The 278,478-nt window shown below is 42.0% G+C and overlaps 29 protein-coding genes across 45 annotated transcripts in view; 12 read left to right on the top strand and 17 right to left on the bottom strand.

Moving 5' to 3' along the window:
* Positions 1-203: 203 nt before the first annotated feature.
* wls (Wnt ligand secretion mediator) lies at positions 204-20,202 on the bottom strand. Its single transcript, XM_084008627.1, has 12 exons — positions 19,983-20,202; positions 16,408-16,680; positions 11,369-11,493; positions 10,976-11,137; positions 10,681-10,817; positions 7,807-7,975; positions 5,939-6,036; positions 5,686-5,749; positions 4,990-5,133; positions 2,438-2,521; positions 2,122-2,290; positions 204-1,187 (listed from the first exon to the last, which is right to left on the bottom strand). Exons 1-12 carry the CDS (start codon positions 20,086-20,088, stop codon positions 1,078-1,080), a joined length of 1,641 nt encoding a protein of 546 aa, XP_083864753.1. The 5' UTR covers positions 20,089-20,202; the 3' UTR covers positions 204-1,077.
* Positions 20,203-21,264: 1,062 nt separating this feature from the next.
* scinlb (scinderin like b) lies at positions 21,265-32,604 on the bottom strand. 4 transcript variants are annotated; one of them, XM_084008620.1, is made up of 17 exons: positions 32,509-32,604; positions 30,455-30,642; positions 29,265-29,419; positions 27,471-27,632; positions 27,139-27,288; positions 26,621-26,710; positions 26,393-26,525; positions 26,158-26,246; positions 25,777-25,992; positions 25,552-25,682; positions 25,377-25,467; positions 23,863-24,033; positions 23,612-23,786; positions 22,885-23,000; positions 22,647-22,724; positions 22,438-22,498; positions 21,265-21,993 (listed from the first exon to the last, which is right to left on the bottom strand). In XM_084008620.1, exons 2-17 carry the CDS (start codon positions 30,633-30,635, stop codon positions 21,827-21,829), a joined length of 2,166 nt encoding a protein of 721 aa, XP_083864746.1. In that variant the 5' UTR covers positions 30,636-30,642; positions 32,509-32,604; the 3' UTR covers positions 21,265-21,826. The 4 variants fall into 4 exon arrangements, with proteins under 4 accessions (XP_083864746.1, XP_083864744.1, XP_083864745.1 ...); XM_084008618.1 differs by having other exon boundaries at positions 22,647-22,754; positions 22,810-23,000; XM_084008619.1 differs by having other exon boundaries at positions 26,612-26,710.
* Positions 32,605-37,865: 5,261 nt separating this feature from the next.
* ccdc18 (coiled-coil domain containing 18) lies at positions 37,866-58,155 on the bottom strand. 3 transcript variants are annotated; one of them, XM_084006856.1, is made up of 26 exons: positions 57,784-58,155; positions 57,504-57,636; positions 57,085-57,246; positions 56,773-56,879; positions 56,366-56,494; positions 56,149-56,245; positions 55,454-55,575; positions 54,992-55,271; positions 54,599-54,686; positions 53,936-54,153; positions 53,658-53,768; positions 53,199-53,330; positions 52,972-53,106; positions 52,750-52,827; positions 52,527-52,643; positions 52,234-52,401; positions 50,636-50,778; positions 49,714-49,877; positions 49,333-49,546; positions 48,166-48,265; positions 47,933-48,070; positions 47,439-47,576; positions 47,190-47,327; positions 39,169-39,591; positions 38,279-39,055; positions 37,866-38,174 (listed from the first exon to the last, which is right to left on the bottom strand). In XM_084006856.1, exons 2-26 carry the CDS (start codon positions 57,504-57,506, stop codon positions 38,154-38,156), a joined length of 4,203 nt encoding a protein of 1,400 aa, XP_083862982.1. In that variant the 5' UTR covers positions 57,507-57,636; positions 57,784-58,155; the 3' UTR covers positions 37,866-38,153. The 3 variants fall into 3 exon arrangements, with proteins under 3 accessions (XP_083862982.1, XP_083862980.1, XP_083862981.1); XM_084006854.1 differs by having other exon boundaries at positions 57,504-57,639; XM_084006855.1 differs by having other exon boundaries at positions 57,504-57,643.
* Positions 58,156-58,530: 375 nt separating this feature from the next.
* On the bottom strand, positions 58,531-68,269 carry mtf2 (metal response element binding transcription factor 2). Of its 3 annotated transcripts, none has more exons than XM_084008224.1 (15): positions 68,030-68,269; positions 66,980-67,181; positions 66,535-66,616; positions 65,326-65,436; positions 65,039-65,139; positions 64,630-64,799; positions 64,416-64,511; positions 63,990-64,058; positions 63,598-63,721; positions 63,114-63,181; positions 62,796-62,966; positions 62,466-62,574; positions 61,806-61,870; positions 61,413-61,508; positions 58,531-61,067 (listed from the first exon to the last, which is right to left on the bottom strand). In XM_084008224.1, exons 1-15 carry the CDS (start codon positions 68,032-68,034, stop codon positions 60,695-60,697), a joined length of 1,842 nt encoding a protein of 613 aa, XP_083864350.1. In that variant the 5' UTR covers positions 68,035-68,269; the 3' UTR covers positions 58,531-60,694. The 3 variants fall into 3 exon arrangements, with proteins under 3 accessions (XP_083864350.1, XP_083864351.1, XP_083864352.1); XM_084008225.1 differs by having other exon boundaries at positions 61,806-61,866; positions 62,465-62,574; XM_084008226.1 differs by having other exon boundaries at positions 61,806-61,863; positions 62,462-62,574.
* A 463-nt stretch (positions 68,270-68,732) lies between these two features.
* Positions 68,733-75,717, top strand: dipk1aa (divergent protein kinase domain 1Aa). Its single transcript, XM_084008089.1, has 6 exons — positions 68,733-69,235; positions 72,403-72,537; positions 72,821-72,928; positions 73,015-73,191; positions 73,300-73,431; positions 73,562-75,717. The coding sequence occupies exons 1-6, from the start codon at positions 69,182-69,184 to the stop codon at positions 74,240-74,242; spliced, it is 1,287 nt and encodes a 428-aa protein (XP_083864215.1). The 5' UTR covers positions 68,733-69,181; the 3' UTR covers positions 74,243-75,717.
* A 188-nt stretch (positions 75,718-75,905) lies between these two features.
* Positions 75,906-78,994, bottom strand: rpl5a (ribosomal protein L5a). Its single transcript, XM_084008093.1, has 8 exons — positions 78,907-78,994; positions 78,491-78,560; positions 78,279-78,394; positions 78,059-78,193; positions 77,758-77,960; positions 77,067-77,244; positions 76,339-76,427; positions 75,906-76,066 (listed from the first exon to the last, which is right to left on the bottom strand). Exons 1-8 carry the CDS (start codon positions 78,907-78,909, stop codon positions 75,964-75,966), a joined length of 897 nt encoding a protein of 298 aa, XP_083864219.1. The 5' UTR covers positions 78,910-78,994; the 3' UTR covers positions 75,906-75,963.
* A 5,003-nt stretch (positions 78,995-83,997) lies between these two features.
* gfi1aa (growth factor independent 1A transcription repressor a) lies at positions 83,998-87,441 on the top strand. The gene is made up of 6 exons (XM_084007487.1): positions 83,998-85,261; positions 85,398-85,601; positions 85,982-86,385; positions 86,552-86,689; positions 86,812-86,977; positions 87,078-87,441. The coding sequence occupies exons 1-6, from the start codon at positions 84,988-84,990 to the stop codon at positions 87,254-87,256; spliced, it is 1,365 nt and encodes a 454-aa protein (XP_083863613.1). The 5' UTR covers positions 83,998-84,987; the 3' UTR covers positions 87,257-87,441.
* Positions 87,442-88,562: 1,121 nt separating this feature from the next.
* rpap2 (RNA polymerase II associated protein 2) lies at positions 88,563-96,308 on the bottom strand. 2 transcript variants are annotated; one of them, XM_084008888.1, is made up of 12 exons: positions 96,235-96,308; positions 96,023-96,068; positions 95,828-95,942; positions 95,091-95,189; positions 94,933-94,998; positions 94,758-94,846; positions 94,599-94,646; positions 93,304-94,477; positions 93,058-93,164; positions 92,549-92,629; positions 91,256-91,324; positions 88,563-89,011 (listed from the first exon to the last, which is right to left on the bottom strand). In XM_084008888.1, the coding sequence occupies exons 1-12, from the start codon at positions 96,305-96,307 to the stop codon at positions 88,873-88,875; spliced, it is 2,106 nt and encodes a 701-aa protein (XP_083865014.1). In that variant the 5' UTR covers position 96,308; the 3' UTR covers positions 88,563-88,872. The 2 variants fall into 2 exon arrangements, with proteins under 2 accessions (XP_083865014.1, XP_083865015.1); XM_084008889.1 differs by having other exon boundaries at positions 88,567-89,011; positions 94,611-94,646.
* A 40-nt stretch (positions 96,309-96,348) lies between these two features.
* On the top strand, positions 96,349-101,470 carry glmna (glomulin, FKBP associated protein a). 2 transcript variants are annotated; one of them, XM_084008891.1, is made up of 19 exons: positions 96,349-96,436; positions 96,757-96,835; positions 96,954-97,079; positions 97,164-97,277; positions 97,363-97,471; positions 97,558-97,831; positions 97,911-98,010; positions 98,132-98,313; positions 98,428-98,481; positions 98,773-98,803; positions 98,961-99,050; positions 99,151-99,192; positions 99,412-99,485; positions 99,567-99,651; positions 99,782-99,891; positions 100,156-100,219; positions 100,379-100,514; positions 100,653-100,723; positions 100,810-101,470. In XM_084008891.1, exons 2-19 carry the CDS (start codon positions 96,797-96,799, stop codon positions 100,897-100,899), a joined length of 1,791 nt encoding a protein of 596 aa, XP_083865017.1. In that variant the 5' UTR covers positions 96,349-96,436; positions 96,757-96,796; the 3' UTR covers positions 100,900-101,470. The 2 variants fall into 2 exon arrangements, with proteins under 2 accessions (XP_083865017.1, XP_083865016.1); XM_084008890.1 differs by having other exon boundaries at positions 96,363-96,436; positions 96,754-96,835.
* A 6-nt stretch (positions 101,471-101,476) lies between these two features.
* Positions 101,477-108,416, bottom strand: cdc7 (cell division cycle 7 homolog). The gene is made up of 12 exons (XM_084008892.1): positions 108,224-108,416; positions 107,832-107,919; positions 107,386-107,472; positions 107,105-107,240; positions 106,228-106,321; positions 105,891-106,033; positions 105,309-105,642; positions 104,990-105,097; positions 103,964-104,139; positions 103,743-103,825; positions 103,083-103,232; positions 101,477-102,909 (listed from the first exon to the last, which is right to left on the bottom strand). The coding sequence occupies exons 2-12, from the start codon at positions 107,917-107,919 to the stop codon at positions 102,464-102,466; spliced, it is 1,845 nt and encodes a 614-aa protein (XP_083865018.1). The 5' UTR covers positions 108,224-108,416; the 3' UTR covers positions 101,477-102,463.
* Positions 108,417-108,916: 500 nt separating this feature from the next.
* Positions 108,917-121,950, bottom strand: hfm1 (helicase for meiosis 1; the record flags this gene model as incomplete). The annotated part of the gene is made up of 39 exons (XM_084006886.1): positions 108,917-109,068; positions 109,198-109,349; positions 109,652-109,751; positions 109,916-109,997; positions 110,222-110,518; positions 110,676-110,759; positions 110,857-110,972; positions 111,135-111,211; positions 111,304-111,428; positions 111,529-111,594; positions 111,680-111,862; positions 112,152-112,255; positions 112,424-112,581; positions 112,747-112,830; positions 113,063-113,148; positions 113,343-113,477; positions 113,610-113,707; positions 113,825-113,872; positions 113,993-114,099; positions 114,256-114,347; positions 114,515-114,595; positions 115,326-115,373; positions 115,484-115,617; positions 115,751-115,845; positions 116,116-116,261; positions 116,897-116,998; positions 117,130-117,173; positions 117,296-117,384; positions 117,602-117,802; positions 117,894-118,049; positions 118,437-118,514; positions 118,614-118,765; positions 119,206-119,338; positions 119,450-119,520; positions 119,650-119,691; positions 120,147-120,508; positions 121,000-121,306; positions 121,668-121,783; positions 121,880-121,950. 39 exons carry the CDS (start codon positions 121,948-121,950, stop codon positions 109,014-109,016), a joined length of 4,677 nt encoding a protein of 1,558 aa, XP_083863012.1. The 3' UTR covers positions 108,917-109,013.
* A 1,632-nt stretch (positions 121,951-123,582) lies between these two features.
* znf644a (zinc finger protein 644a) lies at positions 123,583-134,080 on the top strand. 2 transcript variants are annotated; one of them, XM_084007399.1, is made up of 6 exons: positions 123,583-123,668; positions 127,595-130,058; positions 130,720-131,313; positions 131,954-132,076; positions 133,238-133,340; positions 133,846-134,080. In XM_084007399.1, exons 2-6 carry the CDS (start codon positions 127,598-127,600, stop codon positions 134,039-134,041), a joined length of 3,477 nt encoding a protein of 1,158 aa, XP_083863525.1. In that variant the 5' UTR covers positions 123,583-123,668; positions 127,595-127,597; the 3' UTR covers positions 134,042-134,080. The 2 variants fall into 2 exon arrangements, with proteins under 2 accessions (XP_083863525.1, XP_083863524.1); XM_084007398.1 differs by having other exon boundaries at positions 123,605-123,729.
* A 974-nt stretch (positions 134,081-135,054) lies between these two features.
* Positions 135,055-138,857, bottom strand: LOC311012077 (uncharacterized protein). 2 transcript variants are annotated; one of them, XM_084007400.1, is made up of 11 exons: positions 138,710-138,857; positions 138,333-138,448; positions 137,934-138,024; positions 137,180-137,627; positions 136,896-136,971; positions 136,690-136,756; positions 136,174-136,321; positions 135,980-136,040; positions 135,751-135,881; positions 135,576-135,665; positions 135,055-135,193 (listed from the first exon to the last, which is right to left on the bottom strand). In XM_084007400.1, the coding sequence occupies exons 1-11, from the start codon at positions 138,793-138,795 to the stop codon at positions 135,173-135,175; spliced, it is 1,335 nt and encodes a 444-aa protein (XP_083863526.1). In that variant the 5' UTR covers positions 138,796-138,857; the 3' UTR covers positions 135,055-135,172. The 2 variants fall into 2 exon arrangements, with proteins under 2 accessions (XP_083863526.1, XP_083863527.1); XM_084007401.1 differs by lacking the exon at positions 138,710-138,857 and having other exon boundaries at positions 137,180-137,589.
* A 1,830-nt stretch (positions 138,858-140,687) lies between these two features.
* On the bottom strand, positions 140,688-147,759 carry lrrc8da (leucine rich repeat containing 8 VRAC subunit Da). The gene is made up of 2 exons (XM_084007018.1): positions 147,462-147,759; positions 140,688-144,067 (listed from the first exon to the last, which is right to left on the bottom strand). Exon 2 carries the CDS (start codon positions 144,063-144,065, stop codon positions 141,531-141,533), a length of 2,535 nt encoding a protein of 844 aa, XP_083863144.1. The 5' UTR covers positions 144,066-144,067; positions 147,462-147,759; the 3' UTR covers positions 140,688-141,530.
* A 3,905-nt stretch (positions 147,760-151,664) lies between these two features.
* On the top strand, positions 151,665-156,846 carry gtf2b (general transcription factor IIB). Its single transcript, XM_084008090.1, has 7 exons — positions 151,665-151,701; positions 152,992-153,104; positions 154,531-154,664; positions 154,792-154,938; positions 155,316-155,445; positions 155,691-155,972; positions 156,281-156,846. Exons 1-7 carry the CDS (start codon positions 151,685-151,687, stop codon positions 156,412-156,414), a joined length of 957 nt encoding a protein of 318 aa, XP_083864216.1. The 5' UTR covers positions 151,665-151,684; the 3' UTR covers positions 156,415-156,846.
* A 191-nt stretch (positions 156,847-157,037) lies between these two features.
* Positions 157,038-176,981, bottom strand: pkn2a (protein kinase N2a). Of its 2 annotated transcripts, none has more exons than XM_084008088.1 (23): positions 176,645-176,981; positions 170,850-171,014; positions 170,541-170,676; positions 166,866-167,020; positions 164,717-164,846; positions 164,467-164,612; positions 164,022-164,235; positions 163,238-163,423; positions 162,902-163,011; positions 162,628-162,771; positions 162,409-162,484; positions 161,970-162,126; positions 161,721-161,847; positions 161,334-161,470; positions 160,895-160,970; positions 160,441-160,532; positions 160,087-160,263; positions 159,846-159,908; positions 159,691-159,767; positions 159,378-159,520; positions 159,096-159,203; positions 158,881-158,961; positions 157,038-158,800 (listed from the first exon to the last, which is right to left on the bottom strand). In XM_084008088.1, the coding sequence occupies exons 1-23, from the start codon at positions 176,663-176,665 to the stop codon at positions 158,597-158,599; spliced, it is 2,925 nt and encodes a 974-aa protein (XP_083864214.1). In that variant the 5' UTR covers positions 176,666-176,981; the 3' UTR covers positions 157,038-158,596. The 2 variants fall into 2 exon arrangements, with proteins under 2 accessions (XP_083864214.1, XP_083864213.1); XM_084008087.1 differs by lacking the exon at positions 176,645-176,981 and adding an exon at positions 172,761-172,940.
* A 3,351-nt stretch (positions 176,982-180,332) lies between these two features.
* On the bottom strand, positions 180,333-201,144 carry hs2st1a (heparan sulfate 2-O-sulfotransferase 1a). The gene is made up of 8 exons (XM_084008780.1): positions 200,909-201,144; positions 200,525-200,698; positions 184,303-184,556; positions 184,129-184,214; positions 183,722-183,860; positions 183,474-183,571; positions 182,169-182,326; positions 180,333-181,320 (listed from the first exon to the last, which is right to left on the bottom strand). Exons 2-8 carry the CDS (start codon positions 200,646-200,648, stop codon positions 181,097-181,099), a joined length of 1,083 nt encoding a protein of 360 aa, XP_083864906.1. The 5' UTR covers positions 200,649-200,698; positions 200,909-201,144; the 3' UTR covers positions 180,333-181,096.
* Positions 201,145-201,481: 337 nt separating this feature from the next.
* Positions 201,482-207,544, top strand: selenof (selenoprotein F). Its single transcript, XM_084007734.1, has 5 exons — positions 201,482-201,600; positions 202,590-202,757; positions 205,420-205,483; positions 206,143-206,192; positions 206,397-207,544. Exons 1-5 carry the CDS (start codon positions 201,553-201,555, stop codon positions 206,526-206,528), a joined length of 462 nt encoding a protein of 153 aa, XP_083863860.1. The 5' UTR covers positions 201,482-201,552; the 3' UTR covers positions 206,529-207,544.
* Positions 207,545-208,217: 673 nt separating this feature from the next.
* On the bottom strand, positions 208,218-210,524 carry cldn18 (claudin 18; the record flags this gene model as incomplete). The annotated part of the gene is made up of 5 exons (XM_084007450.1): positions 208,218-208,413; positions 208,508-208,621; positions 208,705-208,858; positions 208,971-209,135; positions 210,305-210,524. 5 exons carry the CDS (start codon positions 210,522-210,524, stop codon positions 208,320-208,322), a joined length of 747 nt encoding a protein of 248 aa, XP_083863576.1. The 3' UTR covers positions 208,218-208,319.
* A 2,022-nt stretch (positions 210,525-212,546) lies between these two features.
* On the bottom strand, positions 212,547-213,304 carry LOC311012004 (transcription factor Sox-14). The gene has a single exon (XM_084007264.1). The coding sequence runs from the start codon at positions 213,280-213,282 to the stop codon at positions 212,557-212,559; it is 726 nt and encodes a 241-aa protein (XP_083863390.1). The 5' UTR covers positions 213,283-213,304; the 3' UTR covers positions 212,547-212,556.
* An 8,177-nt stretch (positions 213,305-221,481) lies between these two features.
* On the top strand, positions 221,482-230,427 carry septin2 (septin 2). 2 transcript variants are annotated; one of them, XM_084007410.1, is made up of 13 exons: positions 221,482-221,620; positions 222,569-222,609; positions 223,425-223,539; positions 225,095-225,181; positions 225,287-225,410; positions 225,658-225,792; positions 225,911-226,028; positions 226,341-226,442; positions 226,658-226,803; positions 227,173-227,295; positions 228,360-228,420; positions 228,945-229,032; positions 229,214-230,427. In XM_084007410.1, exons 2-12 carry the CDS (start codon positions 222,586-222,588, stop codon positions 229,020-229,022), a joined length of 1,113 nt encoding a protein of 370 aa, XP_083863536.1. In that variant the 5' UTR covers positions 221,482-221,620; positions 222,569-222,585; the 3' UTR covers positions 229,023-229,032; positions 229,214-230,427. The 2 variants fall into 2 exon arrangements, with proteins under 2 accessions (XP_083863536.1, XP_083863537.1); XM_084007411.1 differs by having other exon boundaries at positions 221,484-221,620; positions 227,173-227,256.
* A 358-nt stretch (positions 230,428-230,785) lies between these two features.
* On the bottom strand, positions 230,786-236,068 carry stk25b (serine/threonine kinase 25b). The gene is made up of 11 exons (XM_084008755.1): positions 235,649-236,068; positions 234,655-234,885; positions 234,455-234,511; positions 234,216-234,324; positions 233,449-233,606; positions 233,019-233,204; positions 232,566-232,711; positions 232,065-232,170; positions 231,919-231,990; positions 231,195-231,331; positions 230,786-231,107 (listed from the first exon to the last, which is right to left on the bottom strand). Exons 1-11 carry the CDS (start codon positions 235,676-235,678, stop codon positions 231,068-231,070), a joined length of 1,272 nt encoding a protein of 423 aa, XP_083864881.1. The 5' UTR covers positions 235,679-236,068; the 3' UTR covers positions 230,786-231,067.
* A 910-nt stretch (positions 236,069-236,978) lies between these two features.
* On the top strand, positions 236,979-241,271 carry LOC311012919 (mitochondrial fission factor homolog A-like). The gene is made up of 7 exons (XM_084008734.1): positions 236,979-237,123; positions 237,880-238,098; positions 238,197-238,372; positions 238,536-238,627; positions 238,779-238,949; positions 239,403-239,478; positions 240,041-241,271. Exons 2-7 carry the CDS (start codon positions 237,885-237,887, stop codon positions 240,170-240,172), a joined length of 861 nt encoding a protein of 286 aa, XP_083864860.1. The 5' UTR covers positions 236,979-237,123; positions 237,880-237,884; the 3' UTR covers positions 240,173-241,271.
* A 99-nt stretch (positions 241,272-241,370) lies between these two features.
* LOC311012917 (putative flap endonuclease 1 homolog) lies at positions 241,371-245,463 on the top strand. Its single transcript, XM_084008732.1, has 11 exons — positions 241,371-241,613; positions 242,046-242,112; positions 242,575-242,677; positions 242,931-242,985; positions 243,132-243,193; positions 243,297-243,433; positions 243,591-243,651; positions 243,764-243,895; positions 244,002-244,147; positions 244,235-244,379; positions 244,569-245,463. The coding sequence occupies exons 1-11, from the start codon at positions 241,532-241,534 to the stop codon at positions 244,623-244,625; spliced, it is 1,047 nt and encodes a 348-aa protein (XP_083864858.1). The 5' UTR covers positions 241,371-241,531; the 3' UTR covers positions 244,626-245,463.
* A 181-nt stretch (positions 245,464-245,644) lies between these two features.
* Positions 245,645-252,341, top strand: agfg1b (ArfGAP with FG repeats 1b). 3 transcript variants are annotated; one of them, XM_084008729.1, is made up of 12 exons: positions 245,645-245,954; positions 248,209-248,302; positions 248,578-248,693; positions 249,208-249,346; positions 249,458-249,614; positions 249,794-249,907; positions 250,415-250,550; positions 250,726-250,805; positions 250,903-250,995; positions 251,176-251,334; positions 251,859-251,953; positions 252,166-252,341. In XM_084008729.1, exons 1-12 carry the CDS (start codon positions 245,788-245,790, stop codon positions 252,220-252,222), a joined length of 1,407 nt encoding a protein of 468 aa, XP_083864855.1. In that variant the 5' UTR covers positions 245,645-245,787; the 3' UTR covers positions 252,223-252,341. The 3 variants fall into 3 exon arrangements, with proteins under 3 accessions (XP_083864855.1, XP_083864857.1, XP_083864856.1); XM_084008730.1 differs by having other exon boundaries at positions 245,646-245,954; positions 249,800-249,907; XM_084008731.1 differs by lacking the exon at positions 249,794-249,907.
* A 1,387-nt stretch (positions 252,342-253,728) lies between these two features.
* Positions 253,729-255,518, top strand: fbxo36b (F-box protein 36b). Its single transcript, XM_084008733.1, has 4 exons — positions 253,729-253,854; positions 254,232-254,340; positions 254,596-254,768; positions 254,990-255,518. The coding sequence occupies exons 1-4, from the start codon at positions 253,759-253,761 to the stop codon at positions 255,494-255,496; spliced, it is 885 nt and encodes a 294-aa protein (XP_083864859.1). The 5' UTR covers positions 253,729-253,758; the 3' UTR covers positions 255,497-255,518.
* A 3,810-nt stretch (positions 255,519-259,328) lies between these two features.
* grk7a (G protein-coupled receptor kinase 7a) lies at positions 259,329-265,789 on the top strand. The gene is made up of 4 exons (XM_084008302.1): positions 259,329-260,231; positions 261,414-261,869; positions 263,755-264,035; positions 264,188-265,789. The coding sequence occupies exons 1-4, from the start codon at positions 259,635-259,637 to the stop codon at positions 264,525-264,527; spliced, it is 1,674 nt and encodes a 557-aa protein (XP_083864428.1). The 5' UTR covers positions 259,329-259,634; the 3' UTR covers positions 264,528-265,789.
* Positions 265,790-268,903: 3,114 nt separating this feature from the next.
* Positions 268,904-273,767, bottom strand: atp1b3a (ATPase Na+/K+ transporting subunit beta 3a). Its single transcript, XM_084008303.1, has 7 exons — positions 273,550-273,767; positions 272,143-272,271; positions 271,726-271,824; positions 271,421-271,614; positions 271,134-271,184; positions 270,506-270,592; positions 268,904-270,417 (listed from the first exon to the last, which is right to left on the bottom strand). The coding sequence occupies exons 1-7, from the start codon at positions 273,659-273,661 to the stop codon at positions 270,250-270,252; spliced, it is 840 nt and encodes a 279-aa protein (XP_083864429.1). The 5' UTR covers positions 273,662-273,767; the 3' UTR covers positions 268,904-270,249.
* Positions 273,768-276,274: 2,507 nt separating this feature from the next.
* Positions 276,275-278,478, bottom strand: part of gk5 (glycerol kinase 5) — a 7,056-nt gene continuing 4,852 nt past the window's right edge. For both annotated transcript variants that reach the window (XM_084008751.1, XM_084008752.1), the window contains exons 16-17: positions 278,179-278,312; positions 276,275-277,528 (exon numbers count right to left, since the gene is read on the bottom strand). In XM_084008751.1, coding sequence (XP_083864877.1) covers positions 277,368-277,528; positions 278,179-278,312 — 295 coding nt within the window. In that variant the 3' untranslated portion in view covers positions 276,275-277,367. The remainder of the gene's footprint in view (positions 277,529-278,178; positions 278,313-278,478) is intronic.

The raw sequence follows: 278,478 nt of genomic DNA on the forward strand, positions 1-278,478 counted from the left end.
GCAAACATCAGTTTATTTTAAAAACTCTTGCTGCCAGTGTTTCAACTGTGTATTGTACCAAATTCACTCAAAAAAAGTCCTCATTTTATGATTAATATGTTCAGTTTAGTATGAAGGACTGTATGACACTCTGGATTTGTTAAATGGGTATTAATGTGACAATCTCTTTCCACACACACACACAACGACAATACACAATGGTATTAAGTAAAAGGGTTTTTATTATTTAAATTAGCATAACAAGCAAAAACAAACTAAGAAACATGTATAATGGGCTACGGTCAACTTCAAAAACATTGATAGAGCTTGATGCATATATTTTGTGAAGTTGAAAATAAGCACTTTATAAAAAATAGATATCTACATTGTAACATAATGACGGTACAGTATGCATTTCCCAAGGTGGCTATGTGGTCCATGGAATTCCTCCAATGATATAAAAAAAAAAAAAAAAAAACACACATTTCCACCACTTGAAAGACAGCAGCAGCACTAAACATGATCTACTTTCTATGGAAGAATATGCATTTGTATCAGACTCTGAGAATAGAACTGGTAATTGGGCACAAACATCAAATGGTACCCAATTCTTGCTGGCCATCATTTTTTTCAAAAGCCCATGTCTTTACAAATTATCTACTTTAACCACAATGTTTTTAAAACCAGGAGTGTGATGCTGCCGAATGCCACTGACCACCAAGAAATTGTCCTTTACACTCTAATCTCTCTTTTTTTTTTTGGTGTCAAAAGCATTGTGCAACATTTACAAACACAGCACAGTTTACATTAAGTATGAAATGTAAGAAAGAAGTTCACTGTGAAATGAAAAGGACCGATTGGAGTGTTGATAATATTCAGCCTTTAGACTAGAGATACAATTATGAAGAGGGTGGCATGTAACATGTCACACAGCTGAGGGTTTGGTGCTGGAAGAGGTAGGTTACATGCAAGCTGGATTGTTGATGCCGTTTTAGGGTGAGGGGATGTAAAGAGAAAAGCCAATGTGATTACATATACAAGGGAGGGGATCGTTGGAGCAGTAGGTTGTAGAGGGGAGTCTTAACAACAGTGTGAAATCTACTCTTGGGCCTCTTTGCCAGTCATCTTGTAGATCTCAGTGGGGCCATCAACATGGGTGATGGTAGTAGTCAGCTGGATGTCCTCTCCACTGCTTGCTCCAGTATCTCCTGCACACATTAACACATCATCAGCCACAAAATCACCAATAGCATAATGCGACTAAAACATTTTAACAAATAAAATATATTTTGTCGTTAGGGTTGTGCACATTCCCCTGCATTACTGCAGGCAATTATCTGTTGCATAACTAGTTGGTTTAGCTAAATTTCATCAACATGAATACTTCCAGTGTTGTTGAAACAGAAGTAAAACTCGAGAGCTGATAAAGTAAATCAACACAGAGACTGAAACTTGGAGAGAGTTGCCCCTCCCATTAAATTGGTTGACGCACTTCAGGGAAAGCTTCCAAAACTTCAAGGCCTCTTTCTTTCCTTGCATCACTGATGTCAGGAGATGGATGGTTGGCTTTGATTACTTCCCTGCTCTCAAACCTACCCCCACCCCTCATCACTGTTCTATTCGCTTGTCTGGACGGAAGCCTGGTGTCCATTAGAATCACCTTCTTGGGCCAAAGAGACCCTTCTTTCCTCTGGGAATCTGGGTCCTTCTGAATCACCAATCACTCTTCCTCCAAACACAAACTTTGGATGAATAAGCAACTTTACAGCAGAGGACACATACGTCACTGCATCAGAATAAAGTGAAATACTGGAACACTAATGAATTCAACAAATAACTGTAATATAATAAGAAGTAATGAACTGTAGTAATAAAATAATTTACAATTATAGCACTATTGGTTCTGTGGCAAATGTGAATTAAATGTGGAAATATTTTTAAGTATATGTACTATTATTTTATCTACAATATTCATTCTTTGTCTAGCTTATATCCTAGACTTAACTGCTACAATGGCTGACAATGTTAAATACATTGGATAGTAAGATTGATAGAGTACTTTATAAAAGGCAGTATAGAACATTTAAAATTGACATTCCCTCCATCTTATTTCTTTAGAAAGTTAGTAGAATATGTAGTTACCAGTTATGCACTGACCACTTGACTGCTCATCTCCATAACGTTTGTGAGACGGTGCATACAGGAACATTATGGCAAAGACGTACAGGTTCCACATGCCGTAGATGCCGGTGAAGAAGGCACTGTTCACCTGCACTGTGTGCTCTCCCCAGTGCCAGTGGCCCTCATTCACCTGGACACAGACAAATAAAAATACATACTTTCTGTTTTTAGGGAGGAGTGTTGTGGGACAGCAGCAAAATAGCTCTTATTAATATGTATGTAATAACATTTCTTGTGGATGACATTATGACTGATTTCATAATATTATGGAACTCACTTGACTGATGATGAAGAAGATGACAGTCATGGCAGCACAGGTCAGAGTGACCAGCATGAGGAACTTGAACCTGAAAATCAGACCCTAAAAGGGCGATAAAGAAGATGAGTTAACTAGAAAATGCATGGAAATGCTTTAATGCTGAAGAAACACTGGAAAAAAAGCTGAAAATTTGAAGAAATTATTAAAAAAGCTGAATATTTGAAGAAAATATTAAAAAAGCTGAATATTTGAAGAAAATATTAAAAAAGCTGAATATGTGCAAAAGTATGAAAGAGCTGAATAGCTAAAGAGAATATTCAAAAAGCTGAATATGCAAAAAGTTTGAAAAAGCTTAATAGCTGTAGAGAATATTCCAAAAGCTGAATATGTGAAAAGTATGAAAAAGCTGAATAGCTGAAGAGAATATTCAAAGAGCTGAATATGTGAAAAGTTTGAAAAAGCTGAATAGCTGAAGAGAATATTAATAAAGCTGAATATTTGAAAAGTTTGAAAAAGCTGAATAGCTGAAGAGAATATTAATAAAGCTGAATATTTGAAAAGTTTGAAAAAGCTGAATAGCTGAAGAGAATATTAATAAAGCTGAATATTTGAAAAGTTTGAAAAAGCTGAATAGCTGAAGAGAATATTAAAAAAGCTGAATATGTGAAAAGTATGAAAAAGCTGAATAGCTGAAGAGAATATTCAAAAAGCTGAATATGTGAAAAGTTTGAAAAAGCTGTATAGCTGAAGAGAATATTAATAAAGCTGAATATGTGAAAAGTTTGAAAAAGCTGTATAGCTGAAAAGAATATTTAAAAGCTGAATATGTGCAAAATTATGAAAAGCTGTATAGCTGAAAATAATATTTAAAAAGCTGCATATGTGCAAAAGTATGAAAAAGCTTAATATTTGAAACCAATATTAAAAAAGCTGATTATATGCAAAAGTATAATTAAGCTGGATGCTCAACGACACCTCGGCAGAGCCCAGGAGGTGAACTGGCAACTCTCCATTCTTGGTCCATACAGGGACTCGAACCGGCGACCCTACGGTTCCCAGTTGAGTTGTGTGAAGAGTGCCCTAATGATGTTATCACATGTGAGCAACAGTAAAATGTTAATCAGGGGCAGGCTTTGGTAGCTAAGCAACCAGGGCCAGATGGAGCCCACCAATCAGAGCAGAGCAATCAACAGCAGCAGGTCCTGTGACGTGTCTGTCCTGTCAGTCTGTCTGTCTGTCTGTCTGTCTGTCAGGTGTGTGTTTGTGTGTGTGTGTGTGTGTGTGTGTGTGTGTGTGTGTGTGTGTGTGTGTGTCTGTCTGTCTTCTTTGAAAAACTACAACTCCCACTGACTGCTCCTGTCCGCCAATCAGAGCGCACCTGCTGTCACTTCTGAGTGAGACAGAGAGAGATAGACAGACATTTTAAAGTTTAAATTGAGTTTCTAGGTGAAAGTATGCCTGAGCAGAAGATGTTCGACAAAAAACAACTACAAATCCCACTGACTGCTCCTGTCTGCCGCTCCTGTCCGCCAATCAGAGCACACCTGCTGTCACTTCTCAAGATCAAAGCCACAGAGATCAAAGCCCTCTACGCGCATGTGTAACTGTCTAGAGCCTGTCTCTATTTCTCCATTTTGGCTTCACGGAGGGTCCGAACAAAAGCTTCTCACGCTCACACCGAAACTCCTGTCGCCAAAATGTTCACACCGTTAGCGCCACAAGACTCTGCTGAAGACATTGATCACTTTTATTTTTTCCTAGTGTCAGAAATGTGGACACTAGGGCGAGTTAGAAATGGCCCTGGTTTCAGGTTTCTGTGAAAATCCGTTTTTCAATTTGTATTGCAGCCGATTGGGAGAAAAACCAACGTGGCCGCGCTTAGAGGTTGCTAGTTCAAATTCTGTAAATCTCACAGAGTTTTTGAGCACATTGTGAGAGACAGGACAAGTTTGTCTACAAAACTGGAAAATATCACGTGTGTAGAGTGTAAATTGTGGCCGGGAGGAGTTTGGAAAGAAAAAAAATCTCAAGTGTTTTGGGCTGCTCTCACACTCTAAGCGATGATGTCACCCACTCTAGCACACGCAATACACACCCATTATAAACTCTGATGAGGTCTGAAAAAAACATAAAACATAAACTGTGATTATATTAAAACTGTAAAAGAGATCTAAAAACTGAATAAAGAGTTTTATAGTTCAAAGTCTTGTAGATTGTTTAAAGTTTAAATGGAGTCTGTAGTTGGAAGTATGTGAAAATAGTCGGAGTTCAAAGAGGAGGATGTTAAAGAGGTTTTTAGGCTGATCTCCATAGGAATGCATTGAAAAAAAAATATGGAAAAGGCTGAATATATGAAAAAGTATGAAAGGCTGAAAAAATGTTGAAGATGTCCCGGAAAGAGCTGAAAAAGCTTGAAAGCATTTCCACCAATAAAGATTTGAATAACATAGGTTGGAAATGCTTCAAAGCATTTCCACCAATAACGACCACAAAAATAATCCTCAGTGTAGCAGAGAAATCCTTTTGTACTGATTATTGGTAATAATGAAGTATTAGAAATGCAAACACACCTCATAGTGCAGCCGTCTGGCCTTGGACATGGCGGGCAGGGACGTCCTCTTACCACTGATGTTGCGGAAGACTTGAAAAACCATGAAGCAGAGGAAGAGGAAGTAGAGACAGGCACAGATCCCTGCCACAATTATGAATGCCATCTAAGGCAACACTAGTCAAGGAAATAACTAAATAATTGGTGCATACGAGTGTGACCACAAATATAGACTCAATGTAAAGCGACTAGGCTTTATGTAACTGGTATGCTGGTTTAGCCTTGACATGCTCCAGAATGATTAATGTCTTCATAAAATTGCTGAGTCAGGAACACCAGGCAGCTTTTTCCTTTTTGATGGGACTAAAAAAAAGCAGGAAGAAGTGGAGAAAAGGTTGGGTGGCAGCAGTTTTTGAAGAGGTGTGCTGATGAATCTTGCATTGCTCAGTTCAGTAAGCAAAGCAAACAAACGAGCACACACACATAATCATCGCGATACCCCAGGCAATGCCTTCACATATGGCATTACTGAATTATTCCTCATTTTATTAGTCTAGGGATCCGTTTCCAGTTCATGCTAAAGACTAAGCTGAAAAACAGGATTTGGCCAATACACACTTGAGGGTTTTAATTAGCATCATACATGTCAGACAAGCTGTTTCCAGAAGAGTGCTCTTTTTCTTGTACCGTTGTCAAATACAGTTTAAAAAAAGGATACAGCAAGCTCAGTCCCTACATCAGATGCCCAAATGCTGTAGAAGGGGTTTGTTAGCTGGACCCCTCTGGTGGCACAAAAGAAAAACGCATTTGTGTCATCTTTATGTGTGACAACATTTCATTACAAAAGGCATAGAAATTACATGAGCACATAAAAATCTATTAAATAAAAAATATGACAGATTTTCACAAGATCAGAATTTAAATATCATATTAATCATATTTGAAATGGTGAAAGAAAAAAAAAATCTCACCTCTCACACATGTCAAAGATGAAAAGGCAGAAGGAGCCAAACACTATGGGTCCGACCTGCTTCCAGTAGACTGAGAAACGGTTCCTCTCTGTCTGATCCTGAGAGAAAAGGGAAAAACAGGCATAAAAAAGGATATACTGAATTAGATTTCAAAGGTCACATATTGTACAACAACTCCATATCACCAAAATCCTTCTTGATCAAAGTCATGCTAAAAGGTAACATTTCCCAGTAGCCAAAATAAGCAATTTTATTGTTACAAAGTACCAGATTTGAATGAGAACATCAGTGTCGATGACACAGATGGCTAAAGGCTAAATTGGCTTAAAGAACACTAATGGTAGACACCACCAAGAAAGGTGCCACCTGCCAATCAGGATCTACTCTAAAGGCACATTCATGCACACCTACACGCCGATGTTAGTCATCGGTGCAATTTGGGGCTCAGTATTTTTGCCCATGGACACTTTGACATGTGGACAGGGATCGAACCAAATCTCATCGGGTTAGATTTGGTAAATGACCGGCGCCATTTTGATTGGGTCCCCAACTTCTGCAACAGATTTCTTTATAACACCAAGAACCATCTTTTCTCACAGTTATTAATAGCAGTATGTCCTCTGGAGTGGTCCCTGTAAATTGTTAACATGCAGTTGTGCAGCCTTTGTTAAAAAAAATTTAAAAAACCTGGGCTGGATCCTACGGTTTTGGCAAATTCCAGGCCCATCTCTGAATTGCCTCTCTTATCTAAAATCTTAGAGAAGATTGTTTATTCTCAGCCCATGGACTTTTTAAATGAGCAAAATAATCTTGAGATTTTCCAATCCGGTTTTAAAACATTGCACAGAAAGCCCCTTAGGGCTTGTGAAAGTAAACAAAATGAATGCAACTAAATATAAAGAAATTCTGCTGCAGCTTGCAATACGAGTGGCTTATACACAACAACAGCAATGTCTTGTAGGAAAGGCACAGTGCAGACCTAAATGCAATCCAGAATTTGTGGCAGGACTTCACCATTCATTCCATGCAGTTTGACAGAGTTGAAACAGTTTTGCGTTAGGGTTATAGGGGGAAATTACAGAGGAGTGCAGATGTGCAGAGCAGGGGGGGTATACGTTGCATTAAAATGTGCCTATTAAATATTTACTTGAATACTTGAAGCCAGTTTGCTTTGGGGGGTTTTGTGCTTAAAAATTGGTCCCAGCAGACAGAGCAGGTGTGATTAATAACGACTGCACCATAACAGGGCCCTGGAACTCGTGTATCTACATGAGATGTAGCCTTTATTCGTATAAGTCAATGCAGCTGTTCCTTTCCTGACATGTCAAAGGGTCTATTGTACATGCTGAATGGAACAGAGCCATCATTGTTTTTACACCTGACCATCTTTTTTTGCTGTGACAAATTAAAGTCCTTTGTGAAGAAAGGTATGTTGGATCAACCCATTCATCCATATTTTGATGAACTTTAAAACCGACCAACGACGTGACAATGTTCAAGAAGGGATGAATACACTAGACATTGTTACATGACATTCTTCTGTGGTTTATTTACCAGCAGCTCTTTATGCCACAAGATAATTACTGAAGCCCTTGTTCCACTTGTAGATCCACCTATACCACTATGGATTCCATCAGGGAAATCAGCAACATTTCCCTTTAAGGAAGAGGAAAAGATGGACAGGTGCTGGCACTCTTGCCTTGTGTTGTTTTTATACAAAGCACAGTTACCTTTTTTATGTTAACACCATTGACTAGTCCCAGAATGACTGTGATGAGATTTAAAATACCTTAAGCTCTAAATGGGTATAAGCAAGTCAGAGTTAGCCAACTTTAAACATGTCAGTTAAATGGTGCCATGTATAGTACCATGAGGTGCTCCCCACAGAAGATGATCCAGAAAGATAGCAGCATGGAGTAGAAGATGCCCTGCCGGATGTCCCCGAAAAGCAGCATCCAGGTCCAGTTGAAGCCAACAGAGAACCACTCTACTGGGATGTTGATGAATGTCATCGAGATACCCAGAGCAAGGATCACCCTGAGGAAGCAGAAAAAGAGGTGAAACTAAAATCTTTTTAACCATCATTACGAGGGGGGTAGTAGGAATATCCAGTTTTTTATGAATTTGTGGCACTTTGAATGACAACCATGCATATGTGTTTAAATATATCATTTGATGATTGTTGATGAAGTTATATTTTAAATATAGCAGTATTATTGCTGTTGCACTAGCAGGTGTTCTGGTGTGTTCCAAGAAAGATAAATGGATGAGACTAAACAAGAACAACTAAGGAAACTTCTTTGCTATAAAATATAGTCTTGAACTGCATTGGCAAATTAGCTTTACACCTAAATCCTGACTATGTTTACACTGAAACAATCAATGTTTTAGAGCAAGACTACACGTGCATCTGCTAAAGTGGGCTCATTAAATCTTGGGACATTATTGATTAGATGATCCATTCAGCTACAAGCACAGTGTGTCCCCACTGACCTATCCAATTCTGCGTAATTTACTGCCTTTCCAAATAGCCTCATTATTACAGCCGACCTCCCATAACTGTTGAAATCTAGACATTTAGACAGAAATAAGGGGGAATAAATTTAGAACAATTGGCCTACAGAAAGACAGAATGCAGCTCGTCATGCAGGCGCCTGCAGCACGTCCCTGCATGCCACCAGTAGATGACAGGATGATCTTAAATAGAAAGGTTGAAGAGGGGGAAAACAAATCTAGTGTGGGTGTGTTATTTGGGGGAGGTTCGCAGATAAAGGAGACCTGAAAAGATTTGGACACAGGGTTTGTGTCGCATTTGCAAAAAACTGCTGTCAGTGATTTTCTACAGAGCGAACAGAGTGAAACCACATTTGACTGGTATGCAGGGAATGTGTCCTGAGTACCGCCAACCCAGACAGGAGAACTGGGGCTGTGTGATTGCATGTGTTGAATAAGACAAAAGGGCTTGGTCCGAAAATCTGTGAGGTTAAAATGGATTACCACCTAAATGATGAATTCCAACATGTTATTTCTATGGCCTAGGAAGGCTCAATCAATATTTGTGAATACGAGCTACTCTCTCTCCAGGCCAGAAACCAAAGTAATCAGTTTCAGACTTACTCAACATTTTTTTAATACCCAAGTGAGCTTTATCCTTTTGTAGTGTTCTCAGTTCTGAAACAGACCATGCACCGATATACTCAACCCTGGGTGCTTTCTGTGTCACCTATAAAATCTCTCCAAATTCATTGTCTATGGAGCAGTTCTAGCACTCCAGTATTTGGATTTGGGAGAGAAATGTTCTTGTTAACTAATCATTTTACCATTTTAGATCATAGGAATAACACATGAATGTTAAAATGGGCGTAGTTCCCCTTTAATGTGGTTTAGGTATTTAATAGAGATCTGAAACAGAACATTTTCATCAGTGATAGCAGGAAGATAGGTGTAACAAATAATATGAATTGCTAGAGGTGGGAATCTTTGGGTGTCTCATGATTTGATTCTAATTCTTGAGGTCAAAATTCGATTCAGAATCGATTTTAAATTCAAAATGATTCACAATTCAAAATACATTTTTGTATTAGTTTCTTATTAATTATTTAAATGGATTTTTGGAAGTTATGAATCGAATTATAATCTTAGAAGATAAGAATCGTGGTTGTTACGTTAATCTATTTTTGCCCCCCTCTATTTATTGCATCAGCGTTCCAGTTGGGTGAGCCAGTTCTTGGACCTTGCCATCGTTGGCATTGTGCATTGCCAACTCACTGACATATTTAACTGAACAAAGCCATCGTTAATCAGTTTTCCCATACTGGAACATTTCCCACTCACATCTGTCCTGTTATTTTAGAGTGAAGTCTGAGGTGTACCAGTCCGACACATCTGTGGACTAGCATGACCAGTCTCTGGTACAGCTTTTACAGCATGAAAAAATAATCGGATGTCCACAAATAGGGTACGTGTCGCACTTCCTGAGAGCCTGCTGGTCATTTGGGAATAAGAGCCTTGAGCCGGCAAATACAGAGGGAAGGAGAGAGACTTTAACTGTGTGTGTCTGTGTGCATGTGTTGTCTCAGTGAGCTGGTGTGTATGTTCTGAACGTGTGTATGCAGCATGTGTGTGTTGAGTGCTAGCTTGCAGATTTTGTAAGGCATTTCACGCTTGGCCAGGCACTTCCTGTGGCACAGAATGCTGCCTCTTACTGATCTGTCTTCCCAGCACCGCAGGGGGTTAGACAAACACTGGGATGTGAGCATAGCTTTAACTTTGCACAGCATGGCAATTAAACTATCTGCTTCAGCCAGAACTACCTGCATTTGAGCCGTAACCTTCATGGGGTTTGGTTAAGGAATGAACACAAATGTCTGATGTTTTTATGTCCCCACACTTGTGCAACGACCTTAATTATGCCTTCATGAGGCAGGGAAGCAAAGCTAAAAGAGCACATTCATTGAACATGCTAATTTCATTGGTGAATAGTGAACTGAACCCTGAGCCTGGTGGTACTGGATGCTGAAAATAAGTCTGAAAGAATAATTTTAATGCGATAACATCTGACCAGTTTTTTAAAAAAAAAAATTAAAAAAGAAATTACTGTGAACTAGTTAATCCTTTCGGATCGTAATGTCTGTTACAAATTCCAAATTGTGAACTATGAATATGAATCTTTTGATCTGTGTGAACTGAACTTTGAGTTTATTAAGGGTGAACACAGAATACCAATGAGGGAGCATCCTTACTTCTCCAGCAGCACAGGAGGTCTGCTCATGAGGGTGATTCTTCTCCAGTACCAGATCATGATGATGAGGATGCTGGGTGTGAGGAATGTCTTCATGGCAAACCACACTTTGGTGAAGCCTCCATTTTGGTGGATGCTCTTGGAGGAGAAAGAATCGGGGTCAACTATTTGTGTTGTGTATGTTTTTTTTCCCAACACCATATCAATCATTGACCAAATGTGCCTAGTCAGAGCTGTAAAAGGACGCTCTTCTTGGTTTGTCTTCAAATACAGGTTCAAATCAAATGCCAACTTACAACGAGACGAATGTCTTTGATTTCTCCAATCCCCACATTGACCTTTTTCCGCTCGTTGACAGGCAGGCGGATGTTGAGAAGATAGTACTTATGGGCCACGCTGCCGACCTCCATGAAAGGCAGCAGATCACACTCATAGTAACGTCCCTCATTCTCAAAGGTCTGGAAAACACACAGCAACACACAGTATCTGGTTTAAACCACATACCAATAAAGATAGCAGATACTTGTGTCCAGCAGAAAAGTGCCATTAAGCTAGGTTGTGAATCTTGGAAGCTGATAATCAACATGGGTAATATTATTGATTAAATATGGGATACATGTCTGGAATAAGTCATTTTTGGGATCTTAAAGGGAGGTATCACAGAGAGGGATAGAGTGTAATTTCCACACCTTGGCAGTAGTGAAGTTGCAGGTGAGCTTCCTCTGTTCGTAAGAGTGAGCCATCTCGGTCCACTCACTGACTGTGTCATCTCTGTAGGCCAGGCCCACATCAATGGTGGCCATCGATCCATCCTCTGGAAAAAATTTATCACAGCAACAATTCATTTAAAGATCAGCACAAACGTTAAGTAGATATTTAATTGCTAAAAGACTATGGTATGCATTCATGTTAATAAATATACACAATATACACACAATGTTTGCAGAAGAAATTAGTCTTTTCCCAAATGTAAAAATGCATTGAATAACGCCTCATTTCCACTGCATGGTTTGGCCCTACTTAACCAAACTGTTGTGCTAGTGACGATTCCATCCATCCATCGTCTACCGCTAATCCTGTATTCAGGGTTGCAGTGGGGGGCTGGAGCCGATCCCAGCTGTCATTGAGTGAAGGCGAAGGCGCAAAGAAACAGTCTAGTATGTGCTCAGCTTGCTTAGGACTTCAACCAAGGTGGTTCCAAATGATCTCAACCAGTTGAGTCGAGTCGTGTCACTACCAAGCAGTGGAAATTAAGCAAAAGAGATCCATGTACGTCTGTATTTCGACGCTTATTGTACGTCTACCTGCACAACTCTGCTGGCTGTTACAGTGAAGGGATACAATTAAGCCATGATGACAGACAGCCAAGGGCTTTTAACTATGAGACCAGAAAAGTGACAACACTGCTACAACTGACACGGAGACGTTCCCCACTACAGCCTGAAAGGGTACTGTTCATTCCCAAGTACCATGCTAGTGTTTCACATGCTAATACCAGAACGGTACGGCAAAAAGGAGATGAGGATGGGGATTCTGTTCATTTAGAATCCTTAAAAAGCTTCACATGTGAAGTTCTAATGGATGTCATGTTCTTTTATGAAGGCTGCATTTTCAACTAGACTTGTTTTGGTTGTTATGTTGTAAAATCAACATGTTTATACAAGGTTAAATCATTTGAGTGTGAATATGTGGTCCTGTCACCTAGAAGGAATCAGTGAGATTTAGAGGACTATTTTTCAGCATGTAACATAGTCCAGCAAAGGAACACACATCCCAGAGCATCCACAGGATAATCAACAGCATAACCACAGGAGCACACAAGCAGACGGGCAAGGAGGAGCCAGCCTGCGAGCCCCTGCATGACTCATGCTGGCCAAGGATGTGGCAGACTGAGATAAAAGTAGAACTAGATACAGGTCGAACAGAGCTGCACCTATGAGGCAATCCTGGGAGTCCTGGAGCGCAGGTGCGGTGATAGCCGACCTAAAGGCGCTAATCAAGATGAGATGGTGGACCGGTGAGAAGGATATTTGGAGTATTAGGAGTAGCAAGTAGTAGAAGAACTTTGTTGGTGGTGTAAGCACGAAAGGCATAGAATAACGTCAGGATTTTAGGACCAGATACAGAACAAACAAACATGCTAGCATCCGCCATCTTAGTAGTTCCTACTTGACAAACTTCTGCAAGACCTTGAGCTGGCCTCCAACAGCCCAGCAAATCCACCAAAGACATCCAAAGCCAAGCTATTAAAACTGCATCTTTAGATCACATTACAGAGCCAAGTGTTCTCTCCTCCAGCCCTCTAGAGTGCCCCTTGTGCCGTTATGAAACAAGCTGGAATGAAGAGAAAGAAACTCAGTGGCCTGTGTTGTGAGGGGAAAAAAACCTGGAGGAAGGGGGAGAGGGAACCAGATGAGAACTGGCAGCCGACTGTCTATGTAATGCCCTCCACTCTGCCATTGGTCGGGACAGACACCGTTGAATGTCAGCTAGCTTCATGCAAACATTCCACTTCAGTGCAGCGGCCATCACCACGGAAACTAAGCCTGCTCAACAGCTGTGTTATTGCTGGACCCTGGCCAAGGGGTTGTTGGTGCCGGGGTGGAGTGGGGCAGATGGGTAAAGTGGTTAATAAGGGCAAACTTCTTCTCTGGGACACGCATTGTAAAACAGATAAGGTAGTCAAGGAAGAGATGGCTTTGTGTTCATTGGCCATGCAGCTGGAGAACAGAATCTGTCTACCTTTGGCACAGAAAGTGTTCTGCTGACGCCATTTCGTTCATTATGGGAAACCTGGCTGTGTTGTTTTGGAGGTTTATCAGCATTCTATTAAATCTGAATCCAGTATCTACTTAGTTCAATGAATCTTAATCGTATGAATATTTTTTTTTTGCTATTTGGCAAAATGACTACCTGAAATAGCAAATACTCTTAATTAAAAAGGAGACGGGATTACATTTGTTAGATGAGAGTAACAAACGTGTGTATTTTAACAAAATAACACCCTCCATCAGAACAACATCTGCAATAATACTTATGTAATCTCTCATCTTGCTTATAGCGTAATAGCTTTAAAAAAAATGTTTTAAAAAAAGTATGGAATCCAAGAAATCCATCTATTTACCTACATACATCTATCTTCTTAAGTACCAGTACTTGATGATAGGACAGAGGAAGTAGAAGAAGTTAGCAAAATTAGACAGCGTGCATTAAACGATACTTCAAGCAAGTTGCGCTTTACGTACACTATTATACAGCAGTCTAAATGCTTGGGTAAGCTTATACGTTTTAACAGGTTCTTTCTACCACACCTCTCTGAAAAAAGCAAGGATGAATGGGTTCAAAGCAGTCAGGTTAAAAGTTGTGGGAATCCCACAGCTGCAGCACTAACTAGTTTTACTACACGCAGCATCCACAGCACTCCGCTCCCTCTATAACCACTTGTTCTCGCAGCACCTCATGCAGCTCAGACAGATCAAAATGAGTCTGTAGGGTCTGGCAGAAGGACCTGTCTGTGGTCCAGGCCGATTCACTGACTCCTCTGTCTGGCAGCCAGGCAGTAAACAACCCGCAGCCACCTAACACATTTCCGCTGAGGCCAAGGATGTGAGCAAGCGAATGATGTTGATGACTAGGCCACCATTGTAAAATGACTGTTAAGACATGCCAGACCAGAAATCCCAGGTCATATAAAAAGTACACCACATACTTTAAAACGTTTTGTTCTCAGCATGGATTACAATTAGGTCTATTACTTTTCTGTTAATTACAAATTGGCCTATGGTGGATGTATCAAGGTTAACAGACGTTTGGTAGTACATGATTCTGTACATCAGAGGTTGCTATAAAGCTCAAGTTGACACTTGCATGCATAACTAAGCAATCTAAGCCACGATTCAGTCACTTATTCGACTCTCATCCTTTCTAATCCCTTCTTCCAGAATTCCAAGCATCCCCGTCTTCTTCCAGATAGTAGATAGTGCCTTCCTCCTCCCCCATTCCTCTCTTTCAAACACTGAGCTGATGCTGTAGGTTTGTCTATCCACTGATACTAGCTGGTGGGTTATACTAGATATTTGACAGAGCCTTAAATTAAAATTCAAAGTTTAACTTGATATGATTTGATGCATACTGACCTGCTACGCGTCTATGTCATTCCATCATAAGCTTACAAAAAAACATATGTTCTGTTAACGCTGTAATGCAGTGTTACTTGGATTAGTAACTGAAATGTAATGAGCATTTTAACAATTGTAATCCCTTTCACTACTCGTTACTGGGGAAAGTAATGAGTAGTGAACACTGGGCAGTAAAAATGTGTTGCACAGAGCTGAACCAACACATGTTAAAGGACAAATCATACTTGGCGGGACTACAAGCACACTCGACATGGAGGCCATTGTCACACCAGAATAAAAGAGTCTGTATCCCCTTTTACACTGCCTTTTCGTTGCAGGAGTATCCCACACCATTGTTATTGTAAAAGGTACTGAGACGGGTGTCAGAATCGTCAGCCTCTGAGACTTACATAAGTAAGGTTAGCCCGTTACAATGCTTGCAATGAATGACTGCTTTCACCATCCTGCTACCTTGATTTGAATGAGAATGTTCATTCTAAAAAAGTGGGTAGATTTTAACGTGGTATGGATATGTTAGATAAGGAGGGACATGAGGGAGTAATAAATGGACTCTTTGCTTTATTCGGCGGTATGGCCGGTCTTATTTGATTGGATGCATTTTTTGTCATCACCCCTGAGGGCAGGGTGAGTCACCAAACAGTTGAAAATATTTTAGGAAAATGAAAAGACAGGGATTCAGTGAAATACTCCAATACAAATGTTACATAAATTTGGCATATAACAAGATAAATACATGTAACACGGAAATACTGGCCTAAAACTGGGAAATGTATTTTACACTCTGAGTGGATAAAAAAGGGTGCAAATGCATAAATGTCAACTGTAAAATTCACTGAACTGGGATTATCTCATATTCAAACTACATAAATCATTCAGTTTTGGATCTCAGGCTTGGATGATATTGCTCAGAGGCAACCAACGAGAAACGGGTCCAGATTACCTCTCTCTTCTCCCTTTGTACCAATCTCAAGGGTGCCTGACAAGCCCATCTACAAAACCCCTAATGGTCTATAGAGAACAAACAGCAGGGTCTCTATTATCGTTTGCTGCCTCTCAGTGTAACAGAAATCCAATCTACTTAGTACGACACATTTCTCTAGGTTGCTCAAGTGTTTGACATCAGACTGAAAAATAACAAAAAGACAACATCCTGCTGTCTTGCAAGGAGGGTAGACAACAAGTATGACTGCTAACGTTGGAATGACTCTGCACTTGAATTTATGATGCAAGTGATTAGAAGTGACAATACATGTGAATATTTCAAAAGGCAAGCTCTGTCGCATTGAGCGTTTGTAAATATTTGCCTTCAGATTGTGAAGTAACAGAGATAAAATATTGACACAACTATGGGGGAAAACCACTCAAAGACGAGGAGAAATGCAGAAAAAAAAGGAACTTGCAAGGGACTGTCATTACCCAATCTTGAAAGTCCCATAAGATGATAGCATTGCCTTTTACAAACATGTGCACATTAAGTTAAGACCTTCTTCCCCTTCCTACATCTTTAAAGCCATGTCCTGTAGCGGAAACATAAGCCATGTTGTCCTCCCCCTTTTTTTGAAACCCAAAAGAAAAGCCTTAGTTCTCACCTATCTGGTTGTGCAACTTGAATGCAATGTCAAACTGCAGGATGACCAGCATAAACTGGAACCAGGGGCTCATCTCCTTGTTAGGCAGAGGAATGTGGACAGCAAAGACAATGTTGTTGGCCTCAATCTTCTTGGCCAAGGCCTCATCAAAGTTCCGGATCTTGTCACACTGATTAGGACCCCAAGGCATGAACCATTTTGTTTCCTGTCGATGCTTGGTTGTGTCCACACACTTGGTGGCCAGGTAGTGAACCGCTGTGGTGGGGCTCGGAGCTGGTGAGACACATACAAAAAAAGGGAGAGAGATGTTAGACGTGGTGTCACATTGAAATACTGCAGCAAAGTGTTTCATGGTCCTGCCAAGCCAAATTTCTCCTCAAACTAATAAATCACACAAAAAGTTGGGAGTAAAAATCAATAAATAAAACTTGAGCACCCTGGATTAAACTGTGCATGGACAATATTAATATCTTAGCAACCATTAGGAACAGTCAACAGTTTGGGTTGGAGCCAAATCTAGTCCAAACACTTTGGCAATTACTTTTAACACTGTTTAGAAAATGCGTGGTAGCAAGGCTCTCCCTCCCTCTCTCTCTGAAGTAATGGGGAGGAGAAATTCCCGAAAGCTCTCAGGCACCGATTACACTATTTACGCATTGAGATTCATGAGCTTGACAAGACTGGTGTTTGTAGTCTCTACATGGGATTTTAGTAGTGCTTGGGAAAAGATATATAAAAGATATATTGTTTATCATGCAGGGACGGAACCACTGGTCCTGGTAAAGTTGGAGGTTTGATGTGAACAACATGAGTGGTTGGAGAGTCAAGGTGAAGTATTGGGCTGTGATTTGTCCCTTATTTTGTAATATTACAACAACGTGGGATCAAGTCATTTTTACAATTAACAAAAACCTACACTGCTTTGAAAGAACATTCAAGCTACTTAACTTTCTATGAGTTATGTGATGTTACAGCTACAATTCATGGCATATTCATCAATAATTTACCAAATAATTCATAGTCACAACTAATAGTTACATTTTTTTGAGAATTTATTTTTATAAGGTTGGGGCCAAACTCTCCTACTTTATTTAGTCTAAGATGACCAAGCATTAGAATCACAGGCATCTTATTGAGACCTGAAACTATCAGTTGATTAATAAATGAGTTGAAAACAAAATTAATCTGCAACTATGTTGACACTGTGGATTATAGTATGTGAAGTAATTTATTTAGTCATTTATTATTTCCGCCTTGAATGATTAAACGGAAAAATATGGAGCCACCAAGATGCTTCCCAAAACTAGTCACCTCAACAGTTATACTTCAATCCAAGAAGAGAAATGTTAGAGCAGCATTTTGAAGTCAAAACTGGTAACTAGGAGTTATGTAAGGACTTGTCCTGACTGTCAGGACAAAAGATAATCCAGTCTGAGGAAATTAAAACTTAACTTGCAATGTTTTATTACACCGCTCACCCTCCATCGTACCTCATTTCTACTGTATGTGGATATAAACATATACTAGAACACCAATTTGTTCTGCAAAAGGTGTAGCTGAGTGTCACAAAGATTAATTGGAACGATGATTTATGTCTTAACGGGACAGTGACCCTGTGCATAAAGGCAAAACCACTCAAATGACCATATGAACGTCCTTGCATCGGACTAAATCTCAGTGGAATGCATCCAAGATAAATGTGCAGATGCTTGCAATTCCGAGGAGGAACTGGAGAAACACTACTTTCCTGAATGTAGCAACCGTTTGTGACGTATCCAGGAAGAATCCATAAGCTGTTATTACCATCAAGGGTGTCTGTTTGAAGTAGACTGACTCATGGTGGGGAACATGAAAGGCCAGAGTTTTCAGCTTCATCTCACAAAAGAAATTAATAACATGAAGACTCAAAAGCTGTAATCTCCGTTAAGGTGCTCCTCGCGAGCACCAACTTGTGAGGGGTAACATTTTTAGATCTGGAGATGGATCTTTTAGTATTTCCTGGTTTTCAAAAGTGTGTAGCCTACTATCCATGACTGCAAAAAAAAAACTATAAAAGTAAGAAAACAAAAAAAAAGGCATGAATCCGAGTAGTTTGTGCATGTAACTTATCTGAACATCTAATATCTGTTTGCTCGTAACAGAGAGCTGAAGGGCGGAAAAACCACAAACAGTTTACACACCCTTTGGCCAACAGACACTCCACACGCTCATAAAACACAACCAAGGCCATCTTCGAGCGACCTTCAACTGTGCAAGTATTTTAACAGCTGCGTACAACTTAAATAAAAAGCAGCACATAACAAAGGAGACACACCCCACTGAATTAAATCCAGTTATCTTTCTGGCACCCCTCGCAGTTTAATTAGCTAGAGACCCTGCGAGTCCAGCGGCACACCAGCTCCTCCAGTCTCCATCGCAGTGTGTCCAGAATAATGGCCGTCCCCTCAGCCTGCTGACCCCATGCCGTGTTGCCGGGATTGTCGGGAAACAAGGGGAGAAAAAAAAAAGAAAACCCTTTCTACTCAATTACCCCTGCCACCCCCGGCCACCAAGCAAACACAAAAGGAATCTGGCTTCATTAAAACCATCTCAGCCAGGAACGAACTGAACAAGCTAATTCATCACCAGCTATGTGGCGAGTGTGGCCGACTATGGGGACACGGAGACAGGCTGACTCCCATATTTCAACCCATATGAAGGGGGGAAAAGCATCTTTCACATGGACTATCAACTGTGTGTGTATATGTGTGTGTGTGTCTCTCTCTCTCTCTAAGTGAGTGGGTGGATTTGAAGAAACTTGACAGCAACTCCAATACAGTCCTCAAGGCAAAATGCAACTTTGACAGCTATGTGCACTTGTGTGTTGTATTTTTTTGTGCACCACTGTCTGCCCGTCTGTCTGTCTCAATGCAAATGAAACTAGGGGAAGAGGAGGAAACATGAATGTTCTGCCTGCAGGGCGAAAGGGATTTGGGGAGAAGGAGAGACTTAACACGGGGGAGGTGGGGGTGGGAGTGAAAGAAAGGTAGAGATGCTGCCTGGGGGCCCCCACACAGCAGACACTCATTATATATATGAGGGGAGGGAGTGAGGAGGAGGAGCAAAGGTGGAGGTAAGAGGAGAAGAAGAAGGAAAAAAAGAGGGTTCACATCAAAGAAGTGAAAACACAAAGAGGGTGGATGTAATTCACAGCATTCCTGTGCAGAAAATCATAAAACTCACCCACCGATATGGCATCATGCGTTCTTTTTGTTTGTTTGTTTTAGCTACAGACAAGAAGCCAACGGTCGTGGCAGGCAGCCAGCAAACACCTTGACACAAAGCCGTGATTTAACTCCCGCGGTGTCACAAAAGTACAGCGTCGTTTAGAGTCAAATACAGCTAAAAGTTCACCGTCTCCTCTTTGGCACGAACACGTCGGCTAACGCTGGTACGTAGACTCGCAACGAACAATGCGACTTCAAACTTTAGAGCTTTTCGCCGTTTAGAGACGTTAACGTTTAAATCTCAACAGGCAGGCACGAGCGCGAACGTTAGCCAAGCAAATGATAAAAAGTGAGGGATGAAAAACTTACCAATTAAACCGCCGACCATGAAGGCAAACGCCTGGAACAAAAGCAGAGTAACTCCCACTATAACCAACTTTTTGGTGCTCATATTTTCAATGATAGCCCCCGCCATCGTGAAAGAAAAGTAAAATCACAGACCGAGCGAAAAAACTAACAACAATGTGGTGGGAAAAAAGGGGACACAAGAAAAACGTTGCATCCGCGGCCAGTAGGAAGGCAAGCTGGGCCCCCTCCACTGCTCTGCTCCTGCCTTTCAACTTCGAAGGAGGAGGAGGAGGAAAAAAGGGAATCACATGACCGAACAGCACTCAGCTTTATCCCCGAACAGCCAACACCAGACCGGGGACGGATCTGTGGAGCGCCACCGCATTGCAATAGAGGCTGGTAATGCAGGTTACCGTGTCATTGAGCGACGTGCGTTACACTCCACAGGGCTATTTAAAGGGAGGTTTAAGCGGACCCTTCTCATGTTTAGTGCCGTCAATCTCCGTCAACACATTGTCCTTCTATTCTTGATGTGACGACATTTAACGTGGGCTCCATCTGATTTATATATATAGGCTATATTTTTTTTATTTTTTTTTTCAACATGTAGGTTTGGTTTTAGATCAGAAAGTGTGAAAAGTGTTGTTTTATATTCAGCCCCCTCCCTGGAAAGCTGATTTTATTGGTTCCCTTCCTAAGAAAAACCTACCAGATGATGGAGTTGAGTCAATTTAGTAACTGTTCTGGAGCTTTCTATCACATGGCAGTCTTCATCAATCAAATGGAAGTGGGTATTCAAATTTAAATTGGGTCCCATTTGACTAATCTGCTAATCACATATGTCATAGAAATTCAAAAAACATTGAGACTCAGTTGGAAAAGGCTGCAGTGAACTTCAGTAAAACTGAGAACTTTTTGCACTGAATATTGAGATGTATTGGCTTGTTGGAGGTTTCCACTGTGATCTGTATGTGGTAAATCTGTTTCCTTTGCTTGGGGTCATTTTAAGTGGTTTTCATTACACGGGTATTGACAATAAATGTTTCAGCCTTTGAAATTAATATAAATACAGTACATGATTAAAATGCCTTCCTATTTTTCATTCATGGTAGGATGAGTTGGGCTAATTGGCTTTCCACTGGTTTTGTATTAAGCATAAGCTGCAAATCACACAATGCTCAATATTTTAATTCATAATATCAGGATATAGAAATGTCCAGATTGTTGGCGCAGAATGTGGACATTCATCAGATGAGGATCAATCTGATTCCTTTAGTCATTGACAGTGTTCAAACAGAAAATGCAGATTTGAAATACTGGGAGTTTTATTTAAAAGCCATCCATGTGAGCATTTCAGGGTCAAGTAATAAAGACAAAAAAAAGCAGCATGCAATTTCTACTACATGTACAACATTTCAGTACCAACAATAAAACACAACACATGTAGACACCGCGTAATAATGGAGTAAACGGTTTCTGTTTCGACATTCTAGTTCACGGTGAAAAACACTACAAGCAGAAAGGAAAGCATGATGGTGTCGAGATATCTCCAGCTTTCTAAAATGGCTCCCTTCCCTTTTTTCCCCACCATTTCCTGTTCATGTTTGGGGCTTAGGTAAAAATGTGCTCCTGGATCAATAAGCCACTTCAATTAAATATAATGGTTGCTACAGGAAGTCATCTGACTACCAATGGGATGGATTTCTCTTTATGAAGTCCGAAGTGCTGCACAGTGACCAAGGCGTAGAGGCAGCCATTCAACCTGATAACAGTGATAACATTGCTTTTGGCACTTAGGGATTGGAGTTTAACACAATGGCAATAGGAGGCGCTAGCTAAGGAGTCAGAGTGGTAGAAAAGGGCCTTCACTTTTGGAAGCGGGCACGGATTCTGTCCAATGGATCGGTCTCCCACATCTTGGGATCCCAGGCCTGGAACCAGCCAGTGAAAGTCGGAGGCTCTGCTCCCTGCATGATGGTAGTGATGGGCATTCCTTTGCGACCAGACGGGTCTGAGTCCACGTAGTCTTTTGCTGCATAACAAGATTAGATAGACAGAGGGAGGGATAGAATGACAGAATACAGGAAATTAGCCCACGAGGCTTTCTGACCTTTTACAGTTTGTTTAATATAAAACTATTGATCAATGCAGCTTTAAGATGTTGTAGCTGAATGTCATAACAGGCATACATATGATCATACATCAGGCCTTAAAGGCTTATCATTATTCTTTTCAGGATTGTTCCCATTAAATTATTGTTATGCATTTGCGTCTATTCTCTAGGTTTGACAGAATCCACCATAGCACCTTGAATAGTTACACTTAAACTAGACGGATGATTTGAAAACGGCATGCGCTTTTTTCTAAACACATTTTGAAAATACTTCAATTACACTGAACAGCTCATAGTGCTTTCTGGCCGCAAGCATCTGAAGAAAGACGATGATTTGTTCCTTTAGCATTCATGCAAACAAACCTATTTTGGGAGCACCAGTCCTTTCCTCTTCATTAGCCTCTTTGCCGACCCAAAGGAAGATCTACAGAAGAGAAACACCCTCAGCCACTCAAATAGTCTCCAGCTGTTCAGAGTTTTATGTAGTCTGCCTTTAAATTCCATCAGGATCTTTTCAAACATTAAACATGTTTCTGCAAGCTCTAATGATGATGGCAGGGAGCTCATCTTACCTGGTCCCAGGTATCCAGGACCATGACGTCATCGGTGGCCAGATCTGACTGAGTGAAGTCTCCTGGTACTTCTTCAACCTGGCAGATGGAGCAGATGAAAAACTCAGACTGACTGTGTGTAGATTTGTGAGGGTTAACTATTTTTACATGACACTTTATTAACATATCTGTGGTGATAGATCTGTAGCATATAGGCCTTAACAAAAATAGACATTTGTACTCTTATCATTTCACTCACAATAAGTCTTCCAGTTTTGTTGGAGCAGCCAAACAGACGTGGGGGATTGACCATCCTTTGAAGACTCTTGGAGGTCTGATAATCCTTCTTGCCGCCAAGAGCAGCCCAGAAATCAGCTGGGAGAGAAGAAAATACAACATCCATCAGCTTGAAGTAGTTTGTCCCACATTTGGTGCTTTTGTTGGGTTTTTTTTTTTTTTTTTGCACAGGAAGTGAATGACATTCTCCACCAAAGAACGATGCAACTGTCAGTGACAAAATGCTTCATCTTTTCAAGTGAAAAGAAAACAGACCAGCAATGCAGCTGTTACAGGCCAATCAGCCATCAGGCCAGATCAGCGTGGAACATACAGCATGTAGCAATTAGACATGACTCAGTCAGGGCTTTCATTTCTAGCTTTTAAAGTCATTTCATTAGGATAATCAGTCACATTTTTAAAGTAAAGTTGAGCTGCTTTTATCCACGAAGTTAAGTCAAAATTTGAGCACTGACGTGGATAAAGTATACATCATTAAACCTTTTGGCTTTTAACTACTGCCCAGCCATTAGGCTAATGGATGTAATGATTACACTGAGTGATGATGCATCCTCTCTCCACAATTGCCAAAATATTCCTGAAATGATCATCCTAGGGCAGATAAATAAAACAAAAGGCAGACTAACCTATGAGTATAAAGTAACAACCTTTTATTACATACAGTATTGTGATCCTCAGAGGACACCCACCTGGCTCACTGCCCTCCGACACATTGCTGGGGCTGCCGCCCAGAAAGCCAACCACGTGCTTGGCAGCCTCCATCTCCTCGTCGCTGGCTCCCAGGCCCCGCCACACAAACAAGGCTTTCGGGGACTTCAGTACGAACACATCGTTTGTGTTGAGACCGGAAGCAGAGACCTCGACCTGAGGGAACACGTGTAGACGGGTGAGATGTGGAACCCGAGGAACAGGAGCCCATGTGCTGGCTCGAGGTTCTCACCTCCACAGCCCGGGTACCACCAGAAGAGCTCTTCCGGATGTGGAAGAGGCGAGTGGTGCCGGTTTGCGATTGTCCGCCTTTGCGTGATGTTCCTCCGCTGTGGATGATCATGGGTTTGCCCTGGAACAGGCTCATCAGATGTGGAGGCTCCTGGCCCTGAGTCACTCTCACCTACAAACAAAGTCATTAAAAAAATCACCATGAAGGCTGGTGGCTGTCACGACTAGTCTGGTTTATCAGACAACGAACAGAAAATGGAATAATAGAATAAAAATCAACAGTCTGTAACTAACAGGAAGATGATTTAAAGGGCCATGCCAATATGTTTTTACAAAATAATGCTCATCATTATTGAATGCATTTTATACTGTATATTTTTTATATTTTTTTAAGTTTCTTATTAGTTTCCATCCATTTCTCTGAGATCTGAGAATCAATTAGCAGATTCTTGAAATTCCCATCAGTGCAACTTTTTGTCAATGTAACCTCTCAATGCAAGCCAATGCAGCTAAAATAAAGAATGATTTAAAAGTCAAAACAACAAAAAGTGAACAGTACATACATAGAGAAATACAGAAATCAATAGATGCAAACCAGAGGAAAAAGTACAATATATTTCTCAAACACAGCAGCATGGATCACAACTGCTACCTGTGGTTTAAACTATGCTTTTTATTTTAAGGAAATAATGTATAAAATAAGACAACAATGTGTGAAAATGTTCAACGTCATCATAATCAGTGAGGAAATGCCTTTTAAAAATCACTGACAGAGTTTTACTTTTACTTTTGATGCTGACATAGAGAATATCAGTAATCAAATCTTTCTGATCCAGTTTCACATTTCAGTGGTCGCCGTGGTGTTACTTGTTATGACATTGAAAAGTTGTAAATCCTGTTAATATTATGTGGTATACAAGGAAGTGCATTAGTTTGAGTATAGTGTGGTATCAGAATATGAATATTACAGTCACACTGCCCTCTGCTGGTTGTGCAAGGTTAGTTGTTTTTAATGGCAGAGTGAAGATATTAGTGAGATTTTGGTTTTGGTCAGCTGTACTTAATCCTCTGTAAAAAATGTGGCTTAATAGATTTGAGAAGCTGAACCCTGATTAGCACCAAGAGTTTGTGTTGTTTTGTTGAGGTAGCCAGACACTATGTTCTTTTGTTAAATTCATCTATGTACTAACTATGTACTCATTCTGTATAAAGTTTAATGAGCTAGTTAATAATAAGGTACATTTATATGTTTTTGGCTGTAACTTCATACTCACCTTTCATTAGTCATATTCAGAGAACTCCAGCAGCTATACCTTTGTCTATTCACGTCGACTTCTAAAAATAACCCGTAACATAATTGCACTAAAATGCATTATTTTAATTAGTCCTCTAATACTCTTGACTTACAGCTGAGTCTAGTGGGTTTTTTGCCAGATACTGGGGATTGCTATGTGACTCTGAACTTGTTTGGACACGAATGTTAAGGTGAGCGGTGCGTCAGCGTGAAGCTCTCACCTGAACTGGGGATCCTCCCATCGAGTTATCCAGCTTCACTGTGAGGAACGCCGACGCCCCCAGTTCATCCTGTGTGCACTTCAGCCCCTGCCTGACACAGCAACACACACAGTCTGAATCAGGTCATTGATGTGTGTGTGTGTGTGTGTGTGTGTGTGTCTTTCTTTTTACCCACCAGGTGTAAATGATGTGTTTCTCGCTGCCTCCCAGTCTGTAGCTGTAGAGGATGAGGTAACAGTCTCCACCATAGAAGTGACCGTAGGAGGAGGGATCCACGGGTACCTTTTCACCCTCAACTCGCCAAATCTGAATGCCACACCCAAAACAAACAGTTTTCCTCAACCTCATCACACTGTTTTATGTGGCTCTTTTTTTGTTTAAACGTTCAACGCACTCATACCTGGACCTTGCCCTTGCCATCGTCCACCATGCCGTGCTGGGCTGCCATGGCCCTGTTGGTGTACAGGGTGGAGGCATCAAAGGGCACCTGCTCCACTTTGGCTATGCGGCCGATGGTGTAGGCCTTACTGGGGCCCGTGGTCTCGTCTTTGTCCTTCCAGTCGCTGAAGAACTGCTTGAACAGAGTGGTCTCAGCCCCTGCAGGAAGTACCTGGATCTGTAATGGAAAAGGGGTCATTTGTTTTTATTACCTGCATCTTTGGCATGGAATTATACGTGTGAATGTTTTATGGAATAATATCACAACAGAGGGACGAATTATGTGAAAACAAGGTGCTACTTTTCTGCCAGTTTGAGTGAATTATGCCCATGTCAGCTGTACCTGTGTCTTCGCGGAGTATCCCTTGTCTTTGATGAATTGCTGGCCTGCTGACATGGCAGCTTTACGCTCTGCCATGTTGGCCTTGGGACCTGGGTGGAGTCAGATAAGACACGACACAATGAGAAGGCAAAACTAAGAGAGAGAATCCACGTAATAAACTGAAGAGGCATATTTAGAATTTATGCAGGACAGCAAGGAAAGCTAATGTCGTGTTATTGAGTGTGTAATGCTGCACCTTTCCAAACAAAGATGTTCTTGTCTACCCCGTTGTCCAGGATGAAGCACTCCTCTGGAGACAACATGGCCTGCTGGAAAGGACTGGACGGAGCCACGACTGATACCTTCATCCCACCAGAGGCATCAGAGATCTAGGAAGCAGAGGGGCAGCATCACTTAGCAGCTCTGTTCTCAGAGTGGACCGTTTTTTTTAAATGAACTATACGCCGTCACTTACGTCACTCACCATGTAGAGGGCACCCTTCTTTCTGTTGGAGGTATCCACCTTCTCGTCATCCACAGTACTCGGTGCGATGTCTGGTTTGGGCCCCAGAGCCTACACAACCAGAGGGATGAATTATTATTCTCCTCTTTTTCTCATAAGTATCACCCCAAGTTGCAAGTGTGTTTTTATACGCAGGTAAATACACAGCTAGTGATTGTTTTAGGTTCTATGGCTTTTCTGCAGATCTGGATTGATTTCAAATCTGCTAACCACCCTCTCCTCTCTCTCACATTAGGCCTCTCTGGAGCTTCCCCTTCTCTCTGGTTGTAAAGGAAGCGTTTACAACGCCGCCCTGGCAAAGAGTTGGCACACCACAAGCAGAATCACAAAGGACAGCATTGTGTGCACTCGTTCCCACGCTGACTAATCACCAACAACACTTACAGCTTCTGCTCATCAACTCTGTGGTGAAAACTTGACTGCGTGGCTGAGACTCACCAGGAGAATAATGTGAGTGTGTGTATGAAATTGTGTGTCACCTCGATGACTGCCGTCGGCTCTTCCCCCTCGTCCACCATGTGCAGATTGGCTCGGCCGTTTCTCTCGTTATCTCTGATGTCGATGCTGACTCCGGACGCCTTCAGCCTCTCGTACCGGTTACACTCACTGCCACACCACTGGTAGATGTGCTGCGTGACAGGGAACAATGGAATATTGATATTAAAGTTATGATCCTTTTTAGACTTCCGTCCTGGTTCAAACAGCAAGTCTGGTTCAATGCTGCTATCTGTCCGCCCATCTAGTTACACAAACACACACACACACACACACACACACACACACACGCTAAAACAGTTCAAACTGAGCTCACCTCGCCCAGGTCAATGATGAAGCAGTCTCCCTTGTTGAAGCTGGCCCAGGACAGCTCCACCTCTGTGGCTCTGATGGCCCTCCGGCCCTTGATGTGCAGCAGGCGCTTCACATTCATGTCGTTGGTCACCACATGCTGAAAACCTGAGGCCACACCCCCTCTCTAGGACAAAAATGATAATAATAATTAAAATGCAAGGTTATATAAAGAGAAGATTTTTTCCTGAAACCTTATCTTCATTTGAAATGGGGTACATGTATGTCACATCACGTATGTGAAATATAACAGTCACAAATGCACTTCTGAGACGTCTGAGGCAGGATGTGAGGAGACACATGATTTCATGAGACACGGAGCTCCACAATGAGGGGGGGTGGGTTTAACGCAACACAGTAAAAACATCAAAAGACAAAAGGCTGTAAATGAGGCTGCCAAACAATGAGATTAACGTGTGCTATAAATCACAGCCCACAATGCCAATAAAACCTTGTCACATGGGAAATATGAAACTAACATGATGCCGGCTTCTGGAAAGCCGGATCATGTCTGTTCTGTGCAACAGTGGTGTACCTGGCATGCAGGATTGTCTCCTAACGTTCCCTCCTTAGTGAAGCCATTAAACAAAAGAGGTATTTACAAGCCATGCACATTATTCACTGCAAATGAGCAACAGACATTTCTGCTGGAGAAAAAGCTTGATGTTTGATGCGCTTTTTGAAAGGAAACTTGAGATCGGTCCCCGTCAGTTCATGAGAGCAAACACAAAGAGGGATGTCCTTGTTAACAGCGTCTGTTGAGGGTTTGGAGTCAGCATCGTGAGGAGTGGGTTCCTCAAAATGGAAACCGCATTCATCTTTCTCAAGAGAGAGAGGCAGTAAAAATGAATTCAGGCTCTGTTTATTCTGATGGCCGGATTGTTTCCTAATAGTAGAGTTACCAAATGCATGAGGAAATAATGAGGTTTAGTTCAGAACAAGTTGTGTCTTGCACATATGCAGAGCAGAGTTTCCACCCTAAGACTTTGGTAAAAGCGGTAAACAAGACTTTGGGGCTAATTATATCCAACTAGAGCCAGAAGGAGGTATGGGTGGTTTTCATGGCAATGAGAAACAGATGGCTGGTTAAAAAAAGTGGCCTCTCTCAAAATGTCCTCTTTTGAACTGGTTGCCTCGGTTGCAGTCAGTCTGTCGGGCAGACACACCCTGGCAATGTATTCAGGAAAAAGGGGAATGTTGTGTTTTCTCTGAACTTCAGACTCATCAGCTTCACTGTTTGGCAAAGTTCAAGGGATGCTGACAATCATTAAACCCTCTAGATATATTAACGTCAGAGTCTGTGAGAAAAATAATGAACCTCATTGCTCACTGTCCATTTATAGTTAAATGAACTGCAAAACACAATAGAAACATTGCTTTAAAGCTGACTTATTTGTAGCCATTAAAGGTGCAATATACGGGATTCAGTGCATTAATATTGCAGCATGCTACTGCAAAAGATAAAGTGGACTAATGCTGACCTGAACAGAGAATGAAGTCACTCTCCCTCTGTGTGTGTTGTAATACGAGCCTCACCTTGATTTGTTGACACAGCCGAGCATGTTTTTAGTGCATGTGAGCGCGCTCCACAGAATCTCTCTCCAGTTCCTCCTCAGGTAAATACTGCTAGCTCATATTAAGAGCCGCAAAAGAAATACTCAAAATCTTCTATACAGCACCCCAATAGTTTTTTTTGTCATTTTAAGAGGCCTAAAGACTTAAATCTGTACAGTCTTTCAAAAGAAACAGTGAAGGTCACCTGATACTTGATTCCTGACTTGAAGTACCCCAGGAAGGTGTTGGATTCGCTGTTCTGCAACTCCCGGTACTGCACCGGCGCGCCACCCAGGAAGTCATCCAGCTGCATGGCAAAGATGGCGGCCGCTCCGCTCTCATCCTGCGAACACTCGTCCCCTGCAAGAAAGAGACATTTGTAGTTAAACGGTTCTTTTCACACTCTATTTGCATCACACGGATGCTCAATGCTCGAGTTTCTCACGAACACATTCCGTTATTTTACATCAGGAGAGCAAACAGCACCACTTAAGTTCCTGCAGTGATTTTACGGGACCTCTGAGTCTGAGTCCTCCAGGAGTGGAGGCTTTGACTCGCATCAACCATATCTTATTTGTATTCTGCTATTACCCTCAGATGATACCCGACACGGGATAGAATGATTCCATGATTCTGCATGACTAACAGCGATTCCAGACAGATCCTCTCACAATGGTTGCAATGGCAACAGAAAACTAATAAGTACTGTTTGTGTGCTGGCAGTGGATGAGAATTGGCAGGAAACACCACAAACATGCAAGGACTGGTCTCTTGTGGCCTATGGGGGTATTCCAGAAGTGAATTATGCAGCGCTTTTATTTCATTCTCTCTGCTGTTGTTATGTCACAGAAAAGTCGAAAAGCATGAGAAGGCCCTGACTTCAATTTAGTTTTTTCGAGTTGATCACACTGTACTGGCCCGAAGTGAACCTACAACGAGAGGAGACGACACAGACGGGGAGCTGTGTGGTTGGGGAGGAATTTCACAATCTAGCACTAGACTTTTAGAGAAGACATTTTCAGCAACTCATGCAGCAGAGGATATTTCAGTGCTGAGATCAGATGTCTAATCGGATCTTTAGTCACTTCAAAACCACAGCCATGGTGCAACCACATGAGAACATTTCAATTGTATGTGCATGCACCCTATATGCATCAGCTGTCGGGACAGTTCCTTTTTTTAAATTTTTAACATTTTCAACACTGACTTCAACAAGGAAATAGTTATAATGCTGTGCTTTTAACCCACTACAAGATTCAATAATGTATTGCCATTTAAACAAGGAGCTTGAGCATTGGTGAGCTCACATAGCACAACATTTCTATTCTCAAAAAATGCAATGCAAGACGGTTGTGAAAACAGTCTGACAAAAGCGAGGAGTGCATGTCGTCGTACCCAGCCACATGTGTATGTTGTATGAGGGAGCTGCAGTGGTGAAGAGCAGGAGGTAGGCGTCCCCGGTGAAGAAGCTGCCATGCAGGGACTTAGGAACCTGCTTCAGGTCCAAGTTCTCGATACGCCACACCTGCAGGCCCGGCTGCTTTCCTGCACCCACAAACTCCTTATGGGAAACCATGATGGCTCTGAGAGAAAGATGGGTGTGTCGGAGGAGGAAGGGATGGAGATGGGGAAAGACAGGAAGTGATTTTAATATGTTTGACTTGCAAAACTTTGCTGCAAATGGAATCTTGTTAAACAGAGAAAGACAGAGAGATGCGGTAAACAATGAAAACCACCAAAATGTGAAGTTATTTTTAAGTAGCATCACGTGTTTCCTGAACTATATGTTTCTCTTGAGCTGTGGAGAACAGCTGAGAGTGACTCACGTACGGTGGTTATACATACCATATTTGGGCGTTCAGCGTAGACTAAACCAGACAAACTAGTTCTTAAACATGTACTCATTTATTGCTGCTGCTGCTGTCCCATCAGGGAAATTGTTCACATGCATTAGTCGTGTTTGACGTTTGAATCTGACAGGTAAACACTCTTTTCTCCTCTAGTTTTCACATAATATGGAGAATGAAATGCTCCTTTGCTGGTTTGGAAAATTCTCCTTCTCCAGCAAATTAGTATAAATTGTCACAAAAGTGTCAGAGAGAGAAGCCATTCATGAGATCTTCACTTCTGCAAATAAAGCTTGTAAAAAAACCCTAAAACTGTCTGAACTGAAGTATCTTTTAAATCACTGAAACCAGATTGAAGAGAACTGAAGTGGCCTATTTTCTTTACTTCCGTACATTGTGTTCGTATCACGGAGGGAAACGTAATGTTATTGTGTTACTTCTGCACGAAGTCATTAGGTCAGCCGACTGTGGTGCATTTAAAGCTCTCCAGCGTGACTGAATCTGGTCAAAGAAGTTTGATTTAAAAGACACAGACTTCAGAGCGTGTTGAGAATGAGAGATTGTGCAGATTTATGTTTTCCCAGATTACACAAGCGCCAGATTAAAAGTGGCTGTGGCAGAAGGATTACTGCTGCAGAAAGGCTGACGTCCACTGATGACACAACGCTCCACTTCCTCACGTCTGCAAGATACAGGTCCTGCACGCCATACTTATATATCCTACACCTGCTCGTTGTTCCTGTATTATTGTCAGATATTACACGTTTATGCCAAGCAGAGATAATCCAAAGGGTCACACATCAGCATCCCCACCACCACCTCAGGTCTCAGTGCAGAGAGGAAACACCCAGTGGACTTCCTGTAGGATGCTGGTCGCTAAATGCTGCATCATGGCTTTACATCCATGCATGTTTGCTGTTAATACTGCTGCTCTGTGGGGATGGATGTCTGCTGGGAAGAGCAGCTCTAATGAGTGACTTCATCTAATCTGCTGCCTCTGCTGCTCAGACTGCTTACTGGCTGTTTCTCCTATTTATGCAATATGAGAAGTGCATCTTTAAAGCATGACAATAGAGCAGAACTCGCTTTATATTAAGTAACATATTTACCATTTGCAGAATTACAGAATTGTCCTTTTATTTAGGTATTTATGAATATTTTTATGAGTATTACATAACATCCAAACCGCTACTTCCTGCACTTCTATTTCATGTTTTTCTGCGCTCCTTGTCACTGAAGCGATAACAATAATAGAGCATTTCACCCTAAAAAAACAAACAAGGCAATAGCCTGTGTTTCCATGATAAACGGAAAAAGTGTTGGTTCTGTTTTGGGAGCGCTTTCGCCGGCTGCTGTGACTCAGGAGGAAGAAATGAACGGAGACTTTCCACATCTGGAAAATCACTTTCAAACGGAGCGATTGTGGACTGAACCGCCCACATAAAGAGGCAAAAACAACACAATTAAAAACATCATGCGTTAAAGAACGCGAGCTAAGAAATCCCTGCACGATTCAACACGTTTGTCCGTTAAATCAAAGTCCAGAAAGTTAGAAGTTAGTAAAAAAGCCGCGTTCAAGTGGACTGGGAGAAGTGAACTCACAGTTTGCAAGCTGAATCACACGGGAGAGAAGAGCAGAACCGCTGGTGGAGGCTGGAGATGTGGGCTGAGCGTGTAGCGTCCTTATGGTTTAATGTGTAGGAGAGGAGGAGGAGGAGGAGGAGGAGGAGGAGGGAGTGCTCAGTCTGTTCATGGGTCTGTCTGACAGGGGAGGGTGGGGGGGGATCACTGATTGGTCGAGAGGAGCAGCACCAGTAAGATGCTCGTGTGCGCTTAAGATATGCGTTTTAACGTAGTTGTGGTCTTTCAGAAGCACGTTTTGTTTTTTTAAGTCTTCCTGTCTGGTGTTGTGTTTTAGTGGCTCTGCAATCTTTTATATTTTGTATTTCCTGCACAGATAAGGAGGGACAAAGTCCATGAAGTCATATTTCTTCAAGAAACAGCAGTTGGATCATCAGGGTGTCTGTTTGTCTTCGGCTCCAAAGAAGAACAGGAGAAGAAAGGGGGGATGATCCTCCCTTCATGGCAGAGCCAACTGAATTTATATGGGGAAAGGGGCAGGAAGCAGTGGCGCTATAGCAACGAGAAAACCAGTTTAGTCAAGATGAATGTTTTCATTTTAAAGGAAGGTGTTTAAATCCTCCAGACATGAGACAAACATAAATAGCACTAAGAGAGGATGCTAAATATTGACTTTGACGAGCGCTGCTGTCTCATTACAAACTGACAAACACATATTTACTCCAGCTCAGCCCTTTGTAGGCCGACCAGTCCAATCCCTGTTCATCCATGAAGGCATGCTCACACCGGCCACACCCAGCCCCCCCCCCCCTGCAGACGGTGTGTTTATTTGGACTCGCCTCGGAGGTGATGACAAACATGGCTGTTGATATTACACACACAATGGTGACAACACAGCCTGTAGAGTCAAAACCCATCATGTCCAACCATCATGTCCAACCATCATGTCCAACCATCATGTCCAACCGAATGGAGCCGGTTTTGTTCGCAGATGATTGACAACATTGACACAGAATTCGGCCTGTTGGAAATAAATAGCTCTCCCTCTCTGTTTAAGTGTGGTAATAATTACTTTATTCAGACCTACATCATGTTACAGTAAAGGACAAACGTTAAGTGCTGCTGCTGATTCTAAAGCTTTTGTACATTTTGCAGTTGTAAAAGGAAGTGGGTTTGGATGATAAACAGATCATCATGACAGTTTTGCAGAACAACTGTTGAAAAAAAAAAAACACAAAGATATTATTGGCCGGTATAGTGTCAGTTGTCCATGATGCAGAACCAGACCAGGTCCCACGGTTTGTATCACATGTCACAACCAAAAACATTCCCTCGTTTGTCTGTCAATGTTTCGGTTAGTGTTTGATGAAGGAGCTGAATGGATGAGTAAAAAGAGGAAACATCCCGTCTATCTTTCTGGTTGCTCTCCCTCGGGCTCGCAGCTCATTGTTGAGTCTTCAAACAGACTTATTTTCGGCAGCTTCATTTCCTCCATCCTGCGTTACTAGAAAAACCCTTGCTTTTCTCTCACGTTAGTATGGATGCTAAACCATCACACTGAACCGATGGGGTTTTCTGTGTGCAGTTAGACAACACTGGTGCCAGACTGCGGCCGGGCGAGGCTTATCACCAAACAGGATGTGACATAGTTGACGTGTACGGCAGGACGAATGGCTGTCTGCCGAAGCCCCATTGTGCACACACTGACAGCTGACTGATGCAAATCCTTAGTGACAATACAACCAACCCAAAATGGATTAGACTCTTGGAGTCAGAGGCTTACACTGGGAGAAGTGATGGCAGGTCACTGACGCAGAAATGCCCTCCCACACACACACACACACACACACACACAAACACACACATTTCCAGTGATATATATCTGGATACCAAGTAAATCTCTAATGACCAGACGTAAGTGAATAGTTCGACCACTTAGGAAACACACTTAGCCTATACTGACTTTCATCCCAACCACAGAAAAGATCAATAACACTCTATATCCAAGTAGCTGGGGACATAAGCCAATTAGCTTATAGCTTAGCATTAAGACTGGACTTAAGAGGAAACGGCTAGCAAAGTGATATCGCTCTTCTGATTTCCCAAAATGTTGAAGTATTTCTTTGCATGACTAGAAGAAAATCGGTCCGTCATGACTCTAATGTCGGGTTGTCATAAAAACGGTAACTAGGACACCCACTCCCACTCTCTTCTGTATTAAGGTTTAATGAGGGAAAGGTCAAAACCAGCGAGCTGCACCTTGATGATTGCGGCTGCGTCAGGAGACGATGACCTTTCATCAATGTCAGACCACAAATAGTAGTTTTCCATTCTGCTGAGTCAAACTGTACAGCGCCTCCCGGTGACTACGGAGCCTCTGGTCCATCAATTCTATGAAACCTCCACTGAAAGAAAGTCAGACCAATTTGTGCTGCTGGTCTCCTACGGCGTTCCATGTCAACATTATCACCGGTGCAGCTGGGTGAGTGGGCAGTCAGATAAGGACTGGTGAAAGAACGCAGATAAGCTGTATTGTTCACCTGTCTGACCCTCAGGATAAAGACACAAAATACATCACATTTTGTAGGAATTATGGCGGTATATGGAGCACGATGAGTTTAGTTGGTGAGCACCGCGGCACAGAATAATCTGGGAATCAAACTCTTAACAGCTGACTCTGCTCCGCTGCATTAACTCAGCAGAGCAGCACAACCCGCAGAGCCAACATCCTGATGTTACCATGAGCAAACAAGGGTTGTGTTGCTTTAATTGTACCATTATTACTTTATTGTACAGTACATCACCCATGTGTTCTACTCAATAAACACTCCGGCAATATTGCCAGCTGTGGTTAACTCGTGTGCCAGACCTCCCTCCCTCCCCCTCCCCCCCCCCCCCCCCCCCCCCCCCCCAGTGTGGTTAACATTTATCTGAAATAAACCCAGCAGCTCACTCTTCTAAATGAACTCACACCATCACCAAATTATTTTCTTAAAGGATAATCTTTGGTGGGAAGATGAGGCTGCAGAAAGATTGTTACCGCTCTTATCGCAGAGCATGAGTTTCAGATCATTGTTTAGCTTTTGCCCACAACTTTACTGGTTCGGTTTAGTCTCGCTGCTCTGTGTCACTTTTGACCGCAGATGGTTTCAGTAAAAAAAAAAGCTCACACATTTATCTTTAAACCTGTGGCTTCACAATGTGTATGTGCGTGGACCGGGACTAAAGTCAAAAGTTATATTGTATTTTATACACACATTTAAATATGATTTCTAAATAGAATTTTACCTTTTTTATTGTATTTGAATAGAGCCACGACAGTTACTTTTTAACTTACTTTAAAGTTATCCGTGCACCATTTTGTAAAGAGCAGAGAGCGTCACTGTTTTAAGATTTTGTCTCCAAAAAAGCAAAGTGGATGATACAGTAATACTAACGTGTGTAATCTCATCAGATACTTCCATGCAGAAGTGAGAACTTCAATTTGCTTTTAGAACAAAAACATGTTGATATTCAGGCTGCTATGGAGACAGACTGTACTAGGAAGTTCCAGAGAAACTAGAGCGCTGATGCTTGGCATGCAATACGCCACTGAGCGACCACATCCTCCCAAGTAAAACAAGCAACCTGACGTTTGGTTTTAACAAGTTAAAATGCAAAAACTCAGCAAAAGAAAAAGAGAACAAAAAGACAGAGATGGTCCTAAAAAATATATATAAACCACAATGAAAAGGCCTAAAAACTAAAATGATTCATTAAAACTAAAAAACTATAATGGTAGGTTAATCCTGCTTTCTAGATGTTTGTCATATTTTCAGTATATGTTTTATGTGAAATGTGTCATTTTATCTTTTACATATACAATGATGTGTGAATAGTTTCTTTTAGTTGCATCTGGCCTGTGAACATCGGCCCATGGACAACAGATGCAAAATAGCCATTTTGGCTAATTCTGGAGCATTTACATATTGGTGTTTATTAATGTGCACTGTCCATGACTAAATAAACCTTAAATAAATAAAATAATAAATAAAAAAGAAGACCAGTCACAGATGCTTGGTGTGCTCTATTAACACATGAAGGCGTTTTTAGACACCAAACAGCTGCTACGTGAGAGTGTAGGCCGGCTGTTTTGACAGAAAATGACTGCTTCGTTGCCATTGGACACACACACACACACACACACACACACACACACACACACACACACACACACACACACACACACACACACACACACACACACACACACACACACACACACACACACACACACACACACACACACACACACACACACACACACACACACAGGACAGCTATTGGGGCCTGTGGTGAGGAAATGTAAATATGAACAGCTCCCCTATTAGTATTTTTGTTATTTTGCTGTTGTGTGATATCTAGACTCATTATAAGACAGGGGGTCCCTGCAACGGCAACGATAGAGGAAAGTCCCCATTCTTCATACTTCGCAGCAAGGTTAGAGAGGGAAAAGTCCACCGGCCAGCACCTCTAACTAATGTATTGTTACATTAAATCTTATTTATTTAATCGGTGCATGAACACAAGTGGAAAAACATTTCTAGGCCGGGCACAACGACTTCCTGGTGTGACAGAATTAACAGAATCAGGCCAGAAGTATCCCCACTTCCTGTATTTATAATAAGTTTCCTGGCTGTAGCTTTTATTAAAGCGATATTATTAAAGAAGAAGATGAAAAGATAAGACACTGGTCTCATGTCTAACCCTCAGCAAGAAAGCAAGCACACAGAATCGCAGATCAGGAGCAACAAACGCGACTGGAACATCTTTTAACTTAACTCTTTGACATTCCAAACAGATACGTTAATAACAGTCACTTAACACAGACAATCTGGCCCTGGGGTCCCCTGAACCCGTTGGGGGGACCCTGGGTAATCCATTGGTATGAAAGACTGTGCTGATACACGTGGTTGTTCCAACTCAGAGTTTGGAAAAGGAAAAAATGTTACACAAACAGTGTGCAGCTTTTTTTTAAACAAAACAAGTTAAATTCCTTACATCAATGAAGCTTTGTTAACTCATACAAAGAGTCAAATCGGGATTTAATCTGATGAGTAAAGAGAGCTTAAAGGAGTGAAACTCATCCTAAAACTCACTAGAGCCCAAACAAACCCAATACCCTTGTTATGTAAACCACATGATGTGCCAAATCCAATTTCACCAACTTGAGTCTGTATGAGATTCAGTATGATCGCCTCCATGAGCCTGAGCCAAATCAAAACCTTCTTCTGGACAGGAAGCTGCCAGTTGTTCAACACAAACCATGGGAACATCCAAACAGATGAAAGCAGGGCTTTACATTTCTCTGGGGAATAACAAAGAATCACACATAAAAATACTTCTATAAAAACATCTTTATTCACTTTACTTAAAATGACGTGAAATATATAAATACCAGTTATCCAACATGAAATGCTACATTTATATCGCATGAATCATCACAGTAGATCATTTAGAGACAGGAGAGAAGTAGTGGTCATCATTAATCTTTTCCCTGATAGACAATATTGCAGCTTGATTTCAACAACACAAACCAACAGGATGGATTATAATGAGAGATGTTAAGGAATGTAAACCACTTGTAAACAGCTTCCCCCCTCTGTCGTCTCCTTGACAACACAGCTTCATGTCTCCTTGACGTCCCTCTAAAAAACAAAAAGGAAACATGCAAAGCTTCAATCTCTGGAAGATTTAAATATTGATTAACTGACTAATCATTGCATTTATCAGACAGGGGTGCGGCTATTACCTGGAGTGTGAGGCTGCATCCAGTCTGAGACAGTCCTGTGGAGCTCCATAGAGAAGGGTTCTCCTGCATGGCTAGCGTCTGATTAACAAACCTCAGCATTCCTGTGAGCGAACTCATATCCACCTCCTCCTCCTGACCCACCAGAGTGCTCACAGACTCCCTCCTCGACTCACTCATCTGCTCGTCGTTTCCCTGCATGGAGGGAGCTTCCATGTCCAGGTTTCTGTCGTCTTGCTTGTCCGCCATGTATGTGAGCGGGTTGAAGGAGAGGTCAGAGGTCGCTGTGGACTCCATGGCGCTGAGACCCTGCCAGCTTTGGTCCACATAGTCCGGGAAAGAGGAGATGGAGGGGGAGGAGGAGTCGCACGGATGCTTGCTCAAAGCCTCCCTCAGTGTGGCCTTCAGACTCGGGGGGAGATCCAGAGAGGAGTCGATGCTGCTTCCCTGCAGCCAGTCGCAGGTTTGGAGGCTCTCACCTTGGATGGACAGACGAGGGGCCGATGTGGGCTGAAGGTAAGTGTGAGCAGGCGGCGATGAGCAAGTTTGTGTGTGTGTCGGGGAGAGGCGGCGAGTTGTGCGAGCGTGCTGAGAAGAGGGGAGAGCTGTTTGAAGGTTTTGAAGGGAGGAAAGAGGAGAGTGAGCAGAGGAGGAGCTCTCTGGAGAACGAGTGAATGTGTGCAGAGCAGGGAGAGACGGTGTGTGATTGTACAGATGCTGGCGGTCAGCAGCTCGCTCCAGGCTGGAGATCCGGACTTGGAGACGGGTTGCCTCGGACTCCTGCAGGAAGACAAGAAGACAAACGGCTTTCTATTATAATATTCAAAAGAAATGTACAAATACACTTCCATAGTGTAGCTTTCATTACACTCGCACTTCTAAAAGAACTCTACCTTGATGAGCAGGGACTCCTTGGAGGTCTCCATGGAGTTGTTGGAGGCCTGGAGCTGAGTTTGAAGCTGGGTGACCTGGACTCTGGCTTGGTTTAACTGGGTGCTGAGCTGCTCCAGCTGGACATGGAGGTGACTATTCTGGGCTCTGGTCTGCTCGTGTAGAATCCTGCTTTGCTCCAACTGGGTTTTACTCTGAAGGAGCTGGGTCTGAGTCTGGTCTCTCTGTGTTTGGAGGTGACTGGCTTGGTTCCGGGTGTGATCCAGCTCAGTCTTAGTTTGCTCCAGCCGGGTTTTGGCCTCCTCCAGTTGGTTCTGGCTCTGCTGAAGTTTAGCTCCGAGCTGCTCCTGGGAGGAGAGCATGGTGGAGGAGATCTGCTCGGAGACTTTGAGGAGCTGGCCACGGGTCTGCTGCAGGGACTCCAGCTGTGGGAGGGAGGGGAGGAAGGGGAGAGAGATGGATGAGACAAGTTTGAATTCATCAAGCAGTAATGCATGTGCTACGATCCACCTCCTTTTGGTGGAACCAGGTGATCCCAAAGGCTATCTGTACAAGGAAGTTAATCAGCAGGAATTAAGATGTTATCAGCTGTGTCTTGTGTGAGAGGGATGGGGTCATAAGAAGAGAAACGAGTTTTTAAAAAATTAGGAACTGTCACAGTGTTGTTGGTGTTTGTTAATAAAAAGAGGAAAACAAAATAAAAAAGGGAAAGAGACTAGACAGGCTGACCCACAACCAAAACTCCCAAGAGCTTTCTCACGTAGATGAAGAGAGACCAACAGAACGCAGTGTGACATTAGGGCTGGGCGATATGGCCTTTTATTAATACTGCAATATTTTTAGGCCATGTCACGATATACGATATATATCTCAATATTTTGCCTTAGCCTTGAATTAACACTTTGATGCATACAATCACACCAGTATGATGATTCTATATGTCTACATTAAAACATTCTTGTTCATACTGCATTCATATATGCTAATTTTAAACTTTCATGCAAAAAAGGGGAAATCACAACTAAGTCAAAGTTAACAAAACTGTATTAAACAGTGAGTGGCACAAACATAAAATTGTTATTTCAAAACAGAAAGTGCATGTTTTGTGTCAAAACAAGAAGTTAGTGCACTTTTGTGCATGCTGTTACTCACATGGCATTTTAAAACAACACTAAATTACGTACACTCGAGTTTCACGATATAGTCATTTTCTACATCGCACAGACTCCAAGCCGCGATATATCGAGTATATTCGATATATCGCCCAGCCCTATGTGACATTTTAATCTGATAAGCAGGAAACTGTTGAATCTTCAAGGCCCTCTTTGGCCTATTAGTTAGGATTGCTAGAATAGATACATGCCTGAAGGACAACATCCATACACGTTTCATATTACATTTCCACGTCAGAGACAACTGACCAGTAGGACTCGGTTGCGTGAAAGTTCAACCTCTGTACGGGGCAGTCCCAGCCCAAGAAGATAAAATGTATCCAGCACCCGGAAACGGGATTCGTTCTGACTGAGATCCTGCGGCTGCGTCTGATTGAGGACTGCCGGAGTCGATCGGAGGAGACTCTTTTTCAGACAGTTCCAGGTGCCTACAATCAAAAGGTGAGCAGAAAACCTCTTTCCTATCTGAAATTTCCGCACATTGGATACGCTAAAACTAAATTGTCTGATTAATGCTATCCTCTGATCACTAAAAGCATAGTAAGTGTCTATAGATAAATAACTGTTTGTTTATGCAACTGAATGGTCACATGTAAAGTATAAAACACATACACTCATGTGAGGGATAAATCATGAGTGTCCTAGTCATTTGAATCTGGAAACATAACACGTAAAATTCATGTTATAAATGAATAACCACTGAGGGTTGTCTCAAAATCTCCAGTTGAGCCTGTAGAGTTAAAGTTGTTCATGAGGACACAGGGGTAAGTTTGTTATTTTTCATGTTAATGTGGGGGGTTCCCTACTTGACGGATTGATATTTTCACTGTGAGTCAGCGTATCGGACAGTACAGACTGCTCGAGAATTCCTGCACTCACACAGACCTCAAGTAGTTGTGTGTACGGGGGTTGGTATAGCTGGAATGGGATATTTGAGTTAGGGTGTTTCAGAAGTTGGTGAATTAAAACGAGTGAATAGACTGGGAAAACCCTCAACGATCAAGCGCACAGAGTAATAGACTTTGTGTAGAAGCTTCTTGATCGGATCCTCACTCGGGCGCTGTGCCATTCACCCTCTCTGAATAACACGTGTAATAGTGTTTAAAATGTTGCAGAAACTTGTGAATAAGTGGAAGGAGTGTAAATCAGGCTCGTTGGGGTCGGTGTTACTTGAAACAGTAGTAAGATGGCAGAAGAAAGTTCCAAAAAATAAAGAGAAGAAGAGATTAGAAAGGTTTGTAGACTAGACAAGGGAAATGCAGGAAAAGGGGAGGTTTGGAGTTTGTGAAAAGGCACTACCAAAATTTAACGATTATAATACGTTCATGAAGCAAGCTACAGTAAGTCGAGAGCCGAAAACAGCAAAGTTACAAGAGGCAGGAAGAATGCAGAAAGGGAAAGCGAGAAAAGCAGGAAAACAGACAGGAACGTTTTTGGCAGGCGGCCAATGTTTTCTGGGAGATATTAAATTCTCCATACAATCACTGTCCTTTGTGCTATTGATAAAATAGTGACTGTGTTGACCTTATGTGGATGTTGCTGCATACCATGTATCAGGCACCTCTGATAGAAATTGGACAATATAGAAATAGTCATAGTCAAGCGTAGAGGACATCAAAAAGGCGATGGCAGAACAGCAAGAGGAAATAACACAGCAGATATGGCAGCAAAAGTAATAGCAGGATACACTGTAAATAGCCAAATGACACAATAAGCAGTAAGTGATAAACCAAGAAGCCCACAGTAGAGGCCACTGTGTGAGCTCATAAGTAACAGCTCTCATTTCTCAGCATTGGTGGCAACCCCACCTTGAAGACATCACTAACTATTTTGTGCCGTCATGTGAAATATGTAATCAGTTTAATCTAAAGGTTTCACTCAAGGCAGGACTAGGACGTTTTCCAGTTCATTCCATCCAGCATCTCAGGGACAAGTAGAAAGGGTTAATCGTACTATCAAAGAAGGATTGGCTAAAGTCTGCGCAGACACAAAACTAACTTAGATCAAAGCCCTCCCTATAGTGCAATTTAACCTGAGATCCACTCTAAATGCGACAATGAACGTCAGCCCACGTAAGATCTTGACAGGAGGGAAATGCCCTATCCATTTACTACTGCACCAACAGACCTGTATTATTACAGTATGAAGATCTGAGTGGGTATTGTTATATTCATTTGGATAATATACCCTGCTTGCATTAAAATATGATAATCATGTATTAATTGAACATTAAAATCATGTTAAAGGAAAAAAAGAAAAAATAATACGTTTATATGTGTATTAGAATAGAAGTGTTTGCTTGCATTAAAACAGCGGACGCCTGGTGCGGAGTGACAACAAAAGCAGCGCTGCAAACTAAGGTAAGCAGACACCTGTTGATATTCAAAGTTCTGCGATTGGATATAGTCAAATTTATTTTGCTGTCTCCTCCTAACCTATCGTCCTAGTCTTAAAGAAACAGTAAAATGTGCACAATAGCCCGAGTCCTCGTAAAGGACGACGGGGGACTGTAAAAGGCAGCTGGAGACCGCAAAAAAACGGCTTGCCGAAGGGTTGGAGTCCCGGATCCGTTAGAGGCGGACCAAAGAACCAAGGGTTGGGGTCCCGGATCCGTTAGAGGCGGACCAAAGAACCAAGGGTTGGGGTCCCGGATCCGCTAGAGGCGGACCAAAGAACCAAGTGTTGGGGTCCCGGATCCGCTAGAGGCGGACCAAAGAACCAAGGGTTGGGGTCCCGGATCCGTTAGAGTTGGACCAAAGAACCAAGGGTTGGTGTCCCGGATCCGTTAGAGTTGGACCAAAGAACCAAGGGTTGGTGTCCCGGATCCGCTAGAGGCGGACCAAAGAACCAAGGGTTGGGGTCCCGGATCCGCTAGAGGCGGACCAAAGAACCAAGTGTTGGGGTCCCGGATCCGCTAGAGGCGGACCAAAGAACCAAGGGTTGGAGTCCCGGATCCGCTAGAGGCGGAACAAAGAACCAAGGGTTGGAGTCCCGGATCCGTTAGAGGCGGACCAAAGAACCAAGGGTTGGAGTCCCGGATCCGTTAGAGGCGGACCAAAGAACCAAGGGTTGGAGTCCCGGATCCGCTAGAGGCGGACCAAAAAACCAAGGGTTGGAGTCCCGGATCCGTTAGAGTCGGACCAAAGAACCAAGGGTTGGAGTCCCGGATCCGCTAGAGGCGGACCAAAAAACCAAGGGTTGGAGTCCCGGATCCGTTAGAGTCGGACCAAAGAACCAAGGGTTGGAGTCCCGGATCCGTTAGAGTCGGACCAAAGAACCAAGGGTTGGAGTCCCGGATCCGTTAGAGTCGGACCAAAGAGCCAGCAGCACGTAGTATGCGTGTTGGCCGTGTGCAGGTTTAAAGTCCAGCAAGAAAAGCGATTCTTGGAGAAGCAACAACGCACACGGGCAGGGCGGTTTAGAGACCGGTGGGGTTAGAGGCCCTACAAAAGCAGCGCATCCCTGCATATATTTATTTAGCAGCTGGGTTTAAAGTCCGTGGGTTAAAGCTCCCGAAAAGCAACGTGAAGCTGCCTGTGTAATTTTAGCAGTTAGGTTTAAAGTAGGGCTGGGCGATATATCGAATACACTCGATATATCGCGGCTTGGAGTCTGTGCGATGTAGAAAATGACTATATCGTGAAACTCGAGTATACGTTACTCAAATTCGAGTACACGCATTTGCTTTTAGCCGCGGACATTTAACTCCAGGCTTCTCACACTCTTTCTCGTCTCTCCCTCTCAGTCAAAACAAGCGCACCTAGTTACAAACGTCAGTCTGTCGTGCGTACGTCACACGCCCTCGCCCAGCAGAGAGGTAGCGGCAGCAGGTGCTAACGCCGGGTTCACACCGGCCTCGGAAGCGTCGCGAATAGTGTTCGAAATACGCGTCTGGTCTGCTCACTGCTGCACTAATTTCTTGTTTTGAAATGTTGTCTCTGTGACAATTTTGCACAATACGTGCACTTTCTGTTTCGAAATGACAATTTTATGTTTGTTATTAAACAGTGCCACTCACTGTTTAATACAGTTTTGTTAACTTTGACTTAGTTGTGATTTCCCCTTTTTTGCATGAAAGTTTAAAATGAGCATATATTAATGCAGTATGAACAAGAATGTTTTAATGTAGACATATAGAATCATCATACTGGTGTGATTGTATGCATCAAAGTGTTAATTCAAGGCTAAGGCAAAATATTTATATCGTATATCATTACATGCCCTAAAAATATTGCGGTATTAATAAAAGGTCATATCGCCCAGCCCTAGTTTAAAGTCCCAGGGTCGCAAACCGCCTCCCTTAAAGCACCGGGAAACTGCATGTATCAATTTGGTCGTAGGCCTGTGGGAAGTAAAATCTCCCAGAATTCTACTGTGTCAGTCTTGTGTGTGTTATGTGTGGAATTGACTCAGGTTCGGACTGACTCACAGGAACCTCACTGACTGACAATGACCATGACTCTAGAAATGAAACCCTACCAGAGACTGGACAGACCTCAACTGACAAAACCCTCCAAGACTCCACTATGGAGACTAGGTTGTAGTCAGAAGTAGCTTCATGGCAGTCCACCACCTATCATGACTCTCTATTCCAGCAAGTCTAAACGTAGCTCATTAGAATTCCCTGATCTATATAGATGCAATTGGAGTCCCCAGAGGTGTAACTGATGAATATAGATTGATAGACAAGTCAACGCAGGGTTTGAGTCAGCCCTGTTCGGGTGAGCCACTATAAACAAAAATGTGGACAGAAATAATAACATCCATTTTAATATTTAAAGGCTTAACAATATGACTAGAGATTTAATTGCTGGACTACATGAACAATTGGCTGCTACTTCCCTGATGACTTACTAAAACAGAATGGCTCTTTATTTCCTCCTAGCTGAAAGAGGTGGTGTGTGTGCTATGTTTTCCCAAAAATTGTTGTGTGTTGATTCTTGACAACAGAGCCCCGGATGGCTCCATAACTCGAGCCCTCTCTGGCCTCAAAACTATGTTGGAAGAGTTATCAGAACACTCAGGGATAGACAATCCATTATCTGATTGGCTAAACAGAGCCTTTGGCAAGTGGAAAACATGATTATGTCTGTATTCATTTCACTAGTTGTTGCAGTGACTGTGTTGACCTTACGCGGGTGTTGCTGCATACCATGTATCAGGCACCTCTGTCTAAAGTGTATTACCACGGCCATTAATGATAAATTCCCCACACCACCTCCTTATCAATTATCACAGCATGCAGGTGAAACTGTCCCACTGATCTCCCTCTCTGAGCCCGGAGAGGATGAGATTGAAGCTTCCAAGGATGCTGATGAAGACCACTGTTTGTACTCCTGAATAGTCGTAGATACACAGATTTTGCTAAAGTTACCACATATCAACATATAGCATTACATACACGTAGAGGCGTGAGACTCATAGTTTTTCTCTTATGATTATTGTGCTCATAGCAGACATGTTGTCAGTAGAGTTATAGAAGGTTGTATTCTCCTGGGAAAGAGGTTCTGTTTCTGGTACCATGATGGCTACTCCTGATATGAATTGTTTAGCTTATGCTTTTAATATTATGATTGTTTTGTTTGATGGACATTGCTTTGTTTACTATTTCCACATGCATGTGCAATGAAGAATTGCTTGCTGCAAGTAACTGCAATGAAGAACAGCTTACACATACTGGCATACATATAGGATGCTCAACGCAATGAAGACATGCTTACATACCCACTATACGATTATGAAATGTTTATTTGTGTTGTTATAATAGAATTGTATCAAAAGGGGGATACAAATCTCCTGCCTGGTTGTGTTGCAGCTCAGGACGGTTAGTCACTCACAGTTTGGGGACCTGTTGAGCTGGCTGCTGCACAGAGCTGGGACACAACACAGGAATAACATTCCCACCTGGATTTTTGATTTTAGTGACATAATAAAATTATGTCAAAAGGGGGAATTGTTAGAATTGGCTTTTACTGTGTTCACGTTGGACTTGTACGTTTTCACTGAACTCATATTAATCACTGGTTTTGCTCATTAGAGCAGTGTGACATTTGAATCTGATGAGCAGGAACCTGTGGAATCTTCAAGGCCCTCTTTGGCCTATTAGTTAGGATTGTTAGAATAGATACACGCCTGAAGGACAACATCCATATACGTTTCATAGTACATTTCCACGTCAGAGACAACTGACCAGTAAGACTCGGTTGCGTGAAAGTTCAACCTCTGTACGGGGCAGTCCCAGCCCAAGAAGATAAAATGTATCCAGCACCCGGAAACGGGGTTCGTTCTGACTGAGATCCTGCGGGAGCTCTGCCATTCCGAGCCATACTTTACCCGTGAACTGAATAAATACTATATTTGTGAACTGAAGATTTCTCCGGTTTATCCTTGGGCTTCCAACAAAAGAACTGGGAGTTAATAATAGGCTGCAGTATACCCTTTTTCTCTCAGGGATACTCTTCGCCTGTAACAGGAGGACTTTGTGTTCATAGAAAGTAATATCTACTTGTGACAAAGAAAAGTCTTTCCTTTAATAAAATATTAAAGAAGGTAATTAACCTGCTGATTTTCTTTAATGATTATCACATAAGTAGGAAGTGACAAGCAAACTCTGAGTAGCAAACTAAGATTTAATTAGTTTTTGTTTAGATCATGCATGGAAATGTACACAAAAAAATTGTTGCACCGAGATGCATCGATAATCTGTTCATAATTGAATCGTTGACCTCTGAATCGTTATTGAATCGAATCGTGAGGTGCCAAGAGATTCCCACCACTACTGGCAGGAATTCTTATGAAGAGTGTGTGCATGAAGCCCAGACAACACCAGTCTTGAAGCTTCAGTACTGTACCTCCCTGCTGTGCTGCTCCCTCTCCAGCTCCAGCTCCAGCTCTAGAGAGTTGACCACGCTCTTCAGCTCCGCCTCCACCTGTAGCCAGCGCGCCTCCTTCAGAGCCAGCTCCTCCTCCACGCCGCACAGCCGGTCCTCCTGCAAAGACACACACGCACAAACTATTACACACTACTCGTAGCAGGAGCACAGAGAAAGAACGTTTTAACGTATTTTATGCTCAACACCAAACAGTAAATTGTGCTTTACCTTCTCTTTGGCCTGCAGCTTGGTGGCATCCTGCTCTCTGGTCAAAGCCTCACAGCGACGCTGAGTTTCTTCAAGCTCTTGCAGTAAAATGTGAAGTTTTTGCTGACACACAAGCAGCTGGCTGTGCTCCTGGGACTCCTAACACCACAAACATCAACATAAAGTTCTATCATCTACTTTTAACTCATCTAACATGAAGACACATCATTACTTTTCCCTGGTATTCAAAAGGAATTCAATATCAATTTAAAATTTAATTATATTCAAATATTTTTTGTTTTATTTTATGTACATTTTAATGTAATCTAATTTAAATTGTCACTTATTATAAGCTAGCACAAAGCAGTGCATGATGCCAAGTGTGTAAACATTTATGATAGAAGCATATCAGTGAGTTGTTTTATCAGTGGTTTCTCATTACAGACCGGGAAGAATACAGATAACACTTTGTGTGTATGACTGCTTTTCTCCAGATATCCACGGGTGCTCCCGACCTTCATGTTTCTGTCGGTGAGCTCCCTCTGTGTGTTTCTCAGCTCAGCCTCTCTGGCCTCCAGACTCTGCTGCAGGGATTCCACGTTCCTCTGCATCTCCCGTTTGTGCTCCCTGACGGCCACTTCCAGCTGACCCAGCTGAGGACGACAGGGACGGTCGGGGGAAAGAAAAATCATCACGCTTATTCTACCAATTCTATGAAATAAGCATTTGTTTGTTTGTGTGTTTGTACCAGCTGTGCTCTCTGTTGGAGCTCCCCCTGTCTCTCCTTCAGGGCATTGTCCATGTCTAAGACCTCGTGAGTTCTCTCCTCCAACTCCCTCTGGGTCTCACTGTGAAGTCACACACACACACACACATAAATACACACACACAATTTAATTGAATGGTTTATGAGATACTTAACTAATGAACATCTATAAAATACTAACAAAACAACCGTAGGGAGTATCTTCTGAATGGCAGATATGACCATGTGTGATTCTTGCAGGGCCAAATACAAGGAACATGATTTGAGGAGTTTTGTTTATTTTTAGGTTGACTCATTGTGTGAGCACTTACAACGTGACTACGGATTGACTTGAACCAATCGTGCTGCCTTTTTGTTTTTGTGTGTAAAGAGAGTCATTACAGTAATCTTGGCCATAATAACTGTCGTATTTTTCTTCAAAGGGCATTTTTTGTATCAATATAACCGTGCATGTGGGTACGTGCTCATGCCTGAGGTCATTGTCTAACAGAAATGCATGGAGTGATTAATGATTAATGAACGGAAACGTGAAGCATCCTGTTTCTTTTTTTTTTTACCCAAGAAAATGAGTCAAACGTGAGTGAGTGTGCGTCCAGTTGAGTGCTTGATGTACAATAGACACACACACACACACACACACACACACACGTGTTACGGAACCATTGTGATTCAAGTGTACACAGTTTTATCTGCATCAGTGTTTTAAATAGAAAACTATTACATTACCAAGCGGACCATGTGTGTAAATCCCAGCAGCAAATAACAAGACATATCAGACTGTACAAGTTCCACTTTGGATGATAAAGGAAACTAACTTAATACTATATACATAATATAATAATAATCATCAGAAATTAATATCATTCATCACATCATCATCAACAGCAATGGATGTCCTCATTAAACATAATGACATTACATAACCATGGCATTATCCAGAGGACAACAGAAAACTGAAAGTGAGACTTTAAAAGGGACAAAAACCGTCTCCGTGACCGTGTGTGTCTGTTGCTGAGTTTGTGGATAACAAACACAGATGAGCACGTTCCAGTGGAGGACGTGATCTGAGCAACGGCACATGGATGTCTTCTCCTTCTGAGGCTGGTCCCTGTGTGCAGAAGGATATTTCACACGAGGGCGTGACCTCACCTCAGTTGGACTGTCAGTTTTTCCACCGAGACTCGCCGCTCATCTGCGGTGGTTTGGGTTCTTTGTAGGACATCTCTGAGTTCCCGTAGTTGATCCAGAGTCTCAGTCAACTCGCCCCGCACCGCCTGGAGCTCTCCCTCCATGATCTGGGTTCGCTGCACACAGTTGAGCCTGTCGGCCTCACAGCGATGGAGCTTCTCCTCCAGATCCACCACTGGAAGGAAAAGAAAGAGAAGTTTGGAGATACCAAATAATGGAGCGCATAGAGAGTGGCGATTCAGGTTTGAAATCTAATTTTAAAACCGGAGCTAGGTAGTTCTGGCTTCAAAAATCTGTGCAAAATCTAGAAAAATCAAGTCAAACAACAGGGGTGTAACATACCGATATCACTCTTGCTGTCGAGCTGGCTCTTCAAATGTTGCAGGCTTTCGTCCATGCGGCTGATCAGAGAAGTCTTGGCGGCGACATCCCTCCTCAAACGCTTCAGCTCCGTATCCTTAGACACCAGCTCCCATCGATACTTTGTCATCTCTGATGTCAGGTTGCTGCGGAAATGACAAAGAGAAAAAGAAAGAAAAACACATTAAACAATTATCAGTACATGTGTAAAAAATGTGCTACAGTTAAATGGAAAGGTATGCTACAGAAATAATACACGTGAAGCATTAAGCAGTCCATCTCCTCACCTCAGCGTGAGCAAGGCTCCCATCGTGGACTCGGAGAGAGGGAAGTCCCTCCAGAACTGTTAGAGCAGCTTAACCGAGATAAGCAAACATGCCTGTTGGTGGCATGTTTCAAAAACTAACATGCTCTTTCTTTGGAGCTTTTGTGAAACGTCACAAATATTAAACTAACCAGCAGGACTGCAAAATAAAATGATTCCTTCTATCTCCCCCTATTCTCAAACAAGTGAGATTCCCGTTTATATACACACATGTGTGGGTGTTACAGGCGGGGAGGGCAGGGCTGCTTCATGCCTACGGACAAATAGGATGTGGAGAAATCATAAGACTGTCTCACTGAGGCGTTTGATCTTCTTTGCCCGAGGTCAAGAAGAACAGCGTACTTGCAAAAGATGTTCTGTTAGAAAATAGTCACCGACAAAAGCCCCATACAAAAATAGTCTGACTTATTACTACAAGTATAGGGTTAAATACTGAATTACAAATCGCCAATAAACTGCTGTATTGGGAACCAACATGCTGCTGAGTCAACAATTATGGTCCTGATATGTAAGCACCGCCGACTCTGATAGGAAGGATTCTGCATCTTGACTTTAGTGTCTTTACATTTACGTTCTTACCTTACGGACTCAGTGAGTTGTACGTTTTGCTGGTTCGTCTCCTGCAGGTCGTTATGCTTCTCCTGGACGTCCTGCTCTCTGTTCCTCACCTCAGCCTGCAGAGCGGCCCGAGCTCGTTCCAGCTGCTGCTCCAGATTGGAAGCCTGCAGACGGACACAACGTGAGCAACAAATAGGTTTCGGATCACAGAGACTGAAAGAGCCCATTTTGAGAGCCTGACCCCTAAGCAATGAGAAATACGCAGTCTCTGTCTACAGGTTATGTGATCTCTTGTGTGTTTCCCAGACCAGACCTATGTGTACAGATACGCTCCACTTAACTGTCCCTGTATGGCTCTGCTCACTGAATGGAGGCCATTGTGTTTTGTTTGTTTTGAAGGAAAGAGAGATTTCAGCCGGCTGTTAAAATGTGCTGAACTATAAGAAATCACATGCTCAAATAGCCGTTCCCCTCAAGCACAGATTTACCACAAAGTTTGTGATTTCTGTCGGCCACGGGCGTTTGTATATCTGCATGATTCAGATGTTCTTTTGTTTGCAAATCAAATCTAAAGCTTCTATAAAATGTTAAATCTTTGACGTAAACATTGTGACTGAGCCAAAAGTAAAAGAGACCCACGGCTGCCTAGAGAGGACACACCATGCGACAAAGAAAGCTGAACATCCTTCTACGCTCATAATCTCAATAAATAGGACTTTTTGTTACAAAAATATATTTTTCCACAATTACATAATGAATCTGGGAGAAAACCTTTTCATAACATAATTTCTGTGACCAATAGAGATAAAAAAGAACCATTGATGCCATATACAGAGAAGACGCACCAGCTCTCCTAATCGATAGGAAATTGCCCCTGAGACAAGTAATTAAAAGAACATGTGTTTGGTGGTACTTTATGCACCTCTGATGCATAATATAAAGAGAAACCATAGACAGCTGCATTATAACCAGATCAATGCCTTGTGGTGAAATTCAAATCTAGCTTGAAAAGCCTTTCTTATAGGGTGTATTATTTTAAATAAATAAATGCAGTGATAATGAATGCATAAATAGTATAATTACCACAGACTAATTACTCATTGATACAAACACAATTTGCAGAAAGTGGGATAAACAGTCATCAACAGTGGCCCAGTTAATTTCTAAAATTAATTTGGCTGAATACTTAGCCCACAAAATGACCATTTGTATATCAACTATCACCACGTTGTCTTGGATTCTTGAAGAAAACTGTTTTTCTCTCATGCCTCCATGGTGAACGGATGACAGTAAACCCCTGATGAATGAAAGTAAATGAAGGCCAGGTCATGCGCAAGCATGAGATGCTAGTGGAGAAAATTGATACGCAGCGAGGAATTGATATACAACTGGCCATTTAAAGGGTGAAGTATCCCTTTAGAATAATCACTCTCACACACATCACATGTATCTCCAGTAAAATAAATACTCTTTGATGATACCTAATTTACCGTTTTACTTTGGCAACAAAAAATTTGTTTTGGTGCAATAAAACTGTGAGGTTTTTCATGACATTATGTGATGTAATAGTGTTATACTGTATGTATTTTCAGATGTACATTCCTTTTTTGTAAACTCACCTGTGACTGCAGCTGGCTCTGACTCTCCTCCAGTTCAGAGATGCGAGCGGTGCTCTCAGTCAGCATGGACTGCTGCTGCTGGAGAGAAACCTGCAGCTGCAGGTTCTGCTCACTGGAGCTGTGACAAACCAGGCTGGTGACATGGAGCTTCTCCTGCAGAGAGGACACCTGAACAGGGAGGCACAGGGGAGAGGACAAACCTGAGAAGGGGACTTTGCATGAACAAATGAAAAGGGTGTGTGCAAATCCTCTCACATCCTTCAAATCTTTAAAGATTGTAGCCAATATTGTACCTTGTTTTTGCTGTTCAGCAGCTCATTCTCATAGTTGTTCTTTTTCTCCTCCATCTGCTGCAGGTATAAGTTCAGCTCCTCTCTACATGCTGACAGAGACGACTGCAGCTCACACACCTGATGTACAAATGGAAGTCGAGGATGGATCTTGGTGAATAACAGCCGTTACGGTGGAATCTAAATCAATGTTATTTGCGTTTGTCCGCCGAGTCTTTGTACGAACCTTGGTAGCAGATTGAGTCGCCTGCTCTTGGAAACTCTGCATCAACTCCTCGTTGTGTCGTGCTTCAACCTGCCTCTGCTGGAATTAAATATAATATAAACAGTTTACAGCTGAGTTAAATTACAGTTATTGGGCTTTTCCCTTAATGCTTCCTGTAATTCACCCAGTGAAGGTAGAAAGATGCCCTAAGTTGATCCTACATACTGTCAGAAGTGTCCTGACCTGTGTGAGCTGGTCCACGGAGCTCTGCAGAAGGAGAGCTGCTTCCTCGGCCTCGTCTCGCTGCCTCTGGAGCGAGTTCAGCTCCTGCTCCATCTGCAACACCTGAGACTGAGCCTCCTCCACAGACTGTTGCAACTACAGAAGAGATACATAAATACTGTTTTACTACAGGTCACTAAATGTATGGTCCAAACAAGTGCAAGTGGAAAAAAAAGTTCAAAGATCACCATTTCTATTCTGTGCTGTTGCTCCGTGCCGTGTTGGGATTGAGATTTTTTACACTTCTCCAAAGACTGCTGGTACTCTTTTTGCTTCTTGGTCATGAGTGACTGGTAATGCTGAATGGTGTTGCTTTTCTCCTGTGATAAGAAAAAAGGGGAAATATAAAATAAAGAGGATTCTGTAAGGAGCGTAAAAGTTGCAATTATGACCCATGACTCATGTCAGAAAGGTTTGTGATTCATGAATGCAACCCGTAGTTCTTGCCTCTACGTGTCTGGTTGAGGCTTGATGATGTTATTAGTGAAATAATATATTAAAAAGACATGAAAAAAAATAGATGTGATAATATTGTATAATTGTGTAATATATATTTTCCATTTCTTTCCGTACTCGCTTTGCTTCTTTAGCCACAATAATCATGTAGTGAAAATGCGATATCTTGTATTGATATCTGATATATGTACCAGCAGCTGATCCTCCATCTGAGTGTTGGTCAGCGCAGCCTGACTGTAGGCCGAGGTTTTCTCCTGGAGCTGTTTCTCCAGCGAAGCCACACGTGCAGCTTTTCTTTTCAACTGAAGTGAAACAGAGATATCCAAAAAACAACCTCAATCAAAAGGAAGAATAATAATAAAGAAGGATTGTTCATTTACTTCAAGCAGGAAATCAGGTCGTACTGAAGTTTAAAGAGCCACAAAGAAAGAAATCCTGAAAGGAGATGACGGGAGAGAAGATCAGAAACCTCTTTCTCTTTGTCGGTGGCCTGGCTGACTTTGTCCAACAGCTCCGTGTGGAGGCTCTGATAATGGGAGGCTCTCTGGGCCATGGAGCTCTGCAGGGACGAGATCTCCTCCTGGTTTCTGCTGAGACGCTCCTGAAGCCGCTCGACCAGGCTGCTCTGTTTGGTCCGCTCAGCCTCCGTCACCTGTAGCACCGGCAGCAGCTGCTGGTAGGCTTCACCTGCATGGATTGAGCAACGGGAAAGAAAGTACAGGAATTGTTCTATTTTTATATCATATATTAGAGAAGGTCATATAGCATATATAGCATAAATAAAAGTGTAAGTGTACGTCTAAGTCTAAATGTACTTTTCAGATGTACAATGTTTATTGCTGTACATATTTACTGTTACATATCTAACCACGCATCCATCATTTCCTTCTTTCACCTCAGGCATAAAAAAACAGATGCAGAATCTCATTCTAACTGTGTTCTAATCAAGTAATCCAAAAGTGAAAGATGGGAAGAAAACTAGTGCATACAATGTAATTAAATGAAACTGCAGAATTTTCAGATGAATAAAAATGAGGACAAACCTGAATTTAAAAAAAAAAGGCCAACAACTCTGTTAATAGGCATAGAAAACACAGAATGTAATGAAGTACACAAGGGTTTGTCAGCACACCTGGCTTCAGCTTCAGTAGGTGTGCTGTTCCAGAATAGTTGAATGGGGGGACCATGCAGGGCCGGATGCACAGCGTCCCCACGTCACCCTGAAATTTAAACAAAACAACATATGACAACAAGATCAGTGATAAATACGGGGTTACTGAGCTACGAGTTAGCGACTGTCACAACAAAATCAGCTTTAGGCAAACAAATAAACAGATTATGTAACAACCCCTTAGGTCAAACATTGTGGGAGACTTAACAAAATCATGTGACGTGAGAACACAAACAACAGTGTGTGTGTGTGCGTGTGTGTGTGTGTGTGTGTGTGTCTGTGTGTGTGTGTCTGTGTGTGTGTGTGTGTGTGTGTGTCTGTGTGTGTGTGTGTGTGTGTCTGTGTACTCGCCACCTCTCGTAGATGCAGTAGTGCCAGCATGGCCTCCAGGCTGGCCAGCTCCGCCTGACTCTGCTGAGCTTCTCTGTGGCTCTGGGCCACCCTCTGTTCCTGGCTCTGGGTCAGAGTGCGCAGGGTTTCCAGCTCCTTTCGCAGGGAGGCTATCTCCCTGAACTCCACGCACCGCTCCATCAGCTGTCGTTCAAGATGCAAGGCCTTTTGTCCGGCCTCCTCCAGCTGAGCCTGGAGGCCAGCAGCCGTGGACTTGACCTGCCTGCCCTCCTCCTTCAGCAGGCTGGGAGGAATATTAGGGATAGAATGCGTTAACCAACAAATCAAAGCCATTTATTCTGAAAGATTTGATTGATAATGAATAAATATCAGAAATCCTTCAATGTATTTCAGTCTCTTCTCTCAAATATTAAGAAAAACCATGCAAAACACAAACAATGAAATGGGACAATCAACTTTACGCACCTTATGGCTTGGCTCTGTTCTACCTTTCCTTTCTCCAACACTGTGCACTTCATTTCCAACTCCTCTTTTTCTCTGTCACACTCAACAAGACTCTCTTTTAGATTGCTCTCACTCTCCATCACCTTAAAAACAAACACAATTTAAAAAAATGTTGGGATCAACATGCAACAAAAAAAAAGGAGTTGTTAGAAAAATATACACGGCCGTTCAAAAGTTTGGATCACCTCTTAGACTGACGTTATTCTTTGACCAATCTAACAGAGACCCAAAAGTATCATTCAGAGACCAAATGTATTATTTACATTTGAAATAGTTTTGGCCCCAAAAGAAGAAATACATTAACGTTAATAACCTCCAGGTTCAGGTGATCCACTACTACACTAACCTTCTATTTCTATTGTGATGTTTTAAGAACATCTTTGCTTAGGCATTACACTTGTTTGTATTCCAGCTTGTTATAGGTATGATTGTGATCTTGACACTGAAACTAAACTAAATCTGCACTTATTTTGAAGCTAAGCTTCCAGTTTCACCAATCAGCGTTTTTCTTTTTTAGAAACCCGTCATACCAAATAACATCCATTCGACTTTCTACAAACTTATAAACACAGAAGAACATTTAAAAACTCTTAACTATTCGCTGTAACGAAACAAGCTTTTGTGGCAGTGTATATACTTAAATAAATCAAATTTACCCTCTTAAGTTTAATGGAAATAGTAGCCTTGTAATCTTTGAAGGCATCTTTGAGTTTCTCTGCATTTTGAAGTGCTTGGTTCCTTTGTTGCTCAGCCCTGTCAGGGACGAAGAAGAAAGGTGTCAAATGCTGAAGAGCTGTAACCTGTACTCTCATAAAAACAAACTTGGAAAAAAAAAAAGCTTGTGCAAAAGCCAAGCCCAGATCAAGGCATCACCGTTTGCCCATTGCTGTCACGTTGTCCAGCTCTTCTCTGAGCACGCTCAGCTCCTCGGTGTGAGTCGCCACCAATATGTCACTGCGAGCCGCTGCTTCCTGGCTGCACTCGGCCCTCAGCTCTGCAGCTCTGGGTACACAGACAGGTTGTTAGGATATTAATGTCGGCTCAATTAGAGGTTAGTGTAACAGCTTCAGGAAAAAGGTGAAAGGCAAATTATTAAAAGTCACAATCAAGCACATCCCAGTAGGAGTATTAACAGGAATAGCTTCAATTCTAGTGTTATGAATGAGGGACCATACCTCAAGGCACATCATCTTAAAACCAATGGAACTGCAACTGCCACATTACAATTACGTGAATAGTGATTCAGATACAGTATCCTATGTAGAGGTTTATGGGGTTACTTTAGTTCTTTGGCTTGAGTCTCCAGCTCTCCTTGAAGCTGACGGATCTGCTCACTCATGACTGCCACACTGTTGTTAACCCCCATCCTGAGATGTCTGTGGCGGACCTAAAAAAAGAAAACACATACAACATATGTGCCCACAATGTTTTTTGTTCAATAATGTCACAGATATTTAATATTTCTTATGATTTCATTGTTGTTTAAAGTAAAGAAACAACAGATCAAAACAATCTCTTTTTGCAAAATGTCTAAAAAAAAAACTACATAGCTATATTCAACACAAGATACACTGTTACAATGATCGTCCAACCTGTGACTGGGAGCTCGTCAGTTCATACTGCATGGCATCAAGGTCACTGATAAGCTGCTCATCCTGCATGGTCAGACAGGCATTCTCCTGACGCACACAGCCCCACTTCTTCCTCGTAGACAGAGACTCCATCTCTCCTGACCTGGCCTTGAATGAGGCAGACTGAACACGAAGGGAGAGGAGGATGAGACGTGTTTATTTAGTTAGTTTATTTACCTTTTGCTTAACACAGATTACTACACAGACACATTGCCTCATAAAATGTACATCCTTTTAAACTGACTGTAATAATATCACTATTGGGATTACTGCTACTGCTTTGTAACACAAACAACAACAGCATAATATAAAACAGTACATAAGACCTGATAAAACAATGTATAGTAATAACAGGACAAAAAAGAATAGTGTATGCTCACCATATAGATGGCGGAAGGTGCGTCCCCAGTTAAGCCGAGCCTGACTGGGATGGAGGGACATCTGGTGTCTGCAGGTCTTCTAAGGTCAGACAACCAGGACTCTTCTGCTCACACTCACCTCTGTCCTCATGTCCTTCTGACTGGCGTTCATAGAAAAATGAGTTAAGAAGAAATGAAGAGCTTCGTACTAACTCAAACTACTCAGTAGTAAGTGGTGTTGCAGCTGTTAACTACAAACAGCGGGTTCACTGTGTGAGTTCGTGTCATGCAGTCGGCTCACCCTCAGTTTCTGCTCCACATTGATTCCTCAAACTGACCACCTCTTCGGTTAAACTCCTCTCGTTCTCCTACATTAGATTAATTGTGAGTAACTTCTTGACTTGCCGAGGTTTTTTTATTCGCCGTGACTACAGCACAGCAAACTGTCAGCTAGCCTAGCTACGCTGGCTGAACGTAAACAAAGATGCTCGCTAGATCGACAGGTGGTTCGCTAACGCAGATTATCGTTCTAATTAAAGACAAATACGCTTTCTAAACCACGTTTATGGTTCCGCGGAATATTACATGTTGTCGTCCTACTATGAAAGTATTAAAAATACGTATTTTAAACTTCTAGTTAATGAAAACTTTCCGAGAGATCCGCATACATGGCAAGGCAGTAGGAACGGTTTGTATTTTTTGGTCCCCGCCCACATGCTAACAACGCGTTTCGTGATTGGATAAACGGCAGCTGCGAGTTAAATGATTGGTGAAGTAGGTTGTCATTGACAGTGCCCGCGAACACTGGCGCGTGCACATTTATGCTGCATTCACGTGCTAGTCGGAAACCCCTATTTCGCATTTCGGCGTTACGTGAATGTCACGTTCAAGTGCCTAGTTGTCGGGAAGTGTGGACAAGGTAAAAATAATTATATACCATAACTGAAGGTACGTGAAGGCAGCATTAATGTCAGATTGTAGCTTTGGGTGAGGAGGTGCTACTGAAATATCAACTCCTTGCAGACATTAAACAGTGACTACACAACAGTTCAAAATATCGGCTTTTATTCATCCTTTAACTAAACAGGTTCAGAAGTATCACGTCAACCTATATAATGATGTATAAAAATGTAATAAGAAGAATCTCAAGAGACAAAGCAGAAATTACATGTATGTTCTTTGGCTGTACAAGCCTGCTGGAAGCCGGTGTGGCAGCAACATGTAGGCTGAGACACTGGCTGAACAGAGGAGGAGCTTCAAATACACTGACCAGATCCATACAATTAAGAGGTATCGATGTCAAAAGCTCTGTCCATTAATAAAACAAAAAAACAGAAGCATCTCATTAAAGAGAAAGCCGAACAAACAGAGTATTTACCTCATGCAATGACATACAGCATATTAGTTATCCAGTGATTGTTTCCTGACTCAGATTAAACAAGCAAGTGTAGCAGTAGAAATGGACTACAAATTATTTTGCTCAGAAGTTCAGAGTTAAAAAAAAAAACGTTTCTTTCAATCTTTTTTTTTTTTTAAACATACATTTCAAAAGTAATATGACAAACAGCGGACCTGATATAAAATACTGACCAACAACACTGAGTGAATAACTTATATCTAAACCTCTGGTCAAGCTGAAAATGCGGGCCTATGCAATAACAGTGATGTTTTTGGACATATCCTGAGTGTGTAGACTTCAAGGTGAACTCGATTGTGAAAGATAGTAAGTGCATTTTTGCACCAATCACAGATAATTTACCAACTAAGTCAAATCATCATCATCGTAATAATAATCCTTGCCTTTGTCAAGCTGCATGATCCAATTATATGACTGAACATTTACCAAGGATTAACTTGCATAGGCAGCACAAAAAAAAAAAAAAACATCTGAAACTATGAATGGAAAATGGTTCAACAACATTCAATTTACGTAGCGCATCATTATTTTTTTTTAATAGCTATTAAACAAAGTAAAAACTAAATAGGTCCTTAAAGATTTCAGTATGAAGTTAAGTCGTTTTAATCAATGTCAAATCAAAAAGGTTATAAAAAGGTTAACTAAGGCAGTATAATATCTTAACTTTGAAAAAAAATCTTTAGAACAAACAATTTTACTAGAAGTCCCCTTTTCTTCCGGCTTCTGAACATTTAAACACTGAAATTACACTTAATTTACGGAATGTTATTTTCAGAATCTCGCATTTAAATTTTAACATTGAGCTATGACCAACATAATTGATTTAAAGAACTTTACCATGGGGGGAAACGCTGCTTTGTAGGAGCTGAAAATCTCAAACAAACAGTTCAAAATTAGATGACGTCCAAACAGATATAATTTGATATGTGCGATCAATAATAAAAAAAGAAGAAAATACAGGACAAAAAAAGACTTGAGGAAGTACAAGTGGAAAAGGAAATAATAAATGTAGTATAATTCTATATAAAATTAAACAATTGCAGCAGCACATCCGTTGTTGTTTTTTTTGTTTTGGCTCCACTGAAGGATATTTCTGCCAACGGCAACAAGATGTACTCGAAGCTGGAACTAGAGGAGGGGACACTGTTGTGAAATCGACACACATTTAATCATCAAATTGGTAAGAAAATAAATGTTGACCCAACTTAAGTATGTAATTGTTCATTGCATTGATTGAAGTTGTGAAATTGATGAAAAGTCCTTAAATGCGCCCCTCTTCCGCTTATTCTCCACGATTCACCATTTAATGCCTGATCGACTACATTCCGTCACAAAAACCTTACAGTTTCATACTTAACTGGTCTGGAAATGAAAAGCATATCACTGGATTAAAAATTAATTACAATAATAATATGTCACTGTAAGCCTACAGTTGCAGTACACAGTACACTGCAATTTCTTTCCCCTGAATGGATGGGATTTGCTGTAAACATTCAAAGCAATGTAAGTTATAAGCAGAATAACACAAATATGGTGTATGTTGTATGATGACCATGCCTCGTCTTGATCAATGAATTGTAATCTTTAAAACGGGTGAAGAAAAGACATGTTTAAATGTGCACTGAACCAGTAGGCTTTACAGTAAGCTGAACAGGCAACACTTTCTCCTGTCTAAACTAAAGAAATGCATTCATCAATTAATGCTCTGAATACAGGCTGTGTTCATGTCCTTAACAGCCACAAACCTCTTGCCGGGACTGGTTAAAAGTTAGAAGTGATGACTACAGTGACAAGTCTAGGAGGCAGTAACTCCTTCCCACTCCACCAGGTACTGCACCTTGCCGTCAAGGGTCACTCGTCGTGCCAGGACTTTGTACTTTTCCCCACAAGCCAGTCGCCCTGCTGCGCCAAAATAGCTGCTGATGGAGGTCTTGAGGTGGGAGAGCTGGCTGTTGGGGTCCATGCCGTGAACTATGTCTGTGGAGTGAAGCCCTGGGAGTGGGCTCACCATCTCCGTAGCCGAGGGGTTCGGGTCTGGGTGGCTGGGAGGGTGAATCTCTGGGTTTGGGGGCTGCAGGGCCCATCGTGGCCGCCCACGTTTCCTCTTTAAGGGTGGAGCAGAAACGGGCATGATGCAGGCTGGTGTGCGCATCTTGCTGGAGCTACAGCTGGAGGACGTTTGATAGGAAAAGAGGAAGTCAAAAACTGATTTCAATTCTAAAGGGAATCATAAAACCAAAAGTAAATCCATCCAATGGTTTTAAACATTTCACTCAAATGTTAACCTTTATGGTTGAGCTAGAAGATAAGACAGGAAATCCATCACGGCATTGTGATATTTCATAAGAGACTATGAATGTCTGTACAAAATGTCATGGCAATGCATCCAATAGCTGTTGAGATATTTACAGTCTAGACCAAAGTCAAACAGACAGACCAACACTGCCCTCCAAAGCACCATGGATACAAAAAGGGGGAAAGGGTTAAACGTTGCAGTTGAATAGCAAGCATACCTGGACTGTCTTGAAATGCTAGTTGAGGTAGTTTCTGTGGTGCTCAGGGCTCCAATGGATTCCACATCTGAGGTTGACAGCGGAGACATCTCACTCCTGGTGTTGTGGGGATGGTAAAAGGAAAAAAAGAGAGACAAAAAAGGATCAAATGTAAATACACCAGAGAGAAAAAATGCTGCTGAAAGTTAGTTACAGCTACTGTGCGAAGAGCTAAATCAACAAACACTCAACTGAGAGAAAATGAATATCTTTTTGGTAAATAAGTAAAAACAAAAAACAGAAAAATTAATCATTAGTTAGGTGGTGCAGCTCCAACAGTACAGTAGATTCACCACTACACAGTGGAACAGTGATTATTAGAGTAGAAATTCTGCACCACAATTGCTCACTTACTTAATAGAGGTTAAGTGATCCAATGTGTGTTGCTCTAGTGGTGGCGGCGGCTTTCTTGCTTCCCGCTAAAGACAAGACAAAATGTCAGTGGGTTTCTTTTTCATTTGTTTCTTGATCTCCAGAAAAGGTTGTAGAGTGTGTGAGCGTGTGTGTGTGTGTGTGTGTGTGTGTGTGTGTGTGTGTGTGTGTGTGTGTCCATCCTCAGGCCTTTACAGAGGAATGCAAAATGACATACCTTCTCAACAGCTATGTTAAACACCGAGCTCACTAAAGGTGGGGTCACACCAAACGCAACACAAATTTTCGTGTTTTCGCGTGGTCATCCGAGTTTCTGAGTCCCAGTGTATTCACCTAAATTACAACTATTACTGCTTTGTACACGTTGGCAAGACCCAGATACACCGGGAAACAAAGCGGCGTGACGAGTGATGACCCAAGGAGACTCAAGGTGATTGACTTAGTGTCAGAGCATCACACGCAAATTTGTCAAAAAATTTAAAAAAAATAAAAAAAATCACCTCATTTGCGTAAGTCACACCACAGAAATCTTATTGCGCAAATGTGCAACTGTGCATCGACTTTACCTGTAATTTGATTGTGTGAAAAATGTGCTTCCCGTTCGGTGTGAACAACCCGTAAGACTTAAATATGCACACACACCTGGGATAAGAGTTCACTGCGTTGTGGTTTAGCCAGAGTCTGAAGAGAACGTGCTCCTTGCTTCCTCTTTTTCTTCTTCTCTGTGCCATTGGTTAAAGTACTGCAAGCCCTACAGCAACAATTCACACCAGATTCACAAGTAATGACAATTGTGCCTTAATAACATAACTGTTAAGTGGTGACACATGATGAAACACATGATCCATGATCCCATGTGGTATAATTTTTTCAAATACAGCAGATCAAATTCAAGAGCTTACAATGAATGAGAAACCCATACATTCCAAAACATTTTACTTCAGAATTTCAACTGCACGTTTTACATCTTACCTCAAGCCTGATGGCGCCTTGGTGGACTTGCGTCTCTTGATGGTGATCTTATGAGAAGCCCTTTCCATCCCTCTACTGGTTCTCTCATCAGAGTTGGGGGGAGCAGGAGGAAAACGAATCCTCAGTCCAAACAAATGCTTCTTTTTCTTTACCTCTTTCCCCGACTTGAACCTGGTAAAAGAGAGGGTAATGACAGGCAGAAACATAAAAAAAATATTTTTTTAAAAATGGGAAAGATGGGATTCACGAAAAAATACAAAAGTGTTGAAAACTTGAGGCTATCAACATCAATGGTTAACCAGTAAAGCAATGACTTACATGCTACTGTTGTTGTTCAATGCCTGCAGAACATTTCCATATCGCTCTGATCTGGGAGTGTTATTGAGCTGCAGTAGTGGGGGAGGGGAGGTCGTGAAACAGGGAAGACAGGGTGCAAGAAAAAAAAAAAGTAAATACTTCAGAAAATCATTACCATATGGTTTTAAAACCTAATTTGGCAGCCAGGGATCATTTCAAACTAATATACCCTCTAGAACATGTCAACGGTGCTAGTCTCCTTTAAACTAAAGATGTAGTGGAGCATTAAGCAGCTACATAGTGTGAAAAGTGCTAACATGTAACAGGTTGGCAATTCCTGACATCTTTTGACAAATCCAAAAGATGCATTCTTTGATATTGAATACTAAGCTGCACAAATGTCTCTTAACATAAATGTATGCGTGTCCAGAAATGGCCGCTGGTGCATAGTTCCAAATGAAAGGTAGTGAATAGTAACATGTTACTTGATAAGTAGTGTCCTTACCTCCCCCAGCTGCAGCAGTTCCCAGTTATCATTGATGTAAGACATCAGGTGCATCTCAGAGTCAAAGTACTTCTTCTTGTGGATCACACTCAAGTTGTACAGGCTCAGGTGTGTGATGTCCTCCCTGAAACAATTTAGTAAAGAAGTGTTTTATTCACTCACTCTGGTTCCAAAAAACATTGTCAAGAAAAGAAAAAACAAACATGTTTAGGGGCAAACTCAAGTGTAGAAAACAACAAGATACATGCAAGACTGGAACTTAATGATACATCTCTAGCATTGAGAGGGGGCATTATATCTGAAAAATAACTTATTTTGAAAAGAAAGGCAATCAACTGTTGTCAAGGAAGACTCTTAATCAAAGCTGAACACACATCTTGAGATTTACTTACCAGCTGAGAGGCAGTCGGCTCAGGAACTCTGGTCCACCATTGCAGACGGAACAAACAAACAGATAAAACCTAGTTACAAAAACACAAAAATGTATCTTATTACACTGGAAAATCATTTGGTCACCTTTCTGAAAGTAAATATGAGAACATTAAGTTAATGTTACCCAAGCAATAATAGAAGATAATGTGTACTGATGTATGAAACGTGTAAGTGGAGGTGAGTAACACCACAATACTAAGGATATTATAAATGAATTAATTTATTTGGGTAGGACAACTCGGGAGTAGAGAATAAAGGGAAGAAAAAAATGTTTCACTAAATCTTTAAGGTTGTTCGCAGTCATTTTAACTCAAATGATGGTTGTTTGTTTGCTAATAGGAAACTGGTATTGCAGCAGTATGGATGAAAAATAGTGGTATTTGCACCGATCTCCGTAGAGCATGGGCCTCTGTAAGCAATGGAGACACGCCTCATGGAACCACTGCTGACACCCGTTACACTGCAGCATCTTCAGGTACCAACTTCAAGGAAAGAGGAAAAAGAAAGTGATTAATAGTAACACGTGACACATACATGCATACACACACATCGACATATATGTATATTAATATAGATAGGGGTATGCAATGTGTTACTCACTCTCCTGGACCTCCGCAGTAGCAGTAGCACTGCTGCATGTTAGTCTTGTGGCCCTGGTCCCAGACCATTTTATCCAGAGAATAAGGGAGAGAGAGGTGCAGCTCCATAGGCTGCTGCTGATCCTGCTGCTGCAGAAAGTGTTCAGTAGACTCTTCCTTCACATGTGTACTCTGTCAACAAATGTGAGACAAACGCCATGTTTACCTCAACATATAGTCATGTACTCACATGCATTATAATTACACCGTAGATTATCTTGTACTCTATAGTCTCTTATGTCCACTTTGCTTTACAGTTAAGGCAAAGCAAATAATGAGTCTCACAAAAACCTGTCAATACATGCTCCTGTAATCAACTCATGCATTCAACTAAAGGTTTCATATATCTATACTCGATAGAAAGGCTGTACCTTAGGTATAGAAGTGAGCTCACACTCTGAGCAGAGCCACTTGTCATCTGAGTCAATGACAGAGGCATCGATGATCGGGGAGTGGCACAGCTGATGGTAGCCTAAGAGACAATGAACAAATTAACATGCAGCCGCCATCCACTGGATCAGTCTTTGGAGAAGTACAAATGTCCTTGATGACCAGAGATTAGAGTTCAATAGATGGATGAACAAAGACTGGATAAGAATGTAAACGTTGGCCGTTTCGAGGATAACAAAAGAAGTGCACCCGAGTCAATGCACAGTACCTTGTCCACATCTGTCACAAATGACAATTTCATTGGGTTCATCTGAAGTTTCATCCTGGCATATAGAGCACACAATGTCATCATCCTCATCGTCTTCATCATCTTCATCCCCTGAAATGGACAAAAGGCTGGTTGTGACAGAGTAAAGGCTAGCCGAGCACCTCAGTGTTAAGTATAGGGATTTATTTATTTTTTTAAATTTTTCAAACTGTAGATTATCTGGATTATTAAGGACTGACATTTATTTAAATTTACATTTTTCTAATTGAATTCAATCCATCACCCCTGTAGTAGTGGGGGTTAATAGGAGATAAAGAGCTCAAAATTATACCAATACCAGGCTGTTGTTCCGTTGTACCCATAACCACAACCAGCAGTGATGCAAGGACAAAGTGAATTAAATGTAACATATTTCAACAAATAACGATCATTAGAATGTATATTTATTTTTCTAGCCAATCCCCATGTTGCTGCACAGTTGAATGTACTCAATATTATATTGCAGATTTAAAACGGGTACAGGAACAGATTTACAGGCACTTAAAGCCTTATTTTCTGCTGGCCTCCAGTGGTTGAAGTTCTCCCTTTGCTGCAGTGAAGTAGAAATGTACTTACAGGCTTTCACTTCACCCTTGCATCATGGCTGGGTGTGGTTACAGGTGCAGCAAAGTGAGAACTGCAGCCACTGGAGGCCAGCAGAAAACAAGGCTTTGAGCTTCTGTTAACTTTTTAAATCAGCAATACAATACTGAGTACATTCAACTGTGCAGCAACATGGGGATCAGCTCAATTTGAAATGTGTCAAGATAGAGAAAAAAATATATACATTCTAATAGTGTATATTTGTTGAAATATGTTACATTTCTTTAATCTATCACAGATCCTATTATGCTTTTTTATGGACCCAGCCTCTCTTTATCACTATGCTCATCTTCACAAGTGGGCAGTGCACTTGTGCTGTACTGATGCCAGAAAATGTAGACAGTTAACTGCCAGTAAGGAGTAGGGAGATAAATAAGATGGAGGAAGGCAGACAGGGGTGTGGACAGCACAATAGTACACCAAGAATACAAGCTACCTACTAAACTTTATGGAATATAAAGTGCTGTTGTTGCCAGGAATAAAATAGCATATATTTTAGATTATTTATAAATACTATTTTTTAATCAAATATAAATCAATGAAAATCTGGAAGTTGAAAGAACTTACCTGTCTGAATATGCTTCCACAGAACCCAAGACTTTGACCGATCCTCAAAAACCACAAAGCACCGCTGCTTGTCCCGATTTATCTGAAGGAGAAAACAAAAATAGATTTGTCTTCCTCAACATCACACTGTTGTTAAAGCCTAAATATACCGCCCAGGCATCTCGCATCTTCACACTAGTAGAAAAAAAAGATACAAGATCAAATGTTTGTGTCACATCAGCCTATTTTAGAGAATTTCGCCCAGTAGACTTGAAGAGTCCTACAATCAAAACTGCTAAGCAACAGCTGACTTGTTTTACATTTGAGTAAATAACATAACGAAAAAAAGTTAAATTTTTGCACCTCATGACATCCTAAGGGCCAGCCCATTGTGCTGTTTCCTGTTTTTCAGCATCTGGTGTACTGTAGTATTTGGTGGTGCTGTGAGAACCAATAAGACACTAACCTTGGTGATTGTTCCCAAGTAGAACAAGCCATCTGACCACCGGGCCAAGACGTCCTGTCCTTCTGTGAACCTGTCAGACATGCCGTCCTCTCCATACTCTCCCCGAGCAGAAAGGCGTGTAGGCGACAAGGACACAGCCTGCTGCTGTCGCTGGGGGAGAGCTCTGCGATGGACAGACAGGTGATCTACAACCCCAGAGTCTCTGAAAAAGGTGGATGACGGATGAGATTAACCATATTTATCTTGACAGTATTTTCACTGCATAAAGATAAGCAAGTTTGTCCTAATAATTTTAAATAAAATATATATCTAAAGTACAGATGTAACGAGGCGTAATGAGTATTTCACTGAAAGTGGTGAAGGAAAAAAAAGGTACATTTAATTTATATGACAAACAAACCCTCAATAATACCAAAAAATTAATACATTGCAATCAACACGAAATTGGACCATCAGTGAAATACCTTTGTAACATATCAACCAACAGGAAGGCTATATGGCTCAAAATGTGTATCCAGTGGATACACACAACAGGTGATTATACTCTTAATTAGTGCTAATTGGTAATAAACCCGAACCATGCAGTAATATACCTTAAGGGCAATGCTAAGTGTTTCTATAGCCTATTCACCGTCTAAAACGGAAGCAAATGTTACTAATTTTGAACCAAAAACAACATATAAAAGATAATTTAATATAAGTGACCTTTGTATTTACACAAATTAACACTTGATAATATTAGCTTCTGCCGCAAACGTTAGAGGTTTTAGATTAGATTTTTTTTTCCTCCATTGCTCTTTAGCCACTGTGGGTCAGAACGTGATTCCCTTTGTTCGGATACTGGGTGAACATGAACAATATTCGTCACCAGCGAGGATAAAGGACCCAGCTTGAAATCATGCTACATACTGAAATGTTTAAATATGCGATAGCTAGCCGCCGGGCCTGATTGTTAGCATGAACAACGCACATGCGAAGCGTTAACCCCGGAGAGGTCGCTGACCGTCGGACCCACCCCCCCACAGGAAGAAAACATAATGACAACAATACCTCATTCGGTCCTCTCCGCGTCTACAAATGACTCGCACAACAAAATAACTAAACAGCAATGGCCGCTGTAAATCCCGCTTCTTCTGTGGTCGATTTTTATCTCAAAAGTATATCGCGGAAACTTGCGGGGCTCGCGCCTTCGTCAGAAGATAACAAACGGTTCATTTTCCCCCAACATGTTCGCCATTTTGGTTTCCCGCTGATGATCGGGGAGTGCATTGTGGGAAGCGTTTAAACGACTGCTGCTGCTCACTGGAGGCTGTCGCTGCTACGTTCGCCCTTTTTCAAACATTTGAAAATGTAGGCAGGGCATTAACGAAGCGGGGCATATCCGCCTCTTACAATTATATTTATACGATATACTTTTTTTGTTGGGTCGAACGCTGTATATTTTGCGCTGAATGTCTTCTGTATTTGTGGATAAAGATACAATATAAAAAAAATGCAATAATAATAATAATAAACGGTTATACATTATAGCATAAACACGTTAGTTCACAAGTTCAGCTAAGCAGTGTTTTTTTTAATGTGCCAACTGTGGCCACCCGCTAGCGCTATAGGCGCTGGTGCTGTTGGTGTTGACAGGTATATTTTTATTTTGGTGATTGTGACCGGAAGTTGGGCTACCAACCAGTGAGGCTTTAATTGTGAAATAATTAGCGGACGTTTGTAATATGCTTGCTAGCTTGACCCGGCCATAGCTTCAGACTTTAGCGTCCATGCAATACTCGCAATGAATCATTGATATAAAAAGCACTGGCGAATCCACCGCTGACACACATTCTTCGTCAATTTTGGATGACGACCTGAAAGCTTAAAGCCCGTTTTGTCAGCGGAGGGTCAAATTGCGCCTGCGCCGCGATCCCTACCTCTTCCTAGGCCAGTTTGAGGTATGTTGCTCTGGTCGAAAATCAGCAGCTGTTGCAAAGAGCAGAGGCGCAGGCAAAGTGCAGTATCGGAGCGATTCGGACCGACAAGACCAGACGACGGTCCGGGGCCGTGGATCGCAGCGGGGGCTCACGTCTACTAATGCGCGGTCGTTTCCACCTGTTTCGTGAACGAGCCTGGTTGTTTTAGGCGGAAGACGTCTCCCGTATGTTTTGGATGATCTCCCACAGCCAGGTCCACGTATTGAGATGATCTATTTGTGTGATGGCGAAGGGTTTGTTTCCACGGGCCTGGGTGAAAAAGTCTTTCTATTTCCAGGTAATATGATTGTTTGATATATATTTTTTTGCAAATGGGATTATCGTCGTGTTCTGTGGGATGTGTGTGGATGGACAGTGCACCTGTGTGTACCTGGGTTGTCGTGGTGTAACACCAGATTGACAGCTGGCAGTGCCTCTTTGGGGCTGCTCTGATGATGGCTGCTTCAATATCATACCGGGGGAATGTGACTGCAGGTGAAGGGTTATGTTGACATGTATTTCTTCTGATCCAGAGTGGTTAATGATGAGCAAAGCAGAGGCCTCCCTCTCAGAGTGTAAACAACATGTGAGATAGGTAATCCTTGCCAGGACTTTATACGCCACAGCCAGACAGGGATCTTATTCGGAGAATTTCATCTCACTTCATTTTAAGTTTACTTCTTCTCACATTTCACTGAAAAGATGCCTCGACTTTCACTCACACAGCTCACAGTTGTTTCATCACTAGCTGCCATCAACGACAATAAATATCTTATGAATGAGGAAGGGAATACAGGGTGGCATTCACTCTTGGGAAGAGTGAACATATTGCTACACTGCATACAATAAAATCAGCGCATCCCGATTTTGGTCCACGCGCTACAGTAGAGTTCAGGAGGTGAAACACATGAGAGCTGATTTTATCAGGGACAACACTCGCCAGTGTTTCCTGTGTCCTCGAGGGCTGGTTAATATAACAGCCATAATTAGATAACATTTCATTCTGTATTTGTGTTAAAATGTGTTCCTGTCCCAAACACGGTGTGAAGAGGTGGTTCCTCTTAGTCCTGAGTGGAGCTGTATATATATAGAAGAGCAAGGTTTACTTAGGATTTTTGGCCACACTGGTCTTGTGTCCTCCTTGTTAGTTGTTCCTGTTTTGGTGCAGAGTTTGGAATGGGACAGTTTTTCTGTGGACTCCGTAGAGAATAGGAGAGAAAAGGATGATGGCCAAACTACTGTCCATCATGGGGAAACACTACCCAAATACCTACAGAAACCCTGCTCCTTTTACACAATATGAAGATGTGATACCGAGGCTCTATTGTCCCATGATGTATACTTCATGAAGGTCAACGCATGGAGTCGAACTGTTGATATCTGCTAACCCCTCGTTTGCACTGCAGCTTTGTACTGTGGACTTTGCTCATTTAACCCAAGTTTAAATGACTTCCTGTCCCCACGTCTCATAAGGCTGCCACCTTAACCATGTTACATTTTAAAGACATGTTTTCATTTGGAGGAAAGTATTCTACTCCTCAAGTGTAATATTTGCATTACTTTTTGTTATTGAACTTACTGTTCAAACGACATTTTACAGAACAGTTTTACACGATAAACATACTGCAGCACATAGTCCCTCTATATCATGCTTTAATGTATAGTATTCAGCTACTTTTGAGACACTTCATCCCCCTGCTTTGGGATTAATTAAGTCTATCTAATGTTATCTTGGCTAAGACAAACAGCGGAGCACCACAGGGAGGATGCAGCTCTTTGTTGCTCAGGTTTCACTTCTTTAGCTCACAGGCTTCATCATGTGTTCACACAAACATGCTGAGACACACCGTCTCACAGACGACATGCCCACATGACTCTTATCCCACCATATTGTCTGTGTGTGTGTTCCATGCACATACATTTTCTTACTTATTCACACCTACAGGCGTACCAAAGGAGTCCGATCTGAGAGCGGTGTGTAGTTGATTTGTACTCCCCTGATAACTCCAGCTCCCTAGAGGCCCGCTATCTGTTTGTTCATCGCTTCAGGACACGGAGCGTTTGAAATAAACTCGGCAGAGGGGATGAACACAGAGCTGCTAAAGGAACCTCCTGCTGCCATTGAACAATTTGGTAAAATGCCCCTAAGGAGGCGGAAATATTCTGGTTTTCCTGTTCTTTTCTTTGAAGTCTGTAGCTCTTCAGTCTTCATGTGGGGAAGCGTTGCATATTTTGTGTGAACAAATTTCATGAAAATGGCCCCTGAGCTCATTAGTGTTTCTATCAAATTCGAAAAAGTTCAACAGTCGTGACAGTAATTGGTCTTTGTATGGGAATATGGCTCTGATACTTCAATTTGTGCTGCAAAGTGTATGGACAGAAAACAGAAAAACAAATCTTCCATCCAAGCCAGAGCTGTTTACCAAGTGCAGTAATCACAGAGCATCAAAGATAGAAAAAAAAAAGGCTTTTGCTCGGTGCCTGCCTCAGTCCGTATTTTGTTGGGATTTGGAAAACTGTGCTGGAGCTGAATCGAGAGGAACAGCATGCTGCCAAATTATACACGACGTAAGCCGTTGCCGCCATGTGATCAGCGTGAGAATCAAAATCCCTTTATCCTCCCGAGTGCAGTTACAGTCTTTGGAGGAAAAACTCACTGCAGTTTGGATTTCGGTGAAAGTCTCATACAGATGACATGGCAAATCTGACCACAGTGCTTTTTCCACTTCTTCTTTTTTTTCCACACAGCTCCACTGCACCTTCTAATAATGTGTTCTTAGTCATTTCTCTTTCACTTGCTGCTAAAATAATGATTTTATTCGTCCATTGAAGGAATATCGATTCCATTAAAAATAGAGATATTAGATATTTCTTATATTTTCATAAAATAAAGGGATGATGGGGATCTTCAGTTGTTCAAAACGCAAATGAAGCAATTATTTAGAGTAAAACATTATTAAAACGGAGGGCTTTTATTGTCACCTTTACAGTTTTAGGAGTAAATGAGTCACAAATAAGTCACTGGCTGCATTAACTTGCACCATGATTCACAAACAACAGCACCGCTGTCCGAAGGCGCATAATGGGACATGTGATGGGTGCATCCTGTGACACAGGCAGCAATTAGATTTTTCTTCTTAAACACGCCATAACCAGAAAGGCATGTGACACTGGAGCAACTGGCTCTGGATCTAATCAACTATTGTTGCACATAGCGAGTAATCAGCCAGCCAGCGCCTTGTTATGAGACACCCTTACACGGTCACCGTGGTAACCTATTATGCGATCAGGTTTGATTAAGTCTGCTGCACCCGTACTGTGCCTGTATAACATGTTTTAATGCAGGGAGTACATCTCAGTCTGGACACTGGGAACAAAATCGTGTGCACATTTTCACCTTAGCTCTGTAGGGTCTATTTTCAGGCTCTGGATCGAACTTAGAGTTCCTGTTTCTGTCCCTTATAGGCTCGGATCTCCTTTGTGCGCGTGAAGTACCTGTTCCTTACGTGGCTCACTGTGCTGGTGGGGAGCTGGGTGCTTTATGTGCAATACTCCGCCTACACGGAGCTCTGCAGAGGACATGAGTGCAAGAACGCTATTGTGAGTAATGGCTTTGTTTGTTTTGACCCCTGAGTTTTGTAATGGGCTTTTTATTTTGCAATTACCACTGCATGGAACACCTAGTCATTAAGAAGCGTTTAAAAATGACACCTGGCAACCCCAGGGTAGAGTATGATCTCTGTGTCGCCATAAAACAATACTTCTTGTGCTGGAATATTCCTGCTTTTGAATTATCAGAACAGCAGGACCCAATATAATGGGTTGAATATAGTTATAAGGACCAAATCACAATCACTTCTCTGCATTTTCTCTCTTTCTCAAGTGTGATAAATACAGGAAGGGAATCATCGGGGGCTCTGCCTGCAGCAGCCTGTGTGACAAAGACACACTCTACCTGAGCCGGTGTCTGTCCACGCTGCCAAATAACCAGGTAGGAGACAAATGTGACTTTCTGTTAAACTACTCGCGTCCTTCAGCCTGCTTACGTTTGGGTTTTTATGCATTTTTGTTTCCCAGGTGTACACGGGAAGCTGGGGAGACCACGATGGGATCATCCGCTGTAAGTTGGGGGAGGTCGTGCACTACGAGCTGGGCGAGGAGCCGGAGCCACGGAGGGAAGCCCCGGTGTTCGACAAGCCCACCAGAGGCACATCCGTGGAGAAGTTCAGAGAGATGGTCTTGAACCACCTCAAGGTAAAGGACTCAGAGAGGTTCAGACAGAACCAAATATTCCAGTCTAGGCACGACGGATTAAAGCCCGGAACGACCCACTTCAAGTCTCTGTCTCTCTCTTTTCATCAGTCCAAGCTCGGAGAGCAGGCTAACCTCGCCAGCCTCGTCAGCCAGATCCTCTCGGTCGCTGATGGCAACAAAGACGGACGTGTGTCCCTGCCAGAAGCCCGCTCTACATGGGCCCTCCTGCAGATGGATGAGGTAAAGTAGCAAACGAGCAGGGAAATTAAACTGTTATCTGTGGCCCCAAATATGTTGTTTTTCTACATCATCAAACATGAAATAACTTCAAGTTGTTTGGTGATACAAAATTGTGCGTTTGCTTTTGGAGGTGCTGCTGGGCCTGCTGCTCCAGGACCGTGGACACACTCCCCGCCTCCTTGGTTACTGCGGAGACCTGTACATGACGGAGCGAGTCCCCTACGGGCCCCTGTACGGTTTGTCCCTCCCCTGGCCGCTGGTGTCCTGGGTGCCCAGTGGCATGCAGCGCACTATGGACCAGTGGTTCACACCCTCGTGGCCCCGCAAAGCTAAGATCTCCATGGGCCTCCTGGAGCTGGTGGAGGACATCTTCCACGGCACCTACGGCAGCTTCCTGATCTGCGACCTCGCCGCGGCACACTTTGGCTACACCGACCGCCACGAGCTCCGTCTGACTAACACCCGGGCGGTGGTCCCCGAGGACGAGTTCAGGCGCACCATGCGGGTGCTGAGGTGCGAGACCGACGCCGACTGCGTGTACGCGGTGGACTGCCAGACGTCATGTGACGTGTCGGAGAAGCGGTGCAGGGAGGAGCCGGTTCAGCCGAACCTGGCGAAGGCATGCGGCACACTGAAGGACTACCTCCTGCGGGGGGCGCCGTCAGGGCTCAGAGAGGAGCTGGAGAGGCAGCTGTACGCCTGCATGGCTCTCAAGGGGAATGCTGGACAGATGAACATGGAGCACTCGCTTATTCTCAACAACCTGAAGGCTCTGCTGTGGAGACAGATCTCACACACCAAGGACTCGTGACGAGGAGAGGAAGCCCCTCAGTTCCTCCCCACGTGTTGAATACGCTGTGATTTAGGACTAGCAAATTTAAACTTAGTTTTTATCAACTCTTAACACTCACGAATGGTCAGACTCTGATGGAGACTCTACCTCCCCTATCCTCGTTTCAGACGTTTGGGGTCTCGAAAACACGTCCATATACTTTAAAATATAAATGAAGCGAATGATTGCATGTTGCCATCAGTCACACTTAAAACCATTCATGCACTCGTGTTATAATGTATTGTTCACCACAGTGGAATGTTTCGGGGGCACTACTGGAAAACAGGTCCGTAAACAGGTTTTTCTGTTTATCTAAAGAGCTGGCTGATCAAATGGCTGTTTTTTTTACACAATTGTGCAGATTTGGACTAAAATGGCAAACAAGGGTTTAAAAAAAAATCTGCAATCTGATGTGTTAGATTTTAAGATGAGCTCCTTGATTTGAATACCGGTATGTTAAGGGTGCTACTGGTCACCATGGCATAATTATGGAGTGTACCTTTTTAAAGGATAAGTGATATTCAAAATTATCCAAAAGACCAAAACAGTGCTTTCCCTTATTGCCAAGTACTGTCCGATTTCTGTTATGCTGCTGAAAGCCTTTTTCTGCCCTATGGGGGTATACAATCATTTTCTACAACAGCTGTAGTTTTTGGCTAAGGTTACTCAACCAGAAAGACTTCCAGTCAGATATTAATACACATTTGGTGCAATAATGAGAATCTACAGCGGCAGCAGGACACTAACTACTTGTCGAGCAGTGCAACTATGTGAGAAATAGACTGTTGTAGGTTCGTCTTGGTTAAGTCGACAATTAAAATATAGAATATAACCAGACTTCTCCTTTAACTTAGTGACAAACAAGTTTTTCCTTTTGTCACTCAACTACATAATAAATTGAGGCAACGTGATGGTATTGGTCAGTATCCCACATCCTGATAAGTGTACTTCACTGTGCTGTATGTTCCATGTGATATCATGCTGCACCAATGACACCAAGGATATTAACGCATTTTATTTGGGATGTGAACTTTATCTGCTGATAAGAGAATTTGTGGTAATGTGCTGTATCACATTATTGTTTGTATTTCGTGTCAGTGCCATAGAGATCATGCTGAAATCATTTATGAATGTCCACCACCGGCGACGGTGGAGATCTCGATCAACTCTCGATCACAATTGAATGCTGTGTAAAGTATTTTTCATGATCCTTTCCAGACGTTGCTGTTGTGAAGTTGCTGTCACCGAGTCAACAACCTGACTTGTTTAACCACTTTAACTGCATTTCAGAACAGACATGACCTATAAAAGCATGTCAAGCTTGTGGTCAACGCTGCAGTTTGAATTTTGAAAATGTAGAAGAAAAAAAAAAAGGTTTACGCATTGAAGAGACCAGCATGATTTTTGCACAATTAAACTACATACCATTTCACTGTAACTTGTCCAATCTGTTCAACTCTTCACCACACTGAGCCATTATCATACGTAGTCATTCAGGCAGATTAAAGATCACTGTAAATATTAGCCCAGGGTGTAATTTAAACAATTAAAAGCAAACAAAGCCATAACCTTTAAAATAAATAATCATGCCTGCAACCACACAACACAAGAAAAAACAAAAGTATTTCCTGAGACAACAGTTTGAGTTTGCAATAAATTTATTTGTCTGTGATGAGTGCTGTGTTTTTGCAGGAGAGCCCCTAACCGTCCTCTGCTTCTTGTTGTTGTGCTCGTAAGAAGCTGGCTTTTTTCTGGGCGACGCGGTCCTTCCTCTGTGCCAGAGATAACTTGGCGCGATTCCACCTGCCCGGAAAGAATCACAACGACGGCTCCATTAACATTCAGCTCACCATCAGGAAATGTTTGTCCGCTCAGCACTGGGAGCCTCCCAGCACATGTATTCAATACTCAGACAGGGAGCTTGCTTTTAATACACAGTGATTTCAGAGCTCATCAATAACGTGACATCGTTGTTTCACCAGTTAGGTCGTGAGAATTCACCTTTCAATTCTGCAGTATCCCCAATACTGGGAGAGAAAAGAAAAAGCAATGAAGATGTGGAAATAAGAACCCACCTCTTTTTCTTGACGTCTTTCACGGGTTTCTTTTCGTGGGCGGGGTTCGCTCTGATGGCGGCGTGTGCTTTTTTGTACATTCCTTCGACCTATAAAGAACATAAAGGACCCACGTGTTAATGCACCGCGTCTGGGGTGTTTCACTCTGTGCTTGGTGACTCATCGTGCTTCTCTCAGCCCCGTCTTGAAAGGACAGTAAACATCAGCTAATGCAAATGAAGGACCAACTACATTTTGCTCAGTGTGCTTTTTAACATCATCAAGAAGCAGAGAACCACCAAACACAGGAGTATTACATAGCAGGTAAATGTGCAGATGTGACATTTACTGTTGCAACATTCTTATACAGTTCTGAAATGTACATTTTATTTTAAAATACACTTGACTGCCCTCTAGTGGACAAGTAATGAAATGGAGGCAGCATTTCTAAATGACATCCAGAATGTAGGGAACTACACACAGCTAGATATAAATAATCTAATATTGGTGAGGGCTGTATGTTACATGTTTTTGAAGATTATGCTCTCAGTTAAATTTACTGGAAATATTTCTCACACTGCCTGGATACAAGCCACGCTGAATCATTGAATTCTAAGTTTAAAGCCATCAAGTAAAGATGGCTGACGGTGTGGACAATGAGGTTTGCATGTGTGCAAGTATGGCCACATTGCCATCTTAAAGTGTGACGAGGTGTCTATATATTTATGGGTGAAGAGCCTTCATCTCACCGTGTCTGGTGCGACGCCGTTCTTGATGAAGCGAGAGAATTGTTTCTTGTAGGCGTCCTCGTCCTCCTCCATCAGGTACGCCATGTAGTCTGCCACGTTCATGCCCATGATGTGTTTCCGGTGCACCTCTGCATTGAACTCTTTACTCTCCACGTCGTAACCGGGGAAACGTTTTAGACTAGAAACAGGGAAGGGCAGAGATCAGAACATGTTAGTGACTCTCAGTTGACAGCATTTTTACACTTACATGTTTCCCCCCCAAAAGAAAATGGTGGTTTCTTGTCATTATGCTCGTCTTCCATGATGCTCGGCTAAACAATCGCAGGTAACATGTTTGCTTTGGGTCGTCGTGCTTCTCTCAGCCCCGTCTTGAAAGGACAGTAAACATCAGCTAATGCAAATGAAGGACCAACTACATTTTGCTCAGTGTGCTTTGTAACATCATCAAGAAGCAGAGGACCAATAACCAATGGACCAGTATGGTTGCCTGGAAACCAACCAAATCACTGACCCACTGTGCAAAACTATATTAGGATTTGGCTTTACACAATAGGGAGATGTCTGACTAACGTCCCCTATCGGTGAGTTTTATTAGTGTAATGTCAGACGTAGTTTGGAAGTAAAACTCAAGCAGCACTTCCATCACTTGAAACCACACATCTAGTGGAAAAAAAGTCGTGATCATGCTGACCTGTGTGGAATGGCCAGCCCTCCGTCGACTGCCCCCTTCACAGCGCCGAACACCTTGTTGCCAGTGGTGGTTCTGGCAAGGCCGGCATCCAGGTAACAGGTGAAGGCCCCCGGCTGTCCGTCAACACTCTCTACGTTGAACTCGTCTCCCGTCACCTCTACCTGGCCCTCGTAAACCTGGTCCATACCAAACTTTTGCAGCAGCTAAAAAAAAAAAAGAAGGGAGTAATAATGTGAGAAAACTCTTGAGAAACATAGTAGTAAACATCTGTAGCGTTCTGTGTGTTAGCATGTGCTCTTACCCGGCGAGCCAGCAGCAGCCCCGTGCAGTAGGCCGCAGCGTAGTTGGTGAGGCCTACTGCGATGCCGTATTTGGGCAACTCGTGAGAGTAGGAAGCACACACAATCTGGTCTCCTTCGATCTTGGCGTATGCGATCTGGACGAGACAGACAAGAGTGGGTGAGTACGGTCATTTTGAAAATGTGTGACCACGTGAGTTTGACCCGGTAACGGTCACTTACCTGGCAGCAGATGTCCCTGTTGGAGAACCGGACGATCATTCGGTACTTGGGTGTATTGTACTTGTTCTTGTCCTGCACGACCAGGCGTTTGCGGGCAAAGAAGTCCGTTTTCCCCTCTGGAAAGAGTCAGGGATTTTAGAAATGAGCGCGGCTTTATGGTGCATGATCACAATGGGGGCTGTGGAGCTGGTGTATAGAGGATATAATCTTACCTCTTCTTCTTCTGAATTTGACTTGATATCTCTTGAAGTAGGCCCTGCTCTTCACCACTTTGACGAAACCCTGAGAGAGAGAACCAGGCGGGATGTTAGCATGCAAGCTGTAACCGGATGAGTATCATGTTAACGAGCCACAGGGGTGTCGGGTGTTCTAGACGTCACGATGGCGACAATGTCACAATAAAAAGGACTTTTTAAAAGATTGGTGTAAGTGTTTTCTATGCTGGTCAGCTGAGGTTTCGTCAGCCATGGAAGCGCCACGCTGGAGCGTCGCAGCACACCGAGCGAACAACCGCAAACATCCGCGAACATCCGAGCCTCAGTCGGCTGGAAACGCTTTACTACCGTCAAACACGTCTCTACACATCCGGACCATTCGCAATACGCGTATATCTGAAAGTTTAACTCACCATTTTGAGCAGTGTTCGCTCCTCTTCCTCCCGGGTAAAATGTGTCTCTGTGCAGCGGAAGGTTGACTTGGCAACTTTTCTCCAGCGGGACGTCTCGCGAGCGGACAGCGCCCCCTAGTGCCCCGGAGGGCGACGCAACATGAACCGACAGAGGGCAGCAGTGACACGGGCACAGCCGGGGTTCACTCTTCTTCTGCTACACTGATTTAGTGTTCAATTGAAGGTTATAGCAATACAATGCAATATAATCCACACTGTAATGTCATTTAGTGAAATAACCCTTCTAGTGGAATATGAAATGGTTCAGAAATCACTCAAATAGATAAATTATTTGTTATTCTTTAAATTTGCTGTATTTCTAGAGCTAAATTCTACATTAGGCTAATACCGTGAGCCCGTTGTTATAAGGTGCTTCCAGTTAAATATTGATAACAGCACTTCATCAACACATGAACAATTTAAATTAAACCATATAAAATATCACACTAACCTATGACTAATACAACAACTTCCACTAGCATTAAATCATCCAGTTAGTTTGGGGCTGGCTCATAAATACACGAAGAAGAATTTAAATTATCTCAAACCTTACAGGAAGCTCTGCAGAGACTTTAAGTCAGAATAAATAAGATACGAATAAATGATTTGAAGGACATTTAAATTTCAAGTGTGTCACTTGACGGGTAGGCTACCGTGATGACGGGGCTTTGCTTTTCATACGTGACACTAGTTTGTGAGGCTGTTGATGTATCATCCGTCAGAGTTGTGAAATAATCAAAACAATGACATTTTTGGGCTAGGGAAGGTCTTAATGATGAAATCTCTGAAGCTTGGGTGGATTTTAAATCCAGAGAGAGGTCGCAATATTTGACCAGTGAATCAGAATCTGAGGCACACGGCAACACCAGAGCGGTGTCGGTGCTGATCCACCCATTGAACTCTGCTGTGATTAACATGGGTGTCATACTGATGATGTCATTGAAAGGGCTCAGCACTGCTCCACAGGTTCATTGACATGGACGGGAATGTATGATCCACTGTACAGATGAGAGTCCTGATATCAGGAACAGAAACACCTGACACAGGGAGCAACACCAAACAATTTAAACAGTGCTAGAAGAAATATTTAGATCCTATACTTTGAAGGATGCACTTAGTTTAGCTCACCATCATTTTTTAGATAAGATACCTTCATATTTACCGTACAAACTTTCAGCAAACTCTATGTGAGCTACTTATGTACCACCACTGATTTAAAGCTAGTGATTTTGTTTTCATGATGACAGAGATGTAGCCAGAGGTTAAGACCTGACAAAATGTGTGATAGATATTAAGCGTTTTACCCGTTAAGGACCAAGTGAACGCAAAATTGAAAATGGAGCCCGAACTTTCAATTTTGCGATTCACTGTTCTCCTAAAACGATCAACTGTCAATGCAGCGCGTTTTGAAATACTTAACTATATGAAATGATTAAACCAGTGTGAGTCTGGGAGAGATCTGTCAGCTCTATCAACAGCTACTGAAAATAAAAAAAGGAAAAAAATAAAAAAAGGAACAAGGATCTTCTGCTTTTCCGTTTGAGATAATATCCCACGGCATCACTCTCGGTGCAGATGTTCTCAGCGTTAGATAAGAAAAGTCAAAGTCACTCTTGCAGACAGCCGTCTCACGGCCGTTCAAGCTCCGTTTCTGCAGAACTGATTTCACAACGAAAGAGAAGCATCTGTCCAGTCATCGCTCTGAGGTCAGCGGTCATTAAGCCTTCACACTGAGGGCCGAGGGTGTGGTGGGAGGACAAACGGCTGATACTGATAGTACGTCTCTCCACTTGAAACGGACATTCCCTGAGCTAATTTTGAGCTTGAATTTCCCATCATGCAATTTGATATTTTCCTTTCTGCGGCATTGTGATGCTGTATCACCAGGGTGATCCATCAGAGCCTGTTTTGGTCCTAAAAGTGTCGAAGTAGAATTGAAAGAAGACGACTTTGAGGTCACAGTGGACTTGAAATGACTTGCAGAAAGTCACACATCAAATGTGCTAACAGGCACACCACAGATAAGAAAACCCTTTTGACAAGCAACACACTGTTGTCTTTCCTGCCTCTTTCTCTCACTACTGATTGCATTTATTTCTGTGTGCATGCAGAGACATTGAAAAGATTCGTAGCCATTATAACAATAAAGACAAATGGGCATCATCACATCTGCAACGTGCATCGTTAACCTGCTGCACATTTTTCAGCATCAACACAGTTAAAAGTTCCTTTTCCTGACTGACATTCAGCGGCACACACCGAGCACTCAGCAAAACCAAATCAATTCTGCTGAAACTAAACGGAGTTCTGCTAACTTTAACACCAGAGAGAATATTTCAGGAACAGCAGAGATGGTGCGAGATGACGTTTCTATGCAAAACCAAGCCTTGTTTTCTCCACATGGCATGTGTTTTACACGGCACGCAGAAACAGACTGGCGTGGTGTTTTTATGTGTGAAAAAGACCTGAGAGAAACACTTGACACTTGTACCGGTGTGATCGTGGGTCCGGCTTTGAAACACAGAAATGAAAAAGAATTTGAGCCAAAATGAGCTACATATCTCGAGCTGAAAGCAGCCATAAAAAGCAATTCAAAGATTTACACATGAATGCATAGACACATATAGACTGTGACACATGAACTCTGACCTTTTCAAACGGTCGCCTCCCCCCCCCCCAGCAGAGACACAATGACTAGGAAGCACCGAGCAGGTTTCTTCACATCCACTCACCAACGTCCCCCCCTCCTTCCCCATGAGATTCTCAGTATTTGGGAGGGAAATTTACAACCAGAAACAGGCTGGTTGCAAACAAGGGGAGCTGCTGATCACAGTGATGGATGAGGGAGGTGATTTGTGGCGTGTTTACAGCATAAATCCAAGCATCTGTTTAGTGTAACGTCAGTGTTTCTTTTCAGTGTTGCTTCCGTGTTTTGGTTTTCTTCAAAAGGAGATTGTAGACCTGCTGACTCTGGGCCACTTTTAGGATCTTTATGTATGATCAGATGCCCCAATAGTCCCAATAATCACAGGTAAACCATTTACATAAATCAAATCAATGCACAGTAACACACATGCCAGCTCCACTAACTGTTGCAGAGGCATAAAGTTTTGAAGCGAGAGCAGGCGAGAAACACAAGATGTTTGTGGGGCCGTCCGTGTGAAAGAAGAACTGTCTTGCGGTCAGCAGCGTCCAGTAAATCATTCATTGTGTTCACACTCTGCCCTTATCTGGTGGCTGCAGTCGGGGAGGGGGGGGGGCAGCTCCGAGCTCGGTGAGGTTCGGACGGGGGCTCCATACAGTTGAACCCGAGGAAAGGGAGCGAAGTCAGATTGTAGCTGGAGGAAAAGTGACGGAGATAGTTTAAAAGAGAGGGAGGGAGGTGGGGGTTGCTACGCTGCGGTTAGAGCTCTGGAGCCAAAGGAACCTGTGAAGGGATGAGATAGCATGATGTGGTTTTCATTAAGATGCCACAGCAGAGTGGAGGTGCAGAGGTGAACGCTCAGACCGAGAGACATAAACTAAAATAAGAGACATAAACCAGGGAAAGTCAGTTATGCCACAATGGGCTACCAGGGCGTGAATCCATGCTACTGTAATAAAAATCGACTGTTTCGTGATTTTGCACGACATGAAAGGTTGCTGGTCTGAATGCAATTCCTGGTAGTACAAGAATATACACAGAAAGAAGTCGACTGAATGACTTTTTTGTTTCTATTTTTGTCAACAAGAACTAAATCTGGTTTCACATGTCAGCAGTCTGACTTAAAGTGAGACTGCAAACGTTTTGAAAGAAGCAAAAAACTCTTCATGAAGATTAAAATACACCTTTGCTCAATTCCATATGAGGAGTTTTGCTGCAACGTCCTTATTTGGCCTCACAGGACCTTATGGAGCCTAGTGTTAGCTAATGGTCGCAAACTTGAGCTTGATATCGTTATGTATTTTCTGTAGAGGAAACTGTTGGCATCATTATCCCCTGATGGTCCCGTGAAGCCACTTTTAAGCAGATAGAGAGTCCAAAACTGTTAGCTCTCGGCTCCTTTTGTCAAGATTCACACGCATGCGGTATGAAAGTATATTTAAAACAGCGAGGAGTCCCCTCTCTCACTTTGCGAAGGCCGAAAAAAGGGCCAGAGGTTAAGCTTGAGAACATAACCAGCACACGTCTTTATTTAAACCCTGTGACTGTGATCCGCACCTTTGACAAGGTAGACAAGCAGTGCACAGCAGCAATACAAGAAACCCCCTCCTCCTCCTCTGGGCTCTATTTCAATCACATACTTGCTGTAAAAGTAAAAGCAAGAATCAAGGTATATGGGGGAGGGGGGGGGGGGGGGTACAGAGAGACAAGAGGCTGTGGCAACACTGATAGCGTCTTCTCGACTCTGCATTTGGTTTCCTGTTCTGACTCAGTGTGACTCTGACTCTGAACAACTGTCCTTCTCTTCAACTTTCTCACTTCTTTTTGGAGAATATTCAGAATGCTACCAACGTCGATCCGAAGCTGAATTTCAAACATGTCTTCTTTATAATATTCTACCCGGTTGGATATCTTTCATGATATGAAATGTTGCATTCATTACATTTCTCCATCGTCTCAAGTGTGAAAGTCTAAAACATCTCAACGTAGGTCCGATTGAATCAACTCAGTCCATCATTTTCTGTGAGTGAAACCTTTCAAAATGAGGCTTTGTAATACAAGTGCTGGCATGGAGTCATTAGAAAAAAACTGTCTGTAAAAAAAAAAAAAAAAAAAAAAAAAATGAAAGTAAATCATGCTCATGCTTAACTGATTCATTTGCTACAATGCAAATATCCAAAGACCGGTCTAGTGTGAATCAGTGTTTTTGTTTGAGTTTCATGGTTCACTTAGATGGAAATTAATTTCTCAGGGAGAGAGAGAGAGAGAGAGAGAGAGAGAGAGAGAGAGAGAGAGAGAGAGAGAGAGAGAGAGAGAGAGAGAGAGAGAGAGAGAGAGCGTGTGTTGTGTGTGGTTTGTGGTGTCTCTCTGCAGCTTGTGACGGACATCTCCATATTCAGACTCAGTTGAGGAGAGAGTGTGTGCGTGGGTTCCCATGCAGGGCTGGGATGATCTCTAGCTATACGGTGCCTGGGTCAGTGCTGTGTGTGAGTATGGGACATGTGTTTCAGCTTCATGCCTCGGCTATCTGCGCTTCGCTCGCGCGTCACCAACGTGCTGCAGCTGCATCAAACAAACTCTGTTCCCACATCGGCGCAGAATCGATAGCGCTTTGCTTTGGTCTGACCTTGAACTGAGCGCAAATCTTCGCTATGATTTGAGCCTGATTGAAAAACGTCTCACTTTAACAGTGTATTTATGTCTACATATAGTACGTGTATGGTTGTTATATTATAGTTGGCACCACAGGCTAATTGGGGGCCGGGATGGGTTTTATAATGATGTAAAACAATAAGGCCGGAGTCAGTGCGGGTAAGTTGAAGCAGTGTAACTGTAAAGGGATACTTCGGCTCCCCACCGGCAGGCTGTTGTGCGGAGCGGCTGTGCGCGTCTCATTAACAGGATCGCGTTACAACCAGTCAAACAAATAGGTCATTATCCATCAAAGCGTGCTCTGCACACACACACACACACACACACACACACACACACACACACACACACACACACACACACACACACACACACACACACACAATCATATGATATCGTTATCGGTCTGTTTCATTATCTGAGACTCCAAATGACTAGTTCGAATTTAGATGTCATCCTCAAAACAAATATTATTTCAGAAATTATGTTTTTCTCCCTTATAAACAATCACCATTGAATGAATGCACACAATAGATAAATGAGTAATAAAGGTTTAGTTTAACTAAACATAAGTCTTCAAACTCCCGTCACATTACTATACCCATAAATACATAATACGTCCTCCCCAATCCCATATTTAAAAGGATCCTTCGGGGGGGGGGGGGGGGGGGGGGGGGGTGGTCCCGCATTTGGCCACCTGCCCGGCGACACCTGGTAAACGATACGGCTACCGATACTCTCTGCGCATGCGTAATAGCCTGCCAAAAATCCCAACGCTGTCTCGCCTGTCAACCAATAGTGTTACAATCTGTCCAGAGATAAAGTCAGAGCAGCGTGCAGCGGAGTGTAGTGAAGTGGAGGATTTCAGATCTGAGGGGACACCGACCGGAGTTCAGTACAAAGAAAACATGCCGAGGTCTTTCCTAGTGAAGAGTAAAAGGGCCCACAGCTACCACCAGCCCCGGTACCTGGACGATGACTACAGTAGAGTGGACACTATTCTGGCTCACGTGTGCGCAGGTAGGTTCTTTTTCGTGCGTAATTACGCACGGAACTGATCATATTTTCATCCGATTCAATTGTATTCATTTCCCTCTGTGTTCAAAGAGGCACCAGTTGCACAGTCAGTGAGTTTCCTCCCCTCTGCTGTTGTTAGAGAAAAGATCTCAGGCGGAGTTTGAGTGCAACTTGGAGCGGCAGGAGGACGTGAGCGCCTGCGCTGACAGACTGTCCCCCGGCTCCAGGCTTCTGTCCCCGGGCTCGCTGTCCTCCAGCTCCCCGCTGAGCTGCCGAGGCAGCGTGTGTGACCGATCCTCCGACTGTGATTTCTGGCGTCCACCGTCTCCCTCCTCCTCACCAGGTGTGCTTTCATCAACAGTTGTTTTGAGTGTTAAAAGATACAGTAATGATGGTTTGTGTTGGGCCTATTAAACTGCGGGGTGGCATTATTATTATTATGGGACCGGTGGACTTTTTTTTAGTTCTCAACCGTTTCCATAAATACATATCAGCTTTGTGACATTTTAAATCATTTTCAGCACTGTTGCCACACATTTCCTGTTAGTTTTGATAATTATGAAGGAGAACACAGATCAAGCACATTGATGAGATTTAAAATAGTGACAATGATACAGGAATATAAGTTTTATTAAATTACTTAATTGAATTATTAAATATTGTACTTCTTCCGGACACACAACTAAGAACATCCACTCACACTAAATCCAAATGACCTTCCAGATTCAGAGAAATGCTCCACTCCTGCAGCGGAGGACGGCCACCACCTCAACATCCAACTCTTCCCGTACTCCTGGACGACGTATCCCGGCTCGGAGGTGAGGCATCTGGTCCAGGGGCCGTATCGTCGCCACCCCCGGGGCCAAAGGGAGCCCCACTCCCCCGCCAGCTCATATGGTGCGGAGGACGGCGGCGTGGAGCCGCTTTACGCGCAGCGGGGCCCGGTGGCCGGATGCTACCAGGACTTTTCTTCAACGTCGCGCCAGATCTGCAGGATGCGGGACGGAGACGAGCTGTATGTGGATGTAAATAAGAAGCCTCGCTTGGCGGAGATCAAGTCTGAAAACGAGTTTATGTGCTCGAACATCGAGTCGAGTGGATCTTTTAAGTGCATTAAATGTTGCAAGGTACGTTAAGCTCAATCAAGAGAAACTATTGTTTTAATATTGTTTGAGTTCAATGAGATGTTTCAAATAAAGCTAAATTAAACTCACATTAATGTCAAAACGTGTGATTGAGATCAGTAGTCCATGTTCTAATTAGTTTGACGTCACCCGGTTATTTTTTCCAAAGGTGTTCTCCACGCCTCACGGGTTGGAGGTTCATGTGCGGCGATCACACAGCGGCACGCGGCCGTTTGAGTGCGGGATCTGCGGGAAAACCTTCGGACACGCAGTAAGCCTGGATCAGCACAGAGCCGTGCACTCACAGGTAGGCCATATAGAGCTTTGTGATAAGGCCGCGATCCTGGAGCGTCCCATATAGAGTGTTTACTGTGTTTCTGTGTCTAATGTGTCGAGGCCTTCCACGCTGATAATGTGATATGTTTAAAGGAGAGGAGCTTCAGCTGTAAAATCTGCGGGAAAAGCTTTAAGCGCTCCTCCACGCTGTCCACGCACCTGCTCATCCACTCGGACACGCGGCCGTATCCGTGCCAGTACTGCGGCAAGAGGTTCCACCAAAAGTCAGACATGAAAAAACACACGTTCATCCACACAGGTGAGACACAGCACACATAGTTAACATAAATAAATAAAGAAAATAAAAAACGTGCGTAAAAATGACTTCTTCCAACCGTCTGATCTCGTTCCTGCTGCAGGTGAGAAGCCGCACAAGTGTCAGGTGTGCGGGAAGGCCTTCAGTCAGAGCTCCAACCTCATCACGCACAGCCGGAAACACACAGGCTTCAAACCTTTCGGCTGCGACCTCTGCGGGAAAGGCTTCCAGAGGAAAGTGGACCTGAGGAGACACAAGGAGACGCAGCACGGACTCAAATGAGCAGACTTCAATGCTCCGGCATGGAATCCTGCACTTTTAATGTACTCTGACTGTTCATATGGTCCTATTCTATTTTATTCTATTGTTTGTTGCATTGGCCTACTTTTTTTCCATATTGTTGAAGTTGATTATTTAGCCTGACATATTTTGGTTGATTTTATGAAAATAAAAGTTTATTTATCGAGCGTGTTTTTACATTATTATTATTATTATTATTATTATTATTATTATTATTATTATTATTATTATCGTTAAAGAACAGCCTTTAAAACATTTTTTAAAAATCAACATAATTTTAAATCCTGCTTTTTCAATTAATAATTTCTTCTCGGATTAAACATTTACCTTTTTAGGGAATCTTTTAAAGCGTTAAACTCCAGCCTTTTCTACATTTATTATTTTATTTTCTAAATGATAAAACAATATTTTCTCATCACTTGTATATTTAGGTTTTACCCTTCTCTGCCTCAGTCCACTGATTGATCGTTGTAAAAAACGACAAGCTGTGTTAAACCATGCCGGCCATAAATCACGTCCCCAATCTGTACGTCAAAGTTCCAGCTTATCTCCACTATTAAATAGAAAAACGTTTTGTTGCGTGCGCCACCTGGTCAAAACCAAATATTTTCAGACGCACGCATTGTTAACATACCCATATAACGAATGAGCTTATGGTGCCATAAACCTCCAATGTGAAGGAAGTCTGCAGAAATAGCGTCACTTTTATGAGAGTAGAAGCTCCAGCAGCGCCGCAATAAAGAAAAACTGGGTGTGATTTATTTGGCCCTGCAGGAGGTTAAAGATCCACGGCTCTGAAACGTCAATGATCTGATTTGCACACATCTCACCACAGATTGTGTTCATGTAGAGCAATGCTGCTGCTGCTGCTGCACAATATCGACATTAAGAGCCTGCAGACCAGAGCCGAGGAATTCTTACACATTTAATTACAATCAGGAAAACGTAGAAAAAATGGCCCCATGACTGTTATAAATCATTATTATTATTACACATTATATAAAAACAGGATTTTACTCTAACAGGTGACTGAGATAGAGCTCATTTCAACCATCTTTTATCATGTAATGAGTATTTTTTATTATTATGGATTAATCTGCTATTTATTTTTTCAATTAATGAATTGATTGTTTGGTTTGTAAAAATTCAGAAAAAGTCCAAAGTGACACCTTCGCAGTCCTTGGTTTTGTCCAACCAAAAGTCCTCAGCATCATAACAAATTCACCAAAATTAATTAAGGGAAACACGGCAAATCCTCACATTCAAGAAGCTGAAAAACAAATCTTGAGTTGTAAAGTAGTGACAAATATTTCCCAAAGAATTGTGGTGAAGTGGAAGAAAAGAAAGTGGCATGAGAAGAAAGTAGCTCACATTTGTACTTAAGTAAGTATGCTACTCGAGTAAATTACCCTCTACTGCTGCAGACTCCACTCTTGCATTCTAGATTAGGAGTAAACATACATGATGAAAGGACATGAGCTTCTTTTTTCAAAAGTTATTACAAACAACTTTATTTGTTGAAAGCAAAAAATCGGACAAAATAAATGTGTGTATCTGGCATTTAATGACATGTCCATATCTGGCTGTGTGTGTGTGTGTCAGTGTGTCTTAAACAGCTGGACTACATTTAGAAGGTCCTGCTCCTGCAGACCAAGCTCCTCTATCAGTGTGGTCAAATACTCCTCTGACGCCGGCGTCTCTAAGGCTTCTCGCACCACCGGAGACACCTCCGACAACCTGAAACACAAAAGCATCCATAATAGTCTTTGAACCCAGAGTGTTGTTGGTGTTAACGATTCCTGTAAGATAACACACACCAACACGAAAATGTATCATTCATAATAATAACTTAAATGTTTAAGACACACTTAAAGAGTGATCATGAAGACTGACAGTTTACATCATCATAAGGGCAATATACAGTTATTATCAAACTGTTAGGTTCTTATTTAAGGCTTTATGGGATCACAGGTTGTTCTAAGAGAAACCAAGTTTACAGAGTGATAAAGTAGGGCTGCCCTCTCTTAGTCGATTAGTCAATCAGTTGACAAAGATTTCTTTAGTCGGTACGTTGTCTTTTTTTATGCTTTCTTTCATGCTAAATACACCATTTAAATTGGTGCTCTTGTGTGATTCTTTGTGGAGAAACTCAGTCATACAGATCTGTCGATTAAATCAATGAATCAATTATCACTCACTTCTTTGGTTGAGGACAGTCCTGTTTGACATTAATACACAGATCACAACTCTTAATATATTAAATTGTTTTAACTCATCAAAGTTATAACAAACCTCTAACTTGAGTGTGTTTACACATATTCTGGTTGTGCGTCTTATTAAGGATATGACGTTTACACACAACGTGAGAAGCATGTTTTTTCATCGGCCCGTTCACATGATCATAACATCGTTCAGGGTTATGACTGAGTGTTTACCTCCACTGTTTGCAGCCTTCCACCTGATCTCTGTCCCCTCTCCAACCCCCTCCCTTCCTCCCCACCCCATTACCTGTCCCGTCTACCCGTGTGGAGGTGCACGGCTGGTTAATCTCCGGTTCACCCCGAGGGTCTAGTGTTGCAGAGGGGGCATCCATTATTCAGCCGGCCAGAACAATAGAGGCCAGACTAGCTCCACAGCTGCCACGCAGCAGATAGATAAGGCAGCGCTCCAAATTATTCATGATGGAGCAATGGAAGGATGGAGAAGCTTTAAGTTTAATGGGAAATAATGAAATCATTGAGTGCCAGTGGGACGTGTGACATGGTGATTAAATGTTACTGGAAGATGGATAAAATAAATGATGATTAGGCATCATATGTTGATTTACACAACATCTAAACATGGATTAAATACATTTATAGAGTGGTTCATCATAAAATAAAATTAGTGGATTTAATCATTTATCTGTCATCATCAGCTGACACCTGCAATCAGGTCAAAGCCAGAGTCTACAGATGACAAATCTTGTTGCTTTTTATCCAGTTAAAAAGCAGACGTAGTTCTTGATCAAAGAAGAATCATCATCACTTGGCTGAAAAAGATCCATTCCAACGTATTTTAACTTTGCTCCCTAATCTTTTTCATGTAATGCTATTTAAGGAAGGAATTTGCAGTCACAAGGCTTCCTTGCTTTATGAGTTATAGATTTGCGTAACCTACTAACTCCCTCATTGAGGAAGTCACAAATCAGAGTCAGCTGGGCATCAGGTGAAAATTTGAAAAGTGATCATTTTGCTTGGATGTATACAGAGGAATTGTGTCTGTGTGTGTGTGTTTAACTTGAAAGAGTACAGGGCTGCTTGTGTGTTCCTTCAATCCTTGATCACGGATCTGGTGAGGAACAATCAGGTGGAGATAAGGCTATGAGGCGTCCCTGTGTACTTAGGCGGGAGCAGCACGGAACTGTCTCACACACACACACACACACACACACACACGCTCACACACCATATGGCATGGGATAAAACAATCCCATACAACATAGCGTCCTGGCAAAGGCAACATGAAGCTTTGAGGGTGAAAGTGAATCCATGTCACAGTTGTGGTTTAGTTTTCTTCTTCTTTGAATGAAGAACAGAAGCAGAAACTGTTGCTTTGATTTTAACATCATTCTGTCAATGAAACAGCAACATTTTAGCATAACACTATATATTGACAGCTTCAGCTCCAATGTGGATTATTTTCACCCATCACGCCATGAAAATGATCATTGCATATTCAGCTGCTGATCATGTCAGGTCTATTTTTTACCAATTGGCTCATTCTTTATAAGTAACACTTTGTTCATGTACTCACACACACACCCAGGCAGTGACAAACAGGGGTTTCCAGTTGGCTGAATGAGTGTAATTCCCTGTGAAACGACAGCCTTTGATTTCCTTGTCATACGTTTATTCTGTCTCCTCTACAATAAGGAGCAGGTCGCCCAGCTGTCATGACTGAAGTAATACATTCACACACAGATACACACTGTAAACTTACAGATGGAGGAGCACGACAGCTAAGAGCGTCCACTCTGGAGTTTTATGGATGATGTTTTTGTTGCTGAATCTGTGTGAGTTAAGGAATAAAAACAACAGGTCAGTCATAACTTAAAGATTATGTCGAGTTTGGGCATTTGTCAGTGCTTTGAAGATCATTTTGACCTCAGAACGTATGTGAGCAAACATAACTCTGGGTAAAAGAAAACCTTTCTATAGGCAGGTGTCAACAAACACCTGATCCTGATGATAAGTAAACTAGGAGAACAAAATGTGCACAAGGCCGGAGCGTTAAACACAAACACTGCATGCAATAGTGCAGTGATGTATGTGCATGTGACAGCGCTGTGTATTTTCTTTGGTTCAGGCCTCTTGTCAGCGGGGGCCTATGACAGCAGAAAAGAGAATTCCTGGAAGCAGGACTCTGGAGGTGTTACTCCCTACACAGTGATTTAATAGCACTCCTGCTGAAAACATCCCCAACCAGCCAATGGGAACACAGAGCACTTCTATGGCAGGAAATGTTCAATTCTGACACACGTTTTAGAGATTTGTTTTAATTAACTGACTACTCCTGGGTGAGGAAAACATGTATTAGGTTTATATTATGTCACAAATCAATTCCATAAAGGCGTTATCACTTACTGCCTAATGAGACTCCTTGTATAAGAGTTTAAACTCTACTTGATTTGATCAGAAGTGGCAACACCCGTGTAGGTTTATGGCAAAAAGATTTAATAAGGTTCGTAGCCTATGCAATGACAGATAAACACAGAGTGTTTGTTTTCTACATCCATCTATCATCTTAAGCAGATCGAGCCGATGTTTTTTTTTTTGTTTTTGACAGGGCATCATATCAAGGTCCTGAAACTCAAGTACCTAAGCAGAACATAGACATGATTCAAGTTATTAACTTCAGCTGCGCTCATTTTTCTATGACTTGTCAAAATGTCGGCTGAAAGGTCTAGCAGGTTGATAAAACTGCTGTTGTTATGTTTCATGCCTTCCTGTAGGGGGCACCAACGTTGACCAAATCTTCCACCTTGTTTTGGAATTAAAAAGGGACAGTTCGTATCCCAAATGAAAGATACACATTTTCCCTACTTACCTCTCATACTATATATAATAATCTAGATTGTTTTGGTGAAAGTATAGATATCCATTTTGTTCCAATTGAGGAGCGACATTAAAAATTATAATTTTGTGACACATTTTTGGCCTGTCAGCATGCTCAAATGATCAGATCAAAGAGAAAGTGTATGCGTGAGACCTGAGGAGAAGAATTTGCACTGACCTGAATGTCCTGACCAGGTTGTTTAGGTCAGTGGAGATGTCACTCATGGTGAGACGCAGAGGACCGACAATGTGTCTGAGACTGCAAAAAGACAGAGACGAGAAGATAAAGGGAGGCAAAAACAACAGAAATATTCTCATTGTCAATATATTTTCCTATGAAGCGGCTATAAAAGGTTTACAACAGATATAATCAATATAAATTGCGTGAATTTAGGTTTATCTGCTGTTCACCTTTGTCACAATATCATATTTTCACGACACTATTATCATGGCCAAAAGAATTAATGATAATGATATTGTTGCAATAGAACATCTGAAACCAAAAAAACATTATTTAACAATATTATCATATGCACATTATTAGCATTATGGTTATCGTCAATACTGGTATAACGTGACACTCCTAGCATGACACTTCCAGAGCCCAGAGATTGATGACAGTTTGCCCACACATGTTAATAAGCACACAGCTGAAAGAGACACATAATCCCATTCAGACACACACACCAGCTGGTGAGCTTCTCCACTGTGATACGTTTCTGGATGAGGTGCTGAGCATGAGAGTCAACGAGCGGCAGGGCTGGGTCCTTTATGCACTGGTCCTGGACTGTGACCTGGAGGGGAACAGACGAGATGCGTGAGTGTGACCTCAGCACGCACGCACACACGCGTACACACGTGCACAATATTGCACAATATATTTTCTCTTTCTTTCTCCATCTAGCCTCTCTCTTTTTGTTTCCCTTCACTTACCTTGTTTCCATGTGGCTTCTCAGGCAGAATCCAAGTCCCCTTATAAAACTCCCTGACTCTCAGCTCCAGCTGCTGGGTCTCCTGCCGAAGCGTCTGGTAATCTGGAGCTGTGGCAGATGGTCTCTTCTGCACACCACCACAGACCCCGTCTGCATCCTCATTGATCACATCCTCTTCAAGGTCGTCTTCATCCAGCTCCTCCTCTTCCTCCGCCACCTCTTTTTCTTGTTGATCATCGGCAAAACATGAGCCTAGTGAATGTTCAGCGCCGTACAGGAACTTCAGGGTATTGTCAGTGCTCCATTCCTTTAAAGTTCGTCTCAAGCACTCGAGAACATTCAGCCTGACAGAGTCTGGTTTGGCTCCAGCGATGTGGTTCTTGAGTAGATCCCGTAGCCCTGCTGCCCCTCTCTTGCTCATACCCACCTGGGTGATTGTGAGGTCTGGCTGGCTGGTCAATGCCGTGTCCTGGCTGTTGTGATTTGCGTTGATCAGGGTTGAAGAAGGGAGATGTTTGTCCTCGGTGGAGCTGTTTGAGTCCTTACATGGTGGAGAAGTGAGCAGAGATGTGTGTTCCACTTGTGTGCAGGTCGAGGCAACAGGCGGGGGATCACCATGAGTGACTGTTTCAGAAAAATTGTACAAATTCAGCTTAGATGTGGCCTCTTCAACACTGGGTTTGTCAGGCAGGCCTCCCTCCTCTGGAACCTGCTCTCCATTAGCTTTGTCTGTGTTTAATGAGTGCTTCTGTTTTTCAGCATCAGTTCCAAATTCCTTTTCACAAGAAAGTAACTTGTGTCTATTCGCACCTTCTCTCATTATTCCCGCCTTCTCTGCGCCCCGAGTTCGATGACCCTCAATCTCCGTTTCACTGCCATTTCTCCTCTGTTTCTTCCGCCTGTCCATATTCCCTCGATCACCGTTCTTGTCTTCATCGGTACGGTTAGGCAGGTCGCCCCAGTGCACCCTGGGTCCCTGCTGCTGGGAAACCATGCTGGAGACAAAGTCCTGCTCTTGTTCAGTGTCACTGCTTTCACTGTGGCCGAGGCCGGCTGCAGCAGCAGAACCCTGCTGAGAGTTGTGAAGGTCCTCCAGTTGAATAGCAAGCGGGTTGTCGATGTCCTCCTCTTGGAGACGCCTCCCCAACAGCATCACCTCCTCACCAGAACTCCCACTGGACACACACATGGAACCTCCATTACATTTACAACATCAAACAGAAGTGTAAGATTTAACCATTAGTTTGTTAAATGTATTTTAATTTTAACATTTAAAATGTTCATATAAACACTTACGCATACACGTACCTGGCTCCTTTCTTTATCAATTTAATTTCGGGAGGACTGTCAGTTAGAGAGACAGTAAACACAAAGTCTTAATATGTAGAAGATTATAATATTCAATAATCAGTTCATAGTTGTGATTTAGGACAGAGACAGGAACAGAAAACATACCTCTCATGCTTCCTGAGCCAAAGAGGTGTAGTCGAGATTTGTAGCTCAAACTCTTTGGAGGCTTTGTAGCAAAAGTTACTACAATAACACTAATGACAAGAGGGACAAACAAAACTTTAGTTTCTTCAAAAATAAATGTACGTACATTTTATAATCCACACATAGCAGCACTTACCTTGCGCTCTGTGATATCGTACACCTTATTAGTCTTAGTAGAAATTTTAAACTGTTGAGTTGGGATCTATAAAGTGAACAGTCAGAATAGAAACATTAAATACAAGAGATATAATAAAATGTATTACTTACATAAGACTGATAAAAAAAGGCTCTTACCTTGCCCAGTTTATTTGAACAAATGGGATAGCCACACATTTTAGCAATTGATCTCTCCTCTATAGTATCTCTATAATTAGCAGGAGCAATGAACCTCGCCTGTTAGGAAAGGAGACAATAAGAGGGGTAAGTAAGATTCTCATCATATTTTTATCCATTGCGTTAATGTTTGCTGGATTAAACTAAAGAAAATGTGATTATTCACACACCTTCTCTGGAGCAGATTATGGTCATGATCAAGAGATCCACTCATATAAAAGCACTGCCTACTGATAAATCAAACCTGTTGTTTGGATTTAAACAAATAAGCAGAAGGTAAAGTACTATCAGTAGCATGTTGTGTGAACATGTAAATTAATAAACTTATCATATCACTACCCCATCTAAAGCAGGTGTAAAGCTGACTATAATTTCCTATTATGACTATAATGTTTAAGCCTTATTCTTTCAGCTGCAGACCCAGCTATGTAAATCAGTATATATTCTCTTATCATATATTTATATCACATATTATTTTGTGTGTGGCAGCGTCTTGTGCTGCTCTGTCTGTTCTGTAAGAATACATCCAAGCACCACATTAATTTAATATAATACACAAATGTAATTAATGTCAGATTTATCATGCTCTAGATGGGGCATTGATATTATAAGCCTATTATTTAACACATTCACACAGTCTGCTATTGTTGCCACCTGTCCTTGCTGCATTTGGCAGGTTAAACTTAGATGAAACGTACACAGTCGACCAGGAAGTCTTCAGCCACACAGTCCTCCAGGAGACGCTCCACCACCTTCAAGGCTCTTTTCTCCAGCTCAAACTTCTCCAGTAACTTCTCCTTCACTACTTCCCTCCTGACAAACAGACAAACACATATCAGGAGACATGTTGGTGTTGTTAACTTGTTGACATGTATTTTTATTATTATTATCACCTTCTTGCTTCTTCTTCAGCGGTCGGCGCTTTGACGTTTTTCCCACCTGCCACACAAACAACAACATGATTAAAAACCTGCATGTTAAATGCTTCCAACTGAAGACACAGTACGCCGCTGCGCTGTGGAAACTAGTAACGCTAAACGTTAAAACGTTTCAGGCTCCTGGTGTCTGCCGTAAACGTCGCCATATTTTTTTAATGGAAACTAACCGTTTTTAGGCGTTTTACCGGAGCCTGCGCTCCGTCGTCTCTCCTCGCTCTCCATGTTGTTTCGCTGTTCCATTTTCAACTTTGACCTATGACGTGTTTCATCCGACGGCAAGCCCGAACGGACAATCGAGGCGTTGGCGCTTTCATCCGTTAGGGTTAGCGTGGTGCTGTTCAGCGGAGTGTTTGGGACATGTTAGCTAAGGTGGGTGGCCGCCTCATTGTATTCCTGTTCATCACGTATACTCAGACATAGCGGGTGCTGTCTGTCACTGTGTTTAAGTATACAGGATAGCACGAGGAAAGAGTCAGTCTGACGGCTAAGCTAATTCAGATATAACAGCATTCATTGTCCTCTCCTCTGTTAAAGAACAGACAGTTCAGATTTGTTCTGCCCACTCAGGCACACACTTATCTGACCATAACTTTAACACAACCAAAATATCTGTATATGTAAATGATGACTCCATGAATCAAGTATTGTGTGCATTATTTGTGACATGAAGTGTCTGTTTGTGTTAAAAGACGTCTGTGCAAAGACAAACCCAAAGACAAGACAGCAGGGATGGCTCTGGAGCAGCTCAGTGATGTGGTCCAGAGATGTGTGAGTGTTTCCGGGGTGACTGGAGGGGGTTCACTTTTGACTTTTTTTTAGTGACTTCATCATCAATTTGCTGCAATAACATGTTTTTATTTCCTCCCACCCCCCTTGTTTCACACAGCAAACCCTCCCCGATGACAGCTACACCACCGAGGACCACGACGTGTTCACCATTTGTGGACGGACCTGCATAGAGGAAGGACACAGCGCACAGGTCCTCAGTATTGTCCTGGACGAAAAGAATCAGGTACTCAAAGTGGACCATAGTTTCAGCGCGGAGGCTTGTTCATAAGTGGGTTGGCTAAACGCTCCTCTCTCCCTCTTCCTGTAGGACTTAGTGAGATGTATGGGCTGGAATCTGCTGCCTCCCCTGATCCAGGTTCTGCTGAAGAAAGACAACGAGAAGCTTTCTCCATGCTTAGCCATTTTCAACCACCTGCTACAGGTCTGTTCATTTGCTCCACAGTTGTGTGGATTGTCTTGTGTGTCGGATGTGATTGTTCTTTGACGGGTCCGTTTTGGTTTTCCAGACCTGCAGACCCAAAGAGTTGCTGATTGGCTTGTTGGAGCAGCTGGAGCAGGATGAGCCTGACACCATAGCCGAGAGCCTCCAACTGCTGTTGAACCCTCTACAGAAAGGTGAAGAACATTTTTTTTTTTTACATTTACATCACATGTCAACTCAAACAGAGCCATTTCTAATTCACGCGTGCCTCTCCTCTCAGTGTTGCTGTGTCTGGGTAGACGTAAGGCGTCGTCACTGGGCATGACCCTGTCCTCCGTGCTGGACCAGTTGGCCAAACTGCCTTTACCTGACACCAAGGAACAAGAGGAGGACGACGTCTTCTCGCTGTGTCGCTGCTGCACCGATCTGATGGACTTTGTTGAGCCGTTTGTCCACGAGGTCAGGCAAAACCAAAGTGAGAGCACAGACAAGATGGCGGGTGAGCATGGCGTGGAGAGAGAAGAGGATGAGCTGCGGACGGAACTGCTGAAGTTGTGAGTGAGACACGGACCTTCATATGAAATAAAACGCCAGCACCGATGCCATGATTGACTCCCTGTGTTTTTTCTTCAGCTGTATGAAGACTCTGAGTCACCCTCTGCTGGTGATACACCTCAAGGATCCTGACACTCTGGCTGTGTCTCCCCTCAGGAATTTTGCCACAGCGATAATGGTACGGCAAATCCATTTCCCCAAATATACTGGAGCAAAATATACAAGATCGGTAGACATAAATATGATCAGATTACCCTGTCAGGTATGATATTAACGGTGAGTCTGCGTGCTTTGTACAGAACACCCTCAGTGCTATAGGAGAGTCCATTCCCAGTCTTGTGTACCAGCCTCTGTTGAAGAGAAAACAGGTTCTAGGCTTTCTGGAGGAGGAGGTGCGTTATCCTAAAGGCTCTTTGGCAAGCCTGGCTCACCTGGTGTTTGTCCATCACCTGGCCGCAGATACATTCCCCAGTGTTTTCAGGTAAACAAACAGAAAATGTATTATCATAAAGCACTGGGACACTGACGAACTGCACACCTTTCTTTAAAGAAATTCAATTCTGAATTTAAATGCATTATTACTGTGTGTTTACAGTCCTGTGTTCTGTCTTCGGTGTAACATGGAGCACGTTTGCCTCCTTCTGTCCAGGTGAGTACATGACACAATATTATTTATTAAAACATTATTAATTAATTATTAAAACATCACCCATAATGGCAGTTTGGCAAACACTGAATTTATTAGTTTGGTATTTCAGTCAAATTGAGTTATTTAGTAGCCGCTGATATCTGAAAAGATGTGGTATGTCATTGATGTTGGATGAAATCTACAAATATTAAAATACACTCCATATAATAATGTATCTCTAACGACCATACTGAATAGATGCATACTTTTTTGAGGTGATACCTTAAATCTAAATGTATATTTTATTGACAGAACTGAGGAGTCTGGGATTCAGAAAGGACTGGTGAGTCAAACTGAGACACTGAATGAAATCGTGGATGATCTGTAACGGGGTTTCCAATTATTTTCTGAGTGAAGAAAATAGCAGAAATAAACATTCCTTATCAACTGCAAGTCTTGTCCAGCTGTGAGAAAGAGCTGTGTCGTTGACCATCACACAGGAGCTGTATGAGAAGAGTCTGGTGGGCGTGGAGGATGGCAGTCTGCCTGCAGATCTGCTGGAGATCAAAACCTTCCTCACAGTCCCTCAGGTGAAACATTTCATACAAACCTCAGCTTTTACTCTGCTGTGATTCTCACAGTGTGACGTTTACTTGACAATTAGGTAATAATTTCACCTTTTGTTTTCAGAACTTGGTTAAGGTCATGACGATGTGTCCCAGGCATGATTTGGTAAGTCTTAATGTTTGTACATAATTTCACACAAAAAGTAACATTAGCTTTACGTAGTTGTAATTGTAGTGCCATAGATTACGGAAATAACTTACTTTTTTGTATTTTGGCATTTATTGTAACTTTTAAATTAAGTCATAGTACCCCTGCATCTATTATACTCTAGATGACCCCTTTTTGAAAATAGATGTATTTAAATATTTGCTTCTTCGTCAACAGAGAACCAGAGGTCTGAAGGTGTTGCAGCTGAGCATCGATAAGTTTGACGTTAAAGCAAAGTATAATTTTTTCCAGTAAGTTCCACCTTCCTCCAGAAATGTTTCTTTCCGTTCCACCTACCAGCATGTTGACTTTTTAGTGTCGTCTTGTTTCAGGTACATGCTGAAAACCAGTAATCACTCAGGAGTGGAAGGCTACATCATCAAAAACATTAAGAATCAGATAGCCCTCGCCCTGCAGGTGAGATGACATTTTACATTACTCGGTGCCATTTAACATACGTTTTGATGAAGTCATTAAGAGCTTAATGGGTGTCACTGTCTTATAAACAAATCTCTTGTGCAGTAAGAGTATGTGTGTCTGTCCTCAGCCAGGTAACAGTAACACCTGGTTTGAGGGATCTCACCTGCTGCCTTTGCTGCGTAAAGTTCTCAGTCTGCCAGACGGCCCAGAGACTGACCTCCTGCAGTACATGGACAGGTCAGCACACACACACACGCACACACACACACACACACACACACACTTCTTCTTTCATCTTTTGTCAAGTGTTTGTCCAGTAATTAAATAACTTTTTCTGTGTTTGACTAAATGATCCCAACTCAAGGCACCTGTATTATCTTTTTCTGGAGCTTTTAACCGTATTATAAGATCTTACCTTGAAAAATCAGAAAAGGTGAGAAACTGAATGTGGATCCAGGATTTTTTTGTTGTCAAAGTACTGTTTTGTGTTGTTTTAAACAGAGTCATGGAGTCTCTGAACCTGCTGCGTTACCTCATCATTAGAGACAAAGTGACAGAGAACCAGGTGAGTGATCTAGTGAAAGATGGTTTGATCCACTTCCTGCAATTAAATCACCTGCTGTTATCTCACGTGGTCAGAAGAGCAAGATCCATATATTTCTGATTTCCACAGTGCGTCACTTAACTACACTCACGTTTTTCTGCTGGTGTGTTGATCTTGCAGACAGGAATCTGGACAGAGCTTTATAAAATAGAAGATACTTTCCTGAAGCCGCTACGAGTCGGAGTGAACATGTCAAGAGCTCACTATGAGAGGGAGCTCCACAACACCATGGAGACCAAGAAGGGAAAGGCCAAAGGTCAGACCAACACTTGCTTGTGTCTTTCAGTTTTAGCCTTTGCAGATGAAAAAACTTTCATGGAATGACAGCTTTGATACAGAAGCCTGTGAAAAGCCCATAAATGTATTGAACATGCATGTTTTTTTTGCCCCACAGCGGAGTCTGTGCTGTCGGTGTCCGTCGGAGACGAGAAGCTGCCAAACGTGACATCAGAGTCACAGATTCAGGTCAGTGAGTTTCACGTTCATGTCATATGTCTTGATTGTGGATTTGTACAGCGGGGACTTGATTGAATTGTAATATGTCTTTTCAGGCTCTGCACTCAGCGCTGCACACGTTCGACATGATCGAGAGTGTGTTAGTGCGAATAGAGGAACTCACCGACGTGACGGAAAGTCTTTAGACTGAGCCCACGAGTCTCTCAACCAGAGGTCCTTATCGTCTCAGGGCGGGGCAAACAAAAAAATCCTTCAATTATTCTGTTAATGTATTTTGTTTGAGATAAAAACAGCAGCATCAGTCGTGGTTATATTATTTCAAGCAGTTAACAAATTATACACGTGTTTGAAGTTGTTTTCAGCAGGTCTGCTGGGTATTTTAAGATGTTGCGTATTCTATCTATAAAACAAAAAGTTTGTATCACTTCTATAATAAATTTTCAAACTCAAGTTAAATAAGATACTGGACTTTTTGTTCTATTAAGTGTGATATTTTCTGTGGTGAAAACCAAGTTGTGGTGTTAATTCTGGATATGGCATCATATGTGCCTTCAGAGTAATTGCTTACAATGTTAAAATAAATTCAGTTTATGAAGCTTTTTATGTAAATGTACACCTATGTTATAATTACAAGGCTATTAGTAAGAACAAGTAATAAACCATGTCAACTGTAGGAGTAATTACAATGGTGTTGATTACTAATGATAAATCTGCTCCATTGATTTAAACTAAATACAAAAATTAAAAATGGAAGCCACTAGCTTTGTTTTCCCCTTTATTAAAATATTCAAATTAAGATGGTGGCAGACTTTACATTTGACATTTTCAGTGTTATTAATTAAAAGCTGAAACAGACGTACTCTCATACATCCTCACATTCATAAAATACTCATGGAATTAAAATGTACCTTTTAAAAGAAAAGCCCTTTCATGCAGAAATAGTCCCTTCATACAGTAGTAATACTGTTACGGCAGTGGTGACAATAGTAAACAACACACGGATTCCTCCAACAGACTATTCCCTCCTGACGAGACCCAGTTCAGACTTGCAAGAATAAATAAATGCCAAACTTGACCCAGGGCATCACACTAGCGTATAGTAAGAAGACAAAGCGTTTTGTATTTTTCTCTTTTGGTCCCTGAAGTAAAAAGGTACAGAAGGTAAAAATAAAAACTTAAAATCAGACAGTGTGCAGCTGTAGCCAGCAGATTCCATGTCTTCACAGAGGAGATCATGTACCTTCAGCTATGAAACCGCCATCCATCCACACAAAAGCTAATAGTCTGCCAATGTAATGCTTCAAGTCAATACTCTTCCTGTCTAGGTCACAGCTAATAGTGCACATCTAGAGCCCCTCATTCATGCCCATTCTCAAAGTACTCCGTATGACAGCTGCCATGGATTGCAGGCCTGTGAACCAGCAAGTCAAACCTGTCTTGAATGGATGCTCTTAAAATCTATGAAGCATTTCATTTCATGGGTCGATGGCAGAGAAATTTAAGTGAGAATTATTCTCGCCACACCGAAATGTATGTGAACTCTATTCTCTTCTGGTAATTTATCCAGATGTAAAACTTCTTTTTACTTTGCAGCAGAATGATTGGTGCTACAAACTTGGTACTAAATATTAAGTATAACGCTCCTTTTTCTTTGCACCATTTAATTTATTAAATGTGAAGCTAAGACTGGGAAGCCAGCTGTTCCGTTATACTGGTGTGAGACTCCTGGTCCATTGACAGTCTGGGGCTTCACAGATCTTTGAACAGTGGGTGATGCAGAGCCCGAGCGGCTGTGACCCTGGTGGCAGGGTTCAGATCCAGCAGCTGGTCCAGCAAGTTGTAGGCCTCATCAGGAACTCTGTCCCAGCCCCGCTCATCTTCCTCCACCTTGCTATCTGTCTCTGAGCACTGAGTGGTTTCTGTGGTCCCTGAATGTTCCTGCTGTTTTGGGCGACTAGAATGGAGGAGTGAAGGACTTTCACCTGCTTCATCTTTCTGATGCTCGAATGTTCCTTCAGTGGGACGATGTGTGGGCGTATCATCTTGGATCTTGTGATGACGGGTGGTGGTGGAGTCTTTGTCAGCGTCGGGGAGTGGCGTGACTTCATCTAGTGACGGCCTCCGTCCTCGCAGCGTTTCACACAGCGTCCTGAGGTCCTGCCGTGGCAGCTCCCGGCTGCACGCCACTGCTTTACCTGAATGCAGTTCAGCCCAAACAGGATCATTATCCACACAGAGCCTTCAATACCTCACAGTGATGCTGCATTCAGGTCTCCTACATTGTTACATTGACTGTCTGATAAAAAACTGTCTTGGATTAATCACAATAAAAAAAGCAGAGCGGTCACTTATAAATATGAATACACACCAAATGCCTTGGCAGCCAGAATGGTCTCTTTGGAGCCTCGTATGGTCATGATCTGAGTGAGGGCTATCAGGTCATCGCTGGCTTTGAAGAACGGGTAACGGCCACTGAGTAGTGAGAGCAGGATCACACCAGCTGACCACACATCTATGGCTGCAGTACAAAAGGATAAGACGAGAGAGGGAGAACATTGGTAATCAGTATCTGACAGCTGAAAATGCAACGCATTGCTGAAAATACAGTATTAAAGCACTAAGGCATTACATTGCATGCTGGAAAAACCTGGAAACTAAAATGTAGAACTGGAAGAATTGGTCACTGAATTTAATTACCTAAGGAAGCTAAGAACTGGATACATGAGAAAAACAGGGAACTTATCTGTAATAATGTCAAAAGCTGGAAGTTGAAATAAATAAACTGAAAGGGCTGAAAGAAGAATAATGATAATATGTATGGAAGAATTACTTTGTGACCTGTTTTAAAGCTTTTTTAAGTCATCTTAGTAACTGCATTGGTAGTGAGGCTGCTGTATTGACACCGTGGTAGCTACCTATCAATAACAAGGTAACTATTTTACTCTCACATTCAACAGTAAGCTTTTCCACGGCTGTCATTATATTTGTGTGGCCATCAATCACAATAGTAATGGGTTGAAATACAAACCTGTTCCTTGGTCGGGACACTTGGTGAGGACTTCTGGTGCTCTGAAGCCCGGGGTTCCAGCCCTGGGAGCCACCTGCTGCTTCCTTTATTAATAAAAACAAGATGAAGCAGAGGTTTGAACACGATTAGGTTCACATTCATGATGAGGAATTAGTATACATATGTTGTGTAAAACAATTGAGGATTTGCTTTAAGAAGAGAAAAAAAGTTCTTCTTGTTACCTGGACATGCAGATGTTGCAGACACGGTCCGTGCGGTAGCAGTTGCAGGTGAGGCCTTGCTGTACGGCCCTCTGAGGTTTCTGACCGCTGCTCTGGGTCCTGACAGGTACCGAAGCCCGGCTGGTGGAGGAGAACCTTCGGCAGGCTGGGTCCTCAGTTTTTCTGGGCTTTACCAGCTGAATAAAAAAAGTTATTAAGTAACTAATAACTACACTGTGATATAAACAACCAGAATACCATTCAAAAGAACTTTTCTTAACCCTCCGAGACCCACATAGACCTGGTATCATTCCACATAGAAAATCTGAATTAATTAATAAAGTGAGTAAGTATACGATGGCCATCCCCGGGCTCACTTATGTCTCATAAGTTGTTGCAGCAATTTTTGGGTTGAAACAATGAATTGCACAGATTTTGAGCTAAGTTTCAAATTATTTTACCACTCAAGAATTGATTCAAATGATCAGAACTACTAAAGCTACTATGTGGACTAACATCATCACACATGAATGAAATCAGTCTAATTGGATCCACAAGAGTCTCAGCTTTCCAGTCATGCCCACTTTATGCATCTTTATGACCGTTTAGGGACCCCAGTATTCAGAAATATTCACACACATTTTTGAATAGGAGAAAATAACAGTTTTCCTGAATAGTCTCCCCTTAACAGACATGCCAAAACGTAATGTAAAGGGGGGACTCGTGGGTACCCATGGCACCCATTTTCATTCACAGGTATTTGCCATGTCCGTTTTCACACACCAAAAAATTTACTTAGATTTGGAGCATTATTCAACCCCCTTCCTGTCATGACATGGTCGGTATCGATCAATTCCTTAAGTTTTCTTGTTTCATATGATACCTGTAGGTTGACTATTTAAGAGTGAGCCTGCTACAGCCGGTTAAAGAAATCAATCCAACAATCCTTTGAGTCTCAGAAGGTTAAAAGCAAATGGAAAAATAACTCATTTAATTGTTATTTCAATGGTTTTGAGAATCCTCTCATCTGCATTCCACCTCGTTTACCTCTGTCTTAATGGCAGCTTGTTTGGTGGTGGATGGAGCTGGAGTGCAGCTGTTGAGGTTCCTCTCTCCAAACACAGGCCGTGGCACTTTGCGCAGTCCTGTCAAGTCCTAGAAAAAACAAATATAGATTGCAGAATTTAGCTAAGGGCAACCCATTAGTGAAGACAAACAGATAAAAACATACTTTAATAGATCATACAGGAAATTCTTCACCAAAATACAGGTGACTTATACCCAAATAAACCATATTTCTGTTTTCAGTGCACACAAAAAAAAAAGACCTAGAAACACCAGTAAAGGTAAAATATGGTGCAGACACCTTTGTGTGCTTTGTGCGAGAGGTGGTGACGGTGGTGACAGAGCGTGATTTTTTAACCAGTGCTTTCCGAGAGACTGTGGAGGATGTGGCGTTGGAGGAAGAGGAGGAGGATAGTGGTAAGTTTGTGGACTGCTGTGGAGGCAAAGGTAGCGAGGTTGAGGCCGCGGTGTTGGTTTTGGGAAGGAATCTAGCTGGTGCTTTACTCCGCTGTGTGGTGTCTTGTTTCCCTGTGGAACCTCCACCATTTTGCAATGGCCTCTGCCTCACCACCTTCAACAGCGCAATCTTGGTGTCCGCTGTACCCTGAGCCAGGCCAAAGTCCACCAGCGCATACCTACACACAAACACACATATTTCAACAGGGAAATAAATAAATACTTTAATCTGGCCTGCATCCAAACTACACATGGAGGTGAGAATTTCCCCGTTAACTCGAAATTCCAATTGAGAAGCCAAATAGTTGAGACACTTTTGCTCACCAATTCTTCAGCACTGAATTATTTATAAAAAAAATTATAATTATTAACGAAAAACAATGATATTCTGAAACTGCATTTATTAAAGGGGGATGTGATTACTCACGTTTTGCTATTCTTGTTGTAGAGGAAATTGTTTGGTTTGATGTCTCTGTGAATGATCCCAAACTTGTGAATGTGTCTCAGGGCCTTCAACAGGTGATAGATGTACAGACGGACCTCTTCAAAGCTCAAAGAGGTTATAATATCCTGGTGAATACATTGTTATTGGATTAGAAATATTAAATTACATTCCAGTAAATGCAGAAACAAAAACTACATCAAGAAAACCCCAAAATTGTTTATGTCACACATTAAGGATTATATCCATGAAAACATCAGAATATCATTGAAAATAAGGAGCCACATCCTTGGCAGAAACTAATTAGTTACAATGTACATACCACAATAGCTTGATGCTCCATATAGGGCATGACGATCACCACATGGTCCTCTTTCCTGAAGCAATACGTCACCCCCATCACATTCTCTTTGCCTCTGCAAAGTGAGAAAAAATAAATTAAATATTAAAAAAAAAAAAAAAAAAACAGCAAAATGGAACTAATTTCAATGCATTCAATGTTTTTTTTCTCTGTGATGATGTACATCTTGGCTGGTCACTTCCAAGAATCACATCAAAAACACTGATTTAACACAAATGCACATTCATATATTCAAAGGAGTGTCTTGCCAAGCCAAGCAATGTATTGATGTGCGTAGGTTCAGCTGAATCATACGAGGAGCCCACACAAAAATTTGATACAGCATAAAAATAACCTTTAAGGAAGCAGTTATGCTATAAGAGTTCTTTAAACCACCACTTTAAAATGTGTGGGCACACAACTCTTACATATATGAGGTGTCACTTCAACATCTAAATCTGTAGCCCTCTATCAGTAGGTTTCTAAGTACAACAGAACACTTTCATGAATGGAAAATGCAAGTTTAAGGACACACAAGTTTCTTAACACCAAATTGCTCCCGAAGCACCTTGAGTAGTCAAAAATACAGGAAAAGCACTATATAAATGCAGGTCCATTCACACTAGGCCCAGTTGTCCCATCCTTCACATTGTAATACGACACACGCATGGTTGCAGAATTATAAGAGAGTTAAACAATTACCTCCCATGAAAACACAACTACTTTTCAAGTATATTATTTGCACAACAATTATTATTTCCGAACAGGTTTGAATTTGCATTTCAGTCCTTAAAAAGTGTTTCTGTCTGTGAGTGTAGCTTATATTTCTTTATAAAACACAAAACTTTATTGGACTCACCCAGCAACAGTGAGACACTGAAGCTCAGCAGCAATGCGTGTAGGATGGCTGGTTGGGATGAGGTGCTTCAGGGCAAACATCTCTTTTGTCCCATTCCTCATCTGAGCCTCACCCAGGTACACCGAGCTGAACGTACCTTGTGGACAGACACACATGTCGAGAAGACATCAGATCTTCCACTCCAATAAATCCACTGAGGTCTACTGTATTAATCTAAAACAAGCGTTTTACTATACATATACATGTTTACTCTAAAGGTGTGCATAAAGCAGAGCGCATACCTTCTCCGATTTTGTCTATTATGTGGAAAACCTTGGCCAGCTGAGGGACAGCTTTGGAGAGGGTCTCAATGTCTAGTTCCACATCCTCTGGAAGTAAACAGTAATAAACACGCCGTCATTGATGCACATCACAATTTTTTGACTCGGTCAAACACTCAGGTCAGCAAATAACAATGTGTTACAAGTTGTTGTTTTAAGAAAAGTGCAAGAATGATAAAGCATACTGGCATGCCTATGTTACGGCCAAGACAATTGTTTTTTTTACCTAAATTAAAAATCCAAATTAACACAAGTGTTGACTAAATATTAGTTGAGTATTAATAGAATAGGGGCCTGCAAACATTGCTTCAACTTAATATTGCCCCTTAACTATAATATGCTAATACAATGGTGCATCTCTACTAACATGTGTAACACGTGTTTTTAAGTCATAAGGTCCAACTTACTTGAGACTTTGCTTCTGCGGTGACCTCTGTCAGACTGATTAACACACCCGTCTGTGCTGATGCCAGTGCAGACAGGAGACAACTCCATCTGAAGCAGAGAAAGAAGTGAAGAAAAGTGCTCGGAGGTTTGTAACTAAACTGAAAACTTCTCATTATAAACGTTACCTTAAAATCACCGTTATTAACTTTAGGAAGTAACGTAAGTCAGACGGTACATGGAGAGTCGTATTAACGTGATAGTGACTGATATAGATAGTCAGAAAATGTGTACAGCTAATGTTAAGCTAAGCGCCGTTTCTCTTCTTCAATACAACTAGCATGCTACTGTTAGCTACTGTCTGTCAAGCTGACGTGAGCTAACCAGTGTTGCCTAAAACAAAAAAGAAACTCACCGCTTTAGTTGGCAGCAAAGTGCAATGGTTTCTTCACATTCACAATTCAAAGAAAACACCATAGAGTCACGAGCTAATGTTCCATCGACGAATACTTAAATATATAGCTATCACTTCGTCTGCAGCTAAATAAAACCGTTTGTTCAGACTTTCAGACTTCGCCAACAACAAACTCCGCGCTAAAAGTCCGATCACTGACATATCGCGTTGCTTCCGCACAAATCACGCGGGAACGAGGAATCTCCAGGAAGAAGAAACTGGCTGTAAGCGGATGTAAGGAGTAATAAAGAGCTAGGTTTTGTAACGACACTTTAAAGACAGCTTTCAAACCCGTATAAAATCAAAACGCGCCCTTATTAAAAACCCACATTTGAAAGATTACTAAATTATAAAAATAAATAAAGCGGATTTAATGAATTACCCCATCAAAGAATTAAAGCGTTCACCCAAAAAGTGTAGTCCTCATCTATTTACACAATTCTTCACAAAGTTACCTCTAATTACTAAACTACAAGCTGACTTACTTGTTGCTGATTTACTCCCCAAAGATTGCACAGAATCATCCAAATAACAGCAACTTTATTAAATATATAAATACATAAATTACATTAGTAACAATTAAATCTAACACAAGAAACAATTTATTTCATCTACAATATGAAGATATAATAACAAACAGTCCATAAATCTGTGTAAATCTCACTGGTTAACGAAATATGAACACAAACATAAAAGAAAAAACACTTTATGTTAAGAACATATTTATGTCACATGTACACAAGCAGTACTTCTAAAATATACCATCAAATATCCCAAGAAAAGCTTCCTCTTCTTTGTGGTTAATGCTGTTTGTAAAAACAGAGAAGGGGTTAAAAAGTGTACTGCAGTTAAATTTATTTGATATATGATTATTTTCATGGAAATAATATTGTAATCAGTCAGAATAAAGCCATTGTAATTTTATTTTCCTCTACCTTCTGTTGACAGATGAGCTGGTGTTGGATGGGATGCTTATTGTTGAGAAGAAATCAAACCTTCTGGTAAGTGGGGCCACTTGGGTCTCAGGCTGCTTTTGAGGGTTTTCTGGTGTTTTTACTGTGATCCCTTCTCTGAATATGCTTGGTCTCTGCAAAAAGAGGAAGGGAGAACGGCAAGTGATACATTTGCCAAGTTATGGTGTTTAAAAGCACCCTTGATTAAGCTGAAGCTGGAAGTCATTAACCATTAATACATTAATAGTATATTCCTGTCCACACAGAGAAAATCCTAAAACCAAAGAGCAAAAGTAATAGTGAATTTTGCTTGCTGCTATTTAAATGTATCTATGCTAATGAGAGATGCAACATTTAAAACGATATTTGTGTCTCTCTCGACAACATTATGAGATTTATGGGGTCTACATAAGCAACTATACAAACACACACACACCTTTTTTTCCAAGTCGAGTGTACTTCTACTTTGTGGTCTGATTGTGACAGGTGAGATTCTTGGCTCTCTGATTCCAGGATTTATCGTTTGTAAAATCGACCTAAAAGAAAAAAATATGACAAATGCTTTTTTTTTTTTTACAAATTACTTCTTAATGTCCATCTGAACTACAATATTAAATCTTTAAATTCTGTATTTCTTAGAGGAGATTTTAAATGTTTCAGACACAAACAAACAATTACACCTCATTTGAACTGGCCTTACCTCATTGGTGGTGTGGCTGTGGTTGTACTGGGTATGACTTTTGAATGACTGTAGAGTACTGGTGCACATGCAGCAGCAAAGCCTCCACATAAAACACAGGTAAGCCAATCAAAATCATGACAGTGGTTGAGGCATTATCCATCATAATCATGCCAGAAGTACAGTATGAAAAATAATCAAAGCACGACTGTGTGTTTTGTGTGTTAAAATGACATCTTAACAAGATAACAAGAAGAAAAGCCAACAAAACACAAATTGACTTCTCTCATCTGAATTGTTGAAAATGAAACTCAAAATTCACTCTACCTGGCATTGCGTAGTCAACACACTGCTGGACCTTAGCATTAGTTGGAAACGAGGCCAATGACGTCTCGCTGGCATGCACTAAGTTCTCATCATCAAAATCGTCCCATTCATCTCCAAGGTCAAAGCTGACAGTTGGTATTTGTAAGGATGAAGCATTTTCACAGTGAGCACCCTGGTTTGACGCTACAGTAGACCTCTTCGAGTAAGCCGAGCTGATGGTTTTGATCTGGTTTAGAAGCGGTTTACGGTTCTGGCTCATACCAACACTGACTCCTGGGTTCAACCACTCTGAGAAACCTAAACACAGATGCATTAAAGAGTGAACAAACCATCAACTGTTACTGCACTTTGCTTTCTTGGACTCAATCTGAAAAAAAGTATCTCTGTAAAATAACTGGCAGCATGTAAAATATATGAGAACTGTAGTTAATGCAACATGCAAAAGCTAAGTAACCTTGAGGGTGAGCATGAGATGCAGCAGGTGTCTGGAAAGGCTCCTTCATCATCCTGTGCAAGTCCTCCACATAGTCATCATAATCTAAGTATAAGAGACAGAAAAATAGTCACATATATTACAATCGTTGCAGCCTACAGTGTTGGGTAACGTTCACAGTCATAATCTTTGACTCGTTTACCGCTGTCAAAGTCATTCACATGAACTATGCCTGGCGGTTGAATGCAGTCTTCTCCTGTCAGATCCACAGTCTCATCGTCGTGTCTCACTGAAGCATCATAGTGATTTCCTCCATACCTTCAAACGCAGATGAATTAAGTCAGCATGAGGTCATCAGATTTCATTGACACTAAACTTATTATGTTGTTACACTTTTTAAGAATCTAATTTGCAGCAGCTGCTATGGGAGTTACTACCCTTTATAATAAAAGTCTAAATTAACAGTGTATTTGTGAATACCAGGAAACAGTAGGTAGCCTCTCTTTGGGTTTGTAAGCAAACTCCCGCATGTTGACAGACTCCTCATTCATTTTAATCTGAGGAAATAATCAGATTAATTCAGTTTAGTAATGTGTAATGTGTGATGGCTGCAGTGTTAGGAGTATATGATGCAAGTGTTCTACCTCACCTTGAGTCGCTTGACAGGAGTCTGTGGGAGTGCGTCACACCTGCTCCTCAGATCATTCAAATGTGAAGAGAAACTGGATTCTTGATTTGCTGACCTCTTCCGTGGCACAATTACACCAACTTTACCTTGAGGGTGGAAAGAAAACCTCTATAAACTTGAACAGCCATTCAAAGTAAAGCACAGGTGCACAAAAGGACATAGTGAAGGACAAATGGTTGTACTCACAGCAGTCGTGCCCACAGAGATCCTTATTCTTGCAGAAGTGGTTGCACTGTCTCTTATTGCCTACATCTGATCGTAAAGTTGTCACATTTGAATAGAGAAAAAAAAAACAATCTCAAATATCAACCAAATCATCAGTAACTCAGTGTAGTGCCTTGGTCTGTAGTAGATGTGGTGTTTTCCCTCTGAGTTACAGCCTGATCTGTAGACTGTGGTTTCAGTGCAGAAGAGTGCTGCGGTCCAGTTGGATCACATGGTTTGTTGTATGGATTATCAATTCCAAACCTTCTGGCTCCAGAGTAGTAGATGTTGAACTTCTGTTGAATGTCCAGGCCCACTATAGGAGAGGAAAAGGCCAAAATATATAGTAAATGCACTCCCTACAAAGCATCGATAGGCAGTCCAGTGCCGTTTCTGTAGCCAGAATGTGAAAAAACAAGATGATCATTTATGTGTAGAATTGTAACAACTCACAAAATCTATGGTTTGATTTGATGTCACAATATTTAACAAATACCATCAATTTATAAACAGAACCTTGTACAACATACTGTTATTTCCCTCTATAATATAAATATTGCAAATACATTAATATATTAAATATAATTGGCATTATCATGGTTGACCATATTGTGAGCTGATGAGATTGACACTGATCTCCTCTCCTTTCGAGGCCTTTGACACCTCAATCTTCTTCGACCAGCTGCCACATTTCAACAGGACCACATCTCTGGAAAACAAACGACAGGACGCTTGCTGAAAATTCATATGCACCTCGCTCCAAACCGGGTTCTGTCTTTTTGTATATAATGGTGACAGAATTATAGAGAAAGAGGGGGTAAGTGAAAGAAAGCAAAGACATCGTGAAATTGGCGGGAGTCTGGGAACTGCGTCTCACGTGAGTTTCTGTAGGAAGACCACAGCGTTGTCAGAGTTTCCGATAACCAGAGAGACATAGTGGTGGTCTGGAGCCGTTCTCCTGGACAGCAGCTGTGTTTGGTTTTTAAGGTTCACCTTCACCACAATCTCTGCCGTGTCACAGCTATACCGAGGAAGCTAAAAAATACAGAGACAACTATGAAAAACTATAAAGAATAACAGAGCTAACCAATATCAACTTCCCAACAATAGCCCAAACATCTGACCAGGAAAATGTGAAGAGCTCAATTATTTGACACAACATTTCTCTCACTGATAATAAAATTCTGAAACGTATTTTACCTGCTCCAAAGTAACTTCATACTTTGGGAGATGTACAACAGATTCTTTGATTTGGTTGCCAAATGGTGGATGTCTGTTGAGAACCTGAGTAAAATAAATACTGTTAGAAAATATACCCAACTACAAAATACAATTATTTTTATTCTTTGTGCAAAAATTAAAGGTTTTAACAATTTTTCTTAACATAAGCCGTGACATACGGTGAACACAGTTGTAGCAACAGAGCCTGGAGTCTACATTCAGCTCAAACAATGGTTCAACCCAATGCTTTGAATTATTAAAATGTGTTTTCTTTTTAAATATTATGCAGACTAACCAGCTCGAGCTCTCTGGCATTGATTTGCTCTATTTTGCTGAAAGTGGTGAGTCCAGCATTCACCATGGCAGTTGACAGGCTCTGGCCTGAAAAACACATTGTTTTATTATCAAAGGTTACATTGAGTTATTTAATTTAAAACTGCATAAAAAAAGGTAGAACATTTGGTTAATTGAATAATTCATCATGTAGTAACCAGGATTGGATTTTTTTTTTCATTTTATTACTATATTTACAATGCTTAGATACACAATGCTATACTATGCTAACGTTTATCCACCTATCTTCTCCAGCTGTTTGGAAATATAGGACGAGTTTTCCCAAAGCTTTGCTCTGAAGCACTTTGCCAGAATCAGGGAGTTGAGCAGAGCAGAGAAACCAGTCTTGGAACGGTGACTCAGAAACTCTGACAGGCCTATTTGGGATCAAAATATAATCAAAGTTTAAACAATATATATATATATATATATATATATATATATATATATATATATATATATATAATAAAACACAGCACTTTTTTATTTCTTTAGTGTACCCAACATACATTTGCTGATGCGCATGCCATTTCTAAAGATCTTTGCTGTGTCCTGTGTGAGTCCAAAGTCTTGAATTGAGATGGAACTCAACTGAGCCTGAATCAAGCTACAGACAAGGTAATAAACACACAATATTTATAGTCCACAGTCCACAAGGAATTCAGTAAACTTAATAAACCAGCTCTGCATTTACACAGTGAAAGCTCTGAATGAACAAACATACCAGTTCACTTTCATCTCACTGGTTTTGATCTTTCCCTCAATGGGAAACCTGGAAAAATACAGAGGCATCTCATTTACAATGGCTTGAGACTACATCCATCATTATACATTTAAGAATAGATGTTATGATACCGTATATGCGTCTTCAATCCTATTAAATGGGTCTGACCTGATGGTGATTCTGTTCTTGTCCCTGTTCAAGGTGTTCAGGGACTTCTTCTCATTCATTCTCAACTGAATGTTGCTGAACTCTCTGCTCCTCGACACTAACTCTATCTGTACATACAGCCATTTTTTATCTGAAAGTACTTTCTTTGCAATGCCTTATAGTGATAATAATTAAAAGAATTCCTTCAGCAGGGACCTGCCTGTTAATACAAAATGTCACTGTATTTGCATTTGAATCAGATACAGTTTTACGAGGAAACCTACCAACTCAGACACGTTCTCAGTGCCAGCCACTTTGCTGAACTGTTTCATGGTCTCAAAGGCAACACAGTACCGAGCCATAAGTCTGCCGCCCTCTGTGGGGAACAACAGCAAACTACTTAACAGTTTTAAGGCTCGGTTAAAAAGGAAGAGGTGGATAAAGGTCCAGATGTCATCCACACCACTGAACATAAGAAAATAAACTAAAGAGGAGTACATTGTGTTTTTTTGCCAATCATTTAAACATATTCCTTGTCTCTACCTGTTGGTTTGATGTTGATGTCCTCGTCCATTTCAATCAGACCAATTGAGGACAGAGAGTTGAGGTTCTTCAGACACAGTTCTATGAGAGGAGAAACAGCAATAACTTGAAACATGCAGCTTCAAATCAGGCAGCAACATCTGAGTATGGAAAGTGAAACAAATGCAGAAGTGCATTAAACTTACATTTGTTCTAAAGGCCAGAAGGGGGACGACTCCTCTGTTTTTCATTGTATAGAAGTCTATGAGAATGTGACCCTATTTCTCACATGACTTGTCCCAGTAAACTTTGTAAACACAAGTTTATGGTCTCCATTACAAATGTCAGCTGGGATCGACTGATCAATAATGGAAGTCTTCTTCAATACAGCATATTGTTCATTTAGTAAACTACGGTCCCATTTAGAATAAAATCGATGAAAGTATGTTTACGGTGTAGCTACAGCTACCTTGTGATGACAAGTTGCCTGTTTTTATCCAACAACTTGAACCTTTTTATAGTGTGTTTTTGTTGGTTCATGAAAGTTAATTGTTATCTTTTTGGTCGTATAAATATTTCTTATTCGGTGTTCCTCTCATGCAAAAAGCCAAGAAACTAAGATCGCGATGGTCATAAATGCCAAACTCAAGGTTTCAAAACAGCAGTCCACGAACCAATGGATGATGTCACAGTGACTTTGTCCACCTCATATACACACACACACACACACACACACACACACACACACACACACACACACACACACACACACACACACACACACACACACACACACATACGCTCAAAATAAAGTAAAGCAGTTGTGGCCAACCTTGCAATTTTGCTTCAATCCCATATCTGTCCAAGTTGCCAGAGAAACCTGAAATTAGAGGCGAGGCAATCTGCACTGACTGGTTTTACATCTAAGAACATTCACACAACTTCTGATACGGATCATTATATCTGTGCGTTTGTGTCTGGAGCCCTGACCATAGTGCGTGGGGTTCTTGAGGGCTCGGATGTAGAGGAGGGTGGAGCGTATCCAGTCCAGAGCCATGTTGACATCACTGACCGTTTGGAGAACAATCTCAGCATTCAGGTGCTCCACCAGGTGACTGTGTAAACTGGAGACAGGAAGTGTACTGTTACCTCGTGTACTACTGTAATAATATCTCCCTATGAGAGCAAGAGTCGGAGAAAGACAGGCTGAGACAAGAAGAAGAAGAAGAAGAATGGCAAATGACTGAGCTGTAATACCTGCTCTCAATGATTTCCACCCCATTCATAAGTTTCATGTACTTGTCTTTGGTTTGGATCTTGGTCATTATCACTGCAGTCGCTGATGTGTCAAACTATAGGAACAAAAAAGTTGGTATTTAGTTTGTGCATCATACTAAAACTCAAACTAATCAGTTGCTATCTTTATTGCTCCAGATTCCGTCAGATACCTGCAATATAATGGTAACTCAAAAACCAATGTAGAGTAATGTACCTTGTGTTAAAATGGTACAGCACCAGTGTAAACTAGTGCACTCACTTGTTTTGTGATGGTGCACCAACATTTACCCCCTTGTGCAAAGAGAGGTAAGAAAAATAAAATGTCATTGTTATTCTGCCATTACTTGTGGTCTTCCAGCTCGGCCTATCATCTGTAGCAGGTCAGCCTCGCCGTACTCTTCACAGGAGCCCGCCACATACTGCATGGTGGACTTGATCACCACCAGATGAGCTGGCAGGTTCACCCCCATGGCCAGAGTCCTGGTGGTGACTAGGGAATTTAAAATAAGGCCACAAGCACAAATTCAGTATCCATGAAATACAATAAAAACATAAATTCAAACTGTACCAGAAAGCAGTAAAAGTTTTAGATAAGAGTGTGGTAACTTTTCTGGTATATTTTAAATCAGAGTTGCACCAACAATTCAACATACAATCAGTATCCGTGAATATCAGCTTTAAAAAGCAATATTATTGTATTATCTTTATTACTATATGAAAAGGCCAGTTTCCATTTTTATTGTGTATCTTAATTATTCAAATTGAATAAAGGTTTCAGTCTAATGCCTTATTTTTTTCATTCAACTGGTGGACATCAGTCAATATGGGGGGGAAAATATTGTACAATGCTATTGGCATAACATACCAGTATATGTATTTTTAAGTCATACTCTCTGCAATTTGTATTTCCATTGAACAGTCATTTACATGACACAACCCTGTAATTAAAAAACTTGGGCTGAGGCCTTGCAATGTTTCAGCATGACATGGTGAAATATGATATGGACTCAGTTGTTTCAACCTGTGACACCTGTCTTTCCTGTTTATCTGTGCAGCATAGACAAAGACAATAAAAGAAAGGATTGCGTTGCACACTTATTTACTGTACTATTAACAAAGTCTTACAGAGGACAGGCAGGTCTCCCAGAGTGAAGGCCTCTTCTATCAACTTCCTATCAGACAAGTCAACTCCTGCGTGGTGGAAGCCAACTCCAAACATCACCAGATCTGGACCACAAACATAACACCAAAAATAATGTTGATTGGAGCCACAACATGACGGGAACTCTGGACTGAAACAGGTTTCAAAGTCTGTATCTGGTGGGCGTTGGCATTTTAGTTTCAAAAGGGAACCTTACCTCTAAGTTTAGAATCCAGAACAGATTTTGCATATTTCATCAGCCTAAACAGATTACAAAGTAAAAAAAAGCTTTCAGTAAAATTAAATCAACTGGAGAACAACAAAATGTTGAATGGATAGTTCAGGATATGTGAGAACATGTTATGGATAAGTGAGAAATATACCTTTGCTTGTGCTCAATGCTCATAATGAACCGAGCATCCTTGGCCAGAACTGTAGCTGACTGCTGGACTCCTTTCCTTGTAGAGCAAAACTACAGAATAATTATGAATTCATTATTATAAGTAAACATATGTAGGAAATTCTATATAAACTTAATACCTAGCATGTTAAAATGATCATAAGACCCTGAAGAAATCTAATCCCACTATCCTTATGAACTCCTTATAACCTTTAAATCTTGTTCAATCACATGACAAAATGTACCTACAGTAAAAACGAACAATGTCTGGCTCAACTTCCCCACCCACCACCAGTGCAGGCTTCTGGTCAGAGTACGTTTGTATGATGTTGGCCATCTTGTAGTTGAGCGACAGGTCAAACTTGAACTCGGTTTGGTTCGGGCTGCAAGGGAACCCCAGCACAACCTTCCTCAGCTTCACTGGGCGGTAGCTCTCGTCCATGTCCAGATACGTGGCTGGACCACTCTCATTAGACAGCCAGTCTGCTATCTGTACAAATGTATCATACAAAGTTGCACAAACTGCCTTTCGAACGAGTGTTATAAACACACAGCTGCCATGCTCGTTCTCAGCCACTTACATCAGAGGTGTTGGGTATGGTGGCCGATACGGCCACAAACCTCATAGAGAGGCCTGCCTCTGGATTCTGTGCTGTTCTGTATGCATGTACGGCCTTCATCCTGCTCACCACAACTTCCAGCGTGGCACCACGGGTCGCATCCTTCACCACATGTATCTGGAAGAAGAAAATATGCCATCTGACTGTTGGCTTTAGAAACATCTTTAAATCTAGACAGAGACATTGCTAAAAAAAAATCAATTAAGATGTCCTTTATCACTGTATTCCATTATCATATAAGGAGATGCATCTCTTGTTGTATGCACTCTAATAATAGAGGCCCAGAAAATGTTGAACTATAATTTTTCATGGCTAACCTCAACTGAAATAAAGTGCAGAGGGCTAAGGCAAATTATGTGCCATCACACAGTGTGGCATTACAAAATACACAGTAGACAGTACATCACCTGGCACATGAGTGCAGAGTGAGCATCCACCACTATGCAGGCAGACTATGAGACACTATGAACACTGAAAAAAGGGTCTGTGAACAAAATATCTGACCTCATCGATAAGGAAGAGCTTGACTAGCTGCAACAGACAGTTGTCCTTCCATTTTCTTGTCATACTGTCCCATTTTTCCTGTAGGAAAGGTGTAATACAACATGCACTCGTACTTTTGATTCTCATCTTTACTCTTCCTTTATTTTTGTTGCATTTGTTTAATGTTGTGTCACATACAGGCGTGGTCAAGATGATGTGGGAGTCCTGAATCTCAAAGAAGTCATCAACCTCTGTGTCGCCTGTCAGCTCCTTACAGTTCAGTCCCAGAGGACTAAACTTCTTCTTCCAGCTCTCAAAGCACTGACTGCAGAGAGCTTTGATAGGGGCCACTGGCAAGAGATGCCAGAGCTAGGGTCAGAAACAAGCTAAATCTATAAAAACACTGGAAATGATAAACTAGGTAAAAGAAACAAACCCCAGTGTGTGATTACAGTCAGTGTAATTGTGTGTAAAAGTGTATTGTGTGTGAAATATTGTTGCTATTCATTGACGCAATATGTATAATAGTAAATCAGATCACAATTTTGTGTTTTCAATTAGTTAGAAGAAAAAAAAAACATGTTCATGTGAGTCATGAAAAAAATTACAGTTTCAGTAATTATTCTAAACGTTCTGGGTAGGAATCAATTCCCCCAATACTCAAACTACTACATACTGTAAAATACAACTTTTTAGATAAAACTGTATGTATTTTGTGATTTAAACTAGGCCAAATTCAGGCTGTGGCTTTATTGGTGTATTAATAGGGTCTGCACAATATTATGCTCACTGTAGACAGCTTTGACATCTCTCCAGGGCTCTGAGGTCTCCATTAACAGGCGAATGATGGCCAGCTCAAACAGCACTGTTTTACCAGATCCAGTAGGAGCACACGCCACAAAGTTTTTATTTGTGTAAAGAACCTGTGAACCCAAAACATGAATACAGTCGCAGTTAAAATCTAACAGACAAAGAAAGCATGTTATTCATAATCCTCAGCATTCTGTCTATTAATGCTTTTAAATAATGCTTACGTCATCTAGTGCTTTCGACTGAACGTAGTTGAAAAAGGGGAACTCATTGAAGACAGATCTGAACTTAGCTGCTGTGTTAGCCTGGCTCAGAAAATAACACCACACTACTTGGGAAATTGCTTTCCAAGCATTATAGCACAGCTCAAACACCGTCTAAAATGTTGGAATTGTGTTGACTTACACAACAGCAAAAAGGATACGGATTTCAGAAACTGGCCGCAAAACTCCGGATCCAGAGGATCCTACAATGTGCACAAATAAAACATAACATACTTGAATTTTCAGTCACACTCTCACTGATCATCCCACCTTCATGTTAATATCAATGTTTTACATTTTTTGGGGTATAAATGAAGGCATTATATTTTGTAGTGAATGTAAAGTAGAACTACAAAAATGACTTTCATCTCCATGCGGTTAGAAAGGTTCCTACTGTTCCCCTCTAAGATTCTACTGTTTTAGATTCCACCACCTAGTGACCACCATGTTGCATTACAATGGAGCGGTCAGTGAGGAGAGCTCACCTCATTTCACCTCATCATACCCAAACACAATGTGGCAGCTGCTGTCATGGCTAGACATGGGCATGCTCATTAGCTACACCACTTTACAGAAGCTATACGCGTGTTATTTGGTGAACCACGTATAGAATATGAGCACAGCCCCAGACTGCGTCCGTGTCAATGCAGTGCAGCACCTTGTATACGAAGTGGCTGAGGCGTCATGGGTGGAACGAAGGCTCTCTTTGTGCCCTTGTCCTGCATCTCTGCATGTGCCGCGTTCTGTGGGGGTCGGCCACTCGCTGCAGATGAGCCCAGCGGAGGGGGCGGGAAGGAGGGCTTGGGGGAGAAAGGAGAAGCTGCCTGGCTAACTGTCGCCCGTGGAGGAGGAGGAGGAAGAGGAGGAGGCACTGTCGCCATGGTAACCTCTCTGAGAAAAGTTTTAGGTCTGGATTCTGTCTGGCTGCTGCTGCCGCCGCCGCCGCCACCGCCACTGCTTCTGAGGTCATCTGTGTTTGACGAGTCATCTCCACTGTTCAACACCTGGACCTTGAACAAGCTGTTGTGGGAGGGAGGGGAGGGGAGGAAGGAATAAAGAATTAATAGAAGAGGAAGGTGGAATGAGAGAGGGAAAAAATATTGTTGCTGCTGCACACTCGGGGGCTTATTTAAATAACGAGCCTATGGGGGGATGGTTTAGCATGTTATCATGTTGTTCTTATGAACTGTCCACTGATGAAAAAATGATGCAAAAAAGCCGCTTACATCTTTATGTAGCATGTCATGGATTCAAAATAATTTGGGGGATTAAAGAGAGAATTGGTCCAACATTAAATTGGACTAAGAAAAACTGGAAACATGGCTTTTATATTAAACATTAAGCCTAATCAATTAAGCACTTTTTAAAATGATGTACTACATTCCTCTTCAACAAGAGACACATCCTTATTGGCCTGCTATTTACATCATCGTGCCCACTGAAAACATGTTTCACTCACTCGTTAATTCACAATCATGTAAATGTTATCTTAACAAAGAACCGACACTTGCCTTCTCCGTAGAGGTGGGTTTTTGCTTTGCTCCAGAGAAAAACACCCCCTGATGATGGCTGCATGACTAGAATCCTGCGGGGTTTCATCTCCACTTCTGCTTCTCGGGCAGAAACCCTGAGAGTAATCCCTGAACCCTTCACCTCCCCAAAGGCTGGAGCTGGTGCTATCGCTGCCACCTTGAGTTTCCTCAATCTCTTTCTCATCATTGGTATAACCGTAAGGACTGTTGATATTTGATGGTAAAACCTTAAGGCCAGCTGAGCCTTTAGAAGGAGGCAGGAATGTCACAGGTCTCGGTGAGAAACCTGTGAGTAATATTGAAGAGAAAGAGAGGGTTTCATCAAACAAAGTTGTTGCTAGCGGTGTTTTTTATGCATGTGATTCTTAAATCTGGACTATTTTGCTATTGTGCTTTCTGATTGAAAGAATTTACTGCAGGGAATTTACCATTTCAGTTGGATTTATTAGTATGAGAATAGATCATAAGACCCAGATTCATGTGTTTACCCTAGCCAAGGAAAATTGGGAAAAGCTTTCAAGCCTATTCAAGCCATCGCGTCAGTGAGTCACACAGTTACATTTAGTAGGGCTTCAATAGGCCAGATACTGAGCAGTTTACTCAAGTCAAGTGAAAAGGAATTCACCCTAATCCAGAGCACAACATACTGTATAGGGCAGAGAGAGACTCTGCCTCCTTCTGCATATCCTGAGTGGCTGGAAGCTGAGAAAGAGACGGTGGCACTTCCAGCTGCCATGGGCTGACCTTCTGGTGCAGTGGTGTTCTGTCAAATATAATCAGAGGGGAAAACATGAATTGAGCAGTGAGAGGAAAGAAGAGAGAGGGACGATGTGGGGTAACGTTATCTGTTTGTACTCACACTTTGTCAACAATGGGCTTCTCAAAAAACAGATTGTCAAGGGACAAGGTGCATTCATCTGAGTCCAACATCTCATCAGATCATACATTTGATGCAGAGCGGGGCAACGTCGATCAATCACTGTGGAACTTAGTTGGGGACATCTTGTTTAAAGACGGAAATAAACCAGACACTTCTATGGATGCAAAAATAAAACAATACATATAGGTGTAGCTTTATATTTAAAATATAACAATAACTATAAAAAATGTAATGAGAGGAAAAAGCTATTGCTGCTGCAAGACATGAAAGATGGTTATGCTGGGATGCAAAAATCAAGCCTGCAAATAATTTTTTTAATATTTAAAATATTAAGCCATTAGTAACATCATTAGCATGAAGTAGAGTATGGATTCAAAATATTTGAACGATTTTTTTTTTTCACACAAAAAAACTGAATTGATACGTGGCTTTCATATAACTACAGTTAGCAATAGTCCAGCTAATTTGACATGAGCGTTAGCAGTCAATGTAGCTGACGTCACTCAGAAGATAGCAGAACGGAATTCCTTATACCTGCTGATGAAACGTGATAGGAAAAATGTAACTTGTTAATATGAGTAATGTAGGTAGGTATCTCACAGTGAACTACATTGGTGGACGCGAATGAGAGGAAACTGGGCTTTGCTAGCTTTAGCTTAAGAGTTAACGCAGCTAGTGAACAACGTGCTAGCAGCTAACATTCAAATATGAAGACATTTAAACTAACGGCTATCAGTTAGCTGAATAGTTGCCAGTCGGTTAAAGCAAGTACCTACATGCATGTTGTCTGTACTATTTTCTCGTAGTGTACCTACCTGTGTTAATGAATCATTTGACACCGCAGATATTAAAACAGTGTCGTTAACGTAGTTCAGAGCTTAACCTTTTGACCTCACGGGCTACATTAGCAACTCTTTACCACAATTGCGCGAGATTTAAACACCCATCAGAAACATTATTTATTAGCTAATTGGAGTGCTAGTTAACTAACCAGTGTATTAAGTTATGTTTTTTAAAATACTTAATATTTTGAAATTATAATAAATTAAAATGAGTTTATATTCACTGTCGCTAAATGTTCTCATCAGAATGTAAGTAGGCCAACCATAACCGGCATTTACCGCGGAATCATTTTCATTCTTATCAAATAATTATATGTGTGTTGAAACACAGCGTGTTTTCTCTTGAAAACAGGAAGCTGCGAGTAACTGAACCGGCTAATCACCGGCTACGAAAGCAACAAAGACCTGTGAGAAGACAATCGTGGGGGCATAGTGGGATCATCGCTCCTCTGGTTGGGATACAATTCTTGTCTGCGCGTCAATGACAACTTCACATAGCAAAAAATAAATGTGTTCTTTAAAGAAATAAATATATTAACTACAGTTTCAATTTATTGCATCAATTAAAACGGCGATTAACCGCCATCAACCTAAAAAAAAAAAATCTGCTACTCAAAGGAGATGGTCATTAACTCAGGTTTTTTATGCCTCCTATCTGGAATGAACCATTTCAAATCACTCGGGGGGGTGCATGGCGCCGACTCGTAACATTACGTGACGCAATTACGCGAGATAACAGCTTGTGTAACTTTTTTACTATGTCTTTTTTATCAAGTACAAACGAAATTAAACGTATTCTACCGGTAATGTCTTTGTTCTGTTACTTAACGCCAAATGTTCGTACTGTTACCCTTACAAAAGAAATGATCTGTCCCACACCAGACCACCACGGAAAATGGCGACTGTGAAATAGATGGAAGACGAAAGTAAGAAATTATTCAATGCAGCGTTTAAATTGTGTCCTGTCTCCATCTGCACCGCTCGAAGGTACCGTATGTGTATATTTAATCATGCTATTGATGTCTGTATAGCGAGTAACAATGGACGATTGTCATTAGCTGTAGTTTAGCCTGAGGAATAGGTTTTGGTATGGAACAGCCTTATGGAATGGTCTGCAGCTCCAGCAAGCAGCATCCAACAACACAGCGTGATATAAACGCCAAAGAAATGCAACGATAGCCTTACGGAACATAGTATGAATGATCGAATTGGCTCTGTATGTTGACACCTTTTGAAACACATCCCAGCTACTGTGGGCTGGTATGACTGAACTAGCGTTACTGTGTTGAAAGTTTTAACTCTGTACAAAATCCACAACCGGTCATTAAAAGCCGTTTACGAGGTATATCTCTTTGCAGTTTTAGTGTTTCTGTGTAAATGCTAGAAACACCTTTCTGTCGTGTAAGCATTCACTTGGTATGACACTTTTATTGCCCTTCAAATCTAAGACCTCTCAATCCTGCGACCTTGTAGCGTTATAAATGCCCACAATTAATTATCTGAGCGAAGTGTCACGTGTATATTATATTTAGCTATATTCCTTTTGTGGTCAATTAACGCTGGGTGAGTCAGAAAACTAACCGGTGACATTGTAAGTAACTATATAGTTTGCTTTTTACATCAAAAACACACATTCTAATAACCAACAACAACTATGTCTATTTTAAATTGTAGCTCATTCAGTATTGGACATGTAAAAGCCTGAATGTCACTTTTATGCCAAAAATTGTAATAATAATCTCAAGCGGTTAACTATCTTAACCATCACTGATTTACATTTGCATTTAGGGTTAGAACTAATGATTAATTTCATTACTGATTAATCTGAAAATTAGTCTATTACTGAAATTATAAAATGTCAGAGAACAATGAAACATCCCCCTTACAATTTCCTCAAAAGTGCTAAATTCCAAATTCAGACTTATGTTATGTTTTATTGAAGGATTGTCTCCACAAGGCTCTCAACATGACGGTGACTGAGCCGGCGACTATCAGCTAACGGTGCTAACCGCACAAACTGTGCAAAATGGCAGCAGTGCTGACAGAGTTAATAGTGTTTGCTTGAGGGAGGCGTAGTTACACCTCTGTAACGACGCTGTGGGTTGTGACGTTGTTATCACAAGAAAAGTTAAGAGGAGATGTCGACCATTATATTGCGTCGTATCGTCTGCATTTTCTGAATGGCTCGCTAGCTAGCACACAATCATAAGCCCCTTTCACGCTGCCTTTTCATTGCGGGATTATCACTCCTTTTTAGTGTAGAAAGTTGGTGTAAAAGGTACAGTAACGGAATGAGGTGTCAGGGTCGAGCCTACAATAACATGCTCAATAATACAATAACAGTCTCGCTAAAAACGGTAATGTTTTTTAAAAGTTCCGCGTTTAGATGACATTGTTAAAAAAATTATCCGCATGCACATGGATCCGCAAAAACGTAACTAAAACACTGTAGTATGCATGCCAGTCCAGTAGTTGGCAGTGATACTTTAAAATAGATAGCCCTTCCTGTCCAGTCAACCCCAATAAAGGTGTCCATCCTGCGGACAACGCTTAGTTTTCTCAGTGCAGTGATGAACATCATGGCGAGTTTGCCAACAAAAAAGTTTATTTTGTTTGGACAGGTTACTTCGGTAATCCTCCGTTTGCTAGTTAACATGGCAACACTGGAGTTGCGTATACAAAAGGTTCACTCTGGAACCCGGTTTCAAAAGTTTTCAGTCCCCCAAAACGCTGTTGTCGTGTAAAGGAAAGCCCAGAACGTAAAACTATGTTTCGCATATTATGTTGAAAACGTGTAAACAGCCCCTCACAGCCATAACAGAGGTGAAACGAGGTGAGACGACCAGGCCAGAACAGAAAGTGACATTTTGGTGACATGTTATGAGCCCGACCCGCCACCAGGGGATTTAAAAAGCTCAGAAGAAGAAGTTTCACGTTATGCACAGCAACTCTGCTTGCATATGTAGTGTCATGTTAATGTGCACAACTAGCAAAAGAAAGTCAACTCTTGGTTCATCTTCCATTGTTGTTTTGGTGTGCTGGGGTTAATCATATTTCCAACGCTTATTTAATACATCACACTACCGCCAATGCCTTGTAGGGTATGCACACTTGAACTCACATGTACTAACACGCACTTGGACCGGACTGCCTTTCATAAATAAAGCACAGAGAAGCTCGGATAACAACACACACAGAGGGAGTGTGGCTCCTACAAAATTACATTCCCATACAACTTAACTGCACTCCCAAACATTTCAAGGGAAATTTTCTCTTACATTATGGTTACAGTTTTAAACTGTTAAAATTGAAATATTGTTTAATGTTGTAAATTGAAAGAGAAAATGCAACTTAAACGTGTTTGGTTAGGTTAAACTAACAAAACAAGTACTTGGTTATATTCAGGCAACAAAATTACTTGGTTCGAACAGGTTACAAACAGCTAATATAATCCACGCAAAATATGTTTCTTTCTCTCAAAAGAAATTCACAGTACAAACTTGTTTAGAAGACAGGGCTGAACCATCATCTTGCTATGTTTTGTAAATCGCAAACAAAACAAATAAAATATTCCGTCAAGTTGTTAAATGTTGAGCTGAACGACGAATCAATTCTTGTGCAGTAGGCATCTAAGGCAGGACTGGTGAAACATCTTACATAGAGAATAATACGATTGATTTTATCAGAAGAGTGGCCAAAACTTGTACGCTTGTCCGATGGGCAGCAGATTCTAAGATATCTTAGACATTTTGGGGGGTAAGGGTGGCAATACAATACAATACAACGCTTATAGAGTGGCCAAAATGGGAAGAACTTAGTTAAGGTCTCATTCAGATTGACTTGAAGGCCCTCATTAAAGAATAGAACCAGTCCGTCAACACAGAGGGCTGTGCCAAAACAACGTAGGGTCATCCAGCAAGGCTTCCTCAATCTCGGAACCCATCGACTTTTACTCTGACAGATGAGCAAATGAGCAGATGAACGGATGAGCAGATGAGCCTCTGGGGACAAGGAGCTGTATTTATAATGGTAAATGGACTCATTTATATAGCGCTTTTGTCCAAAGCGGTTTACAGCAATGACTGACATTCACCCATTCACTCACACATTCACACACCGCGTGAGTCAACCACGCAGGGCGACAGCCAGCTCGTCAGGAGCAATTGGGGTGAGGTGTCTTGCTCAGGGACACCAGGCACTCAGCTAGGAGGAGCCAGGGATCGAACCGGCAATCTTGCGGTTGCCAGCCAACCCGCTCTACCTCCTGAGCTAAACCTCCCATTTCTGGGGTTCCAGTGTACCAGCAGATGTCTGGGCCAAGACTTCCTTTTTCGTGTGCTGTTCATTGTTTACCGTCTAAATAGCAACTTGAGATTCGAGACTAGAGTTAAGAAAATACGTGTATTACTAGATTGTTTCACAAGTAGCCAGAAGCAAATCATAAACCAAATAACAGTCATCTAAATCATTGTCAGACAATAGCCGGTGGGTTCCTAAATTGCATTTCAGCCAAATGTCACCTCTTTTGCTCTCCACATGGACTGAATTCAACCAATCCCTGATCAAATGTTATAAGTCACCAAGACTACAAATGAAAACTAGACCACTTCTGATACCAAAATGTTGTCCCGTTCGATCTGAATGACCACAAACACCATACATTTAAATACACAAAACCTTACCACAAGATAAGATGAAGCTATCAAGGCAAAATTCCTTAGGCACAATAGAGAAAAGCAACGACCCTATCCAGATCAGTTAGCAGTGACTGTGAAGAAACAGGCCTATGCTATTCTAGTCAAACACTTGTAGTTGAGGCATATCTAAGACAAATGTACCTTTCTTTTTTCAGGTCATGGCAGCTGAAATGTCATGTCTGTCAGGTGTTGATGAAGATGACAAAGATGCAGATCCTGAGATCAATGCCCTTACACTCCTACAAGAGCCAATGAGAATGGCACAAGAATCAGCCTCTTGCACCGATTCTTTCGGCAAGGCTTCTCTGAAACAAAACAGTGTCCTAGATGTTCTGTCAAACACAGATATGCTGTCTCCAGTTGGCCTGGGGAATGGACCTTCCTCACATCAGGCTACAGAAGCCCATGAACTCAACAGCATGTCCACAGAGAAAGAGGAGGCAAAGAGCATCACCCCACTCAAAAATGTGCAGGCAATTGACACTGCAGGAATTTGGGGATTTGATGAAGACTCTCCTGAGAACTCATTGGATAATTTTAGTAGTGCCAGTGACCTTCATTGGGACCCTCACAAAGAGTTTATGCAGTTTCTGTGGGAGAACCATGGTGATTCCCCAGGTGAGGAGCCTAAAGATGAAATCCCTTCCAACAACAGCCAAAGGAGAAGGAAAAGGAAAATGGATATGGTTGTGATGGTGGATCCCTCAGAAGACCTTTACCCTGATCTGAGCCACAAGTCATCTGAGGAATTGTCTGATGCTGAGGACCAAGTAGACTCCATTCCTGAAGTCAGAAGGTCAAGGACGTTCTCCCAGTCACAGTCGTCAACAACAGGAAAGGTTTCCAAGTATCCCAACGGAACTGTAACGGCCATCAAGGAAATTCTTTACAATGCACCTGCAAGAAATTCGCATGAGAACAGTATAGGCCATGGACTTTCACCATTGAAGGGGAGGCTCACCATAAATTCTCACTCAGAGGAGAAGCCATCATGTTACCCTTGCTCAAAATGTAAGCTCATCTTCAAGAAAGAGCATCATTTGCATCGTCATATGAAGTCTCATGCTGACTCGCCGGATATTTCGCCAAAGCCTTTTATATGTCGAGAATGTGGACAGTCTTTCAGACGAAGCGTTTCGCTTATTGAGCACATGTCCATCCACAAGGAGAAAACAGCAAGACTCACTGAAGAGATCAAAGGCATGAATGATAAGAAGAAAGACGATAAAAAGAAGCTTTTCTGCCCTCAGTGCCCTTTTGTTACAAACTGCCCAAACACATTTGTTCAACATGCAAAAACCCATGAGAAGGACAAGAGAAAGTTTAGATGTGACAAATGTAGCTTCAGGTCTCTGAGTGAGAATGATCTTAGGAGACATAACATTATGCAGCATACTGTTATTACTGTTAGAAAGCAGATTCAGAATGACGACTCTGAAATCTTCTCCTGTAACAATTGTTCTTATAGAGCTTTTAGCAAAAGTGTTTTTAAGAACCACCTTATGCTGCGCCACCAACAAACTTTTGAGGAAAACGAAGCTGAACAGCATCTAGAAAATCATGTACAACCATCCAAGGAGCAGCATGTGCCTACTAGTAAAACCCCCGTAGGAGATGCAGAGTTTACTTCGAAAATCTCTATAAAAAATCAGATCTCAGTTAAAAGAGCTTGTTCACCTAGTGAGTCCAATGACATTTCAGACTTATTCAAAAATAACAAGATCAAGAGAGGTCCCAAGTCTCAGCTAACGGAATCAAAGCTCGACAAATCCATTAATGTTCTCCTGTCCCGACAAAGGCATGGAAAGAAAACTCCAGAACAAGGGAGGAAGGAAAGCAATAATCACAGCACATCTGTTCCGGATGCCAAAGGTGACAAAGTTGGCTCTGATCAGTTTCCAGGAACATTGACTGTAAAGGTTGAGGATTCATCATTATCCCCAAATGGCCATAGGGTGACATCCAATGCAGTCGAATTAGATCTGTCAACAATCAGAAAGTCACCATCTAAAAGGAAGATGTCCACCCCATATCGCAACACCTCTGACCAAGGCTCGTGCTTCATCTTACCAAAACCTCTGCCAAGTCCCAAGACAAACCAAGAAGAAGAGGAAGAATTGTCAGACTATGATGAAAAGGACATTTTCCAGTTTACTGATGCAGATGTCAACACTAACCTTTTTGACAATGGTACCAAGAAAGACAAGCAAAACATAATTTATACCTATAGCAGAAGAATGTCCATGAGGGGAGCTCTGCAGGCATCTAAAAGGCTGTTTGAGAAAATAAAGAGTGAAGAGCAAGAGCAAACAACTGAAATCAAAGAAGAATGCATAGAAACGGAAGTCTTTCAAGAAACTGAATTTGAATCCCACCAAATTCCATTGACTGAAGACTTCACAGAAGAGTTGGAGTTGGAATCGGATCGCAAGAACTGTCCATACTGTCCTGCAGTCTTTGAGTCGGGTGTCGGATTGTCCAATCATGTCAGAGGGCATCTTCATAGGGTCGGACTGGCCTACAATGCACGCCACGTAGTGTCTCCTGAGCAGGTGGCTTCTCAAGACAGGAGACCACGTGTTCGACGGAAGATTTCAGCGTTCCGGAGATTAAAAAAAGGTAATTGCATACAATTTGCATGATCTTCTGTTAAAGGAAAACTATGCTTTGTTACAGCTGGTCTTGTTATTTTGTGACTCTGGTCATCAGTGCTATATGTAATTGTTGAGCATCAACTTTACTAGGGCAACAATCAATGATGGGTCAGACAATCATACAAGTTGTAAACAAACTCCGGATTAGTAAGATTTCTTTAGATGCAAAGATTATAGCCAAATGATTTCTGTCAGTCTATTTCCAGACAGACTCCATAAGTCAACTATTAACTAATGTACTTAGCATGGCACACTTGAAATATCTTGAAAGATTATTGGAGACACTCTTAGCTGTGCTTACTTTCGGTTCTCCCTCCAAACATAATTGTACCTACTGGTGTACAACTCAGCTTGTTAACAACAATATATGTTGCCCAATTGGGCCTCTTTTAGCAATCTAGGCATGTCTCAGATCTCTGCAATTATTTTGGTAAGGTCATGAGTTCTTGCTACCAATGGAACCAACGGACAAGCCAGTTAAGATAATACTAAGTCTGAAACTGGGTTGAAACTAGTTTTCTGTTATACATATGTACTTGACCAAGTTTAAATTGATCATATCGTACTTGTATTGTACTGTTAATGTTTCTTTTTTTCTAAATTTTGTTCCTTTCTTTTTGTTTCAGCATTAGAGCTGGAGTCCGAATCTGAGACTGTGAAGAGCATTCACTCCTGCCCATTATGTGGGGACTCATTTGATAACAGGACTGGGCAGTCCAACCACATCCGAGGCCACCTCAAAAAGCTTGGTAAAAATTTTTCAACGAAGAACAAATCCCCATTATTATTACTCCGGGAGTTGATGCGTGACAAGAAGGAGTTCCAGCGGGCAATTCAAATGTTGGGAAAGAGACGGAACCACTTGCAATACGATGTTTCACCAAAGTTTACCAGTGTTGATCGTTTCACGCCCTCGCCCATTGGAAGCCCAAAAAGTAATTCTATTCCAAGCGCGTGCACTGATGCCAGACCACTGATACCCATGTTTTCTATGGTGGAAATGGAATCTGAAAAAAGGCAACCAGAGACTAAGTTGGATGTTAAAAATTCACTCTCAGGCACGACTGCCTTGATAGGAATTCTGAAGAAGAGGAAGTGTCAGGAAGAAGGCAGAATAAAGGGGTCCTCTCAGATGTCACGACACCTGTTTGCAGCTTCTTCAAACAGTGAGCACTGTTCGGGATCGAGAGTTGCATCTTCACTGCCAAAGTCAATGTGCGGTAAGTAACTTCCTCATAGTAGCAACCAGAGGGTTAGATTGGAAGTGGAATTCTCCTGAAGTGTTATAATTAATTTATTACTGTCTGTAAGAATCCTGTAATACACTTACAATACAAATACAAAATAATTGTGTTAAATATCTCTAATATGAAAATAGCAAATGAAATAGCTTTGCTACAAAACAATGTCTTTACCTTGAACCCAGAAAACCAATAGTGTATATAAAAATTGCAGTTTATATACAAGCCACCATTTGATGGCTTGTGAGAGGTAATCAATACTTTAACTCCAAAACTCACATCAAGACATTTTGGTGAGGAATAATCATCAGATCATCTAGTGAGTTGTTAAAGTGTGGTGTGTCAGCACAAAGGTATAGAGTAACATTGCCAAAATAACTTCTGATTTTGTGGCCAAAACTGATGAGCATGTTGCTCATAATAATGCAGATGAAGATCAGTGTTTTTGTCTTGTCTCACAACCTTATTAGCAGAAATATATAGTTCATAAGATAGAACAAAGACATTTCAATTAATCACTTAATCTTGTACTGTGTGACTTTTATGAATTGCAAAATTGCCACACAAAGGGAAGGAAGGACCTTATTTGTTTGTCTTCGTATTTTGTGTCTTTTTACAGATGGTGAATTCAACAGGAAGGTGTGCCTCCACTGCAATGCAACTTTCCACAGTGGAGTTAGCTTGTCTAATCACCTCCGGGCATATACAAAACGAAAAAGGACTGCCTTACTTGAGGGAACCAGTAAGTGTCATCATCAGCAACAGTAAAAGCTGAAGAGAGAAAGAAAACTTCCACTCCAAGATCATAGTAGCAGTCAGGGGTATACATTCTTCACAAGCAATGTGTAATCAATGAATTGGTTTCAGTAAGTTGAATCACATTTATTTCTTAATATGCCAGCTGTGTGACCGTCCTTCAGCAAATGAAAAATGTCTCGGACAGAAGTGAAAGTTCCTGTTTCTCTTTGCAGACACCTGAGGCTCAACTCCTGATAGTGGTGTCTTTGGCTTGTTTGTGTGTTCCAATGAACACAATTTGCAGTATTTGGGAGGCTGACTTCCACTTTTAAGTTGCTACGTAGAAATTTGCAGATTATATATATATATATATATAGCATATTTTATACATCCTGCTTCAAGCATTGAAAAATAACATGTATATAAGTGAAATGTCCTCGTAAATTAGGACAGTTTTCAAAACGATTCATTACATTTTCAAGATACAAAGAAGACCTTTAAGCCATTACCTCATTTGCATTACCTTATCTTCTGACCAAAACTGATTGATCTGATCAGACATGCGGAGGAAATTTGCCTACCGTATTGTACCTGAGTAAATCAGTCACCGTTTGGATAGAATTTGTCAAAAAGATGTACTTCCACTTTGTAGATATGACTGCAAAAATCTTAGACTGATACCTTGAAACCTCTGCAGATGAAGCCAAAATTGAAAATTGTCAGGGCGGTCAGATACGGGGTTATGATGTCCAAAGCAATAATTAGTTGCAGTAGTGTATTGTGGAGCTTGGCGGGTGCATCTGTGGGAGGAATGACCTCCCGCGGCAGAAAATGTTCAGAGCCTACTTTCCCTGCATGCACAGATCTTCTTATATCTTGGACCTTGTCTCACACTGGAGTGGTCAATGCAGGTGAGACACAGAGCCAGACATCACTGTCGCAAAGCCAAAAACATATATGTGTTCATAAAATGGCTTATAATGTCCACACATCCTAACTGGCTGATTTTCAGAAAATGTACAATTGTTGGAATATCACTTTAGCGTCCTAACTTTCCGACGGTTATCAAAGACTTAGTGTCCATTTAAAAATATTTAATTAGCAAGGCTGTGCTGTAATCTCAAAGGTTGTCTGGAAAATTAATAAAGTGATTTCTGTCTTTCAGCATTTGACTGTAAAGCAAGGAGGCAACGCTCAAGGCCTGGCTCAAAGAAGAAGACACTGCCCTTACCGCAAACTCCAGAGGAAATGTACAGACTCACCTGCAGGTAATGCTTGTAATAGACGTATTCTCTTTTTTAATGGTGGATTACATTGGATTTTCAGTCCAACACACTTTCAACAGTGATTGTTGCCCAGTTGCCCTTGGTAACCACGCTTGGATCACTGTCAAATGTTTAGTTTTGGTCTGTTTGCTTCTGCTGCCAACCATTTTATTTATAAAACAAAACAAAAAAACTGCCTCGATGACCAAGAGACCTTTTGTCATGGAAGTATTCCTAAAAATGGTGAAACTGAATGAGGAATTATGCTTTAGGTCACTGAACCAATAATGACAACTGAATATAAACAAAAGGTGCAAAACAGCAGATGAAACATAAAGGATCACCAAATGTATTAAAATTCATCCTGAGGGGGACACAACTGTCTGTACATCATTTCATGGCATCCAGTAATTCGAGTCTGGATTAAAGTGGTGCAACAATCCTCAGATTGATATGCCCATCCCTAGACATGCTGCTGACATGTTGTGTCTCTTCCTTCTCTTTCCAGGTTCTGTGACCTCGTCTTCCAGGGTCCCTTGTCGGTCCAGGAGGACTGGATTAAACATTTACAGAGACACATCATGAACACTAGTGTCCCTCACACTGGGCTAGGGATGGTAGAGGTCCTCTCACCGGCCACAGACCCCCCCACCCTCAAGATTGACCAAGACAGCTCTCTGACAGCCACACATGCTGCCTCATGAAGCCAACGGGGACCTTTTTAAATTTCACTGACCTGTATGTGTATGTACATTGGATGTTGTTTCACTTTTTTCTTTTCTTTTTATCAATTAAATACTGGCCAAAATGACAATATAACAATGATGAAGATATTGTACATGTTTGGACTGGGTTATTTTGGATATTGTTACTTTTTTCTGTTTTTACACAGTCCATGTTTTGGAAACACAATTCCAAATGGGCCGACTGTTTTCTTGTTTTATGCAGTAATGTAGTGTGGAATCCAGTTCTAATGAAGACAACTTTTACCTCAGATTTCTCATGGTTTGAGTCCATTTTTGTCAACATTTGGAAGCACCTCTCTTCTGTATCAATAATCACGTTTAAAAAGATACATGGAATCATATTTCTTTTATAGTGCAGCACATTCAAATCGAAGCCCACGGGTCTGTTTTTAGCCCAGTTAGTGAGATGAATTTTTCGACTGAAAGCTCACAATAAACAGTTCTAGGAATCATAAGTGGAAAAGTGAGCTACTATATGAGAACAAAAAAAAATGTCTGCAAACTTGTTATGCATATAAAGTGTTTATAGTATTTCAGTAACTGCATTGTTTCTAATACAAATACACAATTAAAAACCGATGGTGGTTAAAGAAAAAAAGACACCCTCAGCACAGCCAGTGCCGACAATGCCCTTCATACGAGTCACCTATATTTAATGTTTAAATATACTGTTTTGAAATAATTTAATTTTAAATGTACTATATCACACAGATACGATGCTTAAAACATTTGTGTTGTTCTAAATAAAATGAAAACAAACAAGTTGACTTTTTCCAATCATTTGTTTCTCACTCAAATTATAAAAATATTGAATCTGTACATTTATAAAAAAATGACAATATCTGACCACATGGTGATGACCGGGGAGTACAGCAGCTAATGTTAATATGGACAAAATATAAGATGACAGACTGTGTATACAAAGAATGCAAGGAAATCCATATTGTGTGAACAAACCTTGATTCAAAGATGCCTCCATTTATTCAGACAAATCCTGAATGACAAACGGAATGCTGTCTTAGCAATATACTGTACGTTAGTGGAGAAGCAAACGGCCTATCAGTGTAAATAGTTCTTTGTAGACTTTCATCATTCAAATGGGCCACCACCCTGAAAGAAAAAAAGTTAAATATGTCATTTACATCTGTACAGCTCCATTTAATCCAAATGCAGTCCATTTATTTTAAATGCAATTACTAGTTTCCCTGATGGGTACCATTTGCTAGTGCTACTAATAGTTTATAGTGTATTAAGGCTGAAAACGAATGCATTAGTTAAAAGGTGCAGTCAGCGATTCTGATCGGCAGTGAGGGAGAGAGGGGATGGTAAATCTTATTCGTATTTGAGTTGAAATAAGCTATTTTTATTTAAAATAGGAAATATGCTATGCTCTGAGCTCTGTACTTTCTTCTATTTTTACCATGATGATGTTAGTTATGCTTTTTGTGAAGAGTTTTGAAATGTTCTCACTCTTGCAACTGTTGCAACATACCTTCAGGAAGTCTTCAAACTCAGGTTTCAGCTCCTTCATTATGGTTTCTGCTTTTTCAAGGCAAGAACGTCTTTGCTGCACTTGGAACTCCTTCAGAAAATCAATCACAATCATCATCACTTGAATCCCGCATCCCTTCTAGGAAAACAGAAAAAAACAGTTATTGATACGTTACCTTTGTGTTGGAGAGGTGTTCCTGGGAAGTAATGTGAGCGTGAACCGAGGATGCCGATGTCGATACGAAGACACTACAAGCTGCACAGTGGAACATTTCAATCTTTGTCATGTGGTCATTTTCCTGCAGGGCTGACAAAACAAAGATCACATTGTATTTAGGCTTTGCTTGTCTGGAACTGTAATACGATGGTGCACAACTTTCCCGTTTTCTTCACTAAGTTATTTACCTTGAAGCGCACCATCTTCTATGGCTCGACTGCACTGATGGCTTTTATGCAGCATGACTTCCTATAGACAAATTTAAAAAAACTTCTAGCACCAACCATGCGCACCAATGCACTGAGATTTGTTGATGTTTTTATGTCATATTTAGGTTGAGGAAGTAGGAAGTAGATGTACAGGGTTTAACCATACTGTGTACCTGTAGGAAGGCTATAACCAGATCATCATAATTATTCTGTTGCTGGATGTACTCCAGGGTGTCCCAGTGACTCTTGCTCTCCAGGTGATCCTCCAGCTCCCGACCACTGGATAACTCAACATCACACAGGTCACAAGTGATAGGGCACCTAAAAGAAAAACATTAACATATTCAGGAATGCACACTGTTTACTATTGAACAGGTAAAAAGCAGACTTTTAAACAGTCTTGAGTCCACATACGAGAGTTTATTTAACTTGGTCATTTAGATTTACATCTTATCTGATGATAGCTATTAATGATCCCATTCCTAGGAACATAACAATGTGAAATTCTTCTCGACAATATATTGGTGATTAATCCTGATTATCTCAGGACATTCGTAACTTCAGCTACAGCAAGAAAGATAATGAAAATATGAATGTGAGTGTCTTGTTGCTATGGCCAGTGAGTGTGATGTGAATACTCTACATTTAGCATCTTTAAACAATCAGGAATCAGTATCCTTGGTGCTTACTTGTCCATTATTATCATCATTTTCCTGTTTCTTGACACCTCGGGGGAAGGCCGGATTTGGTCCCGTTCTGTAGAACAGCATTATACACAGACATATTATTAGGTTCACATAGGAAATACATGTACACATGGCAAAATGAGGTACATGCAATCATGTTTCTCCTTTGTTTATTTAACTTTCCTATATTTAACGCAACACCAATTTACCTATTCCTGTGTATTTCGACTGATGTTGATAGTCCCGCTGTACCCTGGGTGGGGATAATCTAACAGTGGTGGTCATCTACAGAGGAGAGAAGGGGCTCCAATTAGTACCAAGTATCGCAGTGCCATCACTGCCAGTCAATAACACAGTACAACAAACTGAACCTGTATCCTGTTTACATCTACAACTACAGATTGATTATAACCAAAGAGAGTTAACTGCATAAATATTTGAATTCAGAGAACAAACCTGGCAGCTGTGGTATTTTCAACCTTAATGATGATACCTGTCTGTCGTATTCTGGGATTATCATCCTCTCCTCGCCATTGGTCCCCTGTCCTCCATAAGATGCCGGAAACCGTCGTGCGGAGGAGCTGGGAATAAACCTGTCGGGGCTGCAGACCCTGTGGTCCAGAGGTCTACTTATGGAGTCATAACCCGGTCGGTCAAGTGATTCAGCGTCGGGGCTATAAGCTTGTCGTTCAGGCAGTCGATGACCTGGACTGGGACCTCGACTCTCAGTGGGTCCGCTTTCGGGGCTTAAGTCATGGCTGTCGAGGGCGTGGCTCAATGAATCAGAGTAGCATGAGCCCCATCTGCGTTTTTTGCGAGAGTCTCCGCTTGTAGAGAAATGATCCAGGTCGTCGTCATGATCGGGGAGAGACGGGTTGTGGTCTTGTACCTCATTCTCAGAGTCTGACGAGAGAGGGTTGTAAGGATCATAAATGTCAACCCTGGGAGAGAGACAGATGAGGGATCAGTGTGTGTGCGTTATATGCAATTTACTATTACATAAATCCTCTGTAAAGACCCAATACATTAACCACTTTATGTTCACACACATTATAAATGTGCTAACCAACTACATGACCTGTCAGGGAAAAAAACATTTACTGGAATGGCAGTTTTACCTTAACGGACCCCCTGTAATAACACACAACAAGGTCACCTTCAGGCTCAAATGTGAGCCATCCAGGATTGTGACTCCTACTCTCTACCTGACAGTGTCTGTATACTGTGGACATCACTGACTGGCTCACCTTTGTGAAGTGCCAGGGCTTTGGTCCAGAGTGTCCTCTTCATCTTCTAATGGTATGAATGAAGACTTCCATTTATGAAAAGAAGGTTTCCCTGTGTAAAAAAAAAAAAGGTAAATAGCAATGAAGACAACTTACTTTGAGAGACATGGATGCATTCATGGATGGATGAATGCTTTACATTCAGCCAACTAACAATAAACAACGAGTGGACTGTTGTGTCACTCCCCATCCCCCCAGATGTCCTGTAAATGTCTTTAATAAAGGCAAATGCAACAGTAAACAATATGGCAGCATGGTTTTCTAAATGGTTAGTTGTATTGTCAAGTTATTACAAGTAAATGAGTTTGGACACAACCACGGGTATTGCCTGATATGGCCTTAAGCCTGTTTCTAAGTTACCAGCAGGTTTCTGGGCTGCTTGTGTCTTAACAGCCATGTCAGACGTCCTGATGTGTGGGTTGGCTGCTGGCTTCGCTGGGATGTGTAGCATAGCTTCTTTGAAGTTTTGGGGTATCCTGTTTATCCCACAAAACAAAACGAAAATTCGACAAAACAAATGAGCAAACACACACACAATGAGCCACTGAACGTGAATGCAGCTGGGCAAAGGCAGAATGATGTTTTTTTTCAAGCGCTCACGTCGGCAAATCAAGGAAGCAAACTTAGCTCCTTTAGCATGTTGCACTGTTAGCTTTAGCAAAACACTGCAGCTACAAACACATTGAACACATCAGCTAACGTGACGTGTCAAGACGTAAGAACTGAGTTTACGTTACCTTCCAGTAGGCAGTTGTTTGTATACTGGAGGCCCCACATTAGGGTTAGCTAGAGTGTTGAACGGAGCATTATTCTGACGATTCATGATCTGGTTGCTTTATAGGAGCACATGTAGCATACAGGCTAGCTCACTTCCAAGCTGCTGTTTTAAAGATACTTTCACCCGCCGACAGATGGCAGCATACTGCAACACATAGTGGACCTGCTCGGTGCTTTTCAACCGAGCCAAATGACATATTCAGACGTGTCCAACTCTATACGTGTACGTTAAATGACATTAATAGGGGTAACAAGTGGATCTCAAAATTAATTCGTTCATATTCTTTATGTTTTTGTCAGTGCAAAAGTTATAGTTTCATACTACAGGCATGTGAGATTAAACTGCTTGGGGGAGGAAGCAAACATAGCTGCTTTTAAACCCTATTTCAATGAATCTTTGTGCACTATCTGGTGTTTCTACACTGAACATGTACCAAACTGAAACAATAAAGTTCTTGAAACTACATTTTTGAGTCGCTGCAAGGCAGAACCTCGATTCATATATAAAACAGGACCATTAGTGGTTTGTATTACAAGCCAATTTTAACTATTTAAAATAGTAGTTGACAGACTGTTCAGGTTCCTGAAGGAGGCCTCTAAGGCCCCAGACTCTATGTTGAATTATTCATTGCAAAGTCACATGAACCAAACAGAGCCTTAAGGTGGTCCTGCATTCGTCCGTGTGTCTTGTCTCCCTCCATTAACATTTGCATTCTATATATAATGGTATCTAACATGCTGATTTATGCTATAATACAGTGTTTAAAATACATGCTCTATGAAGAAAGAACACACCCATATGTTCAAATCTGTGAAAAACATCCAAAGATAATACTTTAATACAGAATACGATCTGCTGAGGAGAGTGGTATTTCCCTCAAAGGTGACTTAATCTAAAAAAAAAGAGAGAGAATGAGTAACAGGATGATCAGCAGTAAGTGCTGATGTCTTTAAAACCAAGGATATCTCAAGGAGTATGTCAAGTATGTCATGATGCAAAAGTTCCCTTATTCTGAGTAGTACTGCAAGGCCATCAATTAGACCCTGGAACAGAAGGCTGGACACATGATTAAGACACATGATCTCTGTGACCTTGACCAGTTCAGACAGAGTGAAACTATTTCTTCCTCCTCACCAGGCCTCGCTGACTCCTACCTTACTGGTGTGCAAAGGATCATCAGGTTCCCCGTCAAAGCTAACCCATGTGCTGGAGAACCGGCCCGTAGGATCATATGAATGGATGAACACAAGGTTTCTATCTTTATAATGTTAACATTTTAGAGCAGGTGAAAAAGATTATGGATTATGTGCGTTAAACCTCGTAATCCAGGAGATATTTCAAGACCAAAGCTTCTTTACTATCAATGAACTGGAAACACATCATGAGGACTAATGTTTCTGAGTTTATGCAACTTTAAATGTTTCATCAATTAGCCGGTTGCCGTCATTGTATTCCTTGTGAATCACTGAGGTCATTGTAACCTCGTCCACTCTCTGTCTATTGATGACACTGATACATGATCCGCGGCTCAGGGGCCTTTATATGGAGCCTTATGGGGACAGGAGCAAAGATTCCTATTTGGTAACAAGAAACATAGGAGCTTCTTCTGGAGTGGGGTTCAGGGAGTGAAATATGTAGTGAACCTACACATTTTGACTCATTAAACACAGGCGCAACTAAGGTGCTTAATTGCTGCATTGTAATAATTTGTGAGACGGAGGCCATAGAGTTCTGTGGAGTGCACCAGTAGATGAATAATAAGACATTAATCTAAAATCGTGCTTTATTGTGCCATAAAGTTGTGAACTTTGAGCATAGGATCACAAATGTGGTACAGCAGCTCTGAAGAACACATACTGTGTGTGTTTGTATATATATATATATATATACAAACACACACAACTACATAGAAATACATTGAGAAGAATGAAGACAGACATGTTTGTCAACAGTCCTACCTGTGACCGGGTTTATTACACGTTTAAAATTTCAAAGCATGATTAAAAAAGACAGTCAACAGAGTTCCCTTTTATCAGCTCACGTTGGTCTGGGGACATGTTATCACAAAGGACATTCACCAATCTTTAAATCATTCCGTTTCCGTTGTGCAAATTAATTACTAGAGGCCTTAGTATACAATCTCTGCAACATTCGTGTCGTTCGTATCTGGTGCTTAGTCTCCACCTGAGTTTTACAACTCTAAAATTATTATGTTGGCTACAAGACATTGAGGAAATTAAAGGTTACGTGATTTCAACAAAAAGTTAACACTAATATGTAAAAAGTGTTGCATTGTGTCCTCTTCCATAAATGTATAGAAATTGCTCCGTAGGTTCTGTATGAAAAACTGACAAGAAAACATGAAATACTCATTTTTGGCCTTTTGTTTGTCAAAGCCCTCACTGTAAAAAAAAAAGCAGCAGTTAAGGCAAAAATGTTGTTCCCCATGGTTACAATTATACCTGAGTACCTAAAACAAAAATGATAAATCTACTTTGTCATTGGAGCAGACAGTTTTGGTCTATAGTGTTACATAGAGAAGCTAAATGTCATGTTATTACTGAAAGCTCCAAAAAAAAAAAGCCTAAATGCCAAAAAATTGCTGAATTAGATACTCAGCAACAAGAAAAACAATCATTTTCAATACACAAGCAACTAAGACAACTCATTAAAATTATCAAGAAAATTCATTCATTTTTTTTGTGAATATTACAATAATAAAGAGTCTACTCTTACAAATCCGTTATGCAGGTCACAAACCACGAGTCATGGATTTTGTGCTATAAACCACTCGTAAAGTTGGTCTCTCGGCTGAAGTTCTCCTTCACTTCCACAGGCAGCGCGTCAAAGAGATGGTCCTCCACAACCAGGCCGCTTTTGCGCAGCAGGCGGCAGTTTCCTAGCAGGCTGGGCAGCCGGTCCAGGCAGTTTCCCCTCAGCTCCAGCTGAGTGAGCTGAACCAGTTGACCCACAGTCTCCGGCAGCACGGTGAGCGCGTTGTTCCCCAGACACAGCACCTTGAGCTTGGTGCATCTGAACAGAGGCTTGGGCAGGACCTCCAGCTTGTTGGAGTTGATGGCCAAGTGCTGCAGGTTGAGGAGGAGACCCACGTCTGGAGGGAGCACCGCGATGGAGTTGTGGCCCACGTCCAAGTGCCGCAGCTTCGGCAGGGTGAACACAGCTGGGGGCAGGGACTCCAGTTTATTGTGAGAGAGGTGGAGAGACTCCAGGGACTTGATCTGGCCGATGGAGGATGGGATGGTGATGATCTTGTTGTGCCACAGTTTAAGGCACGTCAGCCTCTTGAGGTGCTGGAAGCTGATGATCTCCTCGATGGTCCGGATGTTGTTGGATTTCAGGTCGAGTTCCTGCAAGTTGGTCAAGCTGAAGATTGCGTGGGGAATCCTCTCCAGTTCGCAGGTGTGCAGCTCCAGTTCGATTAGATTTGCCATCTTTTTCAGACTATTCAACACCAGCAGCTTTGTGCCGTCGTTGTGCACCACAAGCTTAATCAGATGAGGCGACAGCTCCGTGATGTTCGTGGGCATTTTTGTCAGGTTGCTCTTCAAGCATAATGTCTTTAAATGCCTCAGATCTCGCATGGACTCGAGGCCAATCATTTTGTTATTTTCGGAGCTCAAGTTGCCAATTAGGTTCAGCTCCCTCAAACTCCTCAGCAGATACACCCACGCCGGGATCTCGGCGACATCGGTGAACTTGACGTGAAGGCAACGGAGATGGTCACGGAGGAAAGCGAAGCCTGTCTGCTCGACTTTAGCCGGACAGTGGCAGAGGTGCAGCTCCAGCAGGCTGGTCATTTGGGAGACCTTCGCCGAGAACCTCACCTCGGGAATGAGCTCCAGCTTCAGCACTTCCAGGTCGGTGAGGTCAAACACCGCGTTCGGAAGGCCGGAGAGCATGAAAAGGTGCAGCTCCTGCTGGTCCAGGGCGTTACGGGTCACAAGCTGCCTTAGTTTTTCAAAGGTCCACTCGTGATTGAGGCTGATCTCCCTAAGCTTGTTTTCACTGACCTCGGACAAGAAGACACCAAAGCGCTTGGAGTAGAGTTGGTCATATTGGTCAACCATGTGTAAGAGGAATGCAAAGTCATTTTTGACATCAGGAATGTCACTAAAGCTGCTCTCTTCCCGGACCTTCTCGAACGAGTACTCTTTCAGGGGCCGCCGAAACACCCAGAACAGGGAGTACAAGCAAGTCATGCCGTAGATCAAAATCAGAGCCATGTAGCTAATAAGCAGCTTGTTTAACATGAAAGCCATGTTGTGCGTACAGAAGAACTTTCTGTATCCTGTCAGCTGCTTAATGTCAGGCTCGCAATCGTGCTTGAAATTGATTTTAGCTAAAAAGGTCGACGTGTAGGACAGTATCAAAATAAACTTGACCGTTTTGACTACAGTCTGTGCTACATAAAGCTTGTAGATGAAATCACTGTCCTCCACGTGAGCTCGGAATTTTCTTACTTTCTCAAACAGGGCTTTGGCCTGTTCCCCGTCTTTTTTGTCCAGGATTGTCATACTACTTGGGACCTCTGCGATGGGCTTATCCGCCGAGAACTTCACCCCGAGCATGGGCGTGGATGAGTTGACATTTGCGCCTTCTTCCTTCCCCTCCAAAGATACCTGCTTTGGTGCCGAGGAGGTGCCGGTCAACCGCTGCTTGTTCTCCTCGGAGTCCTCGCAAGCGGTTTCGGACAGAGCCTTCGTGGTCCAGGGGGACTCAAAGCATCGACCCAGAATCGAGACAAAATGCTCAATCTTGGAGCTCGTTTTGGGGTATTTGAACCAGAAATTGCTACTGACCATGAGAACAATGGTGTGGATGAGGGTGAGGTAAGGAAAGTACTTGGAATACCAGGGCAAGGCAACATGGTAACATATTTGGTTGATGAAGATATATTGTTGATAGTCCAAGTTGGTCCTGACCCCCGTCGGTTGAGGTTGATTGGCATATTTGTCTGCCACCACAGCAGTGTGGATCTCATGGGCGACTTCGTCCGGTAAGTCCTTAGTGACGAGGGGGATGGTGGTTGCCATGGGGGCCGCTGATGAGGCTGCATTCTGTGCACTCTGCTGCGTGAACGAGTTAGGCTTAGCCCCCGGGGCCTCCTCCTCCGGGCCCTCCAGACACGGTAGGCAGGCCACCTGGTCCTTGGTGATCTGCATGGTCATGGCGAATATGGCCAGCATGAGCATGACCAGCCCCAAGTAGTCCATGAAGACGTCCCACCATGGCTTAAGGATGCGGTACGTCGGCTGGATGTCATTCAAGGATGCAACCTCAGTGAGTGTGAACATTACTGCAACAAACAGAGGGGGTCAGTTAATCTACTGTGACTAACACACTAGAGATGAAGTCAATTAAACATTTATTTTTTTTAAGAAAAAAATTTCAAAGCATGCATTTGTCACAGTTTCATAAATGTGAGGCATCAATGCTTTTCTCTGTTTTCTATCATTGTAAACTAAATGTCTTTGGCTTCTGGGCTGTGAGTCATCTGAATCACCTTCAAAACTCATGGTCACATTTCACAGTTTGACATTTTACAAAACAAACAATCAGGGAAAAAAATTATCGTCAACAAACGCTTCTATCGTGAAAATAATTGCTAATTGCAGCCCTACTTGCTCTGTTTAGATTGCCAAAGTGTGAACATCAACAGTCCCGGATGACTGCTTATGTTCATGACGGCGCCCGGTCACCTTGAGTCATAATTCAGGAAATGAAATTGGAAAATAACATTTGAACACAAATCTCCCTCAGAAGAAAAGGAATACTACATACTACATTTAACCCCCCCAGCTGTACTAAGTGTGAATGTGTCACTGTGAAGGCACTCCTGAGTGCTGCTAAATTCAACTTTCACTTTCTCTCACTCGGCCGTCTAGTTTCATTCAGGTACTTTTTAATGATGTTGAAGAGTCAAGATTGTGCTAAATCCAGACTTATTATTACGTGGTTACATCAAAGGACTATGCGCCGTTCCACTAGCAACATAAGTCTACCAACTGTTCTGACTCACAGAGACGTTTAAGCACACATGTGTTTCATTTGGTGAATCACTGTGTTTTTCGAAATTAGTGGAAGTGCCATTTGCTTGTATCATCTTCTCACAAGCAAGATCAAAATGATTTCTTGGAATAGATAAATAAACCATTATCTGCACATCTGGATTAATTATTGTTGCTTTAAGCCCTGGGAGCTGCAATGAAGAGCAATAGTTCTGTGACACATTTTCAAAATTCCAGACTGTGCTGGGCACGGAGGCAGACAAAAGGATGTAGTTCATGCATGTAAGAACTACATTATTTTTTTCTAATGTAGCTGAAACTTTGCCTGTTTGGCTGCTGTGTGTCAGATTAAACACTTCAAACTCTATCTTTCTTTTAATAGAATTTCTAGAGGCTTTTTTCCACATTGTGGTACATTTAAGAGCAGAAATTCCATTTATACATAGTTATTTTTTTATCTAAATGTGTCACATTATAACATATAGAAATTGGTTTCTCCTTTGTGTGACACCCGTACATGTTAAAGGAAAAATAAGTTGTTGAAAGAAATGTGTTGTTGACACCCAGTGGTGTTATCTTTGAAAGCCAGATGAAGCACAACAGATGAAAAGGGATGGCTAAGAGGTTGCCTGCGTATAAGCCAGTAATTTGATCTCTCTCCTAGTGAAAAAAAACAAACTTTATTTCAGATCAGTTTCAGTTCATCACTGAGGTGAGATCCATTAGCCTTCATACAAGTATATAATGTGCATGAGCATATGGCTCCTGCACAATATCGACCATGTCACAGACTTAATGCATTTCATTTTTATCCTGAAAATGAAGAATTGTTTTTGTATTTTTTCCCCAAACAAAGTCAAAGCAGCTTTGCTATGGGTCGGTGAGTCATGTGTGACGTAGTGATGTGGTGCGATATGTTTCTTTTTCAATGGGTCTTCAGTAGAGCCTGACTGACAAATCAGTTCACATTATATATAATCTATTATATATACACCGACATCATAAATAAGCCTAAAAAATACTGTATTCTTCACATTTAGAGCAAGATGTCTAACTTTGTGATATCACTAGGTTAGTTATCTTTTTGTCCTGAGGAACTTGGAAGTCCATCCCGCTGCGACGTGAAAGCAATCTGACATGGTCACACCTGTACAGCAGTAGCACTCTTTTTTGACGAGACGGCAGAATCATATTTGACATGCTTCAGGATCTATCGGGAGAATGCAGCAGCCCAGGTGATGTCTGCGCATCGCACCAGAGACAAAGTTGACAGGTGTTCAACAGTGATTTAGAATGATCGAACTCCCCACAGACAAACAATCTATCTTCACACTTAGCAGACAAAACACAACTTTAGGGGTAAGATTTGATAAACCCTCATCGTTTGACATCCATGTCAGACAGCCGTCTCGTTTTTTGCTACTTGAGTAATATAAGTAAACTGAGATCTGTTGCATCAACTGCTGGGCTAGAGATGCTCATACACGCCTGATCTCCACTATGGTAACGCACTGTTTTCATCACTTATCTTATCTGCTCTTGATGGTTAAAAAACTCAAATCTCTTCCCTGGTTCCCTGGAGGGATACGGGATCCACTTCACAATTATCACTGCTTCACCCTGATCCATCTGCTCGCACCCTCAGTTCAAACATGTTACCTTTTGTCTCTGTCCCTGCTGTAGACACACCTCTTGAGACATTTGTGTAAACTGAAGGTCTGCATTAGATGCAATTATTGTGTGTGTTATGGTCTACTGTATTTTACGGTGTCCTTGAGTGCAAAAAAGGTGCCTATGAATAAAATGTGTTATTATAATTGTGATATTCTCTATGATTATCACAATAATAATCATTTTGTGCCCTTGTATGACCACTTCTGCCATCTTGGTTTCTACTTTTATTTTATTATGTCTTGCTAAGCACTGTGTGACTTAAATCTGTGAAAAGTGCTGTTATAAATACATGTATTAAAAAAAATGGCAGACCAACTGATCCTGCTGCCCCATACAGACTATATAAAACCGACTTCACCATGTGATGGGAGCCACTGCACTGCACGTTAAGTGTAATTTAATTAAGATACATTATTAGTTTAAAGATGGCTACAATGTAACGTTGAGAGGAAACTAAGTTAATGCCAGACAGCAAGTACATTTGTTGCAGACTGGCCATACTGGGAGGAGGGGGGGGGGGGGGGGCTATGCCACAACAAGAGGAAATAAGACATGTCTATAGTTGGATGATGAGTGGACTTTTTTTTTCTCCCTCACGTGAGGAGTACTTGCGCAGTAAGTTATCTGTTGGTGTACTGGGTCAGGTGACTTGTTGCAACGTGAAATTGAGAATCGGCATGTGTCCACAGCGTTAAACATTCACACCAGGTAACCAGTTTCTTATCTGGGAACCATTATCTGCTCGACCACGCGGGGGGTGGGGGGGAATAATATTACATATACATATACATATATATATATATTATATATATATATATATATATATATATATATATATATATATATATATATATATATATATATATGTATATGTATATGTAATATTATTCCCTATGTGTGTGTGTGTGTGTGTGTGTGTGTGTGTGTGTGTGGTTATTGATTATTAGTAAATATACGGTTATAAGTGTAGGCTATACCTTTAAAGACAGTAAAGGAAAATATACTTACTGCCTGTGCGGCGTTATCTCAATCCAATTATTTCTTCCTCAGCCTGCATGCCACTTTTCGCTCAGTTGTCCAGGTGCGCCTCTAACCTAAATTCCCGGCCCCGTTAAAAGCCGTGGGAACGACGCCGCTGCGTGAAACAAAGCTCCGCGGAACATTTGTTGGTGACAGCGACGGTTCGTCGGCTACGTCCCTCATACCTGAGCCCCGGTGAGCAGAGCCGGCTGCCTGGCCGCACGCTTGACGATATGCGCAGACAGACCTCCGGTTCAGTGTATTTGTAAGAAAAAAAGGCAGATCCAATATGGAGCCGCACGGACCGCCGTCGCTGGTGTTATGGGCGCTTCTCATTGGAGGACGACATTACGGCAACTTCCCGAAGACACCGCCTGTTAGCTTATCAGATGCGACGTTCACGGCGCGTGGGGAAAAGGCGAGATGAACAGAGCGACACAGTCAACGGCTGAGCTGAAATGAACAGTAAATTAGCGTTGACTCCATTAGGCCCAATTGTGACCCCAGCATTACTTCTTTTTTCTTTAAAAAAAAAAAAACTTTATTCACGCGCCCAAACAGTTGTGATAAAGATAGTCCAATATTCGTACAAACCGACTGCACGAGCTAAACATGTATTGTTGAAACGGTTGGATTTACGTTGCCGGGGAAACAGTGGACGTCTGTGAGACATAGTGAAGAGGCAACAGCTTTCCTCGAGGGTTTGCAAAGGGAACCAAATTATGTGGCCGAATCACGAAGTAACTAATGGGGTCACATTTACTTTGCTGTAGCAGGCTATGTAGCAACTCTTTCAGAATAAAAATTCAGCAAGTGGATGAAATTTAATGTATTAGAGACCAAAAACCTGACGTGAATGCCTTTTAAGAATTAGCTTTACTACTAAGTGAAAAACCGAGCTCTCTTGTCTACCGTCTTCCCCTGGGACCTGAACGCATCACCAGCTTCTGCCCCCTTTGTTTCAGAGTACCAGACACCACATGCATCATGGTGTTGAAATAACTTAGCTGACTAAGAATTCTCACATGTGCCTTTTGTGCATATGACAGTTGCTTTGACATGATGCCTTGCGTTGTTACTAAACTGTTATTAACGTGCAACATTGTTGATACAATGATCTATCTATCTATCTATCTATCTATCTATCTATCTATCTATCTATCTATCTATCTATCTATCTATCTATCTATCTATCTATCTATCTTCTTGGTATTGACAAACTCAACAGTCAATAGGACCCTGAGTGCCGAAGTCATGCATCATTTCCAGCTCTTTCTGGATTTGGTTGATGATGCACTGGGTGGAGGAAGTGTCTCCTCAGTTGCTACCCATACAGGTTTCAACCGGTCCTGGGCTGCTGGCTGCTGGCACTCTGTTCTCGCTCACGCTACCCTTGTACTTTGAGAGAGAGAGAGAGAGAGAGAGAGAGAGAAAGGGAGAGAAAAAGAGACAGAAAGAAAAGCAGCAACTGGGGCGTGTAGTGCGATAGTCTGGCAGGTTACAAGATCAGATGTGGGGGTGGTGACCGTACACAAACTCATGCAGAATGATTACACCGATCATTTTGCCCGTGGTCTTTCCAGGCTCTACAAAAATGTTTTTACAACGGAGCAAAATGTTTGCTTTGAATTGAGTGAAGGAGCCTTGTGATACCTGAGTTAATAGCGGCTCAAACAAAGACGGCTTGTACAAAGTGAATAAGAAAAGTAGTAGATCATTGGATGAAAACTTTACGATTAGGGCCGCATTCATTCTTTTCAACAGTTAATTCCCTCCACAACCTGTTACCACTATATAATTTGTAATTAAGTTTTTATATGATATAATAAATGATCATTTTAATTTGGGCAATGACCTCACAGCCTGCCATACTGCTTATAACAATGATACTGATTCCTGACCTACATCTGTTTATCTGACTGGGGGGAAGAAAGAAAAGAAGTATGAGGATTTAATGGTTTGGTTTGTTGTCACACCAGGTGGCAGTGGGGACAGTGGTTGGACAGTATGAGGTTTCCTGTCTGTGGGAGTGAGGGGGCCAACAGCTGGGGACCACAGATGCCCCTGGCAACCAGCTCAGTGCGTTGAGAATTCCCTCAATGATAAATAATTCACCATGTACCTCCCTCCCTGATTTGTAAAGAATATACCGAGTAGTGTCACTCTCACCAACGTTAGCTGGGGGTTGAAAAGCACACCAGATATACAGTGCACATGTGAGAAACCACAAACCGACAACAAACCCAAACAAACCCGTTTCCATGGTGATTGATTTCCTGTAAGCACGATATGAGTTTTCTCACACACGTACGCAGTGGAAATTCGGTATTATGGTAAGTGTCAGGGCGTGTATTGGAGAGGGTTGGGGGTTAGGGTATGAATCTAGTCAACAAAGGTGTCTCTGGTGTAATTAGACATGTGTGTGCAGAGCGTGTGTCAAATTACACACACACTGCTCCAGACGTGTGCACTGGCTGTTTGCTTGCGTGTTTGGATCCTTTGTTATTACCTGACATACAGTGAGAGTAATGAAGAATGACGGTGTGATGTTGCAGTTGAGAAACTGCTGAGGCATTGAGTTAGTACTGTGTTTGTGTTTGAGACAAAGAAAGACAGAGAACACAAGCCACTATTTCTTCTGCTCTGACCGCAGCATACTGGTTGCTGTTTTTTTTTTTTTTTTTTTTACTTGTGATATCGGTCATGCTTCGAAGTGTAAGTTTATGTAAGTCTACATCTCGCAGCCGTGGCCAGTCCAGCAGAGGTTTACATCATTAGCATTAAAGATATGTGAATGTTTCTTGGGAACACCGAGCAGACAGGAATCCGCTGCAACAGTGTATTAAAAAATAATGTAATAACTCGCTCAACAATGTTTGCTAATCAACAGTAAACATGACACATTTGGATGTTGCTCATTATTTGCAGTCCTGATGAGACGGATGTTTTTCCACCAGGTCAGAATCACTTGCATTGGACTCATGATAGATAGATAGTTACTTTATTGATCCCCTAGGGGAAATTCGGGACTCAGGCGTCAACATCATTACAAGCTTGCCAGATGTTGGATTGGATTAGATGCCTTATGCTCAGCAAAATGTCCCTTTCCTCCTTGGTAGGTGTGGAGGCTCATTTTACCTTTCAAACAAATATGATCTCAAAAGGTGGGGATTCCAGTATGTTTGACCACTGAAAGAGCAATCAGCGCCAAATGATCTGACTGTGAAAACGTATCACTGTGATCATCGTTCTGGGACGAGGGCAGAATATTTAGCTCCACCTGCTGTTGTCTTGGTGCACACTGGCATTCTCGACTGATACTGTTGACGTAGTGATAATGCATTACAATCATTCAGTTAACTTCAGTTTCCAAAGTTAAAAAAAAAAGAAATAAAAATAGGTTATGGAAATAAATATGTGTTGCCACACATGCTACAACTAGTGGGTTATTTATGTTTATATGATAGTTATTTCATAGATATTTAATTTGTAAACAGATGTAGATGTGCCTGTTACCACAACATCCAGTGTCTCTTTGTGGCAGTGTGTGTTTTCCTTCACAGGCCTGGCATGATGCAGAGGAGCAGCCACGGATTGGTACAGAGTCAGAGACACAGGCTGGCACTGTCAGATAGCAATATCACAGGGCCTTTTATCAGTAGGCTTCTAAGGGTCAATCAGTTTACTTCAGACATTCATTGTTGCAACAGAGACGTTTTAAATGGCCATTTGTCATAACATCAGAAAGCATTTATCTTGTTTTCGTTGGTTAGTCAATAACTGGTTTGTGTTTCCATGTTGTAACACTGACACTTAATATAAGGTTTGTAACCCCTTTGCCTAACCTGTTTTGATAGGTGATCAACGCTTTGTTCGACATGTAGTGGTACTGTTTCTTTAATTGCTCGTCTTTGGGTGTAGCCTGATCTCGGGAATTTATAGGCACATTCCATAGAAAAATGTATTTAAACAAATATATTTGAACATGAACACGTTATTTGTAATTTTACAGTCATAAACACCACAAATTGTTTTTTTTATAATGCATTCGACGCCTTGCTCATCAACAAAAACAATGTTATACAAACCAAAGTCTATTTCGCGTATTTTCAGCCTAATGGCTTGCCGTACTCCAACAGACACGTGGTCAGAGAAGGTTATAAATAGAGGTGGTGCCTTCAATTGTTTCTTTGACATACAGGCGGACTGATATGGCGTCGACGAGCCGGTACGTAGCTATGTTAACCAAACACGAACATATTCCTTCTTTTTGTGTGGCTCTCATGATGTAATGTAAACGTTATTGCGTTAGACGAGAGGAGAAACGCTAGTAACAGTCCGTAAACATCACGTCCTTACTCGTACTGTCAGTGTTACGTATGCGATGTATTGTGCTAGGTGACTAGCTACTTGGCTAGCTAGCTAGCTGGTTAGACGTTGCCAGAACACTCTATCTGTATCGTCGTTACATTATCTCGCTGTTGTCATGGTGCTCAGTTGCTCCAGATGATTATAACCTTAGCGTCGCCTTGCATCTGGTTTCCCGTCGCTTCGCGCTCGTTTCCCCAGCCACTTACGCTCTTTTGCGGTTAACGGGTAATGCTAACGTAAGTGTAGTTTGAAGCTGAAACTTATGCTAACATGAAGCGTTACAGCCTCTTGAACCCTACGAGCACCGCTGGACTCCTATCGATTGTAAACAAATACAAATACGCAACACTAGTCGACTGTAGCTTCTTTGAAATTAGACTCTGGCTTTAGTTAGACACGCTGTCTCCTCCTGTTTTATTATAACAACTAATGGAAGTGTTGAAATGTTCGCTTTGTTTTGGAGTGTAAACTGTTGCAGAATAAATAGCATGCCGCTATTATGACGCTAATATTACCGCCCATTAGATGAACAGTGTTGTTTTCGCCATATCATCGTGACGTATATGATTTTTAAATGTTTAAAAAAAAAATCGAAATATTCTCCAACGTCTTCAAAGTGAGGATTTTGTTCTATATAACTATATTTACTATCGTCACCGATGTTTTGACATTTCATATAGTAAACACATACTTGAGAAAATAATTTGTAGATAAATCAATCATGAGAACAATTATCATTTGCAGTCCTAATGAAGACGCTGCTCATTAACAACCTGTTGCTGTTAGGCTCGCCTTTGGGTTGTTTGATACATTAAAATATTTCGACAGCAGTCAGCCTGTGCTTTCAGGCTCCTCTGCCCGGGTATTTTAACAAAAGGGGAAGTAACATGTATTTAGATTTTCCTCCCCACAGTATTAGATATGGAAATTAATAGATCGGTTATTTTCAGTTTGAATCTTGAGTGTTTTTTTCATCTCTTAGCGATTAATCTTTGTCGCAGTAAAGTGTTTTGTGTCCTGACCTGACCTCAGCATGAACTGTCTGTACCCCACCCCATACTTATCTGCCTTAATTCCTCTCCATTTCTCATCAATGTTTTGCCTTTCGAGCTGTTTGATTACTAAACTTTTGTTCTGCTTTTTGTAGCGGAGATGCTCTGTCCCTTCCCAGAGTTCAATGTCCCAACCACCCTGAAGCCATACTGGTGGAGGACTACAGGGCAGGGGACATGATTTGCCCTGAATGCGGCCTTGTAGTTGGTCAGTATACACTCCAAACATGTGCACTTCTACTTTGGTGTAGCAGAGCTTTCAGTGTTGCGACACATTCTTCTTTTCTGTTTTGTTTCCGGTGCATGTTCCTTTTCATGTAGTTCACTCAGTTGAACTATTCAAAGTCATCAGCACGCACAAAGGTTTCTCAGCATATGTGTCCCGAACCTCTTAGGTTTTGAGGTATTTAAAGTATATAAAATGATTAATATTAATGTGAACATCAGCTGAGTTGACAGGCTGCACAAGACATGAAGCTCATGAAAAAGCTAGCCACAAATGTATTTCTTCATAATGCCATTTAACCTGCCTCTTGATATTGATCTGCAGAATTGAGCAGCAATACCAGTCTCCCTCAGTTTATATCTTATTCAGCCATATCACAAAAATATATTTTCCCCCTTTGTTAAGCAGATTCTGAGGTTTAACACCTATGCTGCCGAGCCTTCTCTCACTACCTCAATACAAGTGCAATAGACGTAAAGATAATGGAAAAGTACTGTAGGACAATGCTGTAGGGAACACAACCTCTAACGAGCCCCCTGAGCCGAGACCAGGTCAGGTAGGAGACACCAGGGGGACACCAGCCGCTCTCTGATGTAAGCTGAAGTGCCCTCTGTTCCTGCTCCCATAGCTGTGGCTGCTCTCTGAGATGAATGTCACCACCCCAAGACTTATGGATGGTTAAATAAAAACAACTAATAGGATTAAAATATCAGAAATCTAATCCTCAAATATGCTACACAGTTCCAAGAACAGGCAGTCATGATAACTAGCAATATTCCCCGCCTTTGTCACATATTTTATTCTTGGTACATCTCTGATTTGATGCAATTAAATTAGTGAACATTTGTTTAGATTGTATTTTATGATGTGTTGTGTAATTAGAAAGAAGATGGGGAAGATGATGTTTGAGGTCGATTCAGAAATCAGTAAGAGAGCTGTGAAAGAACTGAAGGACAGAACAGAAGGATTTAAACAATATTAACAGTATTTGAGTCTGGAGATATGTTAGGAATTGTTGCTGAATATGGAACAATCTCCTGGTTAATTATTCTAGAAGCATGTAATACAGCCAGACAGAAGAACACAGTGAATCATTTTGTTTGTAAAAAATATTATATTTATCTAAAGTGAAGATGTTGTTGTCCTTGGGAGAACAATAACATTTAAATGCTTTTTATATTTAAAATGAACCACATTTTGGTTTCTTGTGTTGCTTTGGCTAAAAAAACACTTCAACAATCACAAAGATTAAATCAGGTACCAATAAATCTATAACACTCCACATTAAAATAAGCGAAAATGTTATAATCATGCAGCAAATATACCAATTAAAAACTTGTCATAATGAAGATGATTTTTAGGTTTCATCTTTTGTTTATCCTAACCAAATGTAACCATTTCTCCTCAGGTGACCGTGTAATCGACGTAGGCTCTGAATGGAGAACGTTTTCCAACGAGAAAGCCCTCAAAGATCCGTCCCGAGTGGGAGACGCCCAGAACCCGCTGCTCAATGGGGGCGACCTAACCACCATGATCAGCAAGGTAGGGTTTTGTTTAAAAGGAGCATTTCAAGTTTTGATAATTATTTTAGCATTTTCCGCATTTCTTTGAATATTATCTGGTTATGAGTTGAAATAAGACTAACAAACATCCACTGTTTCCACCACAGGGAACCGGTGCAGCTAGTTTTGATGAATTTGGTAACAACAAATACCAGAACCGGCGAACAATGAGCAGCTCTGACCGAGCCATGCTTAACGCCTTTAAAGAAATCAGCACCATGGCGGATCGCATCAACTTGCCAAGGAACATCATAGTGAGTTTAAAAAAAAAAAACGGTTAACTTAAAACAGGTTTAGCAAACATAGCGAGCGAGAGAAATTAAACTTAACTTCATGTGGTTTATCATTGAAATGGAAAACTCAACTGCAGACAGGAGTTCATATAAATGTCACCTATTTAAAAGTGCTAAAGAAGGTCTGCAGTTTTGTTCCTTTAGCTCAAAAAAAATAGAATGAAAATATGACTAAAGGAGGTTCATATGCATGCAAAGAGCATTATCTTACATAGATGTTCATAATTTACAAAAACTGTTTGAATTGAGCGATTGAATTTGAAAAGATTGTCATTAAGCCCTTTATCACAAGGATGCTAATAATTTGTTTTCTTTTAATATTTTTTTTTGCTCTGCAGGACAGAACAAACAACTTATTTAAGCAGGTTTATGAACAGAAGAGCTTGAAGGGGCGAGCCAATGATGCTATAGCTTCGGCCTGTCTCTACATCGCCTGCAGACAAGAAGGAGTACCAAGAACATTTAAAGGTCAGAACAAACTTTTTTTCTTGAGCTTTCTGCCATATTATTTAAGATACGACTGCTCTTGAGGAACAGTTGATGCCACACAATCAAAACATTTAATATTACTTCTTAATACATGGTAACAGATGGTCCTTTGTTGACAAAAATCTCCAGTTTTGATAACGACTCAAGAATATAAGAATGGTCCGTCCATTATAGAAGTAAAGGATACACGACTGATGAGACTGCATCTCTCCTCTCCTCCACAGAGATCTGTGCCGTCTCTCGAATCTCCAAGAAGGAGATTGGCAGGTGCTTCAAACTGATCCTGAAGGCACTGGAGACCAGCGTGGACCTCATCACCACCGGAGACTTCATGTCTCGCTTCTGCTCAAACCTGGGCTTGCCCAAACAGGTGCAGATGGCGGCCACCTTCATTGCCAGGAAGGCCGTGGAGCTCGACCTGGTGCCTGGCAGGAGCCCCATCTCCGTGGCTGCAGCAGCGATCTACATGGCCTCCCAGGCCTCTGCCGAAAAGAAGACCCAGAAAGGTGAGTGGTAATGCTGTAATAATACAGTTAAGACACGTTTTGTGTTGAGACCAGAGCGGGGAAAGGTATGTATTTTTTTTGCCGTTATATTCACACATATCGGTACTAGAGATCTTCTCAATCCAATGGTCTGGATTGTTAAGTTCTCTTGACCAGGACGGTGCACGTGTGATGCTTTTTTAGCTAAAAGTTTTACTGAATAGATTAAACATTTTATTTCCAATCGGTTTCTTTTGAGCCACAGAGAAATTGTAGTTTCAGATTGTACATGATTCAAGAGTCTGACCTTGTCTCTGATGTTTCGGCAGAAATCGGGGATATTGCCGGTGTTGCAGATGTTACTATCAGACAGTCATACCGACTCATCTACCCACGCGCCGCAGAACTCTTCCCTCCAGACTTCAAATTTGACACACCTGTCGACAAGCTGCCCCAACTGTGAAGAAAACGCTCCCTACACAGTGGCGATATTTTTCTGCTGTACTTACAGGATTGTATTCTTTCTTTAAAATGTTTGTGTTGGATTTGGAAGATTTCTCTTGTCCCTCCTAAGACTTCTTGCCTTTGTCGAGGCGTCCTCACGGGAATAAAAACGGACACATTCCAGTGCTTAAACAGCTTGCAGACTGTACTTACAGTATTTCATTTGAGTGTATATACTGTATCATGTATATATGTCCAAGTTGGAAAATGTAATTGATTGCTTGCAATTTTAGGCTGGTTTCATACTGTATTCATAATATTTTGTTTTTGTAGAAAAATGGCCTGGGTCTATTTTGTTAGTTTGAATTGTTCTAAGTAACTTAAAAAAATAAAAGATTTTCATTAAAGCATGGTAATCAGCTCATGGTTTAAATAACATTAAACATTTGTTTACATAAAACCTATTCAATCACCCTGGTCGTTTATCAATTGAATGTTGGAAAATGAAAAAGAAGGAAAGACTCCAGTGTCTTCATGTGCACTTGGTTAAATTCATCAAAACTAGATTCAGGATTGAAAAGGGCAGGTTAAATTCAAAATACCCATAGTAAGTATTCAATGGGGTACACATAACAGCATAGCAACTATTACAAATGTTTAATTTGTGCATTCATGATGGGCAATTGAGTTTGGAAATGCCTTTTAAAAAAACAAAAAAGGATCCAGGGTTAACTGCAACAGTTGTGTGTGACTTGAGTATTGATGTACCATCCACAAAGTTTTCTGTTCTGGCAACAACATGCACAAGCAGAGAATAAAAAAACTGTACAATCTATTTTTATCATTAAGAAACGTAGATAATTAAAAACTAGATAAAATTAGTGCTTTCAGCTTAACATTTGAGTCAGTTTATACTATATATATATATATATATATATATATATATATCATGCAAATTGACAAAGTAATCAGCTGGTTCCACTGTGCCAGACTGAAAAATGTAACCGATTACAAAACAGTGGGAAGCATCCAAATGGCATTTTGACAGAAACCTGGATAAACTGAGTTTCATATGTTTCCCCCAAGAGTCCGCCACTGTGTTCACTATCAGTCCATCGATCAGATTTATTTTGTCTGCTACTTCAAGAGGGACAGGATGAATTTGGTTTTGGTAGCTTTTAACTGTGCAAACCACTAGTATTTCACTTTGATTGAGGTAACAAAAAAAATTGCCATTAACAGGTTGACAAAAAAGTATTAACTTCAACAGCTACTGCAATACTAAGTGGCACTTAGATCTTTCCGACTGAGATCAACTGAATAGCTACAGAGCCACTAGAGGGCGTTGGACAGAAATCATTTAAATATCATTATTTCTTCTGGCCAAAAGGTATTTTTAATCTTATCAACTAATTTCCAAAATTAAATTTGAAAATAAAACTGAAAGTGATAGTTAATTTAACAGCTTAAGGCAAATTTATGGACTACTGTTTCATACTTAATGCCTGCAGACATGGAAGCAAAGTGTGAATAAGCGTTGCGGACGAAGACTGGGCCCCTAGACAAAAAGTATTGTAGTGTGATGACTCAGCAGCAGTAGTAGTCAAGATGTCCGTTGTCACTGACCGCTCAGTGATGATGATGCTTTGAGCAATTCACTGAACACCTGGCAGAAATGTCAAACTTTACAGTGGATTAAAATGTCCTTAAGCTATGGTGAGGGTTTGTAAATAAAGGAAATAACACAATAAAATATACGACTGAATATAATCTGTACAGAACGAAAAAAAAAAAAAAACTGAAGACAGTGACACTGAATAACATGACTGATTTTGCCGTCTTCTTAGAGTTCATATGAAAAACATTCTCAGTGGTCAGACAATGGACATGATGACGATGTGTGTAGGAGGACAAAGCATTCCTCCTCCTTCACTCTCCAACAACAGAGTTTCATTTGTTTTCTTTTTCTTAAAAAAAAAAAAACTTTCTTCATGTGGATTAAAAAATAAGTGGGGGTCCTCGGACTTTCTTCTCAATGGCACAGAGTTTTGCCCGAAGGCTCGGGGAGCTGCCGCGCTCATTGCTCCTCCTCAACATTTTGGGCAAGAAGAAGAAAGTTTTAAAAAATGATGTGAGCTACAGTCATTGCTGTGTTGATTTGTTCACAGTGTGTGTGTGTGTGGGTGTGTGTGGATAGTAAGCTAACACCAGTCAGCAATGTAATCAAAGTCAGAGAACATGTTCTGCTCGTCGGAGTTCAGCGGTCGGGGTTCCCTGGGGGGGGTTAAGATCGGAGCCTCTGAGGTAAATTCATCGTCGAAATTGCTGACATCATTGGTGCCCTGAATTGTCGGCACAAACGGCGGCTTCACCTTCTTAGCCAATAGTCCGTTCCAATCAATGTTCTGCCAAGAAACAGACGGGGTCAAATTAGTTCAGTTAAAAAAAAATAAAGTGCAATGTGCAAATTGTGTTCATTTCTTACCCTGAAGAATAGATGTCTCTTAACCTCCTCTGCATCCCTTTCTCCTGCACCCAAACGTCTTTCTGGACTCCTCCTCAAAAGCTGAGCACAAGGAGAATCATAAATACAGTACATATTAAACTCATACACTACCAGGGACATATATGGATAAAACCCTCTCATGCACTACACAGTGAGGGTTTGTACAAGCAGAGCTAAAGTGTATCTCTACACACCCTTCTCATGATGGAGATGGCCTCGGTTGAGAGAAACCGCGGGTAGCGGACTTCATCGTTGACGATGCTGTCGAATACCTCCTCCTCATCGTCACCGGGGAAGGGCGACTGAAAAGAGTCGTGCCAAAATGAAAAAGATGTAAGACGTGACGGAACTGCTGCTGAATACGAATCACAGACACAACGTGAATGGAATGGAATCACAATATGCCACACAAGGTTTTGTAAAACCGATTATAGATCATTAATCATATTGAACACCTCGAGGAAATGAGCACTCACCTCCCCAACCAGCATCTCAAAGATGAGGACGCCCAGCCCCCACCAGTCGACAGCGCGAGTGTACGACGTTTCAGTCAAAACCTCAGGAGCTAAAAACTCCGGTGTGCCACAAAACGTGCTGGTGCGGTCCCTGAAACCCATTCCTGAGAGCAACACACAGATGTCGTTAAATAAGGGGCCAATCCTCTGACAACTATCACTATGTCCCCTTGCTTGGGGACATCCATAACTGAGGATATTCAGGAGGGCAGGAGTTTTTGGAGACTAAATTTCTAGTATAAATCCTTCCATATAATGTGGTTCCCCATTTTACCTTCTTTGCACAGTCCAAAGTCAGCAATCTTTACATAGCCCTCTGTATCCAGGAGCAGGTTATCCAGCTTCAAATCTCTGCAAATGAAAACAAGATGTCATGCTCTGGACATACGTGGGACTGAATGGAATGACAACATTAGTCAAACTGCTTACCTGTACACAATCTTATGGTCATGTAAGAACTGTAATCCCAATACGACGCAGGCTGCATAAAATCTGAAGCAATGAAGAAAACAAAGACAAAAGTATTAAACAAAGTGGAAGGTTTTGTATACAGTATGCAAAAAAACTGTTCTTTCAGAATTCCTTTGACATGTTGACTCACTACCATAACAAGTCTACAGCCCTCGTTAACACAGTCAGAGAGACTGGATTTAGACATTCAGACACTCACATGGCCCTGGGCTCAGAGAAAACATCAGCATGGATGTGCATCATCAGGTCCCCTCCTGCTGCGTACTCCATGACGAAACAAACATGCTCCTGCGTTTGGAAACACGCAAACAGGTTGACCAGGAACGGGTGGCGAACGCTGTTGACCGCTTCGAAAATCCTCTTCTCACACATCAGACTGGCAGAGAGAGAGGGGGGGGGGGGGGGGGGGGAGACTGAGTGAGTAACAGAAATCGCTACTCATCCACATCAATGCCTGATGACTAAGAAACAAGATTATATTTCCATTTTCTTTCCATTTCCTATTGCAAAATGATGGCAGTCACATGCCTGAGCAGGAACTTAAGGGGTTTACCTGTCCACCTCATCGCGAGCCACAATGTCTCCTTTCTTCAGCGCTTTGATGGCGAACATCTCCCCCGTGCTTTTATATTCTGCTAACAACACCTGAGGAGGAGAAGCAGAGGAAACTACATGTCAGCTCTCTGCCTTTTTTGTTCTGTTGGAATAAAGCTTAAATAGGTGGAATAATCAATAAGTCAACGGATAGAAAATGAACAATCTTTAAGTAATATCTAGAGTAAGACTTCCCTGTCAGCTCTGCAAAATTATGATGAGCATTTTTTGTTGTTATTTTTTGGTATTTGCCTTCATTCAGATAGGACAGCGTCATTTCTACTGTCTGAGCTATCTGGCACTCCTTTCAGGCATTTTCTACCAAAGACGATCAAGCAAGGCACATAACAGACAGATTCGTTGATAATGAAAAAGAGCTGCAGCCTTACGTTGGCTGAACAAATACAACGTACCTTTCCAAAGTGACCCCGTCCGAGCACTGCCACACATTTAAAGTCTTGGAGACTGAAGTGGAACTGCTCTTCTTCCCTGGAAAAGGAAGAGTGTTTGTATTAGTTATCCATTATGAATAATCAATATAGGGAGACCTGCATAAAGCTGGTTTGTTGAATACAGAACCAGGCAGCACCTGTTTGCAACATGATAGTTAAAAATCCAAAGCATGAAAACTCAAAGCCAGGGGGCAGTGTTTACACCCGTGTTACTATTTCAGTTCCACTGAACACACGAATATCAGAATCAACAGAAGCAGTCAAGAACTGTAACAACAAAAGCAATGATAGTGACACACCCTTCTAAAATGAAACAACCAGATTATCCCTCACCTTTCATGGGAAAAATACATGAAGCGTTAAAAAGAACACAACCAAGACGAGCACATGGCGATCTTACCTTATCTCTGTGTCTTTTTGGATGGCAATGAGCTCCAGGTCTGGATGCTGCATCACCTGCTCCACCACTCTGTCCAGATCTGGCTTCAACGCCATGCTGTTCCTCTTGTTCAAGAAGTCAAATGAGGCGAGTGCATCCTGCAGAGAGGGAACACAAGGCAGGAGGATCAAAAAGTGAAGACATTTAAGCTCAACTAGAAGTAATGAGGACTTGGCTTTTAGCTGCTATCTGTAGTGTTTTAATAAGATACATAAATATGCTAAATATACTATACAAAAAAAGATATAGTTTAGTCACGTACATTTTGTTTAGCTTGCCGTAACATGAACTTCCTTTATGAACGACTCTCACACCAGTCAACAATACCACTAATACAGATCAGCATACCTGTACTTCCTCCTTGTCCGGCATTTTATCCTGCACCAGCGGTTCTTGTATGTCGTCGGGTGCTGGGTAGTGTTTGGGTCCTGGGGTGGGCTCTTTGTCAAAGTCCAGCTTGGTCACCAACGGGTCACTATGCATCAGCAGAGGTACATGAGTGTTTCTTTAGCACGGTGTCCTTCTTCACAGTTTTAGTGTGAGTTGTTGATTCCTTTTGAATAACCATAGTCCACGTATGTATGTGTGTTTGAGTACCTGCAGGGTGTGGGTGAACCAGGAAGACTGCTGGGCCCGGTCTCAGCCGCCCCGGGGCTGAAGGAGTTGGTGCTGACGGTCGGTATGGCTCTTCTCACCAGACGGCCCCAGGTGGCGATGTTGATGTTCATCTGAGGGGCTCGCAGGAAGGTTTTACCTGATTAATTAGAGCAAAGAGGTGAGGACATTTGTAAAAGAAAATGAGACAACAGCCAGAGGACAAAAACAAGGTACACATGTATTATTACATTATAAAATCTCTTCTGTTCATTATCCACCTAGCAACTGATTTGGAGAAATTCAGGAAAGATGATAACTTATGATTATTAGATACATCATCCAAGCCTGTTTTAACAAATGTAAGCTTCTATGATGCCTGTCTAAGAATCTCAACAGTACACAGTGAATAAGTGTGACGTAATGCTGAATGTTGAATCACCTTGTTGCTTAGAGAAAATCTTCTTTTGTCTTTGCAACTTTGGTCGTCTCTCAATGACAGGATTGAAAAATGTGACCTGAACAAAAGAAATTAAACATTAGACCATGAACACCTATATGTACGGTAGGAAACATTCCCATTATAGACACACAAACACATATGAGGGTCACTAGTAGTTAGTTTGTGTGTGCAAGTTATTTTGGGGTTTCTTATGCATACCTCAGCAAACAGCATCCCCTGTGGCTCTAGGTACAGACACATCCCGTGACGCTGGTTGTCCAGGAAGTCCTCCAGTCGCAGGAACTTGACAGCGCAGAGCGAACGCCAGTCACGCCAATACACCGAGATCTCAAGCTCACGAGACTATAGGACGGAGCCACACACACACACACACACACACAAAACAGATGTGTTTGAGTCGTACAGTCGGTGTGTTTCACAACACTGAGTCAACAGCACAGATGTAGGTCAAGGGTAGAAATCCATATGTTACCCGGTCCAGCTCCAATGTAAACTTCTGGTCCCAGGATTGGTTACTGGCCAACCTCCAGCTTGTTTGGCCGACTACCGTGTTGTCCAACTTTAATACCGCGCTGATTTCATCTGAGCAAACACACACACACACACACACGTTAATTATGAAGGAGTGAGGTTTTAACAATTCCCCCCAATTGTAACTGGAGTACAGTCGGTATACAGACAAGGTCAATTCTCTTACAGGTCCAACTTTGATTTATTTATTGTGAAGCTCAATGTCATCGCAATCAAACTACTTTTCAAACGTTTTAACCAATTCTCCCAGACGGTGTACGAAGTAAGATCTACGTACTGGAGAGCTCCTCGCTCTTTGTCAGGTTCCGTGAGCTAACACCGCGGTTTCGGTTCGCTCGGCTGATGAAGGATGAACGCGTCTCGCTGGGGCTCCAGCCGGGCAACGGGACAGACGCGGCTTTAGAACGACCTGGGACGTTTTCCAGAAGGTCCTGACAGCCCATGAGCCTGACGTCTAATGTGCCTGGAAGGGAGGTGGGACGATGCATACATTTATCTCATAATCTGTCTTGTTCAAAGTTGTCCAGTTACCTAATTTTGCACATTATAACTGCTCTATGTATTTGAATATATTATCCAAATGTAACAGGTGACAGTTATTACTTTGGGTAGTAATAATAACAACAGGCGAAGAAGTAGTGAGCAGCAAGCTGTATTGTTGCAAATCTTTGCTGGTTGCCAACTAACAACTGGTATAAAACAAAACCCTCCCCAAACATTCATGAATATAGTCAAATGTAACTTGCGTTAGTAAAGTAATAAGAGGGAGAAGTGCCTCCGAATAGGACAGAGATGGTCACCCTCACAGCAAACAAGAAGGGTGCTATCATATCTAGGCCTTGATAAATCCAAGGACAACATTGACATCAAAACAATAGGGTAATAAATATATACTTAGTTTGCATGCTTTTATGAGGTTAGTTTTTTCCACTGATGTCGTATCTCATTTTCATTATCTCTTCTCAAGAAGCATATATGATGCGATGTGATATCAGAGTCTAAATTGCCTCAAATAACCAATATGCTATCAATAACCATCATTGCATCTTTCGTCCAGTCACCTGTGAGCGCAGCGGGCTTCGTCACGGTGCTGTACTGGTTCTGTGTGGAGATTAGGCTGGATCTGGGACTGAGGACCGGCGAGGACAGCAGCGACAGCTCTTCCACGATGCTACTGCTGCGAGGGTGGTTTTTAGGCAACTCGTTGAGGCGTTGCTCCAAGGAATATCGCAGGAGGTCGAGTTTTTGATTGGACTCATTAAAACGAGCCTGGGCCTGGGGAGAGAAGGAGGGAAGGAAGGAGGTGAGAGGAAAGGAAATAGTAGAGGTGGAAAGGAGTAGGATAGAAAAAGATCAATTACATGGTCCATTTTACTTTAATGGAGCACAGCAGCTGCACAGGGATCGGTTTCATTTAAAAAGGCCATGAAATCAGCGCTGTGGACACAGTGGGTCGAATATGTGAATTTCACATGGACATAAACTCATGCAAACACAAACATCTACCTCTGAATGTGCTCTCTTTTCTGTGACTTTTCCTGAGCCCAGGAGTTTCATGACGTTCTTGGCTCCCTCTGCCACAGCGGACTCTATCTTGGCGTGATGACACAGCTCCTCCACCCGAAGGTCCAACGGGCTGATGATAGGCTTGTCTGGGAGGTAAAGGAAGGACATGATTCTTTCATTTGGACAAGGCCCTGTCTCCTCTAAAGTCACACTGTCAACGCTAATCCTTTGAATGCACATGAAGGCTCACCCATCACATCATTGTTCTCGAAGCTCAGCTCGCTGGCCTGGCTGGCCTTGAGGATCTGCATCCTGATGAACTCTATCTTTGTCTTGCTGTCCTGAAGCATCTGCTGGGCAGTCGCTAGCAACTTACGATCCTATGAACAAAATTAGAAATCAATCACCGTCTGTTTTTACATTAACATTTGAATCAAATATTTAAAAAATGTTCCGTCAGGACTGGATGCGAGGACTTAATAGATGAACACCATCCAATACCACATATTGTGTATAGGACGCCAGTTCATGCCCTTAATTGGAGTCAAAGAACGGGTGACCGCATGGAAAATCTTATTCATCAAAAAAGAAAGTGAACTCTCATTGTGTGATGTAATTACCGACCCTCTCCTATGAGCAGACACACACACACGCACACACAGAGTGGAGTTAACAAACTCCACCCAGAATTCCTCTGAAGTTTAAATCCTGGTTGTTGATGGCGCCGCGCGCAGGAAAGACCTCTGTCCAGCAGGCATTTCCTCTCTGATATCAGGTCAGGACTATTTCCAGCTGGAAGGTGCCTCCATCTGTCTGTCTGTCTGTCTGTCTGACCGGAGGAGGTCACAGTGTTTATAATCAACCTCCACCAGTCAGACAGAAGCACCTTGTAGACAGTCCTGTTTACTGTACTAGTTACTCACTCCAACACAAAGTCAAATTCTGACTGGGCTAAAGAGCAAAATGTAAATATGTATAAATGTAAATACCGTCCAATATAGAGATTTTTGCAAAACTTCTTATTAATTTAAAACTGGTCACATATTAGCACACATTTCAAAGACAGTTTTTGAGAGCATGGTGTGGATTTTGTTCCAATTGGAATGAGCCAGGTTAGCTGTTCCACTCTGTTTTGAATCATTGTGCTAAGCTAACATGCTGCTGGCTGTGGCTTCATATTTAATCTTCCCAGCCAACTCTCACCAACAAAGTGAATAGTACTTCCCAAGATGTCAAACCATTCCTTTAAAAGGATATTCAAGCATGATAATCCATGCCACATTAAATAACACCTGACAATCCACTGACACATTTGATGAAGAGCAGAATTGCGTCATTGGCCAAGTAGAGACTCACCACTGAAACCCAACACTATACTAAACCATCTACTACAAAGTGGCCTCAATTACTACCGAGTCCAGGTGAGCCGCTCAGGGCTCCAGCTGTTATCAGTTCTGCAAAGGTACGCAGACCTCCCAACTAAATGATAGTTTTCCTCACGGTGAGCATTAGAGGAGCCACAAAGAGCTTTGTGAACAAACAGTGGCGGGTATGACACATAGTATGTGTCAACACCTTCTCATGTTTCCTCCTCTCCTACAGAGAGGCTGTAAAAGCAAACCCAACATGGACCATCTGACCACCTGTAGACTGGTTTGCAACCTGGGAGTAGCCCTACTCACTCCAGTTTTCATATTATTATGACCACGGTGCCCTTCTAAAAAGACTTAAAAAAGACATTTCAATCAATCATTGTAGCAATTTTGTTGTGTTCCCAGATCTCAAACAGTATTACTTTTAGGCAGTTTTTGAACAATACAACACATATAACAATCTATTTATCTAAAACAGTAGTTCCCAACCTGGGGGTCTGGCCCCCAAAAGGAGTTCACAAGTTAAACCTAACAGGAGACTGGGATAGGGAAAGCACTTTACATCAGATGCTCCTCTAAATGTATGATTTATTGTTATAGTTGTTTGTATATTTTCCCCTAATTTATTAGGCCCCCAAAAATATTAAAATCAAACAATATAAAAGAAAACATTTGGGTTCAAGAAGACAACCGATGTAATGATGGGGGTGGGCGGTAAGAATTTTACTATTAACCTTAAATTTCTTAATTTCTACCTTAATTTTATTCCAAATATGTTAAGCTAATGTGAGGGTTTGTTTAAAACCTTTATGATTTTTTGACTGTTTCTTGCCCAATTTCATTTTAGTTGTGATACCACAATGTTGCCAGATGTACCGAGTGAGTAAGATGTTGTTATTCCAAAATACATTACATACAAGTAAGACTAGGCAGAACCCAGCTTGAATGAAACTGGAATCATCCATAACATGCAGCACAACCGATGCGTCTGCTTCACAGTGAACCCCCTGTCCTGCTGAGTCTTACCTTGGAGGGTCCGTTGGAGTACATCAAAATCATGTTCTCAGCTCCCTGCTTGACCTTGAGCTCAATGTCATTCTGTCTTTTCAGGGCAGCCAGTCGGCTACTGCTGGTGCACAGTCTTGCCTCACTGTTGGGGGTATCTGGGGTCAGAGGGCATTCTGGGTAAAGACAAAAAAAGAAGTTTTAACCATGTGGCACATTGGAAACAAACCACAGATCTATCACTCTGTAAGCGGGATGGAAGTTTGTCACAAATATACACTGACTGTAAATAGTAACTCATGCCTGTGCCATTTTTGGCTGCCATTTTGAGGTTAGCCAAGCAGTTCTGCAGCGCCAGCTTTGCTTACAAAAACCCGTCAAGTAGAAACCTCAGTAGTCACATAAAGCATCCAGAAAGACCTGCTGTTTATAAGTTCATATGGTCGGTTAACATGAGACTGCAATTAATTCACTTTCTCAACACAAGAATAACTACGCAGGCCCAGAACGTTAAAGATGGATCAGGGGTCTGACATAAAGTAGAATTTCAGAGCAAGAACTGGCATCAGAGTGAGACTTTCAATTGGATCGGATGTGTCTTTTGCACAACTTTTTGCTCCGTTATGCTGACAGAGAGGAAGATAAAAACATGAGTAACAACAGAGCGCACAGTAGTTTCATTTTAACTGTAATATAAAGGCAATCAGTATTGATTCAAATCATGTTTATGTCATCTCATGGCCCTGTGCTGAAGTTTGTCAAATCCTCAACAGCAGAACAAAAGCCTGCAGTCATCTCTATTCTGAGCAAATTGGAAAAAAAACAAACAACAAGTATGAACTTGCAGACAACTACACATATTACAGACACCACTGCATATGCGGATGTGGTGTGAACATTTATGAATATTATTTATCCACAATGTACATTTCAAAATTTGTTTTTACATTGCTTTTTGTCTAGACCCTAAAAAGCAGCTACAACAACACAGTGCTGATGTGCCAATATCTATTTATGCTTTTAGAGTTTCTCATGCACACACAAAGACACACAAAGTGAAAACTAAGTGTCTTCTATGCCCCACTCTGGACCACAGTTCTGGCTGATGAGCTCACTGTTGTGTTGTGTTTTTCGGTCATGTCTGGACTCGAAAAGGTGTAGAGAAAACCCGTCCCCAGGCTGATCACTGCAGCACAGAGCAAAACATTCTCACACATATGTGAGGTGGGCAAAAAAAAAAACCTGCCCGACTTCTCCTGACTTGACTTGCAAGTTCAGTTACAGCCTTTATGGTGTCATAAAGCAACTCCTCTTAGAAAGGACCGAAAGAGTACATACCACATCCGATACACAACCAATGCAATAGTCTCACCCACTAAACAGTAGCACCACTAATGTATATAATTGGAAGTATTTTAGGTCAATTCTCTTTAAAGTCCCATGAGAAAAAAAGTCACATGACATAAAGACGCCAAGGCATGCAAGCGAAACTAAAAAAAAAAAACCCTGATTTCCCCTAAAGGGGTTTTGAGTTCATCTAATTGAATCTGACTGGCGTTACCTAAAATAACAGTGGTGAGGAAAATAAATTATTCTGGAAAACACTGCCAAACACTGATAACAATAACCAGCAGGCTGGTCTGTGATTCATTCATTCTGAATGTTTCATCAAGTGTCTAAAGAGTCCTAGGAACACCTGCGGGATATGGGCAAAAAGGAAACATGTGACTCTCTGAACTGAAAATCTAAATGATTCATCTAATGACCCTTAATAAGCCGAGAGGGCATCAGTGCTCAAGTTTCAGTGCAGGAGGGGAGGATGTTGGCCTTCCTGCCGGGGCAACCCTCCTGTATACAGACACACTGACAGAGGCAGGGCTAGACAGGAAACGCACTGGGCGCTCGTAGATTCTCATCCAAACCACATGTGTAAGGAGTAATGTGACAATTTAACAGGAGCCTGGGGCAAAACTGACCTTAGCATTTATAAAATACACATTGCACGGAGAGGAGTCTGATGACATCACAGTGATTACTTTCAGATTAAGTCAGTGTCACGAGAAAGTTGTTTGTGGAAAAAGACAACGCCGCTTTGACACACGTGCACAAGTGCTGCGTGTGTCATCAGTCTACGTTCGGGGCTTTCCTCAATGCGTGGAGTGGCCCTGAACTCCTTCTTCTCCGCAGGTCAGCCCATGCCGGGCTGCAGGACAAGCTACTGAGCTACTGAATAGCTGTAGGGCTGATGTCACTGCTGGACAGCTGACAAGGGGAACCCTCCCTCAGATTAAACCCCATCTGTATCTGAAGGCAACGCAAAACATGCCAAAAATACTCTTAACTATTGCATCATGAATTGGAGAGCTGGAATTAAAGCTGGCGTGGGTGGTTTGTCACTTGGGATGCGATACGATGGCTCAAAGGAAACAAGACTGGACTTGTATAGGTATCGGTAGTCAAAGAGTAAACTGCCGATCATGGGGCAAGTTTCTTTATGAATGAGATCACGAGACAGAGGGACCTGCATCAGAAGCTACTGCTGCTTCTCGCAGACACCTGAGATCAAGTCGATCCATTTCTGGCCTCCAGTGAGTGGCGGAGAATAACCAGAGCCCCCTCAACCGTCTCCTGGAACAAAAACACATTCTGGCTCCTCGCGGAGGCAGACCAACTCCTTCCTACTAATTCAGGAAACAAGTGCTGTCCCTTGCGGATTCGAGAGCTAAACGCATTTCAACAAGTTGTCTCATGACCGTGGAGCTGAGCTCGCCCTGGTCTCCCTCCATCATTTTTGCGATAGCCAGCGACATTCCGCTGGCGTGGCGTCACTTAAAAAGAAAGCCCTCGTTCATCAGATTGAGAGTCACCGAGTCAGGCTAAATTTGTTCCCACTTAAGATAACCATTTACCAAGATGACCTCCCTTCCCTCCCCCTTCTCATCTACTTCCTAATGTCAACTAAACTGGGGGGGGGGGGGGATGCGATGGTAACAGGCAGACAAATACCATTCCTTCTCTTCACCTGGACACTTGCCACCAACAAATAAAGCAACAAAAGGCTACTACTGTAACAAAACCACATTACACCATGTGTAACTCACTCCAAATTCCATTGTTGTTGACAAATGCACAGGAGCAGGCTTTCAACAGCCTCGGAGGGGAACAATCGACAGCTCATTGTAACCATCGGTGGAATGTGGAATGCAACAATGTCAGCCTCTGGAGAGTGAGTCACCTCCAAGCACTCAATGTGCTCTGTGTTCATATAGGTGTCGTGCTGACACAACGCTGCCAATATTATTTACTTGGAGAAAACGTATAATTTACAATAAAACAAGTATCTCAGAGAGAGAGCAATGAAGAGATAATGACAACATTTGGATGAGGAATTGCTGTTTAGTGATTACAACGGGGCAAAAATCACTAATGGCTCAGACTGAATCTCTCAATTGTCATTTAACTAAAACATATCAACCCACATTTCAGTAAATGAGCTTGAAATTTGAGCAATATGTAACTAACAGTACAATTCAATGCTGAGAAACAAGGAATATGAAGCTGATGCGAATGCGCACAACTGCAGCGATGACATGTTTGTATAGCATAGTATAACATTAGCCAATGTCGACTCTCTTTACTTCTTGGTTAATGTTTACTGAATCCTCTGGGGCTACTTTGCTTTAATCTTTCCGTTACCTAGCAGTTCTTCTGGGTCTTTGACCACGATGTGGGCGTTGAGCTCTTGTAGCTCCTGGTGAAGCTCCTCAACCTTCTTGTTCGATTTTTTCAGCATGTTGTCAACGTAAGCCAGGCTCTTCTTGTCTGTGGTGACCTGAGGAGAGGAGAGTTTGCAATTAATATAAAGGGAAACTTCACCAAAACTGTCTACTACTCTGGCATTGAAGGAAGTTATAAAACGTCTTCACTTTTGACCTTTGATCCGTCTCTTACGGGCAATCCAATTTTATGGAAGAGAATGATGAAACTTTGATAGAAGAATTTTACCTTTCGCAGGTTCTCTGCACCTTCTTTGATCTTCAGCTCCTTGCGGATCTCGCGGCGGATCTGCTCCTTGATCTCATCTAGCTTCTGTTGAACCATAGTGTCAGACAAGTCCAAGTTGTGTCCCAGACCAAGTCGCTCCGCCACCAGCTGGCCCCTGGCATCCCCCTGAAGGAGGACAGTAGAAGAGGAGGAGGAGGAGGAGAAGAAAAGGGGAGATGAGAGGAAGATGTGGAATGTAATTTGGGGGAGGTCAGCAAGGGAGAAGGAAGAGGAAAATGGAATAACAGAGAAAGAGGAGGAGAGGACATACAGAGGTCAGTGATTCAGTCAACAAGCAGACAGGCATTATCCGAGCAGCGTCTAACCAACAGGACCTCGATATATCCATCAATATAACCAGAAAGCAGCATCAACTTACAACAAAACAGTTGAAGCTATTGCCCCATGAAACAATTGTCATGAGTAGCAGCTCAAAAACAGAGGAGCTCCAGACACAGTTTCATCCCAGCAGTCACTGATGATTCTCATAATAACCACCAAGTGTGCGTAACTGAAAGATCTGATCTTGAGCATCAGGTGATGAATTATAATAATGACGTACTTACAAGTTCTACAATAAACACATTTTCAAATTAATGACGTAAACACCCAGACGATATCTTCTGGCAGAACATGAGATTCAACACTGAGGGTGCGACCTGAGTGTTTGAGGTCAACTTAGTGAAGTCTTGCGCTTTGAACTTGAGCTAACCTCTGTACGCGGTGTTTTCACTGCTGCCGTCAGTCACCATTTACTTGCATCCTAAAAGCTGCCACCTTAACTAAAGAGGGATTAGGAGTCACTTCCTGAATGGCTTCAGCTTTAAAGTTCATCATGAATACAGTGGTGCTTTAGTTGTGTTCCACTAGTTGATAACAGAATATAACTGTGATTAATAGAGGACTGTGGATAATCGGTTTATCTCATTTTATTACACAGCTCATCAATCTATTTGGTTAAAAAGTATGACGTATAACGTATAACTATGAAACCACAACATTTCAACCATGAGTCATCACAGCTCAAACAGGCCAAATAATAGATATAAATGCGTTTAATCATATGAATCGTGATTCTTAATTATGATTAATGTTTTAATACGTTTAAGACACTCTTTCCCCTGCCAGCATGTAGTCTATTGAAAAATGTTCAAAATAACTGAGCATTACATTTTTGTATTCAGCATAAAATATTATGCAGGACTACTTTTTTATAGAATAAATATGTTAAATAAGTAATTCTGTGGTCTGTTTATTTTTTCACCTTTCAGAAGAAAACCGTCTCACTCGCATTATTGCACGTTTATTTCATGGATATAGAATTTTGGTTACAAGTTATTGAATCAAATCTTGGTTTACAGAATCGAATTGTTCCAAAAAACATTTGTCCTTGAATCGAAATCGCCAACTACTGTATCGTTAATTGAATTGAAGTGAAGCCAAAGATTCAAACCGCTACTGTAAAGTGTACTCACTCAAATCAAACTTTGTGTGAGAGTCCAGACAACAGAACCAACTCAACATGTTAAATCTAAAGGTGATCCAGAAGTCGCTGTAAGCCTCTGTCACCTGCCATATTTGAAGTGCGTGGAAATTTACTTATACCATTCATAAAATCAGGGCACAATGCTTTTGGAAAAACAATGTATCACCACTCTGTGACTACCACAAGATTTGCACCTTGTTGCATTCATCATGACTTTACTATAACGAGAATGCAGACAAGCTAAAAACACTCGGTAACATGTCAGCTTAACACAATTAGTTTCAATTTAGTGGGTTACTGTCGAAAGCATGACCGCCTGAGAAAGAGTTGGTATAAAGACATATCACGTCAAGAAGACCTCAGTTTTACTATTGCTTCTGCCTTACCTGAACTTCATCGGTTTCAGCCACCTCCATCTCTACATCAGTTGAACCAACCCGTCCTAGCATGTTCTGCTGACCGGTATTTACTATCATTATATGAAGTTTTGTTAGGCGAAATGATATCCTCCACGACAAAGGTTATTCTACACGATAGCTGGCTGAGACTCAGTCCGAAGCCACACTCATACAGCTCTCTCTCTCATTCTGCCCTCACTTTCTCTCACAGACCATCGACATCAACAGGGAAGATAAACCGTCTGAGTAGTGACAGCCAAATCCCTCTTAGCTTCTAACTCTGTGAGGTCAGAGCAGCCCAGAATGGGACCTAATCTCACACCAGGGAGAGGACTGGGTCTAAAATTAACCTTGGTTAAAAACATAACACTGGCTGTCCATTGTGGCCTCCCCCTGGAAAGCAACTTGTGTGGTGGCGGAGGAGAGGAGAAAGAAGCTGTGAAACAACAACACCCCCACAACTAAAAGAAAGCCTGACGCAGCAAAGAGTTCTGTTCAAGTCTCGGTGTAAATGACGATGAAGTCTGATCAGGTGCTTTAAAAGAAAGCTTTTTAAAAGAGCTCATTTGCAATTAACCTTGCAAGGTTGTCAGTGAAAGATAAAAGCCAGTAAAGAGACATATAGGCTTTCCCACCAGTCTTTATTTTGGAGGTTTGCCAATTCGCTTCAAACAAAGAACACGTCCACCTTCTCCCCAAGGAAAGATGCATTTGACACAGCGTCCATCATGGAGGCTGTCATCGACTAACTCAATAGATCATAATAATACAAGTTGCGTTAGGATCTGGGTGCCTCAGCTTCCTGGGGGTAAATGCTACTCTACTCACTGACAGATTTAAGTTAGAGGGGGGGAGGGGGGAATCATGATTGGTACAATAAGGGATTTCCATGGGCCCTTGTGACCCCCCTCCCCTCCTCTATAGGTGCTCACTTGAGAGGAAACTATAGTTTGCACATATCCTGGACCTGAGACTCCTTGATGACTCATAGGTAAAATGGAGGTCACTACTCCTGGAAGTGGAATAATAGTGTGTGTGTGGGGGGGGGGGGCAGCTCTCTTCTTCGGCTCATGGCCCTGCTAAACTTGTTTGCACTGTAGCTGTGTTTGCCCAAAGTGGTATCAGGACAGCATGAGGACACCCTAAAGAGCCTATTTTACTGCACAACAATGCAAGGAAATCCAAGAAAGGCCGATCAGATAAGGTGGAAATAAATCAGCTTGTAGGCCCACAAGGTCTGCGTTTTGATTTGAGATCAAACAAAGAAAGTATATTGTAAGTAAGAGACCAGGAGCTCATTTGCGGGATTAGTTTCACCTCTTTCTCTGTAACAGCAACCCCCCTCCCTCGAGTTGGTCTTCACCTGTAGGGCCCTTATCATATCTTGCTGCCGAAACACATTGCCTTGTCAGAGGAATGACGCCACACCGAGAGCTCGAGACATTAGGTTCAAAGACGAGTGAAGCAGGAATTGTAAGCAAATGTTTCCAGTCATAGCATAATGCATACACTTTGTGATGGATGGAGGGAACTTGTTCTTGTCAGCGTGGCTCTGCTAGTGGCTCTGTGGAATGTTTGAGGCTTACAACAAATGAAAAGACTTCATCGAAAACCTTTTAGCTACATGTTGTGTTCAATATTACAAAAATCAAAGGAGGTGCTTGATGTTTTTGGTAGATAAAATAAGGACTGCTCATATTGCTAGGAACTGTATTAAACAATTATTAAACAGTTGAACCTGTTAAAGAGCTCTTTTAGTGCCTGACACATGAAAGGAAACTGTGAGGTAAAAGCAAACATTAGCTCTGAGCCTCAAGTGTAAGCAGGTTAACTTGCTCTTTAAGCCTGAAAGCTCCAGGTCCAACAACAAGAGCTCCATTCAGACAATAGGACAATGGAAAAGTTGAGAGCACTATCCAGGCTCATGCTTAAAAAGCCATGCCCTTGCCCTTTCTGCGCGAGGCCTAGCTCAACCTACAATCTGACACCCGGCCGTCTTACCCCACACAGCTGGCTGCGGAGTACTGGCCACAGACTGGTGCTCTGCTGCAACCCGAAATAGCAGCACAGGCTAATAAACACAGATCCTACAAACGCAGCCTTCACACGAGCCTCAGACATATCCCGTGTCAAGTCCAACTGTAGACGAAGCCTTATACTTCACGTCCATGTTAATGGTCATTTCTGAGGAGGTGAGACAGTAGATTGATTTACTGTCCGGAAAACTGATGCTGAAATGTCAGATAGGAAAACAAGTGATAGACTGCACCGAAGCACCTGTTGCTCTGCCGAGCTGATCCAGTTCCACTCCATATAAACCACCATGGTGGTATATGTTACAGTTTAGCCGGCTTGTAAGACCTCAGCTAAACAGAGATATTTATCTTTTAACGGAGAAAGCTACTTCTGGATGGTCTTTTTTTAAGTCCGAAATATGCACAACGCACTACTATCTCATTCAGGAATCAAACACAGATCCACACAGAGTCAACTTAAACACTTTCCATCCAAGTGCAAGTGAACAGGTGTTAACTGCACATACATTTTGATCTTAACCTTAATAAAAGCTCATCACCTCATACTATAAATGCCAAGTGTATTTCATTCATTTTCTTTGCATCTTTCGTTTTGAATAAATACATTTATATATCTACCTACTATACTGTTTTTATAACAATACTATCCATCTATCCATCCATCCATCCATGACGTACCCTGACCTCACCAATACTATGATGAAACCCTTAAGGACATATTTAGCAATGTTTTTTCAGACTCAAAAAAGTGTTTTTTACACACCATGGTAGAAAATATTGTTCATCAGGCTGGGTCACCCACGCATATGTCACTGATGCAACATTTAAGCAAACACCTCAATTATGATTAGCCATTTTATGATTAAACTGGTTCGGTGATGGCATTACTGACAACAGGAATAAAAACAGATTCAAACGAATACTTCTCAGAAATCTCAGCTTTGTTATCAGCTGTAATGCTTCTCCTTCCCTGTAAAAATGAATAACAGTGTGTGAGTCATCAGGCTGGCTTTGGGCATGAATACAGTTTTTGGAGGGATACTGCTTAAGCCAATGCTTTAGATAAAGTCGTGGATGAGTTGTGGATCTTGAACAATGTTTTTGTCAGAAGGACTTATTTCAGGTGTGACGTCACTCAAGTGAAACCACATTCATCTGTGAGTCATGACGGTTCATAGAGAATCACGACACACTTCTGTGACTCTTACGTGCACTTGGAAATACGAAACTGTGCATTAGCAAAACAACATTTCCAGACTTATTTTATGCTGCTATTTTTTTTTAAAGTTCATCCGGTCTGTAACGTGTTTGAAAAACTCAACGTCAGGCAAACCAGCGTTTCACAACCCGTTTTAACTGCATTCATATTACGTATTAATACAATAAAACTGAAAAAATATGGTGTTATCGCTATATCGGTACACGGAGGACACCGTTTATTTTCTAAAAGTAACGCAGGTTCACGTAACGTTAGGCTACAGAGCTGTTTGGTAATGTTCAACAAACATTATTTGACTTAAACGGCGGCAACCCTAACGTTAAAACGTTTTACAATAACGGCCGTTACGTAGTTATCACGGCAGCTTCCGCATAAAACCACCGGTTTAAAACTCGGATAGTTCAGGATAAATTAGTTTGGATAATTGTTTCCCAGGCCTCAATCCATGGATAATTCCCAGACAACCCTTTGAGGTCCAGCACGGGCCCTTAACTTAAACACAACACCGCCGACTCACAGCGACTCCATTTTAATAAAATACAACTGTTCGCTAACTTATACTTCAACCTCCGGAGCACGTTTACGCACTTTTCGCAACAGTTGTCAACTTTTCCTACCTGCACGGAGTCGGCGGCCATCTTGGTTTTCGCCTTTGAATCAAATCCTACGGGGAGAGAGGAGGGGAGGTGGAACTCCAAAAACAAGCCTTGTTTTAAGTTTCCCTCTCTGGCGACAAAAAGACGTGATTATTTGGGGCAAATCGTCGGTCATCTCGGGAACACGAGGCCTCCCATGTCGTCTTCACGCTTCATTGACGCGGTCACGCCGTCCTGGAGGGGTCCCGGAGGGTGGACTGGTGTTCATAAATTAAAAAAAAAAAAAAAAAAAAAAAAGCTGAAGCATAAATCTGTCCCGGTGCAGTTGGAGAAAGAGGCGGTGGTGAGAGTGGAAGTGTCCGCCCAGAGGAGCTGTAGTGCTGCTGCCGCCGCTGCTCCTGGGGCTGCCCTCAGCCCGGACAGACAGCACACACGTGATCCCAAACTTCATATAGGGTGGCCTCTCATTGTGCTAATAACCCGAAATCACCTAACATGTACCTCCGATCCTTGTGATTACAATTAGTTTGATTAAAGTCATTTTAATTTGTTAAAACGGAAGGAAGTCCTTTATTACAGATGGGAAATCCTAACTTCTTAGAGATTAATTCATTTGAGTTAAAATAGCAATGCCACTAGGAAAGGGGATTTACTCGGGTAGAAGTAGTTATTATTACTGTGGTATTCTTGTAGCATAAAGTGTTATTAGTTAGAAGTACAGTATCCAAAGAAAAAGTAAAAGTATAAGTACACATTAGCTAAGTAGCCTATACTTCAATAACACTGATATTTTTTAAATAGAGACATAAAACATGATAACTGTTACAAGGTAACATCAAGTATATTTCCCAATGAAATGTAATTCAGTAAAAGAAAGTGGCATAAAAAAGATGTTGCATTCAAATACAAGTACAAGTGTTTGACGTGAGTTAAGTTTCAGAAGGCTGCACCCATGTAATATTGACAATTCAAATCAAAAGGCTCATGATGATGCTGTACAAACTTGCTAATAACCAGAGCGGCTGTGCAAATAATAAAAGCTGCTCTATTAAATAACCTGCAAGAGTCACAGTTTACTTTCGAGTTGCCAAGCCAGATAGGCGAGGAGGAGCCAGTGTGAAGAAACCACAGCACAAACAGTGAACTCTTCTCCACTGAGGCCGGTGCATGACATGTCACAGCTCAGTGAGAAGACTTACTGCCGCATTACATAACCGTCAGGGACATAGTCATCACAAGCCATACGTCTCGGAGACTGGGCACTCTCTGTGTCTCACGTATATTTACTGGCAGGGGACAACAATGCTGCTTCCTCACTCATAAACTAAGCGTTGTCCTCATAATAAAAATGGCAGAGGCCTTGTTGGGTAGACTTATGAATTATGTGCTCCTGTTAAAGTCCCTCCACAGTGACTCTCTCCAGAGGCTGACTGAGGACAGGTGCTTCGGCCGGGACGTGATGGTTTTGTTTTTCCGCGTACGGATCAATATGGTCTGTCATCATTATCCATGGGTGCAGTGTTTGGTGATGGGAGGAAAAGAATGGGTTCATTAAAATCTGTCGGCACGTCTGTGTTGTCCTGCCTCTCTCTGTCCGTTACTCCAGCCACGTTCTTACAACTGATATGTGGGCTTCTTCTTATTACCCATAATAAACATGATCATTATTGCTCTGATTAATGGGATGGTGACTGGTTTTATTTGGCAGGCAGATATTAATTATTGTCCCACAAGGCTGTAAAGCTCAGAGAAATCCTTAATGCACAAGGTTTTTCTTGTCCCTGGCCATGTGGTTGTGTTGTGCTCGTTTTAAGTTCGGTGTTCCAACAAATCCTGTGACCCATCAAATTCTGTGACCTGATGAGGATTTTTTGGCCGTATCTTTCCACTGCACACTTTAATCATACTTGATCACATACTATATTTTTGATAGGTGTTATATATGCACATTATATAGTATGTATTAGCAACATACTGTGCAGTGGCAATATAGTTGAAATTCCTATAAGGAAAAAAGGTATAATAACCTTCTAGTAATAGCCACATATTGGCTAAATAATATCGTAAAGACCCAAAAGCTAACAAATAACATCTGCGACCAGGTGTGTTTAGATAGTTTTCAGCTTCCGCCTCTGATTTGTTCCTAATATATCCACATAGAAGGCCTCAGAAGGGTGAATACTGATTCCCTGTCAGCTTGTAACAGAGGCTCTTAAGTAGTCGAGGGGGCACCTTCCACATTTATCTGGGTCAGAGGGCCAAAACCAGGAAGCTGTAACTGGAAAACGATCTGAGATTAATGGGGATGAGTCCAATAGTTGATGACTGTCCAGGGATTATCTGAGAGCAGGGATGAGCAACGCTGAGTGGCAGCACTGGCTCATACACACTTTCTCTGGTGACTCCATTCACTTCATGGAACAATGTTCCTATTTCAGTGATCTCAATTCATTTTTTATTTCTTCAGCAGCAATATAGTGACTTCCACAAAAAAAGAGAGAATAGTTTATACATTCAGGTTGGCATGACATCCTTCTGTGCTTTTATAATAAACTGTTTAATTGTATGGTGCAAAACATATTTAACCCGCTGCAGTCATCACATCAAATACTGGAAAAAAAAAATCCTCTAGAAGATGGAAATGGTGTTGAAATGGACACACACACACACACACACACACACACACACACACACACACACACACACACACACACACACACACACACACACACACACACACACACACACACACACACACAGTGGGAGGCTTGAGCAGGTCTGGCAGCTCTTTATCTCCCTCTGCAGGATACCAGCCCTGAAATAATCCAGCTTTCACAGCAGCAGTTTTATCCGCCTTAACAACTCCCTGCTCTGTTGTACCTGATGATGAAGAAGATGATGCCCCTACATTTACACAAAATTGAAGAACACACTCTGGTAGATCTAATCATGTCCTGTGTATTTCATCATCAAAAGATGATAACAGCCACGTTGCTCTCATGTTCCCCGCTGTCAAAGCTTTTTTTGGGTGTGGAGAAGGCACCAACAGGATCCCCTCAGATCAACATGACTATACCACTCATTTACATACTTCAGGAATTCTGATGCAGTAGAAAACATCTGCGCAGCTCGCCCATTTGAATAAATTGAGGGGGCAATATTTTTCTAACTTCCTAACAATTTATGAAGGTTAGACAAGAACTTTAATCAGCCAATAAAAGGCCATTAAAATGGCAATAAACCCAACCTTCAAGAAAAGGAGCGATGACAAACGCAAGAGAATAAGCAGTGTTATTACCAACCTCTTCAACATCGTTTGTGTGGAGGAAAACAGCAGAGATTTAAGGGCACAGTTTGACGTCATGGGGAAATATGCATATTTGCTTTCTTGCAGAGTTAGATGAGAAGGTTGATACCACTCTGCAGTGTAACTGCAGACTCAACCATTAACAGTTAGTAACTTTTAGGGGGCCCTCCTGATTTAACTCGACAAGAGAGGAAATTAACGCATTTCCCATATCATCAGTATATCCCACAACATCTGGTTCTACAATGAACATAAAATAACATAAAATAAAACGGAGAGTAAAAAGAGAAATTAAAGAGTTGTCCAAACTGATAAAATGCACAAACTGTCACTTTTATACTGTATAAAATCTGTCTGTGGATGAATTGGACTGGAAATAAGTAGTAAATATTTACAGCAGCAGCATCTTCAGTCTTTAATAATATCCCGTCTTCCTTCATTATGGAGGAAAAGCCTCTGGGAGAAGCTGCGCATTTACATCCAACAAATCACATCAAGTACAGTATAAAACATACGCACTTGTCCCAGTATAATGATCCATGGCCACCGGATTTTTATTTCAGAAAAAACCTCAAAAGTCCTCAATTCAAGTCCAATAATACAGCACAGTAGTCAGTTACTTACACTTAAAATCTCTTTAAGTTAGTAGTGGTGGTGAGGCATGGGGGTGTTGTGTCTCCATGGACAAATGTCACTGTCTTTACATACAAAAGACAACCATAGCAAAGAGTTAAAATACAACCAAACACAACCAAACAGTACAGAGCCGATGAAAATGTTTTGTCTGAATCGGAGGACACTGAAGCCCAGCGGGAGTGGAGGTCCGACTAGTCGTTGGAGAGGTCATCTCTGGACGTACGCTGGCGGAGGGTCTCTGGTCGGACGACATTTGACATGAAAGTGAAGGGGGCGGCGGAGGCCCAGGGGCTGCTGGGAACACAACCTGCCAACGAAACACAAGCCGGTTGTCCAGTTGGCACCGACGTGTATAAGGGAGCAGTCTCCAGAGGCGGGTTGTTCAGCAGCTCCGCGTCATGTTCTCAATCACAAGAACATACACCAGTCACGCAATCACCTGTAGTCATTTAGTCTCGCTTTCCTCTTTTCCCGTCTCAGACGGCGCTGAGCCCGCGCTAGGCGGCTTCTCCGAACGTACATGTGCCTCTTTAGTTTTTGGGGTAGATTTTCTCATAGAAGAAGTTTTGTGCCAGCAGGTAGAGCTCCCCGTCCTTTTCTCTGACGGCGTGCGCCCTGACAAACTGGAACTGCTCCAGTGCAAACTCGTAGAACTCGTTCTCCATCTTCCAGATGGCCGACTGCTGCAGCTTGGCGATGGACTCCTTTGTGGGCGGCTTCTTCTCGCTGGTCTTCCTCAGGTGGGATTTCTTCCCTGTGAGGAAAGGAGAGGAGAGGATTGAAGAGGTCTGGGTACATTAACTCACTAATTCAGCATTAAGGAAAGAGACATTAGACCTTAGAAAGAGACATTAGACCATTACTACTAATAGAGAGACTCAGCATATAAAGCATGTATTCTTCACATATGTGATCTTATTCACACTGCCGAGGGAGCCCTTTCTTGAATTTGGACCAGCAACACGTATATGAATAAACTAAACAGACATCACTGTCACAAATAGTCAGGATTTTACCAAGACGTTGTTTTTAAATGCTTTAGAAACAGTAGCGCTTCAAATTTACATTGTTTACAGGATATTCAACCTTTCAACCTTCCTTTTATTATAACACATTTCATATTTGACTTTTTTTATTATTTTTTTTACAGAGATTGTATGTCCGTGGACATGACTCGAGTTTCCATCTCCTCGGCTCGAGAAAGCTGCAAGCAGCATCCCCACAGGCCAAGTCCTGGACCCCCTCAGAACGGGCATGTTTTCTGCACTGCACCACTACCTGATTAACTTGAGTACTTGTGTGTATCTGCTGCTCAAAATTATGACTTCACTTGATGCATAGTCCATCTAGATCACTGTCAGATTTAATTATTTGTGCTCTCCATTATTCATTCTGGCTGCACTCCTATCTAATCTGTAACTACATCAGCGCGAGGCATGAGTGCATATTGATCACAATTAAATTCTCAGGGGAGCAATTCAGACTGCTTATATGCAACCACAGCACACAGACACAGTTTTAGAATCAAAATGTAGCCATTAAGTAGCCTTTCGGTGTATCGGTGAGGGAAACCAAAATATGGTGTCTAACTATTGAGCAGACCTGTTTTGTACAGCTCAGTGGCTCCTTTGAAGAAGCGTGGCAGCGCGGCCTCCAGCATCATGACAAAGTCCTCCAGCTCCTCTGTTACTCCGACCAGCAAGTATTCGTTCACCAGGTTGTATTTCGCCTGTTCCAGAGCCCACTGGCTGCCCACGTTCCTGCACACATCAAGTTCATTGTATGTCGTTAGTTTTTCGTATTCTAGCCGAAATAACACGTTAAATGATCACAGCAGTTGCAAAAGACAGAAATTGCAGGGGAGGAAGAGATTAAGCTGAAAGGTATGAAGACGGGGATGGGAAAAAAATGAAGAAGTGAGATGTGAACCAGAGAGAATGGGAGGAGAAGAGGATGGAGGAGAAAGAGAGGAAGGAATGGAAGAAGAAAAAATGAAGTCAGTGGCAGTTGTTGTCCTGGTCAGGAAATTCATTAATAGGGAAGGAAGTCGATAGTTTAAATCTATAAAGTTCCTTTTTGGCACCACGATGCACAAGCAATGTTAGACACTCAGACCTTATTTAGACCTTTTGTCGATAACCTGCTTCAGAGGAGCAGATGGTGAAAAGATGGAGGGCAAGCAGAGATTAAATGGGGGTAAGTGAAGTCAGAGAGAGTTATTGATAAAGATCATCGACTAGAGAGATAAAGATCGAGGCTGAGAGAGCTATCAAAGACCTTAAGAGATGAGTGACAGAAAAGGACTATGAGGTTAAATGTTGTGCGTTATGAAACAGAACTGATACAGCATCACTCCTCAACTATCTTAACTGCCTCCGGTGAGAAAAGGATAAGATTCTTTCTATTTCTAACAGATCCCACTGAAAAGAACAAAAATGAGTAAATCCCCCGACGCCCACATGTCAAAGTGTCCATGAGCTAGTGTCTCTCCTTTACAGGAGCCCACTGCTCCAAATACCTAAGATGGGAAACACATTGGTTGAATTTCATATGTGTACTTTCATGTAAATGATGACAGAAATAAAGTTAAAGTTATTAAGTAAATGGTGCATTTATTGGGGCCTATTTTCAGCCATGGATTTTTACACATTTGAGTGACGTACTTAACGACGTTATTTAGTTATTAAAACAATTGGGCTCTATTTCACAGAGGATTAAGAGCCGAGAGGTTTTGGTTCCACACCTATGTAGACATATGTGTTGACAATAAAAAATATATGACTTATCACCAGACTCATCAGAGATAATGAAAAACGAGCTAAATCAAGCTCTTCCTGTCGTTTCAGATATTAGGTTATAATTCCGAGTCAGTGCCGTCTGGGCAGCGTCAGGCATTTGAACACTTACCAGCATTCAGAGTAGTGACCGCAGAAGAAGGGAATCTGGAGCCAGAGCTTTTCAGGGGCACAGTCTGAGCCGCCGGCGGATACACATTCATCAAACGTCTGAAACAAATGTGATGTTTTTTTTTAAAGAAAATATCCAATTTGACTTACTTTCACAATTTTTTTTACGGTTTGAACAGGAGGAACGAAACCGTTGAGAATCTATCGATCGATTTAAACAATAGAAAGGGAGCATTCATGCATTTTAACCTTCTTGTCTCCTTGTTTCCTGCGTCTCAAGCCGGGCCGGTAGTCATCCCCGAAACGCAGGAAGTAATAATAGGACACCAGCCTTTCAATGGGGTCCCGGATCACATTTATGTAGATGGGCTTCCTCTTCAACCCGAACCTGACAGAAATGACAGGGATCAAGTTTTGGATCTCAACAGGACTTGAATTCAACTATTAAGATGAACTCCGAAGACAGACGCAGATGTAATGTCAATAACACACTCAGAGGATCGGCACTGTGCTACATTCAGATCATTATTTACTCTTCACTGTGGAAGTGAAAAGCTGTGAATGACCACTAGGTGGAGTCACCTGCACAAAGCCACAGCAGGGTGATTAAACTGTCTTTACAGCTTTGACATTATATTGCAAGACAATGCGTTTACTTGGTGAAGTCCAGGAAGGAGACGTGTCCGTGGTAGAAAGCCGGCTTCATCTCCCGCCACTCAGTCACATTCTTTACAAAACGCACCTGAAACCAAGCATGATTGTTATTGCAGTGGATGAAACGTTTTTTTTCCTCTAAGTGGTGCCCGCTGGGTGTGAGGCGCTGCTCTGACCTGGTCCTGTATGGACATGACCGGGTTGTTCTTCGTGGTGTTGATGTGCAGGACGTGATAGTGGTTCTTCCCGCACAGGTCGTAGGCGATGTTGGTGAAGGAGGTGCTGGCCGTCTTGGGCACGCGGTTGTAGATGATGACGAGGTCGTCCTCGCCCTGGGACAGCGAGGAGGCGGACGCGTCCCGTTCCCGCAGACCGTCCTGCGTGTGCCGCTGCTCGATCTCTCGTACCTCGTGTCTGGCGATGGCTCGCTCTGGAGGGACGATAAGGGGTTAAATGAGCTAGAGTTAGCATATATGTCCTTCAGTCCTCATTATACAGACGTTAACATCAGCCGAACCAGACCTCTGACCTCTCTGTGAAGCTGAAGAGCTCCATAAAAACATCTCTCTAAAAAAGTGCCAGTAAGTATTACATACTTGTGAATACTGCAAAGTGTGGACAGGTGGTGTTAAATTTGTGAGTGCAAGCAAAAACACCACCATCTCTGACTCCCCGTCCCCAGATCGCTGTTTATATATGGGTCAATGTTTAACAGGTCCCAGAACTGTACTCCAATAGCACTCGGCTGACGCATATTTGACTTCTCTGCTACACATCAAGAATACATTTAAAGCTGATCCACTTAACATGAGCTACGCCGTGAAGATATGACTCTGATCTTGTCAGGAGTAACACCGCCGTGTGTGTGAGACTAAAGTGTAACTTAATTAAAAATGGATTTCCATTTCATTAGAACGTACTCTCTTTCGGAGAGCAGATAGCTAAAACCTCCTCTCCTGCTTCACACCGAGGATATAACAAAAAAATGATGTCAAACAGGAATATTAGTTAATCATTTTGTGAGCAGCCTATTTCACGCTGCGGTACCGCCACTCTTATTCGCTTATCAGTTTCCCCTTCAATAGACTTCCCCCCACCTTTACTTCCACTCTCCTTACTCAACCACAGAGTGGAGTGCTAGATCACATAAATGTACCGTCATATGGCCCAGTACGTCTTCCTATGTTTCAGACGGACTCCAGATGAGTGTGGATGGACTGCGTTTCCTTCCGAGGACGACGTCATGTCACAGGGGTGAAAGGGTGAAGAGGGAGAGGTCAGAGGTCGGCGGTTAGACGGGAAGGCTACAGTTATTTGATAGCTAACTGGACGTTTACAGGATATCAATGCGCTGTAAATGGGGAAGGAGGAGGTATCTCAAATCAAACACTGCATGAAGCGGGCCAGACCTCAGTGCCTCGATGTGAATAGATTCAACACAAAGAAGCCCGGGCCTTTTGTTACCCTCAGGCTTTTATTCATCTGAATTCGCCTCAGATTGACTGGTGTTGACAATGCTTCAGAGTGCTCTGTACCAAGGATTGAGCGAGAAGAAGAAGAAGGCAGTGTGTATGTGTGTGTGTGTGTGTGTGAGGAGGGGAGGCAGCGCCGCACTGGAGCACCTAATACCCGTGGGAGCATTCAATGGAGCCAGCGGGCTCCTAAAACCCTAGCTAAAGCTCTGCCTGGCTGTGGAGACACTGTTGCAGCCTGGACCGGCTGGCTTTAGAGGCCGGCATCTGGCACTGGTGGCCAATTAAGATGTCAACTGTGATTCTGCCTCCCCTTTCCCTTGGTCTGTGCAAACACACACAACACCTAGAAACACTGCCCCCTCTCTTACACCGTCCTGAGCAGCTGTTAATGTTCCACTCATCAAAGCTGGATCCGGTTACGGACGGAGCCGCGCCACTTCTGCACGCTCACGACTGCTGCTCTCGGGGGCCGGTGGCGTGGAGACGCGCCAGGTGGCTGTAATGGCTGAAGGCTGTCAGCGTGCAGGGCAACTGTAACGGACACATTCATTCACGCCTCCTTCCCCCGAGCACGTACGAGCCAACAACAACAGCAATAACAGTTGCTACGCTGCGACTTTATCGCTTGGGCTCAAATGTCCTTTGAGGATTATTTTTGTGATGGCGCAGAGTGAAGTGTGACACCGGCATTTAAAAAGAAATTGTGCAGCCCATGACAATGCAAGTCATAACTCTTAGGTGGCTTTTATCTGACACGTAGTACCAGGTGTCTGCTTCATAGTCTTAAAGGCCCTGAAAACTTCTCAACCAGCTTCTTACAATGAGTTACAGGAACATTTCCTTCCAAGGTTAAAAGGGTTTCATGTCACGATTATTCTGGCCAAAATGATTCACGATGATAAACAGCACTTAAACATACTTTAGTGAACATCCTTTTTAGTGAATGAGTAGATGTTCATAAATCATAAGGTCTCCTTGCATAAATACATTTAAATAATGTAATTTTATATCCTGTATTTTTCTAAATTCCTCACTTTTCTTTTTTCCCGAAATGATTTTCCGAAAACGGAAATTCACCACGATCAATAAGTGTCGGTGTTTTTTCTTATCTCTGCTGTTCCTAATGGGTTAAGTTAGAAAAAAAGTCACATACCATCGTGCACTAATCAGGATTAACAACATGCGAGTCTGAAAAAGGTTGCTTGTTGTGTTGCCAGAGCACCGTCGAGCACAATATTTGAGTTCTTGGTCAATCTCTTAGCAAAGAATACTTTAATATGTTTTCTTCTTTCCTTTGGAGCTTCTCTAAAGCAATATTTTTACATTAATAATGGGTCAAATGACTAAGTAATGTCAAGGATGTTGCTCATAATGATAAACCCAAATACAATTGCAGTTCCCTTGAGCTCTAGGGGCATTCTTTGCGTCTGTAAGCACATTGGATTTTGGGTTTTACAGCCCACAGCTTTCATATTAAGGCTCAATCTTATGACTTTCATCAGGTTGTTTCCAGCAGCAACACGCACAGCCGTTCTTAGCAAAAAGCAGAGATAAACCCACTGTGCCAACCCCGAACTCCAGACAGACAAAGTGAGTGACTGGCTGGTGAACATAGTGGAGCATTAAGCAGCTAAAGAGCCAGACAATTCCCTCAGGAGATGGTGGAGACCAAAAACAGAGCTCCCAGAGACTGAATATTGGACTTACATTTATGGAATTCAGTGTCCCTGATATGCTGGACAATCCATAGACCTAGTTGTCAACAGGATTCACTGAAAGAACTTTCCATTGAAGAAATACTCTGCTGCCAGCAAGGTCTGTCGATTATCCATCCATCGTCTACCGCTTTATCCTGTATTCAGGGTCGCCGGGTCTGTGGATTATTCCACAGAATAACATTGTTTCTGAAAGGGATCTTACTGTTGAGTGTTTTAAAAGTACTGTTTAAATGCCGTGAGCACCCCAAATTGATGATGGCACCCGAGGCAGAGCGAGGAATCTCATAAAACTAGATGGATAAACAAGACAATAGCTGGGCTCTACATGGCTAGATACCATTGTAGTGTCAAAATGAATGTTTAATCAAGTGGCATGGTATGTCCTCGTCCATATTTTGAATTTCTGACATTCTCCGGTGAGAACAGGAGAACATACATCATCATGTAAGCTTTTTTATCGTTCTGCTGTATCATAAACACACAAATTTAGGCTTTCCCAGAGCTCAAGCTTGCAAGGAAGGCTGGCAGTGTCTCAATCTTTTTTTCCAAAGAAGGTGGTGCAGAGTGAGAAAAAGACCGGGGGCCACTGTGTCCCCAACTACAATGTCCTGAACTATGCGAAGGGGCCCCGAAAACACTTGTCCTGGTGTTTTCTGGCCAATTTCCAACATCCAACAAGGAGGCGAAGCGGCCACAGAGAGACTCCTTAGGCTTTGTAGTCGACGCCCTATTCATTGCGAGACCAAATACACTTGGCGCGGACCTCCATATCAGAGGGCGCCACACACACACACACACACACACACACACACACACACACACACACACACACACACACACACACACACACACACACACACACACACACACACACACACACACACACACACACACACACACACACACACACACACCTAAGCTTAGCGTTCCCTTCTGAGGTCACTTAATTAGAGAACAAAGGCCTGAATTACTATGGCCACACAGCAGGCCTCCTTTCATTCCACATTTCCGTCAGTTTCCTCCCCTCAAGCCTTCTCTGTGCATTAAAAGCTAATTATGAACCGTGAAGCCAACACGGGTCTTAAACATTGTGACAACTACAAGCCTATTACTCAGAGTTTCATTCAAAGTGAGAGACAGGAGGAAGAGGCCCGGTAGCCGAACATATTTACTGAAGCAATTTCGCGGCTGATTAGACGCAAGCATTTGAAATCATCATTCATATTCGCCGCCAGATCTGCAAAATGTGACGGGCCGTCATGTATTATTGCTATCACGTCGGATCTGATGGGATAATAAAAGTGGGGGAGAGAAGATGATCCTTTCTCCAAGCGGCACATAAATCTATCATCGCTCCGATCCGCCAGTTGGAGCTCTCTCCCTCCCGCCGGCTTGCCCCCCCGAGAGGGTTAGCCCTCCGAACCGAAGCCCTGGGCTAGGTGGGTAATAGAGATTGGCTATCAGTGGCAGACTGAGGTGTACGGCTTGTATGGTTCTGCTCGGATGCCGCTGGATTGCAAAATCAATGAAGGATGACAGGGAGGTGATCTAGCTTGCTGCTGTGTTAAAAACCGAGTTAGTCTGCTGTTGCCGTTTCTCCTTCTTCCCTCTTTATAGACTTGGATGCTGCTGTTGTGCGGTGCCAGGATTGGGGGGGGGGGGGGGGGGGCAGTTATGTCACCACTAGAGCACTCACCAAAATTTGGATAAACCTGTGCACTTCCAAATTTCTAATTATCCTAATTCAGCCTCTCTGGATCCGTTTAACAGAGAGTGGATTACCGAAAGGAAACTGGAATGAAGTCAGACGGACGGGGAGACTTAACAGAGCAGAGAACCTGCCTTTCCGTGGTTATTTAAGTGATGACAAGGAATATGACACATGCCGTGAGAGGAAACTGTTGTGCAGCTTTTCAACACCGCTGGCAGCTGCAGAGAAACCAGAAAAAAGGAAAAAGGAGACGGATAAATGAGCACTTTCATTAAGTGATAGCGAAGGTGTTCGGCACATCCAAAAACGCCTTCAGCACTTTTAAACAAGCTCAGCGTGAGAGCAGGAACAGGGACATCCACACACACGGGAACAGAAGAAAAAAAAACCTACTTTAAACCACTTTTATGCTCCACAGTGTTTCATAGTTTCACGTGTATTAGAGAAAGATAAGATACACATGTTTCAAGAAACGGGTAAATTGCGGAAGCGGAGGCATTTTCTCCGTTGGCTTTGACACACAAGTATAACATTGACGCTCCATGAAAGGTCTCATTCACTCTGCTCTGTCCCTGCACAGGACAGCTGGGGAGATGTGGGAGGGTTGGGGGGGGGGGGGAGAAGAAAGAAGAAGAGACAATGGAGACATGGACCAGGTCTGAGGAATGGAGACTGGCGGAAATGTGGCCAGACAATTTGATCAATGTTTATGAAAGCCGGAAACAAGGCCGGATTAGCACGTTAGGGGGCCCAGGGTGAAAGTTTGGCCTATTGACCCCTCTGTGCTGAGTATATGTATCCTGTCACCTCCTTGCTATTTCTTTACCCACAGAGACCCAGACACCAACCTGTACCCTGATAACACCTCCAGACCTCTTCTTTTAAAACAATACTATAAAAAAAACTTAACTTAAGTCAATAACTCAAACAATAATACTGAAATATTCAACAAAATGCAACAGAAAGGCAACGCCATTGAAATACAAATCAACAGATGCACCCGGTGTGACGAAGTAGTGAAATAAAATGCCTGGCTAAATAGCAGATTCTAGTCAATTACACGTTTCACACTGACGTGATGTTTCCCATCCCGGATTTGGCACTGCTGCTTTGTGAGACTGCATAATGATAGAGAGTTTCTCATCGCTGTGACTTAGAAAGCACAGACGACAGCAGGTAAAGTGTGGGAAACACAACGGCAGGTGCAAGATGGAGGTGCTCTACCCTCTGGAGAGATGCTGCCGTTGCCGGGCCCTGGGGTTCAACTCGGCACAGCGCTTCACGGGAAGGTTGTGTAAAAAAAGCCTGGAAATGTCTATTTTCCCACTCTGATGAAGTAGCGCGTTGAAAACAAGACCCTTTTTGTCAGAGGATGCAACAAAGCATCGCTCATATATAGCAAAGAGACAGAACGCGGCCTTGTCGGCGCAGACAGACGACACTGTGCAGACGGTTTAAAGCGGTTTGGTATATGAGTCTGGAGACTATAATTACTCCATTGAGTGTCATTCAGGAGGAAGATGTTGGCAGTAGAAACTTCAGAAATGCCCTTATTGGGGAGGAAAAAGAGACTATAAAAGTGCAGCCACTGAGGATGGGGTGTTTTTGGCGTTCCAGATGAAAACCAAGCTGTTGGACTAAACTCGAGGGTACACTAAAGAAGCTCCGGCCACATGTGGCCCATTTATAATAGCTGGTCTAAATGCAAGCCGTGTCCCTACACTAATGATAACAATCCAGGATAGATGGAAATGATAATCGTCATGGTTCAACCTGCCATCTTCTCCCCTAATATGTCTTTTGTGCGATCGAAGCCGGCAGTGCTGTCTGACAGGTGAGCCAATAATGTCTGGGAAAACAGAAAGAGTAAAGGGGGCCACGTCCTGTCTGCTTCATCCCAAACAGCCAGTCGGATGAGATTATGGAGCAATTTACACAGATGGCAGATCTCATCATTCCCCTGCCTTGTTAAGTAACTGAGGGTCTGACAGGGGCGGGTGGGGGGGGATTGATTGGAAGATATCTCATCTTGGCACAGATCTCGAATGACTAAGCAGTGGGAATTAGCCAACATTTTCAGAGGCATTTGCACTTCAAAAGGAAGGAGAGAATATCCGGGGCGACTCTTCTCGAGAGGAGAGCCATCACACGCATTTGTTAACACAGCCTCACAAACGCCGCAGTCAATTCTGCGAAAGCATACGAAACTTGCAGAAAATCATAGGAGCCGAATGCGTAGAAACGTAATGCTCAGTTTTTGCTCGGAGCTCGCATATCCTGATATAACAACAAGCAATGTTTGCATAACAGCGCAGATCTGGTTGCAACCCAGATATCTGATGTTCCCTTTTCCCCCCTCTCTCTCCCTCTCTCCCCCTCTCGACCCTGCAACAGATAATTAATAATGCATGTATGGGAGTCTGGGGAGAACTCCACACTCTATTAAGACGGAGCAGACGACAGCTATTCATAGTTTTAATGATGAGTGGGAGGGACAGGTGAACACCGCAGAGAATGCGCGCCACACAGCAACGTGGGGTGGAACAGAACGCCGCTGCGATGACGCCAGTTCGGTCCTTCGCTTATCTTTCATCTCTGCTCTCATCTCATTATATTAAGCGTCTGCAGGCCATCTATCCAGTGATGATGTTGCACCGCGTTCGCCATCAGAGGGTCAGTGTTGGTGGGATGAGCGGGCGCCACTTTGGCGGATTCTGAGTGTGAAATTGTTTTGGATCGTCCAATCGCCATAATGAGATGAGAGAAGACATAATATGATGGGGAAAAAAAATGTTTGATACAAAGTATTCCTCTTTGTCAGCCTCACAGCGATTTTAAAAAAGGGGAAGTTTGTTTTACACATGAAAGTAAAGGGAGGACTACTTACTGCATGGAAGCAAGCACTCGTATAAAAGCCTTTTGAGGCTCCAGCAGGAAGTGATGTCACTTAATTCAGTGTCTTGTGGATCTGAAGACTACAAGTTTAAAAAGATGTTATCAAATCCGGAGCAGTGGAGAATTGATTTGAACCGAACCATTGCTGTTGTAGTTGCATTGTGGGTAATGTAGGTGACAGGTTGTGGTAATGAAGGCCACATGGAGGGTGCCCTTCCTGTGGTTCTTTTTTAATTAATAGTATTACAGTGGATAAACAATCTATGAGAAAACATTGCTTCGGGCCATAGAAGGCATTAAATATGCTGAATGATTCATCCCTAAATAATTGGCAGACTAATCAGTGTTGAAAATAATTGTTAGTTGCAACACTCACGAGTAAAGTCATTCATACAGAAACATCATTTATGCAAATTTGAATTATGTTCTTGAAGGTTTATAAAACTCTAATATATTTTTTTAAACAACAACGACGACAAAGAGTCGGCATGTATTGTTCAACCAATCACGTCTGACCCATCTGTTTAATAAGGTCAAAATCAGTGGCGATATTAATCCGGCATGTTGGATTGGTGCGCCGTTAATATTAGCAGAGTGTCAGGACGGGAAATATGCATAAAGTACCGACAGGATAGATTCAATTTTCAATAAACCGACCTTGTGCGTCGCATTACTGAAGAAAAACCAAACAAATAAACACCACAGAAAAAGAGACGCAGACGCATAAATCCACTGATCCACACAGCTGGGGACGTCTGAGTATACAAGCAGAATATTCAGCAACCCAGATATTTCATCAATATGGACGTGTACACGCGGCTGTTTGCCATGTACTTATTTGTATTCCGTCGTAATGAACTTCCAAGTTGAATTTCAGGCTATTTGGCAACGCCGCTCACACCATTCAGCAGAGTGAAAAGAGGGGAAGGAGACACATGCAAAGACAAGAAAGAAACAGAAACAGAAAAAAAGAGAGAAAAGGAGGCACAGACGGGGAGTGAAGAGGTGGAGAAGTCTGACAAGCAGAGAAGGTAAAAAGTGTAGTAGCGCCACATTAACAGTCGGTCCCCGAGGACGCCCGGTGTTACGGGAAAACAAGATAAAGGGGGCTTGAAGCCAACTCCAAAACTAATAGGAGCAAAGTTGGGCTGAGGAGAAGAAGAGCGCCTGACCGACCACCTTATTTCCTTCCTTATCCCTCCGTGCTCTGATGAAATTGGTTGTAAAAAATGCTGCGGGCGTGCTTTCTTTGTTCAGGTTCTTTTTTTCCATAGGGGCTTACGATATCCACAAGCCGGGGCTTTAAATACTTCTCTGGCAATGAAAATTAAATCATCTCTTTGATTTCAACCCCCCCCCCCCCCCCAACACTTCCTCCTCCTTTGATAGCACCTTACTTCCGAAGCCTGCGGCGGATATTCTCCTTTCAGGCGCTCATCCAGAGGGGTTAGTAAAACACAAGAGGGATTTGAATATCTCAAAAAACGAAAGTCGGCATGCAAATAAAGCTGTTGTTTACAACTATTGATCCGGAAAGGAGCTGGATGAGGCCGTCATTATGAGTTATTATTATGAGAGAGGTTTATTAGCCGTGTGCCCTGTCAGAAGACGGAAAAAGAAACAGGACAACAACTTCCACCTGGTGTCACAAGTTTACATCCACAGGGTCCATTATCTGCCAAAACTCACAGCGTACAGCGACATTTGATCTTGATATCGAGTGTGCAAAATGAATAAGCGATTATTTCTGAAATTCACATCTGCACTCAGGATCAACGGTCACTTTGAGCATCTTTTCAGGATCGTTGGCTTCGTCAGATTCAACTGAATAATATCTCATCAGCCATCAGTCAGAGCTCCACTCCAGGTTCACTCAATATGATCCGAGGGTTTGGGTGTCACATATTTGAAGGCCATTTCGAGTGACCAGACACTTCCGCCCAACAGTGACACAGGAAGAAATGAAGACGGACGGGAGTGGAAACTGTGTCTGTGTGAGGAGGGAATATCGGGGCCAGCTGAGGGGAGTGATGGGTGGCATCGGAGCAGGTTGTCCTTCTAGAGACGGCCTCCAATTACATCCCGGGTGTGAAACCGTCCATAACACCCTGATTAGCCTGTCTGTCATCCTGCTGCGGCAGCAAACGCCGTGCCGGCATCCGGTTGCTGGCGTGCGCGCCACTTTGCGGGGAACACATTCGCCGTCTGACAAAGCTAGGGAGCCATAAATCCTCAGCCCTAATCAAAGCCTGCTTCTAACAAAACAGCATAAGCCCAGTATGACCATTAGCACTCAGGCTCCCTTCCTCTCGCAGCAGATCCATCCCCGACACCTACACCTGTCTCCGCTGTGGGCTCCCCTCCATTAGCCGCTCACATGGCATGTTACACAGAGTGACTGAGCAGGCAGGTCCGGGCAGAGAGATGCTACTGGATGCTCGTGGTAGCAGATGTTGACACGCAGAGTGAAAGCGGATGACTCATGTGCCCGTTTTACCCCTCAAGGAAGCTAAAAACAGCGATGTGGGGTGTCGGGGAAGGGGAGTCTGAGTGCAGTGTCCAATAGGGAGGTTACTCACGATACGATACTATCACGATATTTTGCCCACGATAACGATGATATCACGATTCTGCGATTCTTGCTTGCAAGATAGTCATCTATGATATGCATTATGTTCTCTGTGTATCTAAAGGAGACAAAATACCAGTGAAAAGGCAAATGTAGGAAGTAATCATATACTGTGTTTATTCACTTCATTGTGGTGTCAATTTAACAGAATTTGTCAACTGAGATAAAACAATGTATGACCAAATACACACTGACTGAACACGTCTACATGTGCCGTCATTCCAAAATAGCCATAAACTGGCAAAAGGCCAAGATGAGTCATGAAGTAATGACTCTGGTGAGGCAAAACGGTAAGTTGAGTGCGAGCAATGTGTCATCAATTTGCTTCAAAAGGACGCAAAGCACTTGGCGTTGCAGCCCTTTTGAGTCACAGCAACCAGTTGCACTTGAAAAATGTGTAGGAGTGAAAGGAGTCAGGTCGAAGCTTGGGATCATCTTTATAGTAAAATTACAAAACGACTGCAGCTCAAGGTCTCGTCTCACGGTGACGGGATGTGCAGCAGAGGGAGGGGTCGAAGGAGCAGCAGTGCAGCTCGAAGGCATGAAGTCGTCCAATCAAAGTCCATGCAGTGTGCACATAAGGACAGACTAGTGATGCTTGACCGACGTCCTTTCAAGAGCAAATTCCTGACCGGGTCCCTCGGCGTGTGAGGGCCGGCTCGAGGCTGCGAGTGCCTGGCATGACAATCAAAGTCACATTCCGACCCGGAGCCTGGGAGCGACGGGCCGCGGTGACAAATGGATGCTTAAAAAGTCTCGCGTCAGCTCCGCAAAATGACAATGAGAGCATGCATCGCTTTCCTTCTTCTGCATTCAACAGCATCCCTCTTTCCTCTCTCGGAGCTCATCACGGAGCCGCTTGTGTCCGGAACTAAATATCACCACGCAACAGATGGAAATTGAATTCCTTTAATCAGGCTGAATAACGGCCAGCAGATAAAAAGGCGATGATGCTGAGAGGGGGGGGGGGGGGGGGGGGGGGTAGTCTGAGTATTTGTTTGCTGGATGACACACAGCCCTCACACAGCGTGCAGGGCACAGAAGCTGTATGCTACAGTTAAAGGTTGTTACAGTTACAGCTCTCGACGTACCAGCAATCAACCTGTGACCATAACTTTTGTGATCAGCTGATTTCTTAAGCGTCAAAAAGGGGAAGAAATGTTGGGATTCTTACGATGAAAACGAGAATTTTCTTTGTGTTTATGAATAATCTCCCAGAGGAAATAAGCAGGGGTAGATGTTACACAAATAATGATAAACTCAACTGTGTTATGAACACGCTTTCAGCCTGAAAACACAGGAATCCAAAACAAACTTCACAAGAACAGTCATGCAGATGATCCTCTGCATAAAAGATATTCACCTTTTAGGGCAAGTACAAACTATTCAATAAAACAACTAACATTCTTTTACTTTGTTTTGACAATTCTTATAAGAACCTGAAAATCCTTCTAGTTCAGGCCTTTTGGATGCCGTCAGATCTGAATGATCCAATTGTCTCAACTGATCTGATCACAGATAATCGAATTCAGGCCCTCATCTCCTGTTTGACGTCAATGAGTCATTACGCAGGAATGTCAATCAGACTTCAAAATAACAGCGTGAAATCCTTCAAGGTGAGCCGGTGAGACTGCATGAATTGAGAGGGAGTTAATGGAGACCCTGACAGGGAACGTGGCCCTGAATCCCTCGGTTTGTGGCTGTTTTTATTAAAAGAAACTTTATTATTCCACCCGTCCGAGCGCAGTCAGTCTGCGTTACTGTTGACCCAGCCAGCAGCGGTGCCGGTGGGATGCCAGAGAGAAATAACGTCAGGATGAAGGATTAAGCCCACGACAGGACACGCAGCTGCATCGCGGCGTGATTGTAATGCAGGAGACTTCTCGGGGAAAAAACAGTGGGACGACGATTAGCTCGGGAGCGAACCACAGTCTGTCTGCCCTGCGGGGGGCGTCTAATGGGGGAAGTGATTCAGCCCGCGTGTCGGGCAATAGTATCCCACACTATGAGGAGGGCTCCAGGCATTCCCACCCGCATTTAGATCATTATGAACATGAGAAAACAACGAAGCGGGAAGGTGAGCTTCTTCCGTTTATCACAAAACAGTCATTCATGGAGATTTGATTTGGACACCTACCTACCCGTTGTGATTTTATATTGATGCACAGACGGACCTGCAGCAGGCGTACCTGATGTGTGACCGGCCCCGTGGCCGTCTGTCAGCATCGTGCCTTTGAAAACCTCACTCACAACTATTTGGCTATGCAGCACATAATTCAGAGCTCCAGTATACAGACGTCTGCTCAGTCCAGCCATCCATCAGAGCGCTTTTTTGCCAAGTCAACAGATTCTCGTGGTGGTGGGCAGTCGGGTGAAAGGCCTCTCAGGTTGTGTTTCAGCATTGGGAGAGTGTGTGTGTGTGTGTGTGTGTGTGTGTGTGTGTGTGTGTGTGTGTGTGTGTGTGTGTGTGTGTGTGTGTGTGTGTGTGTGCGTGTGTGTGTGTTTTCACTGTGTGGAACGTATAGCCCCTTACAGCAGCAGTAAACCATGTCACAGGTCAATATAGCCATCTATAGCCACCAGGACACCGGATTGTTACAACATGTTAAACCTTATTCAATTAAGATGACTTGAAACTGTTTGATTCACAATCTGGCCTGGGAACTGGTCTGTATGTTAAGCTACTTGAACTTTATTTCAATCCTCATATACATTCTAGCAGATGAAATTTGACCTCTGCATTTTAACCATCCTGAGGAGGGGCTGGTTGCTATCAAGCGCTCAGGGAGCAACTCGAGAAGCTATGTTCTAATTTCTGATGACTAAAACCATTACGTGATCATCAAAATTGTTGATTCATTTTCTCCCAATCAACAAATCATATCAGCCAATAAACGTGGCACGACATATATCTGAGGTCATAGTGCTTAAATAATAAGATAAGACGGGATAATCATTAATAAATCCCACAGTGGGACATTTACAGGGTTACAGCAGCAAAAGATGATAGTGCAAATAACAAAAACATCAGTAGCACATGTAAAATACAATGTTAGCGGATTAACCGATTAGTCAAAGCAACATAAAATGAGTCACCAATGAACCTGAAGAGCTGGAAATGAGTCAATTCACTGATAACTGATTGAATATCTTTAGGTTTTAGACAGTTGGTCAGGAAAAAAAAGCACAGCTATGATTGAACGAGGCCAGTATAAACCGATATACCCGTTAATAAGCAGTTATAAATGCCAAGCATGGGTGTTTTCATTTATTTTAGGTAATTTTTCTTGTGACGGTGTGGGTCCGTCACACCATCCTCACTCTCTTAAATACAGTTTGGTGCCTTCAGATGTAGCACTGATAGAGCCAACGTCCCTCTGAGCAGAGGTCTCATCTCGGCCATCGTTATTGCTGTGAATGCTGGAAGCAAATGTTCTTTTTTGCACAAATATTCCATATATTATTAATCCTCTGCCACTTTTTCCACATCTATCTCCTTCAACAAAACCTTCAGCTCAGCGTGTGCCATTACTTTTCTCATTCACACCTCGAATGAATTCAAACGAATGGGCGAATGTTCAAATTTTCATTCATAAATTCACGCAGAAACCCAACGTTCTGATCCCATTCAAACTTTTCATAGATAAGAAACTTTCTTTGAAGCTTAGTGAAAACAGGACGAAATGTTCCGGGTGGAGAGGAGATTTAAAATCTTTTCAAAAAAGTACTTTTTTAAACTCGCTCTCGTTCCTACAATTTTGACTGTTCACACATCGTCGCCCAAATGTAGGGAATCGTGTGCTCTTTCATACGACGTCTCCGTGGAAGCAAACAGACCTACCCATTTGGCCCCAGGAGCCCGGAGCGTAAGAGGATCTCCAACCAACTGCTGCACAGGCTCCCGTGTTAACGGACACCATAAAACAGCCCACTCCCCTTCTCAGACAGACACAGCTGGTTGAGACGAGCTAATTAGTGCACTTTGACACAGTTTGCACACTCGTTCTATATTGCATAACTGAGGGAATTTAAAGGGAATTAGGTGGGTTTTTTTATCAGCTGGGTTGAAGCAAATAAACCTGAGCAAAAGGTTCCAATGTCAGGAAACAGAAAAACAACGACACGTGGAAACAAAGAGCCGCTGGACGGCCTCTTCTGTTTCAGCTGACATGAGGCCGTGCGTGTTGCTTACAAAGCAAGGCGATGACAGAGGTGCCGATGACGGGCCTCTTGATTTATAGCAGACAACTTATGCTGGAGTTGTCACTTCCATCCAGAGTAGCGTTTGTGAGCTCAGAGCAGATGTGTTGACTGATGGGAGCAGAGAAGAAATTAGCAGTAGTCGCCTCGTGGTGGTAAACGTACAGTTTATGTTTGAGTTGGTCTCTGAATAAATGCTAAATAAATTCCCTGAGACCCTAGAAGGTTAATTGACCGAGCCGCGGTTTCGTTACATTAGGTCGGCCTGCACAACAGTTTAAGCAACGAGCTATTTAAAATAAAGCTGTGCGGCAAAGCGAGAGATTAAACTATTGGAGATTAATTGACACTATTTTGCCGGTGATTGGATCATTTTGAGCAGCCGTTGAGCAAAGATTGGATTCGGGTTCTCGTTGCAAAGCCCGGCGTAACAGCACTGCTGCGTGGCATACAGTTAATAGAATAAAGCAATTAAATCCTTAACTCACAGTTATTTGTATGGCAATTATTTGTGCCGACTGGAACATCCCTCACTCTTATCATCCTGACACCTGTGTGGGTGTGCACGGCCTTAAAATAGGCCTGTTGTTCAAATAGAAAAGCCCCCTTTTCACTGCAGACATTTTCACTGGTCGTAGCTGAGGTGTTACCAATAGAATCAACGATTTCTCTGTTCCATTAAGCGTCCCTGTAAGCCGTTTGGATGAACCAGCATGTAGGATACAGGGATCCTGGAAGTGACTCACCTAAATGGAATTCACTGCAGCCATTTTTAAATGCTATTGATTACACCTGTGCTTTTCCTGCTGCTGTCAAAATGTCTGCCGTGAAAATGGTCCGTTTCGCTGCCTCTCCTGGGGGCCCGGGGTCCCGCTCTCATGGAAATTATACAAGAGTTGGTGTTTGAACCCCTGAGGTACGCTGGCTGCACCCTTAGATTATGTGCACCGCTCTGCTGTTTCTTCAACAACAAAAAAAGAAAAAGAAAAATCCCCACAGTGGAGGCACCAGAGAGATAATCCTGCAATGTCCCAGATCTTTATTGGGAGAGAGCCCCTGGTGGGAGCTTGCAATGAGATTTGAAAACAGCGCCGCTACTTTTCAATCAGAGGAGAGGGTTTGGTAAAGGGGCAAGGGGGGGGGGGGGGATTGGAGCAGGGTGGCGTGGTCTTGCAGACTTGGAGCAAAAAAACAGTTCGTAAAACCGGTATATTCATCTCTGACCAGCCCACATTTCAAGCTCCACAACCACCAGCTACCATACTGCATGTCCAAACATCCCTGTTCTTTTTCTAATAATATAAACTGCATATCTTTGGGTTTTGGGCATCAAGGTTTTACAAAACTGTGACAGGCACATTTTCAAAACCAAACGGTAAAATCCAGGAAATAATTATCAGGTTATAGATTATGCAGAAATAACTGTTAGCTGCAGTTCAAAAGTATACAAAACACCTGCTCGCTACCAAAGGGCAACAGGCTGAAGACAGCAGCATCTTCTCAACCTCACACTGCATCGCACAGATGCATGACAGCTTCCATCTCTTTAGGGAATAAATGATTTAAATCCTTTGGATGGACATGCAAAGTTCAGGACAGATCCCAGATCTGTGTGACATTGTCTGAGGGTACATCTGCTCTCTCCAGCACACCAAAGCCAAATGCACAACAATGGTGATGCACATACACTGCGAAGCAAAGACACAGACCTCACGCCCAGCCTGCGGTGTTGTGACGGGATGGGATCGGGCTGCAGCCCCTTAAACTTACCGAGCTTCCCCCGGGACTCCTCCAGCTTCTGGATCTGGTTCTCCAGGAAGAGCATGGCCACTGCGAACGCCAGCAGCGCCAGAAGCTGCAACTTGGGCGGCATCATGACTCTGAGCAGCCCCATCAAATCATCCAGAGAGGGATTTGGTCAGTCCATGCTCAGAGAAGAAAACACTGAAATACACACACACACACGACGGGGGTGGTTACAAAGCGGCTGTGTGTTTGAGCATGGCCCTCTCCCCCTCTCAGTGTGTGTGTGTGTTTGTGTGTGTGTGTGTGTGTGTGTGTGTGTGTGTGTGTGTGTGTGTGTGTGTGTGTGTGTGTGTGTGTGTGTGTGTGTGCGTGTATATGTATCTCCCAGTGTTCAAATCCGCTGGTTACCTCAAATGCGATGTGTTCATGCTCAGCTCGGTTATTTCATCCAGTCAATTCGCAACAGCGGAGCGCCGTAAAGCCCCATAGATTTATCCAGAGTGCGAATTGATCTCCACGGGGTGTAACGTGAGGAGCGGTGGTGCCAGCCGCCGTCGCCTGCGTCCCCCATGTAGCGCTGCCCTGTCCCATCCAGTGTGTGTCCACCACCGCACCACGGACAGGCTATTACTACCACTCCGGTGATTGGACGCTTCAACAGTCCAACACACAGCTGCGGCTTTCTATTCGTCGACAACCACAGCCTGTTCAAACCGGATTGGATGTTTTTTTCACAAACGGACAGCAGATGTCGCGGTTCCCCTTTAAAGCCACGAAAAGAGCAGAGGCGAAGAAGACATTTTGAGTCGCCTGTCGAACACGCCGAAACTAAAAATACATACAATTCAATTCTTCTAAATTACTAGAGAATTTATACATGTTTTAATACAACGTATATATGTGATGTAAAGTCAGCAAGCATCGAACACATAGAACAAATAAATACAAAATAATTTATGAAGTTTTACTGTCAGGCGCGACGGGCAGCATTTCGGTTAATGAAAGGGTCCTCAGAGTAGTTCTGGAGTTCTCGCTAACAAGCAGGCTCTAAAATGTCGGGAGAGGTGTATCTACTATGGCTTCTTTCGCTATTACAAACGGTGAGTTTGTTACCACTGAGATGTAGAGATTATCACTGCTTCCAGTAGTGCTTTATAGTTAGCACAGCGATCAGTGTAACGGTATTTTAAGTTTTCTGAGCCGCATCCTGCTGAACACGGAGCTTCAGAATGACGTGGCTTGTCGTCGTAACCCGAGAGCCCCGATGGGGATGTGCATCCTCTTCCTTGTTTATTTGTTAGCTAACTGAATCTTAACATGTATTAACAGATTGGTTTGTCGAAACGTGTCTTTTGAAAGAGAAAGGCAACGGTTGACCAATACTTCCGGTGTTGTATATGTGCTTACCCTCGTCAAAATCTGCTCCATTCTCACTTTTTATGGGGTAACGTCAATACAACTTGAGAGGACAGCTACTTCCTGAATCCCGAAAGCGGAAACATTATGTAAAATCTAGCTAGTCATAATTAGGTCGCCCGTCAAATAATAACTGTGGTGTTTTACGTGTGTTCTTTGTTCAGGAAAGAGCAAACATCCTCTTAATTACCCTGCCTGTTTAACACCATTCCGACCCGACAATCAAATCGTATCCCCTAAGAATTGTACTGTAATTATGCATCACAATCATCAAAATGTAATTGAGTCATAGTTCATATATGATAACAAATTTTAGTATGAAAATGCCAAACTGTTGCTTGTTTGTTTCTTTCCATATAAAAAAAAAAATGTGGTGTTCTACAAACTTTGTAAATCATTAATGATATTGTAGTTTTGGACCTTTTAAGATGGATTGATGATTGTCACTGTAAATTAGTTATTGCACTACATGCAGGTCATATCACATAGTTCTCATTTGTGTTAGTTTCAGGAATCCACAACCTCATTTCCTAAATTCAGGGTTATTAGATTTGTCACCTAATGCTTTTTTAACCTCACACATCTGCATATGAGAACTCAGCACTTTAATAATAAAACTTGGCTTTTTTTTTTAACTCTCTGTATGACTCTCATCCCCTCCCTCTCTCTCCAGCTGTCGGCGTATGGTGCCGATCTGTCGTCTGAGGCGTGCAGGGAGCTGGGTTTCTCCAGCAACCTGCTGTGCAGCTCCTGTGACCTGCTTGGGGAGTTCAGCCTCGCCAAGCTCCAGCCCAGCTGCCAGCAGTGCTGCCAGCAGGAGGCCCAGATGGAAGCGCGCAAGGTAAAGGGAACAACAGAGCTCCAGGGGAATGGGCAAACAGAAAGCAGTCAAAAAATTCAATCCCTGAGGAGTGTCTTACAAATACATAAGGAGATTGAAATGAAGTGTAACCAGAAGCAAGGTTAACCAATGAGCATGCATTACGTTTTTTGAATGAAAGGAACTTTAATGACACACGACGAATACGTTTATTAATTGTGCAGTCTTGAGCTGATGCCTAATGTTGTCTGTAATTTATTGAACTTCACAGAAGACAGATCTCTCAGTGGATAGTTGTAGCACTCGGAGAACCTCTGTGTCAGAATGTGTCACATTTATTGACAGGATCACAACCTCCAACATTTGAGCTGCTTCTAAACCCAACCTAGTTTTAGCCTCCCTGTCGCTGTGTCTGTTGACACTGTTCGGAGCTGTCCACCAGGGCTCAGCTGCCACACACCAACTCTGTCAGTAGCTGTCTGTCTCAATCGTGTCTCTGGTGTTCAGGGTCGAGGCTCCCTAACCCTAGCTTGACTGTCCCCGTGAGGTCAAGTCTTGTGGTAACGATCCGTAACCAGTGAGGAGGCGTCGCTGTGCTCTCGTTACTCTCAAAAGGAGTGCCTGCTTGGCTCTGAATGACAAACGGATTAAAGCGATGGTGGGAAAAACAATATAATTCTTCGTTGATGAAGGAAAAACCCCAGTGTGTGTGGTATCCTAGCAACAGCACCATGGGAAAGTGCAGTGCACACCTCATTACACCTCTTGATGATAACTCTATTTCAGATAGACACTTAGAGGAAAGATTACTCCTCACGGTTTGAGTTAAAATGTCACTTGTAAGAGCAATCGGCTGTCTCCGGCTACACTCTGAGGGTACTCGCAGCAACAACAGTGTCACTAAGCACATTTTCTCCTCGGGCAGCAACAATTATCTGCCAGCCTCCCAATTGAGATCAGTGCGGTGCTATAAAAGCCTCTGAGAAATGGCTTATTGCGCAGCCTTGTCAATTAGTAAGATTCACTGGGCATGGATGGCATTTTCAGGGAACTTCAGGGAACAAATGTTTGCTTGCTTCCTTGCAGAGCACCCTGTGCATAGTGGCAGTTCAGCTCCCCCGGGTGCCACTATGCAGCATGTTCCAACGTTGATAATGCTCTAATGAAGGCAACCAAGACGAAAAGTTGCCATGGCCAGAATAAATTGGAGCATTTAAGATTTGTCAATGAGTCTGTGTTAGCTTCCCTGAGTGCTATCTTTTTCACTTTTGGGTATCCAGCTTTGTAACAAGATGAACTTAGGTTGGCACACGTCCTGCGAGGAGCTACTGGCAGCTACAGACGTAGCGTAGGTGTGTGCGAGGTGACACAGGGAGGGGACAACAACAATGGCAACAATCACCCGCCATATCATTTTGCCTGCGCTTTTCCAAACACTTTCCAACGACTGTGTCTCATATGGTGCTGTGTAACAAACCATATGGCGGGTCAGATTATCGTACAACAGCCCTGTGGCTGAAAATAGTCCCTTAACAAATGGACGATTTCCAATTGTTTCAGCAACATTTGCTGAAAGCGGCGGTGCCCAGCTGTTTAAGGAAAGTGTGTAGTCTTGTTTTAAAAAAAATAAATAAATAAGGAACAATATTTGTGGACTGATTCACAAGATTCATGCTTTAGTAGGAACCAGTGTGCTTGGGGCTGAGAGCCGCCTACACTCTGGGAACTCGGAAAATAATTAGATGACATATAAGTGTAGATGTTTTCATGTCAACAATCGTATATAATATGTATAATCTACCATAATAGCCTTATCCTTTAAACTTGACTTGCAGCTAAAAATGTCTTACCATTAAGGAGGCTTTCAGAATAATCGTGGTCTTTTTGAAGAATTTAGGGTTAAAGGATCCAGAATTATCTCCAATTTAGGATGAGAAAAACGACACACACACATTATTTATAAAATAATAACAATACAATTGTTTGAGTACTTAAGTAAGAAAGAGATTACATGGATGGAGAAAGTCATTCTTTTCATGCTTGCTTTTGCATTTGAAGGCATCAATAGACTGGGTGACTTATTAGGAGCATTTTTAAGTGTTAAAATGCTCCAAGGAGTCCAGTTACAGCAGTCAAGCATTTGTTCCCTGGTCTCAAAAGGTTCGGGACTTGTCTCTAATCTGCCATGTGTGGTAATATGAAAAGCAGAGAAATTAAATTTCAGCGGTGCTGGATTGTTTACAGAAAGACGGGAGGAAGGGGAGAGCGTCTTAGCTTTGCATGCGTAATTTAATTTGCTGCGTGAACCAGCCAACCACGCCATTTACCACTCTTCTCCCTGAAACGGCGAAACAGAGCATGGCCTTGAAATACTGCTGTGACACTCCAATTTCCTCTAACTTATTGTATATTGGCGCTGGAGGTTTGATTACAAGTGAGCCCTGCACAAACCGCCATCCATCAGCGCCGCTCCATATGCACAGCCTCACGGTTTAATGACCCCCAAGGAGTCGCCTGGACACGTTTATGAATCGCTCTGTCTGAATCAAATTACTCCTCCAGGCCTCCAGCAGCAGCGCCACAGCCCGTGCTGTCTTTCTGTGTGCATGTATTGATGTGTGGGGAGGGGGGAAAAAAACTCTTTATGGTCCATTTGGCTGACGTTGTGTCTTTCTGCACACAGCTCTACGCTGGGGCCATCCTCGAGGTGTGTGGATGAAAATTGGGGAGGTTCCCCCAAGTCCAAGGTGAGTTCTCCTATTAGGACAGGATTATACTGATTGATTCCCTTGTTGCTGACGGCAGCAGCCCTCTCCTGTGTGTGTGTGTGTGTGTGTGTGTGTGTGTGTGTGTGTGTGTGTGTGTGTGTGTGTGTGTGTGTGTGTGTGTGTGTGTGTGTGTGTGTGTGTGTGTGTGTGTGTGTGTGTGTGTGTGTGTGTGTGTGTGTGTGTGTGTGTGTGTGTGTGTGTGTGTGTGTGTGTGTGTGTGTGTGTGTGTGTGTGTAAAATATATTCTCTAAAAATCTTTTTGTAGTAGGTGGTCTCAAATGCCTGAGGGTCGATTTTCAAACAAGCTTTTGAAGTGTTTTTCTGCTCTCTTGGGAGCAGACCTCCCATCAGTTTTCAGCGTAACATTTGGTTAATTCGGTGTCGGGTTACCTTGATTGAGTTACTCAGTATGAGGGTTGTCTGGAGTCCTGTCTGCCCCATATGGTTGCCGTTTGTTTACTTCAGCTGTAGCCGTCCTGTGTTCTCAACTGTCTCCGTCACTGTTAACGCCACATTTCCCAGGAGGTTTTTGCAGTTGTCACTAAAAGCAGACCTCAGTAGTAAAAAAAAAAAAAAAAAAATCAAATTGACTGATTCATTACCTGACATATGTCTCACTGGTGTTTGTATCTCCTCAGCTTTTGTCAGGAGTGACAAGCCGAAGATGTTCAAGGGTCTTCAGATCAAGGTAAGGATGATGAATTGTTTACCACTATGATGATATTGTCTCATGATAACACACACGTTAAGTTTCTTCCATTTCAAAGAGAAATCGGATAATGTCAGTCAGATGATTTTCTGAATATCTTTCATTTATATTGATGGCAAACCTGCCTTCCTAAAATACCCCTCCTCTTTGTCTCCTGTTCTCACTCACCCCCTCCCACACTAGTACGTGAGAGGCTCAGATCCTGTACTCAAGCTTTTGGACGATAACGGGAACATCGCTGAAGAACTCAGCATTCTCAAGTGGAACACAGACAGCGTGGAGGAGTTCCTGAGTGAGAAATTAGATCGGATATAGACAAATGTATGTTTTTTTTTTTCTTTAGTTAAACGGTCTGTTTACCCAAAGTAAAACAGCTCTAGTGGTAGCATGTAGCCATGCAGATATTTTCTGATTCATGCACATGAGATTTGAGATTTCTGAGTCCGCCTTCAGGTAACTGTGAAGTTGTTTGTGGTGCTCGCAGCACTGCTAAATGACGTTTAAAATATTCAACATGTCTTTCTAGAAGCGGTGTTCTGGTAATTGTAGATAAAGCACCTAACACTGCTGAATAAAAGGTACCGATCAATACTGAGCACCACAAACAAAAGTACTCTCCCCTTGATCATATTTAAGGTTGTGGCAGAATTCCCAAAGGACAGATCTTTAAAACGTGAGCAAATCAAAACTATCTGCCTAGCTAGAGACTACTAGGGGCTACTGAGAAAATGTTTTTTTTTATATAATTTGGATGAACCCATTAGTTATCTACCAATTTGTACACACCACGGCCTTGATAGATGGCTGTTAAATAATTATACGATGGTTTTTGTATGTGAAAATCCTCAATTTCTAGTCTGGATTTTACCAAATAACTTATGTGAGGGTGTGAAAATTCCTGATCGCAGAGCCCCGTTGGGCAGCACACTCAAAGTAATGACCAACATTAGAGATGATTCCTGGCTCAGAGTGCATCCATTAGGTTTGTAAAACATTAATGCACATCAAGAATCGAACTGTTGTCTACCTGTGGGGGGGAATTACATTCCCCTTCTGTCTGTCGGATATTCTTGTATTATTTTTTTATAACGCTCAACATTGTGACTGGTAAGAATGAATCCTGGTTACTCTCCAAACGCAGACGTCTTTGCTGAAGCACACGTTAGTGAAGACCTCACAGTAAACCAATTTTGGGATGTGAGGTCTGATGTAAATTTGTGTTTTTTGGCATCTTCTGCTTTGAGGAGGAACTGGGTTTATTTTGGATGCTGGTATTTGAGCGAGTGAGGTGACTGTTTAAATATGCAACAATAAACAAGGCCTCTGCTGGATTATCTGTTGATAACTGTTTTTTTTTCACTAATGTAAAATAGAATTAAATAACACAATCATCTTTGTTACTCTAGCACAGATGAGCTCCCCTGATTTGACGCATGGATTTGGTGACATCTAGTGGTGTAAAACGACATCTAGTGGTGTAAAACGACATTGCATTATTCAAACTTGGAATGAAGTCCTAAATCTCAGAATATATTGCCAAAACTATCCCTAAAATCTATATAAATAATATAAAATATATCTCTTTCAAATATAACACTAATATCTATATGTGTAATATGGTAGAAAGCCCTGAATTTATGCTCACTCATTCAGTGGTGTAACTCCTGATTTCACTTTGCACAGCTAGAGCAATAGGTCTGCTGGAGCACAGCGTTAGCAAGTTGGCTAAAGGTATAGCTACAATTAAACCAAGCACACAGAAATTATTTTAATTATACAAGTCCTTTATTAATAACACGAATCAAAAATTTCACAAATCAGTGTTTTTATGAACATAAAAATTAAATGATTTTTTATCAAAACTCAAGTAAAAAAAGCTTCAATTACATGCAGCATTTGAAAATATCTAGTAACCATGTGATGTGCATGTGAAAACATTTTATTTATTATAACTTCTGTTGGACTGGGTTAGACATTATTGATGCCCATTATCAGATAGTCGAGATGTATTTAATGTGCATATGAGGAACTGGGTTGGGGGGGTATGAACGGCTAAAAGTGGACGCCTTAGCAAACACAAATTGCCGGTGAAGCTGTGTGATGAAGTTACACGTAATGCTGCTCTTTCTTGCCGCCCTCTGAATGATGATCGAGGTCCGTTTTGGTGCGGGACTGAGGTTTGTAAACAACTCCGGGGTAGCTGAAAAGCAAGAGGCAACACTTATATAAGATCTATCTATGTCATAAGAGCATAAAATCAGTAGATGAGTGAATATTACTATGAGGGGACTCACTGTGGTTTTTCCTCTTTCGCCAACTCCTTGAAAGCCAGTGACTTCAGGACGCCACCGATGAGCAGGATGCCCCCAGCTATCCAGGCCACAAACAGTGCAGGGCCAAACGTGTATCTGTAAAGACAAACAAGAGGTGATGGAGGTCCGGCATGCAAATAATATGGAGTGTGTGGAGAAAATAAAAATCTATATCTTACGTGGGCATCCCTCCGCCCAACCCTCCGCCCATCCCTCCGCCCATCCCTCCTCCGAACCCTCCCTGCATGTTGTTGTAGTTGTTGTAGGTGGACGTCCTGAAAGAATCCACAATCTGATTGGCGTAGATGGAAGCTCCTGAGATGCCGCACACACCTGAGTGAAGGACGTAGAGTGACGTAGACGAGAATTAATTGATTTATTTACTTCATAGAGAAACTGTTAATACATGCCTTAAGTCATGTTTCTCATAGCTCTGTAATCGTACCGGCGATGATGAACATGATGCCGGCTGTGAGGCTCATCTTGGCCTTGGTTCTGTCCGCCATGTTGTTCATGGAGAGGCAGGTCAGAGAGAAGAGCGCTATCACTGCCCCGAGGACTCCCAGCACCACACCCACTATCATCAGGGCTCGCACCGCCTGGAAAGAACCTAGTGGACACAAAAAACAGGCTTATCGTATAGAGGCTGATGTTTCTTAAATGACTTAGATTAGTTCATTGTATATTGTGCTACCAATAGCCTCTACATTGAACATATAAGTCACATATATCTGTGACAACAGGACTTATATTTTGCCTTTAGACCTCATTTGGCAACATTGAAATTCGTTATAATCTTCCAAAGATGTTGATGTGAATAGATGGATTTAATCTGATTATGTGGCCTGTAGTCCCCTGTAGTCTATGTGCTGGGGCCGGCCTTTTGCTTGTTGTTTGTTCTGTTTCTGATAACTGTGTTGACCAAGCCACGGCCCGGCTGTCCATTATAGTGACCAGAATGCACTGGTGCTAATGCAAATACTGATAGGAGTCGGCTTGACATCAAGAGTTGGTAAAAACTGAGTGTGAAAATATCACGTTTAAATAATAATTTACACTAAATAATTATATGGAAAAACTTTTCAAATCATCTGATTCATTCTTTTGCCACTTTAGTGAGAAAAAGTCCTCGAAGATTTATTTTGTTGCACCAAATCCAAGTGTTTTCATCTTTTTTATCAAACTATTCAGTTCCTCTTAGGCCCCTTTTAATAGAAAAAAATGAATTTCTTCACTATCTGACATATTTATTTGTTTCAGCACTTCATTGGAGCTACTTTTGATTGACATTTTTAAACCCCGGAACAATCACGCTTTTTCTTTTAGAGTATTTTTGTACCTGATTTTTAGAGAAAAAACTACTGGCTGCTCATCTCATCATCCTTTTTATTTGACATAATCCTTTAGAGAGATGTGGTGATAAAGTAATGCAGAGAGAGAAAAATGTGTCCTTCTATGTCGTCATTGACCTCATGCGACTGAACGGTTCTCGACAAACCTCCTGCTTTGTCATTTGAGAAGAACGACTTCGGTCCTCTTGGATCTTAACAAGTAATGAGAGAATTTCCTCATAACAACCCCGGACTGTTTGGTAACAAATTCCTTAACTTTGATACTCAGTGCATCATTGTTCCTTTGACCTGAGAAAGTGAAATATGTCTTTTCAGAGTAGAAATGGGAGAGCCCGGACTGTGACACTGAATGTGATTAATTCTGGCCGCATTTTGTGTTCATTATTAGAACAGCAAATAGCTAAAACACAAGAGAGTCTAGTCCTACCTGCGAATCCCAGGAGGCCGTAGAGCGGGCGACACTCGGTGAGTCCAGCGGAAGTGGTCTCACAGTCCTGCCACAGACCCTTGTAGGTGTAAATAGATGTCACCACTTCCCCTTGCCTGTTCTTCACACTCCATCTGTTCATGGCAGTAGCTGCGATGAGCGCCGCTGCACCCACCAAACCCAACACGAATCCACCGTTCTGCAGAACCGACGGCGCCATCGTTGGTTTCCTCCTTCAGAGTTTGAGAAATAAACTGGGAGGCACAGTGTGTGTGTGTGTGCAGGATGGACTCCGTTTAAATGAAGAACTTGAAGTATGGCAGCATGTGTAGATGAGTTTCAGTGCGTGGGCAGAGAATGAACGTGGGCAATAAGGCACCTTGTAGTGATGGTGCGTTGGGCGGAGGCGGTAGGGTGGGGCCACCTCGTTGCTGAGAGGTGTGGACACAGTGGCGATAGGCGCACCTGGCACCTGAGTGAGGACTAACTGTTTAAATGTAAATACGGGAAGCTGAATCACCGGCTCCACGGGGCTTTCGGTAACCTGCCAACAGTTGGTCAGTGGGGGTGAATTATGCAGCCGTTCGCCATGCCAACACCCTCACACAGTGAAATATGATGCAGGAAGACAGCACGGCGGGCAGGAAGTAAGACAGACAGCCGAAAAATAACACAGTCGACATACTCGGAGTTTGTCATTTATGACATTATCCCAGACAGAATGCAAAAGTTCATATCAGGCCTGAGGTGTGAGAAACTAGTGACGTAACGGCTTCTTTCACTTCCACTGGGAGGCCAGAGCTCCAGCTCGGCGACAGAGCTGCATCCAGACCTGTTGATTGATTTTTGTGTTTTGCTCAGAGCAAGATTGAATCTTCAAATCTGGCACTACATACTGATAACTGTCACTTCTCAAGGGTGTCAAGTGACTGGGCAAAGCGTTTAAGATGCTGCCCATGTCATCACGATGTCGCCACCATTGAAATCTGTTACATTTCTACTGTCAAAAGTCTAATAAAGACACAAATACTCAAATGACACAAATATACTAAAGCAGCATCACACATGGGGACTAAAGCTTGGTGGTTTCGTGAGGACTCATTCCCTCTTACTAACTTTGAAACAAACAGCAGCTCTGACGATTTCCATGATTCAACTTATCAGCTTATCACTCTGTCAACAACTGGGGAGGAGAGAAGTTTCTATTCCTTCCTTATCGCGAACCTCGCTCGCTCTCTCTCTCTCACAAACACCCAACGAAACTCAGCAAACGTGATGCGACTTGAGAATTGATTTCTGTTATGTTCGTCAGTAGGATGAACTTCTGTTTTTTTTTTCTTTGCATTATATTAATATTTCTGTAAGCCTTTGTTGTACACCTTATCAGCTTGTTTGAATAAGAGTGGTCAGGAACATAGAAACATACTTCCCCCCAGGCATTGTTAACTGATATCTGACCTGAAATGACATTTAACAGAAAAACTACCAGACATCATATTGATATTCCTCAGAAGTGAAATAAATGCATGAAATGTAGAGATGTAGATCATCTCAAATGCAATACTATTAATAAAAATGACTCAATTTCACACCAACAATGACTGAATTATTATCCCAAACTGATGCAGTTGCTTATATAAAATGTTTATTCTTTACACAATTCTTCTGAAGAGCAAAACAAACTCCAATGATTTGATAATATTTTATGGAAACATGTATTTTTTCCACTTTATAGGCTACATAATGAAATATACCGTTGCTGTTCAAATGTTAGAACATACGTTTATAACAATCCATTTTTTGGCCTGGATTAATATCAATAATTGGCTCTTGTAGGCTTCCCCTCTAATTTCCACAAAAGCTAAATGTTTTTGTAATATGGACAGCTTATTGATTCAGATCAATTATTTATAGCTACTCGTGGGCCTCGTGCATTTTGTTTGATTTGAATTTATTTTTCCTCAACTGAGTAACATAACAGCACCTTCACGTTACACCTGCCCGCTTCACTCTGCATTTACCTGGAACGCGTATCATTCAGAGACTTGTGTTTTGGTGCACAGAAGTAATTAAGCAGCAATTTACGACATAATATCGGCAGAAACACTTCATATTCAGATTTGCTGTAATATTTGTATCATTAAAACAATGCCCAGTTATTTTTTAAAATCTTTTTTTGGTCATATTCTGGGGAGGCCCTGTGCGCAAACTTTTCCCATTAGGACCCAACTTCTTGAAGTGTGTGCCGCCTGTCACACGCCGGAGCTGGGTAAAGTGTGCGAGTCCATGCCGTTCTTGGCCATCCCTCCGGGGAAGAGAATATAAGCCACCTGAGGCTGCAAACTGGCCGCAGACCAGGCGTTACAGTTACACGGCATCACGTACCCCGGGCTGGAAGGGGACGGGTGGCTGTGGGTGTGCTGTCCGTGGCAAGCCAGACCCCCGATCCCTCCAGTCTGGTACCCAAACGTGTGCGCGCTGTAGGGCAACGCGCCGGCGGCCAGCGCGTGTGGCATCTCCGCCATCCGCTGGACAGCTCCGGTGCTGAAATGCGCCACCGGCTCCAGCAGCGAGAAGGGAGAGGGCGAGGAGACCGGGGCGAGGAACGCTCTCGCTTTCTCCCCGGGGACCAGGAAGGAGTCCATGGAGAATCCCTTCAGGTGCTCCGCTGCGTCCCCGAGTAAAGACGGCAGCGGGAAAACGAAGCGGTCCCTCTTCAGGAGACTCTTGGGTTTGCGCCGGGGTCTGTACTTGTAGTCCGGGTGCTCCTTCATGTGCTGAGCCCGCAGCCTCTTGGCCTCGTCGATGTACGGACGTTTCTCGGAGTCGGACAGCAGCTTCCACTCGGCGCCGAGTCTCTTACTGATTTCAGAGTTGTGCATCTTTGGGTTTTCCTGGGCCATTTTCCGCCTCTGGCCTCTGGACCACACCATGAAAGCATTCATGGGTCTTTTGATGTGATCTATAGGTTTTGCCATGTCAGAAACGGACACATTAATTAATGAATAAAAAACGCACGCCGGTCCCACTTTAAATGAAGTCACGTCTCCAAGAAGCGCATGCTCCTCTCGCGCGTAAAAGGGAAAAAGTGGTCGGAAATAATGTCTCCGTCTCTGATAAAATAATAGAAACCGTAGTTCCAAACTGACTGATGTGGAACGGAAAAGGGCATAAAGCGCAATGCCTGAGCGCATGAATGGGAGTCACACAGGACTACGTTGGAAGCTTGTTATGGATGATGCTGGGCATGTCAGCCACTCATCACCACGCCACTGTCACGCCGGGCTAAGCCAATGGGAGAGAGAGAGCACTGTAATCCCTTCACAAAACAAGTGACTGTATACTTCTGAGGAACTCCCTCCTCCTCCTTCTCCATCACTTCAGTCTCTCCAGATACGAGGAATGCATACAACTAAAGTAGTAGGTTTTGTGATAACAAACTCAACACAGCTGTTTTTCTTTAGAAAGATCTCAAAGGAAATGTCAGTCATTAGTCATGTGGAAGTCAAAAGGACTGATTATGGGAATTCTAGACCTACAAAACACAGCATGGTTTATATCCCTCCCTTTCCAATATACCAGGAAGATGGGGAAGAAAAGTATGAATCCTGGTGGAAAATCGGGCAGAAAAGTAGTAGAATCAGGTTGAAAGCTCATTTCAGGAGTTTACCCCCCCCAAAGTTTTAAACTGCCAAATTCCACCCAAAATACAGAGTTTAAATAAAATACACTCCTAAATATGTGTACTCTTTAGTTTAAAAAAAGTCGGTCTCACTCGTTTAAATTCTTCCCCATGATGCCAATCAGTTTTCTTAAAAAATCATATCTATATGTGTACAAGCAGCTCACCTCTCCCTCCCCCATACTCTACAAAATCAATATTAATCACAGCCATAATTCACTGCCCCAATGGTTGTTGTAGTTTTCATAATTACTATACCTTATCTGATCAAACATACACTTAATCCATCTCACCTGTTATTGAAATGACTTTGATGGAGAAAAGTCTGAGCAATAACTAATAAATCTAAATGAAATACAACAACGCTTCTGCTCAGCAGAAGATGTAGGAGCTCAGGAAGGAAGCTGAACACTCATTGTTACAAATAGGAATGTATTTCTGTCTTTCTGGGTGTCTCAGTGGAAGCTTCCAGGCCCCTTTTAAAGGACCTCCGAAATGGCTTCTGCAAAAAGGATTATTACCACGACGCGTTTCCCCGTAGCCAGACGTGTGGTGGTGAGTCGAATCTCTGGGTTTAGGTTTTGGGGGGGGTGTGATAAACTGCGATATCAGGGTACAAGCAAGGGGGAGGCCTTTATTTCATTCACCTCCTCCAATCAACGGCGCAGCAGGCCTCTTCAAAGGCAAAATAAATGAACATAAAAGATCCAGCGGTGCACCCTGCATCACCGGTGGGGATGATAAGACGTTTTCAGAGAGTGTTTTTCTCCGGGTTTCCTCGGAGCAGACGGACTGGAGGGATAAAGTGATTGGCAGCAGGGGTCAGACAGTTGATCTGTCTCCTCATGGCTGTGCTGTTATCTACTGTGCTGTAGATTAAGGCCTCCACACAGAGACAATGATTACCTTCACAGTGGAGACGTGTTTTAGGGAGTTTTTTTTTTTCCTAAAGATGAGAGAATATGGACACATCTGTTTCTTGCAAACTGTTACCATCGCCTGCCAACATCCGCTTTCATTCTACACAAAACATTCAGCTATACTTCAACGCACGGATAGATTATGTGTTTTTATGTACTACTCAGTGTTTGGTGTGACTTCTTAATGGCATTTCAACTCTGGAGAGAAGAGGGGGGGAGGGAAAAAAAAAAAGGGTAATAAGAAAAACTGCCAGCAGCACAAAATGGCCGTGGTAATCCGGTTATCCCCCGGGCTCTGAAGATACTGGTCCTCTCCTTAGGAGTCTATCTTTTCTTCTTATGTCAAAACTGTCCTCCATGCACTCAGGTGGATTAAGGAGTCACACTGCAGAAAGAAATTGACAGGTACAGAAAGACCCGGGGGTGAAAAGGGAATGAAAGGCGACACAGAGAGGCAGGCCGGGCGTCCGGGCGTCCGAGCTGGAGGAGTGTGCAAGGAAGTCAACTCTATGTTGGAGAGCAAATGGTTTCTACTGAATTACTGGAATGATTAACTGCATCATCACTGGCATGGCTTGTTTGACAATATTGTTCAGTGATGCTGCTGAATTCTCTTTATTTATTGGGTTTAATGTCAGCTCTTCAGGGCAGCTGAGGGTAGATTACATACTGGCTTAATTACACAGTTTATCATGTTCCATTGTTAAAAAAAGACCTGAACAGAAGGCTTTTCTTCACTTTGACTGTCCGTGTAGAAGAAGAAGCTGCTCTTAATTTATACATTTTTGTTAAACTGCTGTTTTTTAGGCACAAATGCTAAACATAACCTGATTTCAGCTTCTCAACTGCGATAATAAATGATATATATATATATATATATATATATATATATATATATATATTGTTTATTATATATATATATATTTGGGATTGGAATGGCCAGTTAAACAAAACAAGTCAAAAAGAAGAAATCTTATTGGGTTTTAGAAAATTGCGATGCCTGGTTGATGAATACATATTGTACTTCCAGGTCTTTAAGTCATTTTCCCATCATATCATTTTTTTTAATTTTCTGACATTTTATAGACCAAACAATTGATTGGATAATTAACCAAATAATTAAGATTAATTGACACCAAAATGAATGTTAGTTGCAGACCTTTATCTTTGTAAACATCATCATTAATTTACTTTATTAATTGACAGATGTGTAAATGTACTAACCGCTGACCACTGCTGGTCTAAACCCTGTCTGTCTCAGACCAGTTTGCTGTACTTTGCTGCACATCATAGTAAACCTCACCATGGTTTATTCTAATATGTTCTCAGTGTCAATACACACTTTTATTATGTCTCTATTCTCATTTGAATACAGTGATTCAAAAAAAAAAGAAACTTAACCTACGCTTAATGTGCACAGGAATTATTTATTATTATTATAGACTACTGAACAGGTTTCCTTGATTATGTGGAAAGTTCAGCGGCTCTCATACTTCAATTTTTGTCATTTCAGCTCCAAATAAATACACTGAAATCCCCAAACTACACTGAAGTCGAACAAGAATTTCTGACACTTCTGTGCAGCCCATTAGGAAACATTTAAGGGGGAAAATCCTGAAGATTTCCGTTGCTCTGGGGAGGATTTCACTAAATCCTGTGCTTATTCTCGTGATACTTATAAGTAAAGCGGTTTTAATAGCTTTCCCCCTGACACATTGATGGTGGAATATTCGGCTCTGTGGCAGATAGCTTCAATCCTGAGAGGTTGAGCGGGAGAGAGAGCGCGAGAGAGAGGGAGAGAGATCCGCTGCCTGCCAGTACACTTTTCATAAGGCCCCATCTAAACTAAATTAATACACTTCCTGCAAAATCTGAGGATAAACCTCAGTCAGCAGTCAATGAGATACATTTGCAACCAGGCATTTGTCAGCGACTCAGTGCCACAGAGGCAGGAGATTTAAAATGTTCTGCAGTAAATTAAGTCCTGCTGGAAAAGTGTGAGGTGCTGGCTAAGCAGACGGCTGCTTACTTTAAATGACAGGCTGGTCAAGGGGTGATGATGATGTGGTGATGAAGGGAGGAGGAATCCAAACCGGGTCAGAAGGTTTTTATTTTTCTGATCATAGCTCTAATGCAAAAACATGTTCTAAAACAGGCTTGTGTGAGGAGACAGAAATAGTTATCTCTGGAGTCACGCCTCTGATATTTGGCTTCAATGTGATCTTTAAGGTTAGCGTAATGAGAGTGAGGAATTATTTCTTTTTTCGCCCTTTAAACTATGTGACAGAAATCCTCTGAAGTAAATTTTCTTAAATGAGAGCAAAAAAACTTCATCTGAAAATGTATTTATTATCACTGATCTACAATGCATTATTAAATGTTTTATTAGTATTCATTTATGACGCAACAGCAATTTAAATAACAGTAATCTAACTTCATCCTTTCCCTCAATATGCTTTTTTTCTGCTGCTTTAAGGACCGTGAGTGTGTGGATGTTTGGGATATTCACTAAAATTCATGTATTTTCTAAAGCAGTCTGTATTTACATTTTAGAACGTGTTTTTCTCACATTCTACCTGCCACTAATTTCCACTTATATACATGCACACACACAAAAATAAATAAATAAATAAAAATAAAAGGAAAGTATGTAAATTCACGTTTGTTTGTTTGTTTGTTTGTTTGTTTGTTTATTTCAAGGGACAAAAAGGAATAACATTCACAGTCAATTACAATCATTTCACTTGAAAGGGAGATGGAAGAAGCTTGCGCTTATTTGATTCCAAACCCCCACTCACACCACACTATACAAAACATACAATAAACAGAAACACAAGACAAAGACAGGCCCCAAACACTCTGACCATACACCCCTCTGCCCCATGAAAATACATGATAAACAGTAAACAGAACTCAAGTGTGTAGCTCCACTGGCTCACTGTTCACAATTGCGCATACATTTATATTTACAATATTCATTCATTTGTACCTGTACAGTTAAATGTACATATGAAATCCACTACACACAAATACAAAGTAATAAATACAATATTTCTACATTATGAATACAGTTATCAAATTGGTTTATCACACATACCCAGACCCATACACATGCAGTGTGCATGTGCCTGTTTATGAGGGCATCACGCTCTCAAATCTCTTCCTGATACTTACTCATTATGTATTTTTTAAACATTTTTTTAAATTGACTAAGATTTGTACATGTTTTTATTTCCTCACTTAGGCTGTTCCACAATATGACTCCTTTAACTGAAATGCACATAGATTTAAGGGTTGTCCTTACTTTTGGTTGATATAGTTTGTTGATTCCTCTGAGATTATGTGTGTGATGAGCATCTCGATCTTGAAAAAGATTCTGGATGTGATCAGGAAGAGAGTTTTTTGATGCTTTGTACATAAGCTGAGCTGTTTTATAGTTTACTAAGTCATGTAGTTTTAAGTTAAATGTGATATAAAACAGTGGACGGGTGTGATTATTATATTTTACTTCATGAACAATTCTGATAGCTCTTTTTTGGAGAGTAACTAAAGGTAACAGATTTGTTTTATAGCAGTTCCCCCAAACTTCAATACAGTAATTCAGGTAAGACATTATAAAAGAGTGATACAAGATAAATAAGGCATTTTGATTTAGCATTGGACTACATCTTTTCATCACACCAACACACTTTGCTATTTTGGATCTCAAATAATTTATATGGGGTTGCCAAGACAGCTTTTCCTCAATAATTACTCCTAAAAACACATTTTGCTGTACTCTTCCAATAATTGTATCATTAATTGTTATTTGTACTGTCATGTCTGTATTCCGCTTTCCAAACAGCATAAGTTTAGTCTTTTTTAAGTTAAGTGATAATTTATTCATATCAAACCATTTTTTAAATTTATACATTTCTTGAGTTATTTGATTGAGAAGATTCTCCAAATCCCCACCCGAGCAAAGGATAGTAGTGTCATCCGCAAATACAATAAATTTCATTAGTTTGGATACTTTACAAATTTCATTAATATAGAGTAAAAACAATGTTGGCCCAAGGATTGAACCTTGAGGTACCCGTCACAAGTCTGTCAGCATGTCTCTTGCAGTGGATTTTATAATGTTACTTAAGACATTAAAGCATAGCAGAACAGAAACCTTTTGCCATATTAACAGGGTGTGTATAGAAAAGAGGCTCTTTAATATATAGAAAAATATAATATGGAGAAACCCACACACTACATGGTAAGAAGCCACTCTGCAAATGACAGAGCACTAAGAGGCTTATGAAATAATAGAAATAGTGTAGCTCCTGTGGCGATGATATGCTTGCTGTAACTGAAAGGGAAAGAGTGGTATTTACCGAGATAAGTCCTGGACTCGTGTTAAGCAGAGCAGTGGCTGTCCTGAGCCAGACTGGAAGGAGGAGAGCAGAGATGCTGTCACAACAGCGAACTCAGATAAACCCCAACTGGGTGAAGACAGAAAGGCATTAAGGGAACATAAGTAGTCTGATGCTCCTCCTGGGCCACAGCAGAGATACTCTAAACAGAATAATTAAAGACAGGTGATTTAGTTCCAGAGAATTTTACTGTTGGAAGCGTGATTTTTAGCTCTTGGAAATCTGATGTTTCTAACTAAGTTTCCCCTTCCATAAGTGATATGGAGTCTAAAGAGAAAGAGGAACTGAAATACGTCAGTGTGGTATGCCAACAGACTTTATAAATGGTTTAAGTAAAGACTTAAGTAAAGAACACATATAGGCCTATATAAAGAGAAACCCCCTTATTGAAGTGCTGCCACTAGAGACCAGTATAATCATGCTCTCTAGAAGATCATGCACAGCCGACTTCTATAAACGTATCTCTGCATCAATACAAAAAAAGTGTATAGTGTAAGTACGACAGGAGTGCAAAAAAATAATTTCAGACAGTAGTAGAAACAGTATGGATTATGGTAAAAAAATAAATAAAAATGAAAAATTTGGGCTCGTCCGGGATTTGAACCCGGGACCTCTCGCACCCAAAGCGAGAATCATACCCCTAGACCAACGAGCCACGCTGTTCAGAGGGAAATATTCATAATATCAACCTGAAAGACTTGACTGACGCTGGTTACGAGGTATAGCTCCTTTTTTAAAGAAAATGGACAACCTATATGAAAGCTGCTGTCACTTAAACAGAATATAGGTGTGCCTGTTTACTTCAGCTGGAATAGTTTATTCTAGCTATTGTTTCGCAAAGGGATATTCGTCATTTGAAGCTCATTTGAAGGCTGTCAGGAACTCACAAATGCAACTCGACAATTTTGCCATATAAATAAAATGGTGAAAATATTACTGTTGCCTTAACCTTAACCTTCGGAACCGTGCCTTGATCAAAGCACTAACAATAAAAATAATTTCCTGATTTGCACTTGTTTGCCATTTTACAACACACTTCTTACATAGGCCTAGTACTACACACTGTTTCTTACAAGAATGAAAACTATTGCAATCATTGTGAAAAAACTTCTATTTAAAATGCAAAGCATACCTGGACTCAGTCTGAGCCTTCGAACTACAAATAGACCTGAGGTAAGCTCACACCTCTTGTGAGGACTTTGCATGGAGGCAGTGAGAGGAAGAGGAGGAGGAGGAGGGGACCAGTGAAGACATTTCTTGATGTGGAGAAGGTGATGTGACCAGACCCCAACAGAAGGCGAGATTCATGAACCATTGTTCATCTATTACAATACTATTTTGGTTTGAATTGTAATTGAATTGTAATTATTTAATTTTCCACATTATATTTTTGTAATATGATAATATGAATTATATTATGTTTTATATGTTGGTGTTTTTGTAGCAAAATGGGACTGCAAATTGCATTTCGTTGCACAGCCCCGTTGTGCAGTAAATGAGCCTGTCATCTTACTCATGTTGGTGTAACTATAATTATAACACGTGAAGATTAATTAAAGGCTATGTTTTTAGTTTAAGACTGCAGTGTTTTTTGCATAACTGTCACAATTCCAGATTGAGCCTGAAAATCTTGTGAATAATGTTCATATTTATTTGTTGTATTCGAGGACCTAACATTGTTTCTATTTTTTTAGCTCTTACTTTACCGGCAATGATATGTTGTGGTTTCTTTCTTTTGACAAATATACTTATTGTAAGTCGCTTTGGACAATAATGCCCTAAATGTAAATGTAAATGTAATATGGTCGTAGCGGTTGACTGCCTGGGTGTCACGCTGAGTAAAATCTGACTGGCTATATGGTATTATATTATGTAGTACATTCTGGCTGTGCTGGTAGTGGGAGGTGGTGATGATTCATATCATAGACTTGATATTAATATTTCAGGGTACCCAAAATAATATTATTCCTGGAGTGCAAGATCCAACTCCTCCCCTGGCTCATGCTATTATATCTATTTATTTTTTTAATGCCACCTCTACAGAGCCACGATAATAATATTTAAGACTGTAATATATGCTTATAGGAGCTGATATGAGTAAAATGTGTGAGCAGGCTGACTGTTAACATCAGGGAAGTCATCATGTGCAGTGTTGGCCCGGAGCTCTCGCCCAGTGCATTGTGGTCTATGTGCTAAAGGAAGCTGCTGCACCGGAATCTGAAGAATTTGAGGTGTCCGCCAAGTTTACGGTTCATCGTCGGGTAGTCTCTCTGTATCTCTATCTGTGCTGTACTTTCTGCGGTCAGACTGTAAGGTAAGAATCCTTCTCAAATCACTTATTTGTGACTAAATCATCTCAGCGCCGCGTTAATGGCGGTATCGCAGTGAAACCGACCGACGCTAACATCCTGCAGGAGAAGCTACTCGGCTAACGGTAGTTAGTAGTTAGCGACATGCTAAACTCGTATTTTATCAGTTTATCGAACAGCTAGCGACTGCTGTTGACTTGGTGAGACGCTTTGATTTGGGATCGTTTATAAGAACAAGAAACACCATTACATGAGGGTGCTTTACGGAATCGGCACATTTCCCAGCCAACGGGTTGGTCCCGTTATCGTAGCGTAGCTAATTAACCAGCTAATTCCGGTAACGGTTAGCTAACGTTACCGGTCTATGTCAGAAAATGAGTTCGTAACGTTAACGTTACATGTTTGTATGCTAAGTCTTAGTGGGCAAAGCTTCTAAAATTAGCTCAAACTAGCTTCTAAGCTAGCCTGGACACAGTTGTCTAAACAGCCGGTAAAAAAATATAAACTTTTCCATCGACTCGGTGTAACTTGACGTTACACAGAGACATAGTGGTAGTGTTGAGTGGAGTGGGTGTGTTTCTGACCGTTTCAGATAATATAAGAGTGTTTGAATATAACACACTGATTTAACTAACGTTACAACACCACAACTAGCAACCAGGTTATGTCAACAAACCAGCTAACAGTTGGGATTAATAGCACAAACAAGGCTTCTTCTTCTTTTCTGTGATCGTAGCGTTGTAGTTGTACGCAGCTACAGCTATCTTAAAGCAGGAAAAGCATTTTTTTTTTTTGTGGTGAGACACAGCACTCTCACGAACCGTTTCAGAGTTCAAACCAGACTTCCTGTCTCTCAGTCAGGCTCGTCAGTATGCACATGATGTGAACAGAGGCCAGAGTTGTAGCTGAATCTAGGTTTCTCAGATGGTGATACAGTCTGTCTTGTCTTTCAGGTTTAACAAAGAGAAAAATGTCTCAGGCCGACAAAATGAAGGTGAGTCTCAGAAAATAGAAACCAGATATTCCATCTGAACAGATACGTATGCAGTCAGAACAGAGGAGAGAATACCAGATGGAGTTAAAACTTAATGTTATCATATAAGCATTATATCACTGTCTCTTAATTCAGCCCATACATAACCCAAACCGATCATTCTCTCTTTTGCCTCACATTATTTTCTGCTTTGAGTTGCTGTTTGTGCTCTTCACCATCCTTATGATTCACTGATGTAGCTTTATGCAGCTGAAAAGGCCCAAAGGCAGAACATACTGCTTATCGGCCTCATCAGTCATGATCTGTGCTAGAAAAGGATGGTGAAGAGAGGGTTCATAAATCTTCCAAGACAATGTGTTCAAAATACGCAAACTAAATAAGGAACATGTACCCTTTTTGTATTTGATTTGACGTTGTCACTCGCTTGCTACAGAAGTGGTTAAAAGCCGTCCTATTGGTCTGCTTCTCATTGTTCTGTCTAGCTCCGTGTAGGAAAGGGCTGTAAACACTCGAATGATGGCTGGAAGGTCTGCAAATAGCTGGCAGACATTGTAGCCGTGCTTGATATCTGTTAGTGAACAGTCTTCAGTGTTTTTTTTCTCTAGCACTAATAATTCCATGTCATGTTGTTGCCACAATGATAGCCAACCCATATTTAACTTAAACCTGATTTAGATTTGTGACAAAATTAGTTTTAAATTAAGTAACAAGTCAGCGCAGAGCTATATTCGTTCTTCTCATCTTTTAACATCAATATTGTCAAACATTAGGGGAAAAATTATGACTCTCCCTTTTTGTATTTTTGTTTTCTACAGCAGGGCCAGTTCACCAACCCTGAGACCCCAGGGTATGTTGGATTTGCCAATCTGCCCAATCAGGTTCATCGCAAGTCGGTAAAAAAAGGATTCGAGTTCACATTGATGGTGGTAGGTGAGTGTGTCACCTGTTTTTCAAGCTTTTTAATGTTTTGTCCTTTTCTCCTCATCATGCATAGTTGGTTTTAATTAAGTTTGAAAACGATGGCGTATCTCAGTGATAACATGTTCCATGCTAGACAGCTAGTGTAAACAGACATTTGAGGAATGTGTTTTGGGCTGGGTGTTTTTTGTATTTGTGATCTATTTATGAGATCTTGGCTGTTAGCCGGCACATGCAGTTGTTGCTGACATATATTGTCTCATCATAATGATATATCTACTTACCAGTTTTCAACTCTTTCATCTCTGTAGTTTATTTTGTGTGTATGTTGAGAGTTAATGAGTTGATCTTCTCTTCAGTAATACATAGGTGTATTTTAGTGTCACATGAAGGCCTTTGGTCTGTAGAAAATGGCAGATGTCACATCAGTGTAGTTGCTCAGCTGGCCTGAGCATCAGCGTATACTCATGACGTGAACACTGTGACTGTGAACCTTCCTGCTTGTTGGTAATGGGGGAGGGTAGAAGCTCCCCTGAATGCTGCTCATCCTTTTGCTTTAAAATAAACCAGAGAGGAATGTAGCCAGTTGGCCTCGAGGGATTGATTCACACAGTGGACAAGGCCTGCCGATCTCTCTCTACTGCAAGAATACTCATTGAGTGCTTATTTAAACTTTTTGTGTGGTTCATAAATAAATTGGTGTTTTCCCATACTGCAGTTATAAACCTCAGATAGAAACCATATCTATTTGTGATCAGTGTACATCACTTTTTATGTTTGCCATTTTGCATACAAGACATTCTGGCAAATTGCCAGTGTAGGATGAAGTAAAGACTTATGTAAACATTTTGTCATGGCTCTGGTGGGAACCACAGTAGCAGCATGCTTGGGTAACGAACACAAGTTTTAAGTTGTTTATCTGTAATGCTGTGTCTGCAAGACATAATGGACATAATTTATTACATTTAGTTGATCAAATTTTGTTTTCTGCTGTTGCTCAAGCAAAACAAACTGTTCCCAGACTGTTCATTAATAATTAGAGGGTATAAGCAGAGACAATCAAATAATCACTCGCATGGTCTTGAATAAACCGTTTTCTCAATTCAGTGTAGATTCTTATGTAAAGGAGTCGAGCTAGAAGAGGATATCCTGGTTTCTACTGCTTATATTTCAGAGAGAGAGCGAATCTATCCAGTGGTCTTGTCTCTTAGCACCCGAAGGCTGCTGCCTGAATATAAAATGAACGTTTATACTTTCTGAAGCACGGGGGATGTTAATAAATCACCCCCTTGACGTTGTTCTGAGAAAAATGAGTGCCGAAGTCAGATTTAGTACTATTTTCCGTGTGGTGCTCGACCTACTGTGTGTTGTGACAGACGTCTTGTTTCCTGAAGCACAGTGAAGCTCTGTTTCTGTTCTTTGTAACGGAGCCATTAGAAGAGGTTTGCTGTGCACCAATAACCTTCCTTTGCTTCAGTCAACTGTAGCAATTTTGTAATAATTATTCATTTTGTTTCTCATACTGATGTTAAATGCATGATGTTTCATTTTCCTCCTTTGTAAAAAGGCGAATCTGGACTTGGAAAATCCACTCTGATCAACAGCCTGTTCCTCACGGACCTTTACCCTGAGAGAGTCATCCCCGGAGCAGCAGGTAAACACATGAGGATCCTTATTGAAAAGCACTTTGTGAAACATGGATATGAAAAGCACATTACCGCAGACTAACTTTGTTCCTACATGTTGTTGTTTTTTACAGAAAAGATAGAAAGGACAGTTCAGATCGAGGCATCAACAGTAGAAATTGAGGAGCGAGGAGTGAAGCTCCGTCTCACTGTGGTCGACACACCGGGATACGGAGACGCCATCAACAGCCAAGACTGGTATGAGATCTTATACAGAAGAGGAGATAGTATATTAAAGTTTAAATTACCCAGCGTCGGTCCTGTGATCTTCACAGTGAAGAGACACTAACTTAAACATTAAACATAAATGTTTCTAATTTTAAATCATGAGGAAAATCTGGACTTTTGATTTTAATGTGTAGTGGGTATCCTCCCAGCATGGCTCAGTCCTTGTACAATACTGTAATGCTTAGTGTTTAATATGATATGCATTTTTCTACTCCAGTTTCAGCACCATTATCAGCTACATCGATGACCAGTTTGAGCGCTACCTCCATGACGAGAGCGGTCTAAATCGTAGACACATCGTCGACAATAGAGTCCACTGCTGCTTCTATTTCATTTCCCCGCTTGGCCATGGGTGAGACCTGCAATACATGTCGCATGACGTCATGCCACGTCACTCTTTGCTTTTCATAAATACTCTCTTGAATATTTCTCCTTTGACCCTGTGCCTTGTCTGTTTCCTGCTGTTCCAGCCTGAAGCCCTTGGATGTTCAGTTTATGAAGGCCATTCACAATAAGGTCAACGTGGTTCCTGTCATCGCCAAGGCGGACACGCTCACCCTCAGAGAGAGGGAGAGGCTCAAGCGCAGGGTGAGGACAACAGAGTCACCCATTGTTCAGGATCTTTTCTAGTTCCTGAAATAAACCGTAGCTATCATGTTCTCATAGTCATCGATTTAGCCAGCAAGTGTATTAAAATACTATTTGTAGTACTATATTCAAACATAGCTTTAGATAAAATATCTAAAACCTCCATCGATGACAGAGAATGTAGTCTTTCTTAATGTGTATATAGTCTTGACTAAAGAGAGAATACATGGTTTTCATTTCAAGTACGTACAATACACAACTGGTAAAATAATGTAATAATAACCTGTGTTTTGTCCGTGTCTTCTTGGTAAGATTCTGGATGAGATCGATGAACATGGCATCAAGATTTACCACCTTCCTGATGCTGAGTCAGATGAGGATGAAGACTTCAAAGAGCAGACGAGGATCCTGAAGGTAAACTGAATTCCTTCGTGCCAAAGGCTAGTTGGCGTTTTTATGTACCACAGGAATGAGAATCTGTCCTATGTAAAAGCAGTCAGTGTTAAACCCTCTAATAAAATCCCATTAAAGTCATTCACTTACTCTAGGGATTTGTTTTTATTGTCGTAATTATTAATGTGGGTGGTTGAACCATTACTACAGACACATGATCTACTCCCCTTTTGCAGGCTAGCATCCCATTCGCAGTGGTGGGTTCCAATCAGCAGATTGAGGCCAAAGGGAAGAAGGTGAGGGGCCGCCTGTACCCCTGGGGAGTGGTGGAGGTGGAGAATCCAGAACACAACGATTTCCTCAAACTGCGGATCATGCTGATGTGAGTGGTAGAGGAACTAGAGGAGGCTAAATCCCACTGCTTTCCTTTTTCTTTAAAATGAGAGATAGGAGCAAACGTTGACCTGCCAAAAGTTGCATTTAATATTTGTTTTCCTGCAAATGTTGGAAATAAACCATAGCTAGTTTGGAGAAGTTGTTATTTTGGCAGGATGCCTTAAAACACCATACGAGCAAGTACCCTTGCCATTAGCTTTTTTTTGTTAAGTTCAGCTAATTAGAAAATTAGGATAAAGGCAAGGCAGGAACAGCAAAAAAAGATGGATAACAACAACAACATTAGCATAATCATCTTTAGTTTTCCAAATATTTGAGCAAGAGAATTTATTGGTTGGTGTCTTTCCCGAAACAGAACCCACATGCAGGATCTACAGGAAGTGACCCAGGACCTTCACTACGAGAACTTCCGCTCGGACCGCCTTAAACGGGGTGGCAGGTTGTCCTCCCATGGTTACATTCTGCCTCTGTCTCCTGCGTACGTACTTGTCTGTCAGCTTGCTTCTCTGCACCTCCCCCACCGCAAACATCAAACCTTTGATAAGACATGTTATTAATACAGTAGTTTTAATATATAAAAAGAACACTGAAATCACACAGTCGGGCACATGCGTACAACCGATGCCACATATGTTGAAGTAATAAAACCCAGCCAGGACATCCAGAGCTGTGTATATGGAAGCTGAGTTACTAGAATAAATAGTATTTACGAGCTCAATTACTTGAATAAATAATATTGCGGATCATGTTCTTCCAGTTATTCTTCTGTTGTCATACAGTAGTTGTACGTAGTATCATTCTGTAGTAGCCTTCAGTAGTTCTAACTCATCATTTTTGCATGTTCACGACAGAGTTCTGCAGTGGTAGCAAAGCATAAGTGAATTTAATGGTGGGTTTTGGTTTTTACGTGACGGCTCGTAGCTAAATGGCATGTGTAGTTAAGAGTATCTGTAGAGGTCGTAGACGGGATTACTGTGTAGTTTAACCTAGTTTTGACATATCCTCATTTAACCCTCAATGTAGACCAAAGATTATTCTTTTAGACTTTCTTCTAAAGTGTACCCAGGATAAGGCAGTGGTTTTACTGCCTTCGCATTGCCTCGCCATCTGTCCAATGATGGAGGTGGTGGACTGTTGGAGGTACCGTTTTATTTCATTTGGGGGAGGTAACACCGTTCCCCTGATTCTTGCACTCGCTGCTTCTCTCTTGAATCTTCCTGCTTTCATGCCTCTGTAGTTATTTGTTGTAGCTGCCCCCTTCTCTCTTCTGCAAAGGACCTAAACCACTGATCCCTTCTTCACTTTTCTCAATGTGGCTTTTGTCATGTTTACCTAATGCTAGACCTTAAAATAGTTCGCTTTCAGGCATGTGCACTTACAAACACTTCTCTACTAACTCAGTCATAATTCTTTATAAATCATCACACAAAGTGACTTTACAGTGCATTTAATTTGATATACATTCTGCAAAAATGTTAGATGTTGATTCTGTAGCATGTAGCGTCACAGTAATATCAAAAGTAACTAGTTGTGTTGATGCAGAAAGGGGCCGGAGCCGGAGGAAATGGACAAGGATATGATCCTGCAGGAGAAGGAGGCTGAGGTGAGCGATTTCAGACACTGACCTACTTCTGACTTATTAAAGATGAGTAAATTATTCAGGGATCGTCCTTCTCGAGTGTCCGGGTTTCGTAGAAGAATAGTTTCACATCTTAGAAAACACACTTTTCTTTCTTGCCATGAATTGGATGAGAAGATCAGAACCATTCTCACATCTGTAAGCTAAATATGAGGCTAGAGCCAGCGGCTTAGCATAAAGAATGGAAGCAGCTATTTTAGTGAGTTTTGAATGAGCTGATTGGCAGGTTATTTAACATTTTGGCGAACGAGGCTGGATGTTTCCAGTATTTGTGTGAAGCTAAGCTAACCACATGCTGCCATGAAAGTGGTATAATTTTTTAATTGCTTCCGTTATCAGATTTTTAAATTCATTGTCCACGTGTTGAACTGGTAAATGATTCACGTTCACAGTTCTACTCGATAATTAATAACAGATAGATAGGTACTGATAACACATTTAGCCAGTTGTTGTTTCCCTGTCATACATGTCGATGCCCTTTCACACAGTTGAGACGAATGCAGGAGATGATTGCCAAGATGCAGGCCCAGATGCAGAAGCAAGGCGACGGAGAGGGAGATGTGTGAAAAGTCTATGGTAGGAGCAAGACCCTCGGATACACTGCATACACAAAATGATATTTCCTGATCAATAGTACACCTAATTTCCTGCATTTTAGTCTTGAATACCTCAATTAGACTTGTTTATTTGTAGATGCTAGTCTTCTGTGAGTGCAGGCTTAATTTTAGTTAATTCTTTCTTTTCTTCTCCACTGTAGGTATTTGAGCCACTGCTTGAGTTTGACTAGAGAGAGACGGATGATAGCAGAGAACCTGTAAAGGCTATCCTGCTTGCCACTATTTTTACTCCAATCCTACATGGGATGTGGAGTCATTTTTTTTTTATACATTCAGTAAAGTATATTCAAACAGTGTTATGTTTATGTATTCACATGGTTCTATTTTTCATTTTTTTTAATTTTGTTTTATTTTATCAAACAGTTACTCAAATGAAGTCACACGACCAATCTTTTAAAATAGCAGCATATATCTTTGATACAAACTGCTACTTTCCTTTTTTTTGCTCCCTTACCTTACTTGCTACACAGAAAACCAAAGTACTGCTGCTTGTATTTCATGCTAACCACATGCTAACGGTTGCTCTGTGAAGGAGCTTCATTGGGAGCGTCCGCTATGTTGAATACTAGCAGCAGAAGTGGCTTTTTCTGCCATCGTTATGCCATTATCTTGATATTCTTTTGTCAAGAGAAAACATTTATTGATATTCCCTCTGGTTAAGAAATGACCACTAAAGCTTCCCATTAAATAGGGTCCTCTCCGCTCAGTGTTAGTCATATCTCCCACCTCACCTGCATGCCACTGTTGACCCTGTCTGGTCAAATCTTCAGGTGAATTTTCCATCTAGTGCTGTGTTGGGATCAGTTTCTCCCTGTTCTGTCAAAGACGTATCCAATAGTGCAGTTCTCAGATCAGTGTCTTTAAATACAATGGCATTCAAGTGTTGTTAAGCTCCTTTTGAGTTTGATATGAATGAAATAAACTGTGACCCTTGACCCTTTTTATTATTTTTTTCTGTAGACCTTACAAATGAAGGACGTGCAAATGAGGCGTGATGCCTGTTTGGTGCTTTCAATCCACTAGGAATAATTAATCTATGATCCCTTTACACAGTAAAGTGAAGTAATGTGCCAGGGAGCATTAACTGTTTCATGTGTGTTTCCATCGACGCAGTGAGATTTAAGAGGTATTAACTTTTACCTGTCCCAACTGCTGAATACTGTCGCTGTGGTTTCCACGGCCACAGAGATAAAACGTGACCTAATGAGGTCAGTGTAGCCAACATTTCCCTCACCAGCCAAGATGTGAGTTCTTGACATTCCTCTTTTTGCTGTTTTTATCCAATATTAAAGCACCAAATATTGTTATTGATGCATATATTGTAATAAGTTTTATTAAACTTTATTAATCTCTACTGTGATTTTTTGCATTTTGTATTTATCTACCTTCCCTGTTGCAGTAACACCAGCCTGAGTTACAGCCTGATGCTTGTCCACAAACACATCAGTGGATTCTTTCCGTTTCATTTAGGTGATTTCATTGCTTCAGTCAGACAAACCACTATAACCTCATTTGTGATTACAGAATATTATATGGAGAGGTTAATTACCCAAAAGCCCAAGCGTAATAACATCAATTCTACCATGAATTAATTCTGTAGGTATATTGATAAATGCTTCACTACTGACATGTACATTAGCCCTGGATGGTCTGAACAGATCAAATGTCTGTATGTGAGCATCAAGCAGAGTAACGCCAAACAAAGACGATGGGACATTTTCCATAGACTTTATTATAGTTTTTTTCTTCTCAATCTAACAGGTATACACAACGCTCTAAATGTCATGGCTTTTGTTTTAAATACTCTCCGCTCTTAAAGAAAAACTGTAAAAATATTTAATTATAACTAATTAAAAGATCTCTTGGGGGGGACAGCACTGGGAAGGGGGCAATCATACGGGGACGGGGAGTTCTTCTGTGGTCCTTATCTGAGGCGTTGGGTGGGGCTGGGAGACGGGAAGGGGAGCAGGGATAAGTTACATCCAGCTGGGGTTTCACCGCGAAGACTGGGTGGTGTTACCATTTAAAGAAAACCTGGAAGAATGACGTGCATTGGGTTAATATTTTCTGCTGCATAATGATTATTCCAGCAGACAGTCCTGATAGTGGTTGGTAAATCACCTGCACACCCTCTCCATCATGTGTGTGACGAGGCGGTCGGAGATGCCCGGACACGACTCCTCGGCCAGGTTGAAGGCGTTTTCAAGCTCCTCAATGGCTCCTACGCCCCCGCCACTCGCCCGCCGTTTCTCCTTCAACTGGTGGAAGAACAAATTCATTGTGCAATGAGAAGCTTCGACCCAACAAAATGACAGTTTAACTTAAATTGTAGATTAGTCAGGTTCTGTCGGGTCTTGTATTTATCAACTGAGCTACATGCTTTCCTTCTTTCTAGTTTTATTCTTATTAATATATACTACTTTGGAACAACTTCAGAGTATAAAATAAATTTATAATAGCTGTATAGTCTGGTATTTCCTGAGTCATGGTTTTAAATTAAGGTACGGACGGGAGCAACCCTATAAGTACAGCTAAACATTTGATGCAATCAGTGCCTCATATCACTTCTGCGGCCCAGACCTCCATCGTCATCTATTCAATTAAGAAACCAGGAGGACATTTTCCGCCCATTATGTTGATTCAGTGCAGTTATTATGAGCAACCTCAGGCCTGTGCTAAGCACACATTCTATCACTATCACAACAATCCAGAAGTAACGGTTTCAAATTGAAACGCGTTTTAAAAAGCCACTTTTGTTTTGTTGACGGGATTAACAACTCTAAATTAAGGCATGCTCTTGTTGTGCTGTGCTTAAAGTTATATAATCCCCGACTGTTGGGCCTACCTCTCTGAAGATGGGCGTTACCAACGCAGACAAGCATTGCGACTTAGGTTGCCTTTTCACCAAATCTCCTGACTGGGAAGAGGAAGAAGGACGTTAGGGGGAAGAAAGAAAGATTTGCCTCTGCTTGTGTGCTGCATGTGTCTTACCTCCGAATCTGTGTGTGTGTAGCCTTTCTGTAACTTATTCAGAGTGTTGGGTTTGACTGTGGGGAAGGTCCACATGGGACACGTATCCGTATCACCATCAGCATCCCTGAAGACAGGATGGAAAGGAAGGAATGAAGGTAAGAGGTATCTAATAATGTGAGGGACACCAATGTGATCCAACTTTCATGTAATTCATTGCAAGTCATTTTAACCACATTTTAGAACATTCAAAGTAAATTTTTTTTTTTTTTTTTAGGACAATTTAAGATTCATAAACATTTCTGGGTGCTTACATGTGCAACTGTTTAAGAAGTTGAGGCATGCCCATACACATACATTTGTCACAAGCTTGTACAGCTCAAAGACATTTTTAAATTGGCAACACCTCTTCTAGTAAATCATCCATAAATGATTGAAATTTGAAATTCTCTAAGGTTAAAAAAAACGTGGCTGTCAATAGATCCTTCGGAAAATCCAATTCCTTAAATTTATGAAACTCACATATCCGAGTCGTCCGAGCTGGATTCCTCCCCGTGACCCTCCGACTTCCAGCGGCGGTAGCGGTCAATGAGCTCCGTCAGATAGGCCGTCTTCTTGGTGTAGCGTGTGATGAACTTGTGCTTTAGAAGCTCTTTGGCTGTTGGCCTCTGTGCAGACATATTAGAAAGACATTCAGTGACTGAAGCTGGAAGATTAACACCAAAGGTGTGATCAGTTGCCAAAAGACGCTTCAGTAACAAGTCCACCGTCATATTTCTTAGATTTCACATTTGTTGGTGCGTAACAGGAATGTGATTTGGATTGGTCTTGAATATTTGAGACAGCACAAATTATAATTCCTATTAAGGATAAGGCATGTTAATCCAATAACAAATATTTGGTAGGGTAAATGATCAAAGTCTGATTTTGTTTAGTCCTGCTACAATGCAGATGGATTCAGGTGTTATTACTTACAAAACGAGGGTCTTTATTTAGACATGCCTCCACAAACTCTTTGAAGGGCTTGCTGTAAGGTCCTTCAAGTGTGGGGGGAGTGTTTTTCGGGATGAGAAAAAGGACCCTCATGGGGTGTAGGTCAGAGTTGGGAGGTTCCCCTTTAGCCAGCTCAATGGCGGTGATTCCCAGGGACCAAATATCAGCCTGAAGGAGAGTGAAATGTGTTAACTTCACATAAAGACAATGAAAGAACATTGTTCCTGAACTCGAATGAATCATATCAATTCTTTGCATGCTGAAAATTTGATGTAGTGTCTACCATCACCCTTTATGGGCTCAATGTGAAACATCGTTTCACCCAAAAAAAAAAGCAACAACCCTAAAGACAGCGTTACTCAAAGCAGTAACACAGGATGTCTCTTGTCTGGTCCACAGGCTCTGGCCTCACCTTGAAGTCGTAGGCGGACTGTTTGATAACCTCTGGAGCCATCCAGAAAGGCGTGCCAACAAATGTGTTCCTCTTAATCTGGGTATCCGTCAGCTGTCCGGCCACCCCGAAATCTGCCAGCTTCACCTCGCCCTGCTCTGATAAGAGCACATTGGCAGCTAGGAGAAAGAGACAAAGACAGTCAAAAAACAAGGCGTCATGTTAACCCGCATGAATGATGAAGCCTGATTTGGAGATCATCACGAGTAATGAAGTGTTGTCGCACCTTATTTTAGGCCAATCAAACGGGATTTTGTTTTTTTAAATGCCAGAACTATATTTATTCCTTGAAGAGGTTTTGTCAAAATCTTAGCGTTTGGTATAATGTGCATTGCAGATGGATGGACAGTGGGACAAAGGACACTTTGAAGTCTCTTCTCCAGTTTAATTGTGAAGGACACAAACAGCACCAGACATCAGGGGATAAATAACAGGGCTTTCAACTGAAATAAAAACAGACTACACAGACATAATCTATGCAGAAAACCAACCCCGTCTTCCTCATTATTCTTCTTGGTATCATTATCTAGTGGTTGTCTAGTAATTCTGTAAATTGTAAGACATAGTTATGTATCTTGGTATCATATTTCGGTGTGTGGATATACATGTACATTGAAAAGCTGCAGATCAGCTGTGAATTATAATAATGATATCTGGCTTTGTATCAGGACAATGCAGTAAAATGACATGCATTCATATGTAGAAGATGCTAAATGAAAATGTATTACCTTTGATATCTCTGTGGATCTTCCTTTCAGAGTGCAAATACTCCAGCCCCTTCAGGATTTCCCTTAGTATAGTAGCAATGTAAGTCTCTTCAAGAGGCCCTGGACGGAGCTGGGAGGAAAAACAAATACATCAGAAAAAGGGGGAAGTTGGGAGAGAGTGCCAAGAATAGGTTTTGCTTCGTCTGTGTAAAAATGCCACTTTGGATATAAGATGCATAAAAAAAATCTCAAGTTCTTACCAGATCCAGAGCAGATCCTCCACCTAAATACTCCATGATAATCCACAGTTTGGTCCCCTGGGAGGAAAAAATACTTGATGAAAGACATGTGAAGTTTAAGATTTAAAAATACAACTTTAACTGTATGGCACTCTGCATCTGTGTCTCTAAGCATCTTCTCGTTGATTGACTGGACTTTGTTATTTGTGTTCTCATCTCACCTTCAGGTATGATCCATAATACTTGGTAACAAAAGGGCTATCACACTGGCTCAGCACTGTGATCTCCTGTTGAATGTCTTCGATCTCGTCCTCTGCCTCCTCGAGATCTATAATTTTAATCGCCACCACCTCCTTTGTGCGGTTGTTGATGCCTTTGTAGACTTCTCCGAAGGAACCCTTCCCAATCCGCTCCTGCTTGGTGAAATACTCCTCGGGGTCCAACCGGGTATTCTGGCCCAGTGACAAAACAACAAGGAAGCATTGACTTATTGAGCGCATGTCATGATGACTGCAGAGGCTTATTTGTGTCCATCGAGTGTGTGTGTGTGTGTGTGTGTGTGTCTTGCCAAGCACTTAAACAGCACAACAGCCAACGACTTGTTTTACTTTTAATAGGACTTACATCAATCCGTTGGCCTACATAATACTATTCTCATGCACTGCTGGAACATAAAGAAAAGGGATGACAACTTGTTCTTATCTGTGTCAGCAGCTATCTATTCAGCCCAGCCCACATAATTACCTGGACTCTAGATTGAACTTTGTGCCCGTATGTAAAACTTAAAAGTTTAGTGGCTTTCTCTCTCCATTACAGCAGAAAACGAGTGATGGTTTCACTGAGTAGGAGAGCAGTCATTACATTTATAAGTATCTACAGTGTGTGACAAGTGCTAGTCTTAAACAAAACAGGCTTTTTAAAATATTGCTGTAAACATGGAAACAAATCGAGAAATTCTAATGACATGTTACAAGTGTACGCTATCACAATGTTTGTCAGTTTGTTGATGGCATTGTTTCACCGGATGCTGACGATGGCGAGGAAATAAAAAAAAGAAGTAATATTTGTGTATATAGTAGGTTTTAAATCACCTTGCATTGGTGGTTTAGACCCCCCCACCCACCTATTCATGGAAAGCCTGACAGTCATGGGGGTTCGCCTTGTCTTGGACGAGAAGAAGGGAGGTGACAGTTGGTGAAAATATGATTTCTGTACCTGGTTTTGCATGTCTCGAAGGTGTGCCATCCCCGCTGCAGATTGGACGGGACAGGGACAGCCACAGCTCCCTCTTTCCGAGCTTATCAAATTGTCCTTTCGGGTTTTTCCTCCCCTCTTAGCTGTCTAGGAAGCTAGCTAGGTGGCTAGCCAACTAGATAAACACCCAATCTGCTGGCTTTAACGGGGCTGTCACTCCGCACTCTGTTTTCGGCCTCCAAGTCCAACGGAGGACTGAAGAGCCCGGCGAGACAACGAGCTATTGACCGAGAGACTCCATTAACGTTGGCGGTGATGAACACGAAGTTAAAATGCTCCTTCCGTCTATTAATATTTAATTCATTTCAAGGAACGCTTAGCCTGTTGTTCATTTGAAGCTTGAGGAGGACAAAATAATGGCCCAGCCGGAGGGCACATGCGCATTGGGTGTGAAGGCGGTGGAATTGTGGGAGTTGTATTTCTAAGGCATGTAAGCCTCAAATACCCGAAAAACCGCCTCCGTGTGGCTGGTGGTGCCGCCGTAGACATTCATGACAGAGATATGCGTTATAAATACTTTTTATAGCTCATAGTCGCATGTGCATTCGGGGAAATGTGTGATTAATAATTAAATCAAACCATAAAAACTGTACCTATATTTTGTTGTTGACTCAAAGCGAGTGCTTTTAAGCAACATATGATCAGAAAACATATAATTAACTATTGATAAATAAACTATAAACTATAAACTACTAGCTGTTGCATCAACTGTCATCATCGCTATACCTAAAGTCACTGACATAACCCAAAATGCACAAGGTCAAACTTTAGCACGGGTTCTGCTCTGACATTGTAAATGTACAGGTAGTGAACAACGTGCATGCACTGTGAAACAGTGACCTAACTAACTCCACACAGATCATCTGAGCAAATCCTGTTACTGTATGTCTTATTTTTATGTTATTTCTTTTTTGTACTTTTTTTTAATTAGTGCTATCATTTTTGTCAAGCCATTATTTCATACCATCAAACACTAAAATGCGTTTGCAGTATTTTAATGAGCCTTTCTCTTATTGAAATGAGACAATTTTTTGTTTGTAGAAATTGAAAGTCACATTTGTGTAAAAAGTATTTTAAGTAAAACAAATCTAAATCATAGCTTTGTGTTAGTCTGTATGAATCAGGCTAATTATACGAACAATATGTATGAAACGGCTAATCTGAGTGTGATAATTGTGCGCGCTCGTTTTATGACCTGGGTACTACCTCCGGCTGGTGCAGCTTGGTTGGACTGACGGTGTAGCTCATAAGCTCCGCCCTAGCGGACGAACGCGGTATAGTTACTGGTGGGTTAAACCACATACGTCACGCACTAGTTTGAAGCGGTACGTCTTTTGGTTTCACTCGTCGTCCGTTCCGGTGGACGCGGTCGATATTGCAGGAGGAACCGCATTTTGACACATGACATTATAACCGGCGGTGCCTAGACGCTAACGGTAAGTAGCCACAGAGGCTAAAGCCCAGTGAAGCAATAGACGTGTGTGTGTGTGTGTGTGTGTGTGTGTTTATATACATATATATATGGTTCGCCAGCCTGTAACCGCGGGCGGTCAGCGATGGTAACGTTAGCTACCGCTGATGCTAAACATACCTGTAACACAAGCTAGATGTTAGCTACATGCTAGACATGGCGTCTTGTGTGCATTTCCATTCAGTGACATTGAAGCAAATGTCAACAACCGCTACACCTAATGAGAGTGTTACGTGATTTAATGCAACACAACGTGAAGCGTTGTTTCTTACGTGTTATTTATTAGTTTGGGCTGGTACATCCCTTCCCCTCCACATGGTCGTCCGGGCTTGTTTGCCCTTACACAGGGGTTAGACGCCGCTCAGCCAATCAACGAGGACTATATTCACCCAATATGTAATTTTAAATGAGGTTTAAGCGCTCAGACTACAGAACCACGAAGACATGCGTTTGACTGAGTTGAGCTTGACACCTTGACTTCATATTCTGTTGTTCTGCTACTTTTTATTCGCTGTTTTTGTTGTTGTTTGCTTATTCATTGTTCCTGTTCAACACATTTGTCAACTATGGTTGTGTTTTTTGACTTGACAAAGATGCTGCTTTCATCTATAATCACGATGTCATTGCAGGAAATCTTTACAGTCTTAAACCGCACTCCAGTCTTACCTTTTTTATTAGTATTTAAAGTGTTTTTCCATTTCCTTCCACTTGATGTCTGCAGGCTGGATGAGTGGACAATTCACCTCCCCCGCCGCAGAGGTGGCTGAGATGAACCGCATCCATTATGATTTGGAATACACAGAGGGCATCAGCCAACGCATGCGAATCCCTGAGACCCTCAAGGTGGCCTCGGAGAGCCAGACAGGGTCTCTGTCCCTTCAGCATCCCCTGCCCATTCACACGACTGTGATGCAGGTGCCAGAGAGGATCATTGTAGCAGGTGTGGCAGAAAACCCCCTACACATATACAACATTTGCATGGAAAGCTTAAATTGAGGTGCACTATGGTCAACATGCTGTTTTTCCCTGACTGAACAGGTGATGATGGGGACCCTCAATATTCTCGTCCGCGAGACTTGGACCTGATTCAATCCGTCCCTCCCATGGACCTCATGAGCATGAAGGCCCCACCGCGTATCCTCACTCTTACAGAGCAGCCGCTGGACTACCTTGAAACTGAACAAACTGCTGCATCACAGAGCAATCCCATCCAGGTGATAAGGGTCAAATCAATGTTTTCATTCTGTCTCTTTTTTATTTCCCTGTCCAATGAATAGAATTTGAAATTGAGCAAAAAATAACACATTAGGTTTTAACCTTTTTTTTTTTTTTACTTTTTGTATGAGCAACAGTTTAACATCTTTGTATCATTCACAGGCCCAATTTCATGCTCGGTCTAGAAGGGAACGCAGTGCGAGTGAGAACTTATCTGGTCGACATAGCGGTCAGATTGTCAGGAGTGAAATATGGTAAGCACACAGTTGAGGTATTTTTAACACTGCTACACCACTGCTGCGTTTTCATTTGTTGAATGTGTTATCTGTACTATTCTTATTTCACTCTTGGTTTGTTTAAAAAAAAATCTTTTTTATTGTTTCTCCCCACTTGCCTCTCTGCCAGTGTAACCCCTTCCCCTTGTGCCCCCCCAGTCCGGTTGTGTCCCCCCCTCTGTTCCCCTGAGGATGCTAACATCAACCTGTTTACGGCTGCGGGGTTCCTGACCTATATCCAGGCAACAACACGCCGGGCTTACCAGCAGGTTGTCGAAGTGCTGGATGACAGCCACCGCAGGTGACTTCTCTTTTCTTTGGCCATGTATTTCTCAAATTTTATTTGAGGAGTATTTCAAAGAAAGCTCAGGAAATCAGGGCATTGTATAGAAAATAAATACAATTTTGTCACAGCATTGTAACATTTAGGAAACACCTTGGGCTGCACCTTTGCATGAAATGTGCTTTACAAATGGGTTATTATTATTCCCTGGTGCTCTATGTGAGCAAACCCCACCCCCCCACACACACACCCACAATTTTAGTGACGGCACCTGGAGTTATCAGGGTCATGAATGGGACACATATTTGCTGTCAGCATTATGCCAACAACCTCATTTAGATTGGGAAATGTGTGTTGGAAAAAGTTCCCTTTCAGGAAAGTTTCTGTAGCTGTGCACACGCTCTCTGAGCTAGACTCAATAAAAGTATGCCACTGTCGTTATTATAAATGGAGGTATGTTGCTCTCCACAGGACACACCTGGACCTGGCCCTGGATATAAACCCTGACGAGTCTGGTTTAGTGGATGCCTCTTCACTACGACGTCAGGTAATACGTCTCACACACCTAAACGAATGATTCATGTTGCCCATCTGCACTTGTGTGCATATTGTGTCTGTTTTGAGTATTCACCAGCTGCAACAGTGTGTGGCTGGTGTTGTTTTCACTTCCTGAGTCTGTCATGGCAAAATGTGGCCCTGGAGAGACTCATAGTTCAAAGATGGGTGTGGTCTTAGCCAGGGCGTAGGAAGTGGGGAAAGGGTCAATGCACCACATCTAGCCCAATTTGTTGTCACGTCTGGTGTGATCCCTTCGGTCTCTAGTTTCTCCTATTTTTAGGTCTTACAACTGACGTTGACACAAGTACTCAAATATTTTCTTTAAAACCGGCAAAATTGTTCAACCGTTGCTGTAGTTGTGTGGTTTTGTGTTAGTCTGTTTTTTTTTTAATATATATTTTCACTTTAGTTCTGATTTTGACGTCTGGCATACTTTAAACTTAATTGAAGACCAGATGGTGGTAATCCTTTATGTACAATTAGATAGATACATAGTGTTCTCACCTTTTTTTTTTTTAAAGTGTAGAAAAAATGTTTTTGTGGTCATTCAGATCGTGAAGTTGAACCGGCGTCTGCAGCTGCTGGAGGAAGAAAACAAAGAACGTTCCAAGCGAGAGGTGATCCTGTATTCTGCTACGGTGGCATTCTGGCTTATTAACACCTGGATCTGGCTCCGTCGCTAACATTGGACAAAGCTGAGTCTCCTAAAACACTGGAAGCAAACCAATTATTTGTTAAAGGTTCAACCAATAAAATACACTATTGAGACATTACAACATCTACAGGCAACCACAGGAAGCTACAACACTGGCAAATGTCCTACACCGCAATCCTGTGTTTCTATAGCAAATTTGGATTTCAACTGATTTTAAACATAGCACTGTCAGGATAAGACCTGATGAAGTAAAACGACCAAAGTTTGTAAAAGAGTGCCTGGTATTTATCAACGAGAATAGCAATACCTCGCTGATATATGATGCTTACTTACTGCACATTCTTTAAGCTCTTTGCACAGCAACAACAGAAGTTACACTGATGCATAGGATCGCTTATATCTTTGAGAGTAAACTAAATTTGTAAATTACACTTTTTAGCTTCAGGAGAAACAAGGATTTACTTAAGCGACAAATGTTTTGGGAGCCAAGCCCAGAGCAGGAACCAAAGTTACAGGACCAAGTCTCAGAACTGACCCTTATTGTCTGTTTGAAATTGAGTTTCCTTGGCTTTTGTCAACAGCTACCGTTCTTAAAGTGTCAAGATAAGATGACTAAATCTCGAGATGCCATAACATTTACGCTGAATGTCCTTTGAGTTATCCATCACCCAAAACATTTGTATACAGTACTTAAATAGCCCGTTGTTGTAAATGTTTAAGTCTTTTTACCTCTTTGACAGTCACATGCCTGAGGATTCTGTTATGAGCTCGATAAAGTGTGGAAAACGATAGTAAGGATATTTGTGCAGTGATGTTTCTCATGCTTTTTCTGGAGTTTGAGCTCGTCTTTCCATTAACCTGACATTTACCTACATACAGCGCATTGTAGAGCTACTGTCTGTATGATCACGTGTAATAGATGGCTATGTATATAAAAGATTGCTGTCATTTTTCAATAATGAAACAAGTATTTATTTAACGTAGAGGCAAAAATGTCGACGTAACCATTTTGTGTTGCAACACCTATTACTGAAAGCTGGAGTTTTATTTGACTTTTTCTCTGTTATATATCGATACATGAATTGTTTGATATTTTTTGCTGTAAATAAATGATGGATGTTGATTTCCTCCAGAGGCCTGTTTCTGTACAATGCTGACCCCTACTGCTCCATTAGCTGGTGTGCACCACCAGGAGGATGTTAAAGGGATTTTAAATGGGACGTTATTGGAGGAGAGGTGTCGTTTAAGTCCATTTAAAGTCCATTTGTAACACCCAAGATCCTCCTTAAACGATGATTGGTTAGTAATAATTGTTATTTTCCGGTCTGCTGCGTTACCGGAAGTATTCATGAGAGAATACAGAAGCTGAAGTGGTGCTGGCAACATAATGGGGATCACCAAACTGGCAGATTTGATCCGCCAGGATGCTCCTGGTGCTATTTCCCACAAGGAGATCAGTGACTACACGGGTAACACTGCTGACCTCGGATCAGTCTTTTCTTATTACCAGCGCGGTTGATGTTTCGTCGCATCGAGTCGTGAATGCTAGCAGCTAACGTTAGCAAACAAGCACCTGACTAGTTAGTTAGTTAGCTCGACTATAGCTAACTTTGACTAGAAATCACTGTACAAGAACGCCTCTTTAAGATGAACTTCACTGAAACACGTCACAGTGTCAATGCTCTTGGTATATGATTGGACCAATAATAACATTCCAATAAAAATACGCTTTTTTTGCTACGAATGTTCCTGACACATTTTGAGAATGGTTCTTTTAACTTGTGATGACGTGTTTTTATCCTGTGCGATTACTATTTTGACTCAAGTGATGGATCGTCTTCCTCCACTGCTAAAGTATTAAAGTGTATTATTAATAAATGGTGTTGTGTTACAACCCACAGGAAAAGTCATCGCACTGGATACCTCCATTGTTATGAACCAGTTCCGTGCAGCGACGCCTTCCCTCAGGTGAGCTCATGAACGAGTTCCCATTCTGTCTTGCTCTTTTTTTACGTGGACCTCTCCAACCAGTGTTAATTGAGTGTCCTGAATAACAGACACCAGGAAGTCGCAAGGCAGTCCAGTATAATAACCCTACAGTGATTTCTAACTCTTAACTTTTGAGTATTTTGCTTAAAATGTTGACTGATTTGTGCATTTTGAGGCTGAATTCTGTGGTGTTAGTGTTAGTTGTGTATGATTGCATTATATTGGACAGTGTTTCTAACGTCTTTATCGTTTTGCACATGAGCAAACATTTTAGAAACGCCTTATAAATTAATGTAATCCAACACAACCATAACATTGAAAGGAGACCTCTGACACAGTCTCCACAACAATTTAAAATAATGTATTTAATAATCTACAGTGGGTTCTATCCTTTGGTCAGTGTAATTGTATTAAATGTCCTTTATTTTTTCTTCTCTGTAGCCCCCTGACAGGTCTCTTCTTCCGCACACTCACCTTCCTGCAACATGACATAAAGCCAGTCTTTGTGTTTGATGGGAAGCCCCCTGGGGAAAAGACAGCTGTTGTAAGTGACACCTTTGGGACTTCATAGTAACCATATCCTCCTGGTGTGAGTAAGACGGAGACTAATCTGAATGCTTCCCTCATGTGATCGTGATGGCAGTAGACCTGCTTGCCTTATGTGTTGATTGGAGAAAATATCTAAAACAAGGAAGTGAAAGTGAAGTCAGTACGTGCGACATGATGGACAGCTACCGCCTGTAGTTAATACAGATGACTCCCACCCATGCTTATGGAAGGTCCTGTTTTTCCTGCAGCTTGAGAAGAGAGCTGAGGCCGCTGGTTGGAGGTCCTGCAACCGCACAGGTGAAGGTACGTCAATGCAGATTTATTACCACACACTGGTTTTTGAAGTTGTTTGTTGCAGAATTCATTACATTCTGGAGAAATCTACACTGTAAATGTTATTTGAATATCAAGTCTTATCAAGTGAACCTTGAATATTTTGCTCCTTGCAGCATCACACCAGACCAAAGAGTGTCTCCAGCTCCTGAAGCATATGGGTGTACCTGTCATCCAGGTACGACCTGCTCAACATATTTGTTCATATTTCTCTCTTGCATCATGTATTTGAATTATTATTTTTTGAATCTCTCTCGCTTTCTCTCTGTCTTGTGCTCCAGGCTCCAGGGGATGCTGAGGCGATGTGTGCCCAGCTGGTGAGAGAGGGGACTGCGGACGCTGTGGCATCGGAGGACATGGACACACTGCCGTTTGGAGCCAATATTGTCATTCGCCAGCTAAACGCCAAGAGGGACAGGTAAGGATGTGGTGCTTAAGGGATTGGATTGGAGTCGGATTTTATTGTATTTTGATCCATTCCTTAGTATAATTCACATTCGTGCTATACTGGAAACTGTTATAATGTAAATCTATGCTCTTGTTCTTGTTTGTCTTCATCTTCTACTTCTTCACAGTGATGTCACTGAATATTCTTTAACCAAGCTGTTAGAGAAACTCCAAATTAGTCACAATGAGGTGGGACTGAAACTTTTGAGATGACTTTGAAAGTGCAAAATATCATGATTTGTACAACCACTTCTCAGAAATACTACAAACAAGTCCTTCTTTTGCAAATTTCTTCCACCAGTTTGTTGACCTGTGTATTTTGTTGGGCTGCGACTATTGTGACAAAATAGCCGGATTGGGTCCTAAGAGAGCTCTGACACTGATCCAGAAGCACCGTACCATTGAGAATGTGGTTTTGCATATCAACAGAAAGGTACAGATGGACAACCAGTGGTTTTGTTTTTCGAGTCCGTTTTCATTCTGCTTTAAAAAAAAAAAATGAAGGCTCTGATAAGACAATCATATCTGCTGCCCTTCAGACGTATCCTGTGCCACATTTCTGGAAATATAAAGAAGCACGGAAGATATTCTTGGATGCACCACAAACAGTAGCTCCTGAACTCACCTGGACTGAGCCAGATGAAGAAGCCTTGGTTGGGCTTCTCTGCCACGTCAATCACGTGAAGTATGTACTTTTTGCTTTTGCACAGCTAAATGATGCTTCTCCATTTCTTTCAAAGAGTTGTGACTGTATGTGTCAATATGTTTTTAGGGAGGACAGGGTCCGTCGACGAATGGAGAAGTTCCGTCAGACGCGAGAAAGTAAGCGGGAGGAGAGAGAACAGGAAAAGGCAGCAGGACGGAGCAAGCAGACTCGCATGGAGGACTTCTTCAGAGTAACCAGAAAGAGGGAGAAGGTGGGCTCAACAAAACCTATATAAATACTTTTAAAGCTTATTATATGATTTCAGAACATGATTCATTTGAAGCAAGCTATAATGATCAAGCAGTCAGTTATGACCCCCCCAAAAAATCACTGTTCATTTTCAGTAGTTCCAAATGTGGTGTGTTGATAAACCTAAATAGTTTTCTCTCTCATCGTCTAGCCTGTGGAAGTTGCAGACTCTGTAAGCAGCAACAGAAAAAGACCAAAATCAAAATAAGGTCACCAGCATCTCCCACTTTCTGCCTCCACCATTCCATCACCCAAGTTGGAAGATCGGACGCTTTCAATGCTGTCTGCCAGTCCAGACATCTCAAACAATTTGCAGACAAATCAGTGATTCTTATCTTGAATTTCTGCCACGAGGAGATTTTTTTAACCAGCTATCATGTTTCAATCCTGTGCTGAGAGAGTGTGGCATCTTCAGCATCCATGCCAATAACTTAATTCTGTACATTTAAATTTTATCTTCTGTTTTTTTTTTTCAACAATTTCAAGGACAGCAGCTTTACATGTTGAATCGTGGTTTTGTACTGGGAGAAAAGTGCCTTCCAGTCACCAAATTTAGAGGATGCCAAAACAAGTGTCTGACTTTGTCTCGACATGGGAGCACTACCCCCACTGACCATACAATAATTTGCTCTGATCTTAACAGCAGTGTCTGCAACAATGCAGTTCACTGAGCAGTTCTTCAGTGTATCCAGCAGTTTCCTGCAGACCTACCAAGAAAAGCAGAGCAGGCGGTGGACGGCTATGAAAGGGAACATTGTGATGACTGTCAGGGAGGCCTTCCCCCAAGCCAAAACTGAAGACAGGGGATGCCTCATCACTAGATATTCACTGAGCACCTGTTGTGTTCAGAGAGCCAAAATGGGGACCCAAGGCTTGCATTTTAAAACATGCACTAAAGTCAAAAAGAGACAGTGAGATGTTTAAAATGAATGAAGAGCAGAAAGAAATACTTGTAAATAATAATAATAATGTATGTTTTACATTTTGTTTCATACACAATGATGTTGTGGGTTTCTTTTTTTATTATAAAAAAAATCATGTTGAAATGGTTTTGTTTGTGTTATATACTTGTGTGTAGTGTTATCACAGCACCATTTTCCAAGATCTTTTCTGAAAATAGTTTTGCTTTTACTAATCAAAAAACGAGGCATCATTCCAAGCCGACAGATGGCGCTTGCGCGTGTGAAGCTTGTCTGCGTCACACATTTTACGTGTAGAAGAAGTAGTTGTCGGTCGTCCAGTCTCCACGGCCAGGAGGTGTCTGGCCGCCGCCGTTGTACCCGAATAGTTCGCCCTGAAGACACCCGCCCTGCCCTTAGTCCCCTGAGCTGATTCCGTCCCCCGGTGATACCAGCCCGCTGTCTTCGGCCATGGCGACGAGTTCGAAGCGAAAACAGGAGGAGACTCATTTGAAGATGCTCCGGGAAATGACTAGCCTGCCCGCGAATAGGAAATGCTTCGACTGCGACCAGCGCGGCCCGACCTACGTTAACATGACAGTGGGCTCCTTCGTCTGTACCACCTGCTCTGGGATCTTGTGAGTTTCCTTTTGGCCGAAAGTCTCATCTTTAATTATTCACAGTGTCCGCCAGGCGAGGACAAGATGCCGCGGTCGGTCATGGATTTGTTCCGGTCCGTAACTGACTTGGCGGTACCGTTAGCTCATTAGCTAGCGTTTGTAGTCGGGACAGGTAACGTCGGTTCTGCTCGGCCGTTGGGCTTGGTCGGAGAACTTATTGTCGGTCGTTAGGTTTGTGTAAAGCTGGACTTCAGTGTGACAGGGCGTGGTATTATACATACCTTTTAGGCATTGTGAGGGATGGCTTCAGTGACTTTTTCGCCCCCCCCTCTCTGTGTGGTCAAGGTTAGCACGCCCAACGTAAAAGGTTCATATACCTAACGGTCATAGTCGACCACCTCTTTTAAAAACAGCACTTCACAGAGGAACTACTCTAGTTGAACTTTAGCAGGATCTCTGACATGGCAAACACACAAACGCACCTCCTAGATAAGCCTCACATCGACGAGATAAGCAGGGGCAGGAGCAGGGTGGGTCCCACTACTTGGGAATATGAAAGACGAAGTAGGGCAGTGGGTCGTCTAATGAAACCACTTCTTGTTCGGGAAATCGTTACGAAATTATAACCAGGATTGAGGCAATGCATCTGACTCACATTTAGTTGCTACAGAGGCAAACTTCTTAAAAAAATGTGCTGTCAATGTGTTGAGTGTGTTATTCTCGTAAGGGGAGGTGTTACAGTGTATAGTAGCTGTATATGTACAATATTTAACCTGTAATTGTAAGCTAATGGTGTGTATTTGTGTATTGTGTTACGTGATATTGTGTGTTATTCCCTGTTGTATGAGTCTGTGCCCATGCCCGTTGTTAAACTGTACAGAATAAGGACAGTAGAACGCCAAATAGGGTGATTTGCTTAAGCTTTTGAATGCATGGAGAGTGCTTTTACCAGTTTAAAATACAATCCTTATAAATAGAATTCCCAAAACACTTAATGAGTAAATGAAAACGGATTTATTTAGCGACAAAATGTGAGACTTAAATGTGAGATGTCTACCATATTGTCTATATTAAGTACAAAATCTAAACATAACAACATGATTCACCACACAAGTGGTTTTCCCTCATTCTTCTTTGCAAAACTGTTAAAGCTCTGTCAAGTTGTGGTGAACGGCAATTTCAAATCCTGCCATAAATTCTGGTTGTGACGGTGGTCTGGACTCGGACTTAACATTGTTAGTTTTCAGCCATTTCTGTTATAGATTGCATCAGGTTTTCCTCCAGGATGTGTATTGAGTGTCTGATGTTATCCCCATCCCTCAAAGCCTCCCATGGCCTGCAGCAGCAGATCATGATGCTGCCATCACACAAACTTAATGGTGATGATGGTTGGATGTGTTTTGGTCTCATTAGACAATAGAGCCCACATCTCATGGCAAACACTAGCCCAGATGTGAAGTAATTTTTAAATTTTTGTTTCAGCAGCAGTTTGCATTTGCCAATCTGCCATAAAAGGGAACTGGTGAAACAACAGTTTTCGACTGCACCGTGTCTTCCAGCTTTGCAATAGAGCTCATCTGGACAACCTTAGGCGTCTTGATGGCCTTCCTCGCGCACAGACCTTCATATATTGAGAACTGCCAGCTCAAGGCAAATTTACAACCATTTAAACATTATTATTTTATGATTGACCTTACTATACTTTTAAGTGTTTAAGTTACTTTTCCTTGTCAGTGTTGAAAGAGTCTAAGGGTAAAGGCCCCTTTGGCACAAACAAGTCATCATTCTGTAATCTTGCCACATAAGCTTTTGCCAGAATACTTACCAGGTAGCCACCACTTACTGACACTGTACAAGTATGAATGTTGTTTATCTACAGTCTGTCAACAGTGTGGGCAATCTTTGTAGTTTTGAATAAGTCTTTTGTAATTTCAAATTAACAGTCAGAAATTTAATTAACTTGTGCCCTTCATTTTGATGTTGAGGAATATATATTTGCAATTAGATTTAGTAAAAAAAACTGTAAAGACGATGGTCTTCAAAAATGTTTAACTAGCAGTAAATACCCACCTCTGATATTTTGTTGGTTTCCGTCTGTCAAATGTCCCTACTTGCACTCCGTTCCCATCACCCAAACATAAAGTACTCTTACAAGAAAATATAACGTGTTGCTGGGGTTTTTTGTCTACTCATCCCATGTCACATGAACAGCATTGGGGTTGCATCCAGCTTCTCTTGTTCTTAAGCTAACATATACCTCCTCCACTGGCAGGCGAGGACTGAACCCCCCACACAGAGTGAAGTCCATCTCTATGACAACATTCACACATCAGGAAATTGAGTTCCTACAGAAACACAGCAATGAGGTATCGTGCATACGTCACAACAAAGGAGTCGCCACATTGATAAACATACTTTTTTATCGTCATTCTCACCTTCATTCAGAAGGTTCTTGGTATTTTTCTGAACCCTGCGTAGTCAACTTAATTGGCATTCCTCTCTCCCCACTTTTTTTCTCTCTCCCATTTCTCATCATCCCCTCCCCCTTTACTTTCTCTCACCTCTCTCCCGGCTCTGCCACCACCCCCACCTCAATCCCCTTCTTACCTCCCACTCTCCTCATTCCTCTGCCCCCCTGTAGGTCTGTAAACACATCTGGTTGGGCCTCTATGACGACAGGACATTAGTTGTTCCAGATTTCCGAGAACCACAGAAAGTAAAAGAGTTCCTTCAGGAAAAATATGAAAAGAAAAGATGGTAACATGATCTCATTGATGTTTTGTTTGTTGGTTTGATATGTTTTGGGAAGAGTAAAACCTGTTAAAAGATAAAAAAAAACAATATTCATTGCCATTATTCATCCTTTGGTTGTACATTAGCTAATATCTTCAGGTCGTTAAGTAATGTTTGCACTTGTTACGATCAGCTGTAAGCAAAGGAAATGACTGCTGAGAGAATCGTCCCTTCCAAAACACATTTTTTTCCTTATGGATTTGATAAGCATATGTTTTAGTTTCAGTAGGTCTTTCTGTATCTGCGTGTTAGTTTCCTCTTTTACTGCACTCGGTGGTATGAGGGAACATTTAAGACATCGTGCTTTATGAAGCAAGGTCCTGTTTGATTCAAATACCGACCTTTTTCCCAAGAAGCTCAATCAAATAAATAATAATTATGTGTTGTACTCACACAGTATCCAGGTTGGATCAGTTATAAAAGCTGCTTATGTTTTTCCCCTGTCTCCTCATTTGTGTGTTGGTGTTATTCCCTGGAGGTATGTGCCTCCAGACCAGGCAAGGGCAGTAGCAAGTGTCCAGGCCTCTGTATCTGGCTCCTCCGCCAGCAGCACTGGTAGTACTCCAGAAGTCCAACCTCTCAAGACACTACAGCTCAACAAGACCCCACTGCACCAGGTAACATGAATGTACATTGAGGCTCTATTTGTCCATGAGATATACATCTGTAATGCCTTTTGGTATTTGTTTGGAGAACCGTTTTAACTCTTATTTTTGGCTACTGCCCAGTCACCAGGGTTAGACCGTTTCCAGGCTCATAGCGCTGCGCAGGAGAAGAAGTTTGACTTGCTCTCTGACCTGGGAGGAGACATCTTTGCAGCTCCAGCCACTCAAACTTCCAGTTCTTCCAACTTTGCCAACTTTGCACATTTTCCAAACCATTCGGGTAAGATAGTTTTCTTTCAAAGGTCCCAAAAGGTCCAACATTTCACCCAGACACTCAACACACGTTAATACTGATATTTAGCATTGTGTAGCTTTGGTTTGTCGTCCATCCCATGCATTCCTCTGCCATTCTTATTCTCCCCAGATTCATTTTATGTGTTCATTTTTCTTTGTGTATAGCTGCAGCACCTCAGGGTAATTCAGATACCAACTTTGCAAACTTTGAGGCATTTGGAAACACTGCAATTCCATCCCATCTGAGCACATCACCTCCCTCAAAGTCCTTTTCATCAGGTACCCCCCTCCCCACCATTGTCTTTCCTCCACCCTGTTCACGACACGACACACTCACCTTCATCTCAGTATTATTTTTATGGATTTCTTATCCACTATGTCCACTGGGCAAGCCCTTTCAGACAGTAATGTTGTTTAGATGCTTAGATCATGTCACTGCATGTCACATGTTGGTCATCACTTACTGTTGAAAACTTGATGGAAACAGATTTCAGTTTTGAAAGTTTTTTAACTGATGCTAAATGCAGAGAGCATTTCAAGATGCTTAATTTTTAGCGATGTTGGGCACTATAATACATCCTTTCAATTTGAATTAATTTGACTCAGAAGCACTGTGAAGGGAGACACCCAGTGGACATTTGGCCCTAACCCAAAATACCACACTCTTCCCTGAAGCGTTTAACTATTTATTTTGTCTTTTTAGTATTTGAGTGCGTGTGTGTCTGTATGTTTATGTGTGTGGCACTTGATCTTTGAGTATTCCCCCACCCCAAAATGTGTTGAAAGGGGGAGGTGTGCCGATCCCGTCGAGGTCTAGTGCCATCCCTGCCCCGTCCAGCCACAGACAGGATCGCTACGCTGCTCTGGCTGAGTTGGACAACGAGCTCAGCTCTTCTGTTACCTCAGGCAGCAGTGTGCCAGGGTGAGAGTCTGACACACACACACACACGCACAGTAATATTGTTATAGCACTGTTAATAAATGTTCACTAATGTTTATTACAAGTCTAAGAACACCTTTCAAACTGGTTCGAAAGGTCAATTCATCATGTGTTCTTCATGTCTTAAAAGGATGTAAAAACAGCGTTTACTTTACAGGAACTTATTTGGACCAGTGCTTGGTTCATCGCCAGCCCAGAATGCACCTGTGTTACCCAGCATGCAGCCTGGATTTGGAGGTGGTTATAGTGATAACTACTACAGCGTTGCATATGGAATCATTTTCACGTGTAGTTTGAGGACTCATTTTGCAAATTCCTCCCGCATTTCCTTTAGCCGTCCCATGCACAAATCCCTTTGTTGCTGCAGCTGTTGCCCCGGAGATGGCCATCAACCCTTTCCAGGCCAATGGCAGAGCTCCAGCTGCAGGTGTGTGCACATTTACAATTTAAATAGACATTTGTGTTACTTTGATTTAACCAAGTTACATTGCCAAGTAGCTTTGTGATTTGCCAGTGTCTAGAATTTACTCCTCCTTGTGTGTGTGTATGTGTGTGTGTGCGTGCGTGTGTGCAAATTTGTTTACACAAATTTGTGTGTGTCTTGTAGCTTCATTTGGCACTGGCTCTATGAGCATGCCCTCCGGCTTTGGGAATGCGTCTTCCTACTGTCTTCCGACCAGTTTCAGCGGAAACTTCCAGCAGCAATTCCCTGGCCAGGCTCCTAACCCTTACCCTCAACCTGGGGCCTACCACCCTCAGTCCAATGGTTAGTGTCTTCCTACATCCCTCTGTCCTCTCACCCGGCTCCAGCTGTGCAGTATCTCTGTGATTAAGGCCACATGCAACTTTTTCCTCAGCATGGATTTGTGTTAACTTTATCTACATGATGTCAATCTGCATCCATTGGAGACTTGCTGCAGTGAGTTAAAAGTGTGACTTGTCAGTGGCAGCTACTGCACAGTGATAAAAGGTTGCTTTAGGGTTGTGGAAAGCTCTGGACCAGAACCACAATAAACAAACCTGACATAAGGCTCGATTCACACCTCAATGCAATCTGATATGCTGGGCTTGGCTCTCTTGTTGATCTTTATTATCTCCTCTTGCAGTTAAATCTCATAATTTAGTTAAATGTAAAAAGGTTGTTTAGTCTTTATGACTAGGCCTGCTCGTTATGGCATGTTGATATAACAGCTGCAATGAAATATGATTTTTATGACACATTGCTTAACTGCTGGAGAGAGCAGACTCAACCTGTTGAGAACAAATCCATTTTCCCTATATCACCCCAAGGCCCTGCATTCCCAGTCTATGCCCAGAACAAGCCCTCCATGATGCCCTTTGGACAAGCCATGGCTGGCCCTGGCATGGCCAGTAACCCATTTATGGTGAGCATGTATTGCACTGTGTTTTCCCAACTTTTGGGGTTAAAGAAATAAATAAAGGATGTACTGTGGGGGCTTTATCCGTTTAACAAAACAATTGTACTGATTCATTCTGCTATAAATTTACTGCTATTTATTAATGTATAATTTTGAAGAGATCATTTGTTTCTGAATGTTTTCTGTTGTACTAAATCTGACTGCCTCTCTTGTTTCAGGCTGGAGGCCCAGCTGGGTCATTTCCTTCGGGGGGTTCGACCAACCCTTTTCTGTAGCACCACTCCCAGTCTTTGCCACCAGTGGGCAGCATGCAGCACATATACAACTCATCCGTTCCATCATGCAATTAGTGGCAGTACTTTTTTTAAAAAAAGACTTGTTTTCTTTTATTTTTATTTTTTTATCCCCATAAAAAATAGTTTACAACACTAGGAAGGAATACAAAGGACATTATTGAGGACTAAGGGACTGTTATGGGGGGAAATGTACTTTTTGGATGATATACTTTATATGCTTTTTACTTTTTGTTTATGACTGTAAGCTCTGTGCATACCATCATTTGTAATCACAATTAAGTACATGTTATGTATAACGAGGACTGAGTTAACGAGGGTGAGTATACACATACCTTGTGGAAAACTCCCAACTACAAATTATCTACATAGGTAGGGGTATACACTTAAATATTACTAACTGGTTCCATCCAAATCCACGATGTTTGGTTTGGATCAACTATAATAATGCAGGTATTTCATTTCAAAAGGGATTTATTTTTGTTATTTTAGCTTGATTGCGGCTGTACTGCAACCCAAAGCAACCAAACCCACATATTTTTTTAAATTTGAGTAATATCCCAAGCAGGTGGATGGGAAACGGTATTGATCTGGACTATTAATCATCCTTTTATCAATATTGCCAGTATCTGTGAAATTTTGAATAAAAGGGTCGGGGCTTTTTGGTTTGAAACCAGGGGCAGCTCCTTGAATATGAAGCCAGCATAGACTTCAGATGCTTTAGCCCGCCAGCTAAAGGGGCAGGCATGTCTACTAGAGCACAAATGGAGGAACGAGACAAGAAGTGCCAGCTTTAAGATGATATATCTGTATCCTGTCACCCTACCTTATTATAAATATTGGTAAAATTCTTAAATATACTCAAAGTAACCTCAGATATTCACTACATTCTATGAATATGGTAAAGACAAAAGGAACGACTGTAAAGAAAACGTTAGGGTTGTGGGTATGACAAATTGAGTTGCTTCAAATTTAGTCAAGCATTTATTCACATGGTTGTTGGGAGTGACAGCTTTACCAGACCCTGCCTGGACAAAGAAAATGTACGTTTTACAACAAAAATATTCATGAAATGTTAGTTATGTTGTATTCACTACACTCCCTTGACACCTGTCTCCTCCTTTGCCTTTCTTGTTAAAAAAGTGAAGAACACAAAGAGGGGAAATAGGGATCATCTTTCAGTTTGCTCTGAATTAAGGCAAGGAAAAAGGACAGATCAATGTAGGGATTATTATTATTATTATATTACATAACAGGATCAGCCTGGGACTGAACTAGTGTCTCACTTGTGCCACCAGTGACTAACAAATGAATTTGACAATGTGTTTCTTGTCTTTACAAGAATAGGTAAAGTAAATGTGTACATATATAAATATATGTATAAATAAATTAAAAGATTTTTTAACTACAATTTTGACTTTGTGTCGCTTTTGATCATTCTATCATAGAAGTCACAGTGAATCAGATCTGTGCCGTTGCCATGACAACGCGTTACCATGACAGCACAGAAACTTCGACATGGCGTCCCTGTTAACAGACCCGTTGTTTGAAACGTCCGGAATCGGTTTTCCACCCAATAAGAATTTTTATTATTTTGCTGTCACCAAGTCAGGAGTAAGTATTGATATTTTTGAACTGGCATTAGACCGGCCAGAAACGGCTAGCTAATTAGCAAGGCTTGGTTTAGTAAGTTGGTCATAATGTTGCTAACTTGAATTCGCTTCCCAACGTTAACAACGCTAACATTAACGGCAGCTAGCTTAACACGACCGCAGGACTCGTTTTAACGTTAGCTAGCAATTAAAAAAAAAATGTATTGAAGCTAACGTTAGCTGGTTAACCTAAAGATATTTCCCTCTATTGCTCTTGTAACGTTACCTCAGAAAATAATTTCATTAAGTATGTTAGAGATATTATAATGTTTCAAGTTTAGGGCTTCAACGAATAAAGTGTGTTTTCATGTTTTGTATAAAATGAATGGTCACTTTCAGGTGACTTGGAGATGGTGGAAGATATCTCCAAGAATTGTTGACAGGTTCTCCAAGCCTGGGGAGCTGAAGGAGTCTCACCAGGACTTCCTAGGTGACACTTGGCTGCAGAGTGAGGACTAAGTATTTAGGGCTTTTTTTCTAGAGCTGGACACATCACAGAAGTCTATGCAGGTGCAATGAGAAGTTGTAGGGGTGTAATATGTCTAGGAAGAGCACATGTGCAAATAATGAGCTACTTTAGCTTATAGAAATGCATTGTACAGTGCAATAGTTTTTTTTATTCAGATTGTGTCTTGTAAATATTTCATGTGAGAAAAAATGTTTGAATATGGATGATATGTCCAATAATGGGGCTTCTTCTCAGGTGAGGTCAGTATGGTTTTCGGTCGTCGAATCTTGCAGTACACCAAGGCTTTGTGCCAAGGGCGTTATGATTATCTGGAACGCCTGCCTGACTCCTTACTTCTGCGGATAATAAATTATCTCGAACTAGAGGATGTGGGTCAACTTGGACGGACATCACACAGGTTCAGGCAGGTGAGTTCCAGAGACGCACAAAGAGAAATGTTTTGCAAAGTAAACTGTATCCTTTTAGAAACATTAACTCTGTTATTTAAGATTTCACCATTGCATGTTTTGTCTTCAGTAAATAATTAGTTATTTAATCTAAATTAATCTAAAATAAAATTATATTCTTATATCGGAAATGTTATATGTTTATTGTAATATTCCTAATGCTTACGACTTCTGCTCCTCAGCTATGTGGCTCAGAGGAGTTTTGGGAGCAGGCAGTTCAGCTGCGCTGCAACACAGTGTCGGCAGAGGTGAAATCTCTGGCACTTGAGATGGGCTGGCGCAGCATCTTCTTCACCAGCAAACTACAGCTGCAGAAGTTGATCAGCCGCAGGAGGCTGAAGACTGAGGAGCTCGAGGAAGGCCAAGTCTCTGACCCCGATACAAAGGCAGAGGAATTTCCTGATGAAAGCTCAGAGACTAACCAGACATCCGTTTCTAAGGAGGCGTCTCACCATGGCATTATCCCAGATCTAAGTCTTGGCACTGAACCTGGTACTCGCTTTGACACCAGCTCTTGCTGTGATGTTGACGTTAACCCTAACCCTGAACCAATGGCTGGCTCTGATTCTAGTGTACCTTGCCAGCAGTTTGACGACAAAAAGAGCTGTGTAGTAACACCGGTGCAGAACAAAGAACTGAGCAATGGTAGCGGAGACTTCCGTTCACAGCCAGACAAGACAATGACTTAGTCCTTTTTTTCAAATCTTGCAGAATTCCAGGATTGATATGCCATTTATACACAATCCTCTTCCTGAAATGACTTGTGTATTGATTATATTTGTCAAATGTAAATAATATCTTTGTTTTATATGATTTGTCAATCCTTTACATGATATTTAGAGCCATTTTGATTAGTATCTGGTGTTGTACATAAATAAACAAAAAACATGATCATATTAATTGTTTACTGTAATTTTCAAGTTGTTATATGGGATATTGTAAGTTTTAGATTTAATATGAAGTTTAATATACAACTTTACTTGAGTGGACACAAGCATGTGTTTATGTTATAATGCATGCTTTGTGACTAATCAATATGACACTTAATAGATCAATAATGTAAAAAATAAAGACAGAAATGCAATATATATTTGCAGACATGCTATCTATTTGATAGGTCATATGGGTTAGTTACAGTTACATCATGATCTGGTTTCGGAGAGGACACAGATAATGACTTTGAGTTTGATAGGATTAAGAGTGCAGTGCACACAAAAAACAGTCCCCTAGGGGGCAGAAGCTGCTAGTAGTAATGGTCCAGCCTGTGCTCAGCTCATATTGATATCATGTCCTGAGACAGTTTGATCCGGGATTAGCCAGGTGTGCGCAGCAGTCCACCTGTGCTTCTGGCCTGCACTGTACGTATCTCCTTGAAGGGACATTTCACTACTACTTCATTTTGCAGTCTTAGCAGGTGACTCTTGGAACTAGTTAAGCTCTGCCTTGTGTCCAGAACATATCTGTAAAGTGTAGGAGCAGGAAAAATAACCCAGCGAGAGGAAGCAGTTAACTGCCCCTTTTTGAGGAGAGCTGGGTCCTGCCAGGAGATGAATATTTATATGCAACTACTTCAGTCGCTGACTCTTCTGGCCTGGTGGTACCCCCTACTGAGTCTGCAGAGGCTTTGCACAATGCAAGTTTTGAAAAATCCTCCACTTAACTCCAAGCCCAAACCTAAATATTGGGACCTAATGGTACAAATAATTATAGAAAGGGTCCTCCAAATCAGGTATCCATTGTTCCATGTTTGTCCTCCTCTATGTGGGCTGCTCGGCTGCTGTCTGATCCAAACTCATTGGCATAATGGTAGTCTGCATAGCATATGACCCCAGATCTGAAAAAGATGTACAAAGTCAATCACTGACCTTTGACACACTCACCACCCAGAGACAGAACAGAATCATTCCAATCACGCCCCTCTAGCTATTCCAGAGTCAGCCTCTGCACCCGACCTGCATTGCTGTGGAGCGTTGCACCCAATCACCACCCAATCAGCTTGCAACAAGGGAGAAGAGAACCCCATAATGGTTTTGGCCTGAGTTGAATTGGCCTTCAGCTCCACGCTCAATATTTATGCAGCATAATCTAATGATATATTTAAATGGCATCTGTTTTATTTTCATATCTGTAGGAAAATGTATTACCACTGCATAATAGGATATTAGTGTGGTCCTGCTTATAGTGTCCATATGTTTTCATGTGGTTGTTTTGTATTGGTATTAATAGCTATTTCATTTCCTTATGTGAGAAACTAGTTTGAAACTAGAGCCAGACTGTTATTGGGTTTTAGTTGTTTATATGCGCTCGAGTTGCTCTGAGAAAAATCTGTTTATTACAGTTAATTTCTACGGCTCCACTGGGAATACTCCCCGCCCATGCCTCTTTTTGTGGAAAGCTTGAGAGAGGCCATAATAGGATGGAGGCAAACCACGTAAAGACCATGTAGTGAACCATGTGGGAGATGGGATGAGTATGCTCTGCCCATCTTAACCTTTACTCCCGCTTCAGGCCGGGCTAATCCGCCTAAGGTTAAAGGAGCAGACTGCTAAAATAGCAAACATCCAGAACAGAATAGAAGAGTCACAGAAATTCCTTCTATGCATGTATATGTATCTCTGCTTGATTTCTCAGCAACTCTTCTGATCTCCCTTGTCACCACTGTATCACTTTATCCCATATTGCTGTTTTTTAAATAACAGTTTGTTTAAAGCTGGTGCCCATTTATTGGAGGAATGTATTAATAATGTGATGGACCCTCAATGACAGGCTCACGGTTCATAGTGACGCGTGAGCTCCCATCTTACCACTCATCGGTTTCCCTGACCTGGTGAAAACCTCGTGACCTCTTTTCATCCACTCAGGAGGCTTAAGTGCTTTGCTGACACTATGTTCAAACATATTTTACATTTGATGTTTATGGCAGCCGACACCTTTCTTTATACATTTTAAACCTTGAATCATAAGTTTGTGAAATATTAGTAAATAAGTCATATTAAAATCTATTCTGTCCTCGACATAACCGACCACATCTTTTTTTTCCCTTTAGGGACAAATCCAACCAAAATCAACATTTGTGATCTAATTTCATTGATTGCTTTGTTTTTATTTCCAAAAACATTTACCCGCTTCCACATCGATCGCTCTGTGTGGGTGTCTTCCTTGCCTTTAACTCAGCAGCTCCCTGACGGCAGGCAAAGCCCTTGATCTTATGCAGGGCACTAACAGCTTGAGACCATTTGAGAAAGGATTAGCTAATATTATCTAAGGTTTATTGTACTGAATTAGCCCACATAAACGTAGCTGTAGCGTGGAGCTCCTGCCAGCAGCAACAAAGGATGTAAAGTGTCAATTCATCGTATTGAAAAATGTCAAACTTAAGACCACTTTTCTGGTGTGAGTAAAGTGCTGCAATAGTGAAATGCAAATGTTAACATTGCATTTTTATAAACCAAATAGAAGAAAGAAGCTCAGGTGCCACGTTCATTCTCTGTGTTGACTTTTTTTTTTTAACAACCAATGCTACACGACGTTACCTGCCATTTAAAGTAGAAATAGGAAAAAACTGAACTACACCACATCAGTTATTTGATCACTTGTGGTTGTAATGTTACCACACCCTACTCAGCACTCATTTAATTTCATTATGTACTGAATCATTTTTACACTTTTCACGCATTATGCACTTCCCACACAAAAAATGACAAAGGACTCAATAAAAAAGTTACTCATCAAGCTCATAGCGTTCAATCATTTGGTCTTTGTTAACATGAATAATAGTTGAACAAGTTGTAACATTATTCCCCAGAGAGTTTGACTCCACACAGAAATACACTTAATTTAGTGTGTGCATACCAAGTTTTCAAATTACATTGCAGAGATCTCCACATGCCACATAAATGTGTGTTAAGCTCTGATCCACATCTCGAGATATTGCTCTGCTCAGTGATGTGAAAAATGTTTTTTGAGGTTATAAATATGACCTCACTTATTACAGCATGTTGCAAATACCTCCAGAAATGTACTCTTAAAGTAAAGCTATTTCTGTATCCATCCAAATAAGTATTCCCTCAGTTCTCTCTGTAGTGGCGGCCTTTAACTTGCATGTACATTTTGCTTTTAACAGGACATAGTAACGATGTTATCATTTTTTTAATGTTCACAAGGTGGTGATCATTGATGATCGAGGGTAAATAATGAGGATGATACAGCAGACAGATTAGAAGTAAGCCCTCTGAAGTTCCCGCCCTCAGAAGTTGAGACTGGGAGGAGGGAGACCATATCGTAGATCCAGGGTTTACTACAATATCACATTCTGCTCATGGCTCCAAATACAATGTTATTATCTATTCATATTCTACAATATCTAATGTTTATGTCCCGTGTTACTGCCAAAGTTGTCTCACTCTTTCTAGAACAGTTAAAAAAATAATTTGCAGTCTAGTTCTGTGTCTCACTATGAAAAAGTCAAAGAACCCATTGGGCCACCGCCAGACTACCGAATACCACGAACAAATATAGAGGTCTACAAAGCCTCTTAAGACAGAGCCCGCTTACGATTCCCTTTCCGTGCACAGCATCCTTGAATAGTCCACACAAAGATCCTTAAGCCAAAATCCCTCCCTGGTATTTAATTCTAAATGAGTAATTACTGGGTGTGTCAGTGTGTCTTAGGTTTGCAGGTAGGCTGGGAGAAGGAGCTCATTTGCAAGCTGGCTTTGGAGCAAATTGCACTCTCGCACAGACACCCATTCTGTAAGACGCTGAGGGTATCCGTGGGGGATCCGCTGAAGAACACTTAGGGGGGACCGACCACATACAGCCGCCAAGATGTGTGACATGGGGGGCCTGGATAACCTGGTGGCCAACACGGCCTACCTAAAAGCCCAGGGGGGTGATGACAAGGAGATGAAAAAGCGCCGCCGCAGCTTGTCTCTCCCCAAGACCGAGCAATGTGCGGAAGTGCGAGCTTCCATTGACAAGGACTTTACATCGCTCTGTGAAAGGCAGCCTATAGGCAAAAAGTATTTCCGTGACTTCCTGGCAAATAACCCAGAGTTTAAGCTCGCCGCTGATTTCCTGGATGAGCTGTATGAGTGGGATCTGGCCGAAGGTGCAACAAAAGACAAGGCACGCCAAAACATCATCAGCAAGTATTGCAAGGCTGACTCCAAAAAATACCTGACCTTTCTTACCGGGGAGGTCGCTGACAAATGCAAGTCCGTGACAGATGCCAACTTTGAGGAGGTGATGAAATCCAAAGTCCAGGAAGGTGTAAGAGATTTTTTGAAAAGCAAGCCCTTCTCAGATTATCAGGCCAGCCCATTCTTTGATAAATTCCTCCAGTGGAAAGAATACGAGAAACAGCCCATAAGTGATAAATATTTCTACGAGTTCAGGACTCTCGGCAAAGGAGGCTTTGGAGAGGTAAGCATGCCAAATGCATCTACATACACTTTGATAAATGTCTGTTGAAATATGTGTTCTGGCAAACTGTCTATCTTTTAACACTTTCAGTTGCAGGTCTCTCTTAGGGTCCTTAGTAATATTTCCATCAGATGTTGTATAATATATGCAAAGAAAGTGAAGAACAACGATAATTAAAGTTAATATGCATTCAACATATTTTGGAATTGTAACGATGGGGCGACAGTAGATTGCGAGAGATCATACCTTACATAATCATGAGGATTTACCATGACTCAAGGTGACCATGAAGTCATAGGACATATGGGGTATACCTCTTTTAATTTAAGAAAATCATGACTAATCTTTCATATAGTAGCACACAAAGCCAGTAAATGTTGCATTAATAGAACTTTGTTCAAATACTGGTCAATCTAAGCTTTTTGAGATCTTGAAGATGAGATTAGAATAGTTAAAAAATAAATAAGACTTCAAGAGAAAATTGTTTCAAGCTTGATGATCAATAAACCTACTATCAACCCTTTTCTGAGTCAAGCTCTGAGCAACAAGCTCGGGCATAAAGCCCAAAATTAGATAAATACTAATACATCGTAATATACTATTCCAGAAGTGTAGAAAGATTAATGTTATTAACAGTATATTGTTAATTAAACTGCAGATTGATACTGAACTATATTTCCCCCCTGCAAATTAACCTTTAATTAGCAGGAAAATGAAGCCAGAACTACATGTTTGTGAGTGAGGGAGACAGGTGAGGGAGACAGGTGAGGGAGACAGGTGGCAAATAGGAGGCCAAGACACAGCTGGCGAGGGTCCAGCTCACTTCTCGGAACCAATTTTCTTGCCTTCATAGTGATTCTATGTCAGTATTTCTGGGCATTATTTGTGATAACGGGAATAATGAATGAAATATGTGATGGTGTGATGTCATGGATTGATCATTTAAAGTATCTTCAGTAATAATACTGAAGCTGACACCCTTTACATATTTATATTTCTCCTAAAGGGAGCTTTCATTCCAATTTCAGCGGTCAGATTTGAGTTTAGTCTGTTTGTTTGGCCTGATACAAAGACACTATGACTTGTTTCTGTGGAGGATTGGTTCGAATGAATTAAGAGAGAACGGATGTAGATAAAAAAAACAAAGTCCTTCTTTTTAACAGATAATCTGTCTTCCCCCAGGTGTGCGCCGTTCAGGTGAAGAACACAGGCCAGATGTACGCCTGCAAGAAGCTGTGTAAAAGGCGACTGAAGAAGAAGGGTGGCGAGAAGATGGCCCTGTTGGAGAAGAAGATCCTGGAGAAGGTCAACAGCCTGTTTCTGGTCAACCTGGGCTACGCTTATGACACCAAGACCCACCTGTGCCTTGTCATGACCCTGATGAACGGAGGAGACCTCAGGTACCACATCTACAACATAGGCTACGATGGCAAGGGCGCGGACAAGGGCATCGAGATGGCACGCATCATCCACTACACGGCGCAGATCACCACCGGCATCCTGCACCTGCACGATATGAATATCGTATACCGCGACATGAAGCCCGAGAATGTGTTGCTGGATAGCCTGGGACAGTGCAGACTTTCAGATTTGGGTCTGGCCATTGAGCTCGTGCCAGGGAAGAATGTCACCCAGATGGTGAGTAAATGTGCACGCAACAGTGAAAAAATCCATCAGTTCCATTCACCAAGGTGAAGGGTTTAGTAAAGTCTTCTTCTATGTGGAGTCAAAGAGCACACCACTGGTTGCTAGGTGATCTACATCTCCACCCACTCACTCAGCTGAAGATGAGGTAGGAGTTAAAACTGATCTCAGGCTTGGACAGTCTGTCCCTCTTGGTGAGGTTTTGACTTTAAATCCGGACAGGGATTACGTGAAGATCTGTACAATGAGTCTTTGAATCCATTATGTAACTCATTTGATCCTTCAGCAGTCAGATTAAAGCCCAGGCCACTATTTGGCATAGGGGCTGGAGACCTTGGAGGTCCAGCACTTATTCAAGTAGCAGTAAATGCGTAGAGGTTGCAGAGATTGAGATATTCCTGTGGAGACCTTGAGAGAGTTGCCCTGGCTGTTGTTATGAAGCCTGTAGCTTGTAAGTCTTCTTCATGCCTTGAGAAAGAGTAACACAGATATCAGTGAGTTCACAGTGACTGCACAGGGGAATTACTGATAGGAGAATCTAAGAATGACTCGGTTGTTTCTTCCGTTTTTGCCTCATAATGCCTACAGTATATCACACCTGCACTAGACTACACATGAGGAATCTTGCAACAGGCTTCCTACAGGACATGCGGTAGCAAAAGAGTAAGCCCTCGGCTCCATGAAAGTCCAGTAAGCTCATTATCCAGTACTCTGATGCTCCTCAGCCAGCCAAAGTGACTGGGCTAACCTCAGGCAAGGCTGGCTTTGGTCCCCTAATCTTCTTAGCGGGCATTACACAAGTCTGTCCCTGATGAGATTGACAGATCCAGGTAGAAACCTATGCCGAGTATATTTAGACATGTTAGTTTGCAAACAAGTTAACTTTAACCGGGCTGTAAAATAACGATCTGATCCTTGAAACTAAGACCAGATTAATCGTGTTGATAACCTGTGTGATCACACACGGTAGAGTTTGTCCCTGACCGACCAGACTGTGCAGGTGGATGTACACACACCATATCTTCGAAAGCTTTGTGGGTTCAGAAGTGAAGAAGCCTCTTGGATGACGTCTTCACAAACCTAAAGCGGGTCCAGTCGCCTACGATAAAGCTTTTAAGGATTAGCATGACCTGGATGACTGAGAACTGTCACAGATGAAGTTGAAAATAATACAGTTTACTATTAGGATGTAAAGGTTTGGCATGTAAACCTGCTGAAGTTTGGTCGGTGGAGGTTGTAGCATCCTGCCTTGTGTTGAGTCTGTCATGTAAACAGAAAAAGAACATTTGTTTTCATCATACCCATTTAGCGCTTCGCCTGTGATCTATCGATCTCCCAGAATTGTTCCTACAACGATCTTTCCTCAGGATTTACTTGCTGTAGTAAAGAGTGAGCTCTTGGCTCTCTGCCCATTTGTAGCGTGTGTGTGCATTCATTATTAAATTAGAGGCATCGCTACGTATTGTCTGGCTCTTACGTACTTCCGCTGGTGGCTATAGCATCCAGAAATGGCCAGGCCTTTATATAAGAGGCTGGACAACTCGGACAACAACTGGTCTGTGTGTAGACACACACGACTCTTGACAGGTAGTAGGCTTAGCATTAGGATTAGGGATGCAGGTGAGGTCGCTCAGGGAGAGGGGGGGGGGAGGGGGTAAGACAGGGAAAGGTCAAAGTTACACAGAAGGAGACAGAAAGAGAGTAAAGCTTCTAGTAACCCTGGCAACCGTCCCATGTGAGAATTCGATGGGGGCGTTTGAAGGTTATGTTTCCAAGTTTTAAAGTTGCCCTTCCACAAGGACGCTCGTTCTATGTGCATTGATGGGATTTACAGATCGCACCTCATATTCAATCCCTCCACCTTCTGTCCTTCCTCCAGGCCGGTACTGGAGCATACATGGCTCCTGAGCTCCTGACCAAGACCCCCTATAGGACATCGGTGGACTGGTGGGCCCTGGGCTGCAGTATCTATGAGATGGTGGCTGGCTACACGCCTTTCAAAGGCGCCGAGAGCAAGAAGGAGAAGGTGGAGAAGGAAGAGGTACAGCGCCGTATTCAGAATGAGGAGCCGAAGTGGGACCACAAGTGCTTCGATGCTCCCACCAAAGACATCATCCAGCAGTTCCTCAAGAAGAAGATAGAGGAGCGCCTGGGCATGAAGTAAGTGGTTCTCCTACTTTTATGTAAGCCATGATGCTGTGTGCAAAGTGGTTGTGTAAAATCATAATGGGTCGAATTTTGTGTCAATTTGTATATTTGTTCTTTAAGTCTGACATTGTGGTTTTAAAAGTATATGTTTGCCTCCTCATTAGGAATAACATGGAGGACCCCAGGAAACACGAGTGGTTCAAGAAGATCAACTTCCCCCGCCTGGAGGCCGGGCTGGTGGATCCCCCGTGGGTCCCCAAGGCCAACGTCGTCTACGCCAAGGACACCGACGACATTGCGGAGTTTTCCGAGATCAAGGGCATCGAGTTTGACGCCAATGACGATAAGTTCTTCAAGGAGTTTAGCACAGGCGCCGTGCCCATTCAGTGGCAGCAGGAGATGATTGAGACGGGACTGTTTGACGAGCTCAACGACCCCAACAGGAAAGAGGGCGGAGGAGAGCCCGATGGAGAAAAGAAGTCTGGCACGTGTATATTGCTGTGAAAAGCCCACGTTTTTAATATCACATACCAGAAACAACACGCAATAATTGGTTTGTTTTCTCAGACAGATGCACGAGCATCTTTGTTGAGAAAGGTGTTGAGCATCCTTCTCTTTTAAGGATGCTCAAGGAGATGCATAGCTATGAAGGCACGGTTCGGTTACCTGCAATCACATTGACTGCTAGGAGTAATTATTATCATAAACTTTAGATTAGCAAATTAAAGGCTTTCGTGCCATAAATTGTATATTAGAAGAAGAACAAACTGTCTAAATCCAAACTGTCTGAGAAATACATCTTCTAACAGTGTTTGCAGTAGAATTAACCCGCTGAAGCAACGCCGTTGCATCGAACGTTAAGCTTTAAACAAATTGGTTCAAACACGTAGATGATATATTTTAGCGTCTCCTTGGATTGTGAAAAAGTTACAGCATTTCATAGCACTTCCCCCCCCCCCGATCTTATGCCCTTTATGGATGCCATCATACAGTCACATTGTTTCTACAGTGAGATGTGCTAGAGATAGTTTCCAGTGTTTAATGTTATATTTGAACCTCATAATTAAGGATGCAGATTTACATCCGGTTGGGCTAACCTCCCACCTACCGTTTTTAGTTTGATTAAAAACTACGCAATTGTATGTATTGTATATAAAGAAATATATCTATCTATCTATGCACAGAGTGAAAGTCAAATATGTACGTCATCTAACATTTAGGATTTACTGGAAAGAAAACGGTTCTGAACACCCCTTCACTGAGTCCCTCTACTGTTGGTGCTATGAGGCTCAACTGAGTGAGAGATGGAGGCTGTGAAGCCCTGGGACGATGGTGGAAAGATGAGCGTAGAAACAGCAGCTCTTTGCTGCAGACGACGGAGGAAGATTTAGAGAAGTCGGACCATGAATTCCTGTACCAGGAATGTGCAGGTTGTCCTGTCCATGGCCCAGAAAACATTGTGATGCTTCAGGGCTCTTTTTCTAGTTTGAGATGAGTCACTCGTCACACAGATCCTAAAAAAAAGGCTCCACTGTTCTGGTCATAAAGCTGAGTATAGAGACTTGGGTTAGTACCAAAGAAAATCCTTGTAATTCTTGTTTGCTTGTCTGAGGGTAATTTCTTTAAGTTTTTAAATTTCCAGATCTCGGAGTTGAGTTTTTACAGATATAAGATATAAATATATATATATAAATATATACATATGATCCATGTACTTGTAAATATACATTGAGAGGAATTGGTACTCTAGAAATGTCGGATGTAAAGCAGCATTTTCTTTGGATCTGAAATCATTTGAATAAATTAAAAATATATGTCTTTTAAAATGTGTCTTTTTCATGAATATGAATATGTTGGTTGCAACCTAGATTAGAAACACCGGCGCCACACAATGCCCAAAATTGTACCATGTTACGCATATTCTCTCTGCTATATATAGTCACAGAGAAAGCGCTGCTGAGGGTGCAGGAGTAAAACCTAAAAATATCAACTGCATTAATCCCCCTTCAGGGTGCTGACTACAGCAATTGTGCTCCAGGCCGCTGCAAATTGGCAAGTTCAACTCTTATCTGATAAGGCGATAAGCAGTGTTATCCTTGCGCCTTCTTTGCTTAAATCAGCTTCAAATCCCCTCAGGTACTGAAGCATCTCAATGTTACTGCCAGATGACAAGTCTGAGCAGAAATCAGAGCTACAGGAGGAGCCTAGACACATTATTTAACACACTTTAACATTTGATTTTTTATTTATTATTCATTTATTACAAATAATGCTGTATGAATAAAATTAAAATACACAAACATCTAAAAAAACAAACAGCCAATTGCTTGTGAATGCTGAAAAATATGCCAATTTATTATTTTTTTTCTTTGCACAATAATAGCAAAATGAACTTCTAGTACAACACAGATACACCACGAGAGATATTTTCCCAGATTTTCACATCCAAGTAGTTAACAGCATTTCCCAATTGATATTCTTTAGTGTTTTCAGATGTTGTCATAGACAGATGAAAACATCTGTTTGGTATTTGTCTTTTTTTTCACCACTTGTTTACAGAGTTCTGACTCAAGGACAGGACGAGTTAGACTAAGGTGGATTCGTGCTGCAGCTAAATCCGAGAGATTATCTCACCTGTAGCAGGAGTTGGAGACTGCTGCTGACAGTGAAAGACGGAGCTGCTGCAGCCTCAAGGTGATGTGGAAGCCAGATGGGTGAGGTGCTGTGAAACTACAGCCAATGAAATCTCATTGTGTCTACTGTAAAGTTATAAAGCACATGAACATGAACTTTGCATTCAAATTCCTGTTTTTCGTGTAATAAATGATTTTATTTATTGTAATTTCCAACAGAAACCACCGTTGGACACTTAGACAGTAAGTTAGGACTTGGACATAGATTTGTGGGGAAAAAGTTGTACCACATATGTCTTTAATTGCACCACATGTATCTAACAGCTATAGGAGTTTTTTTTTTTTTTTTACAATTTAAAGGTTCTCCATTAGAAACTCAGATCATTCATGGCAGCAAACATCAGTTTGCTTTGCAAAGTTAGGGTGGAGTAATGGCTTCCTGAGCCGAAAATGAAGCTCTCCCTCTGTGTGTGTTGTTGTCCGAGCTCCTCTGTGCTTTGTTTATAAAGCCGGTCTGAGGTGTTTTCCTGCTGAATTGGACTAGTGTTGCCACAGGTTGGGTCAACCTATTTTGTACCCCAAAAAAAGCACAGATGCTGATAGAACTGGTGATTATTGAGATTATTTATCAATAATAGGAGACATTTGCACAAAGTTGGCAACCACTGTCTCGCCCCAACCGTGGGCAAGCTGACCTTTATGTTCTTTTAGAAAACAAAGAAAGTCATTTTCATTGGTTAACACAGATACATATGTATGGGAGCTATTGGATATACTTGAAAACAAGCAGCTCAAGAGGTCAAAGGGCCCCCTACACATCTGTTCCTCATTTGAGACACACATCTTTATTAGAATCTGGGTGTAGGAGATGGAGAAGATGGACTTGTAAAAATGATTAAAAAAACAATCCATTTTGTTATGTCTTTAACTTCCACAGTCACGCGGCTTTTGGGTGTTTAGTCTTTCTAATAACGTATTTTCACCACAGTCTCATACTTCAACAGTTATACTACAAATGGCACATGGCTTTTAGTGCAGTAGGGGTGAACGATGCTGATATTGATATTTATTGAAAGCGACTTATAAACTTTGAGTGTGTCATGATTAATCAGGTGAATGTATCATCAATAAGCAACATTTTTACATTTGTATGACCAACAAATGATTTGTCAAAGGTCAACAGTCATCATTAGATGAGTGGAAGCATTATACCCGACACCTTTGAGACCCGGGTTTGATCCCCAACTGGAGCCTGAATATAGTAAGTAATCAGAACTTTATGAATACACTTCTAATCTTTAAGGAAATGGATACAACTACAGTAGAAGAGACGAACTGAAACTGATATCACTGCTATTGAATTGAGATGTAGTATCGGTAGAAGGGGACTGATCTGCCCCTCTGTCCCAGGTACCCCACTATCTCACTCCAGGTACCCCAGGTACCCCACTTACCCCACTACTTCACTCCAGGTACCCTAGATACCCCACTACCGGTATCTCACTCCAGGTACCCCAGGTACCCCACTATCTCACTCCAGGTACCCCAGGTACCCCACTATCTCACTCCAGGTACCCCACTACTCCACTCCAGATTCCCCAGGTACCCTACTATCTCACTCCAGGTACCCCACTATCTCACTCTAGGTACCCCAGGTACCCCAGTTACCCCACTACTTCACTCCAGGTACCCTAGATACCCCACTACCGGTATCTCACTCCAGGTACCCCAGGTACCCCACTATCTCACTCCAGGTACCCCACTACTCCACTCCAGGTACCCCACTTCTTCACTCCAGATACCCCACTATCTTCCTCCACGTACCCCACTATCTTGCTCCAGGTATCACAGGTACCCCACTACTTCACTCCAGGTACCCCAGATACCCCACTACCGGTATCTCACTCCAGGTACCCCAATACCTCATTCCAGGTACCCCAGGTACCCCACTATCTGGCTCAAAGTACCCCACTACTTCACTATCCCCCAGGTGGGACAACATAGTCAGCTACAACAGTAAAATGTTATTTACATATTGATGCATCAGTATTATGAATCTAATAATGTAATGTATTATGATATATAAATATATCAGTAACAAGGGGATTTCTTTCTGCAGAACCAGAACTTAAACTTTGACACTCTATACACTGTATTTTGAAGTAGGATTTTCAATGTTACTTTTTTTGTTTTTTTACATTTTTGTATTAGTAGCTACAGATGATTAAACAAATATACAGGAGAATATTTTTTCTTCAAAATCACTTTTATTCCACAATTTATTTCATCAGGTCTTAAGGCACCCTGAAGAGATGTTACAAGTTGGTCTTTCAAATGCGGGTTGCTTTTAAGACTGTGTAAACATAGCTTTGAATAAGATAATTTCCTGTAAATCTTTGCTCAAATTATTTCTTTACAGTGCACAGACATTGTGTTTTGTGACAAAAATACAGTGTGAATTAAGTAAATATGGTAGATAGTGTATATATATATACATTGAAGAGTAATAGATTGGCAGACAATCAGATCGACAGGCTGAAGAAGAGAGAAAACGAACAAACAATCTTTGAGACCCAGATAGATATACAGATCACGTAAAGATATACAGTACATAGTTACAGTGAACTTTTTATTTCCCAATGCTCTCCCAGCACCTCTTAAAAGCATTTATTTATTATTTTTACACTGTAACTTCTTGTGTGTGTGTCGCCTCGGCCACAATCACTACGCAGCACCCCGCAATGTGTCTCGTCCTGGAGGGCTCACCCCTCATGTTGGCTATTGCAGTTAAGAGGTGAGTAAACAGGAAGACGGGCAGACAGACAGACAGACGAACATGCAGACAGACAGACAGACAGACGGCACAAGACTGGTTTGTGGCTACGCGGGCCACAACACAAAGATTCTATCTATAATTCTCTAAATATGGCAAGGATCACAATGTATTTATACGTAGAAAGGGACTCTGTAATCGTAATTTCATATACAGGGATACAGTGGCTATACTTGATTATCAAGGTACGTTCCTATGAAGTCTTTGTGATGTGATATGTGAAATACTCTGGCAATGTGCTTGGAGATGTCCTACTTTCTCAGTTATACTATACAACAAGATAAAAATCCTCTCAACACCAGCAATAATACAGTTGTTCATACAGTTTGGAGAGATGAAAACAAAACTCTCTTCCTGACAGCAGAAAGATCTAAAAAACATTAAAAAAAAGAAGTTGTATCAGCAATTACACAACAGTAATAATAATAATAATAATAATAACTGAGTGAGGATGAACAGTGCAACGGGTGAATGGAAGGATGGATGGGGTCAGGAGCAGAGCCTGTCTTTGATCTCTGAGGAGATCATGAAGGAAAGAAGGGTCAGAAATGTCAGCAAAGCAACATTCAATATCTGCGTCTAAACCGGCTTTCCCATCTACGTCAAACTGCTTGGCCACATCCCCCAAAATGCCCTCTTTGTGACGTTTATTTGACACTTCCTTCCTTTTGAAAAAAAAAACAAAAAAAAACACACAAATCTTTAGAAAACGTGGGCAGCCTCTGCATCGGGTTTTTCCTTCGACCAGCTTTCGTCTCTCCTACTCGACCACCTTGATCCTGAAGGTGACGCGACCCAGGAACTTGTCCCTTTCGTCGTCGTTGCGGAGGTTGGTGCCCTCCACCCGGCACTCCACCGCCAGCTCCTTGTTGTAGTCCTCCTTGGTGAGCAGCAGCTTCACGGCCACCAGGGGCTGAACGTAAGTCTCCTGTATCGGGAAAGAGACAGCCGTCCGTCAGCAACACATCGAAGTGAAGGGGTTAGCCGACTTGATCCGACTGGGGAGAAACACTTACATGGGCTTTCTTGCCATAGTAGGGGAAATACATCTTGTCAATGTTCCCCTTACTGGGGAAATAATGCATTGGCACCTGGGCGTCTTTCTGCACAGAACAACACATGTTAGTCACTGCATATGTTCACATGAAATGAAATGCATCTTATTATTAATAGCAGATGAAACATTTTTCCAAGATCACGAGACAGGACTTGAAAAAAAGGAAAAGCAATGGCTCTCTTGTTTTGTTAGTGAAGGGATTTAAATGAAGTAGAAAACATGATGCGTTTTGTGTTAATCTGCAAAAGGACACGTGTGGCTGGAATTTGCACATATTAGATTAAAATGACTTGAAAATGGCACTAAGATGGGTTTAGAGGCACCTGCATAATGACTTGTTACATAATAAAAATGTAACCCCTACCAGCCTTATCCTCATAATTTACACATTATCTTACCCTAAAGCCGTCAGAGACAGCATGCAGAAAGAAATCGGACACAAAACAAACAGAAAGAAGGAAAAGAAAATGAAAATATTGACACTGTCATGGTCATCAGGGTTTTTTGAAAGAAATGAAAAAAAAAAAAAAAAATACACATACAGGCAAGTACAACATGAAGAGCATAGTTTGGAAAAAACTCTTTACTTTGACTGAGCAGTTGACGTAGGGACTCCCAGGAGGCATCAGGCCAATTATCTATGACGTGAGGGAAACGGGAGAGAGTTAGACAGTGTCAAAGGTCTGCTGCATGTGAACCAACATTTTAAATTAAACAAATTCAGAATTTTATTTTGGAAACTGTCAGAGTAAACTGTGGGAAGGAATAAAAGATTGAAAGACACAAACGGAAGAAGATGAAATTGTACATTTGTAACGCGATTCTTTTAAAAGTGGATTTCAGTCGTGTTCGTGTGGGTGAAAATGCAAATTACCCTGTTCATTTTCAGCAGGATGCAGGGTTTCCCCTCTGAATATCCAAAGCTTGTGTCAGAGAGGCCAGAGCAGAGACTCAGGATGCTCCTCTTGAAGCGGCAAGCTTTCTTTTTCATGTCGTCGGTGTTGTCCTGCAGAAAATACTCTCCTGGGGGGCAGTTCTCGTTCTTTTCTTGCTCCGTATCATTATATCCTGAGAGGCAGAGAGAATGGAACAGAAACAAATTCAGGTAAATAAAATGAATGATGGAAAAAGGATGGATTTAAATTCATATTCATTTTGTGGTGTATGAAGTGCACTTACCTTGCAGGAAGGACTCCAGGTGATTGACGTAAAGCGCATAATCGACGGGATCAGATTTGTTGAATGACATATCTAGTGAATGTGGACGAATCACCAACCCTGCAACAAAGACATCAAGTATGATAAACAGAGTGGAGTGGTAAGTGATCCCCCATTAGAAGAAAACAAAATGCACAGCCGTCATCGGGCTGGAATTACAGCTGGCTAGAGAGCATTCTCTCATCCAAACAAGCTCCGACACTGAAATCATACAGGAAGAGACTTCAAAATAGATCAATACAAAAAAAAAAAAAAGTAGCTGCAAAGGTAGCACATTATTGTGACAGCATCGGAGTGAGTATGAATAATGAATGCCCCCAAAAGAGAAATGCTACAGTAGCTGAAAGCCCCTTATGTTGTTTGTTGAGAGACACAAACCTGGAGAAGGAACGCGATCCCTGTACTTCGGCACATAGTCGTCCAGAGTGAGCAGCATCACCCACATGGTCAGGGCGAACATGCCGGCCAAGAAACAGTAGAAAACCAGGTAGAACAACAGGATGAGGGCTGGAGGAAGTTAGAGGAACAGAAATGGAACAGAAAAGAGACATAATGACTGAGGGAAAGCGTCAGAGAGGGGCGTCATGTATAATTAACAACACGCTTTAACCAACACACGAGTTTGAATTCTGATTTCCTTCATCTGCAGGCTGAAGATATCGTCATTTGAGTGCATAATCTCTTCGAGGGAAACCATTTTGGATCAAGGAGGGACATGGCTCCGCGCTGCCAACAAATCTGAGGCCGATCTTTTCCACTGAGACCCCACGGTCGCAAATCACACCAGACTCAGGGTTGATGCTGCAGCGTTAAAAAGCCTGTGAAGCCTAATTTATGCACAATGCAGGGGGAGAGAAAACGAGCCACAGTTGTGGAAACATCTGACTCAAAATGGTTCACCAACATCCAGCTTGTACAGCACAAGATGCCCTCTGAGTTGAGCAACACAGGGGGAAAAAAAAAAAGGAAAAAGGGATGGACCCCTCAGCTTCCTGTTGTACATCCCCCCACTTTTCTCCCAGTCCTCTCCAACAGTATCCCACAATGCACCTGCCCAGTGCGTGAAAGGGAGAGAAAGAGGAGAGAGGGAATCCCATTTGACCTTGACAGGCATGCTAATGTGGGCGGCCATGCAACTGCAATGGAGCATCCCACTGCACAGCAGCACAGGGGCCCAGGCAGCCTGACAGCCCGCGCTAGCCTATAGGAGCCGGCTGCTGGAGGGAGGGCATTGTGCTACTCACTTACTCTGGAAATAACGGGGGGAATCATTACATAAAATGTATGGCTTGCTATGGATACAACCCAGGAATGCTGCAGCACACTCCTCAGATATGGTTAGGTAATGGGGGGTGGGGGGTGGGGGGGAGAAACAGCTGGGGTCTCCACTGTGAATACAATTCCCTGATAATCCTATTAATGCAGATGTTAAATATTAAAATCTCAGCTGTTACAATCAATCATCCCCTGATTGGGAGCTAATTACCGCCTCCAGCAGAGAGAGAGAGAGAGAGAGGCCAGTGGACACCTTCGAGAGCATCACTGGTGATCATCTCGTCACAGGCTTCTCCTCTACACCTTCATGTAGGCCGATGATGGCTCCTCCGCTCGACCAATCTCTATATGGCAGTCATTTTTATTCATGCACAGACATATTTATAGGCTATAATAGGATATATAGCGAAGGGCATCTTTTCACGCTTTTAAAAATGGGGAAGAGAGAGACCCCCGGAGAATGTCAGAGCGTGATCCCCTGATTGACTGCTGTATAACGGGGATCCTTACCCCAGCTGCTGGCCGTGCGACCCAGCACCTCCCCGGTCCTCGGGTTGTAGAAGGAGTCCTTCCAGCTGGACGCGTTCTCCTTGCCGGCCGCTTTATCCTCGGTGCTCGCCATGGTGACAATTTGTCGGTCCGAAAATGCGGGTTCCTTTTTTTTCCCCGAACAAAATGCAAGAACAGGGGGGCAGCGGGCGATGTAATGAGGCGAAGAAGCCGGCGGAGCGGCGGTGAGTGGAGTGGGCGGCGTAGAGAGAGAGAGAGAGAGAGGGAGGGAGGGAGAGAGAGAGGAACGCTCTGGTGGAAGAAAAAAAAAACCGAGAAAGGGGAAGGTGAAGAAGAAGGAGGAGAAGAAGAAGAAGAAGAAGAAAAAAAATCTGTGACGTCCGCACGAGCCCCGTCGTGGCAGCCGATGCAATGCGACCAGATGGATGCACTTCGGCTAATGACGGAGAGACGCGCAAACTAATGTAGAGCGCACTATACTGTCTCTCTTACCATCAATTACATTAGAATGGATACATGCGCGCGTAGGAACAGACGCGGGGGTCTCCATTTTATTTAAAGTGGCCTTTATACAGGCTGTGGGGTCCTTCAGATAAACGCTATAATAACGCTGAATGTCGACTTCTATGCTATCACATTATTATGTCAGCCTGATTGATCACATCCTCTGCAGCAGTGCTTTGAGTCACCAACCCAATATTGGCTCTCTCTATATATATAGCTGTACATCAATGCAAGTGATCAGCGTGTTTGAAGCCCATGAGGATGCCATTTGTGACTGGCTGGTTGAGCGTAGATATTTGGAGCATTTGCCAATCCTTGTTGCTATGGCAATTGAGCACTGCTCGAATGTGTGTGTGTGTGTGTGTGAGAGAGAGGGAGAGAGGGAGAGAGAGAGAGGGAAAATAGAGTGCATCACTATAAACAGATGTGTCACAGCTCCCACAACATGTTACCAAACAACAAATACTTTATTTTACATATAACTCTGTACACACAGTGCATGTCATGCCAACGACTGACGAGAACTGAGCTGAGAGAGAGATGGAGACATACAGTAGGTAGCTAAGGCAGCAGGGTGAGAGGCTGAGACAACACCAGCAAAAAAGAAAAAAAAAAAAGGAAAAGAAAAAGAAAAAGAAAGACAAGAGCTTAACTTCCAACCCCGACGCTCCAGTGAACAATCCCAGTGTGTCACACAGGCAAGTGAGGGGAGAGAAGAGGGAGTTATATAATGACCCCTGATGCACGCTTCAGCTCATATGGGGGAGGGGGACTGGAGTAGTGGTCGCATTGCATTCAGTTCCTGCTGTCAGACTGAATTTGTTGCAAGGCAGTCCACCACACAACTCAAACAATGGCGTACCGAGCACAGTACCAGCACACACACACACACACACACACACACACACACACACACACACACACACACACACACACACACACACACACACACACACACACACACACACACACACACACACACACACACACACACACACACACACCTATTTTACTGATTAGAGTGAGAGCCGCACTGATTCATGCACTAGTCCTGTCTGTCTCACTCACTCTTGCACATTTTTCCATGTGAAGGCATCCCAGTGCAAGCCAAGCCCACTGGCAAGAAACTGCCCATGTTTGAGTGAGAAAGCGGGGAGAATAACAGCGAGATACAGGAAGTAGTTTGGGATACAGGAAGAGGAGGGAGGGGTTGTATTTTATGCAGAACAGCTATACTGTACGGATCTGTGGGATACACACAAAACTTCTGCTCTTCCCTCTGAGGCGAATGGCACACAGTCCTCCCATTGTTGAGGAAAATCCCCCTTTTCTGTGCACTCAATTAGCGCCCCCTTCACCATACCAGCACCACGAGCAGCAAAACACACCCCATTTGTTCTCAGTCACTCCATCCACAAGCTACCATAGCAACCCCTCGCAGCGAGGTCGGTCTCATCAATGGGAAGCAATGCCTTCACTCACCCAACAGCCTGCCTTTCTGATCATTCCCCGGGGACGAGAGAACGGCATTTCCCCAGAGTCGGCGTCGAGGTAAAACCCTTTAGGCAGCATCCGTTCACTCACCATGTCGGTGACACCTACTGTATGCCCGACGTGGAGGCAATCTCTGTAAAAAAAGAAAAGAAAAGACAAACAAGAGAGTGTCTTTCTGAGCTTTATTTCACATCTGCAGATGGACACACAACCAGTCATATAGCATGTAAAAGGCTGGGAGCCCCGAGTCTCCCTCTGTCCCATCTTACATGGTCTCGTTTGTCTGACCTTTGTAGGGCATGACCCTCAACCCTGGACCCTACAACTGTCTTTCTGACGATGTAACACAAACCCTGAAATATTGTAGACATACTGATGTTGAACCCTGCCAAGAATAAAGAATGTGTTTGCATTTTCCAACTCAAATCACTGCTGATCATTAACATTTCAATATTTGCTCTTTGACATCATACAAAGTTCTCGATTTATGCAAGCAATGTGTTAACGACAATTATCATCACTCATGTGTCGCTTGTTATTTCCCAGCAGCTCTTGGACGACATCTGCCCTTCAAACTAGAAATGGAATGTCATTTGAATCTGAGGTGTTAATTTTTGCGTGAAGCATAGTGTCAAGAAGAAGAAGAAAATACATTACAGTATTGGGAAAGGTAGAAACTCTGAACACCCAGCAAGTAGAATGCGCCTTGAATAAGATTCAGTTTACATTTTCTTGTTTTTTTGTCATCATTTTATTCAATTTGTCACTTTGTCATCAGAGTTCATCAGGTCACGTAAAAGACTTGGGTCAAAACATTATTATATGACATCAACACGGCTGTCCGCCATGGCACAATTCAACAACAAATTCTGACTAATAACTGAGATACAAAACACAGACTGACAAGAAATACATATGTTGTGTTTCATAACTCCAATCCCTCTTACAGTCAAAAAACAGGCGTTTGCAATACATTTCCAATGAAGATGTGAGTCGCATCAAAGAGGCAAGAAGCATTTATGAAAAAGTGCCAAAATACTATTATCCAGTAGAATTCCCTGACAGAATCAAATATACTCCTAGTTGTTTTTTGTTTAAAACAATATTATCACCACATTTCATAATTGTATTTTGTACAGCAGCTGAAATGTGTGATTATTAAAAATGAAGCTGCTCCAGTTTCTTAAAAGGCAACATGCGTGTGGGTGTGGATGTTTTCTCAAGAGGACCAACATTTTCTTGACATGACAAAAAAATCCAGTAGAAGCAGCTACCTCAAGAAGGCAAAGCTATACAATACCAACCTTTTTTTAAATCTTGAAATTCTGTTTCGTATTCAGAGCTCTTTATATCTTTGTTCTCTCCTCACAGCCGATCATGGGAGTATCTGATGTCACTGATTTCAGTCCTTATGATCATGTGTCATGTTCATAAGTCAAAGAGCTCTAAAGCGATTCATTAGCACCCCCATGTGGGGAAATGTGTACGTAATTTACACGTAATATATATAGACACACACCATATTATCCCAGGTTGATATTTAATACTATAATATGAAGAGGCACTAGTGGCTTGCGTGAATAATAAAGTTGCTATGGCATGAAGAAATCTAATAAGATTGTAACTGTAGTAACATTTAAAGGCTTTGAAGGTGACACCATCTCCAAATCGTATGTATCAGAGAGAAAGACAGCTGATGGTTGCTTTACCGTACATTTATTTTGTATAAAAAAAGGAATGTCCGCTTCCACATGATAAAATAATCACGTCTATCTTCCTATTTGGTCAAACCTGGGCTCTCCCTGTGTGGTCATCCGGCGTCAGGGCTGGTACCAATTCATGGAGCGCCGGAGAGCTCGCTCCCAGCTCTGGAGGACGGAGATGTACTGCCGACTCGCACTGCCCTTGGGTACTCCTTGGGGCAAGAAGGTCTTGTCGGTGATCTGCAGCTTCTTCAGCTCTTCCCTGTTCCTCCAGAAGCCTGCAGTGACAGTGGAGGACAGACGACATGAACGGAAACCCTTTAAAATGACCTATACATTTAAAACGTTGCACTGAGAGTGATAGAAATGAGTCTTTGCCCCCGAACACGCTGCAAAGTGGTGCTTTTACATAACTAACAAAACTACTGGCTGCTGATCCACTAAGAACTAATGTTTCTCACATGATTCCCATTATTATTCAGTCACGAGCACCACCTGCCTCTGGCCTGTTACAAAACATCTTGTGTTCAATTTTATTAATCACTGACTAATGTAAAACAATCCAATTACATAATGCGAATAATTAAATGGGAAAACAGGTTACATAATAAAAGCTTCTTCTGCCAGCGCCAGTAATAAAAATAGACTTTTGATCATCATTTTTCAAATGCAACTCAATGTCAAGACCAAGTGTTGTGATATTTTTAGAGGAAAAACAAAGAGCCACGTTGAAACACATTGACGTGTTTGCGTCTAACGATTTGACACGGTTGCCTCTCTCCGTCTCTTTGTATAGCAGCCTCTATAAGACACACAGCTTCACACAGCTGGCTCTTTCACATAAAAGAACTGCAAAAATGAAAATATTTCTAATTTGAAAAGCACATAGCATAATGTACATGTGGTGTGTGAGCTTGTGCGTGCATACCGACTGCAAGTCCAGCGACAAAAGCTGCCCCTAAACACGACATTTCGTAGTGTTGGGGTCTGGCTATCTTTCTGCCGATCAGGTCTGCAGTCAGCTGCATGACGAAGTCGTTGGAGGAAATGCCGCCATCCACCCTGAGAGCGAAAGAAAGATCACGCACTCAATTACACCGCAGCTCACTTTACTCTAAGAGTGTTAGAGAAATATACACCTCTAATGCATTGCCAATAAAAGCTGCATTAGTAAAGGCAGGATACACAAAAGTCCACTCTGTTATTCCCAGTTTTGCTGGCTGAAATC

This window comes from Eutrigla gurnardus, assembly GCF_963514095.1.
Source record: "Eutrigla gurnardus genome assembly, chromosome: 4".
Classification (NCBI taxonomy): Eukaryota; Metazoa; Chordata; class Actinopteri; order Perciformes; family Triglidae; genus Eutrigla; species Eutrigla gurnardus.

Coding starts and splice junctions, on each gene's coding strand:
- znf644a (XM_084007399.1), top strand. CDS start 127,598: ATGGCAGCTGAAATGTCATGTCTGTCAGGTGTTGATGAAGATGACAAA. Junction 131,314..131,953: donor ACTGCCAAAGTCAATGTGCG/GTAAGTAACTTC, acceptor GTCTTTTTACAG/ATGGTGAATTCAACAGGAAG. Junction 132,077..133,237: donor TGCCTTACTTGAGGGAACCA/GTAAGTGTCATC, acceptor TCTGTCTTTCAG/CATTTGACTGTAAAGCAAGG.
- LOC311012004 (XM_084007264.1), bottom strand. CDS start 213,282: ATGGCAAAACCTATAGATCACATCAAAAGACCCATGAATGCTTTCATG.
- LOC311012077 (XM_084007400.1), bottom strand. CDS start 138,795: ATGAATCGTCAGAATAATGCTCCGTTCAACACTCTAGCTAACCCTAAT. Junction 136,972..137,179: donor TCCCAGAATACGACAGACAG/GTATCATCATTA, acceptor TCTCCTCTGTAG/ATGACCACCACTGTTAGATT. Junction 136,041..136,173: donor TGGTTATAGCCTTCCTACAG/GTACACAGTATG, acceptor ATTTGTCTATAG/GAAGTCATGCTGCATAAAAG.
- glmna (XM_084008891.1), top strand. CDS start 96,797: ATGGCTCTGGAGCAGCTCAGTGATGTGGTCCAGAGATGT. Junction 96,836..96,953: donor GTGATGTGGTCCAGAGATGT/GTGAGTGTTTCC, acceptor TGTTTCACACAG/CAAACCCTCCCCGATGACAG. Junction 99,051..99,150: donor CCTTCCTCACAGTCCCTCAG/GTGAAACATTTC, acceptor TTTTGTTTTCAG/AACTTGGTTAAGGTCATGAC.
- ccdc18 (XM_084006856.1), bottom strand. Junction 52,828..52,971: donor CCGTGGACCAGCTCACACAG/GTCAGGACACTT, acceptor ATTTAATTCCAG/CAGAGGCAGGTTGAAGCACG. Junction 52,644..52,749: donor CGACTCAATCTGCTACCAAG/GTTCGTACAAAG, acceptor TTTGTACATCAG/GTGTGTGAGCTGCAGTCGTC.
- LOC311012919 (XM_084008734.1), top strand. CDS start 237,885: ATGAGTGGACAATTCACCTCCCCCGCCGCAGAGGTGGCTGAGATGAAC. Junction 238,099..238,196: donor AGAGAGGATCATTGTAGCAG/GTGTGGCAGAAA, acceptor CTGACTGAACAG/GTGATGATGGGGACCCTCAA. Junction 238,950..239,402: donor CTGGATGACAGCCACCGCAG/GTGACTTCTCTT, acceptor TGCTCTCCACAG/GACACACCTGGACCTGGCCC.
- scinlb (XM_084008617.1), bottom strand. CDS start 30,635: ATGGTTTCCCATAAGGAGTTTGTGGGTGCAGGAAAGCAGCCGGGCCTG. Junction 29,420..30,454: donor CAACATACACATGTGGCTGG/GTACGACGACAT, acceptor TCTTTCTTGCAG/GGGACGAGTGTTCGCAGGAT. Junction 23,001..23,611: donor GTCGGAGGGCAGTGAGCCAG/GTGGGTGTCCTC, acceptor CTTCTCTCCCAG/CTGATTTCTGGGCTGCTCTT.
- atp1b3a (XM_084008303.1), bottom strand. CDS start 273,661: ATGGCGAGCACCGAGGATAAAGCGGCCGGCAAGGAGAACGCGTCCAGC. Junction 271,615..271,725: donor CCTGGAGTCCTTCCTGCAAG/GTAAGTGCACTT, acceptor TCTGCCTCTCAG/GATATAATGATACGGAGCAA. Junction 271,185..271,420: donor TCCTGCTGAAAATGAACAGG/GTAATTTGCATT, acceptor CTCACGTCATAG/ATAATTGGCCTGATGCCTCC.
- gfi1aa (XM_084007487.1), top strand. CDS start 84,988: ATGCGTAATAGCCTGCCAAAAATCCCAACGCTGTCTCGCCTGTCAACC. Junction 85,602..85,981: donor GTCTCCCTCCTCCTCACCAG/GTGTGCTTTCAT, acceptor ATGACCTTCCAG/ATTCAGAGAAATGCTCCACT. Junction 86,386..86,551: donor AGTGCATTAAATGTTGCAAG/GTACGTTAAGCT, acceptor TTTTTTCCAAAG/GTGTTCTCCACGCCTCACGG.
- pkn2a (XM_084008087.1), bottom strand. CDS start 172,850: ATGATAGTAAATACCGGTCAGCAGAACATGCTAGGACGGGTTGGTTCA. Junction 161,471..161,720: donor CGGACAAGGAGGAAGTACAG/GTATGCTGATCT, acceptor CCCTCTCTGCAG/GATGCACTCGCCTCATTTGA. Junction 159,204..159,377: donor TTGAGATGCTGGTTGGGGAG/GTGAGTGCTCAT, acceptor GACTCTTTTCAG/TCGCCCTTCCCCGGTGACGA.
- gtf2b (XM_084008090.1), top strand. Junction 153,105..154,530: donor TGAATGCGGCCTTGTAGTTG/GTCAGTATACAC, acceptor ATTTCTCCTCAG/GTGACCGTGTAATCGACGTA. Junction 155,446..155,690: donor AGTACCAAGAACATTTAAAG/GTCAGAACAAAC, acceptor TCTCCTCCACAG/AGATCTGTGCCGTCTCTCGA.
- mtf2 (XM_084008224.1), bottom strand. Junction 64,512..64,629: donor TACTGCGGAGGTCCAGGAGA/GTGAGTAACACA, acceptor CTTTCCTTGAAG/TTGGTACCTGAAGATGCTGC. Junction 63,182..63,597: donor AACTGCTGCAGCTGGGGGAG/GTAAGGACACTA, acceptor CCACTACTGCAG/CTCAATAACACTCCCAGATC.
- dipk1aa (XM_084008089.1), top strand. CDS start 69,182: ATGGCGAAGGGTTTGTTTCCACGGGCCTGGGTGAAAAAGTCTTTCTAT. Junction 69,236..72,402: donor AAAAGTCTTTCTATTTCCAG/GTAATATGATTG, acceptor TGTCCCTTATAG/GCTCGGATCTCCTTTGTGCG. Junction 73,192..73,299: donor TGGTCTTGAACCACCTCAAG/GTAAAGGACTCA, acceptor TCTTTTCATCAG/TCCAAGCTCGGAGAGCAGGC.
- fbxo36b (XM_084008733.1), top strand. CDS start 253,759: ATGGCGTCCCTGTTAACAGACCCGTTGTTTGAAACGTCCGGAATCGGT. Junction 253,855..254,231: donor TTGCTGTCACCAAGTCAGGA/GTAAGTATTGAT, acceptor GGTCACTTTCAG/GTGACTTGGAGATGGTGGAA. Junction 254,341..254,595: donor AGGTGACACTTGGCTGCAGA/GTGAGGACTAAG, acceptor GCTTCTTCTCAG/GTGAGGTCAGTATGGTTTTC.
- cdc7 (XM_084008892.1), bottom strand. CDS start 107,919: ATGGAGTTGTCTCCTGTCTGCACTGGCATCAGCACAGACGGGTGTGTT. Junction 105,098..105,308: donor CTCGCACAAAGCACACAAAG/GTGTCTGCACCA, acceptor TGTTTTTTCTAG/GACTTGACAGGACTGCGCAA. Junction 103,233..103,742: donor GTGTCCCGACCAAGGAACAG/GTTTGTATTTCA, acceptor TTTGTACTGCAG/CCATAGATGTGTGGTCAGCT.
- wls (XM_084008627.1), bottom strand. CDS start 20,088: ATGGCGGGGGCTATCATTGAAAATATGAGCACCAAAAAGTTGGTTATA. Junction 5,134..5,685: donor ATGTAGGGACTGAGCTTGCT/GTATCCTTTTTT, acceptor GTGTTGCCTTAG/ATGGCATTCATAATTGTGGC. Junction 2,522..4,989: donor CCAGACGGCTGCACTATGAG/GTGTGTTTGCAT, acceptor TCGCCCTTTTAG/GGTCTGATTTTCAGGTTCAA.
- agfg1b (XM_084008729.1), top strand. CDS start 245,788: ATGGCGACGAGTTCGAAGCGAAAACAGGAGGAGACTCATTTGAAGATG. Junction 250,806..250,902: donor CATGCAGCCTGGATTTGGAG/GTGGTTATAGTG, acceptor CATTTCCTTTAG/CCGTCCCATGCACAAATCCC. Junction 251,954..252,165: donor TGGCCAGTAACCCATTTATG/GTGAGCATGTAT, acceptor CTCTTGTTTCAG/GCTGGAGGCCCAGCTGGGTC.
- septin2 (XM_084007410.1), top strand. CDS start 222,586: ATGTCTCAGGCCGACAAAATGAAG. Junction 226,804..227,172: donor AAACTGCGGATCATGCTGAT/GTGAGTGGTAGA, acceptor TTCCCGAAACAG/AACCCACATGCAGGATCTAC. Junction 227,296..228,359: donor ATTCTGCCTCTGTCTCCTGC/GTACGTACTTGT, acceptor GTGTTGATGCAG/AAAGGGGCCGGAGCCGGAGG.
- grk7a (XM_084008302.1), top strand. CDS start 259,635: ATGTGTGACATGGGGGGCCTGGATAACCTGGTGGCCAACACGGCCTAC. Junction 260,232..261,413: donor GCAAAGGAGGCTTTGGAGAG/GTAAGCATGCCA, acceptor GTCTTCCCCCAG/GTGTGCGCCGTTCAGGTGAA. Junction 264,036..264,187: donor GAGGAGCGCCTGGGCATGAA/GTAAGTGGTTCT, acceptor CCTCCTCATTAG/GAATAACATGGAGGACCCCA.
- LOC311012917 (XM_084008732.1), top strand. CDS start 241,532: ATGGGGATCACCAAACTGGCAGATTTGATCCGCCAGGATGCTCCTGGT. Junction 242,113..242,574: donor GCAGCGACGCCTTCCCTCAG/GTGAGCTCATGA, acceptor TCTTCTCTGTAG/CCCCCTGACAGGTCTCTTCT. Junction 242,986..243,131: donor CTGCAACCGCACAGGTGAAG/GTACGTCAATGC, acceptor TGCTCCTTGCAG/CATCACACCAGACCAAAGAG.
- rpap2 (XM_084008888.1), bottom strand. CDS start 96,307: ATGGAACAGCGAAACAACATGGAGAGCGAGGAGAGACGACGGAGCGCA. Junction 96,069..96,234: donor CGGTAAAACGCCTAAAAACG/GTTAGTTTCCAT, acceptor TTTGTGTGGCAG/GTGGGAAAAACGTCAAAGCG. Junction 95,190..95,827: donor AAGACTTCCTGGTCGACTGT/GTACGTTTCATC, acceptor CTTTCCTAACAG/GCGAGGTTCATTGCTCCTGC.
- hs2st1a (XM_084008780.1), bottom strand. CDS start 200,648: ATGGGGCTGCTCAGAGTCATGATGCCGCCCAAGTTGCAGCTTCTGGCG. Junction 183,572..183,721: donor GGAAACAAGGAGACAAGAAG/GTTAAAATGCAT, acceptor CATTTGTTTCAG/ACGTTTGATGAATGTGTATC. Junction 181,321..182,168: donor CACTGAGCTGTACAAAACAG/GTCTGCTCAATA, acceptor CTTTCCTCACAG/GGAAGAAATCCCACCTGAGG.
- stk25b (XM_084008755.1), bottom strand. CDS start 235,678: ATGGCACACCTTCGAGACATGCAAAACCAG. Junction 232,712..233,018: donor TAAATAAAGACCCTCGTTTT/GTAAGTAATAAC, acceptor ATGTCTGCACAG/AGGCCAACAGCCAAAGAGCT. Junction 231,332..231,918: donor TAACGCCCATCTTCAGAGAG/GTAGGCCCAACA, acceptor TTCTTCCACCAG/TTGAAGGAGAAACGGCGGGC.
- rpl5a (XM_084008093.1), bottom strand. Junction 77,961..78,058: donor GGCTGCTGCTGGCTCGCCGG/GTAAGAGCACAT, acceptor TTTTTTTTTTAG/CTGCTGCAAAAGTTTGGTAT. Junction 76,067..76,338: donor AAAGACGTCAAGAAAAAGAG/GTGGGTTCTTAT, acceptor CTTTCCGGGCAG/GTGGAATCGCGCCAAGTTAT.
- lrrc8da (XM_084007018.1), bottom strand. CDS start 144,065: ATGTTCACACTCACTGAGGTTGCATCCTTGAATGACATCCAGCCGACG.